The sequence below is a fragment of the Astatotilapia calliptera genome, chromosome 2, assembly GCF_964374335.1.
Source record: "Astatotilapia calliptera chromosome 2, fAstCal68.1, whole genome shotgun sequence".
In the NCBI taxonomy this organism is placed as follows: domain Eukaryota; kingdom Metazoa; phylum Chordata; class Actinopteri; order Cichliformes; family Cichlidae; genus Astatotilapia; species Astatotilapia calliptera.
Window position 1 is genome coordinate 27,380,398 of NC_137423.1, and position 250,669 is coordinate 27,631,066.

Below are 250,669 nucleotides of genomic sequence, written 5' to 3' on the forward strand. Positions count from 1 at the left end.
TGTTTTTGCATCTGTAGATCAGCATAATTGACATGCCTGCAGCTGAGACATATGGTCACAGTATTTGATTAAATTTGAGCAAAATACACATTTAGCTGAAATTTAACCGTATTGTGTGAGGTATGGGAGGGATAGGAAATTGATCCAGTTAGCTTGATTGACAGTGAAAAAGTAAGACCATTAGTTCACTATTCATCTTTGGTCACGGGGACTGGAGCCTGACTTTTCATTGTGAAGCCTGTGAAGATATACAGTAGCAGGAAAATATCAAGTAATTTCACTAATGCTAATACTGGGACCCCAAAGTGTTGGCTTGTCTCAACTTCAGTTCATCTTCAATCCCAACTTTTGGACCGTTTTCAAAAATGTAATTATGAGGAGCTTCATTGGGGTTTGTGGGATTTTACAGGTGCCAGTGATGGGGATTAGGACAGGACCCCGTGGAATTTCGACGCTGGTGAAGATGAAGATGGAGGATTAGATGGAGCTCTGAGTAACCAGGGTGAGGCAAAGAGGAGCTGTTTTGCACCAATGAGGGTCTAAAAGGCAGAAGAGCAGTGAGATTGAAAGCATGCTGAGTGGAGGCTGATTAGCTTGAAGAACGCTGGAAAGAAGATGATTGGATTAGGGCAGTAATGTCACCGCTCAGGTTGACAGCTTGGGAAAGGGTAAGTGATGTAAAAAAAATACCCAGGAAACTAGGCAGATTAGTGATTATAGATCTTCTTTACTGAACTCATGCCCATCTACAAACTCGCAAACCTCCGATATATTTTTTAAATCAACTAAACCTAATGGGGCAGACTTTTCACAACTCTTCAAACTGTTCTCCTGACTGGGGGAGTCTGGGAAACTGTGGAGGTTGTTGATTATCAGATCAAATAACAGATTGTTATCAAATAACTTATTGTATTTTATATATGTGTGTGTGTGTGTACACACACACACACACACACACACACACACACACACACACACACACACACACACACACACACACATAAAAAAAAACAACAAAAAAAACACCCAGCACGCCCCTGCGGGCGGTTTATCCTTCAAGCTCGGGTCCTCTACCAGAGGCCTGGGAGCTTGAGGGTCCTGCGCAGTATCTTAGCTGTTCCCAGGACTGCGCTCTTCTGGACAGAGATCTCCGATGTTGTTCCCGGGATCTGCTGGAGCCACTCGCCTAGCTTGGGAGTCACCGCACCTAGTGCTCCGATTACCACGGGGACCACCGTTACCTTCACCCTCCACATCCTCTCGAGCTCTTCTCTGAGCCCTTGGTATTTCTCCAGCTTCTCGTGTTCCTTCTTCCTGATATTGCTGTCATTCGGAACCGCTACATCGATAACTACGGCCGTCTTCTTCTGTTTGTCTACCACCACTATGTCCGGTTGGTTAGCCACCACCATTTTGTCCGTCTGTATCTGGAAGTCCCACAGGATCTTAGCTCGGTCATTCTCCACCACCCTTGGGGGCATCTCCCATTTTGACCTCGGGACTTCCAGGTTATACTCGGCACAGATGTTCCTGTACACTATGCCGGCCACTTGGTTATGGCGTTCCATGTATGCCTTGCCTGCTAGCATCTTGCACCCTGCTGTTATGTGCTGGATTGTCTCTGGGGCATCTTTACACAGCCTGCACCTGGGGTCTTGCCTGGTGTGATAGACCCCAGCCTCTATGGATCTTGTGCTCAGAGCTTGTTCTTGTGCTGCCATGATTAGTGCCTCTGTGCTGTCTTTCAGTCCAGCTTTGTCCAGCCACTGGTAGGATTTCTGGATATCAGCCACCTCCTCTATCTGCCGGTGGTACATACCGTGCAGGGGCCTGTCCTTCCATGATGGTTCCTCGTCTCCCTCCTCTTTCTTGGGTTTCTGCTGCCTGAGATATTCACTCAAATTGCTATGTAACAGGAGTACTGTCTAAAACCCCATGCACGACACCACCACTTCTTCTTGCATTTTAGTCAAACTTCAGTCTGGTGTGTTTGGTAATGTAGAGGACAGCTCCAACACAGAGACTATATCTCCCACATGTAGAGTGACTCAGTGACAGGAAAAAAATATATATAAAAAAGACATTCAAACTCATGTCTTATTACTTAGCATTTGAGAGACTCAGTCTATCTTCACTCCTGGACTCTCAGCATCTGTCATCTCTTTACCAGAAGCCCCAAGCAATTTCTGGAACACAGCATACAACATTCCGTATGCAGACACAGCAACACAACACATACATTTTAACTCGGATTCACTCTTTTGAACTTACATAATGAATCTACATTCAATCTATAATCCCTACAGAATATCTGTTCGGTAATGTGGAAACAAAATACAGTACTGCATTGATGCACAATAAAAATGTCTCTTTTTATATACACAATAACGTAGATGGCGAACCCTGCAGCTATTTTGGTGTTTTCTCGTTTCTTCAGTGTAAGTGCGGCTCAGTGACTGTAGCTTATATATCAAAATGATGGCAGTTGGTGGGTGACTTCATGAGGATACAAGCATCGGGAGTTTAAAAATCAGTGGTGAGTAGCATACCAATGACTGTTTTGCAATAGTACAATTGTCAGTGGAGCAAGAAATCTCTGCATGACACAAAATCAGTTTAGGAACTATAGTAAGTTGTTAACAGCTCTCTGAAACAGTATCAAATTAAATGAAAAAAACATGTGCTCTATGAAGGGACATTGTTTTTGTGGCCAATAGATTTCATTCGATTGAATTATGTTGTACAAATCGATTCTTAAATGTACCTTCTTAGCAAGAAATACAAAAAAGAAAAGCTGAAATGTCTGTGTATATAACGCACAGTGTTCACTGGATTGGACAGTGGAAAAAAAAAAAACATAGCAAACACGCAGATATTTTAAAGCATTATGGTGTTCAAGCCCAACTCAGTCCTGAAACTGTTCCTCAGTGGGCATAAAATCACTTTTAGAGTGAAATGAGCAAACTGTGAGTTTAATTTTATTACACGTAGATATCAAGAAGAGATGAGATATGAGTTTATCTGGAACCTCATGCACACTGAGTGAGTTATGTTTATAGGAACTGGTGAGAATTGATAAGTATCTAGTGATTCTGATTCCATTATCAATGTCACTTATAGGTTTGATTTGTTATCAGTTCTCTTATTGATTCTCATTGGGTCCTTGCTAGCTCTGCTTTGAGAGTAATCACCATCACTAAGCAGCATATCAAAGACATTACATTTGTGCATGAATTTCATGCTGTGACGTCAAATGTTTTTGGATATTGGAGGTGTTTTCCCTCCTTGTTTTGATCAGTGTTGGCTCATTACTCACAAAAAGTAATGTCAAATCAAATCAAATCAAATCACTTTTTATTGTCACATCACATGTGCAGGCACACTGGCACAGCACATGCGAGTGAAATTCTTGTGTGCGAGCCCCACAAGCAACAGAGATGTGCAAACACAACAACACAAACGAGCAAAATACAAGAATGGCCAACCTGAAACTAATAAATATATGTACAATATATAATAGTGTATGCATTTCTGGATGTGTATACTAAATATTTTCCTACGTGTGTGTGTGTGTGTGTGTGTGTGTGTGTGTGTGTGTGTGTGTGTGTGTGTGTGTGTGTGTGTGTGTGTGTGTACACATTTTTACAAATTAAATAGTAAAAAAAAAAATAATAATAATAATAATAATAGTAATAATAAAATATATAAAATATACAGAGTTGAATATGTGCAAAACAAGTGGCATTTATATACAGTGTGTAGTGCATAATGTTAAAGTTCCAGTAGTGAAGCTGAGGTGTCTATGAAGTGTTCAGCAGTCTGATGGCCTGATGGAAGAAGCTGTCTCTCAGTCTGCTGGTACAGGACCGGATGCTGCAGAACCTCCTTCCTGATGGAAGCAGTCTGAACAGTTTATGGCTGGGGTGACTGGAGTCCTTGATGATCCTCCCCGCTTTCCTCAGGCAGCGCTTCCTGTAGATGTCTTGGAGGGAGGGAAGCTCACCTCCAATTATCCGTTCAGAGCACCGCACTACTCGCTGGAGAGCTTTGCAGTTGTAGGCGGTGCTGTTGCCATACCAGGTGGTGATGCATCCAGTGAGGATGCTCTCAATGGCACAGTGATAGAAGGTCTTGAGGATGCGGGGGCTCATGCCGAATCTTTTCAGTCTCCTGAGAAAGAAGAGGCGCTGCTGCGCCTTCTTCACTGTTTTGTTTGTGTGTACTGACCACGTAAGATCCTCAGCCAGATGTACTCCAAGGAACCGGAAGCTGCTCACTCTCTCCACAGCAGCGCCGTTGATGGTGATGGGGGTGTGTACTTCTCTGCACCTCCGGAAGTCCACTATCAGCTCCTTTGTCTTTGCGACGTTGAGGGTGAGATGGTTGTCTTGACACCAGTGGGTCAGGGCGCTGACCTCCTCCCTCTAAGCCGTCTCATCACCGTTGGTGATAAGACCCACCACTGTAGTGTCGTCCGCAAACTTCACAATGATGTTGGAGTTGTTAGTGGCTGTGGCTGTGGCTAATGTGGTACACATATTACACAGAACACTTATTAAAAGTGATGCAGTACATTACTTAATTACGCCAAGGAGGAAAAAATTCATGATGCTACTCATAACATTACTTTGATCTTATTCTGTAAAATTATTTGAAACACAATAGCTCATAATTACCATTAACAATATAGACCTGAGGCTACAGTCCCACACACCAACACAAATCCCTGTCCTGATGAGGACACACGTGATCTTTTTCTTAGTATTTAGGTATGAACAATAGAAACATGTGCAGGTAGAAACGAAGGCTGCGGCCTGACTGCTTATCTGTTTGTCACCTGATGAAGTTCAGCGGCGACTGGCTTCACTGCAGCTCACAAATGACGGCTCACTTGACCCCAGTCCTTGGCTGGGATTGGAATTCCCTCAGCTTCAGCATCACTCTGGGTTTTTGGCTAGCTTACCATAATCAGCTCTCTCTGCAGATACTTGCAAAGAGTTGAAGTTGTGTTAGCAGCATATTACAGTTTTTTCTGTTCTGGATACAGTTTTCACTTTATCATTACGCTCTTGTCCTTCTGTGCAACAAAAATAAAAGTAATGTCCATATCCATGCTGTAAACTACTCTAATATTTCCTCCTCCAACACATGAACGGAAATCAGCTCATTGTATCACATGTGCAACAACCGATAAGGTTTAATAGGCAAGCGGACTAATGATTCCAAGGAATTTGATTCCTCTAGTTTGCATGCCAAAGTATCCTTGGCCAAGATACTTAACCAGTGTGATTGTGACTGATAGCTAAATAAGGCACCACAGTGGTGTGGCGGTTGGCACCATTGCCTCACAGCAAGAAGTTTCCTGAGTTTAAATCCATGGGTTGTCTAGGGCCTTTCCGTCTTGATATTGCGACAGAGCTCGGTCGTTTCTCTCTCTCTACTTTTGCTTCTTCCCACAGAGCAAAGATGTGTTAGGTTAATTAAGTGGTGATGCTAAATTGGCTGTAGATGTGAATGATTGTCTGTCTCTGTGTTAGCCTAGATAGGCTCCAGCACAACCTTGAACTGGATAAGAGGAATCAATGGATGTATGGAACTAGTAGAAGTCATTTTCTGCTTGACTTTATTAGTCTTTCACATCACTGTGGAGGAATTTTGACCCACTTTTCTTTACAATGTGTAGAATATTTAGCTGATTTAGAGTTTAGAAATGTGTTAAAATATAATGTAGAAGTGTTGTAGAGACACTGACACGGCCCTCAATATAATAAAGGCTGATTGTGTCGTGAACTTAGGAGTAGAGTGTAGGAGACCTCCCCCACTGAGTGGAAATTCCCCAGAGGAAGTCTTAGGGTGGGGGTCTCAACATTTCTAGGGGGTAGGGGGGCCAGTGGCGCAATGGATAATGCGTCTGACTACGGATCAGAAGATTCTAGGTTCAACATTTCTAACTGGATAACTGTGGTTTGGAAGGGAGAGGGGTTTTATGACTTGGGAGTTACCTACATCCACAGTGTTTTAACTGTCACGCACACACATCCACACGCACACTCACTCATGTGCACTCACGCCTACACGCAGGTATGCATACACAGGCACACACAAGCACTCACATAGACACAAGGGAACGCGCACATGTAGGCATTCATGTGCTCGTGCACATAGACACAGACAGAGTTTGCAGCACACCGTAGGGGGTTTTATGATGGGGTCACTTCTATAAAGCTGGCTGTAACTAACAAAGGGGTGAAGACTTTTTGCAGAGGGACACCGGCCTCGTCTTCCCTTCTAGAAGTGCTTAAATGAAGATGAGTAAAGATGAATAAAGATTTTGTGAAAATGACTACGGAGTCCGGTGCCATCTCTGGACGCTCGAGGAATGAAAAGAACCGGGGTAAAACTGATTTCGCAACAAATGTTTCTTCTGTTCATTGAGATTTGGGGGAATTAGTTCATGCACAGTTCTCTTAAGTCAGTGCCCGTGTCCTGTGGCTGCAAAACAAGTGCTTGACAGATGTATGAGATGTTTGTGCTGATTTGGTTTTTACTGCTTTGAACTCATCTGTCCATTGTTCCTAAAGTCTTGTGATTTTGTTTTGATGCAAATCTGGCAACAGTTCCATACAAGTCATACTTGTTTAACCTTTTTCTAATTGGACTGTGTAGCGGTAGCAAGGCAATGTGAAGGGGATCAAATGGGGGGGGGAGAGAGAAAAAAAAAAAAAAAAAAACACCACACGAGCCTTCAACAGTTTTTCAAAGATTTGAATATATTCTCTCTTTTTTCTGGTACAGAGGTTTTGTCATGCTCACCAGCAACACATCTAGAAATACCCGCTCGAGCCTCACAAACTCCTCCTTAAATAGATGCTGGTCATACCATCACCAATAAAATGTAAAAAGTCCCCCCCTCCGACACAGCCCAGCTACAAAAACCTATACAGTGAAATACTGTGGTTATTTTGACACACCTCACAAATATCCGATTACAAAACACCCCCCAGCTAAACAATATCCAAACTAACTAAGTCAAATCAAACTGAAAATTCAGCCCACTACACCCCTCAGCTCTCATCAGATGGTTCAACCCACTATCAGTGGGTGATTGGAGAACTCCTTTCAGGTGAACATCATTAGGCCATAATCATGTGTGCACTCCATGACTCAGGCCTTCAGGAAGTTGACTGAGAGAGAGAGAGAGAGAGAGAGAGAGAGAGAGAGAGAGAGAGAGAGAGAGAGACTCCTGGGATATGATTGGCATGCCTGAAAGGACCCTCTTAAATCCTATGGAAGCAGTAAAGATACTACTTGTACTATAAAAACTTTCTTCTTCATATGACTGTAAGCTGTAATGTGCAATTTTTAAATTTGTTTTGGACTGTATGACTTGTAAAACCTGTAATCAGGTCTAGATATTGTTGGTTTGTTGCTCGTTTTTACATGTACCACACAACAGTGGTTAATATTTTTAAAACCAGCTGTCACTATTGGTAGTACTATTTGTTTTTAAGCAGGGTAGCTGTCTGGGATGAGGTTGCCGAGGCAGCAAACGTGACATTAAGGTGCATTGAATTGCTCAAACCATTATCTGTGTGGGCACAGATGCACTTTACAGAGACTTGTAAAGTCCTGTACTCAGGAGCTGGCAGGCTAAAGATAGTTTAATGTCCTTGTGTTTTCACTTGCACCCCATCAATGAATTCTTGGGCTGCACTACATTGTGAAAGACACAAAAATATTTGACACTTGCTGCTTATTTTTACCACTACTGTTTGCATTGTTTTTAATGACCAAACGTTTTAAATTATGTCTGTGACCCTGGAATTTTGATTTTAAGTAAGAATAGTATGAGAAACCACCTACCTCACATGCAACTGGTTATGTAATGTGAGAAGAAAAAAGAAAAAAAAAACAAAACACCAGGCACACTAGGATAAAGAAAGTTCAAGTTTAGCCAACAGTTTTAAAAATGCCAGCCCTTGAACTATTTTCCCTCTAGCTGCTAATTCAGACCTAATACAGTCAGCAAGCACCGCTGTGGAGGACATTGTTTGTACAGCAGTTTAAAAGAGAGGTCGCAAAGAGAAGCTTTCCATCACTTGTTGAACCACTTGACACCTGCCCCAATGAGAGAGTTTCCAAGATGAATGGTCACCTAAGGCACTCATCACCTCACCTGTGACAAGCTGTGCTGTGAAAAGACTCTTCTTTGCTGTCAGTCTGATATAAACTGGCATCAGGACATCAGTGGGGGCACTGGTGATAAACAGTTCAGGTTAACTGAAGGAAAATCGACTAATTTTATTAGATCATAATAAAATATTAATCAAATCAATTTTGATGCAGTCAAATAAAAGCAAAAAGGAAAGAAAATCAGCAACATGATTTATTGGGCATATTTTTAATGGAGACTTAATGGGTGCGATCAGACTTTATGATGCTACTTCTGTGACCCTGAATGGATAAACAGGTATAAAAATGGAAGGATAAATGTTGCTATTGCCAGGTGCATGCATATCCCTGTACTGTATGTGTGTATGGGCTTTTCCTAGGCTTTTAGGAGCTGGTTTTTATTGCTTGTCCTTGTCGTCCTTGTGTAATCGGTGTTTGTGCAAGTGCGCGCGCGTGTTCTCCACAGATTTCAGTATTACTGTTTTTTCTGGTAGCTTATTGTAATGTTGCGTCTGTTTTTTTTTTTGTATTTGTTTTTTTGAAAAACTTATTCCACAGATCCCTCAAAGACCAGCAAATCTTGTTACTAAACATTTGCATGTTTACAGTAAGGATAAAATATATATATGTGCGCACGCTCAATTATCTGGCTGTCATGATTTTTTTTTTTTTTTTTCCTTCACGTTTATTTATTTAACCAGGACATACTGTGGTGGCTCTTTGCAGTCAACTGCACTGCAACTTAAGCTTCCAGCAGATAGAAAAATGCTGCAAAAGTACACAAATCATAATACAACACAACACAAAGGTTGAACAAAATAAAATGAAAGTGTTTTTGGGCAGACAGTAATGTAGGAACAGCTGCGGAAGTAACCGCAGCTATTAGCTGTATCTACAGTATTATATGAATCATGCAATAAGAACACACATTACTGCATATTTTTCTCCCTCACAACACTAATGAAACCTCTGCTTCTTTTAAGCATATTTCATTTGTGTTTTGTGACAATTTTTTTTTCCACCGCTATTGCGTTGTCTTATGTTTTATTCAACTTCCGTGGTCTTTTGTTCAGCTGTTTTGTGCTGTGTTTGTGAACCTTGATCTAATTTTTTATTTTTTTATTTTTTTTATTTATTTTTTTTTAACTTACTGTTACTTTTATTTTTGTATCCACACCCAAGTCAAGCCAGCTGCTTTAAAGCTAGGCATTGTTTGATATACAAACAATATGTCAGTCAACCTCATCTTACAATTCTTGACTTTGTAAGTCTGAATAGAATAAAGTACTCTATTGGGGTGATATGTTATTAGAAGGTTTTTAAGATAAGATGGGGCCTGATTATTAGATTATGGCTGTAACAGGGTGCCAGTTGAGATAAGCCAATATTGCTAAAACCTACAACAGCTACTACCCCTTGGAAACCCATTTAATGAAGCTCTCTATGCACTGTTCTTGAGCTGAAGACCACATGAAGTTTGGAGGGCTGCAGCGATTAACTCTGTAGAAAGTTGGTAACCTCTGCACACTATGTGCTTCAGCATCTGCTTGTCAGGGCCAGGAGAATGAACCCAAACGCGGACACGGACGGAGGCACTATAATTCAAACATGAACTGTGAGCCAGACGTAGAGCGATGAAACTATACAGATTAAAGAGTCCACGAACGGGGGCTAAAGGTGAAATGGGTCGTGGTTTGGAGAAGGTGCTCAGAGTCACTGCAACGAGAGGAGAGAAATGTCAGGAGAGTTCCAAAGAGGTGTCAGGTAAGTAAGTCAGGTGACTTTCAGTCTCTTACTCGTTCGCAGGTGGAGAACAACGTGGTGGGGAAAGCAGTCAGAGAGGTCCGGGTGAGTTTCCTGTCAGATGTCGTGATTGCATGAATCCCAGTAGCCATGGCAGGGAGGCAGGCAGATGGAATGAAGAGAGGAGTAGAGCATGGACTGTTACAGTGAAGCTCCTGAGAAGACCAGCGTCCAAATAAAGATGAGTATTGTTAGTAGGTGAACAAGATTACTGGAAAAAGAAAAAAACAAACAAGGTAAGTGGGACTAGTAACTGTGAGAGCTTTGGCGGCCAACACTAAAACAGGTTAGCTATAGATCTGGTGATGAGATCACTGGTCTTAAATACAGGCAGCCTAATTGCTGACAGGTGTGGACAGAACGCTGAATGGAATGGCTCCGCCCAGAGGTGGAAACGGGCAGTCAACCTGGACCATGACGCCACTAACCCAGCTCTATGATTTCACATGGCCTACCACTTTGTGGCTGAGTTGCTGTCATTCCCATTCACTTGCACTTTGTCATAATTCCACTAACAACTGACTTTTGAATATTTAGTAGTGATATCATGACTGAACTTGTTGCACAGGTGACATCTTGTCATGGTACCACACTGAAGTTCACTGAGCTCCTGAGAGCGACCCATTCTTTCACAAATGTTTGTGGAAGCAGTCTGAATGCTTAGGTGCTTGATTTTATACACCTGTGGCCGTGGGAGTGATTGGAACGCCTGTATCCGATGATTTGGAAGGGTGCGTGAATACTTTTGGCAATGTAGTGTAGGAGTGAAGACGTGTCACAGGAAGTTGCGTCCTATTACAGTAGCTCTTTAGATTGACACATTCTTTCACAAATGTTTGTGAACTGCATGGTAGCTGCTTGATTTTATACACCTGTGACCTCAAAGATAAAGAGGTGTGGCCCAATACTTGTGTCTATATAGAGTAGTTGCATGTAGCCCCTTCTTTTACAAAGAATTCATGATGCAAGCATTTGATTCATAATTTCTTTTGGTCAGCTAAAACCAACAACATTTCTGCTCCGGCTTCTTTTTCTATGATCCCAGCTGCAGCGATGACCCACACAGCAACAACACATTGTTTGATGAGCAGTTTTTAACTTGCATGCCCGAGGCACCAACTCCGTGATGGTCTTTTGTAATTTCATTCTCAATTTATCTGATTCAGATGTAGCAGAACGTGTGCTTAAAGCCAGCAGCATATATCATTATTCAGAACATTACTTTCTGATGGCAGCCTAAAAAGTTGCTTTCCCTTTAACTGCACCCATAAATCAGTGAAAAGCTTTTATGTTTCATTATGGGATGGAGGCATTATCCATCATTTGTCTGTTTTCAGGTTTGCTGTCTGGTCTGCAGACTAAAAAGGGAATATTTAAAAAGGTTAGATGGCGGTTTTGTCAAAACTATGAAGGCTTTAAAGTGCTTTCTCTCTTCAGAGGTAATAAGTAGGAATAATGAAACATTTTAACTTTTTTAAACAATTCTTTGAGCTCACTACATTTTTCCCCTTCAAATATTTACAACATTTTTCTGTGGTTCGTTTAATTGAATTGCCTGACGACATACAAACAGCAGCATGTTACTTAGTCGAAACAGAAGACCAGATATTCCCTCGGTGTGTACAGTATGCCAGTAGATCGTTGCTGTAGTGCTTCAAACTAAAGTAGACTTCCCACTGTGATCTCCTCATCTAAATCAGGCTTTAGCTGCACAGAGTAATTGCTTCCTGTGGCACATTTATAAACTGTGATTATAAAGCAGGTCAAAAAAAAGTGTTTAGTTCATTATAAGAACTTGAACTTTGCTGGAGGTTTTAATGGTCCTCTGACTCTTTGCCAAGAGATTCATTTGGGTTTAATCTTCATCTCCCCAGGTACAAAAGAGTGTGTGTGGGATAGATTCTCCTCCATAAAGAGATTCCTGCAGAAGTGCCTCTTATTTAAGATATCCAATGCAGCGAGGACATGCCATCAGTCATTTGTTAAAACTGTTTATCGTCCGAGTCTGCAAGTCGATTAAGGCTAACATCACCCCTCAATTTCACTGATATTATAGATTTAACAAGCCCTTGCCATGATTTAATTATGTGATACACTTTAGTCAACCAAGGCAAATGATCACTACAAGGCATTATTTTTAAAAAAAAAAATACTATCAGTATAAGGGAAGAAAGGCTATACATTTTATCAACCACTTTTAGGGTATTTGTTTTTCTTTCTTCTATTTTTTCCCTCCATATTGTAATTAGCACAAATTAAACCATTCTGGTGGAAAGCTGCAGTCAATTAACTGAGATTGCAAGAGCGAAAACAGTGACCTTTAATCATTACACAATGTGCCGAAACTATTTACAGATCCTGCAGTTTTGTTTGGATTACAGACGAGAGCCTTATTTCTAGATCTGAGTTTATGTTTGTTTGAAAAATTAGCTTAGATGTATTGCAATTAACTACTTTTCATTAAAAAAAAAATCAAATCTGAGGAGAAGTGCAATAAAAGTAGACATATCTTTACGGTGTTACAAGTAGTCCAGTTCAGAGCAACTTGCACGGGGCGTGGAAATATTAATTCCCACCATCTTTGCCATTGTGCTTGGTTGGCCTGTTGTGCTCTGATAAAGCAGCTCCACATAAATCAGCCTAACGGTGTTTACAGCATGAGCTATAAGTGGCTATTTAACTAGCAAGTAAAAAAAAAAATTCATTTGGCTATTGCACCCTTGCTTTATTGAGCCAAAATTCATCATAAACACGCTAACCCAAGTTTGTTGTCTTGCAATATTTTGAGCATACATCAAGCTTTATTGTTTGCTGCTAACTACACTTGCACAGAACGGTACCTATGGCATATGCTGTACAGCTCCCAGTTCTTCCAGCCACCATGAATGAGTAATAATGCTCCTTTTAAATGGAGGTGAAAGACTCTGACACTGAGTGCCATTATCAGAGACAAGAGTTTTTCTGAGGCCAACCAAAACGAGCACAAAAGAGTGACAGGGCGCTGAAAGAAGATAAGGCTCCCCAATTTACAGGCCTTGAGAGTCAAAGGAAGACTCGGGCACTTATATTAAAGGTTTAAAAATGGAGTTGTGTTTTTATTTCTTTTCCCCAGACCTCATTTTATCTGCTCTGAAGCTGTTGGTGCAATTGGTTTAAAGTACAGAAGAGTCTGCCCTCACTTCACTGCTTTGCCTCTGTCGGATTGTGTGCAAACTCGCCACTATGCATCTTTATTCCTTGGTGTGTATGCTTGGTATTTATTATCAAACAGAATAACCCTCCCTCTGATTTCATAGAACATTCATTATTGTGAGGAAAGGGAAGCTTTCCTCAGCGAAGGCCTTGCTGTGTGAGAAAAGGAGAAGAGTAGGAGAACATTGGTTTAAAACCTTTAATGCCTTTGGGAGGGAAAGGAGGTTTGACAGAATGTGTGTGTAAATATGGCGGGTGGTTGAGCTAAAGATGCGGCATGTTGTCCTCGAGGTTAGTATGAGAAACCACGCTTCTGGTGATAGGTGACATTTTATTGATCTGCAGCCAAGTTGGAGCTAAGCAGCAGCGTGAGCGAGGTAGCATTACGTGACTGGATATTGAAATTGTGACAGCGACGGGCTTTTTCTGTCCTCACTGGGCTGGGTCTTCATCCCCTCCTCCATTGTGCCTTTCTATATTTTTTCTACTTTTCCCTGCCTTTCTCTGTCTTAATGATTGAAACATATGTCTCAAACTCTAAAAAAAAAAAAATTCCCAGAGAGGCAGAAGACCAAAGTGAGCAGAGGAACTGTGGCACGCTTTAATTGAGACCTTACATCACCCTTTACCCACTGGGGTCCGCTGTCTTTGTTTTATTCAGCACATGGCTTCTTGGACTCGTCCTCAGACACAGATTGACACAAACACAGATGCACAAATAGAAAAACAGAAAAAAGTAAGGAGTCCTCTTCTCCTGTAGACACAGGGACCTTGAGACAGCTGCTGTGAATGGCAGAAAAACAATGAAGCACTTTTCGTCCTCCAGTGAAGAGGCGTTGCCAGGCAGCAGGAGCAGGAGGTTGTTACCACCTTCATTCTGCCTCCCCACTCACAAGGCTTTCAGGAGAGGGTCTGTGTTTCACAGGAACCCAGGACCTCAAAACTCTATGCTTCCCCATATAAATACATATAGGGCTTAGACAGACTTTAGCAATGAGTTCTAACTAGCATTTTACACGAGAAATGGATATCGATTGCATTGAAAATGAGTAAGTAGTGAGACAAAACATTTCAAATATGGCCATAAACAATATTATTTATGTGTTGGGGATTATTCCTAAACATAAGCCTCGATGTGAAGCCATAATAATTTTTTCTGATTGAATAAAATTTGGCCATAGTAGAGGAGTAGCTACTGTTAGAGAGATATGGGGTATTATATTCACATGGGAAGGTCCGGGTAATATTTTTTTTAACTAATATATCACACAAGCATTTAATTACAAGTAATAATAATATCCTCCTCCCTGAACCGTTCCCTGCAGCTTCAGGTCAGGTGCCAGCTCTAATTGTAGTTTGTGATTAGGTTGTAAATAAAAGCAGTAAATATATGTGGCCTTCTTGGAGTCCTTGGGAGGGGTGCTGGAAGGCTCCTCATCTGGCAACATTGTTGTAGTGCTGGGGGACTCGTGTAGGTAACAGGTGCAAAACCTCGGTATGCGTGGATTTGTTTAATCGTGGGCTTCGGTGCTAATCACAGTTAGTCCATAACTAATCCTCTGTTCAAGTAAGCATAAGGATGGACTAGCAACAGTGGTAGATAATCTCATATATACATACTCAAATAGAGGAGCGTGAACTGATAGCGGTGGTCCATCTGGTGGTAAGTCAGATAAGATGCCGGAAAGTGAGTTTGTCTTGGGAGCTGGTTTTCTAGCAGAACTTTTGCAGTAGTCATAGGGAAGCTGGGGACAATGAGTCTGAATAGTCCTTAATTCCTCCCTCCATTTCTGAGACTGCTGTACCTAGCTGCACTTAGCTGTTCACACCTGGATGCGCATGGCCACACACGCTCCACATCTCCTCATCCGTAATCCAGTCGTGTTTTCAGGTATTCATCGTTTATCAGCAGAGTCGGGATTGTCAGCTACTCAATAAGTCGCTGTGACTCACCTCAGAGCAGAGCAGCGTCCTCAGTCTCTCCTGTAATCCTCTAATTCCTCGCTGGGTTGCTCCCCCTTTAATGAATGTTATGTATATGGAATTTGTTACATGTAGTTATTTATTTATTTTTTTTGTATTTGTCAAACGACTACTTCTATGTAGCTCTTATCAGCCTGAATAGAAAAACAAATGGGGCAGACTTACACATGTGGCCCCACAGTTCACTGTGGAAGCAAAGACTTGCAGTGACGCTGGATTTGAGTAATAAGACCTAAATGAGAAAAGAGAGTAATTCAGGCTGAAGTCATAAAACATTGAAAACAGGGAAGGATTATGATAATATGTGCTAATTTTGTGTTCATTCTTGTTCTGAAGACTGTAGTTCTCCAGTGTCACTCAGGACTGGTATGTGCAGCAATATGTCTTTGTTTTTATCTCCCCACTACTCACCCACTTTTCGATCCTTTTACCCACCCATACCCCACTCTCCTCGAGCTGTCGTTCTTCACCCCTGGCCCCAGATTAGCATATTATAATAAACTTATATACATATATTCAATTTGTACATATTTAGAAATGTATATTAGGTTGAACTACTTAGGCACTCAGAATTTATATGTATGTCTGATATGCTGCCGCGGTGCAATTAATGCAAACTGAAATCAAGCACAGCAAACACTATAATCTGATATGATCACCGTAATTATACTCACAATCAGGGTTTCCACAGTGTCTATAACACATGTGGAATATTAAAGTCGTTCACATTAAAGCAGCACACATTTCTGTTATTTTGCATGAAAGGTCACTGAGCTTAATCAAAAAGTTGTTTGTCTTCCATTAGCTGCATCTGAAAAAGAACAGCATGCACAATATGAAAGAGGAAAAGAACATTTTCATTAGGACATAAGTACAGACTGGATAACATAATTCGTCCCCCAGCTCTAAAAAGACTGAAAAGGAGGTCTTAAAATGCTGCATTTTTCTTTTACTTAAAAAAAACACTGCTACAAGGCTTCACAGTCTAATTAAATCCATCCAGGATGGAGAATCTATCCATCAGCCCATCACTATTCTTCCACAATTCAGGGAACCTGAACCCGCCGAACCCATTTTACAATTGCTATTTAACCCACATGCATGTTTTGGGGAGGAAGTCTGGAGAGACCACAGCCTGAGCTGTTTTTTCCCCAGCCAGACCAAGATAGCCAAGAGGTTTCCTAATTGATCCTGTCAGTAGTATATGCTTATCTCAGATTAATCCATGCTGGTGTAAGTACATGCAACTGCCTCAGTGAAGCTGTGAATGGCTCATTAAATCAGTTATGGTTCCTTTGATCACTCCTTGGTTATTTGGATAACAATTCTGGAGCTAACATGCATATAAGGACTGACCTGCAGGTATCTATGACCAAAACCTATCTAAGGAATCCCTCCAGGGACATCTTATTCGAATGTCCACCCCATTAGCTTTCGATGGAACATCTTGTGCGTACCATGGTGATTGTGGGTAACACAGATTTAGGGTTCAATTCTGGAGAAGGAGCCTAAGAAATGCCTACCACATCCAAGAAAGGCACCCACTCCTGACCTTGGGGAACAGTGGAGAAAAATACTGACACAGGACTTTTTCAAGGCCCTGTAATTAGAATTAAATGACTTTACAAAACTGTTTTCCATTGAACATGACTTTTAAATTGCATTACAAAATCACTTCCACTTAAAAGTTACTTGTTATGTTATCGCATTATCTAGGAAAAACTCATTGGAGTACTTTATCTACCAAAAGTGGGTATCCCTTAGTGATCCACTGTCCAGAGAGCATGTAGCATGCAGTGCATCTACTTCTGAACGTATAAACCTGACCTTAAATGAATCTGACATGTTATTAGAGCCCAAAACAAGTGGATTACATTAGCAAAAAATGCTACATATTTCTGTTTAATGTAATGTAAGAGCAGCAGTTTATCAAATGTTAAAACACAGTTTTGCTGATTGATACAGTGTGAAGGATTACTTGTGTTTGGTAGAGTTTAAATGTGCAATCTGGATGTTTAATAGTAAATTGGGTTTGATAAATGTGGCAAACTGATTAAAAATGCTGTTTCCATTCATATTGTTACATGTGTATCACATTTACTTACTAAATGTCTGAACACAGAAAATTGAAATTAGATGTAGAAATTTGCAAACCTTTTACAGGAAGTTTTCAAATAACTATGCATTCATTAATTCCATAGGAAATGGGAAATGTGCTTCATTAATTGATCATCACCAAGTACCTGTATAAAGGCAGAGGTTTTGGCAGTTTGCTTGTCTGGAGCATTCAGGTGTGTCTTAACACTGTGCTGCAAACTTCCTAGGAGTGGACATCCCAGCAAATTCACCCCAAGGTCAGACTGTGCCAGCTTCACAGGCCTCAGTTAACACGTTAAATCTTAAAGCTTATGACAATAGAATTACAAAAAGAATGAACGAGTATGTCTGAAGGGGTGACAAGAGGGGAAAAAATGGCAGCTCTGCTTAGGTTTGCAAACTTGCTCTGAAACAAACCATAGAACTTCTGCCATATTGGCCTTTGGACGGACTGAAGTGGACATGTTGGACAATAATGCACAGTCCCACATCTGGCAAAACCTAACCACAGATTATCAGCACAAACGCCTCTTACCAGCTGTCAAGCGTATTTAGTGGAGGGGTGATGATTTGAGCTTGTTTTGCAGCCACAGGAACCTGAGCATCTTGCAGGCACTGAGTCAGCCATCAATTCCTCTGTGAGCCAGACTGTTCTGGAGTCAAATGTGAGGTGATCTAAAGAAGATTGGGACAAAATGTCTCTGATGTGAGAGACAAAGTTACACAGACAATAATTAGTTCAAGTTATTGCCGCTTAAGGTGGTTCCACATCCAATCCAATTTGAACAGAGGCGGTGGTTTAAGACACCAACTGTCTGCCATCTATAATCCAGTTTTGAGTTCCCTCCCCAGACGCCTTAACACCGACTCACATCCTGGGCCATCTGACCTCAGAAATTCGCATGATAAGGTGGGGCCAGGTTTCACAATGAGCTCACCCAAAACCCTGGATCATCAGGGGGTCCTTTTGTCCCTCTGTGGGGGGACACTCCCACTAGGTGTAAATCTGGGACTCCCCACCATTTGACCTTAGAACTGAAGAAGCTTCTTGGATGAGAGGTGAAATGTCTTCAAGCAACTTAAAGAAGTCCAGACGCCTTTCTTTGCAAGCTCCTTTGACTACGATGACCTGGATGACTGAGAAGCTTCACAGACACATCCAACCATAGGGTGTACTTTATTTTTCACAGATTTGCAGAGTCCTGTGAAAACCTTGTTTACATTACTGTATATCTATTGGAAAATGTTCATTCAGACTCATGAGACGACCGCATTACAGCTGCATACACATGTGGAAAAGTATGTTTACATATTACAGACCTTTCACAAGTTACACTTAGCCATGTGCTTGCAGTACTCATGCATATCACTTTTATTTCCTGTCCTAAATAGTAAATTGCACATAATATGCTCTGCTAGAGAGGGTTAAAGTAAGGGGTGATTTTGGTGAAAGATATTCCCTGCCTTCATACACCTTTTGAATATAAAGTGATTACAAGCTGGGGCCATCGAAGTGTGCCAAACTGACTTGAGTTTCACTCTGGAATTTAATATTGGAATTTAGTACATTTCAAGATAAAAGGAAAATCGCACAAACAAAATACTCCGCTGCTACACCGTGTGCCCAGAATGTTTAATAGCGATGGCATACTAATCGCAGCTTATTTAAAAAGCGCACCTGACTCACCCAGCAGGACAAGGCGTCAAACTGTCACGAGAACAGTATGTTCAGACAGTTTTTGTTAAAGCCGTTCATGAAAAGGCTGCTTCTGTTTGTTCCGTTAAAGCGTGTTCATGCAGCTGGAGATCTTATATAAGGGATTGGAAGTTTGCACTGGGGTATTATGAATGTTTGCTGCCTTTGCATGGTGGAAATATGAACTAGTGCCATGTTCAATGGAATTAACTTTCTTCAGAGGTCTGGTGGGAATTTAAGGGCAAACTCAGTTCCCCACTTCAGATATGGATGATGACTCATCATATAATACCAGTCTGTGAATAATACCCAGGATTTTGACATTTACATGTGATGAGGAGCCTTGAAAGAGCCTTTCTAACCACTGAGTCTCATGTGGTGTTTTGCCAAGTAGTGATAATAGCAAAAGAGCATATTACACATTGTTTACAGTGATCTTTTTAAAGTTTTTACCAAGCCAAGATGACATTTTGTTTCATTCATTTATCCAATGTCCTCTTACTTTAAATAAATTATTAAAATAAATTACTTTTGAGCTAAATCTAAAAAGTTATGCTATTAAATAGTGTTTTTGCAAAGAGAACTATTATCAGTTTAAATTAGTAACATCACTAGGTCCTCATACTTCTGTTTTCAGAACTTTAATTGCCTCCGTCCATCTCTCTCACCTAACAGTACTGCCATTCTTGTTCTGCTTTAGTTAAATCACACCCATCCTTCAGAAGCTCCATTCGGTTCTAGTTAAATATCGTGTTGATTTCAAGATTCTGCTCCTCACCTTTAAGGCAATCCACAACCTCGTTTCGCAGTACCTTGCTGAACTGCCCATTTATCCTCTCAGATATTCTTCTACCCACCACCTCACCACCCTACGGCCGCCGTGGGGTCTGGAGCTTTCAGCTGCACCACTTCCTGAAGAGCAGTCTAAGAGTGATCAGTTTCAAGTGAATATCAAATAGTGCCTGTTTTTTGTAATGGTGATCCCAAATGGGACTGGGAAAAGAATGAAGTAGAACAAGATTAACGACAAAAAATGTGTGATGTTCTGCATGTGGCATGACAAATAGACACAGAGAGGATGGTAATATAAAATAAATGACTTTGTTTTGCATTATCTAAATGAGAGTTAAGTGTATGCTGGCATATTCGAAATGTGCTTAATCTAAGGAAAGAATCATATTTTACTCCATTTCTGGTCCCTAAACGCTTGAAGTGTGACGATGATGTGTACCCAAAAGGGGGGAAAAAAAGTAAGTGAGCACTTTTTGAATCGTAAAAAAATATTTTTAAAAGCCTGGTGTTGTGCTCCTCCCCCTGTGACTCCGAGAAACCTTGACTCAAAGCGGTTCCTCTCAGCTGCACATCACTGACTCCCTCTGGACGCTCCCACCACTCTGCTGTCACCACATGCTCTATTTCCCCTCCAAATGTGAATACTCTCCATCCCTCTGTCTTCTATATAGTTTAGGGACAGGTGTGTGTGTCGCTGCGTGTGTGTGTGTGTAGAGTGTACTCTGTTTATGCAGTTGTCTTGCAGTTCTGTGCTTGTCTGCTTGAATGAATAGATGTGTGTACTCAGTTAAATAGACTCTCATAGAATTCCATTAGTATCTATTTCAGTGTACGATTTTACTGTTTCTGACATCTTTCCAAGTACTTGATGGTGTGTGTGTGTGTGTGTGTGTGTGTACAAGACTGGAGCTCTCTTGAGGGAAGCAGAGAGAACAGTGGGACTGAATGTCGGACATTTTGGATGGCTTCCAATCCGATACAGTGCAATACCTTGCTTCTTCCTCCCTCAGGCTTGGTTGACATTTAATTTCTCTATCCTGGTGTCCAATGCATAAAAGAAAAGGTCCTGCTGCAATTACAGCCAAGGTCAGTGCAATGGAGTGCAATGCACTGTGATGTTAAGATGTCGAATGAGCGCTTTTATAGCATAATTGTCCTACTCAGCGCCGGTGCACACACAAATACCCACGATAGCACGCAACAGGGAGAGGAAATCTTCATTTTTTATTAAAACAAAGACGTTATTATCGTCCCACAGTATTACAGCGCTGAAATCATAAATGTAGGAGCATTTTTTGTCTGTGTCAGTCAGGATCTGTGCATATTTAATTTAATCCATTTATAGCTATTTTAGTCATCTGGCGTGGAAACCATGCGTGTCATGAAATCTGCCTCCTGCTAATGGTTTTAACATAATGGTTTGGTTTTACTCTGTCAGCCAGATAGATATGTGGGCTTCCATGTGCATTAATGACCTGTCAGTCAAGGAGAAGCAGGGCAAAAGCAACCGCAGACAAACAAATATGTCCTGAACACACGTAAAAACAAAAAAAACAAAAGGTATGCCGTCACCTAGAAACAGTCATACACGGATCTGTGCAGTCATTTGTCCGTCAGTTTCTGGCATGGTCATTATTGTGGTGACTCTCAGTGTGCACGTATTGCTTTAACCCTGCCAAAGCCTTACTTACTAGCCTAGCTTAACACCAAGCCAATTGAAGTGACACCTTGTTATCATTTTTTTTTTTACCCCCACTTACTGCAGCTCTCAATCCTGCCAACCTTTTTTTCTCTCCTTCTATCTCCTTCTCCTTCCACCTAATACCTCGGCTCTCATCTCATTTAGTTCCTTCCCGGAGGCTCATTAAACAGCTTACTCTGGACAAATGCCTGGCCAGTGGAAGTACTTGTACCTGTGTTGGTGTAGTTGCGGCAAGCTACCACCAAGGGGTGATATTGTGCCGTAAAGAATTTGCTTTTTCAACCCTACTTTACTTTCAAGTGTTCCTCCTGAGCCCCCCCACCCAAAAGTAAAATCATGTAGCCCAAACATGTGTGACCATGTAAGTGAAGAGGCTATGCAGGAAGAGTGAAATTAAACTGTACATACGGGAGAAAAGACTTAGAAGGATGGAGCAGATGGTAGACAGATGGAGGAGGGCGGGCAAAAACGAGAGACGTCGCAAGAGAGGAGAAAGGGCAGGATCGAGGGTGAATCAATCAGCGTCTTCCTGTGAGGCGTGACAGAGTCGCAGGCAGCTAGATGGATGCCCGTAGGCGTGCTCAGTGACTGGCAGAGCAGCTGGCTGTTTACTCTTTTTTTTTTTTTTCGTTGGATTCACCTGGACGCTCCATTGACACACGGCGCTGACACAGCACCGGCACCCACAAACGCAATCGCGCATTCACCCTCGGCTTATCGCACGCACACACACAAACATGTTTAAAATTCACAGTAAGCCCTGCAAATCGAAAAGCTGTTTACAATGGGATTAATATGGAAATGGAAGTTAATGCATCTGTAGCTTTTTCAGAACAGTTAACTCTGGAGCGGAGCCCTTTCGGTGAAACCTGGGTGAATAGGCTCTGGTGGATGTGACTCAGTGGACTGGATGGTGAGACTGAGAGAGACAGGTTGGTGAAGAAGTTGAATGCTGAGCAGGTCCTGCCTGAGGGCCAAGAGCCAATATCCGTCACCGTGGCATTAATTATATTCTCTGTTCATTAGAGCACACCCTGGGGACTGCTGTTATTAGACGCAGCCCAATTAGGCCTGCAGTGAGCTAACGATGCCGGGCTGAGGCAGAGGGGCAGTGAAATGCATAAGGAAACCTAGAGGGCTCCATCATCTCATATTTTTTTTCTTTTTTGTGAGGAGGGTAGAGACCAGATGGAAAAGGATGATGTAAGAGGAAATGTAATCTTACAGGACATATCCTCAAAGAAAAAACTGCATTTGCTGAAGTCTCTTTGAGTATATGAAACAAAAAATAAAGGCTTGTGTGAAATGCAGATATAAAAGAACGCCTGTGTCACAGGATCAAGAGAGAGATGCTTTAGAGAACCAATTTCCTATGATGGCATTCAGAGTTTTACCTGAAATAAACCTTGTGATAGGTATATGTGATGGAATATGAGTGTGTGACAAAGATCTGTAAAGCCTTAGTTTGTTGGGCCACCACATCCCAACAAACTAAATGTGGGATACAATGCTGGGAAGTAGTCAGATGTATTGTATTTGAATGTAACTTTTCCAACTCTTTTGCTAAGTAAACACAATAAGAATAAAAGTTTTTAAATATGGTCTCATGCAAGTCTTTATGCCGTCCTGTATTCTCTGTTATCTCACTGTTATTTCACCTGCTGTTGCATCTAGTAACAGTCTTTGGGTTTCAGCAGGGATGCATCCAAAAATTGGTATACCTATTATTTTGAGTTATACTTGACAATTTTAGCCAATTATGACACATACTGTGTGTTGCTTCGCATTATATTTTCCCCCTCAGCGAAGTTGAAAAGTGAGTCTAGCAAAAAAGACAAAAACTCTGTTTGTTAGAATATACTGGCTGCTTCATTTTCTTTGTGGTAGTTTCCATCATATTTACCTATTTACTTAAGCTTAAGACTTTCTGTTAATGTGTAACATTCACTAATGGCCATAACGCGAGACAGGCTAACCTTCATTTGACTGTAAAGTTTCCCTTACATGCATTGATTAAAAGCCAGACTTAGGAAAGTGCATGTCCTGCAGAGACGGGGACCGCAGGACAAGGCGTAAAAATGCTGTACAGCCATCATTTAAAGAGGGACATCTGGTCGCTCATACTTGTACATCATTTTACACAACGTGACATCCGTGGCTCATGTGGTAGAGTGGATTTCATGCTAGTCACGCTGTTGGGAGTTTGATCCCCGGGCCTCTGACACGCGTGTCCTTTAGTGAAATGCTTACACCCCAGGTTAGTCCTGATGGCAGGTGAGCACTTTTCATGTGATGAATGATAACCTTACTGTAAAGTGAATTAGACCTGAGATAAGGCTTAAAGGGGCTGTATGAGGGTGTAAGTGCAGATTTACTTCAGAGATTTCAAGACTTTTATTACTTAAAGAAAGCTGCTTGGGAGAAGTCACTGTCCCATGAATGACACTGCCTATTGCTCATTTTTACAACCCCAGAAGGAGACAGTGGAAGTGAAATGGAGCCTGTGCATTGAGGAGTAATATGTCAACTTTATGATTTGGTGAAGGGCTTCCAAATGTAAATGGGAATTAGGAGATGAGAGGAACTTCACAGTCAGCATTGCAGCCTATCAAGCTTTTTTGCTATATATTCCATACACTGCTAAAAAGTTGGTGAAGATATATTCTTCTCATGTCAGCTTAATTAATTGTAGTAATTCTCTGATTATATTTTTAACTGTTAGAGCTCATTTAACAGCTCCAGATATCTATTTTTATTGCAGCTTAACATTTATTTTTATAGCACTTTGACTGGGATTTAAGCTGAGAGTAATATCCAAGTGACACACCAATATTTTTGGCAAAAAACACTTTGAGACCACAAACCTCCACCAAGGTAGCTCACTCTCTGGGCAGTGTTTAAGTATATAAAAGAATATTATTGTACAAGTTTATTTTTGTGTTCAGAAAAACTATGACTTATTCAGGAATATTGTAGATGTGTTGAAATTGTCATATTGCTATCATTTAAACGATTTTAACATGTTACTGTAAAAAGTCCTAAAAGTCCTTTGGGGTCAACTTAAAAGAAAGTAAAAGCTGTCAAATGTAGATATGAAATATAGTGTGATATAAAAAATCTACATATACCTACATCATTTCCTGAATGTTGCCAAAACAAACAAAGGTAGTAAATTTTTGGCATTTTCAAAGAGAAAGGCAATTTGACCATGTAGGGTTAGGGTCAGAGGTTCAAATTAATGTGATATTTGGAATCCACATATTTTGTCCCCTATGTGCTGCCTATTTGCTGTCATTACTAACAATGGCAGTAAAAAGCATAATTTTAAATAGCTCTATAAAACATTATTATCAAGATCAGTCTATTAACCTTGAGAGGTCAGAGGTCAAATGTGACATGATATTTGAAATCTGTATACGATACCTTCTGTATGTTGACAACACACACCACACTTGTAAGCATCGTGTCTGTCTTATAAGACTTTTTGTCCATTTTTGGCCAATAAGTCATTACGCTGACCTTGAAGACTCTGGTGGAAATGAGCCAAATCTTAATGGACTGTTAACATGAACCCACCCTACAGCCCTACACAGTTTGATCACAATCCGATTCAAAACTTTTCAAGCTATTGAGTTTACAGACAGAAAGGCACAAAGGGCAAACACTACCAAAAACAGGTGAAAATATGGTTTCTTATCTGTTTGTTGATGTTATTTCCTTTGCCTGCTTGAAAGGTAGGGTACCTTCAATGATAAGATTCCAAGTCAGACATGAATATAAGCAATGCTTTAGCTATGGAGCTTATATTCATTGTTTTGTGTAGTTTCTGTAATATGCGATGACTGAATGACTAAAGAAATGTCAAATGTCAAAAATCTCAACAGAAATCAGCAACACACCAGTGCTTTACTTAAGAGCTTAGTTTTGACAGCATGCAAAGCATCACTTTGATGACACCCATCTCTGCTGACAAATTCAGCAACCCACCTTTGCTAATCTAACGTGAAGGCAGATAAAACACAACTGGAGCTGCTGAACTGCGCTCATCATGGCACAAACACAACTTGGCATGACAGAGCGCTGTGGTGTTTCTGCTAACGGTCTTAAGCTTCTACAAATATGGAAATTCCCCAGCACGCCCCCTTGAGATTCTGCAGTATTAATGAGGAAATGCAGACAACAGCAAACAGGTGTTTGTGTTGTGTATTTATCCAGAAGACTCTTGTTTACTCTGTGCTCAGCAACACTGTAAAAAAACTGCAAATTGGGGCAGTAGTTTTGTATTTATTTGTAGTCCCACTTTGTATTTATAATGAAAGACGTGAAACTAAAGATACTGAAAACAGTATAGATTTCATGACTAGATCTTGGGAGAAAAATGCAAATAAAAATCATTTCTAAACAACACAGTCAGTTGTAGTGCAACATTTGCACTTTTGGTACAAAACTGATGGTGTGAGTTCATCTCTATGTGATGTTAAAACACAGCAGTACTTGAATACCGTATTGATCTTCTGTTGGTGAGCACCCTCGCTTCCTGTTCAGTATTATTTTTGCCTTTCAGGTTATTTTTCCATCTCTGTAATAATGACTGTAAATGTGAGCGTGCACTCAGCTGCCCCAGTTCAGGCAGTGTGCTGTTATGTCTGGAGGAGAGGTGAATTAATGTGTCAGCACTTCTTTGATGCAGGGCCTGTTTCGCTACAGCGTGTCTTTGGTTGATTAAACACATCGACTGGCCTGTCAGCGGGCTGGAGGGATGGCCCGCTGCAGGATTCTATGGAACCACTTCTCCACCATCTCTGAGCCTTAGTTGGAGGCTAAAAGTCAAAAGCAGCGCTGGGTGTGAAGTGATGTCAGCACAGTATATTTGAAAACACAAAATCATGTCTTCATCTCCACTGTTTTACCTCCTCTCGCTGTTGTGTAGTATTACTGACAGGGAACTTTTATCTTTTAATCTCCAGCTATTCCCCGCTTCACATCCTGCAGCGTTCTTCAAGGTCCAAGACTAAAGAACTGCTCTTCCATGGTAATAACAGTGCCTATTTGAATACTAAATAGATGCTCATATTCTGTAATTGCTTCTAGCTGCTCTCTATTACTGAATTAATCCTTTCAGACGGCCTTTTTTCTCTCTCTTATACCCCTAACCGTCTCGTCTCTAACTGTCGCTCTATCTCTGTCTGACTCTTTGGGGAGCTGATGCCATGATATCGATGACTGCCCGCCTGTAGTGCAACCATAGGCTGATTATGCACTTTCCCCTTCAATCTAATCCAGCTAATGATCCAGGGATTTCATATTTATTAGGCAGCATCCTATTATTTATCATTTCCCAGCACCCCGCATATATAGTGCTATTGGATTTGAGCAAATGAGAAGAAGGCAAAGGCAGAACTAACTGTCTGGAACCTGGGAAGCATAATGCCACCATTTACTATAACGGGTCCAAAGCAGGTATTTGTCTCAGAGTATCATTATCTCATTCTCCGCCAGGTTACCTTCAAAAGTGTTAATGCGATGAGACCCATGGATATACACAAAATGGCTGCTTTTACAGTTTCTTCCACATGACTGACTGAAGGTTGTTATCGATTTAACACATCTCGGTTTATTGAACTGGTTCAGTCCAGCCGGGCCTTAAGGGGACAACCTACCGATTTAAGAAAGTCAAAGTTAATCATCACAGTCGAGGGTTGTTTGGGTTCTCACAGATATTTTAGTTTTGGAGACTACAATTTGTACAGGTTTTGAGAGGCAAGGGGAATTAACCCAATACATCAGACCACTCTAGGACTACACCTCCTTAAAAATGTAATTAATGTTTGTTGTGCAGCACAACAAACTAGGATTGTGTAGTTCGTGAGGCTTGTGTAGGAACCATAAGTAAGCATGTAGTCTAGTGACTTTCTAGACCCTGTCTGTACTCTTACTGCAGCATTTTGGGTCAACTGAAGACTCTTCAGCGAGCCTTTAGAGCAACCTGATAGTAATGAATTTCAATAGTTGAGCCGAGAACACGTGAACTAGATTTTCAACTTCATTCTGAGAGTGATGTTTGTAATTTTAGCAACATTGCGCAACTGAATGAAGGCGGGCCTAATATGTTTGTTTAATGTGCGTGCTACAGGGCATATAAGGTGGCTGTGGCTCAGGCAGTAGAGCAGTTCACCTACTAATTGGAACATTGGCGGTCCAGTCCCCATGTGCTCCAGTCTGCATACTAACCCCAAGTTGTTCAGATGTGTCAATGTTAGATAGAAAGCACTTACACAGGAAAAGCATATAAAAAAGAAAGTGCTGGTGTGAATGGGTAAGGAGGCAAGTTGTATAAAAGCCATGTTGTATAGAAAATATAAGAACCTCTCTGTTTACGAATCCTGATCATAAATGACTCCAAGATTGCTCACAGTGTCACTGGAGGCAGAGGTAACGCCAAAGTAAGTATCTGATTAGACACCATGTGTCTTTCTCTAGACCAGGGGTGTCATTACATGCTCCATTTTTAGGACTTTACCACACAGCGTTTCCTGGTGTGTGATGCAGTGATCTGCTGTTAACTCACTGGTACATTTCTCCTCCTGCATCTTTACTAGATCCTACATCCTGCACAACACCAGCGCTCCATCTGTTGTCCCAGGGCAGTTTCATGTCGGTTACACTTTGAAATACGTTTTCAAAAATGTCTTTTCCTGTCGTTGTCCCGTGCATCGATTTAATTTCCAATATTTCCTCTTCATGGATGAAGATGGTCAGCTGTGCAATGTCCATCATGTATGTACTTTCATCCACAGCAAGAGAGTATGTAATTTAAGAACACACAACTGTGTTCTTAAATCAGGCTCACATTTGCCAAAATCTGCATTTTGTCTGGACACAAGATGCCGTACACCTTCATCGTGCAGCTCTTCAGAGTGGTACCGGGCTGATTTGGCTGTCTCCTCTGCTACAATAAAACTTGCTTTCACAACGGTTTCACTTTGTGATTTTGCTCTGGTGAAAATCTTCTGTTGAAATGTCAGATTCTTCTTTAGCTCTTCTACTCTCTGTAGTTTCTGCTCTGCATTTCAGTTTTTCAGCTTATGTTTTGACTCGTAGTGCCGTCTTAAATTAAATTCTTTAATTACAGCCACATTAGCTCCACAATGTTTGTAAACATATATTCAGCCTCCTGCGCTGGAGCTGAAAGGCTCTGTTTTCAGAATCAGCTTTTCTCTTTGCCATTGTGAGGGGCTAGGTAACAGAAGTTTGACTTAATTGATGCAGGAATGTTCCCAGGTAGCCTAGCGTTCGGCAAGGAGGCTGCAGCGCTGCATTATCTGTAGTTTGTGTGTTATTAGCGCTTCATATCGCCGGGCCATGCATAACAATAATAATAAATCTATATAAAATGATCTCGCAGGCCGGATATAAATGTACGCCGGGCCGGATGTGGCCCGCGGGCCTTGACTTTGACACATGTGCTCTAGACACATGTTTAAAACAGAGTGCCTAAATACAACAACTTCTTGCTTTTAGAAGAACTTTCAACAATATTAAGCTAGCTGGCAGCTCATGGTGAGCTGGGGCTAGGATGAGCTGAAGGAGGCTTGTACAGCAGAAAGCCTGGCGGGCACTTTGAGTTCAGTTAGCGGGATAAGCAGGGTTGGTAGTTGAATGGTGCGTTGACATGGAGCTACTGGGGAACAGGAAAAAACAAGAATTCCTAGGGAAGTCAAAAAGCAAAATACAGAATGATTATGAAGTAAAATTAGCACTGAACAATCAGGGCTTTATTCACCTTTTTTAGTCTTATATAAAGTAATGTGTTTTTTCTTAATCTCTTTATCATCTACCAATCTGGATTTCAGTCCACCACATAAAGATGCAGATAATAAATTATTTCAACAAGAAAAAAACTCTTCTTCTTTTTTCCACAAGCTCAGCATTATGAGTTTTAGAAATACTTTCTTTCTTTCTTTCTTTCTTTCTTTCTTTCTTTCTTTTTCTTTTTTTTTTTCTTTTACATTTCACCTCAGACTTGTTCTAAGCCAGTAAGGGGAAATGACCTTTTTTCACTTTCTCCTCCAGTGCATATGTTATGCAGACTGTTGCTGCATTCTGATGTGCCTGTCAGAGCACGCACACACACACACATACACACAAAGAAGAAACACGCAGTGGATTGCAGATAGATCTGATATTGTGTTTGCTTTCTGTACTCTCCTTATGTTAATTGACCCCATTGATTCTGTCAGGCCGATCCAGAGCCTACAGACTCTCTGCCTCCCCGCCCCCTTCAGCACACATTTCACCTCAGTTCATTTTCCGTTAGCCAACACGCACGTACACACAGAGCTTTTCGCATAATCAAGGTGTGGCTTATAAATACATATTTCACAGGTCGTGGAATTTCTATTTGCTTCTCTCCGGCCCCGTAATGACCACATGCTGTTTTGAAATAACTATAATGAGAATTTCTGTTTTCTCAGCAAGTATGTGCTGCTCTGTATGCTCATTCATACAGCTAAGCAATTGTAATACAATAAGGGGCTGGCCAAGATGTATGAAATGTCATATACAGTCACCTCACAGTGCTGTGAGATTGGCTAAGCAGAAGCAACAGCAGTATAGAGTTATGAGAGTACTTACTGTCTTGGCTCGGTCACATTATGGTCCAGTTATAAGCACGTGAGTGACAGTGACTGATTGTCCCAGCCGGGCTTATTATCGCCTGGTGTTAGATTCAAACTGTCTGAGTCAGATCAGCTGTGTTCTTTGACACCCCCCCGCTCCCCGTACAAGTATTACAGGGGAAGTACAGAATTAAAGCTCAAATTTGCATGAGATCATGATTGGAGTGTTTTATCACCATACTTTCTAAATGGCAGAGTATAGCAGAACGCGGTGGAGTGAAATGGGCCAAATGTACCTCGTGGTGCAGCAATTCATCTTTACAAAAGTCTATTTCTGCTAGATTCCTTCCCCTGACATCCTTTCAGGTACAACGTTTTGCATGTTCCATATAATCCTTCTTTCTCTCGGTGAATTCGGCTCTGCAGCTCTACCCTGCGCCTAGATTAGGGTGCTGGGAGATGTGGAAAATGAAATCTTTTGGAAGCAGCCTGCTGTGATATTGCAAAGTTCTGCTGCCCTCACACCTACGCACACCCTTTCACCTTTACAATATTTATTGTAAGCACACACTCGACACTTTCTAGCGCTGATGGATGTTGTGACTGAGGGCTGCCTTCCTCTCCAATCACAAGTCGGCATGATAGGCAGCTCGACTTCGGCTCCCAAGCATTTCTAATTAAACGAAAAGAGATCCAGGCAGCATTTCTCTGTAATTCTCAGATCGTGCTGTGATTGTGATTCACAGTGTAAGCAACCGAGGAACTCCGCACTGCCCTATCATTTTGACACCTGTTATAATTCCTGCAGCTGATAAATAGGGGTCAAGGCTACCTGGAATTGGTCTAGACTAGATATGTAAAGTGCTCTGTCGTGCTGGAGGAGAAAAAGAAAAGAGAGGACAGAGAGAGGACAAATGAAAGGAAAGAAAAGAGCATGGTGGAAGCTGAAACCGAGGGCTAAACTGCACAGGGATATAACGATAGACCTGCCTGTGCTACAGACTTAAATGAACCAGATTAGATTTACTCGCCAACACTATAATCTAGACTGTGAACGCAGGGCTTTAATGTATTATGTCATGGCCAGCCAGAGAAGAGCCATGTTCAGCGATTGTCTCTAATGAGCTCACCCATGTTGAAGTGCAAAATAGGCTGACATTAATTCTTAATGGGGGCATTAAAAGCTTAGTTAATGGAGAATAGTGAGCATTTGTGATTAACTGGCCAAATTAATAGCAAGTGTCACATTTAAACTTTGCTGAACTCTGTGTGCCGGCCTTTCTGTAGCGAGCAGGGCTTTGCGAATTGCATCAGAGTGTATTCTGGATCTGCAGTAAGAAAATCCCCAAGAGAAAACAAACAACTCGAAGGCTTTGCAGGGAGAGAATGGTGTCATTCGGCTTTTTGCCATGAAAAGTGTAGAAAGAAAAAACAACCCATAAGCAATCATTCATAGTCCACCTCTCAATACTGTCCAATTTTCCTGCTCTGTGTGTGGCTCAACAGGAAGTCTGTCAGGTTGTGCTGAGGAGATTGACACCTTTATAGTTCATTCTCACAAACTTTGACTCAAACAGGTGAAAATAGAGCTTTTTTTCTGTTACCGTTGGTGTTTTAAAATTTTAAATTCAACCTTCATTGTTCTGCAAAGTAGAGAGCACAAAACACACAAGAGCCAATTTCTCTCTGTCAGCTGTTAGACTGACAGAGAGCGATGTCCTGCCCACCCGATTCAAACCTCAAGCTTTATCTTTAACAACAACACTTGATTTCTTTCGTCTCTGACCCTGCAGCCGTTTGTTATTTTTTCACGTCTGTAACTCTTCAAAGGCCTGTGCGGACTGTTTAACGCAAGGTGCATCAATCTGTGTGATCGATATCCGTTCAGAATGACGGCGCCGGTTTGTGTTTGCTGATGCAACCCTCTGCAGGAGATTGTTACCCTGGCATTAGAGAAGAGTTTTTGAAAATCATAACAGAGGAAAATTTGGCTGGAGCTTTTAAACGTCGACTTCTTTCCCATTTGCGAGGTTTTCTTTTCACGTCTGCGTAATAAACGGGGAAAAGCTAGCATGCGATGCATCTGATGCCTAATTAAAAAGCCATTTGTATTATGACCCTAAACTGTTTCAAATCGGCATGCTAACATGTCTTTTTCTTTGATGAATCCAAATGATTTATGCCATATCCCCGTCTGCCGTTGCTTCTTTCGGTTTTAATGGGAAGCACATTAATCAGTGGTAATGCTTTCTGTGTTGCAAATGAAATTGATGTGACATTGTGTCGCCCATATGAAGTAACTTTGTTAGATAAAACTGTTTTTTGTGGCTCTGTAAAGAATTCACTCTCAATATTTAAGAGCTACCTTATGGTTGCATCACAAAGCCAGTAGACCAAACTCATTAATCATTGTTTTGGTTCATTTAATGAGTGTGCATCAGTGTGAGTGAATGCAGTATTCCAGGTTGAACTGGAACTGGCTCATAGTTCAGTCAAATAATGAATACCACACTGATAATCTTAAATTGAATTCAAATTGAATTAATTAAAATAATATTACTGTGAAAAAAATATAAGGAGGGGGGAAAGTAGTGTTGTGAGTGCTTTGATAAGGTAAGTTAAGGAAAAATTTATACAGGATAATAAAGATAAAATAATACAACGCAAAGTGGAACCACATACTAAGCAGTGCTCATGCTTGGCAAGATGAGATAAGATATACTTTTTGTTTTCCAATGTTTGGACATTTCTTTAACAGCAAACAAGATATTAAACACAACCTTGACAGTTTGCTCAGTAATTAAAATGCTATATAACAAAACAAATATTTAAATAAGGTAAGAAAAATGCAGACAAGAGGGGAGCTCAATAAATTGGAAAAAATAGATAAAGAACAACACAAAGGAGCTTAGTAATTAAAAAATATGTAAATAAAATAATTTAGAAAATAGTGAGGAGGGAACTAAAGACGGAACCCTGCCATAGCAATCACAGAAGTGATGTCAGGTCTCTCTTCTCCCTGGACTCTCCGATACCGCTCCTCCCACCTCCAACACAAAACCAAGAAAAATAAATAAATAACAGGCAGCCTGGGGGACGTCGTCCCAACGTGTCATTCCCCCTTCTATTGAACTGTGACAACACCAAATTGCCACATTTAAGCAGAAGTTCTCCTGGACTTTTAGCCTTTCCACTCCCCAGAGTCATGCTGCTGAGACATACACATCAGAGCTCATTTATTTTGATAGCTGGAGACTAAATGAGTGATTAAACAGGTGAAGCAATTGTTATGGTTATAAAGTGGATATTTTAGAGAGACATATTGCTAAAGAGCCCAATTCGTTCCAGTCCATTTTTAGAGCCAGACTTTTTTCTACAGGTTATAAAGAATTCAGCCCACACATACATGCATATAGAGGCCGCCGCATAGCAGGAGAACTATCCACTCCTCGGTCGTCCTCACTCTATGGGACACTCTCTGTTCCTCTCTACGATCTCTTGTTAGACTAAAAATCAATCCCATCGTGGAGTAGCAGCCCATTTGTCCTTGGCTTTGATAGTGGCGTGGGTCAATAAATGGCACCGCACCGCTTCTCCCTCGTTTGGCCTCCCAGCGAAACCTCTGCTTGGCACAGCAATACTCTGACTGGAGTTCATGATAGATGGCACAGACATGTGAATGGAATCACTGGAGCAAATCAGAGCTACTGGGCACCACTGACATATTTTCTTGCTCTCCCCCTTTTATATCAGGGTAACACATCAAATGCTAAAAGGGCTGCTTATACTGTAAACCACCCAAAAGCTGTTTGCAGGGGCTTTTGTTACCCTCTAGGAATACACGGGTTGCTACACAAGAGAATAACCAGCTCCCAGTTTGGATTCTGGAGACTGACACTCTGTACTCTCAGGATTAGGCTTAAAACTTTCCTTTTTAATAAGAAGTTCCTGTTAAAGGGGAGTTTTTCCTTTCTGCTGTCTCCAAGGGCTTGCTTAGCAAGTAGTATGATTTTTGCCGTTTCCTTCAATAATTATAGGGTCTTTACCTCCAAATGTGTGTATATATGTATACATATGTGTTAGGGGTGCAACGATACTCGTATCGATATTGAACCGTTTGATACAGTGCTTTCGGTTCGGTACGCATATGTATCGAACAATACAAAATGTGTAATTTATTTTATCAACTTTCCTTCTGACGATGCTGTCTGTGTTGAGCGCTCAGTGAATCTGCGTTCGACTACTCCGCCTAGGCTGCACTGTCGAGCGCAGATCCACTGAGCGTTCAACACAAACAGCAGAAGGAAGAGCGCAGGGCAAGCTAGCGAGACAGAAGTTAAGCTCTCCTGGCAACATGGCAAATTGAACCTCCCCCACCCTCATTCAGATCTGGCGTTTGGAATTATTTTGGTTTTCATGTGAGGTATGACCCTGAAGGTAAGCGCGTCATGGACTAAAGTAAAACAGTATGTTGGATGTGCCACGCAATGCTCAATTACATGGGTGGGAACTAGTGTGTTAGCGCAGTTAGCTCGTTGACGTGTTGGCCGTCTAGCCCCACGCAGGGGTAGCTCGTTAACGGAGATTTGCCGTGTTGTGGCGTTAACGTCATTTCAACGAGATTAACGCTGACAGCACTAGTGGGAACACAACGAATATGACTGCACATTTACGCCGACATCATCCTAGTGCAAAGACAAGTGGAAGCAGACAAAAACAACAAGCATGCTTGCTACAAACTTTACCCGAGTCATTTAGACAGCCGTTAGCACATGATTCTCCTTATGGGGACCTGATATGTTTAATATTGTGGCGAGCTCAGACAAGGAGGAGACGGAGGTATCGTTTGGTCTCGCTTCCCGTGAGCTAGCCAGGGAGCACAGCCGTTTATTGACATCTGCAGAAGAACACTGCCGCTAGCTAACTGCTCAGCGCGGCAACCGCACAGCAACAACAACAACACCACACAGGGCGCCCTCTGACCCCGGAAGGACACACCGTCGCAGCGAGAAGGCGTCACCCGTCACTATGGCAACATAAACAAAACATAACTGTACAAACAGAACCCCGAACAGCCCTGACCCGCTACAATATGCTGCTGAGAATATAGCCCAGAAGAAGCGTATAGTATAGCTTTTATTTTGGAAAGAGCCATTTCTCTGTAATAAACTCTCCTTTCCAAAGATGAGTGATTCCTCAATCAGATACAGGTGTTACCGCGCCAGATCCGCGGCCCCGAACCGTAGTAAGGAAACCTCTGGCAGTTACTTGAAGGTTCCGTAACTGACTCGTAGGCCAAAAAGTGATTGTCTGCCAAAAACTGATTTCCAATGTTTCCGTGTATTTTTTTATGTGTAATATCTTTACGTATGTTCGTAAATAGACTTCGGTGAACAGGGTTTACAAAGGGGTTATATATAGAAAGACATTTTTAATGTTAATGAGATTGTTTTTAACTGCAAAAATAAAGGTTATATAAAAGTCACTGCCAAAAACTGATTGTGGCTTCTACCTTGTTACACGGATGTTGTTTGTGGCTCAAGATGACTATATGTAATCCATGAGGGGTGCATTTGACATCTGTTTCATATATTATAGCCCAACAAGTTACTTATAGCAGTTTAAATACAAGCAATCAATTTTTGGCAGACAATCACTTTTTGGCACAACACCGGCAACAGCTTACTATACAGGTCAACTCCGCTAGCAAAAAGATCGAAGGAGGCGTAGGAAACTGCTTCACCGAACTTTATTTCTTCTCTAAGGCACGAACACCGCGTACAGTGGGCTGAAACAGTTTACTCACAGCGAGCATCGCCGACACAACTCTGGCTGTCGAGGGAGTTATTATATTCCTTTTATTTATTTTCTTGTCGTCTCTTCTGTAGCTAACCGTTACTTTTTCCCCATCTCCGCTCTCTCTCTTCACACACACACCAGGCAGTCCCGCTACACACATCCCGAATACATTTCCCATCAGGCTTCATCCTTAAAGGGCCATGCCTGTAACACAGGGCTTGCAAATTTTTCCAGTCGGGCTACCAAAATCTATCGCGTGTCCGCTTGTTTATCTTCCACATAAACCTTTCACAATAAAGCTCAAGATCCTGTTGAGACTTTTCAAAATAAACGTAATCATGTAAAAGAGTATGCAGAGTACTTACGGATGAGAAGCAAAAAAGAGCTGCCAGGTGCTAAAAAATAAACCTTAGATTCAAACGTTAGAACAGGCTTTTCCCCGCAGCACGCCGTGTAATAAATACTCACAAAGAAAACGGCGGCCGTTACAACTTATGTCTAAAAATGTATAGTTTCATGCTTTGGTTAAAACACTCGACTCCAGATACACGACGCCCAGCTGGAAACACTTTACGCAAGTCGAGCTGCCCGCGATTCTCAGAATGTACAGAAAATGTAAAATTTTTGTGATTTATATCGTTATCAGGACGATAGATGTCTTATATCGGGATATGAGATTTTGGTCATATCACACAATTAAGTATTCCGGTCCATACTTAGGTTGAGTTACACGTGTAATGACTAAAACCAAAGTAACACTAAGACAAGTAGTTTAAAAGGTTTAGGAATGAAACAATAGTTTAGGTTCATGTCAGCATAGTCACTAAACGTAAAGTCAGCTAAACAGAATTACTTACTGCGACATATACAAAGACAGATGTTTGTAACAGTAAAATGTTGAACAATAACTTGTGATGTATGAAGTGTTATTTCCTGTTTCCTGGTTTTGGTATTTTTTTTTAAGTGCAACAATAAAAAATGCCACAGAAGTTATGGGGTATTCACCATGGAAACGGCTATCAGCGGTCTACAGCCACAACATTCGAGTGACAATGGCCAAAATAACTACTGGTGACGCAAAGTGGTTGGGTCCCGTGTTAAACTTTTTTCTGTTTTTTGAAATGAGTTGAAATGAGTACTAATGAGACCGGAAATTGACATTTGAAAAGGTATTAAAAACATTAAAGAGTTATCAGGCGCCCAGACCTTAACCATCAGCTATAAAGTCATGCTTTACAAGGAAATAACTTACCGTGTGGACAGGAAGGCAATCTGTGTACAAACGGGTCAGACACTATAGTCAGAATCCTCGAGCAAGCTGGCACAGATCTGGCATGTGTTGTATGTGTATATATATATCTCTATATCTAGCTCTAAACAAACACTGAGTGAGAATCCCACGAGCTGTGCAGTTATTCAAGCACAGACTCATCTAAATGTATCCAAATTATCTTAAAGAGTAGTTTACAGTTTTCATACTGAACCACGGTGTGTGTGTATGAAATGTTTGGGGGACCCATTCTAGCCAAAAAGTTGCTGCTGAGATTTATTGCCTTTGACCAAAATGTCACACAAACAGTCTGAAACTGCCTCTCTTTGAGCCACTACTGTTCTTGTGGTTACAAAATATTTATTGGTCACAAGGAAAAAGGAAGTTGGGAAGTAGTCATCAGTTAATGAGTTAACGGTAAAAGATCAGGAGATTTATTTGCATTGACCTTTGAATGCTTAAAATGCTAAAATACTATATTTGCAGTTTGGTATGTACGTAAAATGTTTCTCAGGAATTCATTTTTTTACCACGACTGGCCTCGAATCTCTCGGACACGATGGGAAACGGTGTGTAGCAAACTAGGTTGTCAAATTAATTTCCTTAGTGTTAATAAAAGACAGCTTAGCCTGACTAAGAGGAACATAATTAACAAAAATCCTTTAATTTACTTGATTGTCCCTTGGATGAACTTGTGATTTACTAATTAACCTGTTGCAGCCAATTTCCCTCAGTCCCAGTAATGAGCAGACTGGTGAATGCAATCAGCCTGACTCTGTCATTATGCGTTATGAATAAATGTATGCATTACCATTATTATCAATTACATGTCCTACAATACATAATCATGCATAAATTATGCATATCTATTCAGCTCCTCACCTATTAGCTCTTTTCTGAATTGCTTATTCAGAAACAGCTCAGCTAACGGGCACGCAGTCCCCAACACTGACCCACATGCACAGACTCACACAATCGACACTAACTGGAGTTTCCCAAATTCTCCAAATGATCTAAACCAAAAAGGCCAACTGAGAAAACATTTGAATAATGTGTGGTCACATGTGGGGGGTTACAATACTTTCAACAGCTAAAGTACGGTGGGACAGACCCTCCTCAGCAAAGAGCTGGAACAGCTTGTCACTTCCTATTCGTTGCATCATGTGGCTCATGGTCTCGGCTACTTCCTCTTTTCACTACGTATCAATACTAGACGACAGTATTTACTTTCCACCACACGCGCCGGGGAGGCTGTATGAAGAACAACTAGTTTGAGGACTTCATGACGATTTACATATTCGATTTATAATGGATGGAGATCTGCTGTCTTTGTCATCTTCCTCCTCGTTATCATCTTCAGCAGCAGAAGGAGAACCAACAGGAGGACAGAAAGATGCTTCACCTAAAAGTGACAGCAGCCTTCCTCAGAGCCAACAGGAACCCAAATCAGCTGAAGAAGAGTTATGGTGAGTGTGTAAGTGTGTGTGAGTGCGTGTGTGTGTATTTCTACGTATGAAATAGAAACAAAAACAGGAAAATATGCGGTAAATCATAATCAACAAATTTCCCACATGTGGGACTAATAAAGGTTATCTTATCTTATCTTATCAATCACAGCCTCAAATCCACTCATGGTAAGATTTATGTAGGCAGGATTGCATAGATGGCTACCTATAGTGTCCAAGGGGTGCTGAGTTTCTGTCCACCTAAAAAAAGTACATAGTTTCAGACCCCGAGGTATACAATAAATTTTAGAAATGCTTTAAAAAGACTCAAAGTCCCATTGTAGATAAAAACCTTTTAAGTGACATGTTTTTAAAGATATTTGTGTAGTTTTACGAGGAAGTTCCCCTCAGCGAGAGGAGGAATAAAGAGTAACTGCGGAGTTTCCCATGAGATCACCAAAAAAACGTAGGCTTCAGTTCACTGTTTCGCAAGACTTGGTTTAAATAGAAATACCACCAAAATGTCATTTCTTGCTTAATGTCAAGAAATCAAACTTTAAAAAAAGTATCATTTAAGTGTCTTTTATGTTTCTTACACTTATTTCATGGTACATATAAAACATATGCGTGTGACTAATATTCTTTCTTCTCAATGGGGGGTGGGTACACTTTATCACAGTATTTACCCATATGATGAGTCTTAAAATCAGCCTCGTCCGCCTCCTCCTGTGGGGCTTTAACTGTGGCCACCCCACGCACAAGTAGAGTGATATTTGTCAGGGTTACCAGCAAGAAGGAAAGATTTTTTTCTGTCTACCTCTTTATTATATGCCATGACAGTAAATTACCATATTGCCGCAGAAGGCAGTAGCATTTTGGTGTCCTTCCGAGATGGCATATGATTGAAAACTTAGTGAAACTGGGTCACGGAGTGTGTATCGACTGTCAAAGCTGGAAGAGAAAAAGCTCTGTATCAGGGAGACATGGAGCATAGTTGCTTCAGTGGGATGGCTGAATACACAGTGTTAGCTTGCCAAGACAGGGTTTTTGGCATGGGTGCATTTGTATTTAATGCCGCAGTGGCCACTAAAGTTAGGCTCTGTTTCATTTCATTGTGTTTCTTTACAGCTTCTGCCCTCATACTGCACCTCCCAAACTGCAGAGCAGAGGGTTCATTGTAGCTGATTTCCCTATTAGTGACCATAAACAGTCTGTGCTAAAGCCCTTTGTGCTCTCGTTGAGCCCAGAAATATGACAGATGGCACAGTGTAAAATTAGACAAGCAGTTTTAACCATGGATACACTTGCTTTTTGTATAATAACCGTTTCAAATCTCAGAACAGGCTTTGAGCATTTTAAACGTACCAAAGGAACTTTTGCAGAATTTCCTCAATGTTTTTTGAAAATATCACCTTTTCAGAGAACAAGGGAAAAGTCACTGTTCTGAGTGTTGTTAACAACATTTATTTTGTTATCCAGAGCTTTCAGCAGTTCTTAGAAAAGCATAGTTTTTAAATGAACTTTGGTTACTAAGAGAGGTTATACAGGGCACTGGTGTATTTGGAGGAACTTTTGAGGTTTGTTTTGTCGTTGCTAAGCTAAACTAAAATGTTGCTGGTGCCCAAAATTAGTAACACTGGACATAGAATGAAAATAATAAAAAAAAAAAACTTCCCTTAATACTGTTCCTATAATCACGAGAGGACACAGAATGTATAGTACCATTAGAGAAGCTGATTTACCTGACAGCAAAGTTATCTATTTAAATAAAGGTTAGTAGTAGGTCCAAGTAGGGTTTGAATCTGGTAGCTGGGGCCTTTTTACATGTACTTTGACTTCCTGGTAGCCAGGTTTGGGGGGATTCCCACTGTCCTATCTCTATCAGCCCTGACTACGCCCTCTCAACCTCTGACAGCTGAGATAGGCTTCAGCTAGAGGTGGGCAGATCGAACCAGATAATCATTTTTTGGAAATTAAAAGAAATATACCACAAACATAACACATGTTATTTATGGCCTATAGCAGATTTACAGCTTTAAACAAGAGAAGCCAACCCAAAGTGCTTTAGAGAAAGGTACATTTGCATTCCAGATCACCAAAATCTCCAGAAATCCCAGTTTCTGTCACCCAAATGCAGAACTAGGAAGACAAAAGTAAAGTAAAAATCACAGCTTTACTCAACACTTAAAAAACAACGACTAACTAAACTACTGTAGGGATGTACGCATGGATGTAAACTCATACATCATGAGGGAGAACACGGCAAAGAACAAAGGGAGACAGTACACAGGCAGGAGGCTACCAAAGTAAAACAGGAAACAGCACACTCGATCAAGACCGAGACACATGAATTTCACATAGTACTGGACCACAGATGAATAAACATGAAAGCAGAGGGAAATCAGACAAACACGGGGACATGACCAGGGAGATAAAGGATAACAAAACTCGGAGACAGACGAAAACAAGAGGCACTGATGACAAGGCAGAGACGAAACCAAGGAACAGACTAGACACGAGAAGAGAACTACACTGCTCTCTCCTGCATACGCCGTCTTCACAGGTATCAGTACTGTATCAGCAACACTGGCCCTGTATTTACTTGGTATCAGATTGATACCATGTGTGCAGTATTGCACAGCACTAGCTTCAGCAACCCTGAAATGGATAATGGAAGAAAATGGATGTATGGTTAGATTTATTTATTTTAACAGATTACATCACATTTATATATAAAAAGAGTCTTTGTAGCAATAGTAATAATAGTAATAGCTTCAAAAGTTAACCCATTGTGCCATTTTGCTCATGTTTAGACTTCCATGTTCCTATTTGTGGCTATTGCCTTGCTGCTTTCTGAAATTGTGTAACACAGATTTTCACATAGCAGGACACTGAACATAAGTGGATGAAAGCATGTGTTTGCGGAGGAGTTTAGCCTTGAGGGGAATGAGGTATGATCGCAAATTGTTATTCTTTGTAGTACTTAGCTCTGTGAGGTTGCGGCAGTATTTTTGTGTTAAGAAGCCCTGCGGCCTGCGTTCACTGTTTTGTGTGTTCCTCTGTGAGCAGATACCCCACCTCCCCACCCTCGGGCTTCTTCTCCCCCTTTTGACTGCTTAGCTGTTTCTTTTTAAGTAGAGCTCCTATCAGAGCTGGTAGAAAGGAAGCTAGTTTGACTAATTAGACCTTGCAAATATTTTTCGTTCCTGCGTGCAGTTCAATAGAAAAGTGCATTTTCCAGGGATCATCACCCACGTTGTTTCCATGGGCTATCAATGCGCAGATACATCGGATAGTAAACAAACTTTGATATGCCAGGAGAGACACTGAGAAGAACATCGCTCTGTGTGTGTGTGTGTGTGCCTGAGTATTTTGAGTACATAATGTGACTATGCATTTGTGTGTGTGTGTGTGTGTGTGTGTGTGCGTGGGTGTGCATAATTTCTCCTATTCGATTCCCTGTAAGTGCACTCTACGGGAGTGGGCGTTCAAAAGTACCTTGACTTTTTTTTAAGTGTACATGTGCTGGCTTATTAATGGAAATCCTTTTCTGATGTTCTTGATCGTGATTTTATTTAAGGCAAACTCCATATCCTCCTCTGGTATGTATGCATGTGTAAACAGCATCTGTGTGTCGGTGTGCAGGGTGCAGGAGGAGAGTCCCGTGGCTGACAGGCTGCTGTCCACAGAGGAGCAGGTGACTCTGATCACAGAGAGTCTGACAGTCACCTCGACTGACCAGGAAAAGCTGCTGCTGCTCAACAAGAACACTGAGCTCCGCAGAGTCAACAAGGAGGTACAGCATCGCATTAAAACCGGCACATATTCTCCACTGGCCCGCATTTTATTGCTGATGTTGGCAATTACATTTAGTTCTCTCTGAAAACCAGAGGAGAACTGTGGGTGTTGTGTGAAAATTGCTGCAAAGCTGTGAAGAACCATCATTTGAGTTCAATTTTTCACTATTATACAACCAGGGCTTCCTGATTTTAATTAGTTGCTTCTTAATAAAAAAAAGGAAACCGAGGGGGGGTAACTAATGCATTTAGAGTAAGAATGAAGTGCCCGGCTTCAGTTTGTGATGCCAGCATTGTTGTGACGACAGACAGAGTGACGGCAGTAAAGATTAAATGAACGAAGCTATTGATTACTGCAGTGGAGGCCTTGGCAGTAATGACTGTTGTGTGATGATGATGGTCATGATGATGTGTCACAGCTGATGAAGCTGAACGAGGACTGGGACCAGGTGTACCGCAGTGCCACGCTGCGTCTACAGCACAGGCTGGAGGCTTTGGAGCTGGAGAACAGCGCAATCAAACAGCTAAACAACAGACTGCTCCTCAAAGTTGAACATCAGCAGGTAAATGCAAGCGCTAACACACCACCACCGCACAACTTATTCCGGGCATTTGCTTATATACTGAGAAGTGGGTGTCGTAGACGAGGGGATTCCTAAACAGTTATCTTGCAGCTGTTTTAAATAGCCATCAATAATAGATGTGGTTTGCATGTGTGATATTTATTGCTATATTTGGGATTGCAGAGTGCAAAGGAGTACTATGAGCAAGCATTGATGCAGGAGCTAAAGAAGAACCAAGAGCTGCAAGAATATATCAGGCTGCTGGAGAGCAGGTTGCACCACCCAGGGAGAGACTTCACACCTGCCAAACCGGTATTGCTCCTGTCAGAGGGTCTCACCTGTACCTGATCGCATTGTGCATTTTCTTTTCTTTTTTTCAGTTGTATGATCACAGTGTTGCTCATCTCTTTGTCTTTTTTTTTTCCATCAAAGGGAAGCTTTACTACTGTGATGCGAGGTCCAGCTCTGGGCCCCGGAAGTCATCCTGACCTGTCTTGCGGCTCTGCGCAAAACCCTTCACCCTCCTTTTTCCCAGCTTCTACCAGCCCAGAGGCTGAGTATCAGCGAAAAGGCCAGGCCAGCAGTTCCCCACTGGGAGTGCTGGAAAACTCCAAGCAAGAAGTGCATGATTTAAAAGAGCAGCTGGAGGCACTGAGATGTCAGGTGGGCTGCTCTCTTCTGCACAGCTTCCAGAAATGTGTCTGTTTCTAATGAGAGGAGAGCAGAATTGATGTCGACTCACTGTTGCCAGGGAAAGATTTGCTTAATGCTGAAAGAGACTTCAATGAAGCGGTGAACGGCACCACCAAGTGGTGGCTCTGTGCTGCGCAGACATTCATAATAATAAGCGTCCGCAGATTGCAAAATACGGCTTTAACGATGGCTCGCTGCCGTGTTTTTGTCTTGTGTCAGCAGACTGAGATATATGAGGCAGAATATCAGACAGAGCACAACGACCACAAGCACACGCTGCAGGAGAACCGAAGGCTGAGGAAGAAGAGAGAGGAGATGCGCCAACAGGTGGCACTACTGCAAGAACAGGTAGTGTTTTTGTCTATGCACAAGAGTACACACTCACACAGGCGAACACACCCACATTCATACTTAAATCCCTTAAGCAAAGATTATGAAACCTGCCTGCTGTCTGATCTTGATGCAAACCTTGCAAAATAAATGTGAACAAACAGAAAATTCATGCAGTGACTGGTTATTTCTTTTGGCTTATAGTGTCAAACTAGAGACTTTAATGCCATATTTTTATTTATGTAATATGTTTAAACATATTGTAGTAGGCATATATGATTAATCCACAGCTGCTCCAAATAAAACAATATACGGATTAAACCCCTTTCAGCTTCGACCTGAATGTCTTAAAGATGTGTTTGTCACTGGAATCTCGTGTGTTTTTCTCATCAGCTTAAGATATATGAGGATGACTTCAGACGGGAGCGGTCGGACAAACAGATGCTGCAGAGGCTGCTGTTACAGAAGACATCTGAAAACAAAAACCCTGTGCTCATCCACCGCTGTAATAATGAGCAGCAGCTGCTAGGGGGCGACAAGAGACCACAAAATGGAGAGAAAAGGAAACAGCACCACCCACTCTGCCCAAAGCACCCAAACAGGGACAAAGAGTCAGTGTGACACTTAGAGGGAAAGTGAGCCATGTTTACAGAAAATGAGTGCCTGGTAACATCAGACTCACTAAATGTGTCAGCAGCTCGCAAAGGATCTTGAGTACTAAGTCTCGTCTGGAAAAGCATCATTAGACAAAGTAAAACTCTTCATGTAATTTTTTAAGCACTTCAGCACAAACATTTGCCAGTGTGTACATAACTCTCACTGCTGCAAGTTTGAAGTTTCCTTATAGTGTAAAAAGAACAACCTTATGAAATATTCCCTTCACAGCCGAAGAGAAACTGAAACAAAAAGAACAGAAAGAGAAGTAGGAGACCAGAACTGAGCGAGAAGATGAGTGAACCAAAAACTGTAGTTTGAGCTAAACAAACACCTCACAGATCCTCAGCTGACAGCTTCACTGTTTGTGCACGAATGTGCTGGTTTGTGAAAGGAAGTAGCTACACACTGCTGTACATATGACATCATCACTTAGAACAAACATAACCAGACAAGTTTCAGAAGAAGGTTCTTTCTTTTATTTTTAAGGAATATTTTGAAACTATAATGACGTTGTTACTTAACATGACAGTTTTCAGCTGTGCTAACTCGATCACTTACCCACATAACTTAACTTATAACTTAATAATTTAGCAATGCGGGACTGATATTGATTGAAGATGTGCCTGTATAGATAGTTTAGTCAAAATCAGGCATGATTTATGAGTGTAGTTCATCACACTTGCATCGTTTCATGTTTCCGATAAAGTGTAAATATGCTTTTATTAGGATTAACATATTTAAGTTGCCTTTTGAATCTTTCACTTCATTGCAACACTTTTGTGTAACCCTTTTTTGTAAAAGGTCATTTAATATCTATAATGTTTAATTAAAGATACAGATAATTAATATCACTAACAATTATATTTTTATTAGTTTGTGTAATTAAAGATTGTTTAAATGGCATATATTGCATATACCATGGTGTTGGTGGTTTTGTAGTACATTCATGCTTTTACTGATCAATGATCATTCCTGACATCTCACAAACACAGACAAGGTGTTATGTTATGTTATTAACATAAGGTTTAGCGTCATACTAGTCATCATAATAATGCTTATATATGCATTACAAATTATTTATTCTCATATGGATTCATAAATGACAGTTGTGGCTTTATTAAGCTATCTGTGTAATGTTCATAGATACTAATTGGCTAATATACAAAGCAGTTATTAGCCAATTAGTAAACATTATAAAATAAAGCATGATTTGATGATCAATTTTAATACATGTATTCGCATTGATTCAGAATACCAACACAGCTGTGCCGTTTATGTGGTTCTTCAGTGGACGCATTGCACTGAACCATCAAACCTATTTGCAATTTCAGAAAGTTGTACAAGGAAGGTTGAGTGGGTTTTTTTCCTCAGAGATTAATATCTTTGCAGTCTGAAGGAAGCAGTTAGGGCTGCTGCACGTTTTTACTGCTAAGTGGTCTTTGTCGTCACTGAAACCAGAAAGAGTGACTGGAGGGGTTTTCCTAAACAAGATTTTCCACTGCATACTTCTAGGTTTTTGTAACAGACTGTGAAAGGTTGCCTGTCTTTGTATTAAAGGGTCGTTACGTTTATTTGGTCACTGATTAATTGATTTTCACAGATATATTTAAAAGGACAATTGCTTGTCAGCACCAAAGTGATAGAAGGAAGTCACTGTGGAAGCTGCTCTTTGTCACACTGAAACCGATCTGCATCCTCAAACTGATGGGTTGCTTCTACGCTGCTCATTTATCCCTGTTTTCCAGTTTATGAATAAAATATATTGTTATTAATTTTCCCACAAGACCTTGACTCTAGTTTGGTCTTTTTATCAGCTTTTATCATTGAAATATAATGACACAAGTTATGGTTATGGTTACAAGGTTATGCTTTTATTGCATTGGCACTGTGTTTGGGATTTTTTGCCATGGTGAATAATTAAGCCGTTCGCAACCAGGTGCTTTCCAGATGGTGTTTTACGGTGGATCAAAAGAGGTACTGACATCAGTGACATCAATCTGGACAAGAGCCCAAACACCAGTGGCTGAAATGCAGCCCCAAACCATGACGGAGCCTTCACCGTGTGTTACAGATTGCTGTAGAAACTCACTGTTTTACGTCTATCTTGACCTGCTGCCCACAGATGTGCTCAGAAGTTTACATATGGGCATAGCTGTCAGTCCAGTTCTTATATAATTCGGGATATCTTACCCTTTTCTCCCTCTTTCCCTTCATTATGAATAGCTTCTTGACAGCCACCCTTCACAGAGACCATTTCTGATGAGGCTTCAGTGAAGAGCAGATGGTTTAACTGAAGCACCAGATGTATTCTTGAAATCTTGTCTCAAGTCTTTCATGGATTTTTACCTATTGTTTAAGGACGGAAGAGGCTTGGTTCAAAACTTTTACACAGCACCACTGATATAATAGGAAAGGACAGAGAAAAATAAAACATCTTCACACCATCATTATGCACAATATGAAGTATGTCTTTTTCTCATCGGTTCCTCATTCTGTAAATTCCTGACAAGGAAAAGAACGTGTTGAACAAAAGGTTGTGATGAGCGAGGGCATTTAGTCAATGAATTCATGTTGCTTGAAAGGTTTTTGTTTCACAACATGTCACACCTTTAAGATACAATTTCTTTTTCCTGATGGTAAAATCGTTCACTGCTCTGGTATTCACTGACCTCAAAAGGATGGAATGTGACAATCATTGTGTGGCACAATTTCAAATCAAAGACGTTTTACGATGACACAGAGAGGAGGTCCTTGGAAGGTGGGTTGTACACTATATAAATCTGTGCAGCAGAAGCATTGGAGAGCATCCAGGATCCAGACTTGGAGAGACACCAACTGAAGACTGAACAGTGCACAGGTATGATGCTATTAACACATTTACTCCAGCAGTTATGGTTAATAATAACAGCTGTATTCCCTGTGGTATATTCTCCACATTTCACCAAGTTATACATTTCTTATTTTACTTGTTTTTTACTGTGGTTTTGCCACTCCAGAAAAATAAGTCAGTTTTGCATCTCTGTAGGGTGTTTTCTTAATTTGCTTTAGTCCACAGAACAAACATTGTTTATATGGTTTATTTTCACCCATCATGGCAAGTGGGCAGGACTTTTTTATTTTTATGTCGCTGAAAACACGAAGGAAAACAGGAACTGTTTTGCCTTACCAACTTTTCTATATCTTCTCTACCCCTTAAATACCACCTCAACAAACAGCTTCTACATTATAAATTCTGAAAAAGCCTTAGCCATCGTCTGTGAGACAAGTCCTGCAGAGATGACTGCATCCACAGAGAAACTGCGAGAGAGCTACAACCAGCAGGGCTTCCTCTCGGCACTGCCTGTGCTGAATGAGACAGAGCTGAGGGAAGCAAGAGATGCCTTTTCTAAGTTGGAGATGGAATTTGGTAAGTAGCACACAGCGATGAAGAGAGATGGGTAACAAGACAATGCTAGTGCAGAAAAGACAGTTGAGGAAAAAGTAGCAACAGATCATTAATGAGTTGAATTTATCTTCTAAAAGTACGAATATGCATAAAAGTAATTAAAACTAGTAGACTAAATTTTGCCCTGTTTTTTCTAAGGAAAGCTGTGTTATGTTTATACATATATCCAGGTACTGAGTACACGCAGTACAGCCTTCACAATGCTCACCTCCAGTATCCATGGGTGATGAACCTGACCAAGCACCCTCACATCCTGCAAGTGATCACAGCCGTCTTGGGCCCAGATGTGATCCTGCTGGATTCCCGCTTCATCTGCAAATACCCAGCATCGGTCAAACCAGCCAAGGAGGAAACAATTGCCCAAAGCAATGGGCACGCTGAAAAAGATGAACTTCCATACGTGGCCTGGCATCAGGACATGAGGTAAATTTTACTCAACAGACAAAGAAGCAAACACGTGTTTGTTTTGCTTTCCTATGCCTAACTCTAATTGTTTGTTCAGGTACTGGGGTATCACTGGCGGCCCTGTTCTTTCTGTGTGGCTTGCTTTGGATGACTCACTAAAAGAAAACGGTGCCCTGCGGGTTATCCCAGGTATTTCATCTGCTTTAGTGTTTTGTTTTTCTTTTATACAACTTGCTATAAAATGTGCTTTCTAAAATCAGCAGTCTTACTCACAGTGTTGAGCTTTGCCTCCTGTAGGCAGCCACTGCTCAGGCATGTTGCCCCATCGCCAAGCCCTCCGCCCTGGGAACATGCTGTCAGTGAACCAGGAGATCCCAGAGGAGCTGGTGCAGGTGGAGGAAGCTGTGTTATGCCCTCTGTTAGCTGGACAGATGTCTGTGAGTTCGGTTTTATTCTTAACTTAAAAGGCTGTAAATGAGGATAAAGACATTGTATGTTGAATGAATGACCTTTTGTTTCTTTAACATATAGATTCATGATGGACTCCTTGTGCATGCAAGTGATGCCAACACATCACAAAAGAGACGCTGTGGGTTTGTGATCCGTTACGTTCCCACCTGTGCTTACCCCACAGAGGTAAGGCCGACGTTTTTCCCTGTTTTGAAAGAATCAGAGTTTCCTCTTGTATTTTTCTGTTTTACTGTTTTACTTACTTATTTTACTTCTGTTTCTTAGGATCCTGATCGTCCAAGGAAGTTTCATGCAACAAAGTTGGTCAGCGGGACAGACGCATTCAATCATTTCTCCAACAAAAGCACATGAATATAAGTATTCATGTGACTACAGTCCAATTTGCAAGACCAGGAGTTAATATATGTTACAGAAATATAATGTGTTGTTAAAGCAAATGTTTAAGTTTTATAATCAAATCAAATTTCAGATTATTGATATATTTATCACATTTCTGTCATTTTTTGACATAACTTGCTGTGTTTAAATTCCTTTAACTCTATATCATGAATTAATTAAATAATTGAATGTGTAGAAACTGTTTTGTGCCATAAACTGGTTTGTAAAATTTGAAATAAATGACAAATTGCATACAAACAAAAGAGACTCACGGCGATTTTGCTTTCCAACTAAAATCTTTATATCATATTAATGACGAAAAATCTACAATATGCCAAAAGCCAATTCAGGATGTTTGCTTGGTGTAACAGATTTGTTATAAATTTAGACCGAGTTCAACAGTAAAAACTTTTCTTTCTTTTTTTTTTTACACAAAGCGCTGTTACATTCTTATTTAATGCACAAAGCAGAGTGAAGTCTACTTTGTGAAATTAAACTTATTGACTCTTAAATTTTTGCATTTTCCTGTTCAATTCTCATCATAAACAGAGATGCTCATACAGCTGTTATTATAAACAGTACTGTGCAAAATGCTTGAGCCAACCCTTGGTTCTGTATATTTTCCTAGCAAAATGGCTAATAGGTAATACAAATGGAATTATATTTTATATTCTAACAAGCTTGAAACTAAATATTTGGTGTGATCACCTTTATTCTTCAAAACAGCCTGAACTCTTGTAGGCAGATTTCTTGTAAATTCTTTAAGTAGTTTTCAGGAATAGCTATCTAGATTTCTTGAAGGACACTCAAAGCTCTTCTCTGAATGTCGGCTGCCTTTTTGTTCCATTCTCTGTCATTATAATCCCACACTGCTTGTTGAGGTCTGGACTCTGGGGAGGCCAATCCATGGCTGATGATAGTGTTGCATAGGGCTTTTCCGGGTACCCTTTTACAGCTGTGTATTTGGGATCATTTTCATACTGAAAAATGAATCAGTGTTTTGCAAGATCTCCAGCACTACTGGCTGAAATGCAACCCAAACCATGACAGAGCCTCCACCGTGTTTTACAGATGGCTGTAGACTCTCACTGTTGTACCTCTTTCATAACCTCCTCTGTACACATTACTGACAGCTTTATCCAAAACTTCAAATTTGGACTCATCACTGCACCTGTAGTGGTTGATGCTCAGTCCAGTTCTTGTGTAATCTGCAGAAGTGCAGTGTTGTTTGTGAGCAGGTACGGTATGTTTGAGTTTTAATTTGTTTCAAACATTATTTCACTACAGTAGTTCACATTATTAACTACAACTGTGCATAAAGTGGTCTATCTGACCATCTTCGTACAATACACCTCACTCCTCCCTGCATGAATCTTTCTTTTTTATTCGTTCCTGTGGGGTGGAACTCAGCTCTCTCTAAGTCTGACACTGTCTCTCTCTTCTTGGTGAATTCTGTTTTGTAGCGCTTTTCACAGAGTTAATGTCAGAGTTAGAGAAATATCTGACGCAGGTCCAGCGCAGGATTCATCCAGAATAGTTTTGTTACAAACCATACCACCGTGAAATCTGTGTAACAGTGTAACCGTTGACCTGACCAGTATTTACCGTCAGCTCCTGACCCTTCCTCGTATCGAAGTTAGACTGTAATTGTGTTGACTTCCCTGTTGAAGCTGTTTTACGAAGCTTCGGGCAGAGCTGGAAGTACCCGCGCAAGGATACCGATGGTTACACTACACCCTCTTGCAGTAAAGGGAGGGTATGTTGTGACACAATACAACACAATGACACAATAAACCAGGAAATCGAGTTATTTCTCTGACTCATCTGCACAACGTGATCACTACATTTTTCAATTTTTCAATTTTCAATTTCAATTTTTTCCCTAATGTGGTCCAAATTTATATATATATATATATATATATATATATATATATATATATATATATATATATATATATATATATATAAAACACTACCTCTTAAGTTACAAAGTTTATTTGTATTGTGTTACGGTTCGGCGTTGGCAGTGTATTGTTTTAGGCGTTTTGTTTTGGCGTGACTGTTATGTGTTTCCTGTTTTACTTTGTAAGTCTGTGTTATCTTAGTGTTCAGTTTACGTTTCCTTGTCTCGTCAGGTCTAATTTGCCCCAGCTGTGTTTCCCTCCTGTGGTCCATTCCCTAATTGCTCCTTCTATGTATTTAAGCCCTGTGTTTCTGTATGTCATGTTCGCGTTCTTCCCCCCGTTGTAAATAGTTTGACGTTTTGTGTTTTGATGTAAATAAATATCGTATTTTGCTTTGGAGAAATAGTTGTCGATACTTTCGTTTTGGGATTATTTTTGTGGAAGCCCGTATTAGTTTTTTCTCGTGTGTTTTTGCCTTATTTTTATTTTTCCTGCGTTGCACACCGGTTGCCTAGGCCGGGGTGTAACAATTGTGTTCAGAAAATGGGGACGGCAGAAGGAAGTTTTATTTTAAGCACCGGTTTGCTCGAACCACACAAAGGCAAATGTGTCCAACAGTCATAGGCATAAGAAACTGGAATTCTCTCACTGATCATCTTAAGTGTTGTATAAATGTTTCTCAATTTAAAATCTGCTATAAGAATAAAATGATAAACCAATATGAAGAAGTTGAAAAGAATAGAATTTAATTGTAGAAAAATGATCCTTTTAGTTTGATATTTAGTGGTATTGCTCATTGTTGAGTATATTGTTCTGTTTGCTTTGTTTTGTTTTGTAATGTGCAGAAAATTGTCATAGTGTAATTTTGGTTGCCTACTTGTATTATCACAGATAGGGGGCAGGTATCAATAAGAATTTATTCTTCTTCCTGCTCCTTTTCATGCATGGAAACAGTGTTACTTTAATTGAAAGGAAGGTTATGTATGGGAATGCATTACTGCTGTACCATGTGTGAAACAAACAAAAAAATATATATATATGAGGACATGTTTCCAATAAAAAGTGGGTAACGTGATGGGTGGATGGCTCGAAGCTGTGAGCGCAGTGCTAAAACCTTGACTCTGTCCTGTAACTCTTCACAAAGTGTTTAGAGTTGAGTCCCTTACTCAGTATTGATACTGTTTTACTACTGCCGAGCACAACTGAACAAAACTAAACATTTGCAGTTTTTCGAGTTGCATGTCCGCTCGGAAATCGGTGCACAATTACAACGTGTTTGTGCGTCTTTTCTCGATTGTCGTGGTTTCATTTCTACCAGAGCCACACACTAACACCATACTAACATTTCTAAAGCACTTAAATGAATGTGACTTTGTTAGTGTGTCCGAGTTTAATAAGTACCTGCAACCTCACCGAAAAAACGAACAATGCGCGCATTTACGCAGGTGGCACAGTAATCTTTATTAACACAGGGAGGGGTTGAGATCTAACAGCAAATAATAATTTGCTGCTCTTACAAAATGCAAGTCACTGTTAAACACAGATTTCAGGTATACAAGGTGAAATAATTTGTAATGAAGGATAAATTTGGATAAATTCTGCACTAGCCCTCAGTCTCACAGTCCCAAGAAGTTTCTAACAGACGACACGTTGACTCTTCTCCATCCTCCTCTCGTTCATCTGCCTGATAGAATCACGGGCTTACACTGTATTATTTTAGTTTACATCAATCTCATCCTTTCCCTCCCTCGCTCAGTGCTCGTTTCTGAGCCGCTAATTTGTGCCGTTCTTGGTAGGTAACTCGAAATGAACCGACTGCATCCTCGTTTATTCATTGGGGCACTGTTAGAGCACCCAAAGAACTTTTAATTCCCATGAGCCCATTTTTGCCAACGCATCATCTCGCTAATTTGCCACACAGCTTTCAGTGACAGACAAGACCCCGTGTCTCTCTGGTAAACTCAGAAAGCAGCTCATGCTGGGCGCAGACCGTTGGCTACTAAATGAGATCACCCTGAGAGATCACGATGACAGTGTAGACCGCTAACTTTGCCTTTATCAACATTCTTGCATGAAATATCCTCTTCTTAAAATGACAAGAACTGATGCTAATATTGTAAATATTGTAAGGAAGTGTTTAATTGTTTTCCTAAATGTTCCACACAAGTCGTTCTGAGATATTTTTGGAGAGCTGTCAGAATATTTGACACTGCAGTGACAACAACACACAGTTACCAGTTACAGGTAAAACCTCATTGCAGATGAAGAGAGTGTGTTGAGAAGATCAGAGGAGTGCTCTGAGCAGCTCACGAATGAAGTAAATGATAAAGAGAGGAGGACAAGTGGAAGACAGTGAATCAGGAAGTGCAGAGGACTGATAATGAGGAATTCTAGCAGCTATGAAGAGGATAAAGAGTGGAAAGGTGGCTGGTCCAGATGATACCTGTGGAGGTAATTGCGTTTTAACCAGACTGTTTTATGCAATCTTAGAGAATGAGAAGTCTTTATAGATCTAGAGAAAGCATACGATAGGATATCAAGAGAGGAACTGTGGTTCTGCATGAGGAAGTCAGGGCAGTTTAAATAACCATGTTGACACATGAAGTTTCCCCGGCAACCTGTCCAGGGTGCAAACTGTCTTTTGTCACATATCTGCTCACATGAGCTCCAGCTCTTGGAGATGCAAAGTATAATGAGAGATTAGGAAAATGGATTGAATGAACAATAAATGATAAAAGTCCAGTTAGTTTGCCAGACCCAGAAGCAAATAGACAAGTGTGTAAAGCAGTCTTACTCACTCTAGGAAAGATGGCAGGTGGCAGTCTACACACCCGCCAGCATTCAACCCATTACACCCCATTTCAGTTCCCCAGTGTTTCCCAGCGACAACAGTTGAACCGGATATTTGACAGGCAGTGAGACAATACTGTTCAAATGTTACTGGTGACAGAGGGCTCCTTTCCACTACCTAAGTCATCATTAAACAATGCAAGTATTTTGGTAGTGTCCGTGGTTAACTTTATTTATTAACAAGACATTATTCAGGTGAAATAATGACACTCAGACAAGTTCTGTTAAAATAGCAACGTGCACGGGTGAGCGGCTCTAGGAGACACTCACACCGAGTGCAGGCGATAGCTCTTTATTTATAATACACGTCGCGTATGGAAATACCTTCATATTCCTTTAATACATGTTCTTGCGAATAACTTCCTGTGACTGAATGTGTGAACATGTGTGTGGGGGGTCATATGAGTGTAGTCTAATTTCGGGAACTGCTGTTAGAGATTTAATCTCTTGTGGTTAGGTCGCTGTCTCTGGCCTTCATCAACATACAGAGTTAAAATGTCAGTGTGCACAAAGGTGAAAAAGCACAGCATATTTGTGAAATATATGAACACATCAATATGAGCTTATAGTAAACAGTAGTAAATAAACTTATATATGTTAAAAATCTTATGACAGGTAGGTACACATATTTCTTACTCCATGTGTAGTCGTATGAAAAAGGTTGTATGGGGAACCTCGAGCAAACAAGCCAATTGAAACAACACAGAAAAAGTACATGAATAATTCCAACAAAATAACAAAAAAGGTTTAGCTGGCCACAAAAATAGTTACTAATCTGTTATTTTGCTTAAAGGTACGGACAGACTTTGCAAATCTCCAATGTTTTCATCCAGTAAACCCCTTGGTGTAATAAACCAGACAGTTTCTAACACAATAGGTTTGAACATTATGGATTATTGTATTATGTGTATGTCACGACATTATTGAATGACGTATAAATAAGGAAAAACAACTGAATTGTGTTGTCTTTGTTAGATAATCTTTTATTGAAATTTTATTGCATTCAAAGTTTCACATCAGGTCAAAACAAAAGTAGGAAATAGGTAAGAGAGCTTGATAAGCTTGATAGAAAAAAGGAAAGAAGAAAGCACCTCATGGATCAATAATGTGATTAAACTCTTATTAAGCCAGTTTCAGCGTTTCTTTAACCATGACACCTATTCCATCATAGACTTTGTGAATGGGAGCGTTGCACATGAAGGCAGAGGTGGTCACCAGCTTGTTTTTGGCATCAACATGAACTTCTTCCACATCTTTGTTCACGTGTTTGCAGCCCAAATCCTTCAGGGCGCCTGCTGTCTGAGCATATGGCCACCTGATGACAGGAAGTAAAGGGACTGTCAGAGCGGCTGACTGATGTAGTTTTGCACCCACATTAACATCTGATAATAAAATACTTCACCCACTTGTCACACTCTTTGTCCTGCCCCACGGTGAGCTCGCAGCCCGGCAGGATTTTTGCAGCTAGGATGGGCGCGATGCAGCACATACCCAGCGGCTTTCCAGCTTTGTGGAAGGCCTTGATGACCTTCTCTACATTTGGCTGGATGGCACAGTCCTTATTCTTCACTGCCCAGTCACTCAGGTTCTTAGCCACACCGAAGCCCCCTATATGGGTACAAGAGAACATCACAAAAGTGCAACTAGCACAACAGAAAGAAACAGCTTGTGTGTTTTATTCTGTGGTGTCTCACCTGGGATGATGGCAGCATCAAATGCTGAGACATCTAGCTCTGCCAGATCCGTCACCTCACCCCTGGCGATACGGGCGCTTTCCTGCAGGATGTTTCTCTTCTCTTCTGTGGGTTTCCCCTCGCAGTGGTTTACAACATGCATCTGATCTGCATTTGGAGCAAACATCTGCACCTGCATACACATGAAATAAGAGGTTAGCCTCTGCAAGACTGAGGGATGTTGTAGGAGTTCAAATACTTCCAAATGTGACAGGGTTCAGATAAGCACACAGATGAATGTGTAACAAGCCTTTTCTCGTCCTTACTTTTGCTCCTGCACGACTCAGGTGGACAAGGACGGCAGAGGCCTCGTGGACCTCTGTGCCGTCATACACTCCACAACCTGACAGAATGACTGCAACACGCTTGGCCATGATTCCTATAAAAACACACACAAAACAATCTTCCTTTAACTGAACACCAGTCAGCATGGACTATGGACTATTTCTTTCCCAGTCTGATATAATAACCAGTTAGTTGGCTAATTACTGCTTCTGTGCCACCTGTTCTGCCTTAACATAAAATATTTACATGAGCAGGTGAGACATAAGTCCCAGGTGTGCTGCTGCTGCTGCCAGTAAACACTTGTGACACCAGTAAACTGGAGTTACAGAATCGGGTGTTTAATCTGATGAATAATGAAGTTGTATCAAAGGCTAGTTTCGTCTGTACACAGTTTTTCTTTTTTGCATGTCATGAATGAATGAATGAATTAATGCCTTTGTTGTCTGAAAAGAAAACTGAAAGCAAATGGCTGACAAAACGAAATCTATCACTTGGAATTATCCTTCATTCATCAATGTTTGTCTCTAAAACGTAACTTAGGCAGTACAAGCAAAGATTTTCTCACCTTGAACGGCTCTCGGTCGGCTAGTTCTTCAGCTGTGCGGAGTCGAGTTTTCCAATAGAGGTGTGATGACTGAACTCAGAAGCAGACTCTTTATAATCCCTCCCGCTGTCTCCTCCCCCAATAACTCTGTAACCCGACAGACTGACATCATCCGCGTTACCGACAACGAGGAAAACGCCGAGTCATTCCGCGTTGTTATAAAGTTGTAATAAAATGTTGAGCTATGAAAAGAAAACGTTAAGATAAGCCACGAAACTACCGCATTGACATTAAAGTTAACTTCTTTGGCCTAACTTTTGAAAAAAGTGGCATATTAAAGCCACCGGGGATGGAAGAAGTGTGTGAGTTGTGATAGGAATATCTGTCTTATCCTGATTTGGATTTTTTGCAGCGGGGGAATGGTTAATAATTATTAATTTATTAATAATATTCTTTTCGATGATTCAGGTTAACTTATGTATTTATCTGTGTATTTTACATGCGCAAACTTCCAAATAATGACATGTTTACATTTTTATGCAATGTAACCTAAGTGATTCATTTTAGACACACAACAGATGCCTGTTGGATATTCCATGGACGCTGCCCGTGTTATTTCCCGGTGAGACACGGTTCGTCCTCTCAAGTGTCTGCTGATGTTACGCCCACGTGTATAAAACAGCCTCATGTCGACAGAGGGAGACACTACAGCCATGGCTCTAAGCGGCTCTCTGCACATATCCGTCGGCATCCTGAGCATCGGCGGTGGTAAGCTTGTGATTTGCTTTCCGAAGTGTTACCAGCTTTGTGTTTGTTTTGTTTTTTTCATGTAGACTATCATGGCGAAATGCGCGCTCATATTAATCATAACTCATATTGTCACATTAACATGAGGTGAAAAGACATTTTAATAAAGTGATTTATTTAAACTGCTGTAAGTGACCTCGAACAGCCGCCTGTCGTGAACGATATCAAGACATTTTAAGCCAGAAAGAACGGCTGAAAAAGGAGTAGTGTTAGTATAGTGCAGAAGACAGAGTAGGTGGGTACAATAATTCAGTCACAAGGATACTTGCAAAGATGTTATGTCTTTATATTCTATGTAACCTCTTTGAGAATCTTGTTGAATACAGCCTATTTACCAAAGTAAGTAAAAATATTAGATGAAATAACAACTACACACACTTAGAAAAGCTGAAAATCACTTTTAGCATTATTTTTTAAACTATCCAGTCTGCTGTAAATAAATAAGAGTTCATAATGATAAAAAACGAATTCATTATTAATTATGATTTAATAATTAAAGAATAATATAAATAATAATAAAATAATATTTCATGACGATCCTTTTAAGGTTGTTAAGTTAACTTTAAAAAACAAACTAAAAATAGATGTGAAAAAAAAACATTTTACTTAACCAAAAATAAACAGATTTTTTTTTAAGTAAAAAAATAAATAAATAAAGCGGTAAAGATGAGAAATAAAGATAAAGCCAGTGATTTTATCCTACAGGTTCACTCCTGCTTTTGGTGAATGGTTATGGCAGCACTCCCGAAAAAGACTTGGTCCCCCACACTGCACTGGGAATTCTGCTTCTCATCACTGCAGCGCTTCTGGCTTACTCAGGTTTGTTTAGGTTTGAGTTTTATTATTGCATGTTGTCATGTAGCTGTAAGTGTTTCTCCTGACCCTGCCCTGTTTTTTCTTAGGAATCCGTCACAGTCTGTCCCACGGCCGCCTGTTTTCCACCCTGTGTCTCACTGTTTCTGCTCTGTGGTGTGGCTCTGGTCTGGTGTATATCCTGGGAGGGCAGAGGGTCATACAGCCCACACAGCTGAGATTCGCTTTTGTTCCAGGCCTTGCAGCATTTATATTGGCCTTGCTCATCATAGGCATTGCTGCTGTTGTAGCAAAGAAAGCAGTTCTCTTTCTCATAGCTGTTGGTATCTCCTTAGCTTCCGCCCATCAGATCGCAGGTCTGACAGCGGTAGGTTTTGGCCTGTATGCCACAGCTGCTAACTACTTCCTTGTCTGTCTGGTGTGTCTTTACTTTGGTTCTGGACGTCTGCTGTCTGTGATCACTCACGGTAAAGTGGAACTTCCTGGAACAGGTGCGAAGAAGAAAGCTGAGCTGAAAGCAGAGCAGAACCAGGGGTGTAATGATGCCGTGTCAGTGAGTTTGGCGATGAATTTATTATCTGCGTCTGTATTAGCCTGTCCCCTGCTAGGTGTGGTCCCTGAGCTCTCTGTCGGTCATGTCCCCTGGCTGTGGACAGCTGGCGTGTTCCAGCTCGGCATGTGTATCCTCTTTTACAGAGGTATGGACATGCTTGCTGCCACTTTTTATGGCTTCACTTCCCTCTTTGCGTTTGCAGAGGGTTACAGTGCCCTGCTGTCATTTTATTCCATTCGGCCTTACTCACCTGTTCCCTTTCCTGTTGTCTTCTCAGTTCTTTTCTTCATACTGGCTCTGTTCAGTACTCAGAAGGACCTGCTGGAGGGCTTCTACCAGCTATTCTTTGTCGCCTATTCTATTGCTCTTGCAGCCCAGCCTCAAGGCTTTTTCCAAGCAGGCACTCAAGGTGTCCAGGCAGCTATATTTGTGGCTTCTGCTTGCATGCTTTTGATTACGACCTTTAACATGGCCTCTAGTACCAAGATTCCCACAGGGCAGAGCTGTTTCAAGGCTTTAGTTGGCAGGATGCAGAGCGTTACTCTCAGGGCACATGACAAAGAATTGCACACACCTTACCTGGGCTACTCTAAATATGCAGATGCAGAGGTGTTAGGCCACGCATCCAATGTGCTGGCTACTTTCGCAATCACAGCCACAGTAGGTAGCCAAAATCCTCTCTTTGTGCTGATTCTACCCTGGGTGGTCATGGCTGGCGGAGCACTGGAGCTGCTGTGCGGCGCAGTAGCCTTTGCTCGTGGTAAAACCTTTGAGAGCACAGTCTTTATTCTCTATGGGGTGATGTGGACGGTGTGGGGGCTGACACGATATGGCGGCCTGTATGGGGAGACCAGAGGTCTTAACATTGCTGTTGGGATCATTACCTTCCTTGTGTTCAACATTTTAGTGACAGCTGCAGCGTTGTTTATGAACGTCGCATGGTTTGTCTACGCATTTACCTTCCATCTCATACTCATCAGCTTCCTGCTGGACGCCATGGGCTCGCTGCCTTATGGCTATGACATAGGAGTCACAATCATCTTTGGCCTTGTCAGTTTTTATTTTTTCTTGGCACACATTTTCAACAGCACCTTCAAGTCTCCTCAGATCCCCTTAGGAAACCCTATTATCAAGCTGACTGGAGCAGGGGGAGGGGCAGCTGTCTGTCCACATTTACCAGCCCGTAAAGCCACATCTGTCCTACAGATTGCAGGTAAGACATAGAATACACTGATGCTGAGTTCTCAAATAAGCAGATGTTAGTATGCTGGACGTGGGTTTCATTTTACTATCACCCCCTCTTCTTTCTTCATGCAGAAATCATGAAAAATGGCGGCATATGTGGAATGCCTACTGACACCGTCTATGTGCTGGTGGCTGCTTGCAACAGACCTGATGCTGTAATCAAAGCTTACAAGTGAGTTTCCTATTTCATGTATTTCACTTGTCCCTAAGTGTATTTATAGCTGTCTAATTCCTGTTAAATCTCGCTATTTTGTTTGGCTTCAGGGTGAAGAAGCAGGCAGAGGACCGTCCCATGTCCATGTGGATCTCCTCTGTCAAGCAGCTGGAGCCGGTGCGACACCTGCTGAGCCCTCTGCTTCTGGACTTCATGGAGGCTGCGTGGCCATCTTCCATTAGCATGGTTATACCAAGAGGTGAGTGTAAGACTGTGCGTGAGTGTGTCTGTGTGCTGGTGGGATTTTTCTTATTATCATCATTTTTTGTTTCTTGCTTTCTCACACAGGCCCGTGGATGGAAATCTTTGGTTTGGGAGATGCTGCCAAACACATTGGGACTCCACAAAGCATTGCTATCAGAAACCCCGACTGTTCTGTAGCCACACATCTCATTGGTTTGGTAAGGGACATCAATATTGATCATTGCATGTCCAAAAATGAACCAAAATCAGTGAATATAAACTTCTAATACTTATTCCTATAGGTGGGGCCCATTGCAGTAACATCAGCCAACCCCACAGGTGAAGCTGATACAACTCACCACAATCAAGTGTATGCCAAACTGGGAAACAAGGTAATCATGATAATTTAGTTAATGAAGACTAAACAAGCTGCTGATTCCTAATTTTTTTCAGTTTTATTTTGTTTTTACTGAACTGGACGTGGTTTTGTTTCTTAGGTGGATGGAGTGTTATGTGATGGACCCTCCCCAGAGAACATTGCATCTACTGTGGTTGACTGCACCAAGATTGAAACTGGACAAATTGGTTTCTTTAGAGTCGGTCTCATTCCAAAATCAAAGGTAATATAAAGATGACACAGTCATTCTCTCTGTTGTAGTAATTTGGTGGTTGTTTACTTTGAAACCTGCTATTTCTGTCTGCTTTCAAGGTTCTTCAAATCTTTGAGGAGGTTCAGAGGCGGCACAGACAAGGGCAGACCAATCCTGCCTTTCAGTATGATATGGAGCTACCACTTACAGAAAGAGACATTTCAGAAGTGGGAAGCACCGAAGATTCGGGAAGAGAGTCTGAAAACTCAACACCCTGCCCGCCTTCACTTGAAGAAAATCCAGTCCTCGGGAATGGATCGTAGTTTCTATGCATTTGCTTAAAATATGCTGCCATTTCTAATAAACCTGATGTGTAAAGCTGTTATTAAATGAGGGAAATCACATTGTGGAACTAACTGGGTGATTTGTAATGTACTTATTAAAGTGTTATTTATTATGTTTCCCTTTTGTCTGAAAATTACAAAATTACAATAATGCACCTTTTAACTTTTCATGTTGAAATATAAAACTGCATTTGATTGATTCTAAATGCATATGTCCCTATTCATAAAATACTATATTGAAAAAAGTTGTGTTTTCTTTTATTCTTTGAAAAGTCATAATGTTCAAAATGACATGTAGGTTTTTGCTCATAATGAAAGTAGCTGATTGTGTCATGAGATTTCATCAATATTCTACTTTTAATGTGCATCATTAAAAATAACAAAAAGCATAACAATAAGTAATGAAATGAGTAACAAATATCTAATCTTACTATAATGGTGTATATGCCATGTATGCATGTCTGTATGTCCTTAACAGGGCTAATCTGAATACTGTGGATTTTTATATAAATTCCATGCATTTCACAATTCCCCTGCAAATGCAATGTTACGTTTGTTTGCATTTATTACATCTGCAACGTACATAACTTATAACTACATAACGTTTAACAGTCACCAAATGTTTTTTCCAAGGGAGAATTTAAGATAAGATAAAGATAAGATAAGATAAAACTTTATTAATACCTCGGGTGTGTTCCTCTGGGAAATTCGGTAAGTTGAAGCCATCAGAATTATTAGAGTTTTGAACTTCTAATCAGCTTGAATTTTTATTTCGTTTTAGCTTTTTGTTTTCAAGTTGGTTTACTATCAGTTTCCAGAGCAGTTTGCTTGTTTCAGTTTAGTTTTTATTGTTTGGAAATGTATAGTTATACTTTTGTTTTTATTCGTTTCAGTGCTAATTTTAGTCTTTAGCAGGGGACAGTTTTAAATAATTATAATAACCTTGAGAGTCACCAAACACAGAATCACATATATGGAACGCCACACAAGCCAAATTTTTTGTTTGTGATAATAAAATAAGCTTGATACATGTAAAGTTCATTTACATTGCAGTTTTGAAGACTAAAAGTCACAAAGTAAATTACAAAATAAAATAAAATACAACAAATAAAAATGGCATGAATGGATGAAACTAAACAGAAGCAAGCCTGCACAGGTAGCTCTTCTGTTTAAGCTTATCTTTAAAGGTATAAAGAGAGTCCTCAGATCTTAATTTGGTACAACTTGTAGTTAACCTGTAGTTAACTTGCACTTAATATGTCTAAAATCTACCAAACAAGCTTTGACTCAAGGCACAGCTTACTTGATTTGTATTTTAAATACAAATTGTGACTTTGCGATTGTGCCTAAAGTTATTCTGCAGCTTCTTTGTTTTAGCATCCAAATGTATACAGATAAATATATATAATCAGCAAACATCTGGCAAGTTAGAGGTGGACGGATTTCAGACATTCAAAAAAAAAGAGGATCCAACCATTTGTGAAATTGTTTTCTGTCTGTAAAAGCTGATTTTATCCAGTCAATTAAATGAAGTGAAAACATCAACGTGTTAACTGTTCCAAGTATACCACTGTTTTTACTCCTTAATTAAAAGCTGGACACAATATTAGAAATATTTAAATATTTTAAAAAGGTATTAAGGGTGCATAGTCACCAGGTTATCAGTCAGGAGACAGCAGACTGTGTTCTGCATGAGAAATGTTTGTCTGTTCGCAAACTTGATCAAGTCAAGGCATCAAAATCTACCTGGTTACATTTAGGCACTAAAAACTACAAAGATTTTGTAGTTTTGGTTCAAATATTTCCCTTCCCAATACTAATGTTTCACATTAACTTCATGATTTATATATTCAATGCCAAGCAGTCTTTCATAAGCATAACGTGGTGACAGTAGCTGAAAAACATCACTGACACAAAAGAATGCATTGCATGAAAGAAACAAAACAATACTCATTGTCAACCTGGGAATGGAAAAAATGTCATGATGCATCTAATATAGTCTTATGAGAAGAAGCGTGAAGAAACGAAACCGTTTTTTGTTTAGAGGTAAACACAGCTCACTCCTGTTTCTAAGCAAATTCTAAATAAAATCTCTTTTTAAAATACTTTTAGAATAGTGCAATGCAATTCAAGTGATACTTGTGTATTAATAAGCAACTCTTTATACATACTTTGTCACCATGTAAACAGCCTATTACCTGATACTGGAACCAGGAAATATACAGGTCACTTTTTCTGAGCATCAACAGGCACTCTGGATTTATTTGATGATGGACGGCTTTTTAAACACAGTGAGTGGATGGCCCTAAAGTCTCAAAAAAAAAAAACCTCAGTGCTATGATGCAGCAGTAATATTGTGACACTAAAAGACACTCATCATATAAAACTGCATTAAGAGTGCATAGATTATCAATCACGAGACAGCAGGTTGTGCCCTGCTGGTGAAATTTGTGGAAGGAGGAAGTATTGTGTTTTTGGTTAAATATGTCAGAAACATCCCCACAGCATGGTGCTGCCACCATCACTGTCGAGGTGGTATTGGCCAGGTGATGAGTGGTGCCAGGTTTCATCCAGACATGACGCTTGCCTTTTGGGCCAAAGAGTTCAGTCTTTGTTTCTCATGGTGCCCTTTGACAAAGTCTACGTGGGTTGTCATGTGCTTTTTACTGAGGAGTGGCTTCATCTGGCCACTTTACCATACAGGCCTGAGTGTTCCAGAAATGGTTGTCCTTCTGGAAGGTTCCCCTTTGTCCACAGAGCAGTGCAGGAGCTGTCAGAGTGACCACTGGGTTCTTGCTTACCTCCCTGACTTAGACCCTTCTACCCTGATTCCTCAGATTGGTATTTCTGTACCTTTCTCTAGGTCGGTGCCTCAATACAATCCTTACAATCCTGTCTCGGAGGTCTATAGACAATTCCTCGGATGTCATGGCTTTGTTTGTGCTTTGACATACACTGTCAGCTATGAGAACTTACATAGACAGGTGTGTGCCTTTTCAAATCATGTTGTATCCACTGAATTTAGCACAAATGGACTCCAGTCCCCCGTAGAAATCTAATAGACGATCAGTGGAAACAGGGTGAACCTGAGCTCAGTTTTGAAGCTATATAAACATAAAATATTGTTTTATAATAATAAAACAATATTTTATGACGATCCTTTTAAGGTTAAGTTAACTTTAAAAAACAAACTAAAAAAATAGATGTGAAAAAAAAACATTTTACTTAACCAAAAATAAACAGATTTTTTTTTAAGTAAAAAAATAAATAAATAAAGCGGTAAAGATGAGAAATAAAGATAAAGCCAGTGATTTTATCCTACAGGTTCACTCCTGCTTTTGGTGAATGGTTATGGCAGCACTCCCGAAAAAGACTTGGTCCCCCACACTGCACTGGGAATTCTGCTTCTCATCACTGCAGCGCTTCTGGCTTACTCAGGTTTGTTTAGGTTTGAGTTTTATTATTGCATGTTGTCATGTAGCTGTAAGTGTTTCTCCTGACCCTGTCCTGTTTTTTCTTAGGAATCCATCACAGTCTGTCCCACGGCCGCCTGTTTTCCACCCTGTGTCTCACTGTTTCTGCTCTGTGGTGTGGCTCTGGTCTGGTGTATATCCTGGGAGGGCAGAGGGTCATACAGCCCACACAGCTGAGATTCGCTTTTGTCCCAGGCCTTGCAGCATTTATATTGGCCTTGCTCATCATAGGCATTGCTGCTGTTGTAGCAAAGAAAGCAGTTCTCTTTCTCATAGCTGTTGGTATCTCCTTAGCTTCCGCCCATCAGATCGCAGGTCTGACAGCGGTAGGTTTTGGCCTGTATGCCACAGCTGCTAACTACTTCCTTGTCTGTCTGGTGTGTCTTTACTTTGGTTCTGGACGTCTGCTGTCTGTGATCACTCACGGTAAAGTGGAACTTCCTGGAACAGGTGCGAAGAAGAAAGCTGAGCTGAAAGCAGAGCAGAACCAGGGGTGTAATGATGCCGTGTCAGTGAGTTTGGCGATGAATTTATTATCTGCGTCTGTATTAGCCTGCCCCCTGCTAGGTGTGGTCCCTGAGCTCTCTGTCGGTCATGTCCCCTGGCTGTGGACAGCTGGCGTGTTCCAGCTCGGCATGTGTATCCTCTTTTACAGAGGTATGGACATGCTACTTTCAGAATAGTGCAATGCAATTCAAGTGTACTTGTGTATTACTAAGCAACTCTTTATACATACTTTATACATACAGGCCTGAGTGTTCCAGAAATGGTTGTCCTTCTGGAAGGTTCTCCTTTGTCCCTCCCTGACTTAGACCCTTCTACCCTGATTGCTTAGATTGGTATTTCTGTACCTTTCTCTAGATCGGTGCCTCAATACAATCCTGTCTTGGACGTCATGGCTTGGTTTGTGCTTTGACATACACTGTCAGCTATGAGAACTTACATAGACAGGTGTGTGCCTTTTCAAATCATGTCGTATCCACTGAATTTAGCACAAATGGACTCCAGTCCCCGTAGAAACATCTGATAGACGATCAGTGGAAACAGGGTGAACCTGAGCTCAGTTTTGAAGCTCAGGTGCTTCAAAACACGGCTGTTTCCTGAATGTTTCTAAGCAATTTAGATAGTCAGAATTGTTTTAAATACTTCCTTAATTGTGAATAATTAACTAGCACACTCAAGTGATTCTCAGTGATCTAATATTTATGTGAACTTTGTGACTGAATAATCAACGAGTTACCAAAAAAGAACCAGGAAACGTACAGGTGTCAGCGGGCTTTTCCCTCACTACACTTTCCTCCTAGTTTGAGCAGCAACACTCCCCCTGGACTCATTTTATGATGGGAAATTTTGTAGCTCAGAGTGAGCACAAGCTCCCACCCAAAGTCTTAGAAAACTCGAGCTCCAACAGGTGGATGAGGAGCATAGCTTTTCACCCATTTTCAGATCTTACCAGAGATGTACGATCAGTTCAAGTCTGGCCTCCGGCTTGGACACTCAAAGTCTTTTACTTTGTTAAAAAAAAAAGATGAAGTGATGGCCTTATTTAGTCACTGAAAACTGCTTTGTTAGGTTTAGGAAGTTTTGTGTTTTGTGTTAAATATGTCGTTTTGCAACATAAATCTAATGATTTAAATTTAATGCAGTGACTTTATAGTGTTTCTGTATCTGGTGACTAACATCACTGACACAAAAGAAACCAAAGAAACATATTGCATGTACGAGAGGAAATAGTAGCCTTTGAGGAGTCTTCTGAGAATGGGTAAAATGTTAAGCTGATTGTCAGGGCTGATGTGGAAAGACAGGACTCGTATGCAGGGCTCCTTTGAAGAAGACAGTGGATTTATTTACAGTGAAGCAAAGGTAACAACAACAACAGCAGTTCAATATATACAGACGTGGACTAAATTGTTGGTACCCTTCAGTCAGTGAAAGAAAAACTCACAATGGTCACAGAAATAACTTTAATTTGACAAAAGTAATAATAAACAAAAAATTCCAATCTTAACCAATGAAAGTTTGACATTGCTTTCCAACCATGCTTCAACTGAATTATTTAAAAAGTAAATGCATGAAACAGGCCTGGACAAAAATGATGGTACCCCTAGAAAAGAATGGAAAATAATGTGACCAAAGGGACATGTTAATCCAAGGTGTGTCCACTAATCAGCATCACAGGTGTCTGCAATCTTGTAATCAGTCAGTGGGCCTATAGGACTCCAGGTAGTCACTGTGTTGTTTGGTGACATGGTGTGTACCACACTCAACATGGACCAGAGGAAGCAAATGAAAGAGTTGTCTCAGGAGATTAGAAAGAAAATCATAGACAAGCATGTTGAAAGTAAAGGCTATAAGACCATCTCCAAGCAGCTAGATGTTCCTGTGACTACAGTTGCACATGTCATTCAGAAATTTAAGATCCATGGGACTGTAGCCAACCTCCCTGGATGTGGCTGCAGGAGGAAAATTGACAACAGATCAAAGAGACGGATATTCCGAATGGTAACAAAAGAGCCCAGAAAGAAATCCAAGCTGAACTTCATGCTCATGGAACATCAGTGTCAGATCGCACCATCCGTCGTTGTTTCAGCCACAGTGGCCTACATGGGAGACGACCAAGGACACTATTGTTGAAAACAAATCATAAAAAAGCCAGACTGGAATATGCCAAACTACATGTTGACAAGCCACAAAGCTTCTGGGAAAATGTCCTGTGGACAGATGAGACAAAAATTGAACTTTTTGCCAAGGCACATCAGCTCTATGTTCACCGACGGAAAAATGAAGCATATCAAGAAAAGAACACTGTCTTAACTGTGAAAATGGGGGAAGCTCGGTTATGTTCTAGGGCTGCTTTGCTGCATCTGGAACAGGGTGTCTTGAATCTGTGCAGGGTACAATGAAATCTCAAGACTATCAAGGGATTCTAGAGAGAAATGTGCTGGCCAGTGTCAGAAAGCTTGGTCTAAGTCGCAGGTCATGGGTCTTACAAAAGGACAATGACGCAAAACACACAGTGAAAAAAAACACCGAAGGATGGCTAAGAGGGAAACATTGGACTATTTTAAAGTGGCCTTCTATGAGCCCTGACCTCAATCCTATTGAGCATTTTTGGAAGGAGCTGAAACATGCAGTCTGGAAAAGGCGCCCCTCAAACCGGAAACAACTGGGCCAGTTTGCTTATGAGGAGTGGGCCAAAATACTTGCTGAGCGGAGCAGAAGTCTCACTGGCAGTTACAGGAATCTAAGCAATTTAGATAGTCAGAATTGTTTTAAATACTTCCTTAATTGTGAATAATTAACTAGCACACTAACTCAAGTGATTCTCAGTGATCTAATATTTATGTGAACTTTGTGACTGAATAATCAACGAGTTACCAAAAAAGAACCAGGAAACGTACAGGTGTCAGCGGGCTTTTCCCTCACTACACTTTCCTCCTAGTTTGAGCAGCAACACTCCCCCTGGACTCATTTTATGATGGGAAATTTTGTAGCTCAGAGTGAGCACAAGCTCCCACCCAAAGTCTTAGAAAACTCGAGCTCCAACAGGTGGATGGGGAGCATAGCTTTTCACCCATTTTCAGATCTTACCAGAGATGTACGATCAGTTCAAGTCTGGCCTCCGGCTTGGACACTCAAAGTCTTTTACTTTGTTAAAAAAAAAAAAGATGAAGTGATGGCCTTATTTAGTCACTGAAAACTGCTTTGTTAGGTTTAGGAAGTTTTGTGTTAAATATGTCGTTTTGCAACATAAATCTAATGATTTAAATTTAATGCAGTGACTTTATAGTGTTTCTGTATCTGGTGACTAACATCACTGACACAAAAGAAACCAAAGAAACATATTGCATGTACGAGAGGAAATAGTAGCCTTTGAGGAGTCTTCTGAGAATGGGTAAAATGTTAAGCTGATTGTCAGGGCTGATGTGGAAAGACAGGACTCGTATGCAGGGCTCCTTTGAAGAAGACAGTGGATTTATTTACAGTGAAGCAAAGGTAACAACAACAACAGCAGTTCAATATATACAGACGTGGACTAAATTGTTGGTACCCTTCAGTCAGTGAAAGAAAAACTCACAATGGTCACAGAAATAACTTTAATTTGACAAAAGTAATAATAAACAAAAAATTCCAATCTTAACCAATGAAAGTTTGACATTGCTTTCCAACCATGCTTCAACTGAATTATTTAAAAAGTAAATGCATGAAACAGGCCTGGACAAAAATGATGGTACCCCTAGAAAAGAATGGAAAATAATGTGACCAAAGGGACATGTTAATCCAAGGTGTGTCCACTAATCAGCATCACAGGTGTCTGCAATCTTGTAATCAGTCAGTGGGCCTATAGGACTCCAGGTAGTCACTGTGTTGTTTGGTGACATGGTGTGTACCACACTCAACATGGACCAGAGGAAGCAAATGAAAGAGTTGTCTCAGGAGATTAGAAAGAAAATCATAGACAAGCATGTTGAAAGTAAAGGCTATAAGACCATCTCCAAGCAGCTAGATGTTCCTGTGACTACAGTTGCACATGTCATTCAGAAATTTAAGATCCATGGGACTGTAGCCAACCTCCCTGGATGTGGCTGCAGGAGGAAAATTGACAACAGATCAAAGAGACGGATATTCCGAATGGTAACAAAAGAGCCCAGAAAGAAATCCAAGCTGAACTTCATGCTCATGGAACATCAGTGTCAGATCGCACCATCCGTCGTTGTTTCAGCCACAGTGGCCTACATGGGAGACGACAAAGGACACTATTGTTGAAAACAAATCATAAAAAAGCCAGACTGGAATATGCCAAACTACATGTTGACAAGCCACAAAGCTTCTGGGAAAATGTCCTGTGGACAGATGAGACAAAAATTGAACTTTTTGCCAAGGCACATCAGCTCTATGTTCACCGACGGAAAAATGAAGCGTATCAAGAAAAGAACACTGTCTTAACTGTGAAAATGGGGGAAGCTCGGTTATGTTCTAGGGCTGCTTTGCTGCATCTGGAACAGGGTGTCTTGAATCTGTGCAGGGTACAATGAAATCTCAAGACTATCAAGGGATTCTAGAGAGAAATGTGCTGGCCAGTGTCAGAAAGCTTGGTCTAAGTCGCAGGTCATGGGTCTTACAAAAGGACAATGACGCAAAACACACAGCGAAAAAAAACACCGAAGGATGGCTAAGAGGGAAACATTGGACTATTTTAAAGTGGCCTTCTATGAGCCCTGACCTCAATCCTATTGAGCATTTTTGGAAGGAGCTGAAACATGCAGTCTGGAAAAGGCGCCCCTCAAACCGGAAACAACTGGGCCAGTTTGCTTATGAGGAGTGGGCCAAAATACTTGCTGAGCGGAGCAGAAGTCTCACTGGCAGTTACAGGAATCGGGGTTTTTTTTGGGGGGTTTTTTTTGGGTTTTTTTAATGCATTTGAAAGAATGTCAAGCAATCTCTTGTAGAGTTTTGATGTAAAATAATAATAATAATAATAATACTAAGTCTAATCAGTTTTTCAATAAGGCTGTAACATGATAAAATGTAGAATAAGGGAAGTGTTGCCAATGATTTCTGGATGCTCTGCAATAACCTTTGATGCCCTTGGAATGAGGAAAATGTTAAGCTAAGGTTTGGTGGGAAAGTCAGCAGTTTCGCTATTATGATTAGCAATGCATTTGTTATGTCATGTAGATAAAAACATAAATTATGTAACTAAGAAAGTGCTCGAAGAAGCACAAAGAAAAAACATGACGAAATGAAACCAGCTGTTGTAGTTGTTTAGAGGAAAACACGGCTGTTTCCTGAATGCTTCTCAGCAATTTAGATCAAATCAGAATTGTTTTAAATACTTCGTTACTTGCAAATAATTACCTAGCACAATAACTCAAGTGATACTCGGTGATACTCTCTATAAGAACTTTGTGACTGTATAATCAACCAGTTACCTAATTTGGGATAAGGAACCAGGAAACGTACAGTACTTTCCTCCTTGTTTGAGCAGCAACACTCCCTCTTGACTCGTTTTATGATGGGAAATTTGTAGTGCAGAGTGAGAGCAAGCTCCCACCCAAAGTCTCAGATACCTCTAGGTGTGGACACAGCAGTAATCGTGTCAAACTATTTATATGTGCATGTGCAAACATTCGTAATATTCTGCTCAATATGTATCTTTGTTTCACCGCCTTACCAGCTTTTCTGTTTTTTAAGCTGTATTCTAATAGGGGAGGGGGGGGGGGTCTGAAACGAAGACCATCCAAAACAGCATTTAAAAATATATATTTTGTTGTAATTTCCTGTAATGTTATCTAATGAAACTGTGGAAAAGAGAAACTGTGCATCCAAAATGTGTACTGTAACATGTTCCACAGTTTGTCATGTAACAGCCTTATTCCAAATTGGATTAAAATCATTTTTCACCTAAAACTACAAACAATCCTGTGCAATGCAATGCAATGCAATATAATAATGTATAGGTTATGGGAAAGAATTTGACACAAAAAAACTCATTCTCGTTCACGATTATGTAGTATTGTTTGTAGAATGAATTTGATGTCACATTTTTAACAAAAACACAGAAAGCAGAAAAAGTAAGCTTTTTAATGTAACTGCTCCTTCCTGGTAAGAAATCGTTTATAATCATTTAATACAACAGTTTCTTTTGTTCATTGTGTGTCTGCATTCCTTTTCTGTGTTTGAGATAATGATGGAGGAGATGACTCCTTATGAACACTCCTTACAGCAAGCATGACAAGTGTTTCCTCGAAGATACAGAGATGAGATGAGGTTAACTCTTTGACGTGAATAAAAACAAGACTTTACATTTCTTTCTAAGGAAGGGACACTTGAGAATATTTTCTTATCATATTTTGTGGTTAGCTTTGACTTGCTGTCAAACTCGTATCGGGATAATATTTCTTCTTGGTGTGGTGCTTTTCAATTAAACAGTTTTGGATAAAACTGATATGGTTTTGCTGATAATTGTTGTATATGACACGCTCTCTTATGTATCTATTTATTTTTTAAACAAAAAGATGCAGTTTTACTTTTAGCCTGGTTACAATCAAATAAGCTGATTAATTAAAATCAGTTAAAGAAAAACAGGAACATTTAAAACTCGACCATAAAACAAAAAATCTGGATCTACTGAATAAAAAAAATAGGCCAACACATAATAATTGTGTTTGTTTAGAAATAATCTGTATTCATATGCATCATGTTAGTAACAACAATGTTAATATTTGTAACTAAAACGTTTTTACATTTATTAATCATGTAAACTCCCTGCGTTTGCCAAAGATTTCCACATGAAGTCCAAAAAAAATGACCCAGTCTAAAGTTCAATTGTTGAACGTCATACTGATGTCCAGATTTAGTCATGGTTGGACGTTTGGACATCGTATAGATGTCCATACTTGGTCATGGACCGATGGACTCAATATAGACATGATCAGCATGTCTGTCCGACGTCCAATGTTTAGTGGGTACAGCAAGCTTATTGACAGGTGTTCCCTTGTAGATACAGAGATGAGACACGGTATCTGAAAATTTTTTTGACATCAATAAAACAAGACTTTACATTTCTTTCTAAGGAAGGGACACTTGAGGATATTTTCTTATCATATTTTGTGGTTAGTTTTGACTTGCTGTCAAACTCGTATCGGGATAATATTTCTTCTTGGTGTGGTGCTTTTCGATTAAACAGTTTTGGATAAAACTGATATGGTTTTGCTGATAATTGTTGTATATGACACGCTCTCTTATGTAACCACACTATACTGACCATTGCATGATTGTTATTGCACTGTAGAAAGCCAGTAATGTTTCCCTTTTCACGAGTTGTCTTATTGTTTCTGTGTTTTTGTGAAACACGTGAAGTAATTTAAGTGGTGTTTTTTGTTCAGCGAGCCACCCAACATGTTATCCTACTCAATTCAGTGAAGAAAAGAAGAAAGATAAGGGGAATTCAATCCATAGTGCAATGTTTGGGGAAACTACACGAGGCGCACGGGTTTTTTCTCAACCAGTTAAAGAAATTTTATTGAAGGATGTTAATAAAAGGCCAATGGTCACTTAGTTAGTTACACCATGCTAGATCCATAATGATAGGAATGATAGGATAGTATCACACAGTCGCTGCAGATTTGTTGGTTGCACATCCATGATGTGAATCTGTAATGTGACAAAATGTGGAACAAGGGAAGCGCTGTAAATACTGTTCGGATGCACTGCAGGCCATGGCGATGTGACAGCTGTGAAAGCTTTTTACTAGGGGTGGGACTCGATTAAAAAATTTTATTCAGTTTCAGTTTCCTGTGCAAAGCTGCCAGAAGTGGTGACCAGATAAGCCTCTGTACAACATTTGCCACAGGCTTTGCAGATCGCAGTGTATTTTGGGAAATACCTTTTTGACTCTTTCAATAAAATTACTCCCTAAATGAGGAAAAATATAGTGTGAGGCGACACGGATACATGTATCATAACATGGCTAAAAAAATAGTCACATATGGCTCAAAAATAATGATCTATGAATCTCTCCCTACAATAAAAAATTATGAGACAAAACAGCAGCTGAAGTAACAGCACCATAAAAGAGAATACTGGAATGTATAAAGACTATGAGGCCATAAAGCCAAACCTCAGCTTCCTGTTATGCTTCTAACATTTAGTCAGTAAGAAAATTGGAAAAGTTGCTTCCAAATCTAATTTATTTCACCTTAACCTGCTAAATGTAAATATGGTAGTCTGCACAGTTTATTGTAAATTTGTTTTAAAGTTGGATGTGAAATTTTCAGACAGTCATTATTGCACACAATCACTGTGCTTGCACCACATTCAGTTTTTTGGGAAGTATCTGGTCACCCTAGAAGCACTTGTGTGGTCATCTGCTGCTTCAAGGTTTCATATATATATATATATATATATATATATATATATATATATATATATATATATATATATATATATATATATATATATATATAGGACAGTTACAAGTACCTGGGGATTCCGCAGGCAAATGGGAACCATGAAGAGGCCGCTAGAAAGGCTCTGTCCCCACTGCTGTTCTGCATAGGCCTGAACCCCCTCAGTGAGATCATTAACAAGACTGGCTACGGATACCGACTACGGAACGGAGCAGTTGTCAGCCACCTCCTGTACATGGATGACATCAAGCTGTATGCCAAGAGTGAACGAGACATCGATTCACTGATCCACACTACCAGGCTATACAGCAATGACATTGGAATGTCGTTCGGACTGGAGAAGTGTAGTCGGATGGTAACAAAGAGAGGGAAGGTAGTCAGAACTGAGGGGATTGAACTACCAGAAGGCAACATTGCAGACATAGAGGACAGTTACAAGTACCTGGGGATCCCGCAGGCAAATGGGAACCATGAAGAGGCCGCTAGAAAGGCTGCAACCACCAAGTACCTGCAGAGGGTCAGGCAAGTCCTGAGGAGTCAGCTGAATGGTAAGAACAAGATCCGGGCCATCAACACGTACGCCCTGCCCGTGATCAGGTACCCTGCTGGGGTAATAGGCTGGCCAAAGGAGGAGATAGAAGCCACTGACATAAAGACAAGAAAGCTCCTTACCATGCATGGAGGGTTTCACCCCAAATCCAGCACCCTGAGGCTGTACGCTAAGCGGAAGGAAGGGGGCCGGGGACTGGTGAGTGTCAGCACCACAGTCCAGGATGAGACAACAAACATCCAAGAATACATTGGGAAGATGGCCCCAACTGACCGAGTGCTCAGTGAATACCTCAGGCAGCAGAAACCCAAGAAAGAGGAGGGAGACGAGGAACCATCATGGAAGGACAGGCCCCTGCACGGTATGTACCACCGGCAGATAGAGGAGGTGGCTGATATCCAGAAATCCTACCAGTGGCTGGACAAAGCTGGACTGAAAGACAGCACAGAGGCACTAATCATGGCAGCACAAGAACAAGCTCTGAGTACAAGATCCATAGTGGCTGGGGTCTATCACACCAGGCAAGACCCCAGGTGCAGGCTGTGTAAAGATGCCCCAGAGACAATCCAGCACATAACAGCAGGGTGCAAGATGCTAGCAGGCAAGGCATACATGGAACGCCATAACCAAGTGGCCGGCATAGTGTACAGGAACATCTGTGCCGAGTATAACCTGGAAGTCCCGAGGTCAAAGTGGGAGATGCCCCCAAGGGTGGTGGAGAATGACCGAGCTAAGATCCTGTGGGACTTCCAGATACAGACGGACAAAATGGTGGTGGCTAACCAACCGGACATAGTGGTGGTAGACAAACAGAAGAAGACGGCCGTAGTGATCGATGTAGCGGTTCCGAATGACAGCAATATCAGGAAGAAGGAACACGAGAAGCTGGAGAAATACCAAGGGCTCAGAGAAGAGCTCGAGAGGATGTGGAGGGTGAAGGTAATGGTGGTCCCCGTGGTAATCGGAGCACTAGGTGCGGTGACTCCCAAGCTAGGCGAGTGGCTCCAGCAGATCCCGGGAATAACATCGGAGATCTCTGTCCAGAAGAGCGCAGTCCTGGGAACAGCTAAGATACTGCGCAGGACCCTCAAGCTCCCAGGCCTCTGGTAGAGGACCCGAGCTTGAAGGATAAACCGCCCGCAGAGGCGTGCTGGGTGTTTTTATATATATATATATATATATATATATATATATATGACGGACCTATGGATTCTTCGGATACCCAACATCCACAATGACGGCGAAACAACTAGTAGCTCAGTGTTCCAACATTCGAAAGAAGGGACTGCTCTCACAGCTAGAGATTGTCGAGGTACAACACAAATGTTACGGCAAGGAGGAGTCAGGACACCAGGTCAGGGGGGAGATATCATCACCCCCACCCGAGATTGGGTACATAGCCCCAAGTGCGATAAGAGAAGGATCGTTGAGTGCGAGAGGAACTGACCTGAAAAATAGGATAATGGCCAAGCTTGAAACCTGGATCCCCCGTAGCCGGTTACCAAGACGTGAAGTACCCTCAGAAGGTCTGCTAGATGATGTTAATGCAGCATTACGGACACAGTGGCAGATATCCAAGAAAGGGTCTCCAGTATGAAGATTTGGACAGCACCAGGGCCCGACATGGTTCACGCCTACTGGCTAAAGAAGCTGACTGCACTCCACGAGCGTCTGGCAGCACAAATGAACCAGCTGCTAGTTAACGAGAGACACCCGGAATGGCTAACCGAAGGTCGGACGGTCCTGATCCCCAAGGACCCCAAGAAGGGACCAGTCCCCTCCAACTACCGACCAATAACCTGCCTCAGTACTACATGGAAGCTCCTGTCAGGCATCATATCGGCTAAGATGAACAGGCACATGGGTCAATACATGAGTGGGACACAGAAAGGAATTGGCAAGAATACCAGAGGCGCAAAACACCAGCTACTGGTAGACAGAACAGTCAGCCGAGACTGCAAGACCAGACTGACCAACCTGTGCACTGCCTGGTTTGATTACAAGAAGGCCTATGACTCAATGCCCCACAGCTGGATACTGGAATGCCTAGAATTTTACAAGATCAATGGGACCCTAAGAGCCTTCATCAGGAACTCAATGGGGATGTGGCGTACAACACTAGAGGCCAACTTCAAGCCCATAGCACAAGTCACCATCAAGTGCGGGATCTACCAAGGAGATGCTCTGTCCCCACTGCTGTTCTGCATAGGCCTGAACCCCCTCAGTGAGATCATTAACAAGACTGGCTACGGATACCGACTACGGAACGGAGCAGTTGTCAGCCACCTCCTGTACATGGATGACATCAAGCTGTATGCCAAGAGTGAACGAGACATCGATTCACTGATCCACACTACCAGGCTATACAGCAATGACATTGGAATGTCGTTCGGACTGGAGAAGTGTAGTCGGATGGTAACAAAGAGAGGGAAGGTAGTCAGAACTGAGGGGATTGAACTACCAGAAGGCAACATTGCAGACATAGAGGACAGTTACAAGTACCTGGGGATCCCGCAGGCAAATGGGAACCATGAAGAGGCCGCTAGAAAGGCTGCAACCACCAAGTACCTGCAGAGGGTCAGGCAAGTCCTGAGGATTCAGCTGAATGGTAAGAACAAGATCCGGGCCATCAACACGTACGCCCTGCCCGTGATCAGGTACCCTGCTGGGGTAATAGGCTGGCCAAAGGAGGAGATAGAAGCCACTGACATAAAGACAAGAAAGCTCCTTACCATACATGGAGGGTTTCACCCCAAGTCCAGCACCCTGAGGCTGTACGCTAAGCGGAAGGAAGGGGGCCGAGGACTGGTGAGTGTCAGCACCACAGTCCAGGATGAGACAACGAACATCCAAGAATACATTGGGAAGATGGCCCCAACTGACCGAGTGCTCAGTGAATACCTCAGGCAGCAGAAACCCAAGAAAGAGGAGGGAGACGAGGAACCATCATGGAAGGACAGGCCCCTGCACGGTATGTACCACCGGCAGATAGAGGAGGTGGCTGATATCCAGAAATCCTACCAGTGGCTGGACAAAGCTGGACTGAAAGACAGCACAGAGGCACTAATCATGGCAGCACAAGAACAAGCTCTGAGTACAAGATCCATAGTGGCTGGGGTCTATCACACCAGGCAAGACCCCAGGTGCAGGCTGTGTAAAGATGCCCCAGAGACAATCCAGCACATAACAGCAGGGTGCAAGATGCTAGCAGGCAAGGCATACATGAAACGCCATAACCAAGTGGCCGGCATAGTGTACAGGAACATCTGTGCCGAGTATAACCTGGAAGTCCCGAGATCAAAATGGGAGATGCCCCCAAGGGTGGTGGAGAATGACCGAGCTAAGATCCTGTGGGACTTCCAGATACAGACGGACAAAATGGTGGTGGCTAACCAACCGGACATAGTGGTGGTAGACAAACAGAAGAAGACGGCCGTAGTGATCGATGTAGCGGTTCCGAATGACAGCAATATCAGGAAGAAGGAACACGAGAAGCTGGAGAAATACCAAGGGCTCAGAGAAGAGCTCGAGAGGATGTGGAGGGTGAAGGTAATGGTGGTCCCCGTGGTAATCGGAGCACTAGGTGCGGTGACTCCCAAGCTCGGCGAGTGGCTCCAGCAGATCCCGGGAATAACATCGGAGATCTCTGTCCAGAAGAGCGCAGTCCTGGGAACAGCTAAGATACTGCGCAGGACCCTCAAGCTCCCAGGCCTCTGGTAGAGGACCCGAGCTTGAAGGATAAACCGCCCGCAGGGGCGTGCTGGGTGTTTTTTTTTATTGTTTTTTTTTTATATATATTAGATTTTCTGTTGCCTTCCTATCAGCTCAAAGCAGTTTGGCCATTCTCCTTTAATCTCCGCTATTAACGAGGCTTTTTCATGCAGAGAACTTTCGCCTCTGGATATTTTTCTTTTTCAGACTGCTCCCTGTTAGCGTTAAAGGTGTCTGTGTAGGAAAATGCCACTAAATCAGCACTTTCTGAAATACTCAGACCAGCCTATCAGGCGATCGTGGCTCAAGAGTTGGCAATTCGTCTTGTGATGGCCTACTGGTGATGGCCAGAGGGGCCGATGGCGCAATATGGCAGCCTCGCTTCTGTCAGTCTGCCCCAGGGAAGCTGTGGCTACAACTGTAGCTTGCCTTCACCAGTACGTGAGAGTGAATGAATTGTAAAGCGCTTTGAAGGTCTCGAAAAGCGCTATATAAATGCAATCCATTATTATTATTATTATTATAACTGTACTGGTGTACCTAATGAACTGGCTGGTGAGTATATGCTGACAACAGGAAATCCGGTGATGTTCTTTACTGTCACTGATATCCCTGTGGCCCAAGGACTTTGAGAAGATGTATAACAAACACAACTGACAAGTGAAGTGCTGTGAATACTGTTCAGATGCACTGCAGGCCATGGCGATGTGACAGCTGTGAAAGAATTTCACAGTAACTGTTCCTGGTAAGTTCCTGGTAACAAATTTACTCATTTAGTACAACAGTGTCTTTGTTCTTTGTGAGTCTGCATTCTTTTTCTAAACAAAAAGATGCTTTGCTCAATGAATGTTTGAGATAATGATAGAGGAGATGACATGAGTATGTACACTCCTTCCTTGACAAGTGTTTCCTCGTAGATACAAAGATGAGACAGTATCCGAAAGATTCTTTGACGTGAATAAAAACAACACTTTACTTCAACAAAAACAAGGGTCTAAATTTCCTTTAGAGGAAGACTGTGGGACTGCACAATGCACCTTTGTGTTCTTTTAAAGAGCACAAAGCCAAATATTACATAAATAACTTTTTGATTAAATTAAGAAATTACATGACGTTTACTGATAATACGTAAAAGCTATTTTCAGTCACCTACATTTAAATTGTTATTCAGCCTTCATTAAGCAACAGGTGAGGAAAATGTAAGTAACGGAGGCTCTTCAACTATACCCGCAAGGAAGTTCGCACAATACAGTGAACAAAAGAAGAATTGTGTTTTAAAACGAGGTGTGGTATGCAATCTTCAGCACGCGCATACCTTCAAGGGAATTTCTGAAAGATGAGCTTCCACAAAAGACAAGAAAAGTGTACAATGACTGCATGCATGAAGGCATCGCTTACATAACGTGCATCCGAAAATGACTCGATGCCTTTGTTCTCAGCTTAAACTCTAGTGAACCTACAGTAAAAGTATAACACACTTCATTAATAAAATAGTGAAGAAAAAAATTTTAAGAAAAAAATAGATTTAAAATGCTTTGCTTTGGATTGCTTGGATTTGTGGTGTTAATCACATTTTCTTTGGCGTATTTCGACTTTTAAAACAATCTTTCTTTTATTTTCTTTGCATCTTTAACAAAGATATTGACCCTTTATTTGGACAGTGTTGCGTTTCCAACCTGTCATTAAGGTTGGTTTAATGAATTTGTCTTTTCTGGCCTTACATTGTATACAATTATATTATTATAATATATAATTTTATACATAATTATATTATATTATGTTTGTGTGGATAGTATACCTTTTTTTTTTTACAGACAAAAAATACATATATCAATCACCTGGATCACCTGTTGAAAAAGAAAAAAGAGAAAACAAGCAGGAAAAAAAGAGCAATATAATAAACAACATCATCGCGATGATCTATGTGAATATAACAGTAAATACTAAATATTAAACATTATTGTGCAGCACAGGATCAACAGCGCACAGCGTGCTTTGAGGTAGGAGCCAAAAAGAGTGTAGTTTGTGTCTGTGAGCACCCGTGTGTACACCTGTGAGCATGAACGCGCTTGTACAGTATTTAAAAGGTTCCTTCACATAACGATCTGCTAGAGGGTGTGGGGGGGGGCATAGCCCCATCCTACAGGGCATGAAGCAGGTATGGAGGAGATCCAGGCTCCAGACATCCAGAGACCCTCAGAGCACAAGAGACCAAGGAAGACCAACGGAGGGGCAGCCGCGCCACTATACCGAAAAGAGCTGAGGAGAGCCCCAGATGAGGGGTCACTCAGCAGCCGCAGAGCAGAAGCCAGGGGTGGGCTTTCAGATGTTGTTACATCCTTAAAAAATAAGAAAGAAAATCCAGCAATGACCTCTAACCTCGGAAAAACCAGGCAAGTTGGAGATCTTTGTCAGTGATCCACAACACACTGCAGTAAAAACATACCTGAACAGAACACAGACCACATAACTATTAGTCATAGACTGGCCTCCCCAGTGCCCAGACCCCAGTATTATTGAAGAAGTGTGGGATCATCTTGACAGAGAAGGGACAAAAAGACTGCCAACATCCAGAGAAGAGCTTTGAATGTCCTTCAAGAAGCCCAGAGAACTATTCCTGAAGACAACATGAAGATAGCAAGAAACAAGAGAGCCTGCCTGAGTGAGTTCAGGCTTTGCTGAACAATAAAGATGTTCAAAGCAAATGTTGACTTTCAAGCTTGTTAGAATTTTACAAATTCTATTTTTGGCTTACATACTACATTTCCATTTATTTTTCAATAAATTGCTGCACCTGCTGAAAAGAAAAAATAAAAATAAATGAAGGCTAGTTCATGACACAGTAGTACAAACACAAACATGTTTAAAATTGAAACAGTCCGACTGGGGTCTGGAATGTGGGGCCTCCCTGCTGCTGTGGCGTCGGGGCGGTCTGCTTCTTTCCACCCCAGGGAAGAGCGTAACACTACCTGGGTCTGGGTGCAGTTTCCCCTTCCAGGGGCAAGGGTACCTAGACCTGGGGTATAGAGTACGCTTGGGGAGTGTGATTCTGTGTACAGTGTCTGTTTATGTCTGTCTCCACGTTGGGTGAGTGTTGAGTAATTGCATATGAGAGCATGAGGGTGGGAATGGATGTTTGTATCTGTGTGTGCCTGTTTTTCTGTGTCTATATGTCAGGTCGGGTATCAGAGGCCACCTCTCTGGGGACATCTCAGGCCCTCCAAGGTATGGAGGCCTATCTACCCCCCCCCCCTCCCCCTGCCAGTAGCAGACGCCCTCAGACATCGGTGCATTGGTGGTCCTTGGTGTCCGGGGATGGGCGTCCAGGTACCCACCGGCTCACTCCTGGTGGCTGCTTGTCGGGGCTTGGAGCCTGGGGCTCACTCAGGCAACTTCGGGGGTGGGGTACCCTCAGCCTCTCGGCCTGGGGCTCGGTCACTCTGGCACAGCTGGCTGCCGGTGGAGCTCACGGGCACGTCACTGCAGCCCACCCCACCCACGTCATTGCAGCCCACCAACATCTGAAAGAAAAACATTGGAAGACCTTCAGACAGCCTGGAGAACTAAAAACTGGTCACTTAGAACCGCTTTAAAAACTGTGGCCGGAAAGCCTTGCTCATTGGAAGCAAAATAGAAGGAAATGAAGGGTGGCTCAAGACTTTTGCAAAGTGTTCATTTATATTCATGACTATTTCTGAAGTAAAACTTGGTGCATATCGGTTCAGTCTCTGCTTCAGTAAAGGATCTTTCTAAAAATCTGTTTGTTTTCTCTTAATGCTGAATAATAAAAACAGGTCAAAATGCTTTAAATATATATATAATAATATGTGACTATGGAATATTAACAACAGCATGAAGACAACATCAGTTTATGTATTTATTTATTTCAGCATAATTAATTAAACATAAAGAACTTAAATACATATACATACCCAAGAAAAGAATATAGTTTAAATACATATATACAGGTTTAAAATTATTAGGCAAACAACAATTTTACATATATGTGTGTTACTATAACTGTAGTTATCATAAAAATAATTTTTATAGAGGCACATCCGAGACATGTTGTCTTCATGAAGCTGTAGTATCACAGCAGATTCTTCATCCACATACAATTTCAAGATAAAGTTCCTACTACAGCTAATAGATGGTACAGATGGAGTTTTTATTGTAACATATACCCATACATCCACAATTACAACTACATAAAAAAAGCTTGAATAAGAGCATTGAGAGTATTGAAAAGAAAGAGACAGAATGACAGATAAAGCTGCTGATCCTGAAGGCAACCATTCAAGCATGTGCTCCCTTAAAGAAAAGAATCGTAACAATCACAACATTGTGCTTTTTATTTGCTCAAAGATCTGGCAAACTTTAACTGCAGGGACACAGCCTTCTCTCACAATGGTGATGGTGCCTGCAGAAAGAGTGAGATAAGTTAGATGGTGCTTCATAAAACACCCAAATTTGAATTTTATGTGACTTCTTTTGTGTTCACCTTCATCAATCTTCAAGCAGTTAACCACAGTGGAAGCAACAACTTCATTAGAGTCTCCATCACAGAGAACTCCTTGGATCTTGTGTCCGAGTCGACTGTGCCAGAAAAGGGAGGGTAAATGAGCGGTCAGCAATCATCTATTACTAATACTCCACATCGTAAAATAAATAATTTGTCACTTTTCTACAGAAACATTTGCTGTAAGGGGGTTACACATACTGTCACAGGTTAGATCAGTCTACTACTTTGTAAGCTGTTTGCAAGCTCTTACTCAATGACCATGCTGTGGTGGGTGCTGTCTGCCTCTCCACTTGGATTGGCTGAGGTGATAGCAAGCGGTCCAGTAATATTACACAAGTGGCCGGTAACTGTGTGGTCAGGGACACGAATCATGATGCTGTCCCGAGTCCCAACACGGTCATAAGCTGGTCCCACTCCTACACAGACAGATTGAGCTGAGGTGAGTGCTGATAAATGACACAGATTCCAGTAACACCATATTTACGCTGCACTACAAAGTTTACCGAGTTGGAACAGCCAGTCTCCTTTCTTGACAATGCAGCTGATGCCTCCGGGATACACATTCCTCATAAACTCCCAGAGCAGAGGACTGAAAGGAGGCTTGGCTGCCACCAGCTGTTCCACGCTAGAAATGCAAACACATATGGGCTTCTCGGCTGGTCTGTCCTGGAACAGGTTATAGATTGCAGATTAATAAGCTTTATACATCACAGACACGTGAATATTGAATTAATTTGCCAATCTTTTAATGACTCTTACTTTAATATTGTATATTTTTTCAATGGCCTGAGGATTTTTGCAGGATGCAGCTAAGGCGTACACGGTGTCTGTCGGAATGCCGCATACTCCTCCTTCCTCCAGAATTCCAGCGATCTTCAAGAGACCGCTGGTTAGTCGTGAGCTGGCTATCGGACATGGCAGCTCTGGCGATGTTTCCTGCTTCTTTACCTCCTAAGACAGGACACAGTGGAAAGGGCATGTTTAAAAAAACTGACTTTGAGAAGGAGCACAAAGTCAGTTTCATCTCTGCTTACCTTTAGTAAGGGAGGACCCATAGGTATGAGTCTCTCTGAGAAGATGCCGCTCACCAGTGTTGCCAGAATGCCATATACACAAATTATTGCCACCAGTGCAAGCATAGCAACTGTAAAAAAGAAAAAAGAAAAGCCAGTTTTAGAAATAATCAGCTTGAGAGTCTCTATAACATTTTATATCATTTTTAATCAAAAGTGAATCCTATGTTTAAAAATGAGGCTTTATCAATACTTACTTTCCAGCCTATATGGCAGTCGCTGGAGGGTGGAGAGCAGGAAACAGACAAGAGCAACTTCCATCACAGTCGTCAGAAGCAGCAAAACCAGGTTCTTATAGGCAGCTAACACACACAGACACGTAAAAAAATCCTTCTTGAAACAAATAATCCAATCAACAAATCTTCTATTGAGACTAACAGGGAATTTTAATCTTACCAATCAACATGAGGAAACCATTAATGACCAGGAGGGCAATGGCTCCTGCTGTGAAAGCATAAGCTGCCCCTGTGGAGAGCTGAAGCAGGGTACCTAGAAAAAAAAAAAACTTGGGTTAAGAATCTTTTCTAAATCAGAAAGAGAAATGTCCACACTAGTGTTTGTACTGGCATACCTGCGAATCGAAACCAGGTCCATGTCGCCCATACTCCCACATAGATGGACGAGATGACTGACCCAAACCGACCACCACCTGTGACTTGCAACCTGCTGACGTAAGCCTGGATGATCGCTCCAGAGATCAGGACCCAAGGGATGGTCAGATGAAGGAACGTGGGATTCATACTGGACAACTTAGAATGAATAGCTGACAGAGCTGCGACCCCATTTAAAAAGTAAAACAGAACATCGGAGGTCTGGTCAGTGTGGGGCACCATCTCGCTGCCTACTTGTTGGGACTTGCCCCACTTCAAAGCCTTCTTCATATTTGCAGTGGAGACAGGCTGCTTCCCTACAGGGATTAGTAACTTTTCTGCTATACTGTTGATGAGACGTGCAAAGGTGCCATAGATGGAGACTGCGGTAAACAGAGCACAAGCTACACCAAAGAAGATGTAGTAACCCTCAAGTGGAATCTGGGGTACTGTTGAAACTGTGACTAGGACAAAAAGCATGTTGTGAATCAGTTCTAGGATGTCCATATTCAGACTTCCCACACACAGAATCAAGCCTGCCACCACAAAGAACCAGTTTCCCACCATTACTTCTCTAGCAGAGCCTACTTCGCTCTTATTTCCGATCAGAGTAGACGCCACAAACTCACTCCAAGCCTTAATCAGCCAATATGTGGCATGAAATCCAAACTTTGTAGTGTGGTAGCAGTCTTGGCGCAGATGGGCATAGTAGCTAGAGAACAATTGGGCGAATGAGATGATTGAGACCCAGGCAGCTCCTAAACCAAATGACTTCATGTACCCGAAGCTGTAGAAAGCAAAGATGAAAGGAGCTACAGAGTCACAGAAGAAACCCAACGCCATGGGTTCAGCATATTTGGTGTTTTTCTTCTTCTCTTGGCCAATGCTCTGTGCACTTGCTGAGTTTCCGATTCCTAAGAGAAGAACATTAAAGAGGGGGGTCCCAAAGCCTTTGAGGGCTAGACGTTGGGTCAAACCTTTGAGGAGCAGTACAGCTGAACCGTAGATGGCAAAGATCAAAATGAGCAACTCCAGGACCCCGGATACTATGAGAGCCCAGGAGCTTGCTACTATACCCACTGCTTCAAAGATTAAAGTGGCAGTGATGGCCCCAAAAACAAAAGGCATGATGTAGTTGACTGTGGCAGAGCAAAATGCCAGGAGAAAGGACAGTAAAATGTAGGGGATCAGACCCGCAATGGCTGACTCTTTTATGGACAGGAAGAAATAGCCACCTGGTATCTCTGCGGAGCCATTCAGAGATATGTTGGTCATGAGGTCAGTGGACAGAGATAAATTGCTTGTCTGATTTGTTGTTTGATTGTCAGAGACACCAGAGTAGATTCGGGTCGCCCCATAACTAGCCCAAAGAGCAGCATAGCCAATAAAGGCAGTGCCACTCAGGTGATCGTATTTTCTAAAGGAAAGTAGCCCGGCAATAAGTTGGCATATACCTCCAATCAGGATGAGATGAACACCTGTTAAATAAAATAAAAATGACTTAGCTAACTCTTCCTTTTTTCTTTTTTACATTATTATAGCTGATTGTCAAAAATATGTACCTGCAAGTATGTTCTCCACCCCATATGCTTCTTTGCCAGTGTGGGCTGTATTGAAATTCTGCAGAAGTACAAGGAATGCACTGATCCCATTGGCTAGCATGCCCAGTACTCCTGGTTCCCCATAGAAACTGGCAGGAAACCCTTCTAGTGTTGCCATGATATTTTTGCTGTCAATCTACAGATGTGCAACGAAGCAAATGAGGCAAACAATGCAAATCATTCAAAATACATTTCAGAATCTGTCTTAATCTTCTTTTTATCTGGCTAATGTAATGTAGTGTTAAAACAACTTAAACATTGTGGAAAAACACATAAATGAATAAAAATTCTAAATAATTATTAATAGTGAGTCATTTTCACATTTATAATTTATAAAAATAGAAAGAAAAGTAAATTATAATGATTAGAAATATTCCAAAAATACACTACAAAGCATACTGAATCACACAACTTCACTTACATCTTGTTAATTAATTATAGTTAGGCTAAAACAATATGTAACTCACTAAACATTTAAGGCTGAGGGACTGTCATTACAAGCTCTCCTAAAGGCAGCAGAGACACACAGAGAACTCGTATTTAACTTTCCTGCTCCAGTAACTGGAAAATTGTCACTGAGCACTAACGGGGAATTTTATTCATATCTAATGAAAAACATTTACTGAATATTTAACAGAAAACATGGATCTGTTAGATCAATTAGATAGTGTGATTTTGCTCATATTTAACTTTAAATGGTTACCAAGTAAAGCTGTTTAGCTCATGTAAAAACATCATCTTAATCAGTACAGCTTTTTAAGTTGTAGCTGGGTTACATGCTCCTCTAAATAATAAAGTAATAAAGAAAGTGAAAATAAAGTCATACCTGGCAGAGAATCTTGAACAGGCAAACTCTTCTGAAGCAGGAATGACAGTTTGACATAAATAAGGCTTTGCTACATGTAGGAGGAGTTGCTGTAATTTCCCCTGTCCCAAAGCCCTTAGATGTGACATCACCTTTGCACTGTGACAGTAAAGTAAACCTTTCCTCCTCCTCCTGCTGTGACGATGGTGACGTTGAAGACGTTGCCCACAGTGGAAATTCCTTTTTTAAATGATAAGTCTTTGTCATGGATATGCCCTTCCCTGTTCCTTTGAGTCAGGTATAAGATTAGACTATATAAGGCAGGTATCGTCTCACACTTAGAAGCATCAGCATCCCTGACAAAGTGCTGCTGGTAAAACTGCTGCATTGAGAAGAAAGAGAAAGAAGGACAGTCAACTTGACAGAAACACCAGACTGGAACCATGATTTCAACTGTAAAGGTAAAAGTTAAAAGTTATTTTTGTATTACTATTTTTAGTAGAAAACATTATAGTCATAAGTCCAATCAACTTAATTTAATTAAGTTAAGTCTTAATTTAAAATTGTCTGGCAGACTTAATTCAGTCTAGTAAATAAGAAAAACATAAATCCTAATGTCATATTTTTGCAGTGAGTAGTTGTTTCTCTGAGTAGACAGCAGAGTGATACTTAAATGAGCTCTTGGTAAATTTTCAGCAGGTTAGTCATGCTGTCTTACACCTGTTACAGCAGCATCGTGTCAGCACAACAGCTCAAAAAAAAAGTCACACGGGCTGAGTTCTACTCATTGCAGTAATGCCGATGTCCACTGAGACTTTAACAAAGCCAGAGTAGAAAATAACTGTCTCTAGAGCATGTAATAGATCTGAGATGTTTTAAAAAGAAAGTACAATGCGTGTTAATTTCAGCATGGGTTTTGCTAATAATATTCTGCGCTCTTTGTCCTGTAGAAAGCCATTAGACCTGTGTGGGCTGCCAGAGCAATTCATAAATCTGCAGTGGAAGGTAAAACCTTTGTTGTGTTTCATTCTGTCAGTTCACCAGGAAACATATTTCTCTGTTTCACATTTTCCTTTTGCTTAGTCCAGACCGTGTTTTTTTTTCCCCCCATTGCATTCTTCTTTCATTCATTCATTCCTCTCTGCAGTCTTGAAGCAGCCAGCGCCCGAGGACACAATCACAGCCAGTTTTGGGAAGTTTATCAGTGAAATTAAGCCCCAGCATCTATCCCCTGTAGTGCTGCACCGCAGTAAAAGAATGGTGCTGGACAGCATTGGAGTTGGGCTGATCGGAAGCACAACAGATGTGTTTGAACTGGCCCTCCAGCACTGCCAGGTGAGTTGGGGAAAGGGATTAAAAATAAAGGTTTCTTATTAATGTTTCCTCCCATATAAGGCAGTGAGACAGGTGAAAGCAGAAGCCTCACCTTTTATTTTATTATTTTTTATTTTCTTTCTGATGATTTTTTTAGTTTAGGTGTTTGTCATATAACTTACAAAGAAACCTGTTGAGGTCCCATCGTTATTTAAAGCTTTTAAACGTTTAGTTTGTGTGTGTTTGTGTGTGTGACTGTGTACACTGAGAGTGTCAAATGTTGCATTGTGCTTACCTGTCTCCGTCGCTTCCCCTCAGAACATGTACGCTCCTGGTGACAGCAGCTCTGTGTATGGACACAGGGGCATCAGACTCTCCCCGATACTGGCAGCTTTTGTCAACGGAGTGGCGGTGAGTATGAATAAGTGGAACAGATGTGTCAGCATGCACCAGACAATTTCACGTGCACAGAAACCCGTACCACTCCTAAAAAGTTGCCTGTGTGTGAGCTCAGTTTTTGGTCCAATCCTGGACGGTAAACAAAAGCAGGACTTGGTGGAAAATCCCAAAAATTTCCATCATTACATCAGGACATCTGCAAACATTGCTTTTTAAAGATGCCATCAGGGTGCCAAGCTCATTTCTATAGCCTGTGTTAGTCTCAGACAGTAAAAGATTGTAAAGTGAGAGGATTTTCTAATGAAAAACCGCCTGTGACTGAGTTTAGCCAGGAAGAGTATGCGCACTAAAAATAATAATTTGGGTGTAGAGAGCTAAATTACTTCATTTAAGCACAAACACGATGCTTGGTACTGGGTCATATCTCTAACAGCAAGCACCTGTTTTTGCCATCAGCTCAGGAAATGTATCAGTAGCCATCTAATTAATTTTAACATTAAACTAATGCTGTGCTGGGCTTTGATGTCCTATCATTTGATCATTAAAATCTTTTTGGTTCAGACTCACTCCATGGACTTTGATGATACGTGGCACCCTGCCACTCACCCCTCCGGAGCTGTCCTTCCTGCTGTGTTAGCTCTCAGTGACATGATGCCAGCTAACAATAAGCCCAGTGGCCTGGACTTCTTACTGGCTTTCAATGTTGGCATTGAGATTCAAGGCCGACTACTGAGGTTCTCTAATGAGGCCCACAATATCCCCAAGAGGTGAGTGCTTTAGAGCTCTATAGCTACATTACAGTATGCTACCCTTAACTGATTGCATCATTGATATTAGGTTAGTTTCTCATTGACGATTCTGCATAAATGACTCTGGCTCTGCTGATCTCTACCCTGCAATTTCCAAGCAGGCTGAGGAGGTGTAATGCACGCTCTATGAATTGTGTCAACAAGCTCTAAAAGGCGTCTTTTCATGCTCATGCGGGGACAGCTGAGACTCTGTGTGTAGTTTTAGCACTGCTTAGCCATGTGGAGCAGAATATGACAGAGGACTCTTTTTGCCATGTGCTTACACCCTCAAATGTGTCACCACATTATGTGCTTGTTGATGACTAAAATCACTAAAAACCTCTTACCACTCATGAAATGAGCTGAGTTACACAAGTGAGAGGCTGTTTGGAAAAACAAGCTTTCACACAGGAGCTCTATTATGACCATTACGATATGTAGCACCCATTTAAAATTTAAAAACATCTAACCAACGTTTCTGTTTCTTTCTGATGAATTTCCCAACAGGTTCCACCCTCCTAGTGTGGTAGGCACCATGGGAAGTGCTGCTGCGTGTGCACGCCTCTTATCTCTGGACCCCATCCAGAGCAGTCATGCATTGGCTATAGCTGCTTCTCTAGCAGGAGCCCCAATGGCTAATGCTGCCACTCAGTCCAAACCCCTCCACATTGGCAATGCCTCCCGTTTGGGCCTAGAAGCAGCTCTGCTGGCCTCCAGAGGCTTAGAGGCAAGTCCTTTGGTCCTAGATGCTGTTGCAGGGGTAGCCGGCTTCAGTGCTTTTTATGAAGATTATGTACCACAGCCTTTACAATCGCCCGGTAATGACAGCCATATGTTCCTGCTGGAGGAACAGGACATAGGCTTCAAACGCTTCCCTGCTCATCTGGGGATGCACTGGGTGGCAGATGCTGCAGCCTCAGTCCATAAGATTCTTGTTGGAGTTGGCCCTGGCACTGTCTCCCCAGCTCAGGTGGAGGACATCCTGCTCAGAGTCCCCAAATCGAAGTACATAAACAGACCTTTTCCAGAGTCTGAGCACGAGGCACGCCACTCCTTCCAGTTCAATGCTTGCACTGCTCTCCTGGATGGAGAAGTGACTGTGCAGTCCTTCACCCCCGCTGCCATGAACCGCCCTGACCTGCACGCTCTGCTGAGCCGTGTTCGCCTGGAGCATCCCAATGACAACCCCGCTAATTTCAACCGCATGTACGGTGAAGTCCAGCTAACCCTGGTTGGGGGCGACACTGTGAAGGGACGCTGCAACACCTTCTACGGTCACTGGCGCAATCCACTGTCCAACGACAGCCTGAGGAAGAAGTTCAGGAGCAACGCAGAGGTGGTGCTTCCCTCAGAGAAGGTCGAGCGGCTGATTGAAGTGGTGGAGGACCTGGACCGGCTCAGGGACTGCAGGAACCTTCTCTCACAACTGCAATAGACTTTGGTTTTGTTGGAGTTACACAGTAGCCTAACAGCAACACAAATATTCTTGCACATAAAAATATTCAAATCAAAATATGAAAAAATCTACATGTTGAGCCATCTGACAATTTTAATATTGTAATATAGACATATATTGTTATTATCTCGGTTCATGAAAAAAATCAGTATTTTGAGATAAGAAGTTGCATTACAAAGGGAACATTAGGTGGATTCTATATATTGAATGCTTTCCAGTATTGCTGCTGTATATACAATGCATTAAGAGTTGTGCTTTTCCAAACAATGGATTCCTAAACGGGGTAAAAGATTGTTGCTTTTAATCTATATGTCTGCTTCTATTGTCATTCAAAGAAGACAATTTCAGTATTTCTATTTGTGTGTTTTCATCTAAATAAATAAAATTACAAAAAACGCAAAAAGGCATTGTCTGACATGTTCTGTGTTACATATTCCAGAGGTGCTTAAAGAGTCAGCTAGCTAATGATGCAATAAAGTAGAGCCTTGCTGGTTTGTCAATAAATGAATCACACCCATTAGATAGTTCAAATACATGTTGTAGTATCTGATTTGATTATAAGAAGAAATATGCACATATACTTCAAATGAAACCATCAGAACATCTACAGAGTGAAAGAAAAAGTTGATAGCTGGTTTTGTCTTTCAAGTGTGTTTATTTGGAGTGCAAACATAAAGATATGATAAAATGCAAAATGGTGCTGGGAAATGTAGGCTGGTTTCCTCGTTCCTGCTCCTTGAGCTTATGTGTGTGATGTGTCCACTTCAGTCTTACACAGTGAACTGGAATAGACAAATGTGTCTGTGTTTGGCTTGTTAATGAATAACATTTGGTGCAATTTCAGTGGTTTCCCCGATCTCATAAACCTTTGTCTCTTATTCAACCTCTTATTCATTTATTCATCCATTCTCTTTCACTTATCCAGTTCAGGGTTGTGTTGGGGGGGGTCCCACCTATCTATCATAGGGCAAGAAGGGATACCTGTACAGGTTGTCAGTTCATTAAGTGTCTTATTTCACATGGAAACATTTAACTATATAACTGTGTAAAACTGGAAAACTATGGTGTATTATCTGATCATAAAAGGTATGTCTTTAATAAGTATTTGATAAAGACACAGTTTTTGTCATTTTCCCTCTGTACCCCAGTGCAATGGATTTGAAAGGAACCAATCCAGGTATGACATAAATGTAACTTTTAACCTTAATACACAATCTTTAAGAAACATATTTGATGAACCATTTAAAAATTACAATAATTCCAAAAAAATGTCCCTCTATCATCAAGGGCTCAAAAGCAATAATTTAAGGAACTGAAGTAATAAATAGTGTTATGGGCAGATGTGGTCTGCTGTATAGCAGAAAGAAGAGCATTTTGATTTCAGTTATAATAATAACATTAAAACACAATGTCTGTTCTGTTTTTCGGTTCAATAGGGTCTTATATCGCTGATAAACAGTTTCATAACAGACAACTGTGTTTTATTTATGTAAATTTTTCTTTAACTGTGGGTACGCAACAGAATTTTTAACATTTTTGCTTTATAAGATGAAGGCTGGATAATGCTCTTCTATTTTGTTCCCTTTAGTAGCTATTTTTTCCCTTTAGTAGCTATTTATGTGAGGTCTAAACATGTGTCCAAAAATGTGCTGATGCAAGCAAATAATTGCCAACAAAAAGAACTATTAGTGAGGTGGGAAAGACTTTGAGATTGGCAGATAAAGACTTACATTCCTAACTGCTGTGTTGGCCTTTCACAACTGAAAAAAAAAAAAGTTGAGAGTTTGCTAACACTCGTTGGAGCTGATATTGTGAACTGCTGGATACGTTTGTTTTATAGTAACACAGAAGCATAGCAACAACACAAATATTCTTGCACATAAATATATTTAAATCAAAATATGAAAGAAAAATCTACATTTTGCATATTGCAGAGCTCAAATATAGCAAAATACATTTTGACCCATGTCACTATTTTTAATATTTGTAATATAGATGTATGTTAATATTATCTTGATTCATGAAGAAATCAATATTTTGAGATAATAAGTTTCATTACAAAGGGAACATAAGTGGGTTCTATCTAACAAATGCTTTCCTGTATTGCTGCTGTATATAGAATGTATTAAGAGTTAACAATGCTTTGTGGTTTTCCAAACAATGGATTCCTAAACAGCCTAAAAGGTTGTTGCTTTTAATCTTTAAATCTTTAAATCTGTTTCTATTGTCCTTCAAATTCAGTATTTCTGTTTGTGTGTTTTCATCTAAATAAAATTACAAAAAATGCAAAAAGGCATTGTCTGACATGTTCTGTGTTACATATCCCAGAGGTGCTTAAAGAGTCAGCTAGCTAATGATGCAATAAAGTAGAGCCTTGCTGGTTTGTCAATAAATGAATCACACCCATTAGATAGTTCAAATACATGTTGTAATATCTGATTATTTGATTATAAGAAGAAATATGCACATATACTTCAACTGAAACCATCAGAACATCTACAGAGTGAAAGAAAAAGTTGATAGCTGGTTTTGTCTTTCAAGTGTGTTTATTTGGAGTGCAAACATAAAGATGTGATAAAATGCAAAATGGTGCTGGGAAATGCTGTGCTGGTTTCCTCGTTCCTGCTCCTTGAGCTTATATGTGTTTAATGACGCGTCCACTTCAGTCTCACACAATGAACTGGAATAAACTTGAGTTTGGGTCGTAAATGAATAATTCACAAATTAAAACAAATCAAATTGAGATTAATGAAGAAGAAAAGAAAAGGCACTTTTAAGTTAATCTTTAAACTTAGCTAACAGTACCAACTTATTACCTTTGGTGCAATTTCAGTGGTTTCCCCTATTTCATAAACCTTTGTCTGGTATTCAACCTCTTATGCATTAATATTCATATTCATCCATGTTCTTTCACCTATTCAGTTTGGGATTGCAGGGTTACAGGGGTGAGGGGATTGCATCCTTGCATAGAGCAAGAAGGGGTACTTACACCTGAACAGGTTGTCGGTTCAATAGGGTCTTATATCACATGGAAACATTTAATTATATAACTGTGTAAAACTGAAAAACGATGGTGTATTATCTGATCATAAAAGGCAAGGACACAGTTTTCCCTCTGTACCCCAGTGCAATGGATTTGAAAGGAACCAATCCAGGTATGACATAAATGTAAACTTTGAACCTTAATACACAATATTTAAGAAACATATTTGATGAACCATTTAAAAATTATAATAATTCCAAAAAATGTCCCTCTATCATCAAGGGCTCAAAAGCAATAATTTAAGGAACTGAAGTAATAAATAGTGTTATGGGCAGATGTGGTCTGCTGTATAGCAGAAAGAAGAGCATTTTGATTTCAGTTATAATAATAACATTAAAACACAATGTCTGTTCTGTTTTTCGGTTCAATAGGGTCTTATATCGCTGATAAACAGTTTCATAACAGACAACTGTGTTTTATTTATGTAAATTTTTCTTTAACTGTGGGTACGCAACAGAATTTTTAACATTTTTGCTTTATAAGATGAAGGCTGGATAATGCTCTTCTATTTTTTTTCCTTTAGTAGCTATTAATGTGAGGATTAAACATGTGTCCAAAAATGTGCTGGTGCAAGCAAATAATTGCCAACAAAAAGAACTATTAGTGAGGTGGGAAAGACTTTGAGATTGGCAGATAAAGACTTACATTCCTAACTGCTGTGTTGGCCTTTCACAACTGAAAAAAAAAAAAGTTGAGAGTTTGCTAACACTCGTTGGAGCTGATATTGTGAACTGCTGGATACGTTTGTTTTATAGTAACACAGAAGCATAGCAACAACACAAATATTCTTGCACATAAATATATTTAAATCAAAATATGAAAGAAAAATCTACATTTTGCATATTGCAGAGCTCAAATATAGCAAAATACATTTTGACCCATGTCACTATTTTTAATATTTGTAATATAGATGTATGTTAATATTATCTTGATTCATGAAGAAATCAATATTTTGAGATAATAAGTTTCATTACAAAGGGAACATAAGTGGGTTCTATCTAACGAATGCTTTCCTGTATTGCTGCTGTATATACAATGTATTAAGAGTTAACAATGCTTTGTGCATTTCCGATCAATGGATTCCTAAACAGCCTAAAAGGTTGTTGCTTTTAATCTATATATCTGTTTCTATTGTTATTCAAAGAAGACAATTTCAGTATTTCTGTTTGTGTGTTTTCGTCTAAATAAAATTACAAAAAACGCAAAAAAGCATTGTCTGACATGTTCTGGTGTTACATATCCCAGAGGTGCTTAAAGAGTCCGCCAGCTAGTAATGCAATAAAGTAGAGCCTAACTGGTTTGTCAATAAATTAATCGCACCCATTAGATAATTTAAAAGCCAAATGCATGTTTTAGTATCTGATTTGATTATAAAAACAAATATGCTTGTGTACTTTAACTAACACTATCGGTTGAAGTACAGGTCATAAAATGTGCTGATGCAAACAAATAATTGCCAAAAAAAAAAAAAAAGAACTATTAGTGAGATAGGAAAGACTTTTGGATTAACTGATATAGACTTTGTTACATTCTTAACTGCTGTGCTGGCCTTTCGCAACTGAAAAAAAAAAGTTTGTTGATGCATCATTCTTATATAACTACAATCCAGTCTAGCTGGTGAAGTGGATAAAAGACAGACAAAGTTAAAAAACTACACACAAATATTAATAGAGAATTTGTGTGTTTGAGGGGGTTATCATATGGAATAAATATCATAAAAAGATGTTATAAAACACGAAATAGTGCTGGGAAATATAGTTTTTTTTCCTCATACCTGGTCCTTGCGCTTATAAAGACAATATTACTGACATGAGCAATAACAATAATAAGGAAATGATAGAAGGAAGGAGCCCTGCGACAGACTGGCAACCTGTCCAGGGTGTACCCCACCTCTCGCACTATGACAGCTGGGATAGGCTCCATTGTATCACACATCATTCATTATAATTCCATATACACTACACTGTTTCATCATGAAAAGGATTACAGCTAAAAATATCATCTACGATGAGGAAAACCCTTAATATGATGCAACATTGGGACACACTGATCAACAAGTCCGAGAACTCAAACACAATAAGCACGAATACCACAGGTTTAGCTATTATACTTTTTACACCCACATCAAAACAGACAATATAACGGTGATGCAACATCAACCCTCCCCACGCTCATCGATACTGCTTCTGTTGTCAGGTAGCAGAGGGGGTGTTTACAAGTGGGTTATCTGTGTCATCAGTGGGCCTTTTCCTTGACAACAAAACAAAAAAACTAGAACAATGAGCATTCATGCTAAAGGTTTAAAAATCAGTGGAAGACAATAAAAGCAAACGTCACTAGTCAAGAAGATTTTCAGGAACAAGGTGAATTACTATAACTAAAGGCAAACTTCCCTGTAAAACTGAAATGTAACACAGCCCTTGTATATTTACTACTCCATGAACTCTAAGCGTGAATTACTGGTGTGCAGTTTTGGGTTGCAGCAACTGTAGTGTCATCTGTAGTGTCTTGTTACAAACATGAAAAGAAATCACACGTTTAAATGCTTTGAATGGGGGAAAAAATGAGAATATAAAAGATGATAATAGCTGTGGCACCACTACCAGAACTGAATTTGTATTTATTTGTTAATAAAGTTTTTTTTTTTTAACTTATAACGTCCTTGTGATTGTTCTTCACTAAATCATAGAAACGTGTAAAATAATAATAATAATAATCTAAACAAAAGCTAAAGAGGCAAAGTGCATGATGTACTTTGTGCCACTGCCAAAACTCTTGGCCATAACTGTAGCTCATATGCCATGTTTAAATGGGACATTGTGTATGTCTGAAGCAACAATAAAGAATATAACATATTCTTTATTGTTATATAACATATGTGAGCCAAAAAATGGTCTCACTGTGGGGTTGAAAAGCTAGAGAAAGGGCTTACCTGTTCATGAAAGGGCTTCAATATTATGTTATATACAGTTCACATATACAGCAGTAATTTTAGCAATTCAATATAAGCTGCCAGAAGAGCTCCAAAACATCAGCACAAACACGGCACTCCGGGAGCTTCATGGCGTGGATTTCCGTGGCCAAGCAGCTGCAGATGCAACGTGAAAGTGCCACAGTACTTTAGTTCATACAGCGCTTTTTTAGGTAGGGTTTTTCAAATGTTTTGGCCATTTCAGTGTTTTGGCTCTTCGATAAATCAACACTGACTACATAATGTCGACATCAGACCTTTTTGTAATTTTTCTCCAACAAAATAATCTGATTAGATGCCTTATGTTAGTGTGCCGTAACTATCGATTTACTGCGATCTCACAGCCTCTACCACAGCACACTTATAAAATGGTTTTAGTACTACTCTTGCATGTAAATAACTTAAATCCCAGGATTTTATTTTTCACTCTTAAACTAATGTGCAGCTAAACACTGCATTGCTGAGTAATGCAACTGTAGTGCTGCATTAATAAATGGCTTAAGAACTCATAGTGACAAAAACAACACAAGAAATGGTAACAGAAGGAGCAGATATTTTTCTTGTTTCCAAACATTTTATTAAAAAAAAAAAAAAGAAAGAAAAAGCAGAAATCCAACAGAGCCTTTGGTGCACTTTATAACCTTTTATTTTCCTCTGCAAAGCAATGTCACAGACAGAGTTATATAAAAACCGTCACAAGCGCCCATTTAAAACTTGTGGATAAACATCCTCTGGTAGTATTCTTCACTTTTTCTACTAAACTGTGCCTGCACTGCCTTGTCCAAACACAACTAAAACAGAAACTTAAGCAGAGCTGAACACCCACACCCTGTCCTAATGACTCATAACAGACTCTAAAATAACAGCTTAAACTAAATACAATTATAGTAAAAGCAATAATTTTGCGTTGTATACCAGACTAGAATGAGTTTGGTGGGCTGGTGAGTTGTTTGACATGTCAGTAACCAAGGCCAAAGAAGTATCAAGAAGAGTCCTTTGCTGTTGACTGGTTATAGTTTGACACTTCAATAAGATTTTGGTCAGGATCTCTAAAGTACAGTGAGATGATGGTCCCCACAGCCCCCGTCCTCTCCACGGGACCCTCTTCAATCTTGACTCCACAAGCCTGCAAGAGGAGAAAAGGACACAGACCATTTTAACAAGCCCTGATTTTTTTCCTAACTTCCTTTCCTCAAAATGGTTACATAATGTGACCTGTAAAATCAAAACCACTTAAGGAATTGTGTGAACTACCTTAAGATGAGCAGCTACTTCAGCTAGAGGGGTTTTGGTTATGAGGCACAAGTCTGCAGAGCCGGAGGTTGGATGCTTAGCTTTTGGTTCAAACTCCTGCCCCCGCTGGTGAAGGTTAAACTTCTGCTGCCCAAAGCTCAGAGCCTTGCGGTTTCCCTTGAAAATGCAGATAAGATGTGAGTGGGTGTACAGAAGACTCCAGGCTCAAGACTCACAATCAAAGCATGCCACCTAGTGGACATTTTTTTTAAAAACCATGGCAGTTCACTTTTTCTACTGCAATGCAATTATTTGTCATTATAATAAACAAGCGTATTTAATAGAAACATGCCCAACAGCATTAATAATAAAAGCAATGGGTTTTTACTGTGCATACCTTAAAAGTGACCACCTCCATGCCAAGAACTGAGCTGTAAAAACTGATGGTATCTGGCACACTTTTCACTGTAAGCACCAAATGATCCAGATGGCTCACTTCAACGGGACAGCTTCTTTTGTATTTGACAGTTCCTAGTGTTTGAAAGCTGGTAACCTACAAGAGAAAAGAGAACAAACTTTGATTTAGGAGTTGACTTTGTCGCCATGAATAGAAGTGGCTGTAGTTGAGCTGAGTGCGAACAGCGACGCTCCGTGGTGAGTATGTGCTTCAGCCCGTAGACGTGTGAGAGGTGAAAGGAAGCACTGGTTTTAAAAATATCGATTTAGCTCTCGTAGCTTGTTAGCCCATATCCTTAGCTCGTCAATATAAACTCGAGCCACTTACACCATTAACCAACTTCACAATTCGGTTCCGTCGCTTCCCTAAAAACGGAAGTCTAAACTGTTTTTACGTCTAAACATCTGCAGCCTGCCAAAGTTTACGGGACAATAGTGGTGATAGGTGAGCACTGTTAGCCCTTTAGCCAGATAATAACGCATTTTACCTTCAGACAGCTCTTCTGAAACTGCCATAAACGACCTCCAGCTGCCCGGAGCGCCATCCTGCCGTAATGTGACAGCGGTAGGCTACTTCCTCGTTTTTTCCACTCGTGTCCTGTGAAACATTTACCACAGCACAATGGCCGTACGTTTATATGCTTGTCGAAACATGCAGTTTATACAGAGTGCATGGGCATAAACAAGGACCATTGTTTTTTGTCTGTCGGCTGGGATTCTGAGGGGTAATAACAACACTAATCGTTTGACAGGTACACCTGTGCAGGTACGGCTGCCCTGCCGTAAAGTGTAATCATGCGTTTAATGTAAATAATAGTCTGAGTTTTGTTATTGAGGTCATATTGATGTACTGCTTTCCTCTATTTAAATAAGGACAGTGCTCAGGGTAAACTACTAAGTACACTAAGCCCATCATTTAATGCACACATTACAATGCTCACACTATTCCACCTTTGTAACATATGCAGTATTGAATTTCAAACAAAGGGGTCAGTTTTTTGGTTTGTGATATAGAGCCTGCTGACAGGCAGGCTCATGATCCATCTACTTGTTCTGATCACAGGGTAGTTTAAGGATCTGCTCAGAGGCCCGTTAATAAATGACTGGCAAAGTACAAATAAAGTGCACTTTCTGGCCATTTCATTATGTACACCTGTTCAAGTGCTTGTTAATGCAAATATCTAATCAGGCAATCACATGGCAGCTTTGCAGTGCAGTTAGGCGTATGGATATGGTCAAGATCACATGCTGAAGTTCAAGCCAAGCATCATAATCAGGAAGAAAGGTGTATAAGTGACTTGGAAAGTTGCATTGCTCTTTGTACCAGATGGGCTGATCTGAGTGTTTCTGATAATGGTCTGAAAAAGAGAAAATGTCCAGTGAGTCACAGTTTTCTGGGTGAAAAATACATAGTTAATGTCAGAGGAGAATGGCTAGGCTGCTTTAGACTGATAAAGCCAATAGGAAGAGGATGAGGAAACTGAGGCTATAAGTCACACAACCTCACCAAAATTGGACAATAGATTTCAAAAATGTTGCCTGGTCTGATAAGTCTCGATTTCTCCTACGATAGTCAAATAGTAGGATGAGAATATGGCATAAATGCCATCAAAGCATGAATCAACAGTTTAACTGCCTCACATCAACAGTTCAGGCTGCTGCTGGTGCTGTAATAGTGTGGGAAATATTTTCTTAACACACTTAGAACCCCTAAGTGCCAACTGAACGTTGTTTCACTTGACCGTGTCCGTCCCTTTATGACCATGATGTACCAATCTTCAGAGGACTGCTTCCAACAGGGTAAGTACCGTGTCACAAAGCTCAGATCATCATAAACTGTTCGCTTTACTCAGATGGCATCCGCAGTCACTAGATCATAATCCAACCGAGCATTTTTTTGGATGAGGTGGAATGGGAGATTTGCATCATGGATGTGCAGCAGCTGAGTCTCACTGTCATGTCAATGACGATGCCAAAATCTCTTGAGAGATGTTTCTAGCACCTTATTGAATCTGTGCCATGAAGATGTAAGGCAGTTCTGGAGTCAAATTGGGGTGGGGGTCCATCAAGGTGTAACTAGTGAAGTGGCCAGTGACTACAGCTGTGGACGTGTTCATTTGATCAGACAGCCCAGTAAGTGTAGAGAATGCATACTGGCAAAGCATTTCATAGCATAACAACTTGTTTAATTCAGCGGTTAGTTTTCATTTAACACCCAGTTAACATACTGCACTGGATGGATCACAGAACAAGGCCAAAACTAAAGCATGGCCTATGAGGGAACATACATTGTTTACATGTTAATGGTATTCAACATCATCTTGCATTCAAACCTTTATGCTCCACACAGGGAAGTAATAGTTGTGGCTAAGACATCAAACAATAAAATAAGAAATGTGACAGGATGGCTTTAAGTGTTGCTTTTTTTTTTCTCCTTTAGCCAGTGTCCCTGTTCATCAACAGTGCTATTAAAACCTACAGAACTTCTAAATAAAATAAATTCAACACATAATGGGTAATAAGTCTTCATTTCCTTACTTTTACAATTGCATGTATTGCACACAGATATGGAGCATTTGCTCGTGAGGCAGGAGGGCACAGTGGTCAAGAAACTTGACTTTCCTATGAAGCAAAACCCAATGAACAATAATGGAGACTTTCCCACCCCAGACTTGGTATATATCAAACCTTTGGGGTAATAACTTAAGCTGCAACTTAAACATGAAGGTGGACTGACAGGTAAAGAGATCTGTTGTGGCTTGAGCTGAGGAAGCAAGTCTGGATTGCCATTTTATTCAATCTGTGATTATTTCACTCTGCCAAGACCACAATTTATTTCATATTTAATTAATCCAATTGTTAGTAGAAAAAAAAAAGAATCGAGAAGAACAATAACACACAAAAGGATCACAACTGTGACATCATTTAGTATTAAAAGTAAATGTCCTTTTGCATCTGTGTCATGCCTGCTAATATTTTAGAGGTGGGGAACTCACAACTTGATACTGACAAAGCCTCCATTACCCATAATGAAAAAGCTTTCATTTTCTCATACGATTACATCTGGCATTACAATAATCAAGAAAGTAACAATACAATATTAATCCAAAACAGACTTTAACTTTTGGAGAAAAAAAAAAAAAACAAACAAACAAAAAAAACAAACAAACAAAAACCTAAAAAGTTCAACATTCTGGGTTTTTTTTCCCTCTGCGAGTTTATGGTATATCCCGCTCAAAACCAAACAAAGAAGAAAAAAAAAAGTGTTTTATTTAGGGTGAACAAGAATGGAGAGCACAAGTCACACTGTAAATTGCAAAACACTTTGTCCTCCATCCTTTGGACATCACAATCTGTAAATAATTCTGCTGTATACATTGTTAGCACCTAAACATTTAAAATCAAATTCAGAGAGTAATTGCAGACCATCATGACCCAGATCTTCAAATGAGTTCATTTACAATCCGAAACCAATTCAGTGATACAATGTATGATTCAAAATTATTTTACAAGCTTATTTACAGCTAATACTTTGAACTGGTGTAACTAGCAACTGTACCTATACCCAGCTAATGTTATACAAGGGGCCATTCGGGAGTTGAGAGAACAGATTTGAAGTGCCTGAACTACCTGCAAGTGTGCAGCATTTATAATCAGAGGATTTATTTTTATGAGATATCAGTCTACTTGTGCGCATGGCTTGATGCAACGCAACACTGCACAGCCACTACGGGTTGATAGACAGCATGCATCGCTTGTGCCCCACTTTGGACTGCAATAATAATAAATGTCTAACTAAAAACTAAATATTCTCCATCGTCACTGTAAGGAGCACCCCAAATAAAACCTGTTGTCTGCAATACGATCAAACTCACAAATAGTATGAAGGAAATACATTTCAACAGCAGAAACACGTTTTCTCACAGCCTCTTACAGACTTGGGAGATATTGGATTACTTCGGCTGAGACAAAAGGCCTTCAGTCTGTCAAAGCGTTACACCACACTCTCTCTGTTGGCTGACACTAGGACAGCCCTGCGGCAAATGGGGCATGTGGAGTTTTCGGAGAGCCAGCGGTCTATGCAGTGCACATGGTACTCGTGAGAGCAGGGAAGCTTACGTAGCTTGTTCCCTTCTGCATACTCTGTTATGCACACACTGCAAGTCTTCAAGGCATCACTCTCTCCAAAGTTGCGCATGGAGAGGTTGTCAATCTGTTCTTTGGTCAGCCCCTGGGGCTGGTCTTCATCATCATCATTTAGTAGGAAGAAGTGAGCAAGTCGCAGGAAGGGCAGGGAGCTGGGCTCCTCCAGGCCGATAGGTGGTCTTGGTCGAGCCCTGCCACCAGTGGGAGGCGGACCAGTGGCAAGGCCTTCATCCATATCAGTTTCAACCGTCCTTCCTCTGCCTCCAGCAGCAACCGGTTGCTCGTCAACATCAGCAGCAGGAGCATCGGCAGGTGTAGCATCTGGATTATGGAGGGCTTCTATTTCTGCAGGAGCACTGGCTCCACGGTTTGAATCTGAAGAGTCAGAGTCAGAGTCCATGAGGTAGCCAAGCTCACCAAACCCAGTCATGATCTGCCGTATCATAGACTGGAGAGCCATTGAAGTTGCCTCTCCCAAACCTGCATCGGAGATTCTTCGGATGGGGATGCGAATAGTGCTGACGTAGGTCCTCACACCAGCACGCTCAGAGCGCGAGAAAGTCCTACGAAATCCACCACGTTCACTCTCATACATAAATGTGTTGTTTGAGTTCTGGGAGCGCGAGCGAGTACGACTGGCAATGCTGTCTCTTTGCCGATATTCACCTGGACGCACACGGCGCACCTGAAGGTCAAGCATAATAGTAGGGGGGCGACGCCCTGCTGCGCCCCCTTCGCCCCCAGAGGCTTCTACCTCCTGAGAGGCAACATTGTGGGCCTCTGGAATGGATTCTGCAACTGCCCTAGACTGCTGAGCATCTCCATCAGTGTGACTTGGTCTTGAAAGAACATGCTGTCGAGTCCGTGAGCTACCCTCCACTTGAGGTACAGGGGGAGCACTGCTGGAAGAACTGGCACTTTGAGAGATGTAAGAATGCCGTGGATTAGGAAGTCCATCAAGTTGATCCAAGTTGAGAGGGGAGCGGCTCCTGGCTAAACGGGCCCGAGTCCTGCGTGGTTCTGGACTTCGGCTGCGGGGTCTCCTTTGCCCTCTGCGTGGAGAAGGACAGAGTGGTGGCTGCACTGGCAGGGGAGAAGGTGAGGTGGGAGATTCACTTACAAGCTCTTGTGAAACAACCTCTTCTAGTTCAGGCTCTGGTTCCACTATGACCGCCAACTCATCTACAACTGGTTCTTCTACCACTTCTGTCTCCATGGGAACTGGTGGTTCAGCATTTGCCACTATTTCTTGACCCTCTGGAGCTTGTTCTGGAGACTGTTCTGGCAATTCTTCTGGAGGTTGCTCTGACCTATCTTCTGGCGATTGCTCTGACGATTCTTCTGGCGATTGCGATTCTTCTGGAGGTTGCTCTGATGATTCTTCTGGAGGTTGCTCTGATGATTCTTCTGGAGGTTGCTCTGATGATTCCTGCTCTCCCTCAATAGCTGCCTGTTGCTCAGCCAGATTGCGGTTCACACTGATTTCTAGACTGAAGCGAAAATCGCCACTGTTCGGGTTGGTCTGGCTCACAGCCCGCCATGACTGATTCCCACGATGACCGGTTCTAGTTGTGTTGCCTGTGCGCCTCACAGTGTTCAGCCAGTCAAGCAGACTATCACCACTGGCAGGATCCTCTGAGCTTTCTGGTTGTTCTGAAAATGAGCAGAATTAGCAAGTGAGAAATCATATTCTGACATAAAAGCAGTCAAAGAATGAGGAAAAAACAAAACAATATATAGAGAAATATCAAACATACCAACTGGATCTTCTACACTTTCAGTACCAGCGGTGTTATTCTGTTGCTCAGGACCATCTTTGATTTGCTGTAGTCTATTGAATAACTCATCTTGTGTTACCTCGCCTGGAAGAAACATCACAAAATAACATTCTGTTATTAACAAAGAAAAAATAAATAAATCATCAGCAGTCCATCTACTCTTTAAGGGTTAAGTTCGCTTCCTCTTCTCAAGCAGCTGGTAGAAAGTGCCAACTTAACTCCCTACAATAAAAACAAATATTGGATTTAATGCAAGGAAAGAGGGGAAGCTGACAGAAGAACAAGCTACATAGAACTACATATCTTTCAGCTAGCAACCTAAAATAAATACATTAAAAATATATTATTAATAATAATCAGTACATATATTTTGATTGTTCATTTTTCCTTTGATCACAGTAACAGGACAATTGACTATGTGCACGTTAGCATATGCTACTTCCGGTGCGGAAACTCCTGTGGGGAGCTTTGTTTCCGGTGTCCTATTCGCACCTTGTTTACCGGCCAAAACAAGTTAAGCAAATGAACAAATCAAGCGGCCAGCAGCAACCATCCTTCCGGTTGTTGCTGGAGGCAGAGGAAGGACTGTTGAAACTGATATGGATGAAGGCCTTGCCACTGGTCCGCCTCCCACTGGTGGCAGGGCTCGACCAAGACCACCTATCGGCCTGGAGGAGCCCAGCTCCCTGCCCTTCCTGCGACTTGCTCACTTCTTCCTACTAAATGATGATGATGAAGACCAGCCCCAGGGGCTGACCAAAGAAGAGACTCACATTTCTATAGATGTCTTGGGCATTTACCCGATATATCTGTAAATGATGTTCATCGACTTGTCGATATTTTTTCCCTGCGCCTCAGAGCAAAAGAGAAAAGGGATTCAAATGTTATATTTCTCAGCTGTCCCTCGTTTATCGCGGGTGTTATGTTCTAAAAATAACCAGCGATGGGTGAAATCAAGCAGCAAGTTTTATTTTTTGACGGTGCAAAACGTTTCGTGGACATCCAGTACTGCACTTCAGAGTCACACTGCTAGCGATCGATGCAGCGATTCTGTACTGTACAGGAGAGACGTCACGGAGGAGATCGTCTGCAGCGATCAGGACGCAGGACGCAATGCGACGTAAAAAAATAAGCATGCAAACTTCCATCCATCCATTCGCTTCCGCTTATCCTTTTCAGGGTCGCGGGGGGCTGGAGCCTATCCCACCTGTCATAGGGTGAGAGGCGGGGTACACCCTGGACAGGTCGCCAGTCTGTCGCAGGGCCAACACACAGGGACAGACAACCATTCGCACTCTCATTCACTCGCACATTCACACCTAGTGGCAATTTGGATTATCCAATTAACCTATCCCCACAAGCTGCATGTCTTTGGACGGTGGGAGGAAGCCGGAGTACCAGAGGGAACCCACGCCATGACTGCAAACTTGCACTAAAAAATCCACGAAACAGCAAGGTGAAAGGTGAACCGCGTTACATCGAGGGAGCACTGTAATTTTGAAGGTAAGTTACAACATACCCTTCGTAAATACTAATGTATAGAAACCCTTACCAGCAATCATTCATTTTTTGTGTGGCTTTTTTTCAGTTTGTTAACATGCTGTCTAGGTGTGTACTTGACTAGCTGATATCAACATAACGGGGAAACATCTGGTTTGACTATTCTTCACCTGTAGTTTGAATGCTGAATATTTGCCTGTTTAAATCATAAGACCAGTCACTATACAGAGATGTGCTTCTGAATGTGGACGATGTGTCTTCTGATTTTGTAATGCAGTTCTGCTTGTGTTGAGTGGTGTAAACAACTGATCATCGAAACTCCTTACACGTCAAAGTTGATCATTAGATTTTTTATGACACAACAGTGGTGAGTGTTCCCACCTTCTGCTCTTTGTAATTTAACGCAATCTTTCCGTTTTTGAGTTTTGGACATGATTTTGGAGAATATTTTCGCAGTAGCGATTGACCGCAAAGTAAAGCAACCGGAAATGTACAACCCCACATCCGGTCTCAAACCAGGAAGTTAGCATTTTCTCGTGCACAGGGTCAACCTCTAGACTTACCAGGGCACGACACTCTCCAGTCATAGCCCTCTCCTTGTAGGGTGCTCCACTACACGCTCCAAACTTACTTTCCCACTCCCACTCTCCTGGGACAGAAATGGATTGGATGTCTTCAATAGTCCATAGGAGGTGAAATTTCAAGGATAGCGGCAAATCCAAAACTAGCCATAGGTACTTAAGCTTAACATTTACTTTAACTTCTACTGACAAGCAGGAGCTATGTAAAGATGGGAGGACAGAGATTAGACCAACAGGTCATAAATTTTTATATCAATAAAACTGGCAGAAGACAGCTAAAATAAGATGAACCAAAAGAGGGGCTTTCGAAAAGGACCATCTTTTTCTCTCATGACAAAGTAGGAGAAAATTACTCAGTGACAGGACAACTGAAAATAGAAACTACATATGATATGTATGATGCGGAAAACCATATTGACATCAGCATATAGTTTAGTGCAGGAAATTCCATTACATCAGATTTTATTTTCAAACCATAATTTGGGGCATCAGACTATTTCACATAGTTTGGTAAAGGCAATAAAATACAACTAGAAAGTTGTACACTTTAAACTGTGTGGTTGATGAATAGCGTTTTATAAGAAATGCCTGTTGACAGTTCGTGTTTTAGTTAACTAATGCTGGGCTTACACTGTGCGATTTTTGGCCGATTTTTGAGTCGTGCGACCGTTTTGGCGATCGGCCCGATTTTGGCCTTCATCGTGCGTCGTGCATCGTGTAGTATACGTGGGGTAACGAGAAGCAATTAACCCCTCACGACCAGCTCCTGATCATTAATCGCTTGGTCGTGAGGATTTCAAACAGGTTTGAAATCCTCGCGACCGTCGTGAGGGTGTCAAAGCAGCTTCTCACACTGCACACGCGCAAACACAAATGTCAGCGAAAAAGACTGCGCAGCACGGCAGTGCAGCGTGTGATCTGGACACAAGCGATGGAGACACAACTTGTAGAACTATGGCAAGCTCATCCGAGCCTTTTCGATGTGGCCTCACAAAATTATCACAACCACAACCGTGAAAATAGTTGGATCTACATTGCTGCTCAATCACAGCTGCCTGATCAGTGTTTTTCATTAGCAATTTAGCAAAGTTGATGGTGGTGGTGTGCGTGTCTGTGTGAGTGAAAGAGAGAGGGAGAGCGAGCGACAGAATTTCTGTTATAACCTTCGTTTTTATGAACGCACAGTTTGAGCACTCAGGTCGCATCAGAGCATCGGGCCGTATAGTGTGAGCCCCTGCATCGTGACCTACGAACTTCTAACCCCTGCGAGTCAATCGTGCAGTTTGAGCAGAAGCTGAATAACGCGACTAAAAAATAAAAAAAAAATAAAAAAAAATAGCATTAGGAGGTAAAGCTGCTATTAAAAAACCCCCCCAAAAAAAAACCCCAAAACAAAACACATTCCAACTACAATTACTACAAAAGATTGTTCAAAGATAAACTAACTCTACTTTCCACAAACGGCCAAGAGATTTATCCACCAAGAAATCTGGGTTTGAAAACAAAAAACAAAAAGAAAGCCTGTATGTGAAAAATACTGCACTGTGAGTGTGATCTTCAATGCTTACTGCTCAATCAAGGTGCCTTGTGTGTGAAATTATTTAACTTTCTTCATATCAATAGCATATTCCTACCTTCCTCCCAGTTAAACAGCTGAAAACTTTTAAAGAGAGGTGCGAGTTCAGCAGAGAACATAGAAAGGGAGCGCAGAAAAGAAAAAGTACTCTTTACTTGTGTAAATCATTAATACTTTAATTGGGAGGTTTTAACAAGACTAAAGAATAGACAGGTTAAAGATTTACTACCTGGAGTGCCCAAAAGGTTGTTGTCTCTCATGAGACGGTAGTCTTCATCACTGAGATTGTTGACGAACTGGTAAAAGGCCTCCTCCCTGTCCAGGCGGTCCAGCTGCCTCCTGCGCTGTGACTCTGGCAGTTCACTGCCATTCTGTTCCACGCTGTCAGACCCCTCCATTGGTTCAGAAGGGAGGGCGGACTAGAGATGATCCAATATTCAGCAAGATCCAGTTGCTTCAGAAAAAAGTAAACAAAGGATTAGGTGCTGATCTAAAAGACATGAGCATGCCCTCCTGCAACTGGGATTCATTACCAACCACTCATGAAATGTATTATTTGATACATCAAGTATTTTCACAAAGTATAGCAGTTATTGTAGTGATGACAGTTAAGAAGGGAGGCAACTGGGCATCAAAATTAGGCATAACCAGGCACCACGCAGCATCAAATAAGAATAACGACACATTAGCAAATGTTAGCACCGGTAACGTCTTCAAAGCATAACATTGAGCCACACTTGTAAGTTGAGCCCATATCGAAACGCAAAATACGATTTCCTCGAAAATGTCACATGTATTTTAAAGTCGTATAAATAACTCAAATAATATAATGATCTATGTGGCTGTAAGTCGTACGATGAAGCCATATGTTGCTCAAAGTCAAAGTCGAGATAAAAACAAAATGGCATCATCTAGCTTAGCTTACGCTGGCTAGCGACCAATTAGCATGCTACATAGGTGCTAACGCCGGCTACTGCCATCATTTTCAGCCATAAAAGAGGTCCCATCGTGTGTCTAATGACCTGTAAATCAAACAACAAGAAACTCACTGTGTAGTGACTGCAACATCATCCAAACAAGATCATTCAATGACAAAGCAATCCCGGTTATGCTGCGCTAACACTAGTTAGCTTCCACGTCAACTAGCCGAGTTAGAAGCGTTACAAACGTCTTACTCAACATTAGCTTTTAACTTTGTGCTAGTGCTCGCTTTTACATCAGCCCCATGTGAATATATGAGGCAAAACAAAGCTGAAGCTGGAATCGTCTTTTGAACTTGATATTATTCTTGTTTACCGTTACTGGACATTGACTATAAACATCACGGTTTCATTAAAAATGCATTGAACTACCATTAGTATCACCGCAAGCTAACAACGTCAACCAGTGACGTTAATAGCCATAACCTAACCAAAGCGATCCAGCTAAAATTAGCTAGCTAAAGAGAGTAAAGTTAATTAGAACGGATACACCATCTGTCACCAAACCACTAATAATTACCTGCTTGGCGATGTTAACGGCAGCGTTATCGTACAACCCAGCTGCCCTTTTAATATTCGCCCAGAAACGATACACTGTTTAGCTAAGTGCGACTGCCAGATTCCATTTTCTTTCTTGTAGGAAGCCTAAAATGATTTTCCGGAAACGGACGAAACAATTGGGTTTTACCCCGAGTAATTCCTTACAGGCACTGGCAAATGTCTCGCGTTTAGGCGTAGCGATGGAGGTCGGGTGAGACAGGCGCAGCGTTCCTGAGAGACTAAAATCAGGGCGATAAATATTTTTGGATAAAAAAAAAAGACGAACAAGGATGTTTGTTGACAAGGGGGCTCCGCTGGCGAGCTGTAGCGTCGCTGTGCGGTGGCTAATGCAAAATACTAGGTAGAGTTTTGAATTTTTAAATGGCCAGCATAATACAACTGTTTTTTAGGAAAGTTAGAAATTAATACATTAAAACAATGAAGAAAAAAATCTCAGTGTTTTTGCATAAATTCTCAAATGAGATTTAGCTGTTTGGCGGACAAAAGAAATATCTTATTTGAGAATTTACGAAACATTAGTTTCATACAGTATAGTTCGTATTGTTTACATCTTTTACAATTATACGCCCTGTGAATGTTGTACATAAAAACAAGATAGAATGCATTTAATATAATAATAATGTGGGGACTGAATGATGCAAGTTTATAGTTCAAAATTTCAACTGCTGTAACCAAAGACATAAATGCATAAAGTCTTTTGGGATAAATAAAGTATTTTTCATCTCATAGTCTCATCAGCTGAAAGATTTGCTCTACCTACCTTTTGCCAGGAAACTGTCATTTTATCAAACCAGTTAGTTATTATCTTGTAGGGTGACTTCATTATGCCATTACGTTGATGTGGCCTACCATTTAAGACACCACAAAACTACAGTGTCTATAGTTTGATTCTTTGCTTTAAGTAATAGCCATGTCTTCATTTGTTGTGTCTTTGAAGATGTGTTTTGTAATAAATGAAATAAAGCTTTTGTAGAACCACTTCAAATGGCTTCCAACTACAAACAAAAAATGGGTCTAAAAGACAGTCAAAGCATTTAAAGTCCTGAAACAACCCAAGTGAGGAAGTGAGGAAGAAACACCAGAGACTTATATCAGTCCCTGTATATATTTTTAAGGCCAGGAGGGAGCATTATTGCTACAGCATACCAGAAGAAACCCAGTGATGATTGTTTGGTAGTAGTGCTTACAGGTAATTTGTAAACCAGCGTGGGGAAAAATTGCTCACAAACTAACAAGACACAAATTTGTGAAAATTACCTGGAAATACCATCAAGAAAACCCACTGGGCAGCTATTGAAAGCCTCTGAAATGGCTTCAGCTTCATTGTTCTAACACAGAGAATGGATTACCCAGCAGAAGTACTGTGTCATTTTTAATGAACTCCGCACATCAGATTAGCCCGTAAAGCTTTCTACTAAAAGAACTCCCTTTGTTTTACAGCAAATCTGCCAAAATGTATAACAATGTGTTGCGTAATTATTTTGGTTTTTTTGGTTCCCATGATTACACTCAATAAACCTGAACTATGAAAACATGTCAATCCCTTTAAAATGTTGCTTTATAGCTCTATAATTTTCTTTTTTTAAAGATAAAAACAGTTGTCCTAATGACAAAGCTGGCTTATGGCTGTCTATGCAGCATAAGCACATACTGACAAAACAACAAGCATCTCATTTAATAACCACAGGTGTACCTGATCCATTGCATTAGACATTCCATCTTATAATTTGCTCGCTCCCTTATCTGCTACGGGTGACTAAAGAACAAAAACAATGCTAATACCAGCTGACAATTTTGGAGGCATACATCACAGGATCTGTTTATGGTCTCAGACTGTATCTCCAGCTCCAATTAAGCATGCCAGAATGAGTTGCAGTGTGGACCACAGCAGCCCAGCTCAGAGTTATGGATGAGCAGTCACTCTAGCAATGCCTGACCCTGAGTGCTAATTAGATATGACATTAAAATAACATGAGCCAAAGCCAGACTTGTGCAGAAATTAAAACGACTTTCGTCTAAGAATCGTCCAATATAACAACCAGGGAAAGACTAATTGGAATTATTAAGGTTGTTTTTACATTTACACGTTTTGTGGCACGGACAAACTGAATGGAATTGATCAGATTTATCCACATCACTGTTATTTTAGTAGTATCACAGGGAAAGGTGGAATATTTACTTTGAAGAAATGCTACGTGGCCTTTACTCTTGACATCTTCATGTAGTGTCTGCAATATTAGTTTTATTTTCCACAATACTCCACATCATAACCTTTACTAATTGTGTTTTGAATGGAGTGAAGCTCTTTGCAGATATGCTGGTAGAGTGAATATTTGTAAATGTACTCCAGCGTGATAGTAGTTCCTGGTTAAAGCAATGGATGGGTACTATATTCAAATCAGCTTTAAATAAGCTACTAGAGTGAAGCTAAGCTAGAAAAGCCAGGAGAGAAGCTATTAGAGATTTGTAAATTTACTCCAATGTGATGTAGTTCCTTTTGAAAGCAATGGGTGAGTAGTAAAAAAACAAACAAAACAAAAGACAGCCCAACTCTCAAAAAAATACCGTTTTAAGTTATACATTTAAATTTTATTTAAATTAAATTAAAAGCTAGTAGAGTGAAGATAATCTAAAGATGCTGTTAGAAGCTAACAGCAGAATCGAGATTTGTACAACTACTACTTTATTACTCTAATGTGATGTAGTTCCTGGTTAAAGCGATGGGTGGGTGGTAAAAAAACACACACACAACCCAACTGTCTTTAGAAAGCAGCATTCAAAATCTTAATTTCAATTAAAATAAGATTTAAATAACCTACTGGAGTGAAGAGTAGCTAGCGAAGCTAGTAAAACCTAGCAGATAAGCTAGAGAAGCTAACAGAGAATTGCAAATTTACTCCAATATAATGTAGCTCATTTTTAAAAGCAATAAGTGGGTGGTAAAAAACACAACCCAACTCTCTTCAGAAAGCAGCATTCAAAATCTTATTTTAATTTGTATATTTACTCCATAAACATTATTACAAAACTCAGCAAGTTACCAATATTACATTATCACCATACAGGCTTGATCACAAATATTTAAAACCTTTGCAACAGTTACAACAAAACAAAAAAAACAAAATAATACTCAAATAATTTACATGAAAATCTATAAAACAGCAAATTGTTCACAAATTATATTTTTTTCCAAGTTTTCATTTTTTTTCTTTGCTTATTTGTGTTTTGCACAGTAACACAACACTCTCACAACAAGATCATGGTCTTATTACAAAACTCCCAACAAAATGTAAATATTTCTAGTTTTCTGTTGATACTTTCATATTTTGGTTTTTAAAACCAGAAACTTGTCATTGTATATCCTTTCCACTGCCCATAGAGGCGCATAAAAGGTTACTCACACACACGAATACTTCACAGCACTTTCTAAGAAAAATATACACTTACAAAATATGTTACAAATTGGCACACAAAAAATATACAAGATTTTGTAGTGTCAAGAGTTCATTAAGATTCCTTCTGGTAACAACTCTAGACAGTATATATAAAGCTCGGTAATCTTTTAATGAAAAGAGCAAAAGTAATTCCAATCAGTGTCAAAGAATCATGAAGTGAATACATCAAACATAACATTATAATATACATTCATAAAGAGGGTTAGGAACCTAATCTATTTTGCATTTCTTTTTTTTTTTCATTAACACTGGTGAAATGAAACATACCGAAAAATGAAAATAAAGAAATCGAAACTGAACGGTAAAGAAAAGAAAACAATTGTCAGCTTTCTTAGCACCATTAACATGAGGCAGCTCAACAGTGGCACATTTTAAAAACAAACCGAAAAAAAAGAAAGAAAGAAAATTTATGAACTCAGAGAAGTACATTCAATTTGACAATAGGCAGAAATGAGAGAAGGCAGACTAAATGGGCTTGCAGCCCATGTGGAGCTTCCCATCAGCAGCTTGTCTTGGTCCTAACCCTGATACACTATAGAAAAGAAACAAAGGATCATGGCAGAGAGGAGAGAGAGAAAAAAAAGAGACACAGAAAGATTGATTACGATTCTTGCCGTATGCAAGCAATCAATTAATATAACCTGTGTGTCAGAACAGCCATATCCACTGTGACAAGGCCTGTTTTAAAATCAATCAATCAGTCAATCAGTTTGTCCGTACATCTCCATGCAGTCTCATGTAATTACTGCTAAAAATGATAACATTGTTTAAAAGACAGTGAAACTAATTTCACATATTTCTACACAATATACTAAGTGTTTGATTGGATCTGCATTTCTCCTGAAATTCGTTTAGTGTATAAAATCAAAGCGATTTTATTACTGATTAAGCGTGATTGTATGGTTCATTTTTAAGTGGCTTTCTAGATGTTTATTTCAGAGCTGTGAGGTAGTGAATGAGCCCAAAGTAATTAAAAGCAATGGCCTGTGAATACGCTGGATCAGATAGACGCAATGTATATAATATATATTTCTTTTCAATTTGTGCCTGTATTTAGCCTTAAATTTCTGGTCACAATATTTTCTGCCAGAATTCTGACCCATGAATCAGGACAGTCAATGATGTAAAATGAAGTAGAATGAAAAGAAAGAAACATTATGGACATTATGGGAAATATGAGCTAAATAATCAGACTGAAATACGGCAGCGCCATGAAATAAATTACATGAGAATGTTAAGAAAAGTTACTGTTTAAATTACCATTTTTTTTTCAGGTAAGATAGAAGTAAAAATTCCACATGGAGTGAATGCAAAGACATGCTTTCCTTCATTTACAAGATTACTGTTTCTATTTGTACTGAAAACTGCTTTCACGTTCACATTGACTGCAATAATGTCCATTCGCGACTGATGTGCGCATCAGAATCTCTACTGCCTTAAATTTCCAGTACAAACAGCTTTTCAGTGAGGCACAGCCCCAAATGACAAATCATCTTCTTGCTTACCCTCAGACATCTGCGCTACACTCTTCTTGGTCCAGAGAAAGCTCATTTGAACAGCTCTCTCTCTCTTTTTTTTTCATCTCCTTCCTCTACAGTAGCCTTCAGAGCAGATCTCCCCTTTGCCTCTCTTTTGTTGCTTCTCAGTGCCAGGCGATGTTGAGGTAAATTGAATTTGGCAAACAAAGTGGGGGGAAACGAGGAGAATTCAGAGTCTTTCTGATTTGGTTTAGTGAGTGGTGGTGTACCACTGCCAGCTGTTGGTGCCTTTCATCAGAGAAGAGAGAGAAAAGTCTCAAATAAAGAATTCCTGTAGTTGCAAGTCTCTGTAAGGAGTCTCCAACCCGAGCAGCCAATATCCCAATGGATAGAAAAGAGGAACAGCCAATATTCACACATATATAAGAGGTCATTTACACAGCATTGTTACTTTTGGCACAATGATTTTAAGATTATAATTATCTTTTTTTCTTTTTTTTTCTTTTTTCTTTTTTGCAAATATTGCATGTCCCTGTACAACAACATTGACAAAAATACTCTGAGGGTGGAGCTTTTATGAATTTGCAAGGCGTAAAAATGTTAATTTAGATAACCAGTTCCTCTAAACTCCAGAAGAAGAAAACAAAAACTTGACAAAAGGAAAGGGGTAGCCATTCCAACTTTGAGGGGGGGGAAAAGACAATGTCTGATATGTCATCAATACAAAATGGTCCCATCTCGTGTTTAAGATGTCTCGGGCTTAAATTGGGCTCATTTATTGAAGGTTTCCCTCTTGAAATGAGCCAGGCAGTGTATGACGGACAGCAACAACAGGACATCCATATTCTGCATACAAAAACAGATGAGGAGGAGGGGTGCGTAGATGTCACTCAATGCATTTATGTATATAGCTACATCTTTAGGGAAAAGGGAAATAAATATGTAATTCAGGGAAGCTAGTTCTGCTGAGAAAATACAAAAACAAAGTTCCTCAAAAAGGCGACAGAACTTTTTTCAAGGCTTATTTCTCTTTTTCAGACAAAAATCAAACAAAAAAGGAAAGAAAAAAAAACAACTATAAGAAGAACAAACAAAGCAGAAACAACAAAAGCAAGAAAAATGCAGCCATGGTCGTTTCAAATCTCAATCAAGCTTGACACAATCACTCAATAGGTAGTTTGCAAAGTACAAGAAGTTTCTCATGCAGATATTAATTTCCTCTTCAGGGGGTTAAAAGGAAGTGGGAGTAGTCAGGGGGGAAACGTAGAACTCATGCAGCTCTGGCATAGCGTCAGTGTAGGTATGTTTGGGAGGGAGGGCTGAGCAGGTAGTGGGGGAAAGTGAGAGGGGGAGGGGAGGGGGTACAACAGCAGCTGATAACAAAATATTACCTCAGTTTCTCAAAAGAGGTCATCAGTGCTATGTCCTTATTTGGGTCTCTCTCAGCTCGCTTCCCCTTCAGTGTCTCAATCCGAGGGAACTTTGCACTCGTCTTGTGGCGGTACAGCTTTTTGTGAGCAGGCCCGGGGTTAATAAAGTTGGGTTTATCAAACATGTTACAGCCTAGAGCAAGTTGAGGGAATAAAGAATGAGAGGGGTTGAATTTGGCCTGGTTTTTGCCTCCTTTCCCCCCTGCCTTTCTGCCTCTCCCAGCCCCTGTGAGCACAGCTCCTTTTTTCTTCAGGTCAGCCTCAGTACCTGCCAAGATTTTGAGGGTCTTTAGGTTGAGACTGTTGGCCTCAGAGGGCATGCAGGCCTCCGACATGGGGTTCCACAGTGGCTCAATGGAGGCCATCATGAACCTTTGGACCTCAGCCATGCCAGAGACAATGTTGGACAGAATATTGGAGGGCTCCTCAAATTCTCTCTGGTCATCCCCCACCAGGCTGTTACTCTCCGACCATCCGGTGCCAGGCCAGTCCCCAGTGCTGCTACTGTCAGTCAGGCCTGTGCCACCTGCCTGGTTCTTTGCTGCTTTACCCTCTAACATGGCCTTTATCTTTTTGGTGGAGCGAGAGTTCTGTTTGGGAGTCTTGACCTTCTCTGACTTGGGGGCTCTCGGAGCCCGGACCTTTTTCGGGCACTGTCCTCCTGCTGTTTGTTTGCAGCTGCCTTTCCTTTTTGACTTTATGCTTTTCGCTCCATTCTGTTCATCAAATTCTGTAGCTGCCATCTCTTTTTTATCTAAACCTAAGACATCTTGATTGTTGAAGTTGTGTAGCGGAAACTGGTTGTCCTCCACCGGGTATGCGCTTGCCGTGCGCTCCTGTTGCTGTATGACATCACAGTTCCACTTTACCTCCCTATTGCAGTCCATGCTTATATCATTCACATCCTGGTATTCTCCAACATTTCCTGCCATCTTCATCTCACGCCCAACAACCTGAGGGGACAGATTTGGGGTCTCAGGAGGGGAAAGCTCTGAGAGTGATGAGTGCCTAAACTTGTCAGGGGTGAAGTTAGAGATATCCAGCAGGTCTGAGGACTCCCTGAGTGGGGTAAGGGCATCCACACTCTGCTGAATCACCACTTTAGGACTGCAATGAGCTAAGAAGCTGTCTCGGCCCTCCTCCTCACCCTCTCGCTCACAAGACTTGAGGCTGAGTGAGCTGTAATTGCTGGAGGAGGCTGACAGAGAGCCCACTGAGTCATAGCTGATGAGCCTGCCATTGTCTGTGCACAGGGACCCTCGCTGGTATTGCACCTGGCCCTCCACGCAGGCAGACTGACACACTTGCAGATCTGCCCCGGGCTGCAGCCCAGACTCACTCAGGTAGCTCTTCTCATAAAGCAGCCTGTCAGCCTCAGGGCTCAGCTGGCTGTAGTTAGACACTGGCAGACTGTCATTCAGGGGAACAGCAGCTGGGAAGTTGTTGGGTAAGATGGGAGTCTCGGGCGTCTCAGACCCAAAGCTCTGGCTGTGACTTGCACAGAGCTGTGGGTGCCACATCTGGGGGAAGCTGGGGCAGTTCTGAGGAGACTGCTGGAGCTCGGACTCAGAGGGAGGCGAGAGGACGCAGCTCTGAGCGAGCTGCAGAGAAGAAAACTGTTTCTCCTCCAGGGACAGCCCAAGAGAATACTGCTGCCTAGAGGACTGCTGGGGGAAATAAGAGATAGCTGCTCCACCTGAGGAGTCTGTGGCATCTAACAGGGTCTGCAGGTAGCCCCCCGGGATGACAGGGACACCCGTCTCCACCTCCTCTGAGGAGGAGGCAGCTTTGTCAGGAGAGCAGGTGGATGAAACAAAGGGGAATTTCTCCTCAGCGGCTTGAGCGGTGGCGGTATTGTCAGAGAAATGTGGTTTGACTGTAGTTGAGCTAATGCCTGCCTCATCTAACCCAGCAGTGGGGTCCTCAATCTGTGCCGCAGTGACACAGGCATCCGTTTCATTCGTCACACTCCTCCCCTCCTCTCCTTCTGCCTCTTTTATTTTCTTGCTCCTCAGCCTGGCTTCGCTTTTGAATTTCCTTATCCTGACTGTTTTATTTCCTCCCAATCTCCTCCCCTCCCTCTCCTCCCTCTCCTGGGAGCGGCTCTTGGCTGTGACTGTGTGTGTGATGGAGTTTGTGTCTAATGTCACTGGGAGGCCTGTGGCTGCTATTATTCCTCCTACCGTGGGGGTGGCCTCTTCTTTAGTGACACCTCCCTGGCCCCGATCAGAGAGAGGGAAGGACTGTGCTGTTGCTGATTGCTCCACAGTGTGAATCCTCTGAACTTTAAGCCGGTTTGCAATCTTGTATTTCCTTTTGGGATGACTAGAATTAAAAGGGCGATGGTGGCGTCCGTTTAGATGAAAACCGCGTTGTTGTTTATCTCTGGCAGCCAGCTTAAGCTGTTCCTGTCTCTCTCTTTGCTTCTCCTGCCAGAAATGCTTCAGAGGAGCCAGTGTCTCATATTTGCTTACTGTGTCGGCATTTAAGCTCACAGTCGCATCCACAGGGTCCAGCTTGCCCAGTTTCACTGACATGAGTCTCTCTCCTTTAAACCTGTTGATGATGATGTACTTGATGACCACAGGTGGCTCTTTGCGGCAGGATTTCCGGCGTTTTTTGGGGCACCAGTCTACATCCTCCTCTTCTTTCTGACCAGCAGGGGCTTTCTCCTTTTTCTCCGCATTTTTCTCACTCTCAAGCGAGTCGACATCATATAAGTAATCATCGCTGTATCGAACCTTTCTTTTGGAACGCAAGCCATAGTTGAGAGGGTTCGAGGGACTGAGGAATCTCTTTGAGTGGCTCTTTTTAAACTTTCCCTCCTGCAGGGTGTCTGAGGACGAGCCAGTGCAGGAGCTGTCATCACTGAACTCCCCTGACTCCTCTGTGGAATTGAAGTCCATTAGGTAGCTGACTTTGGGAGTGGACATAGGCGAGCCGTGGGAACCATCAAGTGGACTCCTAGCACTGCAGTCCCCGGCTTTTCCTTCCTGTGCTCCCTCCAGGATCAGTTCATCAGTTTTGGGCTGAAGATCCTCCGCGGTTCTCCTCAAGACTGCTGCTCCTTCCTCTTTCTTGGCACAGTTGGCCAGGACACTGGGGAAGAAGTTGAACTGCGTCTCTTCCTGCAGAACATTTGTTTTTTCCCTCATGTTGTCCTGGAAAGACTCATAACGAATCTTGAGCGAACAGACATCACTGCTTAATGTTGAATCGTCATCTTCATCGTCAAACAGATTGTCGACATCTTCCTCTGAGAAGAGGTTGACCGACAGTTCATTCTTAGAACAAAGGTCCAGCAGTTCCATCTTACTCTCACTGATAAAAGACTCAAAGTAGCCCCAGTCCTGGCTGGCGTTAGCCAGGAGAACTTCTTCTCCACTAACCTTGTCTAGTAACAGTCCTTCATACAAATTCTTAGCTGTTGCATCATCTTCGGGGTCATCGCAGTCCCCTGTTGTTTTGTTTGCATCCCCTCTCTTGCCCTCACCTGAGGCTTTTGGCAGAGGAAAGCTAAGTAGCTGGTCAGAGAGGAGCTGTTCTCCATAGTGACTCACTGCCTCCCCCGCGTGGCTCAGGCACTGAATGCTGATGTTGTTGATGTCAGAGAAGTCCTCTCGGCTCACATCCCCTATCCTTACACTTAGACCAGTCTCCGTGTCAGGGTTGGCGGTGGGGTCGTGGGGTGTGTTCTGGATGGCGTTAGGGTCAGTGGCATCACGTGTTTCAATGAAGCAGCCGAGGCAAGTTCGGTTAGGCTGAAGAAGACACTCCTCCGTCAGGCCAGACGCAGTGCCAGGCTCCATCATTGTCGCTGATAGAGGGAGGGCAACGGGTAATGGAAGGGACGTTTTCTGGTTGTCTCCTGTTGGCGCCCAGGAGCTTACAGCTGGGCTAGAGAGTGATGAGGGAGCGGGCGTGTGGTGAAGATGGGGAACCACAGTTGGAGGGTCATTGGAGGAAGGGGCTACTGTTAGGCCCAGAGTGGGCTCAGTCCCAAGGGGCAAGGGGAGGGCTGGCGATGTAGGAGTGGTCCTCTGATGCGCTGGGCAGGCCTGTTGTGAAGTCTCTGCGGCAGGTGGAGGCGAGGACGGAGGGAGAGCAGCATCGACGAGCCCGCACAGACTCAGATTGCTACTCTGCTCACATAGCCCTGCAGGGGGAAAAAAAGAAAAAAGATTTCAGCTCTTTGAAATGTAAGTGTGAAGTTAAATTACATTGTTTTTGTTCTTTTAGTTACTCCGACGTTCTTCTAAGCTGCTCAGACGCAATTAGTGTCAATTAACCCCCTAGAGCTCAAAATGTCATTTCATGATGCCAGCCTTAAACATTAATAATTCAGTTTTGGTTCCAGATTCAATAAAAGGTATTAGCAATGTCAAGTTGGACAATTCCTTACTCATTACTTGCTTGATGTTCACATGTGAAAGCTGAGACTCGGCGAGTAGCAACACAGCCATAAAGAAATCCCACCAAACTCTGAGAGCACTTAAAACAAAAAGAAGATCAAAGATGAAATGGAGTCACCTTTATGTAATGTTAGCATGCTGGCAAAAGTGAAAGATATACAGAGCTGCAAGAATTTTAATTGGCTTATTTGACAGAACAAAACGAGCAATTGTATCACATGCTTGCAGGTGATAATGCAAAGAGCCTGTTGTCGTTCCTGCCCGAGCAGTATATACGAGATCAAATTAATGCAGCCACCTTGTATGTCCCCCACCCTGCAGTGTTTCTGTGCAGACGCAGATCTACTAGCTTTTAAGTAACAAGATACCATTAAATTACACAGACCGACCGAAACAATGACTCAAATAAAAGTAGATTTTGGTGATTTTCCACAGGTCACTTGTGACAATGTCTTAATCAGTTGAAGACATCCATCTGATGAGTAACAATCAAAACTCGCAGGAGTGGCTCGCAGCAGCAGGCAGATCGCTGTGTTTGCTCTGCATAATTAGATGACAGCAGCGGAGGCAGGTATGTACACATGGGACACGACAGGCCCATATGTTGGAGACTGTATAACCAATACCATCCACACCTGCCTCCCTCTATAATCCCAAGCTGCTGCCTTCCAGATATTCTTTAAAACGATGCCAGGGAGAGAAAAAAATAAATAAAATTGAAAACCCTAGCACAGCAATTAATGTGTTCACAGAGGTTAACTAGCAACAACCCCCATTTTAGAATGGATGCGCCTAATCATTATTGAGGTAGTGATAAATGCTTGAGGGGAAGACTGCTTAGCAAACCGTATTCAGCGTTGCTGTATTGGCGGTGAGTAAATCTTTGAATATGGATATGATTTGAGAGTGATTTAATGAGGTAATGAAATTTCTGAGAGCTGGTCTCTATGGGTCTGCGGCCTGCAGACACACCGGAGCAGCCACAGTGCTTACTAAAAGCATGCGACTACGGTACTGTCACTCTTAATGAAGAAAGCCTCTAGAGAAATATCCATCCTCTCTTTCCCTCTCATCGTCAGAGAACTGTTATAGCAGCAACTCGTCAGAGGCTGCAGAAGCATCACAGCGAGGCGTTCGCCATCAGGTCCTCTCAGTCTGTGAGCCAAAATGACCTCAGAGCTAAAGCATGGGACTGACACATGTTCTCTGCGGAGAGTCATGACAGATACCCTTTTTCTATATTTAAGATAGAATACTAGCAAATTTACACGGTCGCTTACTATAAAGAGGAGGACTACAAAAGGAAACGCTTTCCATTCGTGAGCACACTTCATCGTGAATTACATGTAAACAGAGCAGATTTCCAGCACGCAGAGACAAGACAAATATAAAGCAGAGATTAGTTATCGCTCGCCCTACAAAGGTGCAAAGCCACCGAAATGAGGAAGGTACAGGAAAAGGGAAAGAGGTTATTAACTTCCTTCATCCCTCTGTGCTCACGTGTAACTTAAGCTGCCACCAAATATCGCCGAAAGATTGGTCAAAATTGCCGTGAAACATTAAACTCATATTGAGAAATGTGTTTCCTCGGGGTTTATAATGGATTAACAATCTATCCTGTCCAATGTGTGTGTGTGTGTGTTGTATGTGCTGAGCGGGGCAGAAAGTGTGTGTGTGTGTGTGTGTGTGTGTGTGTGTGTGTGTGTGTGTGTGTGTGTGTGTGTGTGTGTGTGTGTGTGTGTGTGTGTGTGTGTGTGTGTATGAGAGGGAGAGTGATAGAGTGTGAGTATTGGCTTGGGGGTATAGTGTTATCGAGAGGCCATCTGTCTCCAGCTGGACCATTAGCTCTTCAGCTGTTCAGAATGTGCCACAGATCAGTCAGTCAGACAGGTATACAAACACACACACACACACACACACACACACACACACACACACACACACACACACACACACACACACACACACACACACACACACTGGGTCTTACAGCGATGACTGTAGCTGACAAATCGAGTTTGACATTTGGGGTCAAAGGCGGGATCGGCAGCTTCCTATTCACTGATATGGTACAACATAATGTTACTACAATATCTGAGCTGGCAAATGTAAACAAGATACACATCCAAAATAGTCGCTGCTGCCAGAATCCAATATTTAGCTTACAGAAAGAGTAGCAAAAAAGAAAAAACAAGCTTTATACACTCTGAGATCCTGCAAGCACGGCTGTACTTTTCTAATGGTGTTATCGGGAGAGAAGCTCTTCGAATAGAAACCGAGGCTGGATGTGACATGGCTCATGCAATCTGGCGTGGACATTCACCACTGAGCATATGGAAGGACCCCGGCTGCTGGCAGGTGGTGGTGATCTTCTGATTCCCAACACTGCCAAGCCCAGCCATGCTAGACAGCCCGATCACTGCCAAACTAGACCAGACCAGACCAGACCAGTTAGCACTCGGAGCTCTCCGAGACACATCTCTTTTTCTAGCCATAACATTCGGGGCTTCGTCCACCTGAGGTAGGCCCAGGCTGCTTTGTGCCAGGCAGCTCTGCACGGTAACAAGCCCATGCCGAGGGACACGGTCATGGACATGAGGGGAGAGACTAGTTGGCGCCTGTGTGCCTATCTATTAGTGTGTCAGATGCCACATGTGCGCATACACGTGTATGCCTTTTTTCTCTTTAATTACATTCCAATTAGAGCTACATTATAAAGCAAAGAAAGCAGAAAAGCCTAAGAATAACAGAAACACCTGTCACTGACATTAAATTAAATTAAATTCATGCATTTTCTCCAAAGGAATGGCCAAAGGAACACATTTTTCAGATATCACAATATGACACACAATGCAAATGAAAACAGCTGACATGGCCTTTTCCCCTTTTGCCATGGCTTTTAGAAAGCATTCCTTTTTCCATCCCCCTTTCCATCCCTTCTTCCACCCTTTTTTCCTTCCAACTTCCTGCTTCTTATCCCCATTACATGGAGGCTTTTACAATCGTAAAATGCAGAGCTAGCCATTCTGCAGCTCAGCCACCCGGGGCGTTCAGTCATCCAGCTGGTAGGCCAGCCACAGAAGCTGCTTGCTCCATCTTCACTATATGACATTTTGTGAATGGTAGTGGGGGTTGTGGTGGGGTGTGTGTGTGTGTGTGTGTGTGGGGGGGGGGGGGGGGGGGGGGGGGGAGATCAATCCGGCCAGTACAGGATGTTCGTAATAAGTGGTGAGTAACTGCGGCATGATTCATGGCCATCCTCCTCAAAGAACTACCCTATTCCTGCTCAATGGAGCTGCTTTTACTCTCTCCTGTATTTTTTTTAATGCTCTCATTCCACCTCTCCTCGTCTCTCTTGCTCTCTTTTCCTCTTGCTGCCTCTCAAGGAGCAGGCAAGTGCTGGGGATAATCTGTCTCAGTTCCAACTGAGGCTGACCAGAGCTGAAACACCGAGATAAACCTCATCGAAGGATCAGTGGTGCTTGGTAGAAACTATGGGGAGAAGTAGGTGGTGGGTGAATGACTGAATATGCACAGCAGCAGTAGGGCTTATTGTCCAGTAAAAAGGAAGAGATTGCACTGCTATCTGATTTCTTTTGAGTTAGATTTGGTTTTAAAAACCATTTATTCAGCTAAAAGAAAAGTGACCCCATATTGTAATGGCTTACACATTTGCCTAGCACTGAAAGCTCTCCAGTTTGATCCAGGAAAGAGACGCAGATCCCTTTGGGTTCCATCAGAAAAGGCATCTGGTGCAAAACAAAAATAAAAATTCTGCCAAATCAAACATGTGGAGCTAGCAACTGTGGAGACCCCTTGTGAATAAGGCAGCAGCAAAAGTAGCTCATATACCTTTCAGAAGAAAACATTTGTAAACCCTTTGGAGATACCAGGATTTCTAAATTGATATGTGGTTGCAAAAAGTAAAAAAAACAAAATCGAACTGGACTAATTCATAAATAATTGTGTGCGTTTTTCATAGTGGACAGGGAACAAGTGAATTTAGCAAATTGTATAACTTTCCGAAGGTGTTTTGCTGTCTCTCTTCTGGTGCCCTTGGTATGATATTTGCAAGGAAAGCTACAAAAGTCCTAAAATTCCTTGACTTGGACACAGTTATGCCCATCTTCATAACATTCCTCCTAAAGTCCTCTTAAAGTCCTGTGAAAGTTGGTTCTTTCTTCATGAGGGCAGAATTTGGCACTAACCAGATGTTTGTCTTTATTTGGAGACAGGCTCAATTCCATCTCGCACTCCAACGTCAAATTGCAGACGTTCTTTGGAGTCAGGTGTTCCTTAATCACAACATCTGACTCTCATCTGACTATCCCCCATAAGGGCGAGTTTGTATTATTGAAATTCCCTTACTTCCAAAAATGCATGTTTTTGTGTGTTACTGATTAATCCTTTCCCCATTAGACAACGTCTAATGATGACTTTTGACACTTCAGTTTATATCAATAAAGATGTGGTTTGAAGACCGTTTTTTCAAGGGTAGCTGCATAGGCAGGGACCACCTTCACTAACTTCTTAGGAACCAACAAGTCATTGCGTTATATAGGCAGGCCTGAAATATGACAGAAACCACTCAGGTCAGACAGGAACTTCAAGGGTTACTCCTCGTAGGCTTTCAAGGGGTAAAGAGTTAAGTGAAACTATGTAGAGTAAATGAAGTTCAGACGACAATGCGCAGTGTAGAAATCGTAGCAGTTTCAAAGCATTTGCAACCTTTTTTCCTGCAAATATATAATTACTAATCAAGGTTTCGGTTTCTGAGATTTTGCAGAGAAAAAAAAACAGAAGCCCAAAACTGAAATATAACAAGAAAATAAAATAACAATACAGTTATTATTAAAACAATGATGCAGACCTTTTGTTTTCACGATGCTAATAAATGTGTGTGAGAGAATTAATGGCTCCACCCACTTTTATATTTGCAGCTTTTTATGAGAAAAGATAGATTTATATTTCTGCGTTGTGGAAGCATAAGCAGAGAGGATTAACAACAGCTTAAAAAGCTTCAATTAATAATTCTTTTCCACTTTTCGTTAAAAAAAAACACACAGGATGTGTTTCACGCTCCCCATATCTTGTAAAAGAGCTTAAAACTGAGGGTGAAAAGCTAATTCAAGGAACGCTAATTCTGTGCTATGTGCTAATACTAATTGTCTTTTCAAAGTTTTAAATGTGTTGTGAGAGAAACTGTTGTTAATAAGCTTTCGTTTATTTTAATGAGTGCTTAAATATTCTTGGGCAAATTTAAAAAAAAACCTCTCTTCTGCAACCAAGTTTCTCTAAATGTTTAAAGCTGAGAAATAAAGAGCAAAATTAGCATTCATGTGAGTTACTTAAAAAAAACACAAAAAACATTGTGTTAACGAGCTATACCTGAATAGTTACCTGTGCTCTCCACTGCATTTGGATTCTCAGGTTCTGAAGTCTTCACAATCAATGTGAGACTGCTGTCTGTTAACACATCCATCAATACGGCTCAACGCTGCACCACCCACGCATCATTTTGACTGTCCCACCTGTTGAAAGACAAAGAGAAATAGAAAGAGACGTGAGTAAGAAGGCAATCGGTAAAAAAGGGCGACCGCCATGCGTCTGAGGCAGAAAGGCATCAACGGCAGTGCATTAGATTTCATTACAACAAAAGACCGACGCTAAGCACAGACAAACAAAGTTGTGGCGGTTCAAGAAAAAGCTCCAAACGCGATAGAGGCATCAAACAGGCCCTTGGGGCATCAAACAATCACTCATTTCTTCTCCGTATCACAGATTCGTGTCTAAGATTAATTTAAACTTTGCCAACCACGAAAGTACACAAAGAATCGCAGCTTGGATCGCTATGGCAACTGTATGCCATACGATCCTATTTTAAGCTTCATTTAACATTTATAGCAGAGTTGTTAACCTATGCCAACCTTACATAGGCGGCTCTGAGCATATTTGTTTATTGTAATTAGCTGACTCTCTCCCTCTCGTGCGCCTCAGCAGCACAAAATCTGAAGGAGCTCAAAGAGGAGAGATTAAAGAGATGTGACTGAGGCGGTGACAGCAAACTGTGAACACTGACAATACTTTTTATTGTAGCAAGTGATGGTGAAAAGTGGGGGTGGGGGATGATTGAGAGTACACGCGTGCGAGGGCCGGGTACGGCGTAATACAAAATAACATGTTAAAGGGTAGAGGAGAGAAGAGAGGTTGAAGTTTGTCGGCCTTTTAAAAATAGACACAGTAAGAGGGGCAACAAAAAGAAAGCATATTAATCTGCTGTGATTGTGAAAGAATAATGGCGATAAGAGAGACTCTGGGCTGGTAAATGATGAACATTTGATGTTGTGGCCTCCTGCCTGCTTATATTGTTTTCTTTTTTCCTCTCCTGCAGTCCTCCTCTAGAGGAGTGGTGCTGCAGGATGACAAATGAGCCCAGGGAGGGGATCTAATAACACGATCTCCTTGTGGTGTGAAAAGGGTGGCTGCGAGATTAAGACAGACGGCAGACAATAAGACAAAGGTAGTGTGTGGCTGACTACAACCAACTGCCACCTCTTTCATCCTATTTCTTCTAAATGTCATTAGCTGTTCACTGACCTGAGCGAGAGCGCTACCTGAAGGGAACCCCTGCTTCAGCTTACAGACCAGCTCAGTGGGTAATTACCTCATGAGCCATCACATCTACTCATGTGTGCAGCAGGTACAGGGACCCTGTAGGTAGACTCAGTTAGATCCTGTTCTTCTCTTCAAAGAGAAGCACTGTTATACCCAAAGCCTGGGCTTAAGTGTACATTTACAGAGCTACGAAATGGTTTTGAGGCCATCTCCTATCAATTCGCCTCACCGAGGAGCTGAAATTTGACATCCGGCAATAAACGTGTTGCCTGCAACAATGCGCGAGTTGGAAGCGGATATCGCCACCAAACGGGATGACGCGGTTGAGCTGGGCTCAGCTTTATCGGCCATCACCAATGCAACGATCCCGAGGTGAATAGCGAAGCCACAACAGCAACCTATTAAATATAGGCTGTGGCCACCGAGCAATGTGTCTCCAGCATGGCTGTGACACAACACACAGCTGGGATGCTGGTCAAGCCACAGAGGTGCTGCTAGAGTTCAGCACTGAGAGCTGCTTGTGTGTGTGTGTCTGTGTTTATGCTCGGTTGCATGTGTGTTAGATAAAGCCCCAAGGCTGAGGATCAGCATCAACATCCACTGGCAGAGGCTGCACATACAATCACATGGAGAGAGGGAGAGAGGAGCAGAGAGAAAATGAAAGCCAGGCATTTAACAACACTCCCAACACCCCTTCTGCCAGCCAGCGCCAGTGCTTCAAATGTGTTTATTTTCCACATTATTCATGATTCTTCTGTATGTGCCCCCACCACCACACGCGCACTCCACCCTTTACCATCTCCACCACTCTGTCAAGACCTGACGAGAGGCCATTTCAATAATGAAGATGGACTAACTGCAATAGAGAGTGCACATAAATTGGAGCTACAGCCAACAAGCATGTCCAATTTGCCAAGCGGTTAAGCCTGATGTCTGGGTGCAGCTTTAAGAGAGCGCCACGGCTGCCGTCAACAGGTTTGTGCCGACCTGATTCATCCATCCACATCATTAATACTTCACAGAGGGCACCACCATTTAACTCTGCTGCGGGAAACCACTCTTTAAACACCACACATTAGGGCACATAATCACTGTGCACTCATTTCTGTAGCATTCAGCAGGTGTAGGAAAATAGCTAGCACTTCTGACCCCCCTCCATTGTTCTTGCATGTGGGCTGGGGTCCTTTGCACGATGAGAAACTGAAATAGAGACAAAGAGCAGCGAGCGGAAAAAGCCAAACAGAATGATTAGAATTTGATTTATCCTTTTAAACCCTCCTCCACACGCGCCATGTGTTAATGTGTAAGCTGGATAACAAGATAAGAACATGTTTACTTGCTCTATATGGAACTTATCAGCGCCACAATCTAATTCCTGCAAGCCTCTTCCCGGGTCTCCGTTTCACCGCATTTCTCCTCGATCCAATTGCATTTCTCGTCAATGAAGCGGCAACGAGGGGGATAGATGGAGTGGGATTGTGTATAATTGCCAAAAACTACGAGGCAAGGTCCCACAGCAGTAGTATATGTAGGTACAAAGGGGCCATTGTGCCAACAGAGGGATGGAGTCAGGGGCTAAGGAATAGATCCCCAACAGAGGAGCTCTCAAAGAGGGCATAGTGCCACAGGGAACACTGATCCAAACAGACAGCGCTGAAATGGCGACTCCTGTTTTCAGCGCAGGTATACGGTTTCAGAGCAGGTTCACTGGTTGCAGACAGGCTGAGTAACCTGCCTCACACGCAACTCATGGTAATACTCCCGAGCTCGTGAGCTTGCAGCACTACGTGGTAGGACTACAGAGAAGCACAAATCCAATACACACACACAATTGTACACACATCATGAATTTTAAAAATATCACATACTGTATTCACAGACCCACACAGTAAAAGCAGTTTGGACTCGTCTTTCAGGTTTTCTAAATTTGGGAAGAAAACCTTAGTGCTTAGAGCCACACCGTGAATGACACTGAGAATTTAAGTAGCTTTTTAACACACGTGGACCTGCCCTGCTATTGTGAACAGGAAGACGAAGAAGTAGGTACTCCCTTCCAACCCTTCCTTCCATTTCTGTCTCACAAACGCGAGCTTTGTTCTGTCAAATGGTCAGCGGGCCTCCTCGCAGCTCATATGTCAGAGCTCTCCTCTTTCGAGGGCCAAGCAAACCTCAGAAAACTCTTTTTCATCGAACCATTTGCATCAACTCGTGTTGCCACGTCTTCTGATAAATGCTCCAAATGAACACATTGCAAAGACTGCTGCAGATGACCGCCTGCTGAATGCCAACATGTTAAACGAGTGAGCCATCGGTGTTTGCAATTATAGCTGGTCGATATGGCGGCACAGTATTAATCTTTCTTTTAATGCCGTGCTGTAACAAAGGCCATTATGCAAACCCTCATACAATTAGACCAGGAAATACAAGACTGACATCGAATACGGTGAACACATTAGCAGTGTTGCTAATTTGCACCTGCAGTAACAGTGTTCAGCAGCATTTATGTTTTTGACAGCAACAACTGCTGCATCGCTAGCACCATATGCTTCCCGTGTTGTCCCGCTGTTTGTGTTTCAGCTGCCTCTTCAACACAAAGCTCACACCGGCTAACTCGTGTCATGAGCGTGCTCTGCAGGTTAGGCCGGTGCTGCTGTTGCTGCTGCTGAGGAGAAATCTCAATGATTTTGTCTCTGACACATGGAGAGGGAGGGAAAAAAAGATTCCTTATCTGCAAATCTTAATTCAATGGTGTTTCCTACACGCGCCTCTGCTACTGTGCACCTTCCTTGTCAGCTGTTTGCTGCTGTATTTGATCCAACATCCTCACCTAAAACCCCCCTGACACGGCCACGGTGATGGCAGAGATACAGCCTGCGTTTGAGATAATCACTGTCAATCACGGGCTGCTGGAGAGCCCAGGAAGCATCTGATAGGTAAAGATTCACTATGAATCAGGATTATAGAGTTGGATCTTTATCAGTGCAGCACAACCTGCAGAGACAGATCTGGACAATTGCAGCTACTGTTACCCCCTCAGGCCTCTGCATACTCCAAAATGAAGGTGCAGGCCCAGGAGTGTATGGCAGGAAAACGCTCAAGCCATTAATGCTATCTTCCTATTAAAATGACTGCAAGCCTGCTGAAATATAGTATGAGTGACACTGATGATGGGATTTAATCCAAGCCTCCATGGCCTTAGCGTGCACCGTCACCGTTTTAAATATCTTTGATTACGGTTAATGTTTACTTATTTAGTTATTAAGGTAATAAGGGCTCAGACTTCCAAACCTGTGCTTTTAGTCTTTCTTTAGCTAACCCTGGATAAAATGCTTTCCGTGTCTTCAGGAATAGCTAAGTAAGATCTCTGGTCTCTTGTTGGAAAAGCCGCCGAAATATAATTCAATGCAGCATAATACCGCTTTAATTTTTGTTAAAGTCGCAGCTCGATAAATTGTTTAAGTAAGCGTTCATTCACTTCTAGCCGCTGTGGACACAATACAGAAGCATTAAGGCCTTATTGTTTTACTGTTGTTACTATTGCATTTCATTTCAAGTTGTTTGCTGCTCTGTTTTCGCAAATGCCGTAATAATCACACGCAGTAACTACTCCATTAAATGACTTGAGCAAATTGTGCCTGTTATTGCAACATTAATCCCCTATGTCAGGTTTCAGGGTGTTTTTTTTTTTAAATATTAAACAGATAGAAACATAATTTCTTTTATATCATCGCGTGTTCTCGAGGATTTATTTAAAATAATTGCAGGTTATTTTAATACAAGCTCCTGACAATGGGATCATTTATATGTGCGGAAATGATCAATATACAGGAAATTGCTGCAGATTAAAGGAGGTGTTCTACCCTGGACGCAGCAAAGTGATTTTTCCTATTTAAAATGATTATGGAAACGTATGCACTTTGTAACAGGCGGAGATTGCAGATAAGTGGACTATTAAATGACTTAGATACGCAGCATTTAACAATAAAAAAAAAAAACACATTTAGTTTGTTTTCCTATAAAGTGCAGAAACAGGAATGGACTGAGGCTACTTTTCAAATGCAAAATATGACAGATTGCATAGAACTGCTACGCTGTAAAAAAATACAACTTGAAGACTTGACAGAGTTATACAACTTGTTAACAAACTGCAAATGTTTAAACGGAGCAGCAAAGCTGAAAAAGTTCTCTGCGAGCTGTCGATGATTTCCAGGTTTGAGCATTTTGATGCTGAAAGCATTTCACCTCTATTAGCACGCTTTACTCTGCAGTACCCACAGAGCAGGGATGTCAAGCTCAGTTTACATCATGCCCCACATGGAGCCCACTTTCAGCTTAAGTGGAGCAGACCAGTGAAACCCATCCTTTCTGTCAGTGTAAAGGAGTTTAACTGTTTACACGTTCAACATTTAATCCCTAAAATATCTCAATATGAGAAAAAGAAGCCCATTTTCAACATTACATCTCAGTTTTCCTACATAATATAGAAATTCTGCAACATTAAAGAAAGAAATCTGGCAGCATGAGTCTTTGACTGTAAAAGTCTGTAAAATTATATTACGGTAGATTTTCAGGTAGCACATTGACTAGATTGTCCTGTAATTATAAGGCAGGAATTTTTTTGTTCATTCACAGAACATACTCTTTTTTTAAAAACATTTTTGCTGCCTCCCTCCTCCTGCTCCACCACAACCACCCACACATGCAGGGCCTTGGAGTAGGGGTATGTCACCAGGATGCAGAGGAGGCTACCCCCCCCCCCCCCCCCCCCCCCTCTGTCCCCTTCTGGCTGCCTCTGCCTCAATTTTATCCCACAACTTAGACATTCACATTACTCACACCCTCATTACACATACATATAGGATCTTGGGGGTGGGCACGATACACGGAGTCCAAGTTACCATCAGGGTGTACACCTCACCCCTGGCGTCGTTGCCCACCTCTCAATTTTAAATACATGTAGACATTGAGGGCTAGCAGGAGGGACCATGCGCTTACCTGCTGCTCTCTGGCAGGTAGCTCCATGCCCTCCTGGGTTTTAATTGCACCTTAGAACACACATGCATCAACACTACAATGAGTGGGTGGAGGGAGGTTTGGAGTCTTCTCTCACCCCCATTCTCTGCGGCCTACTGGAGTGGGGGGGCTAGGAGGAGTGGGCCGTCCGACTGCGGTCTGGAGTGTGGGGCCTCCCTGCTGCTGCGGAGTCGGGGCGGTCTGCCTCTCCCCACCGCAGGGAAAAGGGTAACACCACCTGGGTCTGGGTGCAGTTCCCCCCTCCAGGGGCGGGGGCACCTAGACCCGGTTCGTAGAGTACGCTTGGGGAGTGTGATCGTGTATACAGCGTCCCTTTATGTCTGTCTCCACGTCGGTTGAGTGTGAAGTACATATGAGAGCATGAGGGTGGGAATGGATGTTTGTGTCTGTGTGTGCCTGTATGTCTGTGTCTATATGTCAGGTTGGGTGTCAGACGCCACCTCTCTGGGGACATCTCAGGCCCTCCAAGGTTTGGAGGCCTATCTCCACCCACCACCACTTCCCCTGCCAGTGGCGGACTCCCTCAGGTATCGGTGCGTTGGTGGTTCTTTGTATCTGGGGGTGGGCGTCCGGGCACACACCGGCTCACTCCTTGGCGGCCGCTTATTGGGGCTCGCTCGGGCCACTTTGGAGGTGGGGTGCCCCCGGCCTCTCGACCTGGGGCTCGGTCACTCAGGCACAGCTGGCTGCCGGCGGAGCTCACGGGCACGTCACTGCAACTCCCCCTGGCTTCTGCTCCGCGGCTGCTGAATGAGCTCTCATCTGGGACTCTCCTCAGCTCTTACTGGGACAGTGGCGCGGCTGCCCCTCTGTGGGTCTTCCTTGGTCTCTTGTGTTCTGGGGGCCTCTGGATGTCTGGAGTTTTGATCTCCTCCATACCTGCTTGATACCATAGAGGACAGGGCTGTGGCTCCCCACACTCTCTAGCAGATCATTACATGGAGAAACCTTTGGAATGCAAGCATGCTGATCCACACAGGTATGCACACAGGTGTACACACGGGTATTCACAGATGCGGACTACAGCTTTCTTGGCTGCTGCCTCAAAGCACACTGTGCGCTGTCTATCTTGCGTGCTGCACAATATCGTTTATTATTTAGTAACTATTGATATCTATGACTAGCTAGTTTATTGTGATGGTGCTTTTTTTTATTATTATTATGTTGCTCTTTGTTGTTTGCTGTCTCCCCTGTTTTTTTTGTTTTTCTTTCTCTCCATACAGGTGACCCAGGAGTTTTTTTTTTTTGGTTTTTTTTGGGTTTTTTTCTCTCTTCCCCCCCTTCTCACCGTCTCTTCTCCCCTTTGGTTTTCTTTCTTCCTCTCCCCCTCTTTCTTTCATTCTTTCCCCCTGTCCTATTAAAAAAAAAAAAAAAAAAAAAGGATGACAAAGGATGAACTGAAGCTCCGCCATCACGTGATGTCACATGCTGCTGTTTCTGATGTCACTTCCAATAAAAAAATAAAATAAAATAAAATAAAAAAAAAAACATTTTTGCACCCATTGTAAAAAAAAATAAAACAAGACTTCTACTGTCATTTCATTGTTTATCTATTACTTAATATGAAATACCATGGGTGAGGGTTTTATCAGGAGGAAAGCTGCAAAACTTACAGTTTAAAGTCCATCCTTTATAACCTTGTCTGCATTTTCCAAAGCCTTCCAGTGGACCGGATTGGAGTCTGTGTGAGGCCCATTCTGGTCCCCGGGGCTTATGTTTGACACCCCTGGCATTTTCCTTATTCCTGAAAGAAAATACTGTTGACTTTTCAGCACTGAAAGGTGTTCTCGTCTGATGACATGACCACCTGCCGTGTGGTCGACTGGTTACAGGCATGGCAGGCTGCTTGCTTTCAAAAACAAAACTCAAACTCTAAGAGCATGCTGCCAGATAAATGGAGCGTGTCTAGACGTAAAGCCATCTCCTTATAAGCTATCCTGCCCTTGATGGCGCCGACCCGCTTTGTTCAAAAGCATTAACAAAAAATGCACTGAGAAAAATATTTATATATGCATGTGTAATCATCATTTTCACTCATAGCTGTAATTTCTTTTTTCTGAGTAACTGTAACAGATTGTAATTACCTCTCCTTTGTAGTTTAATTACGCGACACAGTTAACTACCTACCACATGGTACATTAATTTTGCATGGTTTGATATTTCTCTTTTATTTTCTATACATCCCAAGCTCTCCAACACTGGGGTGAAGAAGACAGTAAGAGATAAGGAAAGGAGAAAAATAAGTAGAGGGAAGGTCAAGAGTGAGGAGGGAGATAGCCTATTACAATAAATCCCTACGTGCCTCCAGAGACTGCAGCAGCATGTGTTTACAATGCTGTTTCATTCATACATGGACCGCTGATCAGTCAAAACAAGGTTACTGCTTATCAAAAAAGAAGAAATATGGGATGGGGCAGCGCCCGGTGAATGGTAGAGAGAAGAATGGCAATAAGGCAGGCAGTAGGCGAGGTGTTAAAAGTTGATTAGGTTGTTAAAGGTCATATAGTCAGGCCTCATCAGCTGTCCCAATGGAGCACAAGAAGCAGCTCAGGGCCTCAGCACTGCTGCTAATGAGACAGAGCGATGGCATCCTCACTAACATATGGATATATCCTGCTTCCATGTACAGCAGTCTCCTTATGGTATATAAGCGCATAGCAGTGCTGAGTTAATGTGATGACATTAACAAAAAAAAAATGTCGACCAGCCTGAGGCTGTTATAACAAGCCCAGTACAGAGCGCAGAGGAAGGCTGTGTGAGGCGTGTAATGTTAAATTATTTGATCACTGAAACTAGAAATGTATGGTATGTTTGAACATGCTTATACACACAAAGCGTGCACAAACACACGCACACACACACACACACACACACGCACACACACACACACACACACACACATGGTAAACTATAAGCTTCCACATTACAGATTCATTTGCTCATTTGAGCAAATCTGCGTTTGGTCCACCCACCGCTCTTGAAGGGTCAGTCTTATGAAACAATTGCGTATTTAATGAGGCTCTGCATACAAGCAACCCTGTGCACGAGCTCAAACACACACATACACATTCCCATACACACTCATTATGTACGCAGTGCTCCCACTCAGTACAGTTAAAAAGATGCTGATGTATGAGTAACTGCTGATAAATACAGAAGATGCTTCCACCCCCCAGAAACACGGAGCCAAAACTAACAATCATGACCATCACTTCGATCTCCTGACTGACACACACAAACCCGAGCGCTCTCACGCTTGCACAGAGAGCATGCATCAAATAATCTTTGCTGCAACAGCAACGGAGATGCAATTATCTTATTTCCAACAGCTGCATTTATTAGAGCTACGCTTCATTTGCTTTGCTGAATCTAAATCAGGTTCTGCAGACTCTGGGCTGTTACTTCAGCGCTGACGCAATGACATAATGTCCTGCAGGTTTACATTCCTGCAAAGGCCCTCTGTCAATGCCTGTTTCTGCCACAACGCTTCCTGTCAGGCACGCTGTGGGCTGAGTGATCGATATTTTTTATTACCACCACTTTATTCAACCTTTCACACATGCGCGCTGGAATAATGGACATTTATGCAGTTTTCATGGTCACTACCTACTCTTTCTTTGCATTCGAGCAAATGTGTGCCGTGCTAACAGATCTGTGTGTGTGTGTGTCTGTGTGCTCCTTGCTATGAACAAACACGCACTAGTCTTTGTCTATGGCTATGTATTGCCTACAGGTGTGTATATGTCTGTGTGTGTGTACTAACATTTATACTGTGCACATAAGTGTGCACGTCTCCTCATGTAAGAACTTAGAGTCCCTCATAATGAGAAGCCCTTAAAGGTGAGGCTGGATCACAAGGAAAGGGCATCAGAGGAAGTGATGATGGTCGCTATGGTGCTGGCCTCCGTGTCAGGCAATCACAGCTTGGGGGGGGGCCAAAAGCACCTGTAGCAACACAGAAATATACTGTACCATTTTAATTCAGGCTCTGCAAGAACAGACCTGCCTACAGCAGAGATGGTGGAAAAAAGCAAAAATCACACTCAATATCAGTGTTGGCTACAACTGCCAAGAATGGCTAATCAATAGAGCAGTGCACCTATGGGAGACATGTTCCATTAAGTCTGTGGGTCAATGTGTTTGCCAGCAGATAGCACTGGTTTATTTTCCCTGATGCTTGTCCCCATCCCCATACCCCACATGCTTGATTAGCTGCCCTGCTTGGCTCCATTGATGTGTATCAGTGATCACCTCCGGAGTCCTATCAGTCAGTGACTCTCGAGAAGGCAGAGGGTGAACACATGCGACCTGTGACCTCTGCCCTCTGCCCCCCTGACCCCGAATGACCCTCATTTAATTAGTTGCGTGTCTACCCAACACCTGCTCCACTTCCAAAACCACTCTTTTATCTAAAATACAAAATCACAGACACAAATACTGTTGATGATTTATGATGCAGGGGAGGATTGAATATTGAGCAAGCTAGCTAAGAGACAAAAGACTGCAGCCAAATTTCAGCTATCCAACACACATTATTGGGCGTTTTGAAGAAAATGTGGGTTTATTTTTGCATAACTGACCATCGCTCTTTTTCTTTTTTATCTTCATCGTTAAAAGCAAGGTGTTTTGTCAACGCGTGCTGAGAACAGAATATGCACCCATCACAGGAGCTAATAATTAATGAAATGACCTCTGAAGGCTGCACCCAAAGCAAGCCCCTCTCATCCCTGCCACACACACACACAAATACACATGCACGCTACTAGAATGGAAAGGCTGCTGGAACCTGCCAATTATTCTCTACTTTACTGGACCCTTGCTACATCAGAGGTGTGATTGGAATAACAACCATCCACCGAACCACGCAATTCTCCATTCCCTGTAGGGCAGCACTGAACCAGCAGGGGAAGAAGGAAGGGAGTGTGAAGGGATTGTCGCAATGATGAGGAAGAGGGTGCATACAAGACAGAGGAAGAGGAGTTGTTGGGGGGGGGTTAAAAGAAAACGCTAAGGATTACATGAGGAAAGGGGGAGAGGGGAAGAAGTCAAAGCTGGGGCTCCCTGGCAACATGCAGAGGCAGAGGCTGTGTGAGAATGAGTGCTGTCTTGAGTGACACTCACACTCATATCCCCCCCTCTGGGGAAATAACCCCCTTAATCCAACATGCTCTTTCAGATAGACAAGATCCCCCTTCTTCTCCCAGCAAGGATATGAAACGCTCCCCCTTGTGATTCAAATACCAGGGATGAGGGCTGGAAATCGAATCGACAACAGTGTGACGTGGCACAGCTAGAGAGAGACATCAATGTCCCTGTCTCCTCCTCTCCAGCAGCTGACTCACTGCCACAGAGTCATTGGTTACTATCTGAGGAAGTGGCCTGCCATTGGCTAGCTGTTGGGAGGTGGCATAACATTGGTAGTAAGAGGCACTATATTAGATAATAGGCTGATTTTTACTACAAATACTTGCTGAAAGAATGCCAGATGCAAACATTTAAGCTTTTATTGTGCTACCATGTGCATTTTTTTTGTCTAAAATAACTGGCCTTAATAAGCAGCTTGTCTCTGATGATTATGAAAAAATCACCTTCTATAGCCTTTTCAACTGTTGTTAATGCCCGGACCCTCTTTGTAAAATCCTTTCTCATAAGCACACACAATGTTACAAACATTCAGAAACACAGTTAATTAACAGTACGCAGCGCTAGATGGACCAAGGAATCAATAAAGTCAAGGCGGACCCAGTCGCAGCAGGACCCGCCAACCACACAGCCTTTTCAGTGTGAACCGAGGGAGGTCTTTTTCTCTCCATACTGGTAAATCACTCCACAGCCAGGCTGCTTGGTACACAGAGCGAACTGCAGAGCTAGGCCGACACAGTGTGATATTATATTAGCATTACAAAGGCTTTCCCACCATCTGTGACACACTGTGGAAGAAGAAAAAAAATCACTTTTCTGTTTCCAAGCCCCGACTGCTGATGTTTCCATAGGTTCTGCAGGGAGGGCTGATGGGACTGTGGCTGGGAATGACAAAGGAAACATGCGTTTATTACAGCCTCTCTGACACGCGTGATTCACTTTCAGCACACACAGCACACGCAACAATTTCAAAGCCTCGCAGTTTTTTTTCCTCAGCCTTTAACTTTTAGATCAGGGTTAACAAATGTGGTTATTCACAGCCGTTACAAACCTACTAATACCACCACACTCCACCGGTATGTCTAGTCTGATTCAAAGAGATGGCTGGGTTTATGATAATTTCCAGCATAGCGTCTGATAAAATAAAATAAAAAAAATCCATAAAGTGCTATGTTCTCCTCAGTGAGAGCAGATAGAGTTCTGCGCTTCACTCAGCGGCCTAGGGGAATGAATAGACTTGGCTCGTCCACACAGCTCTCCTTGCTTTCCACTGTAGCCTGTTGTCACTAGCCCCTGGTCGTACGCCAGTCGCCTACTTGGCAGGGAGAGGTGCTGTACAAAGCAACTGGCAGGTCTGGTAAATAATGCTGATGGAGTGTGATAGAGAGAAAAGCATCTCCTTTATTCCACACAGTTACTCTATCTGTTTTAGCAGAGCAAGGGAGAGAGAAAGGGGTGGGGGAGGTGGGGGGACAAATGCTGTCTTTTTTCCCCCTGCAATCTATTCGACTGGAGAATCAGGCAAAAAAAGGAAAAAACAAACTACCTAGCTCATCGTTGTGTTATCTTTCATTATGTTTTCCAGCTTAAGAAAAAACCAATACCCCTCAGCCAATGGCTTCCCAGAATACATAGCACTACAGAGCAGACAATCAGCCAACAGCTGGGATTTACAGTTGAAACTTCACGCATACAATTACACAGATGAAGGAGGGGCAAGTGGACAATAGCGGCGCGACATTGAGGGGAAACACTCATCCAGGCAATCATGCAAAGTTCTCTACTTAGTCAGTGAAACAGGAAAATGGAGAGCGAGAGAGATACATGATTATCACCCACTGCATGACTGACTTAGTTCAAGCTTCAGTATCACATAAGCATGATCCTGTGTGACTGCTCCGTTTCCCTCAACAAAGCCGAATTAGGCAAGCACGACTACAAAATAAAAGTTCAGTCACCGTGTCAAAGTGCAGTGCATCTGCGTGTCTGTACAGATATGTATATATGGCTGCATATACCAGACTTATCCGATCGCTCATTATCCCCACTGACTACATTTGCAACCTTCTGTGCCTCTTTAAAGGCATGAAGAGGATGAGCAGCTTACCAGGGAACTTCACTGAATAAGGGTACTCCTTGCGTAGCTTACCTGCACACATTTCATTGCTTTAGGAAAAAGAAGCATGCAGACTTATCAGTGGATTGATAAGAGAGCAAATCCTGCATATGACAGCTCATGATCCCGTCTACAAGCTCCGCATCCACCGTAACCCACATATATGAGTGAATGCGCTCATGTGGATCCCTGTCATCTGATGTGGATATTAACTGGGAGCATTACTGCACATAAAGAGAATATATGGCCCAGTGGCAATAAATAAAGACGCTGTCATCCCCGTGGGAGTGCAAAGGGTCAATGAGGGTTCCAGCCCGGTGTAATATTCCTGTCACTGAGCCTCATTCTGCAAACACCTGTAGATGCATCCAGCATCCTCCTTTTCACTAAGTGTAATTCGCATTAGCATATGGCCCAGAATACACAGTGTGGCAAGGCAGTCAGGAAGACAGCCCGGTGAGAGCGAAGGTAGCAAGGTTAGCTCTCTTGTCAAAACCAATATCCACCTCTTGAAGACTAGACTGGGGAGCAGCAGCCAAAATCATCTGCATAAAGGAGAGGCACTAAAATCACCTCTCATAAAATACGACAGGGGAGCCAGCTCACACTGGTTAAAGCATGATGAAAGGAATGGAATCCAGCACAGCTCCCTGTCTGTGGATAATCAAAAAACCCTGGCACTAAAAGCATGGCATTCAAATTCAATTGTGAAAGCTGCAACTGTCTGAGGAAAGAAAAAGACATGAGGGAAAAATACACTCTTGTTGTTTTGAACTCTGTGGGAGCTTAAAAGATGTGTTTTATAATGCCTCCCATTAGGAAAAAAAAATAGTTAAGGGTAGACTTAGTGTATGCTGGAGTAAAGACGTGCAATTGCGTCAGATGGTGGCTGATTGTTAATGCAATGAAAGCAATAAAGATTTATTAAAGTGCCGCCAGGACCATGATATGATGTCTTCAAGCCCGAGCATGACAGTCACATCTAATCCCCAAGGAAACAGCGGTACATATTAACCGGCAGACGATGACAATATATCACACGGATTGTCAATGCGCAAGATAGCCTTGTTTCAACAAGCTGATCACTTTGTGCAGCATTGCATTGTCACAGAAAAGGACTGAAGTGCTGAGAAAAGAGCCGTTCTCGCGCACCTACAGTGTACGTTTACATGGATTGCGATGCAGCGGTGCACCAAAAACAGCCGAGGCAATGGAGAGAGAGCGTACCGATGCCTTATTACAGTTTGTGAAGTGGAGCCGGGAGCATGGAGGGAGTGAGGAATGTCTCAGTGACAGAGGCAAAGGCTGATGAAAGCCCCGCACAGAGCAATTGAAAGCGCAGACACATGACACAGCTCATAACTGCTCACCATCCAGGACAGGATCGTATTCATGTAGCCCTCTCCTTCATGTATATTTAAACACTCGCAGCTCCAGCTCAATTTCAGCTAAAAAAAACTTTTTTTTCTAGCACGTACTTTACATTTAAATAATATATTTATCAGCATTACATATAAGCTGCTGACGGCCCTTAAAACACACCAAAAGTCTTTATGTCATTTTAAAAATCAGTAGAAAAATCGAGCAGGCTGTAGTGGCCCAGACACATTAAGACTGTGATCTCACACGTGGCGTATCTTCAAGGCCCTTGGTGTTTTTTGTGTGTATGGGTGTCAGTGTGAGAAAGCGTGTGGGTGTGTTTGCTTGACTATATCTTTGTGTAAGAGGAAAAGGGAATGACGCGATGATGTGAGCGACTGAGTAAGAAGGAGACTGAGAGAGAGAGAATATGGACAGAAGGAATGAGTGTGAATGAGAAGGAATAAAGGGAAAAAAATGGCGGTAGAGGTGGTGGTGGGGGTCTGCGCGAGCCCAGGGGGTAGGTAAGATTACAGATGTACACACAATGTTCTAGAGCGCAGGCCAAGGGCTGAATAACAGAGTGTTGCTGTTTCTCCAGAGCTGCTTGCTGCAGCTCGCTCTGTGCCTTGTTCTGCTCAATGCCCAGGGCAGCCATTCAGAGACGCTCCCCGAGTAGCAGCACGGATAGACTTTCATATCCCAAATAACGACAGAACGGCACTGTTGTTGATGAGCCTTTTGAAAAACACCCAAAGCACAGAAATTCAAGAAAGCACACATCCCCCCCAGTACCTAGCCCTTCAAAGAGCATCTCTAGCTTCTATTATTTATGCAATTTTTTTTTGCTTTTATAATTTGCAATGATCTCAATGTTAAAATGCAGGGCAGTAGGTAAGCCTCCTTCCATTATCATTACATCCAGATTAAGGTGTTACTACAATTATATCAACTGCCACCTAAACATCCAGGCTCATGTTAGTCAAATTAAGGTGGAAATAATCTGATTACCCTGGCTTACCTGCCAATTACTGTGACATGTATAGAGCTTAGCCTAACTTCTGTCTATGCTCTGATTCTCCACACGATAATGAAAAAAAAGCATCTTTCTACACATAATTCACCAAAAACAATAAACAACAACTCATCCTGATTCCTTCGGCTAGCCTTTGCACTAATAATTCTGATTATTAAAAATAATTAAAGTCACATCAGTCATATTTACTGAGCAACACCGGTGTAAACGCAGTCTGTCTTTCATTGTAGGCATTTTGAATATAGCAAGCAGTGAAGAAAAAAAACCCCAAAAAACAAAGGCAGAACCGTTGTTGTCAAATGTTGTGTTTGTCAATTTGAGGAAAATGCACTATGTGGTAATAAAAGGTAAGACGTGAACGCTGTTTTTCTCCATAGCAGCGACATCAAAATATGTCCTGTGAATTTTGCACTTGTACAAACAAATGTTATACTTGTCTTTGGTAATTTGCCTCTTTTGTACCTTCTATTCTCGCTTCACTTTGTATGACAAAACCGTCACGTCACAAATTCACATCTACTCTAGTGAGGCGCAGGCTCAAAGCCAAACAGCACATAAGAGGAACTAATTACCCTGTTGCAATTATTTACTTATAAAAAAAAAATCAACACTTCAGAAAACTGTTACCTGCCATTTATACTGAGTAGGACATGTGTTATTGTTTCAGGACTTTTGCTAGATCGACTTATATATATGTATGTATATATGAACTGGAGAACTGTGCATTAATCTGCATGTGTTTCTGCCCGCTCTGTCTTACTAAAGTTAGCACAAGGCTATCAAAGCTATTTGGCATTCACTGGTATAACTTGTGCACATGCTAACCTATCCTACTCGCATATACACTTACGTGTTAAGCTTTTACTCTTTAACCTCTTGCATGCTTAATTTTAATTAGACGAAGGCAGACTCTGGGGAGGTTTGCGGTTACTGCAGTATTCAGGTGGGAGCAGAATTAACAAAAACATAAATCTATGCATTTTATTTCTGCAGACCAGAGCAATAAGCCATTCCTCAGATTCACCCAGCAAAAAAATCTCAGGGCATTTTTTTTTTCTTCAAACCAATGATGCGTCTCTCTTTTTTTTTTGGATACCAAAATAATATTTTTCTAACAGGAGAATGAGATTGTTATAGGGGGTAGCAGAAATGCAATCATGTAAATTGCTATAGTAAAACAGGCGATTGCTTTCACACAGGATGTGGATGTTGAGAGCTGTGTTGTCATTATGTAATTGTGCCCAAGTGCTGCTGCTTTGTATTGTTACAATGTATATTTTTACATGCAGCCCAGGAAGAATAGTTGTTGTGATCCAAAACCTAATGGGAGTCTAAACACACAGTATTTTGATTGGACAAAACTGAACACTGACTGCCAAACACTCTTTTCAACTACACACAGAAACTTGCGCAGGAATCCCTCTCTTTGAAAAACTGCTTAGTGTACATGCTCGCAAACAAAGAGGAATGATTGTTGAGTGTATATTTAGACTCAACAACCCCAACACGGACGGTCGTGACGGGAGCTGATCTGACGTTGCACCCCACCCTCTTAAGATGAAGCGCAGCTGACCTAATGGTCACTCTATCGTTTATTTCCACTGCTCCCATGGCTACCTGAGGCTTGCACTTGTTTCTAAGCAATTTCATGAAAACACGTTGTTGGGTGGAAAAGCTGGTGTAGTATTTGAAAGCCACATTTCTGCACATGTCATAATCATTGGGATGTATGAATAATAAGGAAGGAATATTTTCCGCATCCTCTTTCTAAGTCCAAGTGATCTGACAAAGGAACCTCGCAACCTACAGCGACCTGTGGGTCCGCCCCCGGTCATGAATATTTAAGACAACCCTAATAATATCACACAGACCGTTAACTTTTTCTCAGTTCAGTTTTTAAGAGTCAGAAATTTTGACTCTAACTATCTTGGGTCAAACAATTAATGCTAATGTAGGATCTGAATTCATCTCCAACCACATAAAGCAGCAGTAAAGGCATTTAATACTATGCTTCTTATTATGCTGGTAAGTTGCTATCTGTTGTTTTCTATTCTACTCTATCATTGAAGTAACTTCTAAAAAATCAGCTTTACATACTTTGAGCAACATTCACTCATTTCTTTTAGTGTTTTCTTCCCCTGGTCAAGAGGATCCACTGATTTGGGATAAAACCTCTTTGCCAAAAGGCCAAATGGCTCCACATCCACAACATTGTTCCCAAATCAGGATTAACAGTGTTGTGAAAGGATGAACACGGGCTTCAAGCACATAATTATAATAATACAAGCTTATCATATGATTAAAGAACTGTGTAATTCTAGATGTAAAGCCCCCTCAACCGAACGTTTGCTCTTCTTTTTTCACAAGATTTTAGATCACAGGTAGCAAACAAGCAAAAATGCAGGAGCACTGTCACTGCTGCATACAGTACTGTGCAAAACTCTTGAGCCATCTATTATTTCTGTATTTTTTGCTAGGATCAGATTTATTTAACCGCGCAAACATATGTAGTATATAAGGGAAAATCATTCGTATAATTTTAACAAGCTCGAAAGTCAGTATTTGGTATCACCACCTTATTCTTGATTACAGATCTGGGGAGGCCAATCCACAACTGATGGTCGTCCATTCTATGTTTTTCTGTCCAGGTGTGCTTTTAAAAAAATTTTCATGGTGAAAAATGAAGCTGTTGCCAAACAGATGCTTTTTAGGTGTTATTACAAAATCTGACCTTACATTTCTGCGTTCATAATTTCATCAATTTAACAAGATCGCCAGCACCACTGATATGTTGCGTCAAACCATGACAGATCATCCACCAAGTTCTCAACACTCTCCCCTGACCTCCTCTCTACATATCTATAGAACCAAACATTTCAAATCTGGATTCATCACGCCATAAAACCCGTTGACGCCGATGTTCAGTCCAGTTCATTTACCTTTGATAGTTCTGACATTCATCTGTTTTAGAAGGTTTTAGGCCTGACACTGTAGTTTCCTCAATTTCTTTAGGGACACACTGCACACCATGCTGAGATGTGCAGTTTGTTTTGCAAATAGCTGTTTGGGGATCATATTGTTGGTGCAAAAATACTGTTATCTTTGACATTTTTCATAAATTTGAGAAAAAATGGGAAATATTATGTGTTTTAACAACAAGTTGTTAGTAACAAAGTGCCTAAAGACACAGATTAAAAATGGTTCCTCGCTACGTTTTCTGTAATGTGTAAATAAAACACTCCTTTTTACCAGTTAGATGCATTTTTTTTAAAATGCTGAAATTATTTATTCAAACAAACAAAAATGATTTGTCTGAAAATGGTCTGGTATAAGGAGTGAACTGAAAAAAGACAGTGAAAAAGTAGCCACTGCCCAAACTACTGCTCAAAAAACTACCAAAAAAGTCTTGATTTGGTTGACATGTAAAGGAAACAGGGATGGCTCAAGACTTTTGCACGGTAGTGTATGTAGCTTACTACAATAACTTTTAATGAACTATTCCGTTTTAATGACACGCAGTTTGATAATTACTGAATGGACACTGTGATTATCAAGTGTATTTTTTGCATTGAATATATATGCAAATTATGACCAATGTGGACAGCAGTAGTTAAATGCCGATGTATATCTGAGGGGATACTGTCATACATTCACTTTACCCAAAACACTAGAAGTCATAGCTTACATTAACAGCACTGGCAGTTTACTTCATCAAGCCCAAGGTCAGTGAAGCTGACTGCCTCCATGTACATTTCAAATTTTCATTTTCTTAAAAAAATATTGAATAAAAAAAATTAACACCTTTTGTGTGATTTTTTTCTCTCTCTCTTTCTTTTTTTACAGGAGCTAACAAATGAGGGTCACATTGTGAAAAACCAATTACAAAATCTACTGCAGTCAAAGTCAAAATGAGTTTCTCTTGCAGCTGCACCACCCTGAACACGCCCGATTTCAGAAGCTACGCAGGTTTGGTCCCGGTTAATTCTTGGATGGGAGACTGCCTGAGAATGCAGCTACTGTAAGCTTTGTTAAACAGTCCATATCTTACATTATAAAGCGCCTCGAGGTGAGTGTTGTTGTGATTTGGTGCTATATAAATAGAATAGAAACTGAGCTGCTGCTTACCATTCTCCTATTGTACGTATTCACGTTTTTTTATGGTCAACCAAAAGTCCCAAACATATTCCAGATTACTGTTATTAACAAACATACTCAAATGTTAGCAACTGACATAAAAGAACATGTGGTGTTATTTTTTTCAAGTAAAATCTTTGCATTAACTTAAAGTACATATAAATGCAAATATCAAAATAATCATGGCAAGTGTCCAGTTTTATTCTTTAACAAATACCCTACCTTGTTTTAATTGCTGGATATGCAAAACTGTGCAACATGTTACCTTACAGGTGACACATCCAAAATGTTATAAAGCAAATTAAGTAGCTGATTAGAGACGTGAAGATCAGCATTTCCTTAAAAAGTGCATTTTGTGGTTCATAATCAAGGCCACAGTACTGTTATGTCACTGAAACAATGCACCAACTTCACCACAGTGCCTCTCTGACCTTGTTAGATGCTGTTTTTTCCCTTTACAATAACAGCCTAGCATTGGGCTTTTGTCCGATTCCACGCCGTGGTGGCCTTGCCTCTATCCAGCTTCTCCTGTGTGAATGACAGCTGATAAAAGCCCTGAGCTTTTGCTGGCGTCACCGCCACTATGTAATTCCACTGCAGGGGAGTGTGCTTTTAGCTATGAAGCCCACTGTCACAAGAGCACTAAAGACACAGGCACAAACCCTTGCCAAATTGCCCTCAAGCTCCAGAGATATTTCATCTGACATTTTATTGACAGAGACAATTGTCACTAACCATGTGATATTTATTGTATTGCATCAGTAGCCCTGCATCTACCACCGCCACCACCAGCACACAGATAAGGCTGGCAGCTGCATCAAATACAGCCACCCTAATTACGAGGGTCCGCATTAAAATTTCATAACAAAAAACAAGATGACAATAAAGCCTCTCAAGTCAATAATGCGCCAAGGCAGCACAATACAAAATTATTCTCAACAACCACCGAACCTCAAGTAAAATACTGAATAGAGCTTAGTTATGCTTGCAAATGTGCGTGTGTCTGTGCGCGTGTTTGTGCACATGAATGCCAGTGGATGTGTGCGTGTGTTAGCGAGAGAGAGCAAGAGAGAGAGAGAGACCTTGAGTGCAATGGGAGGAGTAGATGCTGCAGCATTCAGGGAGGGAAAGCAAAGCTAACTGTGAGTCAGACTCTCTCTTTCTCTCTCTTCGGCCCTTACCTCCCTCCTTCCACTTCCACTCTCCCCTTCTCCTCCCTTTCTCAGCACTTAAGCAGCTGCCTCCACTTATGCAGGGCACATTTCAGATGACAGGAGGGAGGGAGGGGAGAACAAGGGGTGGCAGGGAATGATGGTTGGGGGGGGGGGGTAGCAGGAGCAGCACTGGGGGGAGGGAAACAAAAGGTTGCACGATGATTGCACAACGATTCAAAAGCTGCTGAAGGGGGACATTCCAAGCTTAGGTGAGGATGCTTCCCCTCCTCCTCCTCCTCCTCCTCTCCTGCTCTAAAACACCCATGCTGCTATACATCAAAGAGGAGAAGGTTAACCGCTAGACATAGTAACCTCTGTAATAGAACTGTTTTCTAATGACCATCAAAGACTGTTTACTACCTCTGCGCCTGTGATTAATGGCTGTATGCACGGACAACGTCCCATTTCACACGCTCGCTCCCTGCGCTTGAACATGGTAAAGGTAATGTGGAGAAAATGACAAACAGAATGATGATGGAGGATCCTTCTTAATGCTCCTCGAGGATCCTTTAGGATGTGGCCCGATCGCCCAAACTTCTAAAAACATCAAACCACAAGACGAAAAGCTTCAACGACCCTGTTGTGATAACACCATTACTGTGTTTTTACAGCTTAATGAATGATGATGATGCAGCAGTGAGAGCCAAACACCTACGGGCTGTTTTACATTGTTTTCTATTGATGATTCATTTGTACGGTAGTATTTTTTGTGTGTTAGATTTCAAAGTTAACATTCTGTTGGGTTTTCATGATTACCATTTAACCCCTTAAAGCCTATAGTGCATCATATTTGATACATAGAGCTCTTTGTGAGTTTTTGAGATTTCTGCATCATCAGGGTGATTTTACTCTAAATAAATCACACAATACATTTTTAAGCAATTTTTTTTAAATGCCAGATGTAGCAAAAAAGCTAAAAATTAAAAGTCACATATTAACTTAAAATGTCATTAATTTTTTAAAACAAATTTGTCACATGGTTCAGTAAATTGGTTCAGTAAAATAGACATTTCTGGCAATTATTTCATGGTTCAGGCTTTAAAGGGTTAACCAAATATCTACCTGAAGCTACTACCTGATGGGACAACGACACTAGGCGTGCCACTGTCACCTTTCATGACTTAAGAGGATAAACACTTTTTTCTTCTGGCTTTTAAATTATGGCTCTCGCATCTTATTTTAAAGATCATATAATACCGTATCAATCGCAGACTGTGAGGTCACCTGTGGTGCCTAGAGTATTTAAAAGTAGAATGGGAGGCAGAGCCTTCAGCTTTTAGACCCCTCTGCTGTGGTACCAGCTCCCAGTTTGGATTCAGGAGACAGACACTCTCTCTACTTAAATCCTCTGTTAGTTCCACTGCAGTAGGTGTAGTCTACTGGGAGACTTCCCATGATGCACTGAGTGTTTCTTGTTCATTCACCTTTTTTACTCTTTATGTGCTTACACAGTCAACCATTAGTTATTATTAATCTCAGGCTCTTTTCCACAGTGTGTTTTTCGCCCTGTATTCCTCACCTCAACCCCCCCAACCATTCGTGGTGGCAGATGGCCCCCCTCCCTTAACCTGGTTCAGCTGGAGGTTTCTTCCTGTTAAAAGAGAGTTTTTCCTTCCCAATGTCGCCAAGTGCTTGCTCAAAGGGGGACACTTAATAGCTGGGCTTTTCCCTGTATTATTGTAGTCTTGTCCTTACAATATAAAGCACCTTGGTGCAACTGCTGTTGTGACTTGTGATTTCTATATAAATAAAACTGAACTGAATAAAATTGAACATTTTGAATTGCACAATACGAAGCAAATGACAAAGTTTGTTGTTCTTTCATGCCCGCAAAGCAAATACATCTAACACCTGTCAGTCGGACAAGAGCACATCAGTCTGAATCTTGAAAACCACTGAAAAGGAAGTTCTAAAGCCAGTTTCTGATTACTGTTTGGATTAAGAACAGAAGAAAAGAATTAGTAAGCTTTAGCCAAGTACTATGACTACTTTTTGTACTAAAGTCCAAAGTTTTTTTGCTGATCCATCTTTTAAAACCAAGTCCTTTGTACGCTCACTGCAGCCACTGGAGGGTGTCGGCTCTTCCACTGAACAACAAGCAGCAACCTAAAAAAATGAAGCCAAGGCCGACCTGCCACTTCAGGCTGTCTCTGAAAGTGAGTTACTCCATCTTAAAATACCAGTCATTACACCTTGGTACAAAAACTTTAAGACAGTTTAGCCCCTTCAGGACCCTTCACGAGGATTTTTACTCCCTCATTTAACGTGCCAAAGTTATACATTATTTAGACTGTGGCTGCTTTGGTTGACAAGTGGGTGCCGACTAGGCCGCTAAACAAATCATGCAGCTTGACCTCTTGACCGTGTTTGTGCTAATGGCATCTTTTAGAACATTTTTAATGCCGTTACTTAATTAATTACATGGCTTGCTGTGTGGTTAATTGTAACAGCCAGTCAAATGATTTCTCTGCTACTTAGCATTAATACCAGTTACCTGTAAAGTCGGTGGATGGGGCTTGCTATCCAAACTTAGCAGTACTAGAGAATAATGTAGCTCTCCACACACTTTCACAAATATCTTCAATTCTGGCCTCAACAACTCAAGCTGGCAGTTATGCTAAAATCAAGGCTTCAAAACCGGTCTTCACAAACAGAGGCTATATCGATTTTTTAAAGCTGCTGTTTGCACATATGTTACATAAACAACTGCAATTTAGCCTTTTTATTTCAGCTTCTACATCTGACCATAAAATCTCTTTCACCTACTGCAAAATAATTAAGTCTCCACATGAACAGCTGATATGTATATGGAGTGAGCTGTGTGTGAAAAGAAAACAAAGACATTTAAAATAATAAGAAGAATCAGTGCCAAATGTCTTTACTGCTGTAGTGTAGTGAGCCGGTATCTGCATTGAGAGCAACATATTAATCTACTGACTTTTTTGGTTTATAAGCACTCATATTTTTGTCTACAGTGGAGATTTAAACCCCATCAAGTGTGCCCTGCAGCTTTCTTGATAACAGTTTTAATATGTTTTAACTGTTTGTAAGTGTAATTTTAATAATCTAGTCTTTAACAGCGCTAAACACAATGAATATGACTGCATTTCAAACCTGGACTATGTTTTTATTGTTACCAGTGCGCTAACAGCACATCACTAGACAGTTATGTCTAATTATTGGTGACAAAGGGATGGTAAAGTTGTGTCACTGTAAGGTCTGTTCCCCTGCAGACTGTGCTGATGGCTGAGAATTAAAGATGACTAATGCTGTGACTCTAACAGCTACCAGAAAGGAAGCTAAGTCACTCCCCTCAGTGTTGAGGGGGCAGGAGGCTGAAGGACTCTGTGCCGCTGCTACAAAAACAACACATCTCCCTCTTCTCTGTGGCCTGACGTAAGCTGCACCAATCATGCCAATTCTTTTTTTTTCTGATTAGTATTCATACTAGGATTTACTGTTTCACAACATTAAAAAACACACCTTATCTGTCGGTTATATTGGTTTGGCTAAAACCATTAATCATTTCAGCGCTTTCACTCACTGTCTAGACTGCAAATTCAGTTTTTGAATATTTCATTGTCATATTTTGCTCATTTAGTATTTTAACCTCATTTAGAGATGAAAAAAGTATTATTTTTTAGGTATTTCTGCAATATCAGGAAAACTGTAAACTGCACTGCTAGCATCTTACTAATCATATATATTTAATTGCGTTATTATCTTAACATGTTTTTTGCTGAAAAAGTAATTTCTGAAACATCACAGAAAGACTTTAAACAAGCAGTTTATTTATGTTAGGGTGTTTTAAATAGAGCTGAACAAACAGGTATTAGTTAGTTATCAGCTTGGCTTAGCTTAGCATAAAAGCTAAAAGCTAAAGAAAACAGCTAACCTGGCTCTGTTGAAAGTATCACTGACATGTCTTCAAAGAGACATGATAGCAATTCATATCACTCACTAAGTTATAATTGTAGGTTGGCAGTCAGTTTCTTCAAACCTGCATTATTAATTACTATAAATCTAAACTGTGTAACATAAGGGGTCCCTGACAACGCTTTAATCACAAGAATTATCACCACACCTTCTAAGCCTTTGTGTTTTAGCATATGCTTTTGCCACAGCTGCTGTCATTAAACCTTGTAGGCATAGTTTTTGAAGATAAAAAGCTCCATTAAAACCACATATGTCTCAGTACCTGCCCAGCACCAAACAGCAGACAAAGTTAGCACCTATCAAAAGAACAAAGTCAAGCATCTAGCATGTTAAGGACCCAGATGGTGGAGACAAAACCAGACAAATCTGAAATAAGAGTGAATATTCAACCACCAGCATATCTTGCCAGAAACCCAACTCCAAAAGAACAATCACACTGCTCCTTGTTTGCAGGATGTGAGAGAAGGTTATTTTTTTTAACAATAGCAACTTCTTAAGCTCATAGCTTTCGGTTATGTGACTGGCGCGGAGAGCTGGAGGGCAGCTTGCCAGCCAAACACTGGATAGAACTGTAGCACATGCCTGTCAACTTTTCTTCTTCTTCCTTTTTTTTAAAAAGCCATAAATATTTAGATCTCCTTTTAAGTGAACAAAAAATAAAAATTTGTGAAGAAACTGCCAGTTTTGAGCACTTGGGATTCCAATACTGCATCCAAGCACAGTATTCCAATCACTATGCCCTGCCAGACCCCATCTTTCCCAAACGTTGATGTAGCTTGTGGAGAATCCCTTTCTTTATGATGCTACCAGGATGAGAATGTACAAAACTGCAGAGAAATTAGAAGTGCAGGGCGAAAAAAGTCTTCATCTTTAAAGTAACGGTAGCGCTAATTAGCCGACACTGGCTAGCTTAAAAAAGTTTATTTTATCAATTCAAATGGCCCAAAACTGACAACCTAAGTAGGTGTGGAGATGGAAACATTCATAGGATGTTGTCTCTCTTCTTTTACGGCAGGATTACAAGGACGTTTACATGCTGTAGTAATTTAGTTATAAATGTGAACGAACTGAGTGGCTGTCTCCTAATGGTACCCTCAGTTTCCTTTTCTCAGCTGACTGGCTGGTGTGGTCTTCTGCTGCTGTAGCTCATCTACTTCAAGATATGTGTTGTGCATTCAGAGATGCTCTTCTGCATACCTTGGCTGTAACAAGTGCTCATTGAAGTTACTGTTACCTTCCTATCAGGTTAATGCATTCAACACCTTCTCCTCTGACCTCTGGCAGCAAAAAGGCATTGTTGCCCAGAGAACTGCTGCTCACTGGATAATTCCTCCCTATTCGATTTGAACTTGCGATATCTACATTATCAAGCAATTGAACAATATGGCAAGTTGAGGTAAGTGTAAGTGTATGTATACTAAGATATATATTAAGTTTCAGTAAGAAAAAAAGGTTTAGCCACGGTCCAGCCTGCAAACAATGCAAACATTACACTACTATAAAATCCAGGGTACTATAATAGCACGCTATCTGATAGTCCTAACTGATAGAGTTATTTGAGTGTGTCATACACAGAGATCCAAGGGAAAGAGCAGACCGACAATTATAATGACAAAATCTGTGGTCTTCTACCAGCATTAATCTGCTTTGAATGCCCAGATACACATCTTTATGCCTTAAACGAAAAGTCCAGGAGATTTTTAGCACCTACCAGAGAGCCAGAAAGCAATAAGGTCAGGAGGGTCATTAAATCGTAGGGCTCTACTTAAACCCACTACTTTACTTAATTTGAAATTATTTCAAATCTTATTAATGTATATATTTTTTTTTCTTTAATGATTAAGTGGTGGATTTTCAAGTTACTGCGAGAATCTTGAATACAAAAGGGTCACTAATTCCCTCACTTCGCTAATGCCAGCATATTTTTTAAAAGCTACAAAATTTCTATTCCGTCCTCTACATGCTGGTGTTCGGTTAGCTTATTGTTTTTTTACTTCCAGGAAAGAGTACTGCAGAAAAAAACAACACATCTACGATACTAGAAAGATACAAGTTTGCTTGTGAAAGCAGAAAATCAGTTACTGGATTAAAAAGCCTGAATAATGAAGAGGAAATACACATTGAGGAGCCTGAAGTAAGCCTTCAGCAGACATCCACTGCATCTCTGGCCTCGTAACTCCTTATTTTCAACACAATAAATGTCCTGCTTATATGTCCAGTCTCCTGAGCCAAGACAAAAGCAGCTCATTGATAACAGCTCAATAAGTGGGTATGGGGCTCTCCTAAGGGCTTTGAGGAATTTGCAGTCAATATGTGATGATAATGGATTGCACATGGCCTTTTTTAAAACTGTGGTGATATTGCAGTAGCTTGAATTTAGATGCAAACTTTTACAACTCTGCTGAAACCACCAAAAATGCAACTGTAGCACAAATATATATATATATTTATGTGTTTGTGTTTTTTTTTAAATATACCAACCATAATCCTGATATAAAAGAAAAATCTGTTTTGTCTGTATAACAGAGTTATTATTGTTCTCAGTAAATTAATCTTTTACGAGTATTTTGTTTTTTAAAATGAGAGGCTAAAATGAAGACGGTTCCATCCACATCACAAAAATCCGTTCCATTACTCTCACAGTAAAGACTTCCCTTTGTTCTCGGAGCCACAAATTATTTCCCCGTTGCTTCAGAAAGCGACTCCTTTACTTGGCTTCAAAACCAAAGGACAGGGGCAGGAGGGGTGGGAGGAGGGGGGTAGCAGAGGACAGAAGGAGAAGAAAGGAGATACACAGAGAAAAAGAGAGCGAATGAGGCAATGGGAAAGGGAGGGCAGCGGGAAAGGAGCCAGGGAGACAAGGCAGGAAAATGCAGAGAAGGGTGTCAGTCATGTGTTTGTATGTGTTTGGGGCTAATAATGAGAAGGGCACGGGACAGAACAACAACACCGCTCCGTCTACTAACTCAAATCTCGATATTCACCATCTCTGGCTGCTAATACGCCTCCTTTCTTTGATATTTGTTTTCCCTTTTAAAGTCATTGATGTTATTAGTTTTCGAAACCCGGCTTAGAGGCTTATTGATAGGCCGCGCAGATGGAAATATTAATGGCCTCGGAATCGCTGATGAGAAAGAACAATAATTCTTGTCTGCTGCCCGTAAAGCTGCGGCACGTCTACAGCGCAAACCACGCCAAGAGGGAGTTTCTGTGTTTTTCCCGTATCGAGACGCTCTCTGCGCTGCAGTTTTGGCCACTGTGTGTTTTCAGTGTTCGTCCCCAATAATAAATAAAAACCCAGCTTTCTTGCGAAACACTTAATCGGGCAGTATGGAATCAGCGAGAGCAGTAAAAGGAGCATACTGTCACGGCTTTAATGTGTCTCTCTCTTTGTTCGGTGAGGGGGGTGGGGGGGGGGGTAGCCTCTCTGATGTGCCACAGCTGAAATTGGCAGGCTATCAGTCACAACCCTGTAACACAATGTACAGCATTTCTAAACAATATAAAGAGAAATGACAGCCAAGAAGGCAGAGAGACAGACTGAGAGAGGAGGAGAGGGATGGAGACAGTGCAAAACAGAGAGTGAGAGTGAGAGAAAAGCCATTTTTAGAAACCTGATGTGTAAGTCTAAATGTTTTCTTTACAACTGGGTCAGAACAGCACATTATTCTAGACTCACTGAACAAGCATTTGTCGTTTGATGCGCTCAGATCCAGCTCTAGGTGCCGCAGGTTAAATCTCACGTCAGAATAGCAGAAACTCCACGGCTGTGGGCTTCAAATGTTACCAGACTGCGCCTGAATTAAAGCAAAAGTTGGCAAAATGTTTGGTGGGAAGGGAGGTGGGGGGGCAAATGAGAACTGGTGTTAATCAGGCCTATTGATTAGAGCCTGTGTGAGTCTGGGAGGAGCTGGGAGAGGGTGGCTGTGTGCATATGCACAGGGGTATTACCAGCACTTATTCTTTAAGCCTGTGGGACAAAGCAGCCTCTGAGCGAGGTGATTAAAAGGCCCAAGCTATTGAGCTCCTCCAATCAATACCCTCCTATGCTATTGGACAGAGTGGGAGGCCGCTTCCTAAGAAACATAGAAACACACGCACACACATGCTAACACGCTTTCACCTTCACAACCCCGTATTTTTCTTCTGTTTGCCCCAAATCTTAAACCAGCTTCATTAAGTGTTGGGGCGAAGGAGGACAAATCCCCATTGGCCTCCTGTAAGGCTTTCTTGACCATACCACATTGGAAAGGGACTTGCCATTTTCATCATGTGCAATGGCCAATTAAACAAATCTAATACAGAGTAGAAAACGGGGTGTGGGATAAAAGTGGGAGCTTTTCATTTAAATGGATAAGGTTAATGAGTTATTTGTATGGTTGACGTATCCTGATGGTTTAAAAGGTTAGGCGCATCTACACAGCTGCCCTTTGGAGTGATCTCCTCCGTTTCACGCTCCCTCAAGCAGTGGTAATGAGAGGTCACTGTGCACCATGAGGGCCCTGGGAGCTAGCAGCCCAGCCAGACAACACATAGCCACCGACATATTACTATTTCCTCCAAAATAAACAGGCCTCGAAGAGAGGAACAGGTCATTTCAGCCCTTTCTCTTAACCTGCCTCTCCCTCTCTCTCGCTCTCTCTTTCTCTTTCAATATCCTGACAAGTGGTCTGCTCTCAGCTCGCCGTGACCAGAGAACACTCCTCTCTCTTGTTTTTTCGGAACATCCACTTTCATATTTTCAATAACTGCAGAATCCTATTTTTTGTTTCCTAATGGAGCCCCTCTCCTTTTTCCCCCCATCTCTAAATTCCATTTCACAGAACTGGCCTGCCTTCTTTACGTTCGCTGCCATAACAAGATCAGCAAGGCTTTTGGTTTTATTTTGGTTTTTTGGGGGCTTTTTTCGAGTCTCATCAACACCTCGGGTAATCCGGTCAAAAATATCTGCACTGCTGACACATAATCAGTTATGCTAAACATAACTCAATCACAGCGTGATTATTAAAGAGCACACAGCAAACACTTACAGCATCACTCCCACCAGCCTTAATGGCCTCGCTGCAGCCCTGGCCGCGGCGGCTGCTGAGAATCACGAGAAAAGGCCTGGCTTTGCTTAATTCAGAGCTATTGATTTGGTAATTATTTCATAAGCCGCTATGTCCAAATACTCACAGGCACCGAAAAGCCCATATCACAGGCGACCAGGCAGCCTGGGGTGTGTTGCTGTCAGGTTTGCCAGTGTGAGCGGACAGAGGCGGTGGGTTCTGCTTAAGACAGAGTATTGGACAAACACAAACAAACGAGGCAGCGGCCACTGTGACTCAGTGCTCTAATGAACCAGCGTATTGACTTGCTGGCTTTCTCTTTCTCTCTGCCTGCATGTCTTTCTCTTCCTCGCACACACTCTGCCTCGCTCGCGCTCTCTCCCTCTGTCTGCTATGTTTGTATGGATCCCAGCTGCCACTCGGAATACCAATTACTGTAGGTCCAAGATGGGGGGAAGAGTGAATGAGAGAGAGAAAGAGGGACTGTATGAAAAGGAGAGAAAGAGAGGGAGAGAAAAATGAAGTAAGGAAAGAAAGAGGAGAAGCCATGCAGAGGGAAAATAGCGCGCACGCTGGCAGGTGATGCAGGACGCTCGTCCCCCCCTCCCTCCACTTGGTCACCAGGAGAAACACCCTGGTGTTGTAGCTGATGGCGAGGAGAAAAAAAAGGGAGGGGGGTCCTCATTCCCGATGCAGTGGCACCTCACGAGGAGGGAAAATCAAAAAGCATCTTCATGTGAGACACTTACATCCCTGATGCTCCCTGACACTCCTGCAGCTGACACACAAGGAAGGGAAATCAAAGGGGACCTTTCTGTGGTCTACCACAAATAGGTGCAGCTCCTGCACACGGAGGAAGGGAGGGGTGTCACATTCCCCCCGCGAATTCCTGGGACAAAGCTAGGGTGCTGCATCTCCCATTACCAGATATTTGTGTTAGATAAAGGGATTTAGACCAAGGGGAGCTGTTGGGTCCAGTGACACTCCTTCCCGCGCTCCCTTTTCTCGTCTCTTTTCCAACTGCCGCAACAATTCTCATGACAACCATAATGAGCATGCTCACATTCAGCACGATACCACTAATTTGAGAAATTTCCAGCACAAAGACATAATTAGACAAACTAATTAGACGAAGACTTCGCTGCACAGAGATCCTCCACAGTTCAACTCATCCGCCTACCTGCCGATGACTAAAATAGGAAGCAGCCGTCAAGCCCATCCATGCTCATTCCCCTCAGTTAGTGCAGTGAGATGTTTGTGAGATGGCGCACAAGGGAAAATAACATGATCTCTCCCAAGGGCTGCAGACGCTCCTCAGCAGCAGCAGCAGCAGCACAGCAATACCTTTGTTGTGGCTTTAGTGTCAAATAGGACTAACAGGTCTTACCCAGCCACAGATTGTCTTCCTATTTATATCTGAGGCAGCAACACTGTCTATATGCTGTGAAAGAAGCTGCGCAGTCCTACACCTATATGCCACTGTGCAAGACATATTAATAAATCACAGTGAGCCACTCACATGTGCCACGAACGCTTAAAAATACACAGCGCTCCGCTTGAGGTGTTCATAGTGAGCTATAGGTGAAGTGGTGGGTTTTCTAATGAAGAATATGACAAGAGTACTTAGAGAGAGTTGGAGAGGCGAGGGAGGTAGAAAGGTAATTGATTTTAAAAGTGATGGGAAAACCCACAGGTCTCAGGAGGGAGCAGAAAACCATCTCAACGGATCCAGAAGCCCCAGCTGCCTCCAAGAATAATGGAATTAATTCTTAGTCTCACTTAAATACATTTTATAATGGGAACTTAAATTAACATTTGGTAAGGCCCCCAGAGATGGAGTCAAAGTGTAAATTGTTACCATTTTTTTTTTTTTTTTTTGCTTTTCTCTCAACAATGGAGCCCTTGTCCTCTGAATACGCTTTCCTTGTAGGCACTCGGTAAATAACTGTGCTCGCCCGTTATCGTTTTGTGCAGCACGCGATGAAAAAAAGACACAACTAATTTTATTACTACATGACCGATTCATGCATATACAACAGAAAAACAAACAAACTTCCGTGCCCACATAGAAGTCAGGGGCCAAGACTAAGCATGTGCACATGTGCGCATGCGTGCATGTGCACATTCATATTTTGAATGCTTGGCACACTGTCACTGCATTCACCGTGGAGTCTGAATAGTGGTGGGTTGATTTGTAAGAGCACAAGAGAGAAAAACAGACGGTGTGTTATACTGTTTGTTACTCCTAATCTTCAGTCGGGTCATTAAGTCCAGGTAGACTCACGGTACACTGGTATTAAGAGTCAGCACAGAGGGCTTCTGAAAGAACGGGCAGCCCCTAAAAAGCAATATTTATATATCTACACACACACATATACAGCTCTGTGCCTCTATAACTACAGAGGACATTATATTGACTACAGTTCAGTTGCTGGAGACTTACTTTAACCTTACAAACCCCCTATCCTTAAAACAGCTCTTCACCTTAAAGTACTGGACCTGCCTTGTCCCCATAAGGAAGACAAGTCCCCATTATATGACGGTGTAAACAGATCTAGGTCCCCACAACATGAGTAATAACCACCCACTCATACACACACGAACGCTGAGCACGTAGCACATACAGTACAGCATGCACAATGCACACGAAGAACCCGCATCTCCAGAGGCCTCATCACTCGAGCCAAAACACCGCAGCAGCATACATCTTTGATAGCGGCTTTTAAACCTATTAGATCATATGGCTATAAAGTATGCATACAGACTGTACACCGGCTCTCCCGTGACAAAGAGTTTCTCTCAGTGGACTTACCCGCATAAATAAACCATAAGCAAATCCCAAATATTGCACACAAAAGGCAAAAAGGAAAAAACGTGCACTCATGCAAGTGCATATACACACTCACGCCTCAAAGGGAGATCTCAGAGGAGCAGGTAATACACAAAGTTATTTGAATATAAAAGGGAGATACCTGGTCTTGTGATGTTCCCGAAGTATTTAGCCGAAAGTGACAGAAACAGAACGACGACAGGAGCAACAAAAATGTGTTTTCACTGGAAGTAATAACAGCGATGAGGGCCAAGCATGTCCTTGACATCACTGGTAGCATCTTATTAAATGTAATTTTTCCACTTCACTTCCCCACTAGTGACTACACTTACATCTGTAGCCCCCCCCCCCCCCCCCTCAAAAAACTGTATTCTTGTATCACACAATAATGACTGTTCCTTCCACTGAGTTGTAAAAAACAAAGCAATCCTCATAAATTTTGAGTTTAATTTTGCCTTAAACAAGCCGCAACTGCCGATTTTTTTTGTCGTTATTTACCGACTCCCCCCTTTTGTGCCACTAACGCACCAATTTACCCTTAAATTATTAAAAGAAAAGCAGCAGATCTGCTCAATTAAGACGACTATCTCGAAGCAGGATTTTTCTTTCTTTTCTTTTAATAATTTCTGCTTAAAAATGTCTTAAACAGATCTCAAATTAGTTGCAGATTATTTTCCTAACAATCAAGAAAATGATTGACTCACTAATTACTTGAGCCCAAGTCCAAAGCCACCAAACAGCAACTTTAATTAAATTACACGCTCTACAATGAGCTAAAGAACAATTTTAATCAGTGTATATGATATAAAAAGAAAAGACAGAGTAAACAGCACAGGCATTCGGTGCCCGCCTTCTGGCTGGTTCTGGTGCTTGTTGCGATGGACAAATTTCAGTGATTATTCATACAAAAGCACAACCAATCATAATGAAAGTACAAAATGCAAAGAGATGCATAAACGGAACAAATAAATGCGGCACTTTATTCAAAATCGCAGCTAAATACCTGCATTGGAAAACCTGGATATTATTCATTGAAATGCAGCAATGCTGAATTTGAACCAATATTACAAAGAATCTCTGAGGCTTTGTGTGACTAAATGATGAATTAGCCCTTTTATCAGAAGCGGCTACACTGAGGTGCATATTTGACTCCTCGTGGAGAGCATTTTACTGGCTCAACTGTGATATATGCGGGTCGTATTCTGTCAGTGTTGCTGAGTGATGACTTGGGGAAATGGGTTAGAAGAGCACCGAGAGATAGTGAGTTGAAAAATGTCTATTTGCGCATGACAGAGCTTCGGTACGTCACCCAGTGCTGCTGTCAGGGGTGAGCCCAGAATAAATGTGAAGCTGACATCCTGGCCCTTCAAGTATCTTTACGCTACAATTAGCTGCTTGTTTATGACAGCAGAGACTGGGTCACTGTCATGATGGAAAATATACAGTAAGTGTGAGTGTGCGAGAGACAAAAGGAGTCCCGAAGCAGAAGAAAACCCAGAACCAGGAGACTGAGAAATCTTACTGGGCCTTGCTAGAGCTAAAGCACACACACACTGATAAACAGGCGAGTATACACACAGCTGTTCATCCTAGAAGTCAAAGTACACACTTCATACACTCTCCTGCGATGCATCTGAAATGAGAAGTCCTAATTATTATTTCCATTGTGTCCCACTCCTGTGACAAGGACCACTAGCTGTGAATGATTATAATTATTACCCGTAGTAGAATAGCAGTCATGCTGTTGTATCATCAGCAACATCATCCAACAGATCAGGGTCAGATCCAACTTGAAATTCATGTATGCAACGCAATTCACATCCTCTGTGTTAAGATATTCAAAAACATTTCTCATTTGACTTCTGCTCAGAAGCAGTATGCATGGATTATGTTTTGCCTCTGGCGCGCTATGGTAAATGAAAAGTAAAGCGCCATCCGTCAGCTGACTCCATCTGACAGAAAGACCGTTGCATCTGCTCCACAGACCTTTTTTTTTTCTTCTCGCTTCTTCCCATCATGCTCGCCTGCATCAACCACAACTTATGATTAAAAATAGCCATTTGATTCAATTACCTCTAATGTTTGATTAGGGCACAAATGCCGCAGTCTCCACAAACAGCAGCACAATTAAACTGAAGTGAATTGCAGCAGATCTCTGAGCGAACGCTGGCCACGCCATAAATTTTAAATACTCGACTTGGGGAGCGAAAAGAAGAGAAAGAAAAAAAAGAAGATTTACAGCAAAATATGGCCTGTCTCTTATTTGTACATAAATTCACAACATCGTTTAGAGTAGCAAACAAGTCTGTCTTGAATGGCTGGTAATTATGTACAGCAGCAAATAAAGCGTGGTTTTCTTTTCTGAGGCGCTGGTGGCTTGTTAAGTGGTGAACAGACAAAACAGCATTTAGAAAATGAAAGGTGGAGGGAAACATCCAGGGCACAGCGAGCTTCTCTCCCATTAGAAACAACACTGTCTGTCTCGCGACCGTTTGTTTGTTCCAACTGGCTGTACTGGAAAGACGTGCCCCGAACCCCCACCACCAACACTAACTACGTCTTTCTTGTTGTTTCTGTCCCCTCTCCCTCCGTCTGTCCATCCAGCCCTTCCTCTAATCTTCCCACCATGTCCGTCCCCCATCTCCTAGGCAGCTCCTCTGTTTTGTTTTGGGTTGTTTTTTTGTTTGTTTTTTGCATCCTACCTAATGTTTTGGTCCCTTTTTTTCACTTTATCAGTCCTTCTTTTTTCAACCCGCCCACATCCACTCATTTTCAACCACCAAATCAAAAATAAGGCTAACAAATGTGGCCTATTATCCAGTATTCGGGACACTGACAGTACGTGTCCATGAATGTAGAGCTCCAAATGGCTCAAACATGAGGAATCTAGTTAGAAAAAAAAAATGTTCGAATTAGACCAGGGGCACTGCAGACAAGAGGAATCTATTACTGTTATTATATAACAAAAAACTGAGCTGTTATTGCCACTGTGTGCACCATTACAAAGAAACAATGCATAGGAGCACATTGTGTGAAACCAATTAAAATCCAACCCTGTCATATACCTTCCTCTCTTTCCAGTCACGTTGTGAATATGCCATTTTTACACCATTCATAACGGCGCACCTGTGTCCACTGCGTTAGATCTCCGCCTCTTTCAGTATCCTTCTCAAATTTTCCAGCATCGCATCTCACTATCTGTTTCAAGAATCCCACGAGCTGAAAATACAAGGGGGCCCGGGAGAGTGTGTGAGAGCAGAACAGGGGAAATTTCACATTATCTGTCTATCTGCAATATAAGAGTGTGATGTGGAAGCAGGAAATGAGCTATGAACGTCAAGCCTGCATGCTCATGGTCCCAGTGGCCACCAGCCTACATATTGAGATCAAGTAGGCAATGTGGAAAGTGGTTTAATAGACCCCAGTTTAATTGGACTTTTATTTGTTAATGGCTGAAATCCTGATGCATTACTTTAATTATCTTGGCAGAACTAATTCATGAACACGTAGGAAAAGAAAAAAATGTGGCCGGACTTAGCATTTAAATGGCATCCAAACGCTCCCTCCCTCCCTCCCTCGCTCTCTCTCTTTCTTTTTAAAGCTCCTATCCTCAAAGTACTCTGCTTTTGCTTTCCATGGGATTCTCTCTGATACGACTTGTAAGGCATGTGATGGTTTAAACCCTCAGTGTGCTTTAACCAGCCAGCTGTCATGAATGAGTCCACAGAAAGAGGAGAGGAGAGCACTGAGGCCATTTTTCTCATCTTTTTTAAAAGCGCTGGGGCCCACCCAGATCCTATACGTGAGCATGGCCGTGTTTGCTCTGCCCTCCGAGTGCAGAGTAGGTTTGGCTGCTGCCATGGAAGGGAAAGAGGAGGGGAGGGGTGGGCTCACTTCTACACTTACTAAGCCCACTCACACATGAACTGCTCCGTCAATGCTGAAGAGCAGCCAATGAAAAGGTGAGTTCCTTAATGTCTTTCTGATTGCGTCGTTTCTAGTTCATTACATGACGGCACTGTAATAGTTTTCGCCTCACACTGACACTTGAGTTCTTTAAAACGGGGCGTTCTTTAAAGCAGTTTAGCACAGTTTGACTTTCAGCTACAGGGGAAAATGTTTCCCTCTCTCAGCCAGTGCATGTGTACAGTATTTGTGCATTTCATGGTGTGTTTGTGTGCGTGCTGCAGATTGCATTGGAGTATGTTTACGTCTGTGCGCACGCAAGTAGTATGCGAAAACAAATGTGCGTGTCTTCCCTGGAACAGCTCCTGTCTGGGTGGGGGGGGGGGAGCGGAGCTGGCGGTGAAAGAGCTCAGCAGCGCCTCAGTCCCTCAGGACAGACTGCAGCTCTCTCCTCGCGGCCATGAAAAGCAATCAGAGCTCAGCTTTCTCTCCTGGACTTACCTCTGCCTTTAATTACAGAACTCAGCAGCAGCAGCACAGAGAAAGACTGCCTCCGCTGGGCCACAGCCAGCCCGTCACAACCCCAGCACAGGGCTGCGGTCGAGACAGCAGGCCTCAGCATACAGTGGCCTGACATAAGCACAGTGTGCTTAAACATGCAGTCGGCCCCGGTGAGCTCAGCGTGCTTCTGCACAGACCGAGACTCGGCTAAGGTGCTTCTATACTGAAAACCACAGCGCTCCAAGCATAAAACACAGCAGGGCTCCATACGAGCTAGGAATGGCCTTTCTGTATGCCTAATGAGATGTTCTCACCTGTGCTCTAGCAGGATAATGCAACATAAGCGACTGGGGAATTACGGAAAAATGATCAATAACACAAATAAATGTTTGCTGCTCGGTACACACATGCACACACTGTCAACCAGAAGCAAGACCCTGAGATATGAAGAATGCGAGCACTTGTAGGGAAAAGGATTACTGATGAGGAGCCATTCATTGTGTGTAATTGAGATTCTTTCCCATTCAAGAGACATGAGAGTAGAGGCCCAACATGTGCCTTTAGGCTGAGCAGAGGAGAAGCCACGGTGCACACATGGACAGGGGAAGATAAGAGACTATGTACACAAGCTGCTGGTTTTATTGCTGCAACATAACGCTCGGATAGCATTTTAAACACATTTTCAGAAAACCTGCCAGTGCCGTCCTCGCTGCCGTGGAACCATGCCACGGTGCTGAAATGTGTCATTGGGCTCAATTTCTCACCCAATTTCAACCGAACGGAAAATGGCACTTTGGTGACAGCAATGAGGCTGACCAGAAGGAGATGTGAGTGGCAAATGCCGTAAAAGACGAATCTCCACGGCGCACTCGGTGGCACGCCGCCGAACTAAGGCACGGCTGTTATGATAGCTATCATCATTTCCGTATCTATGATCCTCAAACAAGGCCCTCTCCCCCTCCACACGTCACATAGCCTCGGGTCCAATGGCGCACTGTGCCGTCACACGTGATAATGACACCCACATCAACGTGTCAACTCAATTTGGCCCTCTTATAGGCTCTCTTTGACTCAATCAATGCATGGCCTTCCATCTGGGTTCCACTCCTGTCCTCACATTAGAGGAGTGGGGATGGACAGACATTTTACTAACAGCTCACTAAACCTGCCCCCACTCCCCACCCTTGGACATCTGCAGTTTAACATCACATATTACATATTTTCCTTAACCTAATAATCCAACAATGTTCTCAGAACGTGCAGCAAAGTCAAAAGCACCCTGTCAAGTAGGCTACAAAGGCTTCAAACACAAATCAAAAACCAAGTCATGTCGGGTCAATAACTGTGAGCTGAACAGATCATTAACTGTGGCGATAAATTTGCCAAGTTTTTCTTCTTCTTCTTCTTTTTTAATTTGAAAATCCCATCTTACAAGGCATTCCAATAAATATCAGGCAGGCACATTTCTAGCTCGTTAAAATTTAATCCAATTAAATCCCTATTTAAAACAAAGTTACACCTCCACAACAACCAAGCACAGAGGCTGTTATCTTGGGCTGCAGCTCATTATTTCTCAGAGCAGCTCGTCTGGCTGACAGTGTGGTAGACTGGGACATCCAGTAAACATCTGTCATGAAGCATCCTTACAGGGGAGCACAGACACAGTAAGCTACTGATCCAGTGACCCCACAGTGCAGGCATTCACACATGCCTTGGTGCACCTGCGTGTGAGCCTCTGCTATCGTCATGTTTAGGCCAATTTTAAGGATTTGTGCTTATAAACCGTTTATGAATCATTTATTCGCCATCACAGTGGAGGGGCCTAGAGAGATGATGTGTTATCCCATTAGGTTTCCATAGCTCATTCATGAATCATTCATCAGTTTGGACTATAGATTATTCCCCCTTTATTCATTTCTTATTCATTTTGGGCCAGTGTACTGCTCGGGATGCATTACGTTGCTTCAAAATGACGTCCACAGGCCAGTGTTTGCCTTCAAAACATGCAAACAGTGCAAGGTAACTGGCATCAACGCGAACAACCACACGTGGCATCTGTATTTGGATTGAATTTGTGAGCCTTAAGCGAATAGATCGGAGCTTGTGCTTTAAGTAAGTGGGGGTATTTTTTTTTCGCAGGGAGAAGGTAATCGATGGAGCAGAGACGAATGAATGTAGGCTACGACAGCTGTCCCAAGGAGGTAGGGCTGCTACTACACCGCATGCATGGTGTGAGTTCCCCCTTTGAATAAAATGTCCGATCAGACCAAATCAAGAAGGCAGGGATATAAATCAGTGTGTGTGTGTGTGTGTGTGTATGTGTATAAATCAGGCTGTCCTGTGCATACCAAATAGAGCTCGCTCTCTATTCAAATACACACGGCACGCTGAATAGCAGCATAATAGCGTTTTCTCTGCCTACCTCCAGAGCGTGTGCGCCCAAACTGCGTTTTTTCCCCCGTCGCAATGGGATCCTTCTCAGCTGCCCTGGACAGTATCAGAGATGCGTCTTTCCCCCGAAAGGCAAACACTTCCCCTGCATGTCCCCCAACCCTCCCTCCCCTGCCGCCACCACCAGCACCACCACCAGCAGCAGCAGCCCGGGCCTCCAGTAATAGCAGGTGGACGCGCTTCTCAATGATGGAGACAGCGCGACTCTCCTCTCCCCCGCCGCTCCATTTTCAATTACGGAAGAATTCGTATTCCAGGAAACGCGCTATAGGGCAGCCAGCATGTCCTAATATCGCCGCTTTTCTCGGGACCAACAGGGGCCGTCGCCTCTCAAACTCCCGATTCGTGGCGCCCCCTCGCCTGTTATCTACCTTTTACGAGATTCTTGATGTTGCCATTGTCACGGTGTATTTTTTTTTTTCGCCTTCCTTTTTTTTCTTTTTTTTTTTTCAGCTGAACCTCTACCCCTCCTTGCGACGCGCAGTCTCGTAGGCGCGCACTTTACTTGCTCCCCCTCCGATTCTTCTTGGTCCGACCTATGAGCGCGCACAGCCAGCCGACGCAGGGCCACGCACTGCTTTGACGGACGCGCTGAGCAAATCAGGTATAGCCCACTCCAAATAGGACTGTATCATAACAGGGCAACTGCAATGACATGAATAATGAATAGGCTACTCATGTTTGCTGTGCTGTGTGATAGGCCCACTCACAATGCGTACCGGACTGGAAGCGATATTTGGGGAGACTTGAGCGTCTCTCTCTCTCTCTCTCTCTCTCTCTCTCTCTCTCTCTCTATCTGTCTCGCTCTCTCAGTATGAATTTGATTAGCAAAACTCAATAAACCATTACTTAAAAAAAACGTGTTTTGCATGTACATTATTATTTTTGTGTTATTAACGTCTATTCAAGAGGGGACAGTGTTTTTTGAGTATTTTTATGGATTTAAGATCATATGTTAGAGTAATTTTGTCATCGGGTGGACAGGTTGATGTAAAACAAAAACAATCCTATATATGTGTGTGTGTGTGTGTGTGTGTGTGTGTGTGTGTGTGTGTGTGTGTGTGTGTGTGTGTGTGTGTGTGTGTGTGTGTGTATAAGGCTAGATGTCACTGTCCAATTTTCAGCTTATGTTCACAAATAAATGTTTTATTTAATTATTTCCCTGAATACTGATCGATTGTCAAACTGAAAACATAAAATGTTATTTTAAAAAGTGGCAACAGCCTGATTTCATTTTTCAGAGGCCAAAGTGCATCCTTCACATGTGACAAGGTAGACAGGCATCATTAACTCACCACATTTGTAAGTGGCACTGATTTGGGAGTGGTTTTCTGCGTGTCTTACACAGTTGCTGTGAGCCAGTAGACCACGGTATTTGATTGTGTTTCTACTGTAGTCTACTTCTGCTCCACACTGTCACTTTTTTTCTTTTGGTAAGGGACCTGTTTAGTGCATGTGTGTTACACCGTCCAGGCTTAGATTATTATTAGAAATCAACACTTCCATAATAGATATTTCTTTTGAGGGTCTGTGAGCTGCACAGTTAAGATCCACCTAAACACTTGTTCACATTTTCTCATTCCTGTGTTTCTTTGTGCAGGCCAGGGCGTACAACATGCTTCAGGCTGAAGGCGGGTGATTGCACAGGGTGGAAGATGTAGGAGGATGACTGCCAAACCCTATGCAAGTTTGTCAGCATGCTAAATAGGTTAGATGACCCACAGTACTGCTGATTCTAGTCTTGGACTTTGGGTTCTGACAGTTTTACAGGTGGGACAAAGGACTCACCCTTCCCCGCTTTAACTTTATATTCAGTTGTATACTGCAGACAGATCTGTTGAATCTTCGATTGTAGTGTTTGCCTAATAAAATAGAATAAAATTTTCCCTGGAGGTGGTCTTTTTGTACATAGCAGTGACTGTTGGTCAGATCTAGAATCTGTGTGTTTCACATCCACCTCTCTAAAATTAGAGTTTGCTATTGCTAATGACAAAGACTTCCATCAGATGTGCACAACAAGGAAAGGCAGCAAAAAGCAAATGTTCAACATTTTTGCACAACGGACTGAAACATGAAGTGTCAGCTGTCAGTTTGTAAAACAGTTAGTCATTAAATTAATTGGTTGGTATAATGACAATTATGGTTTCATACTGTTTAATGAATAACAAATACTAAAAATTTCTTCTTTCAACCCCTGAAATATGATGATTTGACGATAGTCTGAAAAATAAAGGGTCTGATTTCGAGAACTTCTGGTGGATATTTTTATTTGTTTTATAATATTTTACAAACAAAACATCTCCGATTGATTCATTTTTCACTTGCTTAAAAATGTCTTTCCCATTGTATTTAACATGGTTAAACTTGAATAATCAGGTTATAACTAAAAGGTATTCTGTCAGCCAAATAAAGCGATTACTGTTTATCTAAACTGGGTCACAGTTTTACATACAGTGGATTATTATGGACATTTGTTTTTGGTCTATATCTTTTGACTTATTTCAACTACTCTACTAAGTCCTGATGTACTAAACAGAGGACGTCCTGGCCTTTCCAAAGATATCTCACATGCTTGGGTGTCCTCTTTTAGCTCCAAAGAGGCAGGAAATTACAAAACAGTTAAACTGAAAAATGTTTTTTCTTCAGTTCTCAGGAGGTTGTTGTATTCAGTCTATAGCTATCTGTTGCCTATATATAGTCATCATGGCCATGAATGTCATGGTCATTTTGGAATTTTAATGATTTCTTTGAACTGTTCTTTTTACAGAGTGGAATAATTGTAGAGCGTATATCATTAATAACTTTAACAAACATGAATTGGGCGCACAAGACTTTTAATATATTTGAAATTTTCTCTCATCCATCTAATCCATAGTCCATACGTTCACCCCCCACTAATGTTTGATTAAATGTCCCTTAGCAAGTTTTACCTGAACCACACACTTTTAGAATCCATCAACAAGCTTCCGGCGTAATTCTGACAGGAAATTTGACGACTCTCCTTGGTAGAATTTGTAGAGTTCATTTAAATCGGTTACTTTCCTGGCTCACACCCAGCTTTTAAGCATAGTCCACAAATTCTAAATAGGGCTGAGGTCAAGGTTTTGGGAGGGTCATTCCAGAAGCTAATTGTTAGCCTGCTTTATCCACTCCAAAACCAGCTTTAATTCATTTTGGATCATTTTCCTGTCTGACATTTAGTGCAGTCTTCTTAGATTTTAAAGCCACGTCAACCTTTCATATACAGGCTATAAACACTGTTTTGTTTTGTTTTTCAAATAAGCATAAGAATACATAGTATTCAACTTACAATCTCCAAAGAAATTTCAGTTCCAGCAGTATGTCTCAGTTTTTCCATGTCAGTCTGCTGTCATTACAAAGAAATGCTACTGTCATAACTCAACAGATCATGCTAGCATAGCACTCAACAAGCTAACTTGGTTGTGGAATGGCAGGCTTTGGATAATCATCTTTACATTTGGAGAAGATGAAATCTGTATCCATATTAAACAAGACGCAACACTGCTGTTGTCACGGAGGAGCAGGGAGGACTCGGCGCAGACTGAAATCTCAGAAAAACAGGTTTATTTACACACCCCAGGTGCACTATATACAGGTGAAGGAGAAGGGGGCCAGGGTTCCCAGGGGTGCAGAGCGGGGTCGGGAAAAGCGTCCAGAGTCTCCAAACCAAACACGAGAAATCTGCATACAGAGAACAAGGGTTAGCACGGAACTTTCACGGACAGAGCTCAAAACTGGCTGAGGCTAAAGTAGCACTGACGAGCGTTATTCAATAGTCCAGCGGCGAGGTGCTCTCAGTCACTGCCTTAAGTAGCGGGAGCAAACAAGGTGAGGAGCCACAGGTGATTGCCTACAGGTGGTGGAGGCCGGGAGCTCACAATGAGCTCCGCCCAGGCAGCGAGCAGAGAGAGAGGAGAGAGAGAAAAGACAAAACATAACATGTAGCCACACAGGGCCAGCCGAGCAGGCACGGGGACCATGAAGCTGTTTAGGTTGTTATTAAAAATTACACCCTGATAGCTTAGATTTAAATGCTGATTCTTGTCCTATGGCACGATGTCTGTCTGCAAACAGCTGTACACTAAACAGTTTATTTCCTCTTGTGTGATCAATTTGTAATGTCTCCAATATAATTCGTCCAGTAACATTATTACTGAAGTCACACACAAGGACAGATTGGTATTCTTTAATATTTGATATTACTCTTAGATCCCTCCTCATAACCATGTCTATCTATAACCCTTTGAAACGCGTTCAAAGAGAGCGCACACAAACACACACGCTGCAAATTACCTTTGAAATAGATAGCATTTATTTGATTACCTATGTTTTCACTGTAGAAGTAAAGTACAAGCGCTGATGATCTCCATAGTGACTCCATAGTAACAGAAATTATATCCATACTTCTTAAAATACCTTTTCAACTGCATACATCAGTACAGATGTGTTTTAAGAAAGAGACAAATTAACTTACAGCTTCTCTCAGTGCAGTAAGTTATTAAGTAAACTCAAAGCTGCCAGGAGAGAAACGTTTTCATTCCTCTATAATTAGAGTTTCTTTGTGTCTTTACAGTAAACAGAGGTAATAAATACTGCCATAGTGGAATTAATGTGAAAAATGTGCTCAGCTGTAAAGACTCACATTGAAACTTACATTTTGCTCATACAGCTAACAAATACACCTGAAAACAGCTGTATTAGGTAGGTGGTCAACGGCTCATTAACATAGATTTCTAATCAGCCAATCACATTGAAGCAACTCAGAGCATTTACACATGTAGACATCAACAAGATGACCTGCTGAAGTTTAAAGGTAGCATCAGAATTGGGAGGAAAGGAGATTTAAGTGCTTTGGCATTGTTGTTGGTATGAGATGGGCTGGTTCGAGTATTTCAGAACCTGATGATCTACTTTGATTTTCCCACATAACCATCTCTAGGGTTTGCAGAGAAAAGAGAAAACATCCAGTCCTGTGGGCGAAGAGGCTGCCAGAGGTCAGAGGAGAAAGCCCTGTAAGCTTCAAGCTCACAGAAGGCAACAGTTACTTAAATAGCCACTTGTTACAACCAATCTATTCAGAAGAGCACACAGCATGTCAAAGATGGGCTTCAGCAGCAGAAGACCACACCAGCTGCCACTACTGTCAGCTAAGGACAAATCATCAGATTGCACAGTGTGAGGGATATTTTCTTGGCACGCTTTAGCCCCTTTGCTACCCACTGAGCAACATTTAAATACCACAGCCCACCTGAGTATCTTTGCTGCTTATGTGTGTCCCTTCATGACCACAGTGTACCATCCTCTGACAGGAAAACGCACTCTGTGGTAAAACTCAGAGCTTTTCAAACTGCTTTCTTCAACATGACAATGAGTTCACTGTCTTCAAATGAACTCCACAGTCAGCAGATCGAAATCCAAAAGAGCACCTTTGGGATGTGATATAACTGGAGATTCACATTATGGATGTGCAGCTGATAAATTTGCAACAACTCTGTGATACTTTTATGTGAGTATGAACTAAAATCTCTGAGGAATCTGTCCAGCACCTTGTTGAATCGATGCCGTGCTGAATTAGGCTGTTCTAAAAGGAAAGGCATGTCCAAGATAGTTTTTGCAAGGCGTACCTAAAAAAGTGTCAGAAGAACATGTAATTATATAATGTATAATTTAAACATTTAAATTAGGACGTGAAAATGTTGGCTTATCAGCGATGATGGCAGAAATAAATATTGATCACCGAAGATCCATCCATACAGTGTCAAAGAGGAGCTGGAGCCTATCCCTGGTGTCAGGAGGAGAGGTGGGGCACATCCTGGATTGGTCATCAGTCTGTTGCAGGGCATCCCCATAGATGATATGGGATATTACAATATAATAACATATCATAGAGCGCAAAGAAACATTTCACATATCTATTTCATGAGACAGGTGAGACAGGCCAAAGGCTGCACACTGGTCAATGTGCAAATGTACATGTAGTGTTTGAGTGCATGGCAAAGATTTGACATGAAGATCAAGAAGAGCAAACTGGAATCTGCACCCAGATTTAAAAACTTGTATTTCCTCTTTCCAAAACCAGCCTCCTTACAAACATTTAACATGCATACACGCACAGCTGACAGCAGCTTTAAATAATTTTTTTTTTTTTTTTTAAAAGCACACAGTGATGTAAATCACAGAAAAATGGGTAGGGACCAGAAGAAGAATGACATATTATTTGTATTTCTGTATTTCAGAGAAACAGCTTCACTGACAAGCTCTCTAAATGGAACGCCCAAACAGCTGCCCATCACAGCTGGAAGCTTTACATGTCCAAACTCTTGTTACACAGGTGTGGAGTGGGAGCATCATGCTATTTCTGTGTTTTCTTACAGAGAGTGGCATTGTTCTTTCTACAGGATTATCTCCCTTTATTACTAGATTGTAAATCAAGGGCTCTCATTTAATTGCTTTCACAAAGAAGCATATATTCCAACAAAAAGCATATTAGCGGTCTCATGGCTGAGCAGATAGCCCCCATTTATACAGCTGTTATTATTTTGTGTGGTTCATTATTTTTTATTCAATTTAAAGTGATTTAATGAAGGATGGAGTTAATAACAAGGTGATCACATGTAGTGTAAATACGAGTGGCCAGCACACCCTGAAAGATTTTTTTTTTTTGTTGTTGTAACTTTATAGTGTTTTATCACATTAAGCAGCTGAAAGGCCGTCCTGAATTAAATATGAAAAATGGGCAGTTTCTACCTAACACAGTTTAAAGTTTAAATAAATCCACAGGGGGTGATTCTGACATTCGAGCCAATGTAAAATTAAAGGCTGTTATTCACTGAGAGGGGAAAGTAAATGCTGAAATTTCAGGCTTTGATGCTCACCAGGTTTGACAGTCGGTGTGAAATCTCCAATAAGATTATGACAGTTGTAACCTGCGTGAATCCATCTCTGCATTAGCATCAGCGTGCCTGACCAAGCAGTCTAAGAAGGGTGGGGGGTGGGGGGCTACCTGGACCTTAATTTGCCGCCTCTGTATGAGATGCACTGGCTGCAAATCAAATAGCAGAACTGAACATGTGCGATCAGGCTGCAGGTGAATCTTGTGAATCAGTTTTAAGTCTTTATCACAATAACAGGCCACAATCAGAAGAAGCGCATGCAGCTCTCATGTGTCTGATTTCAAAGCCGTGTTATATGGAGCTTTGATTTTGTATTTTTATTTTACATTAAAATTTTTATTTCTTTTTTTTTTTTTTTAACACAACTAGATTTCAGAAAGTTTTATTACCGTGTCATTTCAAAAGTTTGAAATGAACGACCAATTATGTTCGCAGGAAGCAAACTTTTAATGCCAGAAGTAGTTCTAGACATGACCTTTCTTATGGAGATTGAAACTCGGAAAAGATCATCTCTCCTAAACCTGCGCTACTTTTCAGAAGAGTGCTGTAGCTTTGACCAAGTTGGGTTTTTTTTTTGTTTGTTTTTGCTGATCCACGCTACTGATGATGATGATGTCATTTAGACACAGCCGCCCCCCCCCCCCCCCTCCTGAAGCCACTCTGCACACTGTGAATAATGGAACAACTCCACTGGGATTTCTTGACAGCAGCCGTAGTCACTTTACTGGGTCTCCATCTATTATCTGCCAGCCTTTAGCATCTTACACAAAGTAACAACATTATTGCAAACCAATGGAGACCAAACTTTTAAAAAAAGAGAGAAAAAGAGAGAACAAAAGGAGTACAACTGCCTTCAAAAAGGGAGCTATTTAACTTTGCATGATCAGATTTGGAAAATATTCAGCTGTTTATATGATGCTAAAAATGGAGAATTATTCTTGTCTGTGAGGACCAAACATATTGAAATTCCAAATACATTCCTAAATTTGGTATCTGCAGCAAACACTGCACACACACACACATGCACATGCAAAATGTGTGTCCTGGATCATCTGCTCAGAGGTTGCGTCATGTGCAGCACATTGTATCTGTGCAGAGATGGTAATGCCGTCGTATGTGTGTTTATTGACTTTAAAAGAAGCAGCTGCATGCGTGCAAGTGCGCGCATGTGTGAATATTCATTCTCATTTTGACCAGGAGCATTGATATAGTACACTGGGATTACGCACATAAATTTACACTCCCACACAAAACGGTGGAAATAACTACATCTTCTCTGAGGCATCGATGCATATTTATTAAGGCGTAAACGCCCTTGGCCACATGCTGGTTCCATTGTAGTGGGATGGGAGCGAGCTAACTGTCTGCTGCAGAGGGATCGCCCTGAGTCTCAGCCTGGTCTGCCTGTCATCCCGATGAAAATAAGCATGGAGGAGTTCAGCAACAGGCCGAGGGGAGGGTCAGCAGGGATTTGACGTGTGTGGCTGAATGCGTTTTATCACCTGTGCGCTCTGGGTGGCTGTCGTGGGACCGGAGACGTGGCTCTCTGGGCATGTTCAAGAGATCTACATATTAATTTTGCACTGAATCACCGTGAAGGATAATATGTTCTAACCATGTACAGGCAGAAAGAGTGGGCGCAACAAGAAGACATCATCCTATCTGTACATCAGCAGCATGTTCTTTGAAAATCTCTCCTTCAGTTAGAAGGTCGTGCTTTGCGTTACAGGCTCACTCGCCTGCTTCGGTCCACATTAAGGTCATTAATAGAGGCTTTTTTACGCCTGCCTTCCTTTACGCTTGCAGAATGCTGCATAGTAAAGAGGGGAATGCCTTCCCATATTATTACCTCCTTAAAACATGCAGGCAAACAGCTCAAAACAGTGCTAATCACATGCACAGCATGCAGACAATTAAAGGTCACCGAAGAAAAGATTTTTAGGATTTTCAGTTTCTAAACATAAAAAAAGCGAGAAAGCAAACACCCCGCCTGTGTAAGTCCATCTCGGATTGCTTAGTAACTTCAATACTTGAGAGTGTTATGTCCTTGACCGTATCAGACACACACAAAGCTTTGCCTCGGCAAAGAAGAGGGAAAAAACATAAAAGTCGGTGTTATATCTAAGGCTCTTTCACAGAACCCAGGCAGATCATAGCGAGTTATGTTCACTGAATAATTAGTGAATAACCTGTTAGGGGCAGCAGCTGAACGTTGTTGGGAGCCGCTAATGAATAGTCTCATAATCTCATCTGCCTAGGTTAGATGAGAAGGACACCATTAACATCAACTCGACTGCCTGGACATCTGACGCATGAAAGAAGACCCATCCAACCAGTAATCATCCAGTTGGGTTCCTTTTAAGCAGGGCTTTATCAAAGTCTACTTTCATCTGTAATGTGTGACTTCCTCAGAAGGTGGCGGAGGCCTCACAATGCAGCGCAGCAGGGCTTGGTCTGTCACGTTATGGGAATGTTTTTGTTATTGTCAGTTTCAATTATAATCCTGCCGAAAGGCCTCACAGAAAAAAAATGTTGTCTGATGTCTCCGGTCCCGGAGGAGTATCCAGAACGCTGCAGGGGTTCTTGAGGGGAATCCAGTGTCATTTTGTCCACCAGACAATGAACACAAGAAGAGCGTGTTAGTGCCACTGTTGCGTTCCAAGCTTGGATGCTTCGCTCCTAATGACAGATCGTATCTGCTTTAGTGGGGCCAAATGCAAAAGCTGAAACAATCTCTTTGACCACTCTTGTGGCTGACACAGATCCAGTATGTAACGCAGAGATATTTATTATGGGTCATTTTACAGTTAGATCCATAATTTATTGGACAAAGACACAATTTTTATAGTTTTTCATCTGAAACATTAACACAGTCAATTTTAAATCAGTGAAAAATGGGTTTTTCATGATTTCGTTTCATCTCGAGTAACTGGCCTCTAATTAGGCTGAGATCAGGTGACTTGTTTATTTAAGAATATCCCATTTCTTCACCTTAAGAAACTCTTGGGTTGCTTTTGCGGCGTGCTTTGGATGGCTAACCATTTGCACAGTAAAGTGCTGATCAGTCAGTTTTGCAGTGTTTGTCTGAATCCGAGCAGAGTACAGCCATGTACACCAGTGGTTTCCACAGGCAGCCATGCCATGACAACACCTCCACCATGTTTCAAAGATAATGCGGCACTCTTTTTTTCTTTTGCCATTATTCTGGCACAATGTCATCTCAGTTCGAGCTGTCCAAAGAATTATTTCCAGAACTGTGCTGGTACTCCTGGAAAAGCCCGATCTGGGTGCAACTAATGGTTTGTATTTTGCTGTAAATCCTCTATATTCACAATCATTGGGGAATCTCCTAAAGTGTCTTATTTAGTAGGTTTATTGTTTTTAAACCTAATGACGTCATCACTCACAAGCAGTGAATCTGATATTCCTGCTAGTAAGCCTAATTACAATTATTTCTGATCCTCTGAAAATGGACTACTATGTATAAAACTGGCCACAAACAAGCAGTAATTGAAGGCAGCTGCAGTAAGTGCCTGACAGAGTATCTCAAGGGAGGAAACACAGCATTTTGTGATATTCATGTGTTCTAGATTGATTTCTATCCAAGTATTAAAAGCAATTCTTATATTTAAGATCACATCAGTTTTCCTTGTTAATCTTGAGCCTTTACAAAAATGGGGCCTTATGTTGTAATTATGGATTTGTAATATTTTATATGCTAAACGTTTTTGTGGTTTTTGAAAATAAATATTTTAAATGAAAGCCAGCAACTCATTTCAAAAATGTAGCGGCAGATTTACGCCTTTTTGTCTTTTATTTAGTGATATTGTCTTAAAGTAAGCAAAGCGCTCCCTGAGAATGATGTCATCCAGATGGCAGCGTATTGTTCCTCCAAAACGTACAGACTAATGTTCTTTAGCATTAATGGAGTTTTCCCACACTTGGAAGTGACCCATGCCGTGTGCACTACACCCACACGCCACCACAGATGCTGTTTTTTTGAACTGCACACATGTATAGAATGAGCATGGAATCAATTTTTAGTCCAGCTTTACAAGCTGCAACCAAACTTTGTCAGAAATGTGATTGTTTAGCAACCTTATGTCGAGATCACAAGGTGCTGAATGTACTGAGGTTTATGTCAATTAAAAATGCAATTTTAAGATATACCAGATTTTTGTTGCTGAACTGAGACAATTTAGTGATACGTTGATGTCTTGAAGGGCAAATAAAACAAATATAAATATAGATTAATGCAAATAAAATTCAACTGTTATGCTAGCTGACACGTTGAATCGAGCAGTGAGCGTTTAAGGCGAACATTTCATTCATTTCTCATTAATCTGAATGTTTTTGGAGGTCAAAGTAGCAAAATAAAGACAGCTGAATATTTCTGTAAATAGCCTGCTTCACTTTCTGGCAGACGAACAAAAAGCCTGAATCCATTTTCTGTCACATTTGTACATGAACGTCGGCTAATCTCAACCCAGCAACACCTTTAATGAGTTTAGACACCTTAGATTTTAATTCATGATCAGATTTTATCAACTCCAGTTTGGTATTGCACTTAGATTCATGTTATGTGTTGCACGACTGAGAACTGGTCTGGCATAAAAACAGCTGCTAAACAAAACATATAACACATGTATATATTTTGTACTAATTAGACAAGACATGCTAATTTGCTGTAGCTTTAAACCACATATGATTTTAAACGTCTCTTCTAAACCTTTTGGGAAACAGGCACATTTCACAACTATTCCTTTAAAAAAGTAAAAATCAATGACTAAGAAATGTGCACTGCTCTGAGTGTCATCTTGTGATCGCTCTTAGACGTGTCAACCCCGATACCATGATAGAAAAAATAAATGCCTATAATCTTGTTTTATACATCGTCATAGCTCTGAAATTAAAAACAGAACAAGCATATGGAGCCGACATCATTGTTATTTAGAGAAAAGCCAACATTTATTAATCTGAATTGTACCAACACACCAACATAGTCCAAAGCACTATGAAGCAGAGTGTGAAAGACACCCAGTGATAAATTTCTTCATTTTTAGATAAATTATAGCAATGGTCCAAACAAAAAAATGCTTCGTAACTAAAGCAACCCTCCGAAAGAGAGGGTGTGTGTGCACTGTCCGTCTTTCCAAATCTACACGTAACCTTCACACGGAAAGAGTCTTTACTTTGGTCATACACTCAAAAAATATCAATCTTCCCAAATAACTGCATCAGAAGAGGCTTGTCAACCAAGGCTAAGGGATATGATGGTTAAAAAAATGCTTTTAAGATGTTACCTGTAAATGAAGCTCAAATTGTAGTGAGACCCGTCCATGATTTATTAGAGTTCCTTCCTCTTAGTCTCAGTGTTATGCTTACATGAAAGTGACCGTGACATACGAGCAGTTCACGGGGGAGCTGTTCAGTGTTTTTTTGAGTGCCGCCATCTAAATGATGTACAAAGGCCTTGACGTTCCACAAGTCAGTTTTATCGTATAATTGTGTGAACAGGATAATGAACTTGTTTGCACAAAATAACTCGTGCAAACAAGATAAAAAATATACATATATCACCTTCTACTGGGATCAGATCATCTGCACATCTTCACATTTTCAGAATAAATGTCGAGAACAACATGACGGGCAAACATACTGCAGCACAGCCTGCTGCACGTATACACCCTTTATATATAAAAACCAAACCTAAGTTTCATTCCTTTTGTAAAGAATTGTTTTTAAAAATCATATCAATACAAACTGCATCATTATCAAGGCATATGAAAGTCATTACATGTACGCTCATCTGTTTCCAGAGCAGAGGAAGATGTCAATAAACCTGATGTCAAAAAAAAAAAATGAGGAGGAGGGGGCAACCATGTTGACTAACAGATGTCTTGCACGCACGTATGTGATATACAAGGTCTCTTATGCTTTGCTTCAGCTGAGACAACTGGCATATAAGCTCTCTCTCTCTCTCTCTCTGGACATCAGCCAGTGCTAAACACTCTTGCTCCCTGTTCCTGCTCCTCCTCCTCCATTTTGGCGAGCGCTGGCCTTTATTTCCATGGAGAGGAGGAGAGATAGTCATAATAACAGGGTTTTGGCTGGAGTGGGTAGTGGGGTAGTGGGGGATGTACCCGCCTGCCCAATAGCACGCAGACCAGGGATTCCAGTGTAGGCCATCTGTGAGGGATGAACAAACATGGTGGGTGGCAGCTTCTCTCAACAGGAGCAGTTCCCACAGCCTTTCACACTGTTGAGGATCTCCTCCTGCAATTTCTTCCTCTCCTCCTCCTTCTGGGACAGCCGCTCGGCCCGCGGCTCGGCCGAGTTCTTGCTGCTGTTCAGGATTCTGCTGTTCTGAGCGTTCCAGAGGTTTCCGTATAGGCTGCCAGCGGTGCTGAGCAGAGCCTGGTGGGTGCCTCGCTCCGCCACTTTACCCTAAGCAGAGAAAAGGAAACCAAATTATATGGAAAAAATAAAGTCTAAATGGTGGGGTGGGGGGTTTCACAGGACAATAAAAAGGGCTGTTAACACAGAATCATAGCTAGCATCTCTTCACGGCCACTCTCTCTGCAGACACCCCCCCCCCTCCAATAAGAATCCCTGCCGCCTCCCCAACAACTGTTGCATTCCTCTTGCAAAACACGCAGACACGCACGCAAATCCACACACATGCCACACAGCCCTCCCACACAGTCACACACAAATGAAAGCACCCCCCTCCCCCCACCGCCCATGAGCATGCAGAGGTGTTGGCATCATCTTTAGTGCACCCAGGATGAACATGTGACTGCTTCCGCTCGTTATTTTAATGAGCACCCCAGGCAGTCCTCTGCTGGTGACACTAGCAAACGCCGTGGCGACATCACACGCAAACATGCCTCCTCGCCACGACCCTCTGATCCCCGCCATCTGACTCGGGAAACACGAACGGCACAGGCTCAACTCGCCGCAGTTCAAAGAGAGCCTCTTCTCATTTTATCCCATCTGACTCGAGCGCTGGCGGAAAATGTCACTTCACCTGTGTTACATTTTATTTGAACTCTTTCTTTCCAGATAATAACTGACTTCACTGTGTTGTGCTCTGCAACGTCTCCGAGCCCAAGCAGCTGGGACAGCTCTGTAATGCAGCACACAATAGCAAAGCACACCAAGTATCGCTGCTCACCTCCACCCTGACTTAAACGCATCTGACCGAAAAACCGCATAAAGCCATTTGTATGGCGAGCGCCGCGGAAAGACATGTTTAGTCGTGGATAGGGCCTCATCAGTGTCTGGGAAGCTGGCCCATACATTATTAGTCACCGAGACAAACAAGACACGCCATCTGACCAAAACACCCAGTTGAGTCTGACTGGTTTAATGAGCCCTTATGGAGAAAATAATACATTCACTTCTACCAACAGTGTCCTGTTGTTGTTGAAATTAATGAGAGAAGCTAAACAAAGCATGTTTTTATCACGTACATTCAAGAAAGGTAAATAAATGAGTGCCAAAAAAAAAAAAAAGAAAAAGAAAGGAGAGAGACAGACGACTTGCTAACTTATTTCTAGTTGCTGGCACAAGCGGTGCACTGGGGGTCACGCAGTGCGGGTCATCATCCTTCAATGTAAAATCGTCTAATTGGACTGGCAATTAACACACTGTGTGTTTATACTTGGGCACACTCAGCAGTCGTATGAAATTGCATTACACCTGAAGATGTTAATCAGGGCAGAATGAGATCAAGTAAAAAAAATAAATGGCTGAGTTCTCACCTCATTGAGCACTATAATCTCATCTGCGTCTACGATGGTGGAAAGCCTGTGGGCGATAAACACAGACGTCCTGTCCTTCACCATCTCCTTCATTGAAGTCAGGATGTTCTGGATGCACACAAGGACAAATAACATTACTACACTGTTAAGCTTTACAAGAGTACCCCCGTAATCCAAAGGAAAATATTTCCAAGTTTGCAATAACAAAGGTCTGAAAAGAAAGGGAGGAGGGGGGGAAAAAGAGAGCATGAATGACAGGAAATATATGAAATGTACTCGCAAACTTTGATTTGAAAGAGAAGCTAAGTCAACACAATGTTGCTCAGCAACATCCACCTCCATATGCTTTTTTCTTTGCAGTGTTTACATATGATAATTTAAAAACACCATCATGACGAGAAGCAAGAGAGAGAGGAAATAAAAAACTCAATTAACAACCACGTCTACTGCCCCACTCTTTTCCCTGAAGTTCAGTGAGGGCGTGCTGAACTTTCTCATTAAATGTAACATTTACAAAGACTGTGTGGTTTAAGCTGAGCTGGAGATTAAGTAGGAGAAAACAGTGGCAGGTGGCAAGGGAGAACATGGGGGTGGTATGCGTGCGTGTGTGTGTGTGTGTGCAGCGGGTGTATGTCGCAGCAGGTATGTGACGCAGGAATGAGCTGAATTATTGTGTACCTACAGCAGGTGACTGAGTGGGTGTTTGTTCTGTTAAATGTGTATGCAGACATGCTAATGTGTGCGTGCAGCCGGGAGCGGGCATTTGTGGGTATATTAGAAATTGGTGCTAGTGTCTGTCACTGTCAGACTGACCTCTTCAGTGATGGAGTCCAGGGAGGAGGTTGCTTCGTCATACAGGAGGATGGGCGGATTCTTTAGTATCGCCCGTGCGATTGCGACCCGTTGCTTCTCCCCTCCTGGAACAAACCAGACGTCATAAATAGCGAGGCGAATGCCAAAACCTTTGAAATACGCGTTACTGCAAGTCTCTGTCTGACCCTTCTCGCTAGATAATTACCTCAAACTGAGGGCCAACACCTAGACTATACCAATGCTACACGTTTCAGTCTGGTAAGAAAAGGAAGAAAAAAAAAAAGAAAGGAAAAAAAACCAGACCTGATTTAATTGTGAAGAAAAATCAGCAGGACGCAAAGATTTCTCCCGCTGTGCCTGACTTTGCCTTTATTACATATGAGCCGTGTGCGGCCACTTGAAAGCGAGCGGTGTTCGGGGAGAGTAAATACTGCTGGCAGTGGAGAACAGAAATGAAGAAAGTTAGGAGTCTGAGAGCCCAGACTGCCTCCTTCCTCGTCCCCCCCCCCCACTCCCTTCCTCCTCTCGCAAACTCACAGGCAGCTGTCACGTACAGCCGCAGTGAAATTAATGAGAAGTTAGTCACGTCTTTATTTTGTCCATTCTCTCACTCACTCTGTCACTCCACATAAAGAAATCTGTGCTGCCAGTAATTGCATCTTGAATGCTGAGTGAAAATGCTCACACTATGTGTGTTTACGTGGGCTAAATGAGTTGCACAGTGATGCTAGGAACCTAATACTACACAGTCATGTGTAGATCAAATGAGGGTGACTAACTGTAAGGCAACATGCCATTAAACAAGTTCAGACTCTAAATTGAAGAAAATGTTGAAGTAATGACAGTACAGCGAGAGATTAATCACAGTTAAAACTATTTCAAAAAGCCATGCTCAGCAGTCAGCTCAGCAGCTATATGATACAATGCTCCTGGTTCATTCATGGTACTTTCATATAAACATACTATGCTGAAACTAATGTTTCTAACAATGTGCTCATTTCATTGAATTTGATAACAAAGACAACAGAATTTATTTGAAAGAAAAGCTACAACATGTGCAACTCTTAAATAACAATGAGAACTTATTGCTTCATCTCTTTATTCTGCCCTACTTCACGGTCAAGATGACCTGCTGAAGTTCAAACTGAGCAGCCGTTACAGTGAACGTGGCATGGCTGTTGGTGTCAAATGGGCTGGTCACAAATTGCTGATATATTGAGAATTTTCCCACATAACCATCTGTACGGTTTATAGAGAATGATCTTAAAAAAGAAAGAGCGAGAGAGAATATCCTGTGTTCTCTGGATGAAAATGTTGATGCCAGAGATAAGAGGGGAATAGTCAGACTGCTCTGAGGTGATAGGAAGGCAACGAAGAGAAGAGCAGCACAATCCTGACTCGTATCAACAGTTCAGGCTAGTGATGGGGTGAAATGGTGGCAGATTTTGGGCCTGCTAATACCAACACAGCATGGTTTAAAGCCACCAGTCTACCTGAGTACTGTTGCTGACTAGGGATGGGTACCGGTATCCGGTGCCATCTGACATAAACGGTAACCAGACCGAAAAGCAGCGCACATTTCGGTGCTTTATTTCGGTGCTTTTTTTTCCTGAGCTGTGATACACTTTAGATTCTAGCCAATCATTTTACGTTTCTGAGGCTAGTAGGCGGGGCCAGGTACGTACGTTCTTTTAGAGCAGAGCTACAGATTAAAAATGACCACGGCAAAGCGGTCAAAAGTCTGGCTGTACTTCACAGCAAAATATGCAAACTCAGCAGCCTGTAACAAGTGCTTTAAGCTGATACTGTGATACTGTCAAAGGAGGTAACACCTCAAATCCGATGAAACACCTGGCGACGCATAGCGTTTTTTTTAAAAGCCGAGAAATGCGCCGTATTTGATAGCTTGCTGTGAGACCTCACACCGAGCTGCGGGTGTGGTGCCTGTTATCGGACCCGGAGTTAGCAACATCCCCCAAAAACACGTAGAGGAGAGTCCTGGCCCCTAGCCCTGCCAGTGTAGCAGAAATGATGAGGATATTGATGCAGCAGCAGCCGTTCTTCTCTGCGTGAGTAGCTTAATGTTGTTCGTGTGTAATTTACGTTGAGTAGGCTAACCACGTTATTACATTAATTCATGTAAGGTGAACTAGCAAACATCATCATAGCTACATGCGGCTGTCTTCTTGTTTGATGGCAGATACTCCCTTCACCCTGGATAAAAAGGCTAAAATGACCAAAGAAAAAGTGGAAAACAGTTAAACATGAGAGGTTTTTGGATAAAGTTTGCATTTTTTCCATTGTTTAAGCACTGCTTCCAGCCAAGAGGGATACCATATATGCCCCATAGCTGCAGAAAAGGCTAACATTGTTATCTTTTTACAAAAAAACAGCTGAACATGAGAGGTTTTTGGACCGATTTTGTGTTCTCCATTCTTTAAGCACCGGTTTAAGCACCATTTAAGCACCGGCACCGTTTCAAAAGTACCGGTTTGGCACCGGTATTGGATAAAACCTAAACGATACCCATCCCTATTGTATCCGTATTGTATCCATCCTATGATGGCTGCTTGCAGCAGGATAACATGTGCCATGTCACAAAGCTCAAATCATCCCAGACTGGTTTCTTGAACGCGACAGTGATTCCACTGCACTTAAACAGCCTTCGCAGTCACCAGATCTCAATGCAACAGAGCACCATTGAGATGTGGTAGAGCGAGAGATTCCAATCATGAATGCACAGCTGAAAAATCTTTAGCAGCTGTGAGATCTTTTCATGTCAATATGGACCAAAATAATGTTTCCAGCATGTTTCTGAATCCATCCCATGAAGAAATGAGGCAGTTCTGAGACCAAAAAAAGAGGTCAAAGCTAGTACTAGCAAGGCGTGCCTAATGATGTGGCTTCTAAGTGTATATAGTCAGTTAAACTGTGTTACGTTTATATTTTCATCTTAGAAAAAAATCAATTTTTCGCTATTAATTAAACATTTATAAAGTTATACAATTTACAATCCAGTGAAATAACATAAACAAAAAGTAGTTGATAACTGATTAAGCAAAATAGGGCTCAAAACATGTATTGTTATAACATTTTCCAACAAATGGTTTCAACAATGGTTTTGATTTTGGACTTTTAGCTGTTTGAACATAAATAACTAAATAAGAAGCCCATTTTTTTTCTTCTTAGAAAATTCCATTTGTCATGAATCATTCTTTTTTTGTGTGATTTTAAAATAAATGAATGGAACCAGTGGATACTCCTCAGTGAAAATAATAAAAAGCAAACAAACAAGAGAAACAGCCAGTCTTAGATTTCTGTATAACTACTATATTATAATGTGGAACTATTAGCGCGCAAATTATTAAGAGAATGGGTGTGATTTTCTTTTTTCCAGTGTAGTATACCATCCAGAAAAAAGCAAAACAAGGCTTTTCCGTGGCTTGCATGGAAAGAGCGTACTTAAACAGCAGGCATAATGATGCAGCTAACCTGACAGCTTGAGGCCCCGCTCCCCAACCTGGGTGTCATAGCCATTGGGCATCCTGAAGATAGCGTCATGGAGGCCTGCTAGACGAGCTACTTGATAGACCTCCTCTGGCGTGGCGTTGATTTTCCCATAATGCAGGTTGTAGAAGATGGTGTTGTGGAACAGAACAGCATCCTGACAGAAACACAGTTAAGAAAAAAATAAGGCTTCAGAGATTATTTTTTTTGGTTTTTTTTAATTGCAGCAGTGAAAGAAACAGAAGACTGCAGTTACAAAGAAGGAGAACGTGAAGGAAGCAAATGACAAAAATATGTGCATGTACCATCTGTTCAGATCAGCCTCTGAGCTCACTGCAGTGAAAACCAAACTGAATTCAGCTCATTTCTGAATGCTATTGTTAATGGTTAATGTTACATTGTTCTTTGCTGCCCCCTTGTTGTGCTTAATCACTAACAATATATTATTACCTTTACCACTTAGGGACAAAAGGTCCATGTGCTTCTTCTGAGGAGGAGAAGGTTCAGACCCCACCACCCCACCCCCGCCAAAAACACAAAATAAAATAAATAAAAATCTCTGTGTGGCTGATAAAAACACTTTTTCATTTCTGTTTATTTCTGTGATGGATTTTCTCATACCTGAGGAACAACCCCCAAAAGCTTCCTCAGGCTGTCAAGGCTGACGTCTCGGATATTCTGCCCCGCTATGTAGATGTTCCCCCGCTGGGGCTCGTAGAAGCGGAACAAAAGCCGCACAATGGTGCTCTTCCTGCAACCAGACATGGAACCAATCGTCAGCATCCTTCTGTCTGTGAGCTGGGGGAGCTACACCCCCCACTCTACTGATGATATGTGATAAGACTGTCTAAGACATGCAAATAAGATGACACGGGCTGGGTTAAAGGTTTAACGTACAGCGCAGATCTCGGAAAGGTTACCTACCCCGACCCGCTGCCGCCAACTATAGCCACCTTCTTCCCAGCAGGTACTTCGAAGGACACTCCGTTTAGGACTTTCTGGCCCTCCAGGTATTCAAAATAGACATCCTCAAAGCGGATGGTGGCCTCCTGTGGTGTGATGGTTAATGGTGGGGCGAGATCCTTCTCCTAGAGCGCACCATCAGAGGGTTAAGACAGGCAAAATGGAAAAAGAAGGAAGGATCCAGAACAGCCACTGGCAGAGAAGGCTTAACATGATGCAACATTACTCCAACACCTTGTAAAGAGGCATACTGCTGGAGCACGGAGCCTACATGGACTGCATAAAGCGAGACATTCACAGCAAATTTGAGAGGTCGTTTCAAAAAGGCCGTATGAATCTTCACACGCTGCCCTTCACAGTGATTGAAGGATCAATAGGCGTGAATACTTTCGGTACATACTGAGCTCAGTCACAGTGCGGCGATGCAGCCAAGGTCAGCAGTGAATAAAACGCTGTCCTTAGCTTCAGAGTAAAAGCATGTTCTGCTCAATGTCTATACCACCTAATAGCAACATAATCACACACTATCCACCTCAGTCAATTAATACAAATAACTCTCAGTCCATTAGTATAAACAGATGATAATTTCACACCCTGCGACATGGGAAAAAAGCCAAAATAATTTGTCTTTTATTTAGTGTTGCAGCTTCAAGAGAGGGAGACTTTTAAATTTTTTTTACATCTACATAATTGGCCAGTGTGTTACCAAAAAAAGACCCCAACAAAACCCCCACATACTCAGACAGTAATGGCCTGCTGGGCAGCGCCATTCCACTGGGAATTACAATGGAGAGGAATATTACTGATGAGAGAAAAGTAACTGGACAGATTCATTTCTCTGACTGTAATTACAGGCTGCAGATGAGAATGGCCTTTGTATTGTTAGGAAGGAGGTGCCCATTTGCACTTAAGTGCACTCTTCTGACGCAACATAGGCTGTCTAAAACAAAGAAAGGAAAACGATCCATACAATGAAACATCCCATGAAATAAGAAAATCAAATAAATATGAGGTTTGCAGATTAGAAATTGTACAAATGTTGGGCATTTTATAATTTAAAGAGCAGGATCTGTCTAAACGTTCCTAATTTCTATAGGATGAAATTGTGCACTGGTGGTAGATTAATCCCACAATTATTTCATTATTTTAGTCATTTTTCAGGAAGTACTGATAGAATTGTTATTTGCACCCTCAGCTGGCAGGGGAACAATAAAGGAGACACTGAGAAAGCTGCACTGCAGGCAGAAGTGGCTTTTGTTAACAACAAAAAAAACATTAACAAGGCAAAAAATTTACTTTAAGAGGCTGCCAGCTTCTTCAACCTCTCCTGTAACCACAGGATGAGACAGACCAATACCGTGCTTTGAAAGCGCACTCAGTAATCACTAATGACCAAAATTATATGAGTGTAGCAATTTTAACAGAAAGCCATTCACTTAAGTGCAGTTTGACCTTTCATTTCTCCCCACTGACACTCCTTTGTTTCTGTCTGTTTTGCTACCACTAGTCATAATCAATAATTGCGCTGGAACACAACACAAATATTAGGCAAGTTAACAAGTTTATCATTTGTATAGTCCAACAGATAATTGCAACACAACAAATTAACTGAAACACTGGAGTGAAATTAACTATAAAAACAAGGCAAACAAGGCCTAGTTTTTTTGGAGGGGGTTTAAAGAAAGCTTTTAATATACTACAAAACTCAGACTAAATTATGGATGCTCTAATTAAAAAAACACTGAATAAATCACTAAGTAAGCAGCCGATAGATCCACAAGAAATTCCCATGATATCCCCAAACTGATCGCATTAATGCAGCGAGCAATGTCATGCACTACAAGTGGCAATAGACGAGGAAGCACCTGAGTCACATGAAGCACGTAATTACTATGTTTGACTGCAACCTATCATTTTTTTTACAACACGTGCATAGGTTAGTCATGCAGCAATAAGAGAAACTCAGTCTGCTGTTAAAATCTTTTACCGCTCGCTTCTTTTTTTAAAATCTGCTGGAGAAAATGGATGGGTAACAGGCTTCATCACATTTTGGACTTGCCTTTATCTTCAATTTTTAAGATTCAACTCTGTGGAGATTCATTTATTCTGCTCTGATTCACCTATTCCGTTCTCTACCGTCAGGAGGAGAAAAAATAAATGTGAAGAAGCGCGTGACAGGCCGATAAGTTACCTTTATCTTGGTGTTGACGTTGAGCAGAGTGAAAAGAGTGTTCATGTCTATAAGGGCCTGTCTGGTCTCTCTGTACACTGTACCCAGGAAGTTTAAAGGGAGGGAGAGCTGAAAGAGCAGCCCGTTCACCATGACCAGGTCTCCCACCGTCATTGTACCTATAGAAAAGCAACAGAACAGCTTACAGCGATGCACATGCTCTCGCTCTACTGTATCATGTATGCGTCTTTGGATGCAAGATCCAAAAAAATAAATAACAGCCAAACCTTTTTTCCTCCTTCTCTTTCTTTCAAGCTGAGAAAGTAGACAAACCATCTCCACCCCCTGTGATTTCAATTTCTGCATCAAAGCTATTTTATATCCTATTCATGCCACTTTTTCATGCTTGCTGTGTTTTGTTCTCATTTAGTTTCTATTATGCAGTTCAGGCAGAGTTTACTTTTCTTTTCCAGTTTCATCGGTCCATTTGATTTTGTTTTGAGATGTTTAAACTTATTTATGTCTAAACCCTATTTCCATTGTGTTCTTACCACAAATCATTGGCATGAAGAGTTATATTCAGCTCAAGTCAGTCTAGCAAGTTTTTTGGGTTTTTTTTTACCTTTACACATGGATCCAATTCAATTTATGGCTCAAAAGAAATCGGAAGCCCACAACAGACATTTACGTATCACCTTTCCAAGCTCCACACTCACCTGCTGCAATGCCCTTGCTAGCGAGCAGCATGATGGCAGTGAGGCCGACGCTGAAGATGGCACTCTGACCAAAGTTGAGCATGGCGAGTGTGGACGTGGTTTTTAAAGAGGATGACTCATAGATCTTCAGGAATCCATCATACCTTTCAGCTTCGTACTTTTCATTATTGAAATACTGCAGCAGAGATGAGAAATATTAAGACACAGAGCACAGGCCACGGAGACAATGAGAACATTCACAAAAGGAATGAAAGAGTAAGTCGAGAGTGAAAGAGGGAGAGACTCAAATATGGTAATGGTTAAAGGTTAAGGAAGCATGGAGAGCCGTGTCGGCCAGATAGACACTTTTGCGCAGCCTGCCTCGAGGCTGCATTTGTTCTCTGTGACCGCTCTGGGCATAGTCTGGGTCTCAGTTGGCCTCTAAAGCACTTTTTCATGTCTCTGTCTCTTAATCTGCTCCCGTTAGATTTTAAAGGATGTGGAAAGCAATACAGCTGCCTTATCTTTGCATGGTGAAGATTTGGCAGTAAAACAGTAATAGCAGAATCACAACAAATGTTACAACTATTCGACAACTGGAACAAGAAAAAAAAAGAGAGAGAAAAGCCTAAACATCCCGTGCAAGTTAAACAAGAATTGCTGCAGCTTTTTCATCACCGACATTGTCATCATCCTCTGTGTTTACATCTGTAGCAGCTTACACAGACACCTAGATTACTAACGGAGTGCACATAGCTCTTTTAAGTGTTACACCACACAAGCAGCACTAATTCTGATTAAGACATACAGCTATCGTTTAAAGGGGGGGAAAAAAGAAAGCGCCTCAGCCACCAGCACTCTCCTGCACATCTCTTAAATTCGGCACATAAAACAACAATATAATCATAACAATCCTCCTCAACTCTGCTGCCAATTACCTAATATTGTTGCTGCACGGCTGTTTGTTTAGCTTGCATCATTGTTTCTCTGCTCTGGTTAAGTGGGCGATTTGCTTCTCTAGCTAACGGCAGTGGTGCTGTGCGGACACAGACCTGCCACTGATTTGCATATAAGGAAATGCACCAAATAAGCGAGACTAGAAAGTAGCGCATGGAGGACAAACCGAAGCAGTGCAAGGAGCCGTATTCAGGTTCTCATCCAGCCCTTTGTGAAAGTGGAACGGATTTCTGAGTGGGCGGAGATCTAATTACATATGCACACTCACAGCTCAGAGTGATGCTAAATCCGGCCGCATTGACACAGATGACACAAAATAACACAGAACAAAACGTTAAGAGAAACAGGACGCAAAATAATACGGCAAAGAAAATAACATGGTATCCAAAATATATCTGCAACGGCCAACGAAGCAATGAAACGCGACACTGATTATGTTTGTGTTTGTGCTGTGTACTAAAAGATTGCCTAAAAAGAGATTTAAAACTGAACGAGATAGAGTTTTAAGGTAATGTGACCTTGAGAAAAGTTTACAGTAATCTTTACTGATCACATCAGGCAGGTGAGACTCTTTCTCACTCATAAACCACCCAGGACTTCAGATGACATTTCTATTATATTTTTAAAGCCCCCAGTGGCAGATACCTTTCAGTCCAAAACTATAATTGGGACACAATTTGGGCCATTGACTAAACCGTGAAAATAGTCCTGAGTGTCCGGTGATAAATGTCTCATTGTTTGTAGCTACTGAAGTGACATTTACAGAAATGGTGGACAATTTCATACTGAGAAGAAGAGTGCCGCAGAGAATTAAGAGGAAGAAATGAAGACAAAGAAATATGAGAAAAGTAAAAACACAGGAAATTATGCTTTTATAATGTGTTAGAGCTGAAAAGAAAATAGCTGATCGAATAACCAACAGAGAATTAATCAAATATTTTGATATATTCAAGTAGAAATGCAAAAGAATTCCAAGTCTATGAATTGGGATAATTTGAGGTTTTTGTGACAGATAAAAATGATTCTGAAATAATTAATCCATGTTTTACAAACATTCTGACCTTATACATATATACAAAAGCATGCTTTAAATCATTTTCCTGAAATTTCGTCTAACATAATAACAACCATTCTCCAAGCCAAGGTTTGAGTGCTTTTGCAGCGTTTTTCTTATTGCTGGTGTTTGGCCTCTCAGGGCCACTGTATTATAGACCTCAAATAGATAATATAAATATTTAGATGGTGACATACACATTTGTTAATATCGATGTGCCTGGTCAAAGTCACCTCAAGGAGCAGATTTGGTAGGTGTGTACAGGTGTGTGTGTGTGGGGCATTTAAAACTCACCTTAACAGTCTCGTAGTTGAGCAGCGAGTCAATAGCTGCATTGCCTGCTTCGTTGTCTGCTTTGTTCATTTCTATTCTGAAACGAGTCCTGTGTGCACAGACACATGAACAACATGGCAGTCACTTGCATCAGTACAAAAACCCGGGTCATGGACCTTTCCGGACTGTGACACTGGCAGTTGGAGCTCCATTGAAGTAAATATTTGAAATTTATTTGGTTAAGTAATTTACATGCAACAGTATCAATTAAATGTTCACAGGAGTTCTTTCTTAATAGAGTAGAGTCTTGCTGACTCTCTTCCCTGGGAGAAATCTTCCTACTTTGAAATAATAGCTTCAGTGTGACTGGTAATTCCAGTCCTTAATGTGAGTAATGCACAGCTTGTAAATTTGGTCTACTCATTATTGCCACGATGAAGTTGCTTTTGAAAATGAAATGCTATTACATGCATTTCATTATCGACAAACTGAAAATCAAAACAGTGACTGGATTTTTTTTTTTCCTATCAAAAATGATAGAAAACGGGAGTTTGGTGCAAATTCTGGCGAATCCTTATGTGTAATGGGTTGGTGTTGCCACGGATCAGGCTTGTTTTAATACATCTCATGAGCATTCGAACAGACTGGGCTCTGAGAAGTTTTAAAAAGAGGCTCTTTGTCATGTTCTAGCAGTTAATGAGCAGTTTATCCAACATGGGTGGACAATGTGAGGCCGTTACTATCAGACAGAGGTGCTGACAAGGAGGCTGTACTTGGCTGGTGGCAAAATTTAGGCAATTTGGGAAACCATCGACTATCGTTTGATGGCTTAGCCTCTTGGAGCAAAGAGCTAATATTTCATAGCTTTCAGTGTAGCCACAAAATATTCCAGTTGTGTGCTCTGGTCTTTGATTACCACTTTGTAGTCAGAGTCCTTTTAACCAACTGAATTTGTGCAGACTTTGTTTGCAAATAGATAAACATTGTCTGACAAACTGGTTGTAATTGGAAATCAAAAAGTTTCTGGTACCAAGAAACATTTTTTAACATATTCATCCAATTTCAAAAACATTCTGTAAGTGGTTGAGACTTTTCTAAGAAACAACCACATCGATGCTAGGACCCAAGGTCTCACAGCAGAACACTGCATTGTAATCAATCTTATGTAATTTGTCGATGGCTTTAATCGTGGCTGATTTGTGGATTTCAAAGTGAGCATTTTTACAATGCAGAGAGCCACAGAAATGTTAACCGAATCTCTTTGAAGCGATTACAAATCTGAACAACAGGCAGACACAGAAAAAAAGCAGAAAAAACATCAATCCTACCTCCACTGTGTGACGAGAATTGTGAAAATGGTATACGCTGATAAGGTACCCAAGGCCACTGCTGCAAACTGTCCGCCACACTTGTAATACTGCAGAGGAGAAAAGCACAGGCAGGAAGAAGCATCTTTTACATGCTGTAATTCAACAGCACTGTGATAAAAGTCAAGAGACCACATCAGACCAATCTATTAGCGTCACACGGTACTTTCAGAGGGTATTGTTTTTGATCATTCCACTGTGAAAGCAATGGTTACAAATGAATAGGAAAAGACAAGAAGTACTCATGATGACGCTTTAGCTATTTGGCCAGTGGAGTCTGCACTTGTTACAGGCAATCTGATCATCCACAGTGGAGTAATAGCACGAACTAAAAGATGAGCCCATCTTTCAGTGGAAGAAGGGGCATCTGTTTAGGGCACACTCCACAGGAGGACATTAAGATGCAAGAAAGCTTTAGGTTTCATCATTAGCACTAATGGGCCCACCAAAAGTTCACAGGGATTCATATTCCATTTAAAATGTAAATGAGATAGTATCTGTGAAATTAATTTCCGGGAAATCGGCTATGAGGAGTGGCAAGGTGATGTTAACATCAATCACTGAAACAGCAACACCAATAAGAAGTAAAAGCTGAAAAAGAATGCATAAGCACGCTGTGTGGTAGTTTGTGTCTTCATTTACACCTATAACTCACCAAAATGGCACTGACGAGGGCCATCTCAAAGACCGTGGGACCGAGATTGAAGACAAGTGCGCTCAAGACAAAAGAGATCCCCCGCGTGCCGCGGTCGATGGCCTTGGACAGCGCCCCTGTCTGTCGGCTGAGATGGAAACCCAGATCCAGATTGTGCAAGTGCAGGAAGACGTTCTTTGCTATGCGTCGGATGGAGCTCTGGGCCACCTTGCCGAACACGGTGTTCCTCAGCTCGTTGAAGAAGGCTGCACAAGCCCGTGAGGCACCATCTGGGATAGCGGAGGAGATGGAGAGTTTAGGACACCTGCTGTGAAAAGCAGGGAGGTTTAAACTGCAGAAAGTGAGAAACTATTGCCATCCTGAGCACGGGAGACTGTTAAAAGGCAGCAAAACAAGAATATGACCCACACTTGTCTTGTCCTATTAAACAGAACGCAGCACATTGAGGCACTTAAGACTAGACAGGTTTTAGGCTCATTGACTACTCTGAGGAGACGGATCGTATGAGGTGGCAAGACAAGTCTTTCGCATCATCTCTGGTCTGCAAGCCCTGCAATGCTACAGCAGCAGTCTCCCCTCTGTAATTACAAAGCAGAATGCTGTCTGAAGCCTCACTACTATAGCGGGCCAGCTCACTGCAGACTGAAGGGAGGGAGGGTATCCGAGTGTTCAGCAAGGCATTGACCGTGTATACCGACAGAACAGAGCAACAGAGACAAGGTTTTATAAGAATGAAATGTTAAGGTGTGATCAAGTTGTCAATAAACAGGCTTAATTTGAATGCAGCGTCTAGACTTTCAGTGAAGGAGAGAAGTGGAAGCAAGCATGTCTTTATGTTAAAGAAATTATCCAATAATAAGATTTTTTTTTCAAAGGATCATTAATATACAGCAAGAAAACTGAGCTGTTCAGTCCGATAGCAACTCCAATTAAATACTAAAAAGAAAAGTCAGTTCATCTGAGCTCTCACACTGCTCATAAATTGTTTTACAAGCAGATGGCTAGCATGACTGTCACAAATTGATATTAGTCTGTGTTTGAATGACATGTGGTCTTCCTGTGGTGATTTCACTGAGTTGTGTGAATACATGGCACATCTGCTGAGACCAAAGTCAGGGCAATAATCGCTCTGTCTGCCGCTCTTCGTGGGGCTGTAATGTGGCGTTAAATAGAAATGCTCATCTAATGAACAATGTGTCCACATCTGACAAGGTAGGATGAGCACGGTGCACCCTTTTCAGCCAAATTACACCAGACACTGCAACCTACAAGCACTGTGTCCTCTGTGTCACAAAGAAGAATCTTAAAAAAATGAAATCTCCCTTTTGTAACAGCATCCTCATTTTCTTTCCTCATTCATTTTTCTTTGTCACCCCAATTCATCTCATCTTGAGCCCCCGTCATGTGCTTCAACTGTAGTATTAGTGTATAAGACCTAAGTGGGCTTATTAGAACAAGTGGCTACAGGGCTAGCATACAGCGCTTACAAGCTGATCTTAGTGAAGGCCACAGTGACTTACAGTGGTTGTTAGTATTGTCATGTTTATTCATTTTATACTGCTTTCCAGCAGCAGTTCCCAGAAATCCTACGCTAATCAGGAAGGCACGTCACATTCACATCTCACTCCTGACTTTTTTCTTGTACTCACAGAAGCATTTAGACAAAGAGAAGAAAAAGGTGACCCCAAAAAAAGAAGTGAAAGAAGCAACCCTGGCCTCGCCACAGCACGAAAAAAATAACTACCTAACCACTTTCAAAGGACATTGCAATTTCTTCTCCACTGCTTTATAAATCTATTCACCTCTGTTTGCCTTGAGAGCTCACAGGTATCATACATGATCGTCCTCAGCACTCACGAGAGGGTCGTGAGGATTAAAAGGAACTCAGACACAGAACGAAGCTCATAATGTAAATAATGTGAGCGAGTAGCAGAGGTTATGCCGTGGCATTGATATGAATGTGATGAGAAAGGTCAGCCTGTAGATAATAGGCAGTCCCACAGTCCCATCTGATGAGCGCGGCACCTGCCAGTGCAATACAAGTCTGGGACTTACAGCCAATCAGCACGGCCGTTGCCATGGTAGCCACAGTGCTTGGCGCGTCATTTAGGTTCAGCATGTGTCCCGACATCTGGTTAAGCTCATCCACTGCATACTTAAACATGAAGGGCACCATCACATTGGTGATCTGGGAAGGGAGAGAGAGAGGGACAAAACACTCAGAGGAGGAAACAGTTTCAAATAGCCTATTAAACTGACATATGTGTCCAGAGTCTTCTTTTTCTGGCTTTCTGTGGTGTCTCTGTGTGTGCAAACCTCACAGGTCTAGAAAGTAAAACTCCACTGTTACAAAGTAAAAACCAAGATTACCATTCAGGTGCATTCAGTTATGTGTATGCATGGTATGGTATGCTGGGTAGTGTGCATGCATGCATATGTTTTCATTGTGACTGGCTGTGCTGGTGCTGGAGAGGAGGCTGGTGCTTCCTGCTAATGGAATTGAAATGGTTATTAGGGCTAATTAAAAGCACAGGGACAGCTGTGTGACTCAGGCTGGGCGGTCCGCTGCGCATTAGGACAGACAGAAAACACGGCATCACAGAGCAAAGCATTTTCATTTTTAAAAACCATTTCATTTGAACATCTCAACCTCTAACACGGGGGTTACTTTATGTTCCTTTACCCCATCGAATTCTGTGGGGTATAAATTTAATAAAATATGACCAGCATATGTGAAATAAACCTGTGCCACCTCTGATGTATGAAGGACACCTAATAATGGCCCATTTAAAGTGCAAAAGCTACATCTCTAGGGTTCCTGCTTAATACTCTTGGGTATTATGCTCAGACAATAGAAGTCCTCTGAGTCCCTCAAGGAAAAACAATATCTGCCACTTTGCTACCAAGACAACAGAACATGACACAAAAATAGCCTGAGCCTATTATCACAGGGCCAAAACATGTCCTCAATTTTACCACTAATACATGATAAGGTTGGATGCGCTCTTCAAATCCATTAACGAGCAATGCTGGAGATTAAATTGACACTATGTCAATCTGTACCTCGCAGTATGTCATCCCATAATAGAGATGCTGTGTCAAGTAGCGGAGAAAGGCTTCGGGCTACAAAGAATTAGCTTAAGCTTATAGCAAGGCATGCAGACAGAGAAGGCTTTCTTTGAGGGCAACAAAAACAAGAGCTAGTATATAATCATTTATTTGAAATGAAAATGTCACCGATAATGTCCCTTGCAGAGGTGTGATGCACTTTAACCGCATAATTATTCTGCTGATTTAAAAATTGCATCCACACTGCTGGTGCTTTTAGTTCAAACAGACATACTGCAGAAATCAAGGTTAACTCCAGCCAAGCAGGAAAAAGGGAGGAGAAGATTGGATTGCATGTATGAGCTCTCTCCTCTTTAGCACACACTAGAGGGAGCCATGCTGAGTGGCAGCAGGACACGGTTATTGAGGAGCTGTGAATTTCTGATTGTTTTCCAGGGTGTAAATTAGAGACCATCAACAAATGAAGAGGGAATGCATCACGCGATGATTGGTGCATGCCATTAATTATTTCATAAGACGCTGTTTTAAATGCATGACTGTTTTAGTTTCACATGGGATCTTTACCAAAAGGTGATCACCCATCGTGAGTACTCATGATGTTTAAACACAGGGTGGTCAGAGCTGAGAGGTTAATTGATTAAGCAAGAACATTTTTTTTTCTTAAAATAAATAAATATATATATGTCAAAAAGATTAGCGTTTTAATATGCTTAATTTGTGTTTCAGTAGCGCTACCTGCTGTGGCGACCCCTTGTGAGTAGCTGAAAGTAGCTTTTAGTACACAACTACAGAGTCACTTGTATCTCGTAACACAGCATCACTGTAGTAAATTCTCAAAAAGTTAAGAAAACAAGCTGATCAAAGCAAAACTTCATCCTAAAAAACTACCAGTACAGCTGTTTGTGTGCCAAAAATGATACAATTTTTTTGAAATCCTAACACTCATTAATTGAATTGCTTCCTGGATGACAGAAAACCAAAAGCAATAAGATATATAAACAGTGACGATACATCAAATTTACACAAAAAAGCATAATTTCCTGCAATAAACTGAGGACCTGTTCAGTGTGTACCCTGCCCCTTGTCGCACGACATCTGCGATAGGCTGTACAGGCTCGACCCGATGACCCTGAACTGGATAAGCAGTTAAGCAAATGAATGGATGTGCAAAATCACTGTATACAAAAGTGAAGCTACAGGTCAACTTTCTGCAAAGTAATGACATGCTGGTATAATTAATGACTAATTGACGCCACCCTTGCAAGAATTACATGTTGTAAATGTTTATTTGTTGGGGTTTGTTTTCATTAAAAATGAATGAAGCAGGTCCTGAATGCAATACTGAACGCCCCAATTTCATCTGTTGGGCTTCAGAGCACTTCACATCCACATTATCAGGCTTTTCACTTCAGTCTCATCCTACAACAACAGTGCCAAAAAAAAAAAAAGCTGGTGGCAAATAATAAAACCAAGCATTTCCTAACACAGAGTTTGTTAGACCTATTCAAATGACTTGGCTTGACACTGGCATTTTTTCATGACACTTGCTTCACAGATCTTACATTTTTGCACGTACTGAATTTCAAAAATTCAATTTTTCTGGAAATCTGTGAACGTTTTTTAGTTTAATGACAGCATAACTTTTCAAAAAGAAAGTGTGGATATGGCACGTTTACCCTTGTGCCCTCTCTTAAGCCTGAAATCAGCAGGAAATCTACAGTGTAACTGGTAACCCCTCTTAACCTGATGCCATAACGCTCCAGGCCAATCAGAATGTTCAAGCATTGCTGTAACACCAATAACATTGGTTTAAAAACAAAGGGCTTTTCAACACTGGTTTTGCACACAGATTTCCCCAGGTTCTATTAATATTTTAATATCAAATATTTTGGATTTTATATATTGAGAAAAAAAATTTTTTTTAAACTTCTTGCTTGAACTGTTGTCAAAAAGCCAAATTAGTATTTGTGTGAATTATTTTTAGCATTCATTCAAGTTTTTGCCCATGTTTTTATACATTATATTGAAAAAAGACACATGCATGCATAACAAAACAAACACAATTTCTCACTTTTTAAAACTGATTTCTTGTCTTTAGCATTTTTAATTAAACAGAGCTGAAATTATTTGCAAATTCGATTAATCTTTTTTTTTTTTGGTAAAATATAATACACATTTTTATGATGACTGTTATAACTAATAATGGTGGATTTAACTGAAGCCAGTGGTAACCTTGGATTATAACCTCTCTTCGTCACTGTGTTTCACTGTGAAAAGCCACGTACATGATTTACCGAATTGTTTCTTAACATACTGATGATGTCCTTGCCTAAAACATCTACCAGGGGAGAAATTAATAATCCTCATTTCCAATTACCAATTCTCTAAAATGCATCTCTTTTGAAAACAGTAACAAATTAAAATGAGCAGCAACATGCAAGAATGACTCTGAAGCTGTGGGAATATATGATGAGTGAAGACTGCAGGGGTTTTGTGCTAGTTAACAACTCTGTCTACAATCAGCTGAATTTATTTTGTCAAAGTATCTTGCTTTCATCTAAGAATATCTGGCTCCTAATGTCACAAGGGAGGGCATTAGCTGTTAGCTAACCTTCTTCTTCAGGGTGGAACAAATCCACAAAGCATAAAGCAGAAGTAATGTGATAAAAATATCAGTTGTTGTTAGGTAAGTCCAAGTAATGTGGCTAATCACCAGTCAAACTAATTAAATTCTCTTTATATGATATGTATAAAAATAAATAAAAGAGAAATTAAGCTTACCTTGGATCCAGCGAGCAGGCCCAGAGAGAGTGCAACACGGGCTCGCAGGTCGGGTCTATCCTTCGGCCACACGTAAGACAGCATCGCAGACAGGATTTGAGCTGAATTCACCTCCTTCAGCTGTGTAAAAGACACAGCAGCAAACTTTATTTATTCAATAGAACACCTTGTAAAATATGTGGGATAACTGCTATGTTAACAGTCTAATGTGCCTCACTGGGCAATACTGGCAAACACCATACATTTAGCATTCAGTGTTGACAATCCCAGTAACCTAAAGATGGCTCTCTGGGCACGCACGTAGAACATCAAATGTCAACAGGAGTCCCCAAGGAGATATGGCAGCCACGATGACAGCAGAGTCTCCAGGTGGACTTGGGGATCCAGTCTGACACTACAAGTCCCACGAGATACCTGGGCTGTCATCCCAGCTGAGGCCGAGAGCCCACTGGTGCCAGCATAGCTGTTTACCCACGCTCCAACACACATCTGCCACAGGGACTCTCCACAGGCCGGAGAATATGCACTAATTCCTCTAATCCACTCAATATGGTGGCACCATGTTACGACGCTGCTGTATGGCAGCACCTCCTAACAAATTACAGTGAAAGTGCGCCCAGCACCTGCTTTTAATCAAATACAATCAGCAATGTGTGACACTGCTGAGGGAGGATTAAAATGAACAGTTTAATGCACTACTGAAGTTTCTGTAAGGCCCAACTTCGTTACAGTTACTCGTTTTATCTGGAAATATTAAATGTAACTCAGCTTTCAGTTAAACTCTTCAATGTGGAGTTAATATTAATACCTAACCCAAGTTCTTGTAAAACGAATGTCTCTTTTATTCAAGTCACATAACATATGTGAAATTCTCAGGAGTCTTATTTTAGCGTTTCGCCCATTAGGCAATGAAGCCATTAAGAGTTTAAGAGTTCAGCCCCCTAACCCAATTTGACAGAGAAAACTCATTTGACCAGCAATAAGACAGTCTGTGTCAACGCAACATGCGGTTACATTTCCAGGTAGGTGTACATTAGATTACGGCATAAGGTTTCAGAGGGATTTGCAATTATGATGTAACTACAGCGTAGATTCAATGCAGCAGTTTAAATCAGCTTTAAGGCTGCGTAACACCAAACTGATTCACAGATATGACACTGTTTAGTTTTGTCATCTTAAGAATAACAATGGTCAGCATTTTCAAACAAAAAAAATTAAAGGTTTCATGTCATCCAAGCATGAAATGTTTCACTAAGTAATCATTAAAACACGGTACCGTACTCACCACATTTTTTGGGTCTGCGCTTAGTCCCCCGCCTGCATTTCCGTGCCAACATGTCCGTTTGTCTGTCACCTGTAAGTGCTGTGGAAGGGGAATTCACTGTTACCCTATATTAATTAATTTGAATAACAGGACGCCAATATGTGATTATTTCTTAATACACACTTACTTTTGCAGCTTCCAAAATCTGACGACTTTTTTCGCTCCTGTTGGTGCTCCATGTTGCCGTTCGTAGGTGTGGAGGTGAACTTGACTGAAACACACAAGAGCACTGATTTTACCAATGTTCCTAAATGTTTCAATAATCATGTTTACCACACAGAGAGAAAGTGTAAAGCAGTAAATAAAAGCAAGTAAAATTTAATAACCCAAAATTCACATCATGTAAAACAAAGAGCAGCTGTGCATGTTTGATTTGTCACAGTTTTTACTCCGGATGCACTTCCCTTCTATATTCGATTCCTCCCAGAATCAAATGGAGGATTTTTTACCTCTTTAGGCAAATGGGTAAACCACTACGCTCACATCATTTAAACAAATAAGTACTAAATATTTAATTCATTGTGTGATTTCAGCAAATTTTTTAAGCATTCATAGTCGGAGTTCAAAGGTTATGCAAACCAAACAAACAGAAGAGAAGTTGCCTAAACTGGTTTTTAAATAAAGGTTTGGTAAACGTTTTGAAACACCGAGAACAGGATATACCACACTGAAGCACAGTAATGGATCAAGCAGGACCTGAGTGCTTAAAAACACAGCATCTGTATGGTTCATTTAAGATCAAACTGAGCGTAAACCTACCCTGTAATAAGACTCCAGTGACTATGAGTGAAATAGGTTAACATGTTTGATACTTTCATTTCCTATAAGACACAGCACGACTGTAAACATCCCTCTTATCTGTTTTGACCTGCCATGTGAAGATGACAGATGAACGGCATACTTAACATGAGGTGAGAGTGAACCGTTCTAGTGTCAGACACATTAAATGGGAATGTGACAACTTGGAAGAGTTGGAGCTAAGAATGAATAACTTCTAAAAACAGTAAATGTGCCAAATAATTTATGACAGCGCGTTTACGTGACATGACAGTTACCCTAGGTTTGACAGGGTGGGACGGTCTTATCTAAGTTTTCAGTAAAGACCGATAACACGTGACTGGGACCTTTGACAGGCGTCAGACTTTGCACGCGCACACACACACACACACATATTGAACTGTATTTTTAAGAAGCCTGTTTGACTTTGACGTGCTTTCCGTTCAGCTGACATACATTCAAAACTAATAACGACGTTATGACATAACATGAGTAACCTAAGTCGTTAAGTTAATGCAGGGTTAGCTACTTAGCCAGCTACTTAAAGCAAACCCAAACGGCTCTTTTAACAGATGACAACCGCCTGTTTCTCTAACAAACCAGAAAACAAATCATCTATCTAGGTATCATTCCTGAAAGTTACTTAGAAAGACTTTTTCTCTGCCCTTGCCTGGTGGCTAAAAGCACCGTGTCCTCTCTGACCAGCCCCGTCCTCACTCACCGGATATGTGCTTTGGCGTGCATGGCCAGCCCCCGGCTCATTACGACTTTTATTCCATACATGATACGAGCTCGTCTGCCGAATGAGAAGCGCTAGTTTTCGTTTTTGAAAGTGAATGCCGCATTTCAGCGGTGCCAACATCAGCGCCATGTTGTATGAGGAAGGAGGGCAGTTAGTCAACACGCCGGGTACGTCATATCCGGCCTTCTTTAACGTCGTGTCAAAGCTAGCAGGCAAGCAGGTTTTCTAATCGCTGCGTTTTGGCAAGGAATTGTTTTTAACACGACCTGTTTCGGTGTCTGTACATCTGCGAGTGAAGTCCTAACGCGGGTGTCTGTGCAGTAGCTACTCGAAGTTTAAGAGTTGAAGCTAACGGCAGAGCACGTTGTGTTCCTTGTGACACACCGTTAGTACGTGTGTGGCGCGGCGGAAAGAAGCTAGCTGACTTTAGCATAGATATCTCTTGCTTTTACTCAGGATGCCATGCCACAATCAGCAGCTGAACAATGTGAGCAGTGGCCAGGAGCATCCAATGAAGCAAGTTCGGTTTGCAAACAGTAACAGCAGCGTGCCTGCAGTAGTATCCAACTCCGAACCAAGTGATGCCACAACACAGCCTGACAGCCAGGACAACCTGGGACCCCAGCTTAAGCTGCTTCCTCTGAATGACCAGATCCGTGAATTACAGACAATAATCAGAGACAAGTGAGTCCCCCGCTCTTGTTTACTGACACACAGGCCATATGCATAGTGGTTGTGGTACAAAAGCAAGTAACGAGCCTTATATAAAATATAGACTTGTGTTTATGGTCTCTGTAGAAAACTATAATTAGTAAATGGAAAAACGTAGCTGTTCTTCATTTCACTGAACTGGAACTATAATAGAAAACCAGGAAGGTATGCCAAAAAAGGCAGCTTACCAAAAATTTTATGGAATGTAAATTTCCAGGGGAAGTCAAAGAGTTTGCAGTGATATTAGATAGGTCAGGCAAACGTATAGCACATCTCAGATCTTGATGTAATATTAGAAAAACAAAGCGTGAGGTTTAAATAACTCACTCTTTAAACATATGTCAAATGACCAAATGGTAAATGGCCTGTATTTATACAGCGCTTTACTAGTCCCTAAGGACCCAAAAGCGCTTTACATATCCAGTCATCCACCCATTCACACACACATTCACACACTGGTGATGGCAGCTACATTGTAGCCACAGCCACCCTGGGGCGCACAGAGAAATGCTTTTAGCCTGACCATCTCCAATTTCCTTTCAAATGTTAGAAGGGGGGGGGGGGGGGGGGCACGCTTCTTATTAAAGAAACTGCAACATTTTACCTCTATATTGTTATAAGTTTACTCATAAAATAGATATTTTTTCATATAAATATTTTTTATTTTTTAAATGTGTGTATATATATATATATATATAGATAGATAGATAGATAGATAGTCACAAAATATCTATCTATCTATCTATCTATCTAAGTTGGGGGCATTTTCAACCAGCTATATCTACAGAGCTACTTAAATTATGTAAATCATATTTTTTTGGCCAAATATCTCCGACCTTCACTTTATGTAGCAAATTTGAGTTCATGATCACCCTGGGAATTTTTCAGGCTGGGATTTTTTTCCAGATTTAGTCAGTTGATATGAAATGACCCATATAGCTTCAATGATGACTCAACATGGTGAAAGAAACTACAGTATGTGCAATATTGTCCATGCCTGTGACTAGGGCTGGGCCATATTATACCGTTCACGGTAATACCAGTATAATGTTAGGCAACGATAGGAAAATGAAATATCGCGATAGAATATGAGTAAAACGCGCATGCGCAGTGGCTTTGTTTTCATACGCACATGGCCGATTGTTGAGTGAAACAAATGAACCAGAATTGGTTTGTAAAAATGGTGCAACTTCAGTGATGTGGAACTGGTTTGGTGTTTGTCTGTCAGATACACGACAAAGCACATTTTTTTGCAGAACATGCAAGCGGCCGTCGTTATTGTCGGACTAAGATGCTCTTAAATCTGGGAGTAATCTAGGTCCTAAACTCCATAACCTTCAGGTCAAACGAACACTGCAGCATCACTGAGAGTTAAAAACTGTCTAAATTCTTTCATCTTTAATAAAACGATCAGCATTGCTGCTTTACCAGGTGTAACTATGAAGTTTAACTTCCAGGCATCCATGAAAACAAAATTTATTACATTTAACGGAGTTAGAAGTTAGCAGGAAGCTAGCGGAAGCTAGCTCGCTAGTTTCGCTAGCATGTTCTGACTGAGAGACTGAGAGATTTCTGAAAAAAATCAAACGTACAGCTCTGCTATCACTTCCAACATAAATGAAGACAGGAAACTAAACAGCAGTGACGTTTATAGGGTTACTGAAGTTGGGCTAGCTGGTATTTAATGATGTGCTATGTGATCGCTAGCAACACAGCTATGTTAGCATAATATAAACAGTGAAGCTGGAGGACAAACACTAACACTTTTCCACTTAAAAAAGTTAACGTTAAGGTTTCTGATAGTTAGAGACAAATGCAATCGCATGGCAGGATACTGTAAACGGACCAAACTTCAGTCAGAAGAACAACTGAGATAATCCATCCACAATACGAGGTTAGTCATTAATATACTGCAACAACATGGGAACAGAGCAGCTGTGATAGAATACAGCATTAATGAATCAATGGTACAGAAGTGGAGGAAGCAAGAAGAATGAGTTTAATAAAGTTTGATTTATCTGACTGCTTTGTTTCGCTTAATGTGCCTTATAATCCCGTGCACCTTATGGTCCGAAAAATACGTACTGCACACTGCAGTTTAATGTTGCAAAGCACCTCTTTTTAACTTCAGTGGATATTATACATGGTTATGCTCAGGATATGTCAGCCCATTTCTACTGGAAATGCATTTTGGTTAAACTTTCAGCAAGGCATTTGCATTTGCACTGTTACATTTTTATAAAGCTTTAATGTACATAAAAACCAGCTTCTTGTTTAAGTGAAAATAAATGGAAGGTTGTCTTTTTGCGCTAGTAATGTTGTGGAGTTGTATTTTGTCTCACATCAATTATATCGTCAGTTATATCGTTATCGCAAATTTTCAAATATATATCGTGATAAATATTTTTGGCCATATCGCCCTGCTCTACCTGTGACTAAAACAAGTGATGCTTCTTCAAGGAAACGTCATAGTAACTATCATAACAGGTTCAGCTACAACATTTTTTAAGCCTTTCAAGGAGAGAATAATTTATTGTATCAAAAGAACCAACATATCTTACAGTTGTTAAGATGTCTTGTGTAGTTATAACCTTGTATTACTTTACCTGATACAAACAGGAATAGTTGTCGTCTGTTCACACAAAAAGAGATGAAATTGAAGCAGTAATAAGATTATTTGAATCAGAGCAGTGCTGAGTATCAACCAGCTCAGAGACGCATGTATCTTAAAAAATAGATCATTAGGAACTATAAATGCAACAAAAATGATATTATTGTAATGAAAACGAAAAGTTAAAATACTAATTATGAATAGCCCACTTTAAAGTAGTCACATGTAGTAAAAGATTTGCATTTTTACTGTTATTGGTATTTTGATGGGCAAACATCCAAATAATAGTTGGTGCCTTCTTCATTAACACATGATAAGAATTAAAAAATGACATGCATACAGTCATGTAAAAAAGAGTTTCCACAGGACTATGCAGTGCTGATAGTCTGATCATCATCAACTGTCAGGATCTTTGTAAAAGCAGACATTTTGGCAATTTGCTGGTCTGGAGCATTCAGGTGTGTGTTAACAACCATGCAATGCTCAGATAATCTGTAAAAACTCCCAAGAGCTGCATCTCAGACTCTACAGGCCTCAGTTAGTATGATAAAACTCATGACAGTACAATCAGAAAAAGACTGAACAAGTCTGGTTTGCTTGGAAGGGTTGCCAGGAGAATACATCTTCTCTTTAAAAATAACCTAGCAGAGGGGGTTGTTTCAAAGTTGATCTGAACAAACCACAAAATGTTGGGCCAGGGTTCACATTTCCGAAAAACAAAACACAGCACATCAGCACAAATACCTCATACCAGCTGTAAAGCATGGTGGAGAAGGGGTGATGATTTAAGCTTATTTTGCAGCTATATACCTAAGCATATTGCAGTCACTTAGTCGACCATATGCCAAAGTATTTTACAGTGAAATGTCAGGCCATGGGCTAAAGCTTGATGTCACACAACAGGACAATGATCTCCAACAGAATGACTGAAAAAGAGAAGAATAAAGATGTTGCAGCAGTCCAGTCAAAGTCCAGACCTCAGCCTTAATTAAATTCTGTGGCAGGACCTTAAAAATATTGTGCATATATGAATGCCTGCAAACCTCAATGAACAAATAGCACTGTAAGTGCGCCACAAGTGAGCGACAATTCCTCCACAATGATGTGAGAGACTTAAAACGCCATACAGAAAACAATTACTGCTAAATAATAAACTATTGAATCATGGGGTATCCTTTAAGTTTTCAAAGAAGTACATATTGTCATGGGGAAACTTACTTTTTCACATGACTGTATAACAAATGGCTTAAATAAATAGGCATTGCAAATATCAGATGTTCTTTACAGGTTAAGAATTGCTTGAAAATGACCCTTTTCATAGTAAAAGTTTGCCAACCCCTGATCTAAAATGATCTAATCAAACTCATATTTACATTTTCAGGACAACCAGCAGAGGAGATTTTGTGTTTTGTGCAGACCGACTGGTAAGATCATGACTTTAATACAGTATGCTGTAAGAGTGTGAAGATTTTATAAATAAAGTCTGTTTGTGTTGTAAAAAACCAGATCAGGCTTGTAGTTGAAGAGGGCTTGAACCAGCTCCCCTACTCTGAGTGCACAGTGACCACACCGACAGGTGAGGAGGATCTCTCTGTAATAACAAAGTCGTTATTCAGGTGTAAAGACTAGGTTAGACAAAAACAGAGTTCTGAATTCTGACCAGTGGGCTCCAGTGTTTGAGTGTTTTAACTCCCAGCATTATATGACTGTGTGGGCTTTTTCTGAACAGCTACATTTTGTGACTGTTTCTGCTTCATTTTTTCCCTCAGGGTACAAGTATGAGGGTGTCAAGTTTGAAAGAGGCAACTGTGGAGTCAGCATTATGAGGAGTGGTAAGTTAAACCTTCTCTAGCACACCTATCAAAACAAATTTGTGTCTTTCCTAGGTACACATAAGTCTTCCATGAAACCGTGTACTCATACTGTGCATCTGTTTTGCTCTTGCTCGGTTATCGTTTGCGCTGGATCATAGACTAACTACTCTCTTGTTTGAATACTACGTTGTGTAAACGTTATGTTAGGCATTTGAGACAGCTATTTGTCTTTAGTTTTGTAGAGAGCACAGTCTCTGAAGGCTTCGCTGTCAGCAGACCACACAACCAGAAGTGACACTTGTTATCTATCCTTTTGGTTTAATGAGACTGTTACCATAGCTGTCTGCAAAGCCTGTTTTGCCTTTTTGACAGTCATGCTAGAATAAAACACAGGAAGTATAAAACTCAAACACTGTACCTTAAAGGTAACACATCAGCTAAGTCAAAACACCGGTTCTATTGTTTTCCATACCACAGTCATGTCTTGACATCCTCGTGGGTTGACTTTGAGCATGTCATGGTAGAGCGCTGTAATGTAATGAAGACTGAATGCTTTACAGTGTGACCAGTGTGTGAACTTTTCTATGTGGTTGTGGAGGAAAGCGGGCAATTCTGCATTTATATATAGCATTGTTTGTTTGCTTGTTTTTTAAATGGCACCAGCCATGTCTTTATATTTCTTTAATATTTTTAGGTGACTTTGGGTTTAGGAAAATCCGGAATGTATTTTTATGATTAGCGCTGCTGATAATTATTCTTGTAATTTCAAACAAACCGATATGGCGTGAGCGTGTCTTACTGGAGAAATGAGACGCAACACACATGTAGGTGCAGGTCTGCTGGAAATCCCCGCTGATGAAGACAAAACTAACCCTAAGCAACAAATATATTTCAACCTTTCAACCACAGTTGCATTTCACGTGCTTTCTCACAGGTGAGGCCATGGAGCAGGGTCTCCGTGATTGCTGCCGCTCTATCCGCATTGGCAAGATCCTCATACAGAGTGACGAAGAGACACAGAAAGCCAAGGTCTACTATGCCAAGTTCCCCCCAGATGTGTATAGAAGAAAAGTGCTGCTCATGTACCCCATTCTCAGTAAGTAACAAGATGGCTGAGCTCGTTTTTTCTTGCTGGTGACTCCAGTTTGTCACCTTCAGTAGCACATAAATGTCAAGAGATGTTCAATTCTGTGCAAGTGTAAAAAGAAAAAAAGTTTTTTGTATTTATTCATTTTGGAAAATCTCCCTTGAGTTGACCTTCACCACCAAGTCTGCATTTCCACATCACGCCGGCCCATTCACACTGCTCTGATAATTATAGTTCTCATGGGGCTAATTATACATTGCCTGGGAGATAGCCACCAGGCTGCTGAATAACATAATGAGTGCCAACAAAAATAGTATCTTAATAGCCCCGGTTTCCCTGTGTCACAAAGCAGCATTTTTCTGTTCTCAGCTTTAAAAAAAAAAAGTGACCAAGCTAGGCTCAAGGTATATTTTATAATGTCAGAATGATGGAACATATGGTTTCATTGATGCATGCTAACTGGATGTGAAATTAAAGCCTGTCAATTGTCCAGACTCATGGGCACATCAATCAGCACACAATCACTTTCCTTTCCTTTTAAGATGCTCATAATGCATGAGTTGGATATATTTGAATTGGGAAAAATGCAATTATCTAGTTTGTCTTGGGAATCTGTTATGACTTGTCACATATTCTTGAGATGAGTCAGCAAATTTGTCATTATAAGCAGGAATGTGAAGCAAACCTTATTTGTTCTGTGTCTGCAGGTACAGGGAACACCGTGATTGAGGCTGTGAGGGTGCTGAAAGAGCACAGGGTCCAACCCAAACATATTATCCTACTCAGCCTCTTCTCCACACCTCATGGTAAGCCAGACAGCTCAACACAAGTGCAGTCGCCACCAGCTCGGTTTTGTTTACCTCCCAGATCACACACTTTGTCCTCTATTGCTCCTCCACTCATGTTTCTGCTGCATCAGTGTCTATATAAAAAATACTGTTGCCAACAACAATGAGGTTCTGTGGCGCTGCTGATCTGAAGTCTTGCTCAGCAGTCATCAGTAAACTATGGTAACTTCTGCACGTTTATAGTTTTCTCTACTTTAGCTTGGGCCAGATTGTTTTGATGTTTAATGGATTTATTCCACTTAAATATATGAAACGTTGATATATTAAGCACATGTTGCCATTAAAATATAAAAAGCTATTTAATCCTCTGAAGGGGATGAAGCCTTTTTAAAGACATTTCCTTTTACCAGGTAATCAAACCCTGGTCTACACTATATACAGAAGTGGTCGCTTTATTAGGTACAGGTGCTCAACTCACAGGCACGAGTATGTAATCAGCTAATCACGTCACCAACCCAATGCATGTAGACATGTCAAGTTGGGCAAGAAAGGTGATGTAAGTGAACATTCCATGGTTGTTGGTGTCAAGGAGGTTGGTCTAAGTGTTTTAGAAATTGCTGATCTATTGGGATTTTCCACACGATCATCTCTAGAGTTTCAGAGAATGTTCTAAAAAGGTAATAAATCCAGTCAGCAGGCGTTCTATGGGTTAAAATGCCTTGTTGATGTCAAAAGTCAGACTGCTTTAAGCTGAGAGGAAGGAACCACCAACTCAAAAAAAAAGACATTTTAGAACCAAGGTATGCAGAAGAGCATCTTTGAATGTGCAACACATCAAAACTTGTAGCAGATAGGCTACAGCAGCAGAAGACCACACTGGGTGCCACTCCTGTCTGCTAAGGACAGAAAACAGAGGCTACAGTTCACACAAGTTCACAAAAAATGGATAATAGAAGTCTGAGAAAAACATCACCTGGTCTAATGTCTCTATTTTTGCAGCGACATTTGGATGGTAGTGTCAGCATTTTCCATCCATTTATAAGCGCAGTGTGCACATGTTCTGGTGGCTGCTTCCAGCAGGATAACACAGCAGGAGCTCAAAGCTCAAGTCATCTCAAGCTGGTTAGAGACAGTGATAGTGAGTTAGCTGTACTCCAATCTCTGATGAATTTTTCCAGCACCTTATGCAAAAGCGGCTACAACTTAATACTAGCAAAATGTACCTAATAATAAAGTAGATGATTCAAGTGATTCCTGGACACCAATGTTGGTAATCTTATTGTCATGTGGAATGAGACCATTGTGTGTTACCATTACATTATTTTTAATAATCTATAATTAGTATTTTTTATACTAACAGTGTATCTGACAGTGCTAAAGGAGTTGTAATGAACTGACAGGATCCCCTGCAGCTCTGCTTAGTCAGTACTTTATAGTGAGTTTCAGTTCATTGTTTAGTGTTTGTTCATTCTCAATCCATTTGCAGCTACAGCAGACAACTGCCTTTAATAAAAAAGCACTTAAAAGCCACAGTAGGTAGCAAGTGGAGTAGCTGATGAACATAGTGGACTTAAAGGTAGATTATTCCCCTCGGGGGTTGGTAGAAACAAAAACAGTGCCAAATGCCAGATAAATAATAATTTTGTTTTGGAACAGGTGAACATGTAAATATGCATCTACTTTTTAATGTTTGCTGTATAAACCTAAAAAGTGAGAATATGTCAGTGTTGTTGCTTCTTAAGCTTTAGGCCCCTTTATCAGCTTACCTGAGCTGTGCTTAACCTCACCACAGTACAGCTGAAGATGGTGGGAAATAAGATGGTTGCTTTTTTCCATCCTGGTCATGAACTGGCATTGCATAGCAGTCTTACCTCAGAAAAGCTTCAGGTTTTGGCTGCTAGTTGCTTTTGTTTATTCAGCACATCAGTGGCTTAGATTTCAGACAGAAAGTGAACCAACTGTACATTTTTCTTCTAGGAGCAAAATCTATAATCCAGGAGTTCCCAGATATCACAATTCTGACCACAGAAGTCCACCCGGTGGCTCCAACACATTTCGGACAGAGGTACTTTGGCACCGACTAAATGGAGGACAACCCGAGGAACATGATCTGCAAATAGTTTTGGTTTTTAATATATTTTGCAATGTATTTGTCATGTTCTCCTCATTGTGCGAAGTACTGCTTCTCATTTACAAAGTTCAAAAACTGATATCAAATTAATCAAATGTATATATTATTCTATGCTGTGTATAGTCATACTATAAAAAGACTACACAGAACCATGTAAAGAGTTCAACTTGGATCATTTTATTCTGCATGTTACAACATCTGCTGGATCAATAAAGAATATTTGTTTACAAAGAACAGCAAATGAAACTATTGGTAGTTTTGACGTGATGGAAAAAGGGAAGCACCACAATCACATACTCCAAAGACGGGTTAAAGAGGGGACCACATGTGCTCTAGCAACATTGAACTCCTGCCTTCTCAAGTTGTAAATGTTCTGTTTGATTAAAGTATGTTACTTCAATAGTTCACTTACCGGTAATAGAACAAAATATACAGACACTGCCTGCAGCAGGTATGGTTCAAACTCGATACACGAGAGAAAAAAAAAAAGGCAGACTTTTATAACAATAAATAGACAAAAGACTAAATGATACACTCAACAGCCATATCCTTCTCAATGTTTTTATACAAGCTTTCACATATCCCTGATAAATAACCTACAGTTTCAGTAGAATGAACAGAAGCCTTTCTCAGATATGAGCAGCATTTAGTTTAGGTCACTCAACTTGGGAAAAAACTGATCTGACCAAAAGTTTAAGCTTCAACATACAACTGTACACACATCTGGTGAAAACCCAACTTCTTATGCATGACTGAATAAATGGGTTTACTTTGTTAAAGAAGTGGTTTCCTGCCAGGTGCGCTGTCTAAATACACAAAAGCAGTCTGAATAAGATTAGCTTTCATTGGTATTAAAATACATAAACACAGGTAAAAAAAAAAATAATCAGAACATTATATTGCAGAAGATCACTGCCCTCTACCAACCTGTTGATGAGGATCAGTTAATATGTACAGTGTATTTATCTAAAAAGATCAAAAACAGACATAGAAGACCCTATGCCCTCTCATATGCATGTTTGTGTCTATAACAAAAGCAACTTTTAATCCCCTGCATCCAAAGTGTTATCTTCCCAGGGATAGCTAATGATAAAAAAAGACTGATTAGATTTAAAAAAAAAAAAAGTCTCAGTAAATCTCATGCTCAAACCCCAGACATAAATCTAACCAATCACTGCATCCTTCTTAATCAATGTAGCAAACAGCTTTTAAGCCATGATATACAGTCTATTCAGAATATGACTCCACTGATAGATAGACATATCAAGTTTGCCATAATACTCAGATGTAACATGTAATCAGGTCTAACTATGACCAAATTTATGCTTGTCTTATTGTTACAGTCACCATTGTGATTAGACACTGAGCTAATGACATTCGAACTGCAACAGGGAGGATAAAACACTCCATAATGGGGGAAGAAGTGCCCAAGATGTTGGTGCAAAGTACTCAAAAGGATGATGAGGAGCAGGAGGATACATTCCGAGGAGATACTGACTCCAAAAGCAGGAATACTTGTTAGTAAGGCTCAGGTTAAGTTAGCTTTTTAATAATATGTTTAAGTCAAATCTTATGTTTAATAATAATAATAATGGATACTTTATTGATCCCCATGGGGAAATTACTTGTTTTTCTCTGCATTTGACCCATTCACTCAGTGAAGCAGTGGGCAGCCCACTAAGCAGGCGCCCGGGGAGCAGTGTGTAGGGACGGTACCTTGCTCAGGGGTACCTCAGGGTAGCCGTTAAGTGGATTCGAACTGCCGACCTTCCGATCATGGGGCGACCACTTTACCTACTGAGCTATCCCTGCCCCTAAATGCTGTAAACCTCAAACTTGTAGACAACTCAGTCACTATGAGACTTCTGGAGCCTGACAAGTGCGAGTTCCCTTCCCGTCCCCCACCAAAGAAACCATAAGGTGCAACACTGTAAGCTTAACTCTCAAACAGAAACCTGTAAAATTGCACACTGCCAGACAGAAGCTGTAAAGGTTTAGTGCTCTGTCAAGAATAACAAATACAGGCAAAATATTTTCTCTGTAATTAAAAAAAAGAAATCAGTTGCTTTTCTGTAAAACAGGAAACACTTGACTTGCCCCGAAAATAAAATTTTATGATGACATGAGAGGCGATGCTTCCACTGGTCATCCAATGAGTTCCTTTTTTCATCAGTATGTGAAGCATCGGGGTAGAGTTGGCAACGACAGTCCAAACGCAGGTCTTAATCCTCTTGTTTGGGCCCCTTCGGTGTGTCTGAACGTCCTTGTGATTTGGAATGATTTACCTCTCAATACACAGTGTGTGCGATACAAGTCCAGGTCTCCACCAGTGTAAATTATTCCTCCATCTCTATGGTAACAGAGGGGTCCACATCCTCTGCTGGAATGATTAAAAAAAAAAAAAAAAAAATCAGCATGTAAATTAATTTTTTCTGTGGTTTTGTTGTAAACGATGCATCTGGTAGTGAACAGTGTGGTTCATGTGACCAGCAGGTGGTAGCAAAATATAAACACAGCAGCAGTTTATAGTGAAGCCTTCAGGTCATTTCAACTGAACAAATATTGAACTAATCTGCCGTTGCATGGTGTCGTTACTGTGTCCCATCCCCTCCGCCGTTAGCCCAAGGTTACAAACCTTGCCCATCTTATTGCTCCTACTGTGTGACCTCCAACAACGTTTGTTTTTGGATGTTTCAGTGCAGGGATTCCATATTTGGAAAGTCAAGTTACGGAAAAGTCGGGGTCTCTGAATGGATATTTTCTCTGTCACTACACTCGAGCAATAAATATGACTTTCATAGGAATAAAAAACATAAATAAGAGACAGGCACAAATAACTTATAAAGCACAAGTATTCACTGGACACTATTACTTGTTTTTGTAAGACCTGAAGGTGATAGAGTAGGTAAAATATTTGTTTAGAAAATACAGTAAAAGTCACCGGATGCCTGCAAGCATTTGCCTGTGACTCGCATGACTCACCCTTTATTTTTGTTTTTAAATTTCACAGTGCAAAGCAACTACAAAGGTCAAAATGACACAAAGGATAACTGTAATTAGATACTAACAGATTCTGGAAAAAACTCAAGCATTAAGTCTCTTAAGAGGTTTTTAATGGATTAAAAAAATGCAAAAGTATTAGAGCCAATTATTTTTGGAAGGAAGCTACTTGTGTCTTTAGCACCAGCAATCTCATCTAGAGTAAATAGAAGCCAAGAGCCATATATTTCATGGATCAGGTGCTACTGTGAAGATATGTTGACCAGCAGGTCATGACAGCTGTCCTGGATGATATAAGTTGAATAGGATATACAGTATATTGGGCATTAATGAGAAAAAGGCGTTTTCAGCTCTGTGTATTTTAAATATGACAGAATTTAAATAAACTCACCCAAGCTTCCCTCCTCAGACCCATCATCAGACTCTTCCCACATGTCCTCGTTAGCTAATAAGGGGTTCTGGGATTCAGAGCTCCGGTTCTTCAAAGCAAAGTAGTGGCCATTCCCTTGGCTGACATATAAGAGGTACAGAAACAGATGGAAGCTTGTTAAAGATCCAGTTAACTATTAAATAAGTTCCAACCATTGATCAAATTCTTCACTATGCATGTTATTCATTAGCTCCACTGCAGCTTGATGTAAAAACTACTCTGTATTCTGAAGTCAATGTCATATTGTTCCCCATCAATTATTCATATCCCTTATACTTCAAATATTCAGTCTACTACTTAAATCATTATACTGATCTCTAACTCTTCCTCCACCATGGCAGTAAGCTGAGGTACAGACACTTGCTCAGCCTCTTTGTCCACAACATTATGCAAGAACTAACAGGCCAAATTCCATGAACCTGGTGGAGAAGTGGTGGTGAACAGAGGAAGTATCCATTAGCTTTTGGTGAGGATCCAGATCATGTTCTGTGAATACTGGCTTTGGCACACGTTGCACTCTGAATTAATTCTGTGTATTTCAACACTCTGTTGCAAACTATAGGGCCAAGACTTCAGTGTAAAGATGCCAAAATGCCATCACCTCATTATAGAAATCAACGAGTTGCCTCCTGACAACAAACTCACCTCGTAAAGACGGGGATGAACCACAATCTCCGATTCTCTCCAAATACCTGCTCCAGATTTCTGCGCGTGCCGACGTTAAAGCCGTTTTTGTCTGGTCCGTTGGCAAAAACCGGAGCTGAGAAGGCCTCTAAAAAACAGATATGAAACTAGTTAGGTTTCCCCTGTCAACCTTTCAATTCTCCATACCATATTTAATGTGTGCTTAATGTATTAAATAAATGAGATCAATTTCTTAAGGAGGAGGGTTTAATCAGTAAATGCGTCAAATTCTCACCTAATGTGGATCTGTTCTTGGCCACAAGCCAACAGTGGTAGCCAAAGAGGAACATGAGACTGACAAAGAACATGAGAGCCACAAACATGAGGAAGAGGACGTGGAACTTTGCAGGCCCGTTTGGCAAGACCCCCTGGGAAAGAGAGAAATGAGAGTGCTAGAAACCTGAGAATAAACTATGACAGAATGCTTGAATCTTGCGGAAATACAATACTGCTGACTATAAGGACTTCAAAATGACATTATGACAACTTGTGAATATGAGTCATAAAGCAAGAATGACACTCACTTCCCAGAATTTGAGGAAATACTGAAAGACTGTTGCCGCAATGAATATACAGTACATCATAGAGTAGGCAAGGAAAAGGAGAAAAAACTTGTAGTTGGAAAAACCAACACAGTTGTTCACCCTTAAAAGGAAAAAGACATTCTGGTTTTAGAACAAAACATTTATTTCACCATTTAAACACTGACGAAGAGGAAGAGATTACAACTTACCAGGGACAGTGATGGTCCATCTTTAAGACACACCTTAAAAGCAAGACAAGGTTTCTATATCATTTTAATGGCATTTGTTTCATGTTAGGCAAGCTTTTCTTACAGCTTTCTTTAACATGTACACTGGCAGCTATCGGCTCGTTCCCTTTGCTAAACTTCTGCACTGATTGATCTTTGGAATAATGTCTTCAAGACATGACATGGCAAACAAAAGCAACATCCTCTAATTATCACAACAGTCCCTGGCCAACAAATATCTAATTGCCTCTCTCCATCTCCAGATGAAGAGATTGGGGAGGAAAGGGTGTCTTACATTTCACAGACGGAGCAGTGGTGACAGCGGTCAGGCTTCAGCACCTGGCAGCGGTCGCAGAACCTGATAGCTGGAGACAAGAGGATGGCGAGTTGAATGGACGACATTTGAGCTGAGCTTGCCCTTCAAATACTTCCTGCAGCCCAGAACTTAAGTCTTACCAATCAGCATTAATGAAAGAGATATACTGGCTGATTACTCTGGATGAAGATGCTCCGGAGTGCACACAAAGCTAATTGCCCTCACCCATTTCCTTTCACCAAACACAGATTATGTGTGAGATGATGGATTGCGGCTAATATACCTGTATTGTTAGTGCTGCCCCCCACAACTCTATATCAAATAAGGTGGACAAAGAAAATTAGAAGAAAAAAAACATTTCACATGCTTTCACTGCTTACCTCCAGATTGGGCTCGAGTGAAAATAGGCAGCTTCTTTGCAATCTCAACCAGGATTTGCTTCTGAGCATCTGGTCTGTCCTCCATTTCGTACCTTTGCTTGTCTGAGTATGACAGCTGAAACTAAAGCAGACAGACAGATATTTGCATACAACATATTCAGCATAGGCCACAGTTAATTGGTGATATTCAGGTTAGCTCTCCAGACCTTTTTGCATGGAGACGCAGGAGGGGTGAATATTGACTTCCAGTAGGTCCAGGAGAACATCACAAAGCAAACATGAAATAAAAGCAAATAGGCCACTGCAAGCACAAGAAATAATCACCATAATACATAATATATCAGAAACAAGCCCGGTGTTATTCTAGTTCATGGTTCAACAGTGCACATTACACTGAGACGAGAGGGTAGCTTACCTTTTTCCAGTGTATTGGTGATTGTAACTGTTAAAACAAGAACATGATTTCAGAAATACACCCAAGTTGGCTGACTGACAACAGTCTAGCTAACTGTTTTGGCTAACACTAGTTTGTTTATTGTTTACTGAAACAGCATTTACCGGCTAACACGACTAGCCAGACTGTCAGGTTGTACTTAGCTAAGAGGAATAACAGCACAACAGTTTTGGTATAAAACCAGGAATTACCACTGAGCTTGTAGGGGAAGATGGGAAATTAGTTTAGGTTTAAGGAGAATCTGATTGTATATTAAGTAAATGAACGCACACACCCGAAGCCACTTCCTGCTCTTTCTATAACGTTATGTCAACACCGCTGTGCGGCAGTCTGCGGTGTCTGTAACTAAACGATCAAAGTCGCGGGAAACCAACACAGTTTGCCATACTTACAAAGACATAGTTCAAAGACATAGGCGTAATACGACCACAAGACAACGGCGGTGATAATAAGAACAGGTATCCACGAGAAAACCCTCTGACAGCATCTCAAACCTCTGGAGAGAGCCATATTCCATCTGAGCTCCGCTCTCTTCCGCGTTCGACTACTATTCCTGGGATTTATCCATCAGTTGCATCGGGGAGCGATTCACTGCACTGAAGTTACCGTTTGGCTAGTGTTCCTTCTTTCTTTTTCTTTTTTTAAGATAAATATTACTTTTACTGTTGTAGAGTTACTCAAATATGCTTGATGGGCACATTAACATGTTTTTTGTTTTGTTTTTTAGGAAGGAACAGCTGTTGTACATGGTGAATTCCAGTCAACTCAGGGTTAGGTTTGGTTTATTGGCACTGTGCAATGGTTTACAATAATTAAAGAACATAAAGCCCATTATAAGAAGCCGCATTAAAAAGCAAAAATACAAAAGAGCACACATTTTAATGGATACCCTCGGAAAAAAAACCCGGCCCAGCTGAAAACAGTAAAAATTAATGATGAAACAATTGTGTCTTGTTGTCTCGGTTCCAGGGCCCTTTTGTTGTTAATGTTATCAGTAACATCTGGACTTTTACTTCTGTCACAGGTCAGAGTGTCTGGAAAGGTCTAAATTTTCTGCAAGCAAGCAAAGAACTAAGCTCAAAATAGCACACTTCAGAAAACCTGGGAAAAATACATAACCATGTATTTTCCTTATGTATCCTGTCAAAGTACCCTCAGGTACAGTCTTGGTAAGAAGACAGCTATGTCAATTCTAAGGTTTCACATTAATAATAAAAAAAATAATTAAAAAAAAAACATCTGTAGCTTAACCGGGTCTTAAAATGAGATAAATGGAACCTGAGCTGGACAACAACATGTGACGTGACACTGTACCATTTTGTTTAAAATTAAACAAAGTTGTGGAAAACTCAGTAAACCCAATGACTCAGTAGCTCATAGAATCACTTTTAGCAGCACTTACTTAAATTAATCATTTTCTGTATGGCTTCATCGATGTCTCACTTTGTTTTGGAAAAGATGTTCCCGCACTCCTTTACACCATTGTTTCAGCCCATTGAGGTTTGTGGACATTTGTTTGAGCACAGGTTTCTTAAGCTCCCACCACAGCATTTCACTCAGGTTGCTGCCTGGACGTTGACTGTACTATTGCAGTACATTGATTCTCTTCTTTTTTGTTCATATCCTGCACCTGCAAAACAAATCCAAATCATCACCACCGTGCTTCACAGCTGGTGTCAGCTATTTGTGCTAATATGCTGTGGTTGTTTTTCACCAAATGTGGTGCTTTGTGTCATACGGACATATCTCCACTTTGGTCCACGAGGGACATTATCACAGAAGTCTTGGGATTTGTTTAGATATGGTTTGCGAACCTAAGCCATGACGCTGTGTCCTCATAACCCTTCCCAGACTATTGGGTTGGAAAAGTTGCCTCATTAAGATCAGTCCTGGTGTCTTTCCTCTTTGGCATTTTTTAACACACGCCTTAATGCTCCAGATCAGACTAGAGTTTCTTACACTTGCTGATAATCAATTACGTTAGATTAGCAACACCTTCTTACATTCTTAATTCATATGGAAGCAGCAAGGGTGAGTTTTTCACCCACTGCTTTGGCTTAAATAATGTTGGCTTAATTTAAATAAATAACAACATGCTGTAATATGTCACATTTTGTAGTTCATCTGAGGCTTTCTTTACATCAGATGACTTAGGACCTCATGTCCTGATATGAAAACCTTAAAAATGAAAGCCAGTATGCTTTTAACCTTTATTTATTTAACCTTTGTCTTCATCAGAAAATCAGTTTATTAATACTACTCAGAAAACACCTCCAGGATGTAGGATGATTTTACACTTTTCTTTTCCCCCTGATTTGAAATTAGGTCATAGAAGCTGATGTAGAAATGAAGGGAGTGAAGTGTGCGATGACACACACCACAGGTCCCCAGCTGGACCTCACCTTAGGAATGACTTAACATTAACGGAGCACTTTCTTCCAATTTAGCCCCCTTGTTACTCCGAAGTGTTTCAATTATAGGGTGTAGAACAGCTGTATCTTTGTCAGAATAACTGCAGGCCGCACACATGCTTACACGAAATTACTTAGGCTAATTGTTTTGACCTGCCAAGGCCGAGTCAGCCTGCATTGTTTGAAGGTAAGACCTGACTGCTGCTGCAATTCATTAGCTTTTAACATAAAGAATAATGTTCGCCTTCTCTGCTAAACAAGGCTCAGTGAATGACTTCTTCTCCTGCTGTTTCTTATTAATGTGTTGCTTAAAGTGTTAACTTTCACATAAAATAAAGCTGAAAGTCGTGTCGTGTATTTTTGGAAATCATCCGAGGAGTATTCCAGTAAATACGAGCCCGCTGATCTCCCCCTGGTTGCCTCGGTGTGCGGCCATTAAGTCATAATTTAGTTTCCTGTTACACAATCAAGGTACGAGGTGGAAGTTGTAAGGGTTTACTGCGTTGGCTTCTCACAGAGGAGGTTAAAAAGGATTGTCTCCAGGGGTTTCAGGTTTAGCCCTGTAAGAGCCAGCCTTTCCACTGCTTTGTTTATCCCACTGGTCTCTCTTTACTGGTGCAGTTGATGGGCACAGGCTGCTGTTTTATAGTTTTATTAGCTGGACAGGAGTGTGGCATCTCCAGCTTTCTCGAGGTGTTGACAGATGTCCGGTGTTTTTTCTGTTTTGGAATTAAGTACTTACAGCTTCTTCATCACATTCTTGCAGTGAAACCAAAATAAAAGATAATGCAGTGTATTGGAGGCAGAAACTTGCTGCACCTCATCTGTTTGGGCTTTTATTTATTAGCATTGTATCTGTGATTGGTTGTTGCAACACTCTGAAATATATGCAAGACACAGAAAATAAAGGTGAGGTTTTCAATTCAAATGGGACAAAAGCACCAAACACCACATGCACTTTGCAGGAGTGCCCAATAGGAGGCACTGCACGACTACTTTAAAACTGCAGACATAATATGTGTGTTTTACTACACTACAACTTTTAGTGATTGCTCTATTTACAAGCTCAAATTTGCATGTAGTCAAATGTTGGTTTAATGGGAGCTCATTAGTCGTGTTCATCGACTGCAGGTCTTGGCATCAAAGGGCACTAAAGCTTTATAATGAATGACTGTGGGTGAACATCAAGGAATCCAATTATACCAGGAATTAAACTTGTTTGAACATAGATTTGTGTTTTTAGGCTCATCGTTGTGAGATATGAAAATAAGAAAGAAAGTTCTGCAGAAACTGATGTCTGTTTATGAGTGTGCGAGTCTCATCTACTCCTCTTCATCCACCCCATCACAGAGATGCTGCTTCAGCCCTTTACGCCTTTTCGCCTCAGGTTTTATGGCATGCCGTCATCTTCTGACGTGTCAGATCAGCACAATGCGTAATTGTCTCCCCATTTTCACCATGTTATGGGACCCCCAGATGACTGGAGCATTTAACTGTGGACCAAAAGCCACAGCAGGACTGCGTAGACAGTACCACCTGCTTTCCCCCCTTTTACGTAATGCAGACTCCCTCTCTGCAGTGCCTTCTGGGATTGGGGTGTGAGGTGAGCTGCACCCAATACTGACCTCTTCTGTTCCATCCCACATGATCTTCCCCCTCTCTCTTTTTCAAGGCCTACATCTTCTCCTTCCCCTAAATTTCTTCGCACATCGTCCTTAGCCGGCTCTCCATCTAACTCCTGCTCTCTTTGCCCCCCCCCCCCCCCCCCCCCCCACACACACACACACACTACCCCGCCCTCCTCTCAGTTCAAGCAACAGCGTCGGCAGCCCGGTGATGACAGCTCCTCTCTGATTCAACCGCTCACTGGAGGCAGGGAGCGGCCATCCATCCGTCAGCACGGCAGCAAACCCCTCCACTACAAAGTCATTGTGACTAGCAAAATAGTAACGACCTTTTAATCAAAACATTTACCCCTGTGTAAAAGTTACAACAAAAAAAACCCCAGCTCATATCAGCAAGTCGAAGCAGACTCCTCATCTAAGGATGTGTGCGAGCAGATCGTATTGGAAGTGCATTCCTTGCCGCCCTGGTGGTAGTCTACATAAACAGACAGTAGGGGCTGGAGAAGAGCCCATTTGGGGAGAAGTCATGCATGGCTGGAGAAAAGTGCTAAAGGACCACGCTTCACAATGAGCCACCATGCAGGCTTATTAAGTGGCGAGAGGAGCACAATGGCTGACACAATCCAGCGTTATTCGAGTTCGCTCTTGAGCCGCTGCTCACTGTTATGCCTTGAAGATGAAGTGGCACTTAGAGTGTGCATTTCATTTGACCCCTGAGACTCTCATGTCATGCAGTTGTGCTCTGCAGTCACGGCTGATTCAGGGAATGCTGATGATGCTAAGCACTTGGGAGGGTGATTCATTTGGGAGGTGTGTGTTTCCATGTGTATGTGAGGGAGCAACAGAGCTTGCATATATGCGTGTGTGTGGAAGAGCGAGAAAGAGGAATGGTGGTATTATTAGTTTTGTGTGTTTGCAGGCTTCATGTCTGTCTCGGTTTTTAAAACGCGACGAGATGATGCAGTATTGAGTTTGATTTCCATTTCATTCCCTGCATGCTTCAGCGTCTGGACGGGGAGTTCATCATGTGTGCATCCGCACACTGGAAAGTCTGCATTCATCTTGACATATTGTCATTGGTGTGCGTCCAGGTGATTGAAGAGTTGTTGGTTTGAGTTGCCCACGTTCAGACAAAAGGTATGTGTGCAAAAGTCAGCCATGAGCACAGGAGTAATTAGGGAGACAGACCAGTACAAGAAAACACAGCTATGACTTCACAGAACATGGTCATGCACGTCATCTGCAATTTAGTTTAACACAACCCAGAAAAGGACTTAATCCAGTCCACTATTAGCCTATTAACACCAAAGCACTGCAGTGAAGAATGTCTAGAAACTTGTTCTGATGCATTATGCATGTATGAATAAGCCAGGTTGGAATCGGGGAGAATAATGCACGCCGTTTCTGCATTTTGACATCAGACTCAGAGGACAACTGCACAGCCTCAAGGTCTCGTTCTCACCCCACCGATGGCTCAGACGTCTGGAAAGCTGTTGAGTTGGTGTGACATCAGCAAACGGCACTCAGCGGAGCAGGAGAAGCCCTCAAAACAGGGCTATACTTCTGCCTGGCCTCTGCTCATATTCACACTTAACAGCAGAACAAACAATGACAGGGCAGGGAGGAATTGCAGACACCTCACCCAGCATGTGTGAAAATAAATCTGCTCAAGGGTGGAGACCTCTGTGTCTTTAACAATCATGGAAATTTCAGTGGCCACGCCACAAAGGAGGACCGCATGCGTTTTAATAAAGGCATTTCATTACACACCGTGTGCCTTGAAGTCGTCTGTGGAGCTCTTTTCATTGCCTTGATGCTGGCAGGATTTAAACAAAGACTGTTTTTCACCATTATCATTGTTCGTGATCTCCGTGCCTGTCATCAAACCAATTAATTGAATTTCATCAAGTGATAAAATAACACAGCGTGTTTAACCACACGGTAATATTGGCTGGGGAAATCAAAGGGGCACTGAAGCAGCTCTGTCACTTTGAAGTGCCCTTTTTTTTGGAAGCAGTCAGTGTAAATGTAAACACCTCTACGCCACTGAAAGTGGAAAGTCTGATGGGGTCCTCTTAGATAGTGAGAACAAAAGGCAAGCCTCTTATATCTAAGCTCATTTTCATCACCTAAGGTTAACTTTCCATAATGACAATAGATTGTATCAATATGTTTTATTTGACTGAGTGAAAGGGAAGCGGTTGTTAAGTGCCACCAGTGAGATACAAACAGAGAAAACAAAGTACTGCACTGGACACCGAGGCCAGCTGGAAAGTCTATCATCTCTCAGGGTTAGAAGCTGTTTGCTCTGCATTGTATGCCCACCTTTCCATGCGGCGCACAGTCACAACATACATAATACAAGGAAAAATGTACTCATTAATACGTTCCCCTTTTGGATGTTTTGTATCCGCTTGTTTCAGATTCCGGGCGTGCGGTGAGAACGCATGAGAGCAATAGCAAGAACATCTCCCGCCCCCCTCAGAAAACAGATTACTCACTAATGGTGCAGCAGGGAATAGTTTGAGGTAGACAGTGGAAGGCCTCATTGGGTTCTGATGATCCAGTCCTACTGATGCAACTACGTCAGGTTCACATGGGACTGAATCAGTCTTCTTCCACCATTGGTGTCTGTCACTCATCCTAATGAATAAACACTGCTCTGCCCATATATACACAGACAGAGGGAGAGAGTGACTACTCTCTGAATTAATGATATGGAACTATTCATAAGCTTTACAGACTCCTTGCCTACTGTATAAAAGGCAGCAATGAAAAATCCAGGTGGCACTTGGCAACAATGAAGAAAATCTGATTTATCATCTCTCTGACAAGCTAGTCGCTGTCTGTGCTCACCTAAGAGTCTGCTTGGAAGGTCATCTTAAGTGTCTCAAGCAGTCTGGTACCAGATGTGCTCAGATCCATCCGAGCCAGATCCTGCAAGGAACGGATCTCAGGCAGAGCAGTAATGTGGCATAAAAAGAAAATCTGGGTGACAACAGCTCATCTGTCTCCTCTGTAGAAGTAATTTATGAGTACCCCCATTTGAACCCTTCACAAATGAATTCTATCCAAAATTATATGCTCGTAAATATTCCGATGAACGTCGCGAGTAAAGAGGTGACACCGTCTAAATTTTCAGCAATTTACATTTCAAAATAGTCAAGGAAAGTCTCAAACTGGAGACTCGAATTTGAGTTCGGGCTGACTGTTTTTCCCAGCTCTGCATGGAAAGGGTCTGGAGTTATCATCGTGTAGGAGATTCCAGAGTAGGTACTTAAGGGAATCTGTTTCCATGCTCCAATTTAACACACGGGGACAGAGAGGCAGACTGTGAGAGTGGAATAAATAGAACAGACAGGGATGAATGTGGGAGAGAGATGAAAAAAGGACAAGATGGCTGAGGAGCAACGAGAGCGCGGAGCAGACAGGAGGGTAAACAAAGCATAGGTGAAAGAGATTTAGAAGATACATGAGCGTCGGGGCGCTGACAAAGAAAGATCCAGGTACAAGGAGCAAATCGAAAGCATATGGGAGTGGAAAGGGGCTTATTGATTTAGTAATGCAGTCAGAGCTCCCAGCTCAGCAAGAGAAGGCAGCCAAAGGTGGTACAGTTACTGAGTTGTAAATGGCATTAAGTAATCCCAACCTTTTGCATTTAAAGCCTCCCGATGTAGGCACTAATGTGTTTCATGCTACGGGTTACCAAAACAGACTCGGTGACCGTGTTTTGTTCTGTTTCGCAAGGAATGTAACAGATGCAGTCTGGAGCCGCAGGGGGCTGGTTAGCAGTCATAGCACATGTTGTTGACCTTGTCTGCACCCCCAAGAAACCTGGACCGGTCGCTCTATCTGATACATACATGCCTTTGAAGTGGAGACAGACAGAAAGACAGGCAGGCAGGCGCAGAAAATGGACCCGTGTGCCATTTCAAATCACTGCCTGTGCCAGCAGGAACACTTCATTAGCTGACATTGCTTTTAAAAATAGAACATAATACATAAGCCATGTGTCTTGGAAGTTACTCATATTGCTAAGAAATTTCCTCTCAGTTTGTACAATGCAGCTTCATGCCTGAGGGTTCACACTGTTGTAATCAGCTGTAGCCACCACCAACAAAAATCTGCATGATGCCAACAGCAGCTAAATTTTTCATTAGTCGAGTTTATTTGTGTAATAGCTTTAAAAACAGCAGATGTAGACCAAAGGGCTGTGCAGCCGGTAGAATCAAAAAACACAAAAATATGTCGATTTTTTTAAAAATAGAGACATACAGTGAGAAAACACGAATAAAATAAAAACAGAGTCTGGTTTAAAAACCAAAGAATAAAAATGGGGTTTCGAATGGGTTTTTAAAGTGTCTGATGTTGGAGAGGACCTGATGTGGAGGTGCAGTTTGTTCCACAGATTAGGAGCAGCTACTGCCAAGGCGTTGGGACAGCTAGGAGCATTTGCTCTGCAGACCTCTCTTGTCTAGAGGGAGTGTGCAAAGTTAAAAGATCAGAGAGGTAGGGAGGCGCCAACCCATGCAATGCCCTACGAGCAAACAATAAAATCACTCCTGACTAGCAGCCAGTATAAGGATGCCAGTATGGGGGATATGTGGTCTTGAGTGCATGTGCCAGCCATGCTGTAGACTTTTGGACCGGCTGCACTCGACTAAGCAACGGCAGACTAACACCTGCATTTTTGACGTTTAGGTGTATGTGCAACTAATATTTAATAACTAATAATTTCCTCTGGGATTAATAAAGTGTTCTGATTCTGATTGATTCTGATACCTGTCAGCCAAAAGTTTAGGTTTAAGGGTTTAAGATTGGTTGAACATTCAGCTTTGGACAGTTTTTTATTCCGTGTTTGGATCTGTTATTACAGAGGGGACATGGAAAAAAAAGTTTGGTTATGCTGTTTAAATAATGTTTAGTTGGTGCTAAGGGGTTCAAAGTGTGCCAAGAAAATTTCCCCCACACCATTACACCACGACCAGCAGCCTGAACCATGGATCCAAGACAGGATAGGTCCTTTCTTTCTGAATATCACAGCAGAAATCAAATCAATTTTGGTGAGCCTGTTTTTATCTGACAGATGAGACATCCGGCGTGGTCTTCTGCTGCTGCAGTCCGTCTATTTATGCGATCAGAGACGCTCTTCTGCACACCTTGGTTGTAACAAATGGTTGTTGAGTTACCGTTGCCTTCCTATTACCTCAAAGCAGTCTGACCATTCTCCTCTGACCTCTGACATCAGCAAGGCATTTTCACACAGAGAACTGTCACTCACTAGATGTTTTCTCTTTTTCAGAGAACAACCTGTGCAGGTAAATTCCAGTAGTTTCTGAAATACTCAGACAAGCCCGTCTGGCACCAACAAACCAACGCCACATTTAAGATCCCTTAAACAACCTCTTTCCCCCCATTCTGATGCTCAGTTTGAACTTTACCACGTCAGCTTGACCCTCTGATCATCCCTAAATGTGATTGGCTGATGAAATATTTTCATTAGTGAGCAGTTGGACACATATAGTAGCCTGTGAGTGTAAATATAGCTGGAAAAAGAATGCTTGCATTTTACTGCAATCATTTCAATAGCTGTTGAGATATTTCAGGCTGGGCTAAATTAATAGACAAAGGACTTAATCAAAGCATGGCAATTATATTATTTTATTAATTAATCTATTTTATAAATACCACTTGTCTCGCCTCTAATTTTGCCTAGCATTGCCACAGGAAAGCCATTAATCAATGAGAAATTTATAGCGATGTTATATTGCAAAGTGCCAAGAGCTTGTTTTGTTTGCAGGTTTTTTCAGCACCTTTTATCAGTAGGGAAAGCTGGTTTTACTGCTGGTCTTTCCACTGATGTATTTTATTTTAAATGCTCCATCTTTCCATTGGCAGTGTCATGTAAACCCTGGCAGCTGCAAATGTCTCCCCTGTACTGGATCCAGTGTTACAGTCCCACTGCTGTCAGGAGCCACCGGCCAGACCGACAGCTGCCTGGAGAGAGATTCTCGCGGGTCCAAACAGAACCTTTGTTGGGATCCTCCGAGTCTCGGCATGGTTGTAAATCCTCATCTAGTTGGTGAAGTCCAAAATATTCCCGTTGCTCATAGATGCACACATTGCAGACTATACCTACTGTAACCCTAATGCCACCTATGGCATGCCATTCCGAAACGCTATTATAAATTTGACAACATAAGTAATTACTGTCAAAAGAGTGCAAACACAAATTCCTCGTAATGTGTGTGTGATTCATTGATGGAAAACAGTAACTCAGCGGGTAGAAACATGTTTCTCTTGGATCATCTTGTAAGCCTAATATTCTGAGCAACTGTTGTACGTCTGGCTTGGATTGAATTCAGGCTACCAAGAGTGGCACGACTGCTGTTTTCCTTAACTTATCTCCACTTTGCGTTTGTCAGTTATTGTTTTAGCGATAAGCTCCTGATGTGAAGCATTTGTGCAAAATTCAAGCCGTGAGTCTTGCGTGTAAAGTCCCACCAGGCTTTGCTGTCCTGTGGCCAGAGATATGCGTTGTATATACTCCAGTGTTTCTGTCTCCAGGACAACAAATTCAACTTGCTCACATGTCATCAGGTGGCTGATAATGAACGTGTCTTGGAGTGATGATGTCACTACCTCCATACAAAGGACAGCTCTAGCATTAGTTAGAGTGTGGAAGAGACTTCTCATTCGCAAAAGAGCTCTGTGTTAAGTTAGGGATTAGGGGGGGAAATTAGAGTGCCAGTGTCACCTTCAAATAGTTCCTCCATCTTTTAAAGTCACATAAAAGCTAAATCTATGCACTTGGGCAGCGGCGAGAACTTTGTTACATTGGATTTTCCATTTGGATTCAATAGCCAAGAAAAATATGGCACAACCAGCAGTGCTACATCAAAGTCGGAGACTGCAAACAGGGGGGAGGAAAGAGAAAGCGACACAGAAAGGAGGGGTATGGTTCATGCTGCTCCTGTGTACCCTCAATCCCTCTCCCCACCCTCTGGCAAGTAGCAAGCATCCAGTGCAACAGTGCAACAGGAATGAGTCCAGGAGCTGGGACAGCAGCCGAAATATTTAGATTTTTAGCCATACATCCATCACACTTGACACTTCTCCCTGCAGTCCCTCAACACATTTGCATAACAAACTTTCCACTTGAGGTAGTCCTTTTTTAGTAAAGCAGGGTGTGTGAAGAATGTCTGTTTTCTGATTAATGGCTGTATAGGACAGCAGTGATGATCAGAACTGTATGTGACACAGGAGGCCAGGCTGCCTTTGTGCTAATGAAGGCTATCATAAAAACAAAAAAAGCTCAGAGCAGCGATCTGTGGAGCTTTTTATGCTTTTCATTCTCGGTGCTGAGTAAATTGATTATTAAAGCTGCTTTAATAATCATTTGAATCCAAAGAAATTATGAACCTGAACTCACCTGAACTTCAGCTCTGTGGAGATTTTTAGCAAAAAAAAAAAAGCCTGTTGCTGGATAAGGAAGCAGAACTTCGCATTTTTAATTTTTTGGTTGATTTTGGTTTTTTTGAGCATGGCTTTGTTTAGCTACAAGAGTATAATTTATAAAAGCTCCTGATTTCAGCTACAGCTTTGAGCCTTTTTGTATAGCTTGAAACTGAAACTGTGGAGTTTTCTTTCAGTATGCTGGCTTCCTCCCACAGCTGAACAACCTGCGTGGGGACTGGTTAAACTGACCTTAGGTGTGAATGGCTGTTTGTCTCTATATGTTAGTCCTGTGACAGCCTAATGACCCATCCAAGCTGTATCCTGTTTCTCACCCTATACTTAGGTGATGAAGATGAAACAGCACCAAACTTTGAGCCTTATTCCCATCAGTATCTACTGTACAGTCACCATCATGATGGGGCAAAATTTCTCCAAAGCTGTCTTCTGGGGAAATGTCATTTTTTTGCACTTTGGCATCATTTTGCAGAAAAAGTAATTAGATTACTGTTACTTTCCTGTAAGCACACTGCATTACCATGTTACTAAACCGTGATTTTGTTTGTGTGTCTCATGACACTCCACGGCAGCAACAGACGTGTGTAGGTCAACAATGGATAATATGGAGTGCGGGAGAGAGTACGACCATGCAGCGTTTAAAGCTTTGAGTTTGATTCTGTAAAAAGTGTCAAAAACATTAATGTCCGCTGTACTCTCTGTGTGGGAAGAAAACATCTTTCTAGAGCGAAAAATAAACCTCAAATTAGAGCAAGCATCAAGCGCGCTGCCACGGGAATGTGAACTTCATAGAGAATCCCCCGGATCCCCCCACTGACATGACCACTTCCTTGGAGAAGTAATCAGTAATTAGTAACTAATTACTATTTCCAAGTAACTTGACCAACACTGTTGGTTACAAACATGCTAAATCTTGTTTTGTATCTATCAGATGGAAACTGTTTGCTAAGGTAACGTCATAATTACGTCAGTGTTCATGTGTGCTTCCCCCAAGTAGTTATATTAGCAAACATAGGCTTAGTGAACTTTGTGTGGTGACCAAATGTCATACTCATAATGACCCCACTGACAAAAAGAAAAAAAAGGAAGTGGAAAAGTGCAGCACTCACAGCTGTCGAGACAGCCTTGTTCAAAGGAAGGATGATTACTCGTGTTTTAAATCAGATAGAGGCTTATATCATCACCCTTCAGAGTGAGCACTACTGTTGTGTCTAAAGCATTTAAAGAATGCCCAGGACATATCAAGCAGAGTAGAAACAGCATCCCTGCGTCACACCGAGCTCTCACAGACGCCCTCAGCTTTACAGTTGCACCTGTAGGTGCTCTGCTGCAACCTTGACAGACAGAGATGAGGCCGTGTTATTTTGTTCTTTTGGGTGACTGGTGACCGTGGTTTGTGTGAACTCTTCTGCATGCTCCGCTCTGAACCCGTGTGTTTGGTCGTGTTGAGGACAGCTGGGGTCATAACGCTGCTCAGATAATCCCCATCTTTGACGTCTGTGTTCGGCCTCTAATAGAAAACAGACACCATTAATAGCAGATTCCAGTCTGTGATTAATGATATTGCTTCAGTTTTCCAAGCCTGTGTTTTTCTTCTTCTCTCCGTCTGAAATATCTCATCAGTGTTGCCATGGCCAATTAGTCTGATTGCTCCGCACGGGCATCAAAGCCGGTCGAGAGAACGGGCCTGATAGGTCCTGGGCTGAGTGTTCGACATGCACCAGTACTGGAAAACAAGCCCGATGTCTCTTATTAGAACCTTTCTCACATAATCAAACAAGACATGTCAGCTATTTCAGCTATGCTTTGCTTCTGCTTACACAAACGGTTACAAGGACTAAAATCTACACTAAATAGCCTTCAGGGGGGTTGGTATAGGTAACTCAGAGAGACAAAGGAAGGGGATAAGAGGCCCGTCAACCTGTTCAAATCACCTTTTATTACGCAAATTCAAATGCACTGTTCATTGTGCAACACTATCACTGGGGAGATTAAAGTGGAAATCTTTTCATAATGAAATCCCTCATGAGGAAATGTCATTCAAAAAGAAAATGTCATTCAGCGGGGGATTTATGATGCATCACCACAAGGGCAAGTGGAAACAATCAGAAACCAGGAAAAGAATGACGACCAATAAACCACAAACACCTACAGCATTCTTCTGCTTTTAGCCTTCACATTAGGCTGAGACGCATGACTGGCCGCACCTTAGGCCACGTGATGCAGATACAAACCCTCTGTTCAGCGTACAATTTTCCTATTTCATTTAGCTTTAAATGCGTCATACTCACAAATGTTATTAAAACACGATACCCTGAGTTGAGGAAACATGACCACGGTAAATGATTTCATGGCCTTGCTCAATGCTCAGTGACCATTGCTCTGTTGTTTTTTCTAATTTGTCACACACTGTATGAAAGCATCATAACTAAATAAGGCAGGTGTTATGTATAGTTGTGATTAGAAGTTTTCTAATGTAATTTCGGGGCTTTTAGCAATTTCTTTGAATTGTTCTTTTTCCAGACTGGAACGATTGTACAGCATACATCTTTAAAGACTGAAGAATTGGGTGTAAAAATGTGGATTTTAAGTATTCATACAGGCTCAAATATACAAAAACGCTCACTTGAATCTTTTAATAAGTGGTGCTGATGATGCTACAATATCTTTTAACTTGTCAAGGTCAAAGCCTACACTGGAAGGGAAAAAATTATATTATCCCCCACTGAATTTGGGAGTTTGCTCACTTACAAAGAAAAGAACAGCCTCTAATTTTATGGTAGTTTCGTTTTAATAGAGAGGCACAGAATCCAGAAAAAAACACAATGATTTACAAGCTATTCAGTGGATTAAGTATTTGATTCCCAATCATCCTGATTGAGGTTGTCATAATTCATGCATGAAATGGTTAATAAGCTCCGCCAATATAGTTTTGGGATGATCCACCACCTTTCTCTAAATCATCCTCACCTCACACAAGCTCTTGCACAGAGCTCCAGACTGAAGGCGATTGATGATGATTTTATATTTATTTCATTTCCAAATAATTGCACCAGCTGTTATCGCCTCCTTACCAAGTTTCTTGCTCACGCTGTTGTTGCTCATTCCAACCATATGCAGGTCTACAATATTGTTCCTGGCATTTTTTGACAGCTCTTTGGTCTCATCCATGGTGGTGGAGTTGCTGTAGGGGAAGATGTGCCTGCTACACATAAGGAGTTGATATCAGGAGTGACTGTGATTCACCGATTGATTGTAATCTTTGTGTCACAATTTGTAGGAGTCAGATATCTGACTGGGTTGTAGGGGATCAAATACTTATTTCACTTAGTGACATGCAAATCAGTTTATAACTTTTACATATGTGTTGTTTGTTTGTTTTTTTATTCTGTGTCTTTCCATTAAAATGAAACTAGCATAAAAAATGAGACAGACTTTTGTTTTCTTTGTAAGTGAGCAAACTTACAAAGTTAGCAAAGGATGAAACAATTATTTGCCCCACTATATTTGAACCTGTTTGTATACGTTTGACCCTTTGTGGATAAGATAAAATCCTAAATAAATTCCAAATTATGCAACCAATTCTTGATTTTAAAGTTATCAAAGATGTACACTTTACACTCGTTCCAGCAAAGAAAAAGAACAGTTTAAAAAAATTACTAAAAGCTCAAAATTACTATGACATTAATTCCAGTGAGTGTCTGTAAACTTCTGACCACAGCTGACCCTGCAGCTGTCTTCAGAAGTTTTAGTATCTTTCAGTAAATTGTTCTGGTCTTACTTTCCATATTCGTACTGTTTTTGTTTACTCTACTGTAGGCTGTACAGAAAGATGTAAACAGCCAGTGTAAAATCTCACACAAGGGTTTGTGAACTCATGGTCGACAGTTTAATATTATAGCTACAGTCGTGTTTTGATTTTGGAGGCAGGAATGATTTATTTGGATTATTTTGAGTACTCTGCTTTCAACTAAAGCAAGCTTGGAAAAGAAGGCCATCCATAATATAAAAATACTAGAATTTTACTCAAAAATGGAGCACAACATTTTAGCATAATGAACAGAAAATCATATTATCTGAGTCTGATCTCATGTCTGATCTATCTGCGTTTATAAGTCGGACGGCGATTATTTTCAAACCTTGGCCAGCCTGTCCGAGAACGATTGCACTCAGTCTGCATTGTTTAGAGGCAGACAACCTGTGAAACCAACTTACCATCAACAGGGTCACGACAACTACTCGTAGTCAGTAGCTGAATGTACAAAAAATTTGATGCAATCACCAGACAGCCACCAATTTTTCCCAGTCACAGGGAGGTTGATGTTCTCTTTGTACTCTAGGTAACCAAGTTATTAAGAGGTCACCTGTGGAAAGGAAGTTGTTGGCACTTTTTCCCTGCCTACATTTTTCAACACCAGGGATTGCTGCTTTCTCTAAATGCTGATGCCAGCTTCCTTCTCAGCAGCCACAAGCTCCTATGAACATGCTGAGAGAAAGCTGACGGCTAACTGGTGAACACAGCAGAACACTTAGGTGCTAGATCATTCCTTTAGGAGCTGGATAGGGACAGAAATGATGGTGTGAAGAGACATTCTTGATATTCATAAACATGCTATTGTTGTTTTATGATTATGACAGTAAGAATAAACAGTGGTAGTGCATTATGGGGCAAATAATACTGTACTAATACTGGAGTTTTCCTAATTGTATTATCTTTAAGCACATATTAAGGTAACACATCCTTGCTTAAATATGCGATATATGATCAGAGGCGCTTCTGTGCAGATGCTGGCCTCGCAGTTCAGCTCATAAAGATCTTAACCAGAACACTGTTGCCAGAACGTTGCTATTTTAGACACACAGTGCAAATACAGGACACCAGCAATTCTCATTACTTAACATGACTTCACAGAAATTGTCATTAGAGATTTTGCTTCTGTAATGTGCGACCAGTTACACACTGAATTAGCCTAGCATATGCAGAGTATGGGTCTTGAGTTGTTTCCACTGAATTTGCTGAATGACTCTGGAAATATTCCTCAGAGATTTTGGTCCATATTGACTTGATAGCATCACAGCTGCTGTAGTTTTGTTGGCTGCACATCCTTGATGCTAATGTTCCACCGCATCCCAAAGGTGCTCTAATGGATTGAAATCTGGTGACTATGGAGGCTATTTAGATAGAGTGAACTTATTGTCATATTCAAGAAACCAGTTTCCTTTTACTGACAGGAGTGCCACCTGGTGTGATCTTCTGCTGTTCTGTTGTGCTTTCCGAGATGCTCTTCTGCATACTTTGGTTGTAACAAGTGGATATTTGAGTTGCTATTGCTTTCTGGTCAGTGTGGCCATTCTCCTTTGACCACTGACATCAATGAGCCATTTTCACCCAGAGAACCACCGGTCACTGGATGTTTTCCCTTTTTCACACAGTTCTCTATAAACCTTAGAGATGGAAAAATCCCAGCAGATCAACAGTTTCTCAGATACTCAGAGCAACCCAACATTACTTAAATCACCTTTTTTTCCTCATTTTGAGTGCTTGGTTTGAACTTCAGTAGGTCATCTTGACCATGTCCATGTTCCTAAATCCATTGAGACATTTGTATTAAACAGCAGCTGGACAGATTTACAGATTTACCTAATGCAGTGGCAAGTAAGTGTTTTTCTCTCATCGTTGATTTATTAAATAGTTCCAAAATACTGAAGATATCTAAATTTCCTCCTTCCTGCCAAAGTGATCCGTGCTTTATAGCCTACATGGCTCTAAATCAGAGGACTGTAAAAATTTGTGCAGCATTTGGTTCACATGTAACATGCCAGGACCAGGAGCGAGCATGCAGCAGAGAGGAAAACAGGCGTTTTCTGAAAGAAAAATGTCACATGATCGTGTTCCAGTGGCTCCTTCTCGACATATATCTTAACCGAGAGATGTGCATTTGTTGCACACCGTGCGTCCAAACATGCTAACGACGCTTTATCAATTCAGCAATGACATTCTCGTTCACTCCGTCTCCACGGGGTGCCCCACCCTAACTCAATCCAGATGAGCTCCATCATGTCATACTTGGAGGGGAACCAATCTTACATGACAGAAGTGGGTGGGTATTTCTGTACTTCTGATAAAAATGGGGGAGAGTAGGAAAAACATTTCTAAAGGGACACTCTATTAAAGAAAAGGCATGAGGCCTTTTCCACAGCTGTTTTGCACATTGGCCTGAGTCGAGCAGCACGGCTGGTAATGGAGTGATAGGCAGTGTGAAGGCTCGTTCCACTGAGGGCCATTTTATGGTTTTCAGGGTGTTGAAGAAGTACACTGGGAGGACCGCACACACTCACAACCTTTTATATTTGTTTCTCACACAAACCTACACATGCCAAGAGGCATGTCAAATAATAAAAAAATAAATAAAATAGTGTATGTATGAATAAAGAGAGCCAAACAGAGTGTAACCACAAAGTTCCACTATTATTCTCATACAAAGCAAAAACAAAAACCAAATATTGCCTGATTTAAATTTGGCTGATGTCCTTTCAAAGGTCCAGCATCCAGATCCCACTGGGTTAGCGCTATTTTGATGGCATGAGAAGTTTCGAGGCAATAGTAGCCAGGTGGTTTTAATGTTGTGGCAAACCATGCATCAGCAATCTGGTCTGAGCAGCAGCAGCAGAACCTTGAACAGTCCAGCTCACAAACACCTCAAACAGCCACTCACTTAGATGATCTCTGTCCACCAGTTCCCACAGTTTAACTGCCTGGCATGTAAGAAAAACTCATTACGTGAATGCACACTTCAAAGTTCATTTGGATTTGTGAGCATCACGCACACTGATTGCCTCACTTGTACATTAGAGTCAAGAGCAATACTAAAACAGGCTGTAAAATTACAATGGGACTGTAATGTTTAATGCAGTTTCTGATGTTTGCTGCATGCTGCAAGACTTAATGTTTCCTTTCCACACAGCCAAGCCTTATTTCAAAGCCTGCTCCAGTAATCGCTTTGCATTTTGGTCCAAAGGCAGGTTGCACATTGAGAATCATCTTTGTCACATATAATTATGTGAGCAGATGGAAAAAAATTATGTCAATTTTCCTCCATATGTTAAGAAATAAAGAATAACATGTGAAAACAGATCCAACGACATAAAAAAACTATCCAGGTAAAAGCAGCAAAGAGCTGTTGAATCTAAGTAACTGCAGTAAATACCAAAAGCTTTATGTCTTCTGTAATGCCCAAAGCCCATTGACTATAAAAGATGTAAGGGCATAGCAGCTGTACTATGTCACCCACTGGTTTATGGACTACACATTTTGCTATCTTCCACTTTATGGCTGTTGATATCTTGATTTTCTGGAGCCAGAAATGACTATATTTAGATCAGAGGCTGGAGTGTTAACTCATCAGCTACTGCTGGTGTGACTGGTGTGTTTCTGCATTGTAGCTGACAAAGAAAGGTAAAAGAAAGAAAGACCTCCAAGTAAATAACTTGCTCGCTCCAGCTCCTCTCCCACAGGGGAATTGTAGAAAAGGGGCAAGGCCAAAGGGGTAAACTGTATTTATGTGGTTGCACCAAAGAAGAAGAAGAGCAATGCTCTAACTGATAATGAATATAACTACAGGCTTGAAGTTCCTAACAGTCCGGTATAAAGAACACATTTTGTGTAATTATAACAATATGTAATTTATGGCCAGGTTACACTGGCAAGTTTAGTTTGAAAACTGAATCCAGGATACAATTTGAAAAAATTTAAAATGTAAAAAAAACAGTGAGGGCTTTTTCAGGAATATAATTCAGGAACCAGAGAACTCTTATATACTCTGAAATGTGTTAGAGTAGGCTGTTTGTTACTGCTGTCAATATAAGATTTAGAGAATGACTATAAACTTTGACCAAACAAGTTTAGAACTTAAGCAGTTTAAAAACCAATATGTGAGGGGTTTTCACTTTCATACTTTCATGTTTTAAATATTGCAGAATTAAAGCCACTGCCTATTTATCTCTATTTAGCAAGCTGTGAAACATGCAAGGTCACTTAGTTGAAACATCTCTAAAAATATGACACTATGCATCTTTTTCATTTGTCTTTTATTTAGCTAGCAATAGTTTTCATGCTGAAACAGCAATGACTGATGGCATAATGTAATGCTGGGAAAAGAATGGGATCCAGATCATTACCTTCTGCGCTGTGTCGTCTCTACTGATGCGAGATTACGAGTGCTGAAAGTGAAAGTCCATCAACCCATCATAGAAATCAGAGGGAGGTATAAGATTTTATGCCCATTCCAGTTCAGTAAAAACAAAAAGAGTACAGCTGTGCTTTTTAACCCTTTACAGCCGATCGGAGCGGGCACGCTCTGTTTTGCGTAACTATTTTTAAATCCCGGTAGCTCTGCAACCAAGTAAGCTAGCGCAATAATTTTTTTTGCATATGAAACTGGAGGAGTTGTACTTACATCTTATGCCATCAGCTTGTCCTAGGTCACAGTTTCCTTCCACATATAGCTTTGCAAAAACTGCATAAAAATCACTTGCAGCAACAAAAACATGATATTCCAGAAACACGCTTCGCCGATCCATCAGCTGTTTGTAACACTTCCTACGTCCATCAGCGCGAACTGTCACATGACCGCATGACCTGCCCGAAACCGGAAGTGACGTAATTTTGCGGAAATGTAGTTTTTTACGATCGGGGCCTTATGAGCTTGTGTTTTACTTGTTATGTGTTTTAAAAAGTTATGTTTGACTTTATGACTTTCTGTGTCGTTTCTGGGATGCTTAAGACTCATATTGCACTGCTGGAAATAGTTTATTTTGATGCATATGCTGTTATTTTGCAAATTTGCACTATAATATTTATTTTCGTTTTTCCTGCAGTATATAAAAATTGGTGTATTTCAAAAATAAAACTATGAAGACACTCAAAATAAATTTCCTGTGGTGGGAAACTAGTTTGTGTAACTTTTTTGTATTTACAGTTTTGAGGGATAAGCCTCTTAAATTTCTCTAACTAGAAATATATGTTAAAAAAACAAAAACGATTTTCAATTTTTTTGTAGTTTATTGCACTTTTTTGCAATTTATGTAATTACTATGCACCTAATGCAGACATATTATTAAAGTTTGGGCTATAATGGTTGTATTGATGTATAGCAACTTGAAATGCTCCCAAAAATGGCTCCACAGCATGTAAAAATATAATATAAGCTCTGGCGAACTTGGTTCTATGGTAGGTCTTAAAGGGTTAAAGTCATGTGAAAGGACGAATGCAGGAAGAGGATCCTCCAACTTGGCAAACTAAAGGTTCTTGTTAGAAATTTCTAAAAGGTTACAAGATAATTTATTAACCATCTATATAAACATGAGTTAACTCGTAGCAGTAACTTCTTAGAAGGCGCCAATTTTATTTTATTATTTTATTTGTCGATAATTGATTGGGTTTGACAAAAGTGATTCACTGGTTTTTAACCATTTTTATACATAATCCCCATTTTTAAAGTCTCAAAAGTAAAAATTTTACTGGCAAAAAGTTTCATGACCTCGTGATCTTTCTTCATCATGACAAATGAACAGAGGAGGGGAAAGTACAGACTTTCTTTACTTAAGTAGAAGTACAGATACTTGGGTTAAAATGTACTCCAGTAAAAGCTGAAGTAATGAGCCAACTTTTTTACTCAAGTAAAGTGAAAAAGCTTCATCGGGTGAGGGCCTCCAGCTCGCACTGGAACGGTTCGCAGCCGAGTGTGAAGCAGCGGGAATGAGGATCAGCACCTCCAAATCTGAGGCCATGGTTCTCAGCCGGAAAAGGGTGGAGTGCCCACTCTGGGTCGGGGATGAGTTCCTGCCCCAAGTGGAGGAGTTCAAGTATCTCGGGGTCTTGTTCGCGAGTGATGGGAGAAGGGAGCCGGAGATCGACAGATGGATTGGGGCTGCAGCTGCAGTAATGCAGACGCTGCACCGGTCCGTCGTGGTGAAGAGGGAGCTGAGTGTAAAAGCGAAGCTCTCAATTTACCGGTCGATCTACGTCCCTACCCTCACCTATGGCCACGAGCTGTGGGTAGTGACCGAAAGAACGAGATCACGGATACAAGCGGCAGAAATGAGCTTCCTCGGAAGGGTGGCTGGCCTCTCCCTTAGAGATAGGGTGAGAAGTTCGGCCATCCGGTAGGGGCTCAGAGTAGAGCAGCTGCTGCTCCACATCGAAAGGAGCCAGCTGAGGTGGTTTGGGCATCTGACAAGGAGGCCCCCTGGGCGCCTCCTGGGTGAGGTGTTCCAGGCATGTCCCACCGGGAGGAGGCCCCGGGGCAGACCCAGGACACGCTGGAGAGATTATATCTCTCGGCTGGCCTGGGAACGCCTTGGTATTCCCCCGGATAAGCTGGAGGAGGTGGCTGGGGAGAGGGAGGTCTGGGCCTCTTTGCTTAGGCTGCTGCCCCCGCGACCCGGCCTCGGATAAAGCGGATGAAGATGGATGGATGGATGGATGGATGGATGGATGGATGGATGGAAGTGAAAAAGTACAAGCTCTGAAATGTACTCAAAGTAAGAAAGTAAAAAGTAACTCCTAAAGGACAATTCTAAACATTACTTTTTACAAAGGTAACTGAACCTTATGCTATGTTAATATAATGTTACACTCAACAACCAGAAGGCCAGATTAGACTTTGCCAGAAAACATCCAAAAAAACCAAAACCCTACGCTCTTTTAGTATAAATCTTTGGACAAACTTGTACCAGAATGGTAGTAAGAGAAAAGCACGGAGAAAGAGACAAACAGCTCATGATCTAAAAAATACCACATATCTCTCAATCATGGTGAAGGTATTGTTATGTCATAGGCTTGATCGGCTGTCAGTGGACCCAGGTCACTACTGCTTATTGATGATGTGACCGCTAATAGAAGTAGTCGATGAATTTTGAAGTTTACAGAGCCATGCTCTCTTTTCAGATTCAGCCATATGCTGCAAATGTAGTTAGAAATCTTTTTACAATGCAAATAAATAATGACCAAATCGTCCTACACAGAGTTTCACAAACAAGCAGCAACTGAAGGTGGCTGCAGTTAAGACAGAACGTCTCAAGAAAGGAAGTTGTATGTGAACAAAGAGAAAAAGAATCAGCCGTGAAAGTGTCAGTGTGGAGTTTGTGACGCATTGTCGATTCAGGGTTTGCCTTCTCATGCAAATGGGTCTCAGGGGCTCTTTATTTTTTAAGCTTGACTGCAATTTGGATAAGCGAGCCAGTGGTCCCAGGGAAAGAGACGCCAACCCTGACAAGCTGCTGGAGGAGCCGTCCACAGGGTCACAGAGGCAACCCCATCTCCTACGACACTAGAAGACACCTTATGCACGTGCACACACTCGCTCGGCACACATGGTGCACACACACTACATGTCCTCGTGAGCAGGGGAGCTCATCAGTGTGTGGTTGTTTACTGTGTATTATTTCCACTACACTTATTTCTGTCTTATTCACTCCTCCACCATAACAAAAACCCCATCTTAAGCCATGGAACGCAGCTGCAAGACAACTTCAAACGAATGATTTTCCAACTATTATCCCGTTCAAGTGTATTCACAGAGACACAAAAATTGTTTCCCTCATACTGGACAATGCATGGACTAATTGTCAGGCTGGTACTTCATGTAATGTAATGAGGGCAGCGAATGTTTTGATCAGGAAATTCCATTATAACTGCAAAGGTTAAGCCTCCAAAGTCTGGCTGCAGACTGGTTGATGGGATTAGAGAATACATAATTATTTGCCAGTCACATGTGTCATAAAAAGACATGCCAAACCCTTTGTAATGAGGATTATGTGTCTTTTCCATGGATTCATTTCTCCACTCCGTGACATTATTGTGTGAGCTGTGGGGGCCTGTATCTCTCCCATCCTAACTGTCTTTCTCTGAATGCACACGCGGGCCAACTACCTTGACTTTCCACTGTGCACTCTGTTTTTTACTGGTCAATGCAGATAAAGAGCACCACTGGCCAAAACCTGTAAAACTAGCACAAGCATGTTTCATAGCACTACAAGGTGTGAACTAAGAGAGTCTTTGAGTTTGGCAGCAGAGAAACCTTGAAGCGAATCCTTGGACCTTGACTAATAATTGTCTGTTATTTAGCTTTTACTCAGGAAAAGTCACGATGGTTTATGACGAAGGACACTGGAGGAATTTTCTGTTAAATACACGTGTGAAGCTGTTTATTGCTCGGTATATTAATTGACTGTAAGTGCTCCCACAGGCGCCATAAAGTCAAATTAAATAGCCACAGTTGTATAAATTCTCCATCAGAAGGTGAATACAAAAACAAAAAGAAACCTCAAATAATCAAACAGACAGAGAGATGGGAGGAGATGGTAAGAGAAGCAGACATGGATATGAATAGGAATGGATTATTTAATGTTAAATGGTGTAAAGATGAAGAAATGAAAGCTCAGTTCACTCAAAAATAACTCACTGTGGACACACTAACATCATTTTAAATGTAAGGATTGGTTTTTAATACTTGGATGAAAACCCTGCTCTGCCTGGCTGTTGCTTCAGCCGTCTTCAGTTGCTGCTTGTTTGTGGACTTTCTGCCTTCAGTTTGGTTTCAGTAACTGAGAAGCTTGCTCTTGTGAGTTTAGATCAGGTTGACTGACTTGTCTTTGAAGAATATCCCATTTATTTGCCTTGAGAAACTCTTGGTTGCTCTTGCAGATTGCTTTGGGTCTTAATCGATTTGCACCATGAAGCGTTGACCAATCACATCATCAATAAACACTATTGGCCCATTTCCACTGGTAGCCATACAATAACACTGCCTCTACTATGTCTGCAGATAGTGTCATATGCTTTTTATCATAAGTTGTTTCTCTGATTATCCATAGTTTTCACTTCCTATCCTCCATCTTGGTTTCATCTGTCCAACGCATGTTTTCTTGGGGTTTTTTTAGAACTACGCAAGTGCTTTTATATGTTTTCTGGCAAAGTCTGGCTTCTTGGCTTTCTTGTTACCGAGTGTAACCAGTGGTTTGCACCCTGTTGTCTTGTTTCCACTCGAGAAGAAGTCCGTGTTTTGACTTGGTTAGATAAGTTGTTTTTCTTAACCATGAAAAAAGTTCCATCATCATCCGCTTTAGTTCCCATCTGTTGTCTTTCAGGACTTTTGGTGTTGGCCAGCGTATTCCATCTTTTCAAGAATGAACCAGATTGCCGATTTGGCTGTTCCTAGCGTTTTTCCTGTCTCTCTGGTGGGTTTATTTTGATTTTTCAGCCTAACGATGACCTCGCTTACATCAACATCTCTTTTGCCTCATATCGAAAGTTCCAGTGAAGAGCAATGAAATTCAAGTTCAATCAACTCCAGATCTTTTTGTAACAAGGGACCAGGCCTGAACTAGCTGTGAAACTTCTTGTCGGTCAATTGTCAAATTATCTTTAAACCTCTGAAGATGAGGAACTGCGCATAAAAATTCAACAAGCAGCGAATGAAAGCTTAAAGTCTTCACTCCAATTACATGTTTATTGATTGATTTAAAACCCAGTATGGTAGTATAGAGAGGCAAAATACAAAATAAATGTATGAATATGGACTGCACTTGTCTGCTTTGACCTTTTGAGAATTTTCACAATTGTATCCTGTCCCCCCTCCCTGTTTCTGTTTTTTTCTCCCACTTCTCTGCCCATTATAGCCTACTCCTTTTTTCTCCTCACAGTCTGTTGTGTTGTTTTTCTGTTTCTCACTCCTGATTTCTATGGTGACACTGCACTTCCCAGGAATAATGGAGGCTGGGGGATTGGAAGGCGTGAAGGCGGATGGATGGCTTTCTCATAAAAAAGGTAAAGAAACTCCAGGAGCTAGATGGATGGGATCAGCAGATGTGTGACATGAGCTCAGGCTTCTAATTGGAGACTTTTCCTCCACTCTGAGGCACAGGAAACCAGGAAACATTTTCACAGGAGAAAGACAGACACCTACCTTCATGACATCTTGTCTAAACTAAGAGGCCACTCTGTAACACCACTTTATCCCTGTCATAACCAAACACGAGCAATACACACACCGAATGCGCATGTACACATCCCCATGTGCTCCAGCAGGTAATGACATCATCAGATGCCACTTGCAGGTTTCATCACAGGGAGGCTGCATGCTGACAGGATCCCATCCAGCACTGTTCCAAATGTTATACGAACCGCGCACACACACTCACACTGCAAAAACCTCAAGTCAAAACACATCAAATAACTCTCTCACACACACAGAGGCAGCAGGCAGGACAGGCGGCTGAACAGAAAAAAAAACTGGGCATGTTTAAAATCCAATTTGACTTTTCGGTGTGAGGAATTCGGGCTATTGGAGAATTTGTATGGATGTTTCACTGCACTGTGCAATAAATCTTACACAGTGTGAAAAAAAGGAGTTGAATTTGTGGTTATGTCAAAGGAAATGCCAACTTCTGTGGTGTAACACTACTGGCCTTTAGAAAGTGAGAGGCAGAGACAGTGTAGCTGCTGTGTGTGTGTTACTTAGAGAAGGTTTGTGTGCTTGAGAGCCTAAAACATCCAGTGGCTGCTGTGCTCCATATTTGCCTGACCGCGGTAACCACAGGCGAGCCACAGCTAAGCCTCCAAAGCCAGTTAAAATGTTATGAAGTGCAGTTCGCTTTATTTATTTATTTATTCCTCCTGGCGGTGGAAACAGCCAGACAGTTATTGTAGCTACACAAAACTGGCTGTGAGCATCAGATCTCCACCTCCTCCCGCCGCCTGTGGGAAACCTGCGAGTGGAGGTCCCTCTGAGGTCTGGCTGGACACACCAAACCTCCAGAATTTTTGAACAGGCCGTCAGACAGAGTTACAGCAGAGAGGGGAAGGCGTGTGGAACTGGTTGCCGTGAAGCAGACATCAGACAGAGGCCACAGGAAAGGCCTTCTCGCTGCTCTGAGACTTGCCTGCTCTCTGCATACCGAACATATTGCGCAGTGACGCATGTGGCATTGACCAGTAACCCTGCGCCATCAGAACTAAAGCCTGTAAGCACCTGTGTGTGTGTGTGTTTGAACATTAAAGGAAGAGATCGCCTCCCTTACAAAAACATCCTGCAGGTCCAGCTGAACCCATAGAAGGGTCCCCAGCAGCTCACAGCTCCACACACCGCACTGCGCTGGCAAACACACACCCCCCCCAACCCTCGTCTCCAACTCGCCCAAGGGAACCTCAACCACACTTTTCCCAGGCTGTGCTCACTTTGTGTGTCACAGGTGTTTGAGTGCAGAAACAGCGGCGAAGCCTCAAAAATAGTCCCGCCGCACACGCCGTCGCAGGCGTGAGAGAACATGCTTGATATTGCCTTGGCAACATCTTTATTTCTTTGCTGTTTTACCTTCGCCCCGACAAAATGCTTCTCACCTAAGTCCATGTACAACACCAACACCCTGCAGATGACAAGGCATCACCTGAAGTAATACCCAAGTCCTGATGTAATCCACCTGGCCTCGCTCTGCAGCACAAGTATGCCTCTTCTGCTTGTGTGTGTGTGTGTGTGTGTGTGTGTGTGTGTGTGTGTGTGTGTGTGTGTGTGTGTGTGTGTGTGTGTGTAGGTGTGGAAATGAAGAGCTCTTATTTCTCTCTTTCTCTCTCTGAGTTTGACAGTGTGTCTGTGTGTGATAGGCACCACAATCAGAGGGATTACACCTGATTGTGTCCACTATCTTGCTCACTGTGAACTCCTTTATCTCCTTGTTCCCTGTCTCTCTCCCTCTGTCATTCACACACACACACACACACACACACACACACACACACACACACACACACACACACACACACACACACACACACACAGAATCCCTCAGGGCTCCTCCACCTCCTGATTGAGGAATGTTTTTCTCGCTCAGCCATCAACATAGGGGGGAAATTGTTTGTGCATGTGCCCATGTGCACAGGCTCAAGAGAGACAGCTCGTAGAATGCCTAAGTATTAGCAGCAAGACAGTGTCTCATGTCTTTGCAGGTCGAGGAGACAAAGTAAACAGCAAGCAAGCACAGTGGGAACATGACATACTGTGCCTCGATCAGGCGGAAAGTTCCACTGCGCACGCATTGTTTTCCGTCCGTAATTGTGCTATCAGAATAGATCACATTTGACTCATTATCGTTCCGTTTGATATGTAAGATGCATAGCATGAGAAAATCAGCTGCAAACCAAATTACAGAATGGAAAAACCTTCTTTTTTCTTCTTCTTCTCCGTATAATGGCTGAGAAGACATCTTTCATCTTTTAAATCACATGTCAAATTGTTTTTTCTAGTAACCACTTGAGGCTGTCATTCGCTCGGAAGGACAATTTGTCAAAACAAAATACAAACGCCCAGTGGATGAGGTTATGAGAAGGATGCTCTGAAAGGAATGAAGGAATTCAGATTGCATGTTCTGAAAGAGAAAGAGATCCAGCTCTGTCCGTCGCTTGGATGAAGAATGATGATGTTAATGGTGCTCTTGTGGGATGATGAATGTGTAAAGACTTGTGTTTCTCCAGCGCCCGAGAGGTGTGCTTCCTCGCTTTCCGAAACCTTTGATATCACAACTTCCCTGCAGCGTGTCCGACCCTGGCAGGAACACCAACACTTATCCTCCCCTCTGGAAGGAGTGGGAATATTTGTATTTGTCAAAATGGTAGGAAAAAAAACTTTGCAAGCCAGAGAAAGACTTTTCCCACAGATCTGAGGTGCAACCTGGAAGCAGCCCTGCAGCAGCTAAAACTGGACACAATGGTGCATGTGTAATTGTGTGTCAATAAAGATATAACAGATGAAAACCAGTTAGCGTCTGTGGAAAAGTCAAAACAAATCCTGACGACTGTAAAAGTGTCTGAAAAAGAAGGGAGTTCCTCGGGCTTTGGGAGAAATTCTAAGATTCCCAAGTCCTCCAAAAACAGCTAAGTGTATGATCCAGGAAATACCACAAAGACATAAAGTTGTGTGAGGAGTTGAGAGGCTTCATGTGTAATTAGCTCTGCCTGTCCACGCTCCACTTTTGAGTTCAAGTTCTTGGATGTATGCACCAATTCTCAAACAAGAGGTAAATATTTCAGTGTGACCGTAGAGCCAAACCTTACATCTGACTTATTTCACATAAGATACTCAAGCAAACGAGATCGATCAGATCTCCGTTTTTCACATTTATCAAAGCTGGTTGAACGCAAGTTGGATTCATATCTAGAAACGTCTTTGATTCGCTTTTAGTAAAAGAAAACATTTTTTCCCTTTGCTTTAAAAACAAACAGTGGCATTCTTTCCAATCGAGTCTACCGTATGTGCAGGCGCATATTTCTTTCCCCTTTCTCTCCCCTCCCCCCACCAATTCCAATCAATTCCTGATGGAATTACAGCATTATTCCATGGAAACTGCCTAACATGAGCAGGTGTTTCAGACTCTCGAGCTGATTGCCAGGCAGAGCAGGCCGGGGTGCAGCTGACTGTTAGCGCTAATGTGAAGTGACAGGGCCTCTGAAGCTGGGAATGGATTCATTGTGCTTTCCAGAGCCGCTCTTAGAGTTATCAGGTTAACCACAGGTTAAATCGGAGAAAACACTTAGATCCAACGTTGGTGTTTTTTTCTGCCTGACAAGCCAAACTGCAGTTGATTAAACATCAGTGTATTTCATTGCTAAATGCACTTTAAACACTTGATGCTGTGCTAAATCATAAAGAGATGAAAGTAAAGAAGTCTTGGTCAGGACTGCCAGAATAAAGCAAAAGGATTTATTAATGATATATTCATCTTAGGAGTGTATTCAAGTGAATCATTTTTCACGATAATACTTTTCGTTGCATACAAATTAATGATGGATGCTGTTTCTACTTCAATTATAACGCAGCATCTATGACACACATTTGTCTGTTTTATGAGGATTAAAAAATACCCATAAATCACACGCTGAACAAAAGCAGTTTTTCTTTCCGCATGTCTTTCCATCCCCTTTTTAATTTTTTTTGCGTCTGGCTTTCTTCTGTACGGCAACGCCAAAGACACGAGAGTATCAACTTTGATTTGACATCCGCAGCAGGTGATTTGAAAGCACAGACACACTCCATAAATCCAATGAAGAACATGTTCACAGGCAAACAAAATGTCATCAATTCGACCAACCACCAGGTTTTCGATCGAAAACAGAAACCAGCAAGAATCTTGCTCACATCTGTTTCTTGTGACGCCAGTCCGACAACAGACATGAAATCACTCGCTAGAGAGGCGGAGTGGGTTGGAGGGAGAAAGAGAAAGTCAAGGTGGTTCTAATAAGAGAGCTATAGATAAACCTTCATTTATCTGAGACTAGGCCTCAAAGAATGTTAAATTCACACCACTGGTGAAAAGAGTCTTCTTTAATAATGAAAGCTGATACGTCTATCAGTCCTGGGCATCATCATCAGCTGTAGGCTGTTTTTAACCAGCCATGCAGACAGCATTAAGGGTAAACACATGCAAAGCCTGAACCTGCACTCCCTGCACTGAACCCCTGAAAGGGAATAACTGAACAACTGCCATGGCAGCCTGGACGAGGAACAGAGACAGGACCACATCTGTTAGGCTCATGACTGCACCGACTGCAGCCTGTGCCCCTGCGCAGAGAGAACAAAGTTTAAAAGCGAAAAGTCACATCCACCTTCAGACTTCTTCCACTTCGCCCCCTCATCGAAGCCCATCCAGCTCAAATAAACCCGCAGTTCATCCCCCAAAACATGATATCCCCAATAAAGACCATGCTGTTTTGAAATCCGACTGTCGGGACAATAGTATACTGCAAAGATGACAGCACCTCTCAGTTTAAACTTCTTGTCAGCATTTAATATCGCAAGGCAGAGGGCGTATGACTGAAACCTTATGGGCCAGGTGCATCCGCAGGACAGTGTCACACTCTGATTGAGGCACAGGCAGAGGAGGCAGACAAAAAAATGGGCTTTTGTGAGGACAATGAAAAAGCCATGTGTCTGTGGGTAGCTGCAGATCCCAAGGGTCAGAGATGTAAAATTTCATAATGTGGAGATCACTCTGCAAAACCTAAACAAGGCAGATTTTAACCTTAGTGCTCTCCTCTGGAAAATGCTTCATGTCTGGACCTCTGGAATGTGTTTATGGAGGGCTGTCCACCTGACAAAACCATCGCCAGATATATGAACTACTGTCACAACTCACTTCAAAGGTTATGCTTATATCTTCCGAAGAAGCTACCGCTGTGTGTGTTCTGTCTCCATCATCCTAACATTAAAGTCGACAGAAGGAAATGTACTTATCACCACAAATAGAAACCACCAGGCCATTGTCTCTGTTTCCCACAGCCTGGTAAAGTCATCACTGTTTATTAGTATTTTAGGATAACTAGTAAAGTTACTTAGCATCACTGCTAACAATAAGGGGCACATCATTGACCAACATTATGTTTGGGTTACAGGCTATGTGTGGGTAAAAAAAAAAATGTGATCACGACTACACTGCTAGATATTTATTGGCAGACTAGCTCTGTCCTGATCTTTAGTGAATTTTGGAAAATTTTACACTCCAGGTTATCATTATTATTATTATTATTATGTAACTTGTAAACCCTTTATAAACCGGAACACGTAGTAATACTAACTGCAAGGATTACCTACAGTGGAATATACAATCACTTTATAAGGTACTGCTGTTCAGCTGTTCATTAACACAAACATCTAGTCAGTCAATCACAAGTGGCACTCACTCAAGTCAGATGAGAATGGATCAGAATCAGAATCAGAATCAGAAAGGGGTTTATTGCCAAATGTTGAGCAGGTTTACAACATTAGGAAATTGCTGCGGTGCTTCAGTGCAAACATAGTGTCATAAATAGCACTTAAATAGACATGAAAAAATAAAAGTAGGGATAAGAATTAAAAGTGCTACGTAGAAAGATATGTGCATGAGATATACATGAGATATATACATGAGAATAAGAATTAAGAGTGCTACGTTGAAAGATATATACATGAGTGCAGGTGGTGATCAGTGCCAAACATGGAATGATGCAGTGATAGACTTTTAGAAATGATAGGAAGACAATGGTAATCATTCATTGCAACCAAGGTATGCAGAAGAGCATCTTTGAACACAAAAACAAATTGAATCTCGAAGCAAATGGGCTACAGCAGCAGAAGACAACACTGGGTACCACTTCTGTCCGCAGGAATGATGGAAAAGGAGGCTACAGTTTACACCAGCTCACCAAAACTGGACAATAGACGTTGCCAGGTCTAATAAGTCTCAATTTCTGCTGCAAGATTCAGATGGTAGAGTCTCACTTTGGTATAAACAACAGGAAAGCATCGATCCATCCCACCAAAAGTATCAGACCACGTAATAGCACCTATTTAAGTAACTGGATAGTGTACATGGAGAAGCTGTCTCTTTGTTTTAATGTTACATTGTTTTCACTGCTAAATGTTAGTGTATTGCACCAATGGGTATTGATAGTGTATTGCTTCCCATTCAAGTCCATAATTTGAGCTACAGTGGGTACCATAGGGCAAATATGTTTTAGTCAGCAAAGAAAGATCAAAAACATTAAATTTAGACACACTCTTTTATCCTATATCTGTGAAAAACTGTCAGTCCACTGTTTACCTCAGCTGTCAATGCCAGGTAAGAAATGTCACCTTTATTTACTCTTGTTTACTCTTTACTCTTATTTATTCTTGAGGAGGCTGTACTTCGTGAAAGGAAACAGAGATGCTCACTTCTAAACAATGACACACTTTTTTTTTTTTTTTTTTTTTTTTGGCCTGTCCCGTTTGGCTCTTTTGCCATCAGAATTGTTGTCTAAAGGCAAAGAAAGATGCCCAACGGATTTACTTTACCAAACTGACCATCCCAGCCTTGCCGTAATGGTCCATTTGATTCACCTTTTATTGTTTATTTTATTTTCACTTACTGAATACGGGACAGACTTGACTGGGGGAAAGAAGGGGAGAAAGAAAGAGGGAAAGAGAAACAGCTGAGAAGAGGGACGGGGGAGAAGGGCAAAAGACAAAAACCAACAGAACGGGCAGAGAAAAAAAATGCATGTATCAATCACCTGGATCACCTGCTGAGAAAGAAAAAAGAAAGCAAGCAGAAGAGAACAAGAGTAATAGAATAAACAACATCACAATGATATATGGGAATATGACAGTAAATACTAAATGTTAAACATTATTGTGCAGCACATAAGATCAACAGAACACAGTGTGCTTTGAGGTAGGAGCCAAAAAGGGTGTAGTTTGTGGGTGTGATCACCCGTGTGTACACCTGTGAGCATGGACGCGCTTGTTTTTTGTTTTTTTAAAAGGTTCCTTCATGTAATAATCTGCTAGAGGGTGTGGGGGGGCCACAGCCCCGTCCTCCAGGGCGTGAAGCAGGTGTGGAGGAGATCAAAACTCCAGACATCCAGAGGCCCCCAGAACACAAGAGACCAAGGAAGACCAACAGAGGGGCAGCTGCGCCACTGTCCCGGAAAGAGCTGAGGAGAGTCCCAGATGAGGGCTCACTCAGCAGCCGCGGAGCAGAAGCCAGGGGGAGTTGCAGTGACGCGCCCGTGAGCTCCGCCAGCAGCCAGCTGCGCCTGAGTGACCGAGCCCCAGGCCGAGAGGCCGGGGGCACCCCACCTCCGAAGTGGCCCGAGCGAGCCCCAGGCTCCAGGCCCCGATAAGCGGCCGCCAAGGAGTGAGCCGGTGTGTACCTGGACGCCCATCCCCGGACACAAAGAACCACCAACGCACCGATGTCTGAGGGGGTCCGCCACTGGCAGGGGAAGTGGTGGTGGGGGGGAGATAGGCCTCCAAACCTTGGAGGGCCTGAGATGTCCCCAGAGAGGTGGCGCCTGACACCCAACCTGACATATAGACACAGACATACAGGCACACACAGATACAAACATCCATTCCCACCCTCATGCTCTCATATGCACTTACTCCACACTCAACCAACGTGGAGACAGACATAAAGAGACGTTGTACACACGATCACACTCCCCAAGCGTACTCTACAAACCGGGTCTAGGTGCCCCCGCCCCTGGAGGGGGGAACTGCACCCAGACCCAGGTGGTGTTTCCCTTTTCCCTGCGGTGGGGGGAGGCAGACCGCCCCGACTCCGCAGCAGCAGGAAGGCTCCACACTCCAGACCGCAGTCGGACGGCCAACTCCTCCTCCTAGTCCTAGCCCCCCTGCTCCAGCAGGTCGCAGAGAACGGGGGTGAGAGAAGACTCCGAACCTCCCTCCACCCGCTCATTGTAATGTTGATGCATGTGTGTTCTAAGGTGCATTTAAAACCCAGGAGGGCTTGGAGCTACCTGCCAGAGAGCAGCAGGTAAGCGCATGGTCCCTCCTGCTAGCCCTCAATGTCTACGTGTATTTAAATTGAGAGGTGGGCAACGATGCCAGGGGTGGGGTGTACACCCTGATGGTACTTTGGACTCCGTGTATCGTGCCCACCCCCAAGATCCTATATGTATGTGTAATGAGAGTGTGAGTAATGTGAATGTCTAAGTTGTGGGATAAAATTGAGGCAGAGGCAGCCAGAAGGGGACAGAGGGGGGGGTAGCCTCCTCTGCACCCTGGTGACATACCCCTACTCCAAGGCCCTGCATGTGTGGGTGGTTGTGGTGGAGCGGGAAGAGGGAGGCAGCTGGAGATGGGGAGGGAAGGAA

General features: G+C 41.6%; 12 protein-coding genes and 2 long non-coding RNA genes across 23 annotated transcripts; 6 read left to right on the forward strand and 8 right to left on the reverse strand.

Annotated features, from left to right (window-relative positions):
- Positions 1–7,892: 7,892 nt before the first annotated feature.
- On the reverse strand, positions 7,893–36,585 carry LOC113035416 (uncharacterized). Of its 3 annotated transcripts, none has more exons than XR_013911740.1 (6): positions 35,862–36,585; positions 17,783–17,948; positions 15,316–15,382; positions 15,121–15,185; positions 9,969–10,130; positions 7,893–9,888 (listed from the first exon to the last, which is right to left on the reverse strand). It is a non-coding gene; the product is annotated as an uncharacterized LOC113035416 (long non-coding RNA). The 3 variants fall into 3 exon arrangements; XR_003274343.2 differs by having other exon boundaries at positions 9,969–10,186; XR_013911741.1 differs by having other exon boundaries at positions 9,969–10,186; positions 17,783–17,922; positions 35,862–36,582.
- Positions 36,586–38,258: 1,673 nt separating this feature from the next.
- Positions 38,259–46,394, forward strand: LOC113035403 (uncharacterized). Of its 2 annotated transcripts, none has more exons than XM_026190949.2 (7): positions 38,259–38,590; positions 42,215–42,365; positions 42,786–42,929; positions 43,113–43,241; positions 43,362–43,592; positions 43,845–43,970; positions 44,346–46,394. In XM_026190949.2, exons 1-7 carry the CDS (start codon positions 38,433–38,435, stop codon positions 44,571–44,573), a joined length of 1,167 nt encoding a protein of 388 aa, XP_026046734.1. In that variant the 5' UTR covers positions 38,259–38,432; the 3' UTR covers positions 44,574–46,394. The 2 variants fall into 2 exon arrangements, with proteins under 2 accessions (XP_026046734.1, XP_026046741.1); XM_026190956.2 differs by lacking the exon at positions 38,259–38,590 and adding an exon at positions 41,180–41,520.
- A 944-nt stretch (positions 46,395–47,338) lies between these two features.
- On the forward strand, positions 47,339–49,571 carry LOC113029285 (L-threonyl-[L-threonyl-carrier protein] 4-chlorinase). The gene is made up of 7 exons (XM_026180084.2): positions 47,339–47,466; positions 47,825–48,015; positions 48,225–48,477; positions 48,557–48,648; positions 48,757–48,896; positions 48,991–49,095; positions 49,195–49,571. The coding sequence occupies exons 2-7, from the start codon at positions 47,886–47,888 to the stop codon at positions 49,279–49,281; spliced, it is 807 nt and encodes a 268-aa protein (XP_026035869.1). The 5' UTR covers positions 47,339–47,466; positions 47,825–47,885; the 3' UTR covers positions 49,282–49,571.
- A 5,448-nt stretch (positions 49,572–55,019) lies between these two features.
- On the reverse strand, positions 55,020–56,772 carry LOC113029292 (putative glutamine amidotransferase-like class 1 domain-containing protein 3B, mitochondrial). Its single transcript, XM_026180095.2, has 5 exons — positions 56,646–56,772; positions 56,062–56,174; positions 55,757–55,928; positions 55,469–55,670; positions 55,020–55,377 (listed from the first exon to the last, which is right to left on the reverse strand). Exons 2-5 carry the CDS (start codon positions 56,167–56,169, stop codon positions 55,185–55,187), a joined length of 675 nt encoding a protein of 224 aa, XP_026035880.1. The 5' UTR covers positions 56,170–56,174; positions 56,646–56,772; the 3' UTR covers positions 55,020–55,184.
- Positions 56,773–57,235: 463 nt separating this feature from the next.
- Positions 57,236–61,901, forward strand: LOC113029298 (uncharacterized). Its single transcript, XM_026180106.2, has 9 exons — positions 57,236–57,392; positions 58,137–58,250; positions 58,334–60,010; positions 60,115–60,214; positions 60,307–60,455; positions 60,545–60,657; positions 60,742–60,831; positions 60,937–61,059; positions 61,149–61,901. Exons 1-9 carry the CDS (start codon positions 57,311–57,313, stop codon positions 61,350–61,352), a joined length of 2,652 nt encoding a protein of 883 aa, XP_026035891.1. The 5' UTR covers positions 57,236–57,310; the 3' UTR covers positions 61,353–61,901.
- Positions 61,902–81,883: 19,982 nt separating this feature from the next.
- Positions 81,884–86,082, reverse strand: LOC145431439 (uncharacterized). Its single transcript, XM_080307224.1, has 10 exons — positions 85,767–86,082; positions 84,186–85,682; positions 84,011–84,103; positions 83,812–83,916; positions 83,576–83,685; positions 83,301–83,492; positions 83,045–83,207; positions 82,792–82,957; positions 82,521–82,615; positions 81,884–82,439 (listed from the first exon to the last, which is right to left on the reverse strand). The coding sequence occupies exons 1-10, from the start codon at positions 85,921–85,923 to the stop codon at positions 82,354–82,356; spliced, it is 2,664 nt and encodes an 887-aa protein (XP_080163350.1). The 5' UTR covers positions 85,924–86,082; the 3' UTR covers positions 81,884–82,353.
- Positions 86,083–86,675: 593 nt separating this feature from the next.
- irg1l (immunoresponsive gene 1, like) lies at positions 86,676–90,970 on the forward strand. Its single transcript, XM_026180119.2, has 6 exons — positions 86,676–87,071; positions 87,561–87,615; positions 87,758–87,945; positions 88,243–88,335; positions 88,885–89,090; positions 89,619–90,970. The coding sequence occupies exons 1-6, from the start codon at positions 87,054–87,056 to the stop codon at positions 90,544–90,546; spliced, it is 1,488 nt and encodes a 495-aa protein (XP_026035904.2). The 5' UTR covers positions 86,676–87,053; the 3' UTR covers positions 90,547–90,970.
- A 6,234-nt stretch (positions 90,971–97,204) lies between these two features.
- Positions 97,205–99,054, reverse strand: glod5 (glyoxalase domain containing 5). Its single transcript, XM_026190992.2, has 4 exons — positions 98,759–99,054; positions 98,212–98,367; positions 97,836–97,991; positions 97,205–97,707 (listed from the first exon to the last, which is right to left on the reverse strand). Exons 1-4 carry the CDS (start codon positions 98,813–98,815, stop codon positions 97,564–97,566), a joined length of 513 nt encoding a protein of 170 aa, XP_026046777.2. The 5' UTR covers positions 98,816–99,054; the 3' UTR covers positions 97,205–97,563.
- Positions 99,055–101,010: 1,956 nt separating this feature from the next.
- Positions 101,011–109,612, reverse strand: rlim (ring finger protein, LIM domain interacting). Of its 2 annotated transcripts, none has more exons than XM_026190974.2 (4): positions 109,352–109,612; positions 108,081–108,305; positions 104,174–104,278; positions 101,011–104,069 (listed from the first exon to the last, which is right to left on the reverse strand). In XM_026190974.2, exons 2-4 carry the CDS (start codon positions 108,247–108,249, stop codon positions 102,265–102,267), a joined length of 2,079 nt encoding a protein of 692 aa, XP_026046759.2. In that variant the 5' UTR covers positions 108,250–108,305; positions 109,352–109,612; the 3' UTR covers positions 101,011–102,264. The 2 variants fall into 2 exon arrangements, with proteins under 2 accessions (XP_026046759.2, XP_026046767.2); XM_026190982.2 differs by lacking the exon at positions 109,352–109,612 and adding an exon at positions 108,901–109,210.
- Positions 109,613–112,363: 2,751 nt separating this feature from the next.
- On the reverse strand, positions 112,364–166,269 carry nexmifb (neurite extension and migration factor b). Of its 5 annotated transcripts, XR_013911749.1 has the most exons (5): positions 165,461–166,269; positions 125,556–125,698; positions 115,717–119,911; positions 114,353–115,171; positions 112,364–113,379 (listed from the first exon to the last, which is right to left on the reverse strand). XR_013911749.1 is itself a non-coding variant. In XM_080307239.1 (4 exons), exons 2-4 carry the CDS (start codon positions 125,647–125,649, stop codon positions 114,931–114,933), a joined length of 4,530 nt encoding a protein of 1,509 aa, XP_080163365.1. In that variant the 5' UTR covers positions 125,650–125,698; positions 165,461–166,269; the 3' UTR covers positions 112,364–114,930. The 5 variants fall into 5 exon arrangements, 4 of the variants coding, with proteins under 4 accessions (XP_080163365.1, XP_080163367.1, XP_080163372.1 ...); XM_080307239.1 differs by having other exon boundaries at positions 112,364–115,171; XM_080307241.1 differs by having other exon boundaries at positions 112,364–115,171; positions 125,568–125,698; positions 165,461–166,268.
- LOC145431453 (uncharacterized) lies at positions 162,455–166,220 on the forward strand. 2 transcript variants are annotated; one of them, XR_013911755.1, is made up of 3 exons: positions 162,455–162,593; positions 163,057–163,250; positions 165,178–166,220. It is a non-coding gene; the product is annotated as an uncharacterized LOC145431453 (long non-coding RNA). The 2 variants fall into 2 exon arrangements; XR_013911756.1 differs by having other exon boundaries at positions 163,057–163,208.
- An 11,080-nt stretch (positions 166,270–177,349) lies between the features above and the next one.
- abcb7 (ATP-binding cassette, sub-family B (MDR/TAP), member 7) lies at positions 177,350–201,476 on the reverse strand. The gene is made up of 16 exons (XM_026191048.2): positions 201,296–201,476; positions 199,925–200,008; positions 199,759–199,836; positions 198,474–198,593; positions 194,679–194,811; positions 192,624–192,892; positions 191,930–192,018; positions 190,623–190,710; positions 188,339–188,513; positions 187,644–187,801; positions 185,414–185,577; positions 185,111–185,240; positions 184,475–184,646; positions 180,983–181,086; positions 180,170–180,277; positions 177,350–178,850 (listed from the first exon to the last, which is right to left on the reverse strand). The coding sequence occupies exons 1-16, from the start codon at positions 201,443–201,445 to the stop codon at positions 178,632–178,634; spliced, it is 2,241 nt and encodes a 746-aa protein (XP_026046833.2). The 5' UTR covers positions 201,446–201,476; the 3' UTR covers positions 177,350–178,631.
- uprt (uracil phosphoribosyltransferase (FUR1) homolog (S. cerevisiae)) lies at positions 201,470–210,692 on the forward strand. The gene is made up of 7 exons (XM_080287934.1): positions 201,470–202,000; positions 206,020–206,062; positions 206,145–206,214; positions 206,408–206,470; positions 207,387–207,548; positions 208,247–208,345; positions 210,305–210,692. The coding sequence occupies exons 1-7, from the start codon at positions 201,774–201,776 to the stop codon at positions 210,409–210,411; spliced, it is 771 nt and encodes a 256-aa protein (XP_080144060.1). The 5' UTR covers positions 201,470–201,773; the 3' UTR covers positions 210,412–210,692.
- Positions 210,693–212,041: 1,349 nt separating this feature from the next.
- zdhhc15b (zDHHC palmitoyltransferase 15b) lies at positions 212,042–217,112 on the reverse strand. Its single transcript, XM_026191057.2, has 11 exons — positions 216,866–217,112; positions 216,435–216,461; positions 216,226–216,320; positions 216,020–216,140; positions 215,619–215,688; positions 215,306–215,338; positions 215,097–215,217; positions 214,808–214,940; positions 214,534–214,660; positions 213,850–213,968; positions 212,042–212,838 (listed from the first exon to the last, which is right to left on the reverse strand). The coding sequence occupies exons 1-11, from the start codon at positions 216,981–216,983 to the stop codon at positions 212,795–212,797; spliced, it is 1,008 nt and encodes a 335-aa protein (XP_026046842.1). The 5' UTR covers positions 216,984–217,112; the 3' UTR covers positions 212,042–212,794.
- Between the last annotated feature and the right edge of the window lie 33,557 nt (positions 217,113–250,669).

What these genes read in the sequence shown, in the direction of transcription:
- LOC113035403 (XM_026190949.2), top strand. Translation starts at nt 38,433, where the DNA reads ATGGATGGAGATCTGCTGTCTTTGTCATCTTCCTCCTCGTTATCATCT. An exon ending in TCAGCTGAAGAAGAGTTATG is followed by an intron (nt 38,591 to 42,214) that starts GTGAGTGTGTAA and finishes GTCGGTGTGCAG; the next exon opens with GGTGCAGGAGGAGAGTCCCG. An exon ending in TCAAAGTTGAACATCAGCAG is followed by an intron (nt 42,930 to 43,112) that starts GTAAATGCAAGC and finishes TTGGGATTGCAG; the next exon opens with AGTGCAAAGGAGTACTATGA.
- LOC113029285 (XM_026180084.2), top strand. Translation starts at nt 47,886, where the DNA reads ATGACTGCATCCACAGAGAAACTGCGAGAGAGCTACAACCAGCAGGGC. An exon ending in TAAGTTGGAGATGGAATTTG is followed by an intron (nt 48,016 to 48,224) that starts GTAAGTAGCACA and finishes ACATATATCCAG; the next exon opens with GTACTGAGTACACGCAGTAC. An exon ending in CCTGTGCTTACCCCACAGAG is followed by an intron (nt 49,096 to 49,194) that starts GTAAGGCCGACG and finishes TCTGTTTCTTAG; the next exon opens with GATCCTGATCGTCCAAGGAA.
- LOC113029292 (XM_026180095.2), bottom strand. Translation starts at nt 56,169, where the DNA reads ATGGCCAAGCGTGTTGCAGTCATTCTGTCAGGTTGTGGAGTGTATGAC. An exon ending in TGATGCTGCCATCATCCCAG is followed by an intron (nt 55,671 to 55,756) that starts GTGAGACACCAC and finishes GTACCCATATAG; the next exon opens with GGGGCTTCGGTGTGGCTAAG. An exon ending in CAGGACAAAGAGTGTGACAA is followed by an intron (nt 55,378 to 55,468) that starts GTGGGTGAAGTA and finishes TCCTGTCATCAG; the next exon opens with GTGGCCATATGCTCAGACAG.
- LOC113029298 (XM_026180106.2), top strand. Translation starts at nt 57,311, where the DNA reads ATGTCGACAGAGGGAGACACTACAGCCATGGCTCTAAGCGGCTCTCTG. An exon ending in TAGCATGGTTATACCAAGAG is followed by an intron (nt 60,456 to 60,544) that starts GTGAGTGTAAGA and finishes TTTCTCACACAG; the next exon opens with GCCCGTGGATGGAAATCTTT. An exon ending in CCACACATCTCATTGGTTTG is followed by an intron (nt 60,658 to 60,741) that starts GTAAGGGACATC and finishes TTATTCCTATAG; the next exon opens with GTGGGGCCCATTGCAGTAAC.
- LOC145431439 (XM_080307224.1), bottom strand. Translation starts at nt 85,923, where the DNA reads ATGGCAACACTAGAAGGGTTTCCTGCCAGTTTCTATGGGGAACCAGGA. An exon ending in TGGTTTCCTCATGTTGATTG is followed by an intron (nt 83,917 to 84,010) that starts GTAAGATTAAAA and finishes TGTGTGTGTTAG; the next exon opens with CTGCCTATAAGAACCTGGTT. An exon ending in CACCACAGCATGGTCATTGA is followed by an intron (nt 82,616 to 82,791) that starts GTAAGAGCTTGC and finishes TTTCTGGCACAG; the next exon opens with TCGACTCGGACACAAGATCC.
- irg1l (XM_026180119.2), top strand. An exon ending in CTTTTGTCAACGGAGTGGCG is followed by an intron (nt 88,336 to 88,884) that starts GTGAGTATGAAT and finishes TTTTTGGTTCAG; the next exon opens with ACTCACTCCATGGACTTTGA. An exon ending in GCCCACAATATCCCCAAGAG is followed by an intron (nt 89,091 to 89,618) that starts GTGAGTGCTTTA and finishes ATTTCCCAACAG; the next exon opens with GTTCCACCCTCCTAGTGTGG.
- glod5 (XM_026190992.2), bottom strand. Translation starts at nt 98,815, where the DNA reads ATGGCGCTCCGGGCAGCTGGAGGTCGTTTATGGCAGTTTCAGAAGAGC. An exon ending in TTCAGAAGAGCTGTCTGAAG is followed by an intron (nt 98,368 to 98,758) that starts GTAAAATGCGTT and finishes TTTCTCTTGTAG; the next exon opens with GTTACCAGCTTTCAAACACT. An exon ending in AAGTAGCTGCTCATCTTAAG is followed by an intron (nt 97,708 to 97,835) that starts GTAGTTCACACA and finishes CTCCTCTTGCAG; the next exon opens with GCTTGTGGAGTCAAGATTGA.
- rlim (XM_026190974.2), bottom strand. Translation starts at nt 108,249, where the DNA reads ATGGAGGGGTCTGACAGCGTGGAACAGAATGGCAGTGAACTGCCAGAG. An exon ending in CAACCTTTTGGGCACTCCAG is followed by an intron (nt 104,279 to 108,080) that starts GTAGTAAATCTT and finishes TGTTTCTTCCAG; the next exon opens with GCGAGGTAACACAAGATGAG. An exon ending in AAGTGTAGAAGATCCAGTTG is followed by an intron (nt 104,070 to 104,173) that starts GTATGTTTGATA and finishes GCTCATTTTCAG; the next exon opens with AACAACCAGAAAGCTCAGAG.
- nexmifb (XM_080307239.1), bottom strand. Translation starts at nt 125,649, where the DNA reads ATGGATGTGTTAACAGACAGCAGTCTCACATTGATTGTGAAGACTTCA. An exon ending in GAGCACAGGTAACTATTCAG is followed by an intron (nt 119,912 to 125,555) that starts GTATAGCTCGTT and finishes TTCCCCCTGCAG; the next exon opens with GGCTATGTGAGCAGAGTAGC. An exon ending in ACCTCTTTTGAGAAACTGAG is followed by an intron (nt 115,172 to 115,716) that starts GTAATATTTTGT and finishes TTTTGTATGCAG; the next exon opens with AATATGGATGTCCTGTTGTT.
- abcb7 (XM_026191048.2), bottom strand. Translation starts at nt 201,445, where the DNA reads ATGGCGCTGATGTTGGCACCGCTGAAATGCGGCATTCACTTTCAAAAA. An exon ending in ATTCTCGTCACACAGTGGAG is followed by an intron (nt 190,711 to 191,929) that starts GTAGGATTGATG and finishes CTGTGCACACAG; the next exon opens with GACTCGTTTCAGAATAGAAA. An exon ending in TAGCAAGGGCATTGCAGCAG is followed by an intron (nt 187,802 to 188,338) that starts GTGAGTGTGGAG and finishes GCTTTTCTATAG; the next exon opens with GTACAATGACGGTGGGAGAC.
- uprt (XM_080287934.1), top strand. Translation starts at nt 201,774, where the DNA reads ATGCCATGCCACAATCAGCAGCTGAACAATGTGAGCAGTGGCCAGGAG. An exon ending in TGTTTTGTGCAGACCGACTG is followed by an intron (nt 206,063 to 206,144) that starts GTAAGATCATGA and finishes GTAAAAAACCAG; the next exon opens with ATCAGGCTTGTAGTTGAAGA. An exon ending in GCTCATGTACCCCATTCTCA is followed by an intron (nt 207,549 to 208,246) that starts GTAAGTAACAAG and finishes CTGTGTCTGCAG; the next exon opens with GTACAGGGAACACCGTGATT.
- zdhhc15b (XM_026191057.2), bottom strand. Translation starts at nt 216,983, where the DNA reads ATGGCTCTCTCCAGAGGTTTGAGATGCTGTCAGAGGGTTTTCTCGTGG. An exon ending in TGTCTTTGAACTATGTCTTT is followed by an intron (nt 216,462 to 216,865) that starts GTAAGTATGGCA and finishes TTGTTTTAACAG; the next exon opens with TTACAATCACCAATACACTG. An exon ending in CAAGAACAGATCCACATTAG is followed by an intron (nt 214,661 to 214,807) that starts GTGAGAATTTGA and finishes TCTGTTTTTTAG; the next exon opens with AGGCCTTCTCAGCTCCGGTT.